Here is a 251,483-nt window from a genome sequence, read left to right as displayed (position 1 = left end):
TTGGAGGGAGGGAGAGGAAGATAGACCCCAAAAGAAGCTTTGAAATAATGAAACTCCTCCCCTGCAGCCATTCACTCCTGTGCAGAACCTGTTTACTTAATTCAGTAACTATTTAGTGTGCTTACTGTCAGAGATAAACAAAGTGAGACACTAGTTAAAGCAGTAAGGATAGATTTTACTGGGTAATAACTACTACAACAGGAAAGAGGGTACATCGTGAACTGAACTTCCCCAAAAGACTGCAGACTTTCCAAAGATCAGAGTGCTAAGGGGAAAGCATTGAAAGGTGCCAAGGGATGTTGGTCCACGTGACTAGGCCACCTAGGTTTGTTAACTGCCAATTATCTGGAGGAGAAACAAACTTCTCATATCTTTATGACAGGCAGTTGTACAAGTTAGAGCAATATACCACCAGGCTGGGAGGAGATGGGCCTTGAGAAGACAGTTCTGTATGGCAGATTTACATCTCAAAATTATAAGGGATATAGAATTGCAAGTTTTCTAAAGTAACTGCTCTGAAATGGAGCTCAGGGGCCCAAATGCCTAGCACCAGGTTTTGGCTGGAACATACAGTAAGTTCTCCTGGCAGCGTTGAGCTTTCTCAGGGCAGGCATTTTAAGGAGGACTGGGGTCATTCTAGGGACATGGCCTTACACTGTCAGAAACCTTGCTAGAATTGGGTCAAGGAGAGAGTCTTTGTCGTTCCTATGGGTGACCAAGGCACTACACCAAACACTGCAGGTTCGGTGGTGTTTAAGAAAGACACAGAAACTTTCCATCTTAGAGCTTATAGTTTGGCCAGCAAGACAGGAAAGTAAACAGTGGTGAAAGTTGTAGAATTTCCCAAGCGTGTTATGTCTAATATGGACACCATCAGGGGAGGGAGGTATAACCCTTCTGTGAGAAAAGATAGCCAATATTTAGACTAATCAGACCATGAACAAAGGACCTACATAGTGTTGAGTGACATGAAAGGCTCCCTCAAAGAAGAAAATTTAAAGTCAAGCCCTGAAAGACAATGAGTAGAAGTTAAGTGGAAAATTTGGTGGGGGGGGGGGGGGGGGGTTGGAGGAAGCAAGGAGAGATCATTTCAAAAAAAGTCACAGTATGTAGGAATACCCTGAAATGCCACACTGAGCAACTGGAAGAATGTTGGGAGATGAGAATGAAAAGCAGAGCAAGGCCAGATGATGCAGGGGCTTACAAGTCAAGAGCAACAGGGAGCCAAAGAAGGGGTTAAAAGAGGGTGGAGAGGGGAGCCTGAGTGGCCCACCTGGTTGAGCATCCGACTTCAGCTCAGGTCATGATCTCACGGTTTGTGGGTTCGAGCCTGGCGTCAGGCTCTGTGCTGACAGCTCACGAGCCTGGAGCCTGCTTCACATCCCTCTCTCTCTGCCCCTCCCCCCGCTTGCTCTCTGTCTCTCTCTTAAAAAAATTAATTAACATTAAAAAATTTTTTAATAAAAGAGGGTGGAGAAATAACATTTGCCCTGTAGAAAGTCCACTCTGACTTCAGTGTAATAAAGTAGATACGGAAAGAGCAACCCGGGCTGCTACAGTGGACCAGGGGAGCCGTGAGAGTGGCTCAAATTAGAGCAATTGCAGTAGGAATGAGCAGAGAAACAGGAGTGATTCCTGGGGAGAGACATCAGATTGAACCAAAGTGTCTTCATTTCCTTCCTCCTGAAACTCTGTGGAAAACACAAATAGGTGTGTTTGATTTTTAAACCCAGAAGGATAAGAGGGATAGGAGAGGATTCCACAGCAACAAGATTCTGCATACACACACACAAAAATGGACCTGTAGTAGGTGATTTAGCAAACCAGTAATGGGGAAAGCCCAAGAGCAACTTATTTGCACCACAAAATCATCATAAGATTGAGGGTCTGATGACCCCAGGCACCTCAGGAGGTAGCAGTGAAGCTAAAGAGTTTGGAAGATTGGGTAAAACTGTTGGAGAAGCTGTTAGGTCTGTACCCCTACCCTGAGTAACTGGACCACTAACCATCCCCCTTCTAGAAAAAAAGACGAAATTTTCCCTTCTGGAGTGGGTAACAGAAGAAACACTTAGCAAACATGTACATACTGAATAAAAAAATAATCTCTCCCACAACCCCAGCCAAGTTTCTCCACTCAGCTCTGAGAACACTGGCTGCCAGATCTTCAACCTTCAGGCAGAAGATTAGAAAATTCTTCTTTGGGGCATGGGAAAGAGAGATGTAGAGGTGCTGAAATCTGGAGTCCCTAGGAAGACAGCCCAGCCAGATCACCCCATATTAAGTTCACAATCAACAATCCCTATTTATATGCTCTGAGCTCCCAATCGCCTTGTTAGTCCCCACACTTTTTTTTTTCAGTCCCTTCTATGGCCAACGTGGGGCTCAAACTCACAATCCTGAGACCAAGAGTTGCATGATCTACGGATTAAGCCAGTCAGGTGCCCCAGTCCCCACACTTTAAATACAATCACCACATAGTTGAGAAGATCCTTTAATGTGAAAGAGATCAAAACAAGACACACACCAAAGGAAGGAGAAATAGCAACTTAGAAGAAACAACCCACACGGAAAGAAAAAGACTTAGAAAATCTGTCAATAATATCCTCAGAGCGATAAGAGGGTCAGTAACCAAGAAACAAGATCGTTGTGTTGTTTTTTAAAAAAATGTTTTTTAACATTTATTTATTTTTGAGAGACCGAGACAGAGCATGAGCAGGAGAGGGGCAGAGAGAGAGGAGACACAGAATCCAAAGCAGGCTCCAGGCTCTGAGCAAGCTGTCAGCACAGAGCTCGAACCCACAAACCGTGAGATCATGACCTGAGCCGAAGTCGGACGCTCAACCAACTGAGCCACCCAGGCGCCCCCAGGATGTTATTTTAAAAAGAAAATAAATGTTCAGGGAACACACAAGAAAATCAGTAGAAGGAAGATAAATAGTGAGGAAATTTCCCAAAAAGTAAAACAAAAAGACAAACAGATGGGAGCTAGGAGAGAGACATAAGAAAATTAGAGTGCTGGGCAAGGAAAGCCAATATCTGTACATTAAGAGTTCTGCTAAGAATAGAGACAGAGAAAATGCAGGGGAGGGAATAATCAAAGAAAAAACATTTTTATTCCCAGAAATGAAGGATACCAGTTTCCAGATTGCAAGGGTTGAGTACCCAGCACAATAGTTGAAAATAGACACACACACGAGAAAACGCTGGAGACAAATAGAAGATTCTTAAGGCTCCAGAAGGATAAAAACAGGTCAAATGCAAAGGAATTCAGCTCTCAAAATACTTACCCCTCCAGCACACCTTCTAAGAAAGCAAATGGAGGAGGTCCTCCACCAAAATAAAGGAATAAGCTAAGGAAGTCTTCCTATGTGGGATACAGGAAACGTGATGTGCAACCACAGGTGTACCGGAGAACGTAAGCCGTTTTAACAAAAAAAAGACCCCAAAATGCAGTGGCCCAAAGTAAAGGTTCATTTCCCACATGAGAGTACATGCAGGTAACCAGTTTTTCATCTTCAACACAAGGCTTCCAAGGCCACTTTAGTTTTTTGCCAGCCAAGGCAGCGGCCAGAGGTCAGAGCAGTTCAGGCACAGACGTCTCATCTTAAGAAGTAAGGCAGACCTTGTACAAATCACTTCTGTTCACATTCCGCTAGTGAGAACTTGGACAAAAGGCACTCCTGGTACAAGAGCTGGAAATACAGTCTTCACCTGAGTATCCACATCCTACCCACAATTCTGTAACTGTTCTGTATGGACAAAGAAGATTTTAGTGGGCAAATGACGATCGCCACCACAGTCTGCCCCTCTGGCCACCAAACGCCAACCCTTCTTCCCAAATGTAGAATATACTCACTCCTCAAAGGAAGCAACATGCTGCACCCTGTTCAACAGTCTAGGATCTGCGGGTGCAGCTCAGCCCTTTCCACTGGGCCTGGATGTGGCTTCTCACCTATGGCGATAGGGCACATTAGACAGTCATGGGCCGAGAACAGGGTAACTGTATGGAGACTCCCACTGTTGCACGGAAATGATTAAATCCTGCGAGGCATAAATTGAAAATACTCCCTGAGAGTGGAGAATGTTTTTGATTGGTCCTGACTGCCCCTGGTTTGGGCCTCTAGAAATACTTCCTCAGTCTACAGTCCTCCCTGGCCTCAGCTTTGCCCTCAGGGAGGTTTCTTCTTGTCCCTGACCATCCACGGCTATATCCCAAGTGGCACGAGGAGGCACGTCCTCTTTGGGGGCTGTACAGCTTTGGTAGCCCACTGTCTCTCCTATGAGTCTGGGGCCTGAGACTTGCCTTAAAACTTGACAAGTTGCAGACTTTTTCAGGCCAAGCTCCTGGCATTTTATTTCCTGAAAGTTCCATGTTCTTTACTTCCTTATCTGACCTGAGCCCTTTTTCTGTCAGCCTAATAGGTATAGGTGGGAAAGCTACATCCTTGATCTGACCTTTGCCATAAGGCAGGATTCTTTAGTTTACCAGAGAAATCTTAAAAGACCCTTGGAAATGCCTTTGAGCAAGATTCTTACCTCCTCTGATCTGAATACTGAGGCCCTGGTCTCTCCTGTGCTGCCTCACTTGATGGTCCTGGCTACCTGTGGCTGTCGAGGTCTAGAAATGTGGCTGTCTGAATTGAGAAGTGCTGTAACTGTAAAATGCACACCAGATTTCAAAGAGCTCATTCTAAAAAAAGAAGATAAAGTATTCATTAATAACATGTATATTGATTATTCCAATTACAATATTTGGAATATGTCGAGTTAAATATAGTACTAAAATTTTTTAAGTTTATTTATTTATTTTTGAGAAAGACAAACCCAGTGTGGGGGCGGAGGGACAGAAAGAGAGGGAGAGAGAGAACCCCAAGCAGGATCCACACTGTCAGCACAGAGCCCAATGTGGGGCTCAAACTCATGAAACCATGAGATCATGACCTGAGTTGAAACCAAGAGTCAGATGCTTAACCGACTGAGCCACCCAGGCACCCTACTATTAAAATTAATGTTATCTGTTTCTTTTTACTTTTCTTTTTTAACATTTACTTAGTTTTGAGAGATGGAGACAGAGACAGCGTGAGTGGGGGAGGGGCAGAGAAAGCGGGAGACACAGAATCTGAAGCAAGTTCCAGGCTCCGAGCTGTCAGCACAGAGCCCAATGCGAGGCTTGAACTCATGGACCATGAGATCATGACCTGAGCTGAAGTTATAGGCTTAACCAAGTGAGCCACCCAGGTGCCCCTCTTTTTGCTCTTTAAATCAACTTTATTGAGGTATAATTTACATGATAAAAATGCATGAACTGTAAGTATACAATTTTATGAGTTTTGACAAAAATATCAGTATAGAATAAATCCATCACTCTGCGGACGCCCAAGTGGCTCAGTTTGTCGAACATCCAACTCTTGATTTCAGCTCAGCCCATGATCTCACAGTTGGTGGGATTGAGCCCCACATCTAGCTCTGCACTGACAGCACAGAGCCTGCTTGGGATTCCCTCTCTCCCTCCTCTGTGCCCCTTCCCCACTCATGCATGCACACTATTTTTCTTCCTCTCTCAAAAATAAAACATTTAAACATTTTTAGAATGTTTTATTTATTTTTGAGACAGAGAGTACAAGCGGGAGCGGGGGAGAGACACAGAGAGAGGGGAACAGAAGATCCGAAACAGGCTCCGCGCTGGCAGGAGCAAGCCCCACACGGGGTTCAAACTCACAAACTACAAGACCATGATCTAAGCCAAAGTTGGACGCTCAACCAACTGAGCCACCTAGGCGCCCCATCAAAATAAATATATTTTTAAAAAAATATATCTATCACCTTAGACTATTCCTTTGTGTTCCTCTTTCCAGCCAATTAATAACGTCATAAATTCTATTCCCAGCCCTATTCCACCACTGATCTACTTTCTATTTTTTACATTTTTACATCTGTCTTTAGTAAGTTTTGTATAAATGGAACCATATAGTACATATTCTTCTGTGTCTGACTTCTTTTGATTAATGTAATGTTTTTGAGGTCCATCTATGTCATGTGAATCATAGGTCATTCTTTTTTCCTTGTTAAGTAGTGTTTTATTATATGACTATACCACAATTTGCTTATCCATTCATTGGTTGGCAGAGATTTAGGTTGTTTCAAATTTGGGGCCATTATTATTAAACTTGCAATGAAAATTTATGTAAAAATCTTCATGGGAAATGTTTTCATTTCACCTAGGAGTAGAATTACTGAGTCTTCTAGTCATGTATATTCAACTTTGTAAGAAATTGCCACATGATTTTCCGTCATCTTTTTTTTAATGTTTATTTATTTTTGAGAGAGAGAGAAAGAGACAGAGGGTGAGTGGAGGAAGGGCAGAGAGAGAGCCAGAGACACAGAATGTGAAGCAGGCTCCGAGCTGTCAGCACAGAGCCCGATAACTGTGAGATCATGACCTAAGCCAAAGTCAGATGGTTGACTGACTGAGCCACCCAGGTGCCCCTTTTCCATCATCTTATTTCCCCACTGTATCGTCTTATTTTCCCACCAGTAATATCTATACTTGGTGTTGCCAGTATTTTAAATGTTGGCCATTCTAACCGGTGTGTAATATTATCTCACTATGGTTTCTTATTTGTTTGTTTTCTATTTATTTAGAGAAAGAAAGAGAGAATGTGTGCACATTCAGGCACATTCAGGGTGGAAGGGGCAAAGGGTGGGTGGGTGAGAGAGAGAGAGAGAGAGAGAGAGAGAGAGAGAGAGAGAATCTCAAGCAGTTTCCACACCCAGTGCAGAGCCTGATGCAGGGCTCCATTTCACAACATTGAGATCATGACCTTAACTGAAATCATGAGTCAGGGGCTTAACCAACTGAGCCACCCAGGTGCCTCAGTTTGTTTTCAATTTTTTTTAAATTTTTAATGTTTTTTAATTTATTTTTGAGACAGAGAGAGACAGAGCATGAGCAGGGGAGGGGCAGGGAGAGCGGGAGACACAGAATCTGAAGCAGGCTCCAGGCTCTGAGCTATCAGCACAGAGCCCGATGTGGGGCTCAAACTCATGGAGTGTGAGATCGTGACCTGAGCTGAAGTCAGATGCCTAACTGACTGAGACACCCAGGCACCCCAGTTTGTTTTCAATTTTTAATTAAAGTATAGCTGATATATATTTCAGGTGTAAAATATATTGATTTGACAGTTATATACATTATGAAATGCTCACCACCACAAGTGTAGTTTCTACCTGTCACCAAAGTTACAACAATATTATTGATTATATTCCCTATGCTGTGTTTTTCATTCCCGTGACTTACTGATTTTATAATTAGAAGGTTGCACCTTTTGGGGCACCTGGGTGGCTCAGTCGGTTAAGTGTCCAACTTCAGCTCAAGTCATGATCTCACAATTTGTGAGTTTGAGCCCCACGTCAGACTCTGTGCTGACAGCTCAGCTGCTTCAGATTCTATGTGTCTCTCTCTCTCTCTACCCCTGCCCTGCTTGTGCTTTGTATATCTCTCAAAAATAAATAAACATTAAAAAGTAAATAAATAAAAAAGAAGTTTGTACCTTTTATCAACTGTTAATGTGACTACTAATAACTTTTAATTTACATATATGGCCTGCACGATATTTCTGGGAGGCTGAATATACAAACAATGGCCAGACCATATTTAACAAAAGAACTCTGACAACCTCTGCAGCGATCGTCCTAGAAAAGTCAGAACTTGGTCAATGAGTCCAACTTCCCTAGTAGTTGCCCCCACTCACTCCTCAGAAAACAGGGATAGTTAAGAAATCCCTTCTTGTTTCTGTGTTCCAAGAAAGGATTATAAATGCAAAAGACCAACTCGTTCTTGAAAATTCCAACATAAGGCTCACCTCCATTCTTCCTCAATGGCTTCCTTGCTTTATGAAACTCAAAATTTACCACTCTCCTTTGAGATGTTTCTGAACGAACATTCTCCCTACTGCAACAGCCTGAATGAAATCAATCTCCTTCATTGTCTCAGGCATTTCATCTTTCACTGATTGCTACCTTCCTTCCAACCACTAAACTAGAGTCACCTTACTTTGTGTTTGTTGTGATAACACCCCACTTACACCACTTGCTGAATTACTTAGAGTAATGCTAGCAGTTGTAACAAAGAGGCCTCAGAATGCAATGTTCATATAAAAATCCAGGCTGTCACACAGAGTCATTCTAGTCATCACCATCCTGTCCATCACAAAGGAGGAAAGAACATATCCAGGCCAAAAGTTTTCTCCAAAGAAATTGAGGGGGAAGTTCCAGACATAACATTTGCTCCCAGTTCATTGGTAAGAACCTAATCACAAAGCCCTACCTAGCTGCAAAGAAGGCTGGGAAATGTAGTCCCTCGTTGGGCAACCAGCCTCAGCTATACATCTGTAGGTAGAAAATGCAGGTCTTCCCTAGGAAATCTATCTATAGCTGTGGAAGATGGAGGAAACAGATTTTTCTGAAGGGTCAGTGAAACCATGAAAGGAAAGAGAATCTTAAGGATAATGGATAATGGTGGTAGGAGATCCTAGGAAGACAGTTTTGTACCAAAGGTAAAGGACAACAAGTCTAGATCAGAACAGGTCAAAAGGCTCTAGGAAAGATACCCAAGAAAAGGTGTCTAAACACCTAGAGAGGAAATTTAGGCAACGGATGGAAAATGTGTATTATCCATTCAGAAACCATTTATTGAGCACCTATGCTATGCCAGGCACTGTTCTAGGTGCTAGGGAATAAAATAACATGTAACTACCAAAATCATTGCTTCAAGGATCTTACAGTCTAGTGCAAATTCTAGTGCAGTTGAGGCTTAATTAATAACAAATGTGTAGAAAACTAGCAAATGTTTAAAAAAATTTACTCCACCCTGAAGGCAACTGCATTCAACTCTTTCTGCTGATTCTTTCAGGATTTCTGTTTCCAAATTAACATGATTACGTTGCCACTTCTGATGTTTTTCCTGTTTGCATTATATTGTTGACTTTCCAGGTGAACAATGAGGATTTTGCCCCTTTTGATCTTTGTCCTCATCACATATATGAACCCTTTCCCCCTAGCCTCTCGCTGAAGTTAAATTATAACATTGGTTAGATTAACACTCAAGTTTTCCCTTTATTATGATTACATAAAGACGATTCGTAGCCAAATCATATAATAAGTTGTCATTATTTTAATTTTTGTTTGCAAGCTATGTTTTCCTAAGCTTGGAACACTCTTCCCTCACTTTTTGCCTAGTTACCTCTTATTTATCTCTCAAGTCCTAGGGTAAATGTCACATTTCAGGAAAGTCCTCAAACATCCTTTGCCTTTACCCCACAGAGGTAGACAGGGTTATTTAATGCCCTCCTTAAAAATATAGGCTTGGTGTGGGGGCAGCGGTGCCATTCGTGGTGGTGGGAAGTCAAATCTTGCCACAGAGATGTGCTTTTATGGATCCTCCCCGGCCTGTTACATTTTCATAACTACTTAGTAGTAGTATCAACACATCTTGCCACAGAAAAATTAGGTGTTATGATCATTCACATTTTAAAATAATGACATTTCCTGGTGCCTGGGTGGCTCAGTTGAGCATCAGACCTCAGCTCAGGTCATGATCTCACCATTTGTGAGTTCGAGCCCCAGGTCCGGCTCTGTGCTGACAGCTCAGAGCCTGGAGCCTGCTTCAGATTCTGTGACTCCCTCTCTGCCCCTCCCCTGCTCATTCTCTCTCTCTCTCTGTCTCAGGAATAAATAAATGTTAAATATATATATATGTATATATATATATATAAACAAAATGAAATAATGACATTTCAAAAGCATCGTGGGGTCTCTTTAAGTAAATCTGAGCGATAGTTTGTTTCTAAGTCACTAAATACAGAGGAAGAAACCTAAAGCTTCAGTGTTCCTCGCCACTGTTGACTTGGTATCCATCGGCAATTTCATATGAAGCAAATCAATCTGCAATTATTATAACTTAAAAGCAGACATTTTCACGTCCGCATACATTTAATTTGCCCGTTACTGATCAAGACACTAACATATGGGATTTCTCCATTTAATACAAGGGTCTTGGCAACCCTCTCTGCTAAACACATGAATAAATGAACGACGTGGTGGTAGTGCCCTGGATTTGAAACTCCGTTTTCTCAGCTCACCCAAACTCACAAGAGCCAGATGTATAATCCAGTAGACCAATTAATTAGTTCACAATGAGAAATACAAACCACCCGCCTTTGCCCTAAGTAGGGCTTGAGCTTCGATTTCAGTTCTTATTCTCAGGCTTCCCACTTTCCAGTCTCCATTCAGATCATCCTCCTGTTTAACACCTCTTTCTTCAGCTGTGGATACTTCAGTTTTCTCAGGTGTGTTCCAGTCCTAGGAGAAACATGCTGTTTCATCCCTGAACTTGGATGTTTTTCTGAATTCCCTCACTAAAAGTTTACCCCTAGATTTGATCTTTTTGTGTGTGTTAATGCCACCATCTTCAATCTTAGGGTATCCAGAGAGAGGCACACATTGTTTTACTCTGCTTAGCTTTACTGCCTTTCCCAAATACTGCGTTTTTTCACAAATTGAAAGTTGGTGACACCACCATTTGGCGCAAGTCCATTGACGCTATTTTTCCAAGACCATTTGCTCACTGGGTATCTCTACGTCAGGTTGTGTTAGATCTTGGCAGCATTTCAAACATTTTCGTTATTACTACATTTGTTATGGTGGTGATCTGTGATCAGTGATCGTGACTTGCTTAAAGTTAAGATGACAGCATCTTTTAAGGTAAAAAATATTTTAAAATTGACATATATACTTTTTAAGACTTAAATCTATTGCACGCTTGATAGACTACTGTATAGTGTACACATAATCTTCATGTGCCCTGGGAAACCAAAAACTTCATTTGATTTGCTTTATTATGATTTTCGCTTTATTGAGATGGTGTGACACAAAGGGGCAGCATTTCGAAGGTATGTCTGTACACACCTTCTGCAGGAACCTGCCAAAGCTCCCTGGTTGTTTCCAGCTTCTAGGCAGAGGCAGACAGGTACGTTTCCACAGTGAGGAGCTTGCCTCTCAAATTATGAACTCGTCACTCTACCACAGCGCCAGAGATCCAGCAAAGGGCGCTTGTGAGTTTTCAAAGTACCCCTTATCCAAATGTATACCTCCCCCAGTGGGATAAGACTTTATGCAGCTGAGGGAGTCACTGTATGGGTGTTTCAGGCAGGGCGCCACAGAAAGGAGCAAAACAAAACAAAACAAAACTAGCACCAAGAGGGGATGGACCGACACCCAGGGCTGTTTTGCCCACTAATTTTGCCCAGAGAGGACCCGAAGGTCTCCTTGGGCTTGTGCTTTTGGGCTGCTGCGCCCTCCAGCCTGTGCAAGGGCTCGTATTACGAATTAATAAACCGGACCTCGGGAACTTCCCCCTTCACACTAGCACAGCGTGACAAAACGCGATACGCAGAGCTCAGCCTCGAAGCCTTTCCACCCACCAGCCTGCGTGCCCTTCCTTTTGCCCATCTCCAAGATGGCGGCCACCCCGCCGCCGCGTCGCCGCCGCGTCCTGGCTCCACCCCGCCCCACCCCCGCGCTCCCGCCGCCCCTCCTCCCGCCCTCGGGGCCGCGCCGCGCGCTCCCGCCGCCCCTCCTCGCGCGAGCTCCACCCAGGTCGCAGGCAGCGCGGTCGGCGGCGCCTATTTCCCGCCATTGTGCGAAGTGGAGGCTGGGGGCCCGCACGCGCCGCCTGCCCGTGGCCAGCTGCTCCTTGGCTGCCGCCGCCACAGCCGCCGTTCCCTGAGGCGCGGGCAGGCCGGGCGGCCCGCGCCCCGAGGCTCGCCGTGCGTGGGAGGGCGCGGGCGACGAGCGGCCGAGCCCCCGAGGAGGAGCCGCGGCGCGGGACGCCGGGCCGCGCCGGCCCCGGCCCGTCGGCGAGATGCCCTGTGGGGAGGATTGGCTCAGCCACCCGCTCGGGATCGTGCAAGGTTTCTTCGGTGAGTGGCGGCGCCGGGGGCGGGCTGGGCGGGCCGCTGAGTTTGCCGAGCCCGGGGCCCGGCCCCGCCGCGCGGCCCCACGCGGGGCTCCCCCGGAGGCTGGCGTGGCCGGCCAGGCCTGCGCGGAGACACCCCCGTGCCAGGGCCTGTGCCTGTGCCCGTGCCGCGGCTTCCCCGGCCGGCCGCAGGTGCCTCCCACCTGCCCGATTCGTGATTCGCGAGCGGCCAAGGTTACGCGGCGAGGAGCCGGCGACCGGCCGTGATTGCCGGCCTCGCTCCCCTCCGTGGCGCACCGGGGACCCGCGCCCCGCGTTTGACGCTTCGCGGAGGGGTCCTTGAACCTTCTGGGGGCCCGCCGAGACGGGGCGAGGAAAAGCACTTTGCCTATGGGAAGCCTGCAGGATATTTCAAAACTTCCGGTGTGTCGGGGGAGTGCTCGCTCGCAGCAGAAGTTGGCTCTAACTACTGTATTACACGCATCCTCCCTTTTCGCGATAAGATTAGGGGTGACAGCTTAATTTTTCTGTTATGACTTTAAAGCCTTTTTAGTACACGTCTGCTTTCGTGCCAGAACTAGCAAGAAATGTTGAACTCAGCTGAGTTCCTACGTAGAAAAGGGCTTTGAATGCTGCAGACCAGCTTAGTAAATTTTAGTTGTAGTTCTTGTTAACGCTACTTTTCTGCTAAGCATCCATGAAGGAAAATTGAGGCTTGTTTGTGGTTAACTGGGCATTTTAACCCCCCTGCCCGTTCTTTTTGCACTTACGAGTGGTGGAGGCAAACCAGAAATCACTGTTAGATTGTGGCACCTGGAGGTAGCTTAGCAGTGAGTGGCCTTAGCTCATTTAAAACACCAGGCGGGTGTTAGTGAGAACGCCTTGATCTAGAAGCTAGTCTCCAGCAGCCAAAACCAGTGGCGTAAAATGCACGTATTTCTTGTAGGAGGGATTCAGCAACTCTTTATTCATTTTCCCTATAATTTGAACTAGTTTAGTTTTCTGGTTTCCCAGGCTGAAACTAGAAGCAGTAAATTAGAAGGCCTGTGTAGGCATCAGGACTGAGTCCGTGAACACTGACAACCTGATAAAGAAGTCTAAAACTGTGTGTGTGTGTGTGTGTGTGTGTGTGTGTGTGTGTGTGTGTATATATATATTTTTTTTTATTATATCCATAAGGGTGCTTTGAGGAAGGGACATATAGTCCTCCACTAAATCCTAGTAATTGATGTTCACATTACTGGAACCCATAATTGATGTCCAAAATAATGGCTCCAAAATGTGGAGTGAAGATTAAATTGCACAGTTGGTTTAGGTCGCTGTAAATGCATAGGTACTTCTTAGGGAAAATCCATCAGAAGTGAAACGTTTTTTAGGGCACCTGGGTCGCTCAGTCGGTTAAGTGTCCAACTCTTGGTTTCAGCTCAGGTCATGACCTAACGGTTCAGGAGTTTAAGCCCCGCATCAGGCTCTGCGCTGATGGTGCAGAGACTGTTTGGGATTCTCTCTCTCTCTCTCTCTCTCTCTCTCTCTCTCTCTCTCCCCCTCTCTCTCCCTCTCTCCCCCTCTCTCCCCCTCTCTCCCCCTCTCTCCCCCCTCTCCCCCCCTCTCCCCCTACCCCGATTGTCCTCTCTCTCTCTCGCGCGCGCGCTCTCTCTCTCTCTCTCAAAAATAAACTTAGAAAAAAAAAGTTTTGGTGCTTAAGGGCAAAGTTCCAGTTATGGATATTTAGTAAATTTCCCACATCCTGGTCTTGCTGGATAAATAAGATGACTTTATATTTGATGTAGTTTTGAAAGTATTTGTCATGTTTTGTTTCCTATGTGTATGATCCTAAGGGACACATCTCATTATAGTACAGAAAGGGTATAATTCGGATAAAAATACTGGCTTTACAGTATTTTGTAAATTTTGTAAGTTGCTATGGGCACCTGGATCTTGTTGAAATGTTTCCCTACAGAATGTCTTATTTCCCCATATAGATTGTTTTATAGAGAAGAAAATAATACTGCTTTATAGCCATAATTTTTTTGTAGAAGCTGTTCTGAAGTATATGTTTTTACTGTATTTTCCTACTGCCATGAATATGTTGAGTACCTTTGTAATAACAGCATTACAGGTATGTTTCTGTGAGAAGTAGGTCGGGTGTTAAACTTGTAGACTCTTTTTGGTTTTGTAGTAAATGGTTTCAAATTGATTTTTCACCCAGTTAGAGAAATGACTGTTGTGGTTTATGAGGCCTTTCTTGGTTCCACCCCTACCTAGTTCTCAGACCTCACCTTATCACTACATTCCCTCTCCTACTGAACCCTCTTTCAGTTCTTTAATTTTGGACCTTGCTTCTAGACCTTCTGCATCTCAGCTCTTTCCTTTGCCTGGCCCCCTCCTCATTCCACTTGTACTTTCCTGGCTAAATCTTCTTTTGGAAACCTAAGTTAAGTACCCCTTGCTTCGGTTACTGCAGGATCCTTTGTGTCCTGGAAATTAGTATACATTAACCCTAAAAATAAAACTGCCAGTTATTTTACCAGTAAAAATGGGTTTACTGGGAAATAACAGAGAATTACAGTGCGGGACATGCATGCAAGCTAAGGCAAACCATAGACAAGTCCCACAAACAAAGGAGAGGAACTTTATTTTATAAAGGAGGAGGAAGTTGGGACGGGTTATTTTGAAGGGAAGCCCATTGGAGAAAAAGGTTCAGGGTGATGCTGGTTTCTCACTGGCTGAGTTGCAGGGATAGTAGATATCTTGTAGGAGATGCAATGTACATCTCTCTCTGTTGGGGCCTGTAATTGATACTTACCTGTTAAAGATTTTTTTGTTAGGGATCTTTAATTGATAATTCTTCTTGTAATTAACATTGAGTGGTAGAGCTCCCCCTTTCAGCCTCCCAAGTACGCTTTAGTGAGGTTTCCCTTTATTAATTTTCACATATGTAAAGCAAGTTGTTGAAAGTACTTGTTTCTTGGGTTCCTATGCTATATTTTTTCTCAGCACATTCAGGGCCTGTCTCTGATTTATTCACCAGTATATCTTCATTGCCTGGAATGCACCTTGCACAGTGAAAATGCTCAGTGAACATGTGTCAGAGGCAGTGGAAAGACTGATGAATCAATCAGAAATGGTGTGAATTGGGGTGGTTACTGTAAGCGCAGGTCTCAGACATAGGACAGTCCTGGCAGACCTCCTACTGATTCAGAGAATTCATGATCATACCAGGTATGAGCTTCGTTCACATGCAAGTCCTGATTCTTCTTCATTTGGATAGGAAACTTTGAAATTCTGTGAGTGGCCAATCATAACCACCTGGGTCATAATTCATCTTTGCGAATCAATCTGTACTTTAATTTGTATCTGCCATGTTATAATTGCACATTTTTTTAAAAATGCACATTTTTTCCTGTAAGCCCTCATAAAGTGTCATTAATGTTTCACTTGGAGTTTCTTAAAGATTTTATGTACAGGACATTGAGATCCAAAGCTTTAAATTATGATTTAGGAATACTTCAGCATTATCTTTGTTGGCCTCTGTTATGTGTATAGTGCTAATGGCTGAGTCCCTACAATGATTATTTAGTGATCCATATCAAATTGCTTCCTTTAAACAAAGGCAGGAATAATAATTAAAAACAATTTTGGTATACTTTTTTTTTTCTCTTAATCAGTTTTTATTTAAAAGAAATTTTTTTCTTCCTTCACTCAGGTCCTCTCCACTGTACCACATTAACCCTGAAAGACTAGCTATACTCATTCCTGTCCTCTGCTGCCTCAGTTTCTGTTGAATGGTGTTCTCCTCTGGTATGACTATACCCACACAGGTGGCTCCAGCAAGCACCAGGAAGAATGAACGTTGGTGGAGCCATCCACGGGAAGCATGATGCACTCAGCTCTCAGACAACCATGAAATAAATGAGAGGACTTCTGTTGTAGTCTATCTCCATTTTCAACCACTCATTCTCATCCTTGAGTGGTAGCTGTTGAAGTGGAATTTGCTTTATTTAAATGAAGACTCGTAAGACAAGATTTCTAGATCTAACTGGTGGTTAGAAAAAATAGATAAAATAAATTTTCTTAGGGCAGCTGACTGGTTCAGTCAAAGGAGCGTTCTACTCTTGATCTTGGGGTCATAAGTTTGAGCCACATGTTGGGTATAACTATTTAAATTAAAATCCTTTAGGGGTGCATGGGTGGCTCAGATAAGCGTCAGACCCTTGGTTTTGGCTCATGTCATGATCTCACAGTCGTGGGATCGAGCCCCACATTGGGCTCCGTGCTGAGCATGGAGCCTGCTTGGGATTCTCTTTCCTTCCTCCTCTGCTCCTCCCCCACTTGCACACACTCTTGCTCTCAAAAAAGAATAAGTAAAAAATTTAAAACACCATTAAAAATTTTTTTCCTTACCTGAATTAATAACTCGTCAATTTTGGAAAACGTAGGAATGCTTATTGACTGGTTTCTTTAACTGTTTTTATTTTTTTATTTAAAAAAAAGTTCTTTTAGTGTTTGTTTAGAGACAGAGCACAAGTGGGGGAGGGGCAGAGAGAGCCGGAGACAGAATCTGAAGCAGGCTGCAGGCTCTGAGCTGTTAGCACAGAGCTGGACAACCCACGAACCATGAGAAGATGACCTGAGCTGAAGTCGGATGCTCAACCGACTGAGCCACCCAGGCGCCCCTCTTTCACTGTTTTTAGATTGTTGGTTGGGTCAAGATCATTATTATTGGTTATATTCAAAGTACTGTGGTTATATCCAACAACCAGAACTAGACTAAAAGAGCAGTGTTATGTGGAGGAGGGCAGGGAGAAGTATTTGGTCACTAGCATTTTAAAGAATTTAAAGCAATAATAAAATTGACTAAAAGTTTGCTTTTTTATTGTCACCACGATTCTGGACAGACAATTCATCCCCTTTTGTTTGTACCCATCTTGGATCTCTCCTATCATCCTGACCTTGGTAGGCCACTGAAAAAAGGCATTTGTTACAAGGCTATGGAACCGAAAGATAGGGAGGATGTCTTGGCGTCCCAAGAGTGGAATCTGGAACTGGAAAGCTGGCAGGAATCTAAGCAGCTCTTCTCAGATTTTCTTCTTAGGCTATATTCATCTCTGCACACGAACTTTATCTGTCTCTACTCCACAGCTCCCAAATTCACTTGGTCTCAGTTCCACACTAGTTAGCATCTTTATCTTAATCTCAGATTCCAGGGTTAGAGAATCTGATTGGTCCAGCATGGCGTCAGGAGTCTACCCGTGCACTAACAAGCTGTGTCCAGGGCACAGAGTTATATAGGACAGTCCTGACTTTTGAGTCCCACACCTCAACAATGGGGCAAGTTCTCAGAGAAGAAGAATGGATTGGGCACCTGTGGCAAAAGGTGTAGATATGTATGTATGCATTTTTAAATAATAGATCACACGTGATTTTAAGAAACATGGTAATAAGTAGAAGGATGCCCTTTTCCCACTGAAGTAACCACTTGTGATCCTACTTTTAGTGCCTTTATTTTTTTTATTTATTTATTTTTTTTTATTGAGGTCTAACTCACAGACATGAAATTAATCATTTAGGTATGTATACTTCAATGGTTTTTAGTATATTCACAGTGGTATGCAGCCATCACCACTATCATTTCCATCATTCCAGAAAGAAACGCTGTACCTATTAGCAATCACTCCCAATTGCCCCCTCCTCCATTCTCTGTCAATCAGTCTACTTCAGTTTATGATTTACCTATTCTGGACATTTGTATAAATGGAATAATACATGTGGGCTACTGTGTCTGGCTTTTCACATAGCTTAATATTTTCAAGGTTCAACCATGCAGTGGCATATATCAGCACTGTATTCCTTCTTATGACTGAAGATAATATTCCACTGCACGGATATACCACATGTTTATTCGTTCATTCGTGGATGGACCCTTGGGTTGTTTCCACTTCTTGGCTATTGTGAAGCGTGCTACTGTAAATATCAGTGTACAGATTTTTGTGTTTTCACTTCTTTTGGGGTGTACCTAGGAATAGGCTTGCCTACTCATAATGGTAATTTATCTTGATGTATATATATGTATATATGGTGTGTGTGTTTTAGGTTTATTTTGAGAGAGAGAGAGAGAAAGTGCACACTCATGAGAACAGTGGAGGGACAGAGAGAGAGAGGGAGAGAGAGAGAATCCCAAGCAGGCTTCGCATAATCAGTCGGGAGCCCGATATGTGGCTTGAACTCACAAACCGTGAGATCATGGCCTGAGCCAAAATCAAGAGTTGGATGCTTAACTGACTGAGCCACCCAGGTGTCACTTTTATGTTTAATTGTTTGAGGAATTGCCAAACTATTGTCCAAAGTGGCTGTACCATTTTACATTTTCACCAGCAATGTGTCAGGTTTCCAGTTTCTTACATCTAACATTTGTTATTTTTCTGTTTTATTAGTTATAGCCATCCTAGTGGGTGTGAAGTGATAACTTATGGTTTTGATTTGCATTTCTCAATGACTAATGATAATAGCATATTTTAATATGCATATTGGCCATTTGTATATTTTCTCTGAAGAAATGTGTATTCAATTCCTTTGCAAATTTTTTAGCTGGGTTTTGTCTTTTTATTGTTGAGACTTGAGTTCTTTGTATATTCTGCATACTAGACTTACCAGATATATGTGATTTGCAAATATTTCTACCATTTTGTGGATTGTCTTCACTTTCTTGGTGTAATGCATTTCAATGTAAGCTTTTAATTTTTTGTGCATAATACACCATAGTTTATGTAGAGGAACAGAAAGCACAGAAAAACTTTCATAACATTTTATTTGTATATGTTCAAGTTTTTAATTTGATGAAGTCCAATTTATGTCTTCCCTTTGATTGCCATATTTCAGAACCCATTGTCTAATGCCAGATGTAAAAATTTATACCTATGTTCTAAGAGTTTCAAAGTTTTAGCTCTTAGATTTAGGTGTTTGATTCATTTTGAATTAAATTTTGTATAAGGTATGAGGTAGGGATCCAAATTCATTGCACATGGATATCCAGTTGTCCTGGTATCATTTGTTTTTGGCTTATTTTTTACATTTGCCAGTTTATTATAAAAGATATTATAAAGTATTCAGATGGACAGCCAGATGAAAAGGTACATAGGGTGAGATCTGGAATAGTACCTCGTGCTTTTGTCTCCAGGGAACTGGAGTGTGATAGCTACCTCCCAGCAGTGGATGCATTTGCCAACCTGGAAACTCCCGCACTGTTTTTTGAATAGTCTGTTCTGCCCACTGAATGGTTGCCACTGAATGGTTCCCATGGAATGACACCTTTGTCAAAAAAATCACTGGACCATAGATGTGTAGCTTTATCTCTGAACTCCCAGTTCCGTTGGTCTATATGTTTATCCTCATGCCAGTACCACATTGCCGTGATTAACTTTGCAGTGTTTTTAAATCAGGAAGTGTGAATCCTTCAACTTTGTTCTTTTTTAATATAGTTTTGGCTCGTTAGAGTCCCTTGCATTTCCATATAAATTTAGAATCAGATCGCCCATTTTTGCAAAGATAGGCAGTGGGCATTTTGGTAGGGATTGCATTGACTCTTTTAGTTCTTTTGATAATAGAGTATAGTTAAGATTACAGACTCTAGAGCCACACTGCTTCTTAACTTCTGAACCATACTGGGTATTTGGCTCCCTGAGTCATTTTTTAAAATATTTCCTTTTTTTTTTTTTTTTTTTAAACTGCTGAATGATTTTCAGTAATAATCATGAAATGAAGCTTAAAGTATTATGTATTTCAAAATAGTATAGCTCTGCTTATTGCTTCTATCACCTTCTTCTGTATGCAACCACCACCCCCGCCACTGATTTTAGAATTTTTTTGTTGAGTTCCACTGTATTGATGTTGTTTCATGTTGGTATGGGTACTGCACATGAGATTGGAAGAATTTTTTGTTTTAATTGTGTAATTAATTCTTTGAATAACTTCCCAAGTTCCTACAGGACAAAAAAGAAACAATTGATAATTAATAAGTGAATTCCAACTACTTGGCAATGGCAAAGAATGAAATCTGGTCATTTGTAGCAACGTGGATGGAAACTGGAGAGTGTTATGCTAACTGAAATAAGTCAGAGAAAGACAGATACCATATGTTTTCACTCATATGTGGATTCTGAGAAACTCAACAGAAGACCAGGGGGAGGGGGGGGGGAGTAACAGAGAGGGAAGGAGGCAAACCATAAGAGACTCTTAAATACTGAGAACAAACTGAGGGTTGATGAGGGGTGGGGAAAGTGGGTGATGGGCATTGAGGAGGGCACCTGTTGGGATGAGCACTGGGTGTTGTGTGGAAACCAATTTGACAATAAATTTCATTAAATAAATAAGTGAATTCTGATAAAACAAGCAACTACAAAAGACAAGTTAGGCAGTTCCCAAAATTGTGCCCCTGATGTTAATGTATTTTTCGTCATTGTTAACGTTTTTTTCCTTTCCTTTCCTTTTCTTTCCCTTCCTCTTCCTTTCCTTTTCTTTTCCTTTTCCCTTTCCTAGAGAGAGCACACACACCAGCAGGAGAGAAGGGCAGAGGGAGAGAGAGAATCCTAAGTAGGCTCCATGGTCAGCGCTGAGGCCCACGCGGAGTTAGATGCAGGGGCTCGATCTACCATCATGAGATGACCTGAGCCTAAATTAAGAGTCAATCACTTACCCAACTGAGTCCCCCAGGCGCCCCTGTTAATATATTTTCTTGATTCATTCTTTAGTTATAAAGCGAATAACAGTTTGATAAGAATATATTTTAGTATTAAATACTAAGTTCAGTGCAATATATACGTGTGAGCTAAAATTTGTGCTTCCTATGCCTCTCATTTTGCACTGTTTTAAATATTAAACACACTCCCAAGTTGTCTCATAGAAGGTAGAGTTGAAATAACTCAAGTTCTGTCTCTTCATCTTTACAATCACTATTGTGTTTATTTAAAATCTGTTGTATGCATGTAGGGCTCTAGAGTGCCACACAGGGATTGGGGGATACTGTATCACTGCCCCTAAGAAACTTTGGACTGTTCTGGACCAGTTAGAGATTTACTGTCCAAACAAATGCACTTAGCTGAGTCTTGATTGGGAAGAATCTTGACAATATTGAGTCTTCCTAGCCATGAATGTGGAATATTTCCCCATTTATGTAGTTCTTGAGTTTCTTTCATCAGGCTTTTATAGCTTTCCTCATACAGATCTTACACATATTTTGTTAGATTTATATACAAGAATTTTGTTTTGGGGATGCTAATGTGAATGGTTCTGTGTTTTTAATTTCAAATTCCACTTGTTCATTGATAATATGTAGGAATATGATTGACTTCTGTATACTAACCTTGCATTTTGCAATCTTGCTATAATTGCTTATTAGTTCCAGGCGGGTTTTTCTTTTTGTTGATTCCTTCGGATTTTCTATGTAGAAACATGTCTTCTGTGAACACTTTTATTTTTTCCTTCTTGGCCAGTATACAGTATACCTTTTCTCTTCTTTTCTTTTCTTTTCTTTTCTTTTCTTTTCTTTTCTTTTCTTTTTTGTCTTAATGTATTAGTTATGGCTTCTAGTACAGTGTTGAAAATGGGGAGAGGGCCATCATTGCCTTGTTCCTATCTTAGTGTGAAGCTTCTGGTTTTTCACTTATTTTTAATTCTTCAGTTGCTTTCCTTTTGAATGTAGAGGCATATTCTAAAGTTGTTTTTTCTCTCCAGCAACTTTAGATACCATTTCAGAGTTTCCATTTCATAAGATGAGGAAATAGTGTCTACACAACCCTCCATTGCTTGTACCCAATTTTTGTCAGTCATTGTGCCACAAATGTGGCACCAAAGTTTACAGGGCTGTAGTGCTTTGTCTGATCGTATTATAAAGGTCAAAAACCAGTGAGTAACATTTATGTTATTATGATTGTATAATAGCTTTCCCTACAGAATCTACTAGGGTGTTTGGACCAGTAGGGGAGGAAGTAAAATCCTGTCATTAAATTATTTTGCTTTAAGGACAGTGTTTCAAGAATCAAGGTCAAAAGGTTTCTCTTATACTCCAAAGTTTACTATCAAGCCATAATTTATCATTTTTCATCATGAAATAGGTTTTGCACTTTATCAAGTGCCTAGTTTTCTATCCCCTGAGATGGTTATATTTTTTCTTTAATCTTTTAATGCCATAAATTATACTCTTAGGTTTTCTGGTCATAAACTACTTTTGTATTATTGGGATAAGTACTGCGTGATCATGATTTCTTTTTGAATACTCCATTGGATTCAGTTAATAGTTTATATGGGAGTTTTGCATCTTTATCTTTTGTGAACAGCTTGGCTTGAAAGTGCATAATTTTCTGGACTTGGGACTTCATGGGATTGAGAGGAAAGATCAGCAGTTTTTTCTCTCGTGCAATATTAGACATACAATGTTCTTTGACCAGATAGTGATAACCAGAAGAGCTCTGTCTGCCAATCTTGTGGCAGTTTTGGCAGTTCATATTCTTTCAGAAATTCATCTTTCACCTGGATTTTCAAATCTGTTTATAGTTCATAATATTTTGCATAGTTTTTAGTATTTCTGTCATCTATAGCATTTTCCCTTTTTTCATTTTGTTCTACCTATATTCTTTCCTTTTAGTATTGTGTTCTGTGTCTTGTCTTTATTTGTATGATTTTGTTCTTTGGGTTTTCTTTGTTCTGAACTGGCTTGCCAAAAAATTTAGCTATCTTAACATTAATGATTTGTATTAGTATTTTTCTCCATTTTATTTATTATTTTTCTTATTCTTTGGATTTTCTCTTCTAAAAGCTTCTTAAGTTGAAAAGTAATAAGCTCATCTATTTCCATTCTTTCTTTGTACTTGATAAGCATATTCGAATCTATAACTTCATAAAAACCACCTTGGTAACCCACAGACATTAAGCTGCACAGCTTTCTTTGTTATCCGCCTGGGAGAATTTCATAATTACTCCCTATAAAGTCCTCTCTAAATTATGGGTTATTTATTATCATGGGCTTCTCTGTTTTTAAAAATCATTATAGACATAAGGGTGCTCATGTATTAAGCTTCCCTTTTGTACTGAGTTCTTGTCACATTTTGGACAGAGAACATACACCTGGCATCTGTTGAGGCTTCCTCTGTGACTAGTACGTAGAACTTTTTGTAAATGTCACATGCTAAAAATGTACTCTGGATATTTTTATTTATTAGAGAGCTTACTATCTTCATACCTGCTGTGTATTTAATTTTGTGTTTCATGCTTGATTTATGTTTCTGAGAGGGCTGTGTCAAGTCTTTGTGATTTCTGTTTAGTCTTTCCTCCTTAGTTCTGAAAGTTGTTGCTTTATGTATTTTGAGGCTATGCTGTCAGGTACATACACACTTCCTTGAGCAGTACTATGTTAAAACTTAATTTACTTATATTTGTATTCTTGCATTTCCTTATTGAACAGAAATTTGACATCATATTCAATAAGTTCTTCCAGCATCTCATTCATATTATTTACTAAGAAAGAACTATGATCTCTTTGTGGATGTTCTTCAACTTCTTCGTTTTTAAAATTTTATTTATTTTGAGAGAGAGGGAAAGAGAGAATCCCAAGCAGCCAGAGCCAGATGCGGGGCTTGAACTCACAAACTACGAGATCATCACCTGAGCCAAAATCAAGAGTTGGACGCTTACTCAACTGAGCCACCCAGGTGCCTCAACTTCCCTTTTGAATTATTCCTCTCATTTGTGCTGGTTGCTTTTTAGATTTGTTGCTTAATTATGATGCTTGGACTTTTTTTCCCCCCCATTGCATTCATGAGTTAATTCTGTTGTTTCTTAGACCTTAGGTCTTCCTCTTTGGCGGATTCTTCATTTTTTTTTTTTTTTTTTTAATTTTTTTTTTTTCAACGTTTATTTATTTTTGGGACAGAGGGAGACAGAGCATGAACGGGGGAGGGGCAGAGAGAGAGGGAGACACAGAATCGGAAACAGGCTCCAGGCTCCGAGCCATCAGCCCAGAGCCTGACGCGGGGCTCGAACTCACGGACCGCGAGATCGTGACCTGGCTGAAGTCGGACGCTTAACCGACTGCGCCACCCAGGCGCTCCGGATTCTTCATTTTAAATTTAAAAATATTTTTAAGAAATATTGTGTGAGAAGAGAATAAGAGATTCATCACATAATGATAAAACAGTTCACTAAGAGGCCCTACATGTAAATGCACCTAACAGCAGAGCTTCAGAATACAGGAAGTAAAAACTCCTGGAACTGGAAGGAGAAATAGAGAAATTTGTAATTATATAATTATAAGTGGAGATTTTACCATTTCTCTTTTAGTACTCTACAGAACAAGCGAATAGAAGATAAGCTAGGATTGGGGCACCTGGGTGGCTCAGTTAAGCATCCAACTTTAGCTCAGGTTATGATCTCATGGTTTGTGAGTTTGAGCCCTACATTGGACTCGCTGCTGTCAGCATAGAGCCCATTTTGGATCCTCTGTCCCCCTCTCTGCCCCTCCCCTGCTTGTGTGTACACATGCACGTGCTCTCTCTTTCTCAAAAATAAATAAATGTTAAAAAAAAAAAACAAAAAAACAAGGATTTAGAAACACTGCAAAACACCATCAACCAAATAAATCTAATTGACATTTGTAGAATGCTCCACCAACATCAGAACATACATTTTTTCTGAGTGCGCATAGAACATTCACCAAGATAAGCCATATTCTGGATTATGAATAAATATTAACAAATCTTAAAGAGTTGAAACCATCAACTATGTTCTCCAGCCATAATGAAGTCAGATTAAAAATCAGTAACAGATGACAAGAAGATTCAAAGTTGTGGAAATAATATTTCTAAATAATCCATGGATCAAAAAGTCTCTAGGGGAATTTTAAAATATTTTGAACTAAATGAAAATGAAAACACAGCATATCAAAATTTGTGGGATACAGCCAAAGATGTGCTAAGAGGCATTAAGTGCATTTATCAGAAGAGTAGATCTCAAATCAATAATTTAAGCTTCTGTCTTAAAACTAGAAGAGCAAAATAAACCCAAGTCAAATAGAAGAAAGGAACTAATAAAGGTAAGGCAGAAATGAATGAAATTGAAAATAAGAAAAAAGAGAAAATCAATGAAACCCAAAGCTGTTTGTTTTATTTTTTTAAAAAGATCAGTAAAATACATAAGCCTATAGCCAGACTAGCAAAGGAGAAAAAAAAAAAAAAAAAAAAGACACAAATTACTAGTACCAGGAATGAAAGAAGAGCTACCACTACAGATTGTATGGACATGGAAAGGATACAAGATAACTCTAAGGACATAAATTCAACAACTTAATGGAGCAGTTCTTCAAAGAACTGTATTTCCTATTTTTACTGTGACAAATCACCACAAACTAAGGGCTTAATACAGTATAAACTTATTATCTTACAGTTCTGGAGGCCAGAATGATGGGAGTCTTACTGGGTAAAATCAAGTTGTCAACAGGACAGCATTCCTTTCTGGAGGCTCTAGGGGAAAATCTATTTCCTTATTGTTTTCCAGCTTCTGGAGTCTGCCAACATTTCTTGGCTCATGGCTCCTTTCGAGTTCTTTTCTCCTCGCTCTGAAGACTTCTGTCTCCCTCTTCCATGTTAAGGACCCTTGTGATTATATTGGATGCACATAGATAATCTCTCTGCTTTAAGGTCAGCTGATGATCAACCTCAATTCTATCTTCTACCTAAATTCCCCTTTGTCGTGCAATATATTCAGTTTCTGGGGATTAGGATGTGGCCATCTTGGGGCGGGGGGAGGCATTATTCTGCCTACCACTCCACATACTCATACTCACCCCAAGGTAAAATAACCATCAGCTCCCCCTCTTTCATGTGTCTCCCCTACAAAAGCCTCTGTTCTACTTTTTGTCTCTGTGATTTTGCCTATTCTTGGTACCTCATGTGAGTGGAATCCTACAGTATTTGTCCTTTTGTGTCTAGGTTATTTCACCTAGCATAATGTTTGTAAGGTTCATTCTTGCTGCTCTCATTGTTTGACAGAGTACAAAGATAATTCATGGAAAAGGATATTTTCAACATAAATGTGGGAACACATTTAAAACCTTCAAATCTCATACCTTATACAAAAATTAACTCAAAATGTGTCACAGTTCTAAGTATAAAATTTAAGACTGTAAAAATATAAAACTTTTAGACGTAAGTAGAAGATCTTTGTGACCCAGGGTTTGGCAGTGAGATCTTAGACATACACCAAAGACACAATGCATGAAACAAAAATTTGATAACCATCAAAACTAAAAACTTCTGCAAAAAAATACTATTAGAATGGAAAGATAAGCCATTAATTAGAATATATGTGAAAACCATAGATGAGATTTGTATCCAGAATGTATAAAGAAAGCACAATGGTAATTAACCCAGTTTTAAAAAGGGCCAAAGATTAAATAGATGCCTCACCAATTCAGCATCATTAGCCACTAGGGAAATGCAAATCTGAACCATGATGAGATGTTACACACCTATTAGAACAGCTAAAATTGGAAAACATAGTGACAGTACCAGATGCTGGCAAGGATACAAAGAACTTGATCTTTTATACATTGCTGGTAAGAATGCAAAATGGTACAGCCACTCTGGAAAAGAGGTGGAATCTTAACTGTACATTTACCATATACCCAACTGTCCCATTCCCAGGTTTTTACTTAGAGAAATGAAAGCCTACGTGTACACAAAAACCTCTACACAAATGTTTAGTTGTTTTGTTCATAGTTGTTAAACTTGGAGACAATCTAAATGTCCTTCAGTGGGTAAATGGAGAAACAAATTGTCATTCAGCTATACTGTGGAATACTATTCAGCAATCAATAGAAATGAACTATTGATATACTCATGTGTTAGGGTTCCCAAGACCACTTCTGTCTTGAGAGACTCACTAGAAGGACTTAATGTGACTCCATGTATAGTTTTATTCAAGGCCAAGATTTATTACAGCAGGATAGTAAAGATACACAGCTGGATCATAAGGGAAAAAGACACAGATGAAGTCTGGAGGAATCCACGTGTAGGCTCCCTTCTTCTGTCTCCCCTGGGAGAATTCATGGATTGGAAGACTCTGTTAAGATGTCAGTTCTCCTCAAATTATCTGTAAGTTCAACACAACCCTAATCAAAATTTCAGCAGACCTGACACAGAAGTCCATAAGCTGGTCCTCACAATTACATAGACATGTTAAGGATGACAATAATCAAGACAAATTTGAAGAACTTAACTATTTGATTTTTAAGACTTAAGACCGAGCCATAATGGTTAAGACAGTAACGAATATAGTATTAAGACAGCATAAAGATAAATAGATCAGTGTAACATAGCAGAGTGTGGAAATAAACTAACATAAGTGCAGTGAGTTGATTTTTGATACAAGTGCCAAAGCAATTCAATGCTAAAAAGAAAGCCTTTTAATGTTGGAACAAGTGGATATCTTTCTGGGGAGAAAATGAGCCTCAATCCCTATGTCACAGTATAAACAAAAACATTAATTTGATGTGGGTTTACAGACCTAAGTATGGAAAATAAAAAATGTAGAATATCTTCATGACCTTGGGGGTCAGTTACTATGAAAGAAAAAAAACTTGGCAAATTGGACTTCTCCTTAAAAGACACCACTAAGAATGTCAGAGAGATAAGGGGAAAATAATGTGCCGTGCATGTATATCTGGCTTCATCGTCTGTTAGGTGGCATGGTCTTGTTTGTATAACTTTCTTTTTTATTTATTTTTTAAAAGTAAACTCCACACCCAATTTGGGGTTTGAACTCAACCACTGTAAGGTCATGAGTTGCATGCTCCACTGATGAGCCGCCCTCCTCCCCTCACCCCCCAGCATGTCATGTTTCTTACTCAGATGCAGTCAGAATAGCAACGTTGCTGTGGCTGTCATGGCTGTGTATCAGCCTTTTCTTTAAACGTCCATTTTCACTGAAAGCAAAAATGCCCATTCTTATTTACTTATTGTCCATTTTGGTAATCCTTTATCGGCACTCCTCTAGTACAACAGCAGCTCTCTTTAGTATGCATCAGATTCACTTAGAGGGCATTTTATTTGTGTATTATTTTTTTTTATCTTGATTTACCAACAGCACTTTATTTTTGTCTTCTCGACATCTTGTTCCACGGCCTCCTTGGCCCTTTCTGCCGGGGCATCAGAGTCCAGCGTTGGCACCGGCCGTGTAAACACTGGCTGCAGTTCTCCTCCTCCTCTGTTGTGACTCTGACTTCCTCCTTGCAGACATTCCGTATGGGCATGACCGGTCCTGTCAGCTGGGTTTGACCGATTTGAGGTCTTCCGGAGAGCCCTCCCGGAGAGGGGCAGAGAGAGAGAGAGAGGGAGACACACGGAACCGGAAGCTGGCTCCAGGCCCCGAGCTGTCAGCACGGAGCCGGACACAGGGCTCGAACTCACAAACTGGGAGATCATAACCTGAGCTGAAGTTCGGGGCCGAGGGCGTCCGGGAAGGAGGATGGGCTGGGAGCTGTGCCGCCATCACGGCACACCGGCCTGCAGGACTCTGCAGACTGGTTCTGCCCTCTTGGATTCCACCGAGATCACTGGTTCATGCCGCCTCCTTGTGGATGCCGGCCTCTCGAGACTCTTCTGAGCTGAAGGCCCTGCCGGCTCGCACTTGGGTGTGACGCTGCAGCAGAGGGCACCTCACTGTGGGCTGGAGGGGTCCAGGAGGGGTCCAGGCGCAGGGTGTGGGTGAGGCACCAGGCCTTTGGTCTGTGGATCTTACAAGCTGGCTGGTTGAACCACAAGGCACGCGCCACTGTGGTCCTCGTGGAGGTGGCACTTCGGGGTCCTGCCATTCCGGCCGCAGGCCGTGGCTGCTCCAAGGGGGGACAGCCAGCGGGAAGGGATGGGCGTCGCAAAGCCATTTAGGCATTTTAAAACGCAGATTGCTAGGCCTCAGCTCCAGAATTTCTGATTCAGTAGGTCTGGAATGGGCTGGAAATTTTGGATTTTTAACAACTACTCAGGTGATTCTAATGATGGTGGTCAGGGCACGAGCTGAGGACCAGTTTCCCAGTAGATTTAACCCTCGTTGCACATCTGAATCACCTCAGGAGTTTATTCCTCCCTCCTTTTTTCAGAATTAGACTTGGCTCAATTAAATGAAAGTGTTTGGAAGCCCTGCTAAGCATGGTGTTAGTGGAATTTTGTGAATATTTCTAACAGAATCAGCTCGTCACAAATAGTTCCTTCCTTTACTTCACGGCACCATAGCACCTGTGTGATGAATATAAATGGTGGAAGTATTGGCTAGCTATGTGGTTTGCTGGTTCTCCCCAAGCAGATAATTCCTAATTCTGTCAATAATTCACTTTGGTCTTGGCCAAATGCTGTAATTTTTTTCAAAGCCTTGGTTTTCTTTTCTTTTTCTTTTTTTTTAAGATTTCATTTTATTTTTATTTTTAATGTATATTTATTTTGGAGAGAGTGAGAGAGTGCAAGCGGGGGAGGGGTTAGAGAGAGAGGTTAGGCACAGAATGTGAAGCAGGCTCCAGGGCTTGAGCTGTCAGTGGGGCTTGAACTCAGTGAACCGCGAGACCATGACCTGAGCCAAAGTCATACGCTTAACTGACTGAGCCTCCCAGACACCCCTAAGATTTTATTTTTAGGTAATCTCTACGTGCAACGTGGGGTTCAAATTTACAACCCCGAGATCAGGAGTTGCTCCACTAACTGAGCCAGCCAGGTACCCCGGTTTTCTTCTCTTTAAAAAACATTTTTTTTTAATGTTTATTTATTTTTGTGAGAGAGAGAGACAGAGAGTGAGCGGTGGAGGGGCAGAGAGAGAGGGGGGGAGACACAGAATCAGAAGCTGGCTCCAGGCCCTGAGCTGTCAGCACGGAGCCTGACGCAGGGCTTGAACTCACAAACTGTGAGATCATAACCTGAGCTGAAGTCAGCCGCTCAACCAACTGAACCACCCAGGCACCCCTCTTCTCTTTAACATGACATTGGAAACACCTTTCTCTTCATTTTACACTCATCGTTGTAAGAGTTGTCAGTGGATGCTAAATCTGGGGGTGGGGCAAGATTTGTAATAATTATTTGCATGCTCTTGAAGTGCCTCCTGCAGATTACTTAACAGTTGCAAAGGAGAAAAAAGTAACTGTACCGTGGAGAGATTGGCTATCCTTTTGACTGGGTGGTTAAGGTGAACATCATCAGTGAGGGGAAGGTGGACATTTGTCTCTAGATGATACCATTACAAGGACACAGCATCGCTTAGGGAATAGTCTGATAGTGCACACCTGCAATCTAATCATAAGAGAACATTAGACAAACCCAAAGTGAGAAGCATTCTATATTTTTATCTAGGGTTTGTATTCTTCTTAAATATGAATGTCATAAAAAATAAAGATTGAGGAACTGTTCCAGATTGAAGATGAAAGAGACATGATAGCTAAAAGCAGTATGTGATCCTAGACTGGCTCATGTACCGAAGAGGAAAAAGTGCAATAAAGGATAGTATTGGAATATGGATGGTGGGTTAGGCAAAAAGCATTAGTTTTGAATTTCCTGAGATTGGTAACAGTACTGCTAGTTATGTAAAATAATCTCTCTATTCTTAGGAAATGCATATTGAAATATCTAAAGGCAAAAGCTTATGGATGTGTGTAATTTAATCTAAATCGGGTCAGAAAACTATGAGAGCAGATAAATGGAGCAAAGACAGAGGTATTCTTTGTACTGTTCATGTGATTTTTTGGAAAGTTTGAAATTACTCCCAAATTAATTTTTTCTTTAAAAAGAACATCCTCTTTTTATTTCAGGATAGCTGCAAGGGAAAAAAAATCTGTATAAAAATGTTTTCAAAGAACATTGTGCTTTACAAATGATGGTTCATATGCTGCTTTGCATAGCTTTAGGCCTCGTTCTGTGGTGTTCTCGGCTAGGGTGTTGGCTCCTGAGAGCCTGCACGAGGTCACCATGCCCTTCCTTGTGACACCCAACCCCCTGGAGGGCAGCCCCCCCCTCCCCCCGGGTGCCCAGTGCAGGGCTGCACCTGAACGCGAAGTGCCACACCTGACCAGAGTCTGTTGTTACGTATTGTAATATTGTACATGTAGCTGTGAAAAATGCCTTTTTTTTTTCTTTTTCAGCCCAAAATGGAGTTAATCCTGACTGGGAGAAGAAAGTAATTGAATATTTTAAGGAAAAGCTGAAGGAAAATAACGCTCCGAAATGGGTAAGTTTATTGCTGCTGGGTTGGGCTGACTTCCAGGTTCTCTCTGTAGAGTGGTAATCCACGTAAAATTTTAAACTATATATACACATTATATACATACTATGTGTATACATTAATGTGCCCTGTCTTCTGCATTAAGTGTATGTGTATTAAAAGATTTTGCCCTCTTTCAACTGAAACGTCGAGCAATTCGGTGCTTCTATGTTGGTGCCTCTAGGTGGCAGTAACTGACCATATTACTCTCTAAGACCAAAAAAAAAAAAAAAAAAAAAAAGGTGTGAGTCTCTATTATCTTTGTTGCTTTCATTTAAAAAGAATTGGCATGTACTAGGTTGTTTTTAATGTTTATTTATTTTCGAGAGAGATGAGAGACAGAGTACAAGCAGGGGAGGGGCAGAGAGAGAGGGAGACACAGAATCCAAAGCAGGCTCCAGGCTCTGAGCTGTCAGCACAGAACTTGATGTGGGCTCTAACTCACGAACTACAAAATCATGACCTGAGTCGAAGTCAGGTGCTTAACCAACTGAGCTACTCAGGTGTCCCTGGGATGTACTCGTTTTAAGAGAAGAGCTCAGTAAGGCAAATGCCTTTCTGCTACTTGCGAAGTTTACATTAGAGTCCAATGTCATTATACAAACTAGGAAGAACTCAGTACTTTTATGCCCAGCACATGTTAACTGTTGAGATCATTGGCTTCCTAATGGGGTTTGGGGTGTGTGTGTGTGTGTGTGTGTGTGTGTGTGTGTGTGTGTGTGTGTTGCAGTTTGGGTCTGGATATATAGTTTCTGTATATGTGCTTAATGTTTTACAGATAGGAGTATTGACTTGTTTTCCTTTAAGGTGCCATCATTGAATGAAGTTCCCCTTCATTACTTGAAACCTAACAGTTTTGTGAAGTTTCGCTGCATGATTCAGGATATGTTTGACCCTGAGTTTTACATGGGAGTTTACGAAACGGTTAACCGAAACACAAAAGCACGTGTATGTATTGCTTTTTTTCATGAAACTTTCTGTTTGTAATTAGTGGTGTTAATCTTATCCTTGTTGTTTCTGGTGGTTTTGATTCAGATATACTGATATGATACTATTATTCTTTGTTTTGGATCATAGGTCCTTCATTTTGGAAAATACAGAGATGTAGCAGAGTGTGGGGTATGTATCCTTAAGATGTATAAGACATTTTTAGTAAGAATTTTTTTTCTTAAATGTTTATTTTTGAGAGAGAGAGAGAACACAAGGGGGTGTGGGGCAGAGAGAGGGGGGTGGACAGAGGATCCAAAGCAGGCTCTGTGCGACAGTGGAGAGCCCGATGTGGGACTCACAAACCATGAGATCGTAACCTGAGCCAAAATTAAGAGTCAAACGCTCAAACCGACTGAGCCACCCAGGTGGCCCAATACGAATTTTTCCTTAAGCAGCAAATTTATTTCCTTTGCTTGATCTTAAATGTATTTATCTTGTGTGTAAGTAAGTTCTAAGAAGTCACATGAGTGTTTTATTTACCTTTTATTTGAGTTTCTCTGATGTGGATGTATTTTTGATCTTCTAAAAATCTCTTAGAAGGTGGAGTACTATAAATAACAAAACTAATTCCTTTTCCTAATATCTCTATACTTGGTTAAAAAATTACAGGTTATGATAAGTTATTTTAAAATAAAAGTGGAAGGTTAATTTAGGACTTAACACTTGCTTAATTAAATTTCATTAAATCCTGTCACCTTTTTGTAGGAGGAAAAATGTTTTTAATAAACTTAAGTTTTCTTTGATAAAAAGAAGTAATGGAAGCTCTCTTACATATCATGGGAAAGGCAAGAAGGCAGAGAACACCAGTCAGGATTATGTTTGGGAAAGGGATTGTCTTGAGGTAGAAACTTACTAGGAAAGCAGTTATAGAGAGGACCTACAGTATATCTGCAGTTTTTTAAAAATTGCTTTTCTGATAAAAGCAAAAATATCTCCTACATTTTACTTTTTATGTGTTTTTCATGTGGTTCTATTGAAATTGATGGTAATTTTATTGTTGGGGAAAAAAACAGGTATCATAGGTGGGGATTGATCAGGCAGGTGCTTATGTAGAAAGGTGTTACCTCCATTCTAGGGTCTAGTTCTCTGGTTTGCTGATCCAGAATCTTAATTTAATCAGATTATGTAGGGCTTTTTATATTTTGGGAGTCTGACTCCTGCTTACCCGAACCTTAAGAGATCGATTTATAACCCTCATACCAGCCGTTAATTCACAGTAGAAGCTGTGCCTGGCTGAATAAAGTGTTCTAGTTCAGGGGCCAGTCTGAACAGAACAGCCCTAATTTGGAAGGTTGCCGTGAAGATTACATTCAACAAAAATGTATCTTCCTACAGTTATTTAGGGGGACCCATGAAAGATGGATTTGTTCATCTTAACACATGATGAACCAGGTCTCCCGATGTCTTTTTTTCTTTTACAGTGTTTCTACAAAGTAAAATGTGGGAGTAAAACGTGGTGCCAAATCGAATGAGTTAACTTTATAAATGCTTGCTGCCTCCCTTTTTTGAGGAATCCTAAGGCATATTAGCCTAATGTATTAATAAATACACAGTTTTGTCCAGTACACAAAATGCAGTATCACCATAGATGACCAAATCTCAGCATCTGGAAATAGGAAAATAAAATAGATGATGTGTCTGTCCACGTGTGACACTTCCGAAGGCAAATAGTTTCTATTGTTTTGCTAAAGGTCATAAGTAAAAGCACCAAACTAGGAAAACTTGGGGCCTGGAAAGAAAGCAACACGCAGAAAGCCCAGGTTGTACATATTGGCTAAGGCTCACACTTGATGTCTCTTGGGTTTGTGGGTCCTTGGGCCCTTGTTTTTTTCCTTACAAAATGGAATATATATTTTATTTTACTTCTAAGAATTTTTTTTGTACTATAAAAGTATGTACTCATTAAAGTAACATTTTAATATTACATCCTGGGTTCTTTCTTACCTCTTAGGATTTTCTAAGTGTATTTGAAATAGAGAACATGCCTCTTTTAGGGAATAATATCTGACTCCAATCTCATATCAGTTACCTCCTAATGAATATTTCATTAAGTTCCTGTTTTGTAGGCTCTGATTATTATCTATGAAAGAGACAATGGAAGTACCATGTATCCTGTTTATTAAAAAGGATTTAATTTTGTAACAGGGTGCTGTGTATTATGGATTTGAGGGAAGGTAGTATATTCATCATTACATGTGAAATGATTTTATGTCCATTTTCCTTTTTAAAAAATGACAGTTTGGATTTGGTATTTGTTTTTTAGTTCTTAATGTGTAATATTTACAATGATTTTATAAATAACATGAAAAAAGTGACTTGCTAATTACAATTTTTGTTTTTGTTTTTCTTAGTAAAATTTTAAATATACTTTTTGTGTACATCACAGCCTCAACAAGAAGTTGATTTAAACTCTCCACGAACTACCACATTGGAAAGACAAACTTTCTATTGTGTTCCAGTGCCTGGGGAATCTACGTGGGTAAAAGAAATATCCTTTATCTGAAGTTTCTTCCATATTGAATGGTTCCTGATTAATTGAAAAGACCACAATTAGGGAGGGGTACCTGGGCAGCTCAGTTGGTTAAGTGTCCACCTCTTGATTTCCACGCAGGTCATGATCCCATAGTGTGTGAGTTCAAGCCACAAATCCACCTCTGCACTGACAGTGTGGAGCCTGCTTGGGATATTCTCTCTCTCTCTCTCTCTCTCTCTCTCTCTCTCTCTCTCCCTCTTTTTCTCCCCCTCTCCTTCTTCCTCTCCCTCTCTCTTCTCCCCCTCTCCTCCCCTCTCCTCCCCTCCCCTCCCCTCCCTCTCTCTCCCTTCCTCCCTCCCTCCCCCCCACCTTGTTCACACACACCCACTCTTTCTCTCAAAATAAATACATTTAAAAATAAAATAAAAAACAATTAAATTTTGAGTTTTTAGAAACTTCATCTTTTTATGCCAATGAAGTTAGCCGGGAAAAAATTGTTCTTCATTTACAGAGGTTGGCTTTATTTTAATGAGGTGTTTTTCATTTGTCCTAAATAAGAAAGCTTATAAAACAACCCAACTATTCATTGTGGAGAAATCATAAAATTATGGTATATTCCTATAGTGAAATACTGTTGGGGCACCTGAGTGGCTTAGTCAGTTAAGTGTCTGACTCTTGATTTCATTCAGTTCAGGGCTTGATCTCACAGTTCATGAGTTTGAACCCCAAGTCCAGGCTCTGGTGCTCGCAGTGCAGAGCCTGCTTAGTATATTCTCGCTCTCTCTCTCTGCCCCACCACTGCTCACACACACACTCAAAATAAATAGAAAAAACTTAAAAGAAATACTGTTAAAAAGATTGAGGTGGCTAAATTAAAGGTACTTGAAAAGTACCATAATTAAGTAAAAACATAGTTTCAAATTAGAGCTAATGCTGAATTTCTTAAGGGAAGGCAACATGTTGGCTAGTTTGAGAGATGTGGAAACATCTTGGTGTCTTTTTTAGTTTTTAAATTGTATAATTTTTTTAGTTAGTCATTTTTTTAGGCGTAGTTCACATACCCTGAGATGCGTAGATTCTAAAGGTACACTGCAGTGATTTGGACAAATGCATACCCATTCAATTTACACCCGTCAAAGTAAAGAACTTGTGCCAGCAAGTTCCCTTGTGTCTTTTCCAGGCACCTGTCTCCTCTTGGAACCACTGTCCTGATTTCTTTCACTATAGCTTCATTTTACCTAATCTTGAGTGTCCTGAAATGGAAGCAAGAGAGAGTCTGTGTGTCTGATTTTTGTTCTGCATAACATATTTGAGATTCATCTCTGTATGTATGTTAGTAGCTCCTTCTTTTTTATCACTGATGGTATTTGTTTATATTTTTTCTGCTTGATGAGCTTTTAGGTTGTTTCCAGTTTGGAGCCTGGTGTTTTCTTTGTGAGAAGATTTTCAATTAAGTTTAACAGTTTTTTTGTGTCAGTTGTAATAAGTTGTATCTTTCAAAGAATTGTTTCAAAATCATTTAATCTAGTTGTACTCATGTCAGTATCAAAGCTTTTCATAATATTTCCTAGTTTTCCTTTTAATGTCTGGGGCATATCTAGCAATGATCTCTTTTCATTTCTAGTAATACTAATTAATTTTTCTTTTATTCTTGGTCAGTGTTAGTGGTTTGTCAGAGAACCAACTGTTTAATTTTCTGTTTTCTATCTCATTGACTTCTGTTCTTGTTTCCTTTTATGATAGTTTGGTTTTAATTTTTCTCTCACTTCTCAAAGTGGATGCTCAGATCATTAATTTCAAATCTTTTATTTCTAATATTAACATTTAAGGCTATACATTTCTCTATAATCACTGCTTTAATTGCATTCCACAGATTTTGATTTGTTGTTTTCATTATCATTCAAGGAAATTTTCTAATTTCCCTTGTGGTTTCTTCTTTGTTCCTTGATCTTTACAATAGTGTACTTGCATTCATCCACTTCATACTTAGTGCTGCTGCCATAACACTTGATTTGTACTTAAATTGTAGAGCCCCCAGTATATTATCATGTTTGCTTTAAACATTTGGCTTCTTTGTAAATTAAGAAATGAGGATGGGGCGCCTGGGTGGCTCTGTCGGTTGAGCATCTGACCTCAGCTCAGGTCATGATCTCACAGTTCATGAATTCGAACTCGTGTCGAGCTCTACAGCTCAGAGCCTGGAGCCTGCTTTGGATCCTGTGTCTCCCCCTCTGTCTGCCCCTTCCCTGCTCACGCACTCTCTGTCAAAATTGAATAAATGTTAAAAAATTTTTTTTTTTAATGAGAAAAATGTCTTTTATGTATTTTTGTGTGTGTGTGTATCATTTCTAGCTCCCTTTGTTCTTTTTTAAGTTTATTTATTTTAAGAGAGCTTGATGGGGCGCCTGGGTGGCGCAGTCGGTTAAGCGTCCGACTTCAGCCAGGTCACGATCTCGCGGTCCGTGAGTTCAAGCCCCACGTCGGGCTCTGGGCTGATGGCTCAGAGCCTGGAGCCTGTTTCCGATTCTGTGTCTCCCTCTCTCTCTGCCCCTCCCCCGTTCATGCTCTGTCTCTCTCTGTCCCAAAAATAAATAAACATTGAAAAAAAAAATTTTTTTTTAAATAAAAAAAATTAAAAAAAAGAGAGAGCTTGAGCAAGGGAGGGACAGAGAGAATCCCAAACAGGCTTAACTGACTAAGCCACCCAGATACCCCTGTTCTTTTTGCTTTTATATACAGTCATTTTCCTAAGCTTTTTTTTTTTTTTTTTTTTTAAGTACACATCTGTTGGTGATGAATGAGTTTTCTCAGCTTTGGTTCAACTGAAAATGTCTTTATTTCACCTATATTTTTGAAAGATGTTTTCGCTGGATATAGAATTCTTGATTGATAGCTGTTTTCCCTCCCCAGTGCTCTGGTGGTATTGTCCACTGTCTTCTGGCCTCCATTGCTTTTTTGATGCAAGGATAGCCATCATCTTACTGTATTCCTGTGTGTAATGTCTCTGATTTTCCTCTGGCTGCTTCTAATGTTCTCTCTTTGTCTGTGGTTTTCAGCAGTTTGACTGTGATGTGTGTGAGTATTTTTGTATTTATCTTGCTTGGGTATTTTTGAGATTTTGGATCTGTGGACTGGTACTTTTCAGGTTTCGGCCTTTATTTCTCCCAATGTTTGTCCAGTCTCTCATCATTGTGTCATTTTCTGAGGATCCACTCACATGATCATTAGATTCTTTGTTACTGTCCTCCTGGTGACTGGGCTTCTGGGAGACTTTTGTTTTTGTTTTTATTTTTATTTCAGGTATCTTATTTTTCTCTTCTTCATTTTTCTTTTTTTTTTTTGTTTGCATTTCTCTGCTAACATTCCTCATCTTTGACTCATCTCATCTTTGCTTTTAAAATTGTGAATTTTATAACTGCCCTTTAGTGTCCTTGTCTGTGAATTCTAATATCTGAGTCATCTCTGTGTTTATTATTAGTGATTTTTTTTAAAAAAAAAATTTTTTTTTTCAACGTTTATTTTTGGGACAGAGAGAGACAGAGTATGAACGGGGGAGGGGCAGAGAGAGAGGGAGACACAGAATCTGAAACAGGCTCCAGGCTCTGAGCCATCAGCCCAGAGCCCGACGCGGGGCTCGAACTCACGGACCGTGAAATCGTGACCTGGCTGAAGCCGGACGCTTAACTGACTGCGCCACCCAGGCACCCCTATTAGTGATTTTTTAAAAAAAATTTTTTTAACATTTATTTATTATTGAGAGAGACACACAGAGCATGAGCAGGGGAGGGGCTGAGAGATGGAGAGATACAGAATCCGAAGCAGGCTCCAGGCTCTGAGCTGTCAGCACAGCCCAACGCGGGGCTTGAACTCACAAACCGCGAGATCATGACTTGAGCCGAAGTCAGACGCTTAACCTTAAGACTGAGCCATCCAGGCACCCTGTTTTTAGTGATTTTTAAAATTTTTTTTAATGTTTATTTTTGAGAGAGACAGAGCGTGAGGGGGGGAGGGGCAGAGAGAGAAGGAGACAGAATCCAAAGCAGGCTCTAGGCTCTGAGCTGTCAGCACAGAGCCCAGTGCAGTGCTTGAACTCACGAACTGTGAGATCATGACCTGAGCCGAAGTCAGATGCTTAACCAACTGAGCTACCCAGGTGCCCCTGATTATTTTTAATCCTGATTGTAGGTCATATTTTCTTGTTTTTTTATCGGTAGCTAATAATGTTACTATATGCTGATATACAATATTGTAGAAAGTTTGGTTTTGTCTTATCTCAGGAATGTTGCATTTTGTTCTGATAGGTAGGTGATTTAAGTTGATCCCTTGGACCTTGTTTGTCATGGCTTGGTTTTGGGATTGGTTAAGGTGGGTATGGAGTGGCCCTTGCTGTGTAGGACACAGTCCTTATTCATGAGATGCGCTATTTCTGGGTCACACTTAAGTGCCTGATATGTTCATTAGGGTCCAGTTCTATTGTACAGTTTCCCCCAGCTGCATTTAGCTTCCAACCAGCTAGCAGCTGTTCTCTGCTAGGCCTCAAGGAATCCTGACTTGAACATCACAGGTTTCAGTTCAGCCAAAGACCCAAATGGAACCTGCACAGATTTCTGGGTGTTTATCTGCAACCAGTAGCCCTGAACTGGGTGTTCTGTTTTCTCTACCTAGCAAGGGCAGGGCCTTTACTTCTCTTTGTTGCAATTTGGGCGGTGTTCCAAGAGAAAGCTGGGAAGAATGTGGAGTTTATCCGTTATGTTTTCTTATTCAAGGATTATAACCTTACACTCCCTTACAGTGACTAGAAATCGTTGCCTTGTGTCTTTTGCCTAGTTTTACACTTCTTTATAGCAGGGGTTGGGGGCATGAGGCTAAGTTGCTACCTTCATAATCAAAACTGGAAGTCTAGTCTTCTTTTAAAAGAATGTTTTAATTTTAACCAAATTGCCAAACTAGTAATCTTTTATTGGTCCTGTAATTAGCATACCTTAGGATATTCATTTCATGGTGGACTTTTCTTAACTTATTTAACGCCTATGTTAATGCAAACCAAGCTCGAGTCAGTCCTTCAACGTCCTACACCCCCAGTCGTCACAAGAGGAGTTATGAAGATGATGAAGATATGGACCTACAGCCCAGCAAACAGAAAGACCAGCATGCGGGTGCCAGACAAGCAGGTATTGTGTGCCAGTGGGCTTTCTGTAGACTTCTCTCTCAGATTCGGTTTCAGAGTGAATTGTCGTGTGATGCAGCTCTAGATTTAGGAGCTGGCAGTGATGGGACAACCTCACTTTCAAGTTTATCACAATTACAGATGGTTTTGAGAGATTCTGCAGTACTTTTGGTCAGACTGTTTCATAACCAAGCAGTTAGGCATCACTTAGTGAAAAGTGTCTGCTCGCCTATTAGTTTGTAAGGGTCTTCAGGTGGTTAGTCAAGAAAGGCCTTTGCTCATTCTTCATACTGGTTTTTATCTCTGCTCATAAGTAATACGGAAGCATAGTACTTTATCCTGAAAATGTTTTTTTCATATCTGAAAACATCCTTTCTTATTTTCCTTTTGAGATAGTGGTATTTTAAGTTAGTGAGATTGAGAACACCAGCAGAAAACCTGAAATTGTGGCACATGAGATGACTTAGTCCTCAGCGTGAGAGCAGAAAGCCCTCGGGATAGGCAGAATTGTACTTAGTACATGTTTGTAGTGGTTTATCTCGAAATGTGCTGAAAACCCAGTGAATTCTCATTAACACAGGGAGAACGAAAGGGGCAGTGCCCTAAGAGATGAGACCATTTCAGGATTGGCATAGTTCATTCTCGATCTCACCGATCACGGTTTTTAGGAGTATTCTTTATTGTGGCAGGTAGAGAGGTTTGTCTTTCCTCCTTTTCTGTCCAGTCATTGAGCTTGAGCACCTTCATCAGAGGGCAAGTTGAAGGGAGAGGAGGTCAAACAAGTCTGTCTTGTCAGTGAGCTTCTGTAAGATTGGGCTGAGGGTGGTAAACAAAGAATTAGTAATGAATTTCACTTACCCATATGTTTTCCTACATAGTAAGTTCATATTACTATATTTCCTTAAAGCCAAGGCAGATTTTAATGTTCTTAAAATTGGGATGTTTAATAGTAAATCTATGCAAATGTGGTTATTCTTTTTCTCCACACCACCCCCCCCAAACAGTATAAATTAATGGTGTAGCATAACAATAAGTAACCTTAGAATCCAGGACATAGTAATTCTCTTATTGTCTAAGCAGTTGATGCTCTCTTCTGTTTTTTGCCTTTTGTTCGAATGTCATACTGTAGGGTTTTTTTTAATACATTTGAGTGTATTATTTATGTAAAACTTGTTTGTTGGTTTCTGGATAGTCTGTCAAGCTACATATATTTTTAAACTTTCTTTGAGATAAGTGTAGACCACATGGCAGTTGTAAGAAATAATACAGAGAGAGCCTGTATAGCCTTGACCCAGTTTCCCCTGATAACATCTTTTATAATTCTAGTAGAATATCATAACCAGGAAATGGTCATTAATACCACCCATTGACCTTATATTCACATTTCTTATATGCACTTATTTGTGTGTGTGTGTGTGTGTGTGTGTGTGTGTATTTAGTTCTGGGCAGTTTGGTCACGTGTAGATTCATGGGCCCACTACCACGGTCAAGATCCAGAGCAGTTCCTTGCCCGCCATCTCTCAAGTTGCCTTGTAGAGCATACTCACCCCTTTCCTGCTTCTCCCCTCCCCACAGATTCCTAACCCCTGGCAAACACTAACCCATTCTTTATGCTTCTGTTACTGCATGACCATATGTAGTCAGGTATACTTCAATTAAAAAAAAAAAAAAAAAAAAGATTCCAGCCTAGCATTAACCCTAAAAAAGGTTACATAAATGCAATCAAATATTACGTAAACTTTGTGGATTGGCTTTTTTCATTCAGAATTTCCTTGAGATCCATCCAAGTTGTTGCAGGTATCAGTAATTTATTCCTTTTTATTTTTTATTGCTGACCGATACTTTATGGTGTGGCTGACTATCTGTTGATTCTAATTAGTTATAAACCCTAGGCTGGGACTGCTTCAGAGATAAGAGGGTACTTTTTAATCATCTTTGTATCCCCAACAACTGGTCTGATTCCTAGTACATAATGGATGCTAATAAATATGTGGTAAATGAATATATTGCTATTATATGGTTTTATTCTGCTTAATAAGTAGAAAAAAGTTCTACCAAGGTGGGTTTGTTGTCTGTAAACCATGTATTTCTTAAAGATGTCAAAGTAACTATTAAATGTTAACTTTTAAAATACTTACACTTGAGATTTGATGGGAATTTTTTGCCATCTTATTGTAGGGAAGAAATGATTAAAATTTGCAGATCTTCATAATAATCTTTGTTCTTTTAGGTCAGATAGTAGGTTTTGTTAGCATATGTTATTTAAGAACCGTAACAACTTGAAGTTTGTGAGTTCAGCAGCACCATTTATATCAAACTTGAGAGGCTCTTTGGAATGTTCTTTATCTCTGGGAAGCCTTAAAAATGACTAAGTGCAGTGTTGTTCTTTGAATTTAGGCAGTGTTGGTGGTCTTCAGTGGTGTGGAGAGCCAAAACGTTTAGAAACTGAAGCTTCTACTGGGCAACAGCTGAACTTCTTGAACTTCTCTTCTCCTTTTGACCTGAATTTTCCACTGCCAGGGGAGAAGGGCCCTGCATGCCTTGTGAAGGTACTAAACCCTTTATAGACCCCATGTGGATACAGATGTGCTATGTGTCTCAAGTCGACATGGAGTGCTCTTAGCATTGTGTTTGTTTCCTATGGCTGCTGCAGCAAATACAACTTCAGTAGCTTTTAATAACAACAAAAATGTATCATTTTATAGGCTTTAGGTCAGAAGTCCAACATGGATCTCACTGAGGATAATATGCAGTCCTTAGGGCTGCATTCCATTATAGATGCTCCGGGAAGACTGTTTTTCTAGCTTCTAGAAGTGCTCACATTCCTTGGCTTGGGACCCCTTCTTCCATCTTCCAAGCCAGCAGCCATGCCTCTCTCTAACCATTTTTGCATAGTCACATCTCCCTCAGACTGTTGGTAGGAGAGATTCTCCAGTTTTAAGGGCCTTCATGATTATATTTGGGTCCAGTCAGATAATCCAGGATAATCTCCTCATTGCAGGGTCTTTAATTTACACACATTCCTTTTGCTTGCAAGGTAACACATTCACAAATTTCAGGGATTAGGATGTGGACCTCTTTAGGAGGCCATGTTCTGCCCACCACAGCATTCTGAAAGAATTGAAGAATATTCGAACACAGAAGTGGAACAGTTTTTTAATTCATGTCTACTGCCTTCCTTAGTCATTTTCATCTTCCTAATAACGACTTCATTTTCAACATTCTCGCCCCAAAATCCATTTCTCATTTGAATTTAAAATAAAATAGAAGGCAGCAAATCTATTGGTAGTTTGTTCTCCAGTCTTGCTTACCCTGGTTTTTTTGAAGTTTCAGAAATGATCTTGAGAATTTCCATTCTCATATTTTGTGGTTTTAACTTCAGTGGCACTTCAGTTATGTAACACAGGGACCAGAGTTAGGACAGCTTTCCTGCCATGCTTCAGTTAGGTCTCCCCAGTAGGAGGCTTTGCCAGTTACTAAAGTCCATTAAAGACAGACAACTTTGAAAGTTTGTTTTATTGTGAAAAACCTCATGGCCTGAGTTAGTGTTAATCCTCCTAATGGTACCTAGTGTGTGAATAAGTCCAAAGTTAGTCATTCTGGTTTTTTCCCCCCTTCCCTTGGTATACCTAATGGATTTTGAGTTATATAATGCATGTTTCTTGTTTAGTTGGCCATCATTCTTTGGGAAAGCCCTTTTCTTCACAGCAGTGTGGTATATTGAAAACAGACCATGGTCTGGGAGTCAGGAGTCCTGTGTTTTAATTATTAATTGCTAACTAGGAGAATGACTTCAGGCGAGTACTTTACCGCTCTTGATTTCAATTGATGAAATAAAGGAGTTGCCTTAAGGTCCATTTCCTGTATTTTATGATTTTTTGGTGTTGGTTAGTGCTAACAACATGATTTTGTGTGGTTTCCTCCTGTTAGGTCTACGAAGACTGGGATTGTTTCAAAGTAAACGATGTTCTTGAGTTATATGGCATTCTGTCTGTGGATCCTGTGCTAAGTACACTGAATAATGACGAAAGGTGGGTCTGTTTGCTCTTTTTGGGGGAACATTATTTTGATATAATTTCAAACTTGCAGAAAAGTTGGAAGATAGTTATAAAGAACTTTCTCCCTATGCCCAGATTTACCAGTTGACACTTGTGCCTCCTTTGCTCTGTCATTCATTTGTGCTCTTACATGTACACATTTTTGTGTGCATACATACATTTTTCTGAAACACTTGAGAGTAAGTTGCCTACATTACACCCTAAATACTTGAGTTCATACTTTCTAACAACAAAGACTTTCTCATACACATTCAGAATATAACTATCAGAATTAAGAACTTTGCCATGAATGCACAATACACTGACCCACAGTCCACACTTAATTTCCCCAGCTATCTCAGTCATGTTCTTTCTGGTGTTTGTTTTTTGTTGTTTTGTTTTTCTTCTTTTCCCTGGTACGGTATCCATAGGGTCACATGTACCACTAACCTGGAATAGTTCTCAACTTTTGTCTTTCTGGTCTTGATGCCTTTTTTTTTTTTTTTTTTTTAATTTTTTTTTTTTTTTTTTTCAACGTTTATTTATTTTTGGGACAGAGAGAGACAGAGCATGAACGGGGGAGGGGCAGAGAGAGAGGGAGACACAGAATCGGAAACAGGCTCCAGGCTCTGAGCCATCAGCCCAGAGCCTGACGCGGGGCTCGAACTCACGGACCGCGAGATCGTGACCTGGCTGAAGTCGGACGCTTAACCGACTGCGCCACCCAGGCGCCCCAATGCCTTTTTTTTTTTTTTTTTAACAACAGAAATTCATTGCTCACAGTTCTGGAGGCTGGGAAGTCCAAGACTAAGGTGCTGCCAGATCCAGTGTCTAGTGAGGGCTCGTATCCTGGTTTGCAAATGGCTGTCTTCCGTGTCCTCACATGCACAGAGCCTTGACACTTTTGAAGAGTAAAAGCTAGTCATTTTGTAGAATATCTCAGTTTGGGTTTGTGTGATGTTTCCTCATGATTAGATTCAGGCCATCATCTCGGGAGACATGTGATGTCTGGTTGCCCTATTACTGGTGATACTAATTTGGATTACTTGGTTAAGGTGGCATTTGCCAGCCTTTTTGTCCTACAAAGTTACTGTTTTTCAATTTGTAATAAACAAGTAATTTGGAAGGTGATACGTTGAGACTATAAATACCTGGTTTCTCATATAACATCCACTTATTTTAATATCCATTGATGATTCTTGAACCAGTTATTACTGTGATGGTGATTTTATTATCAGTCATTCTTCCTACATTTATTTATTGGCATTCTGTTGGAAGAGCAATTTCCCTTCTCTCTCATTTGTTTATTCCAGTAATTTGTTTATATCAGCATGGACGTTAGCCTGGTATAATTTTGAGATTCAGATTTTCTCATTTTGCTAGTGGGAGTCATCGTAAGCAGGCTTTGGGTCCTTGCTGACATGACTTTTTCGATTTTGAACATCTCTTTTCTGGCACATTAACAGTGTTTCAGCTTCATCTTGTCCTTCCCATGCTCCAGCTGCAGTTTCAGCCATATTTCCAAGGAGCACCAGTTTCTTTTAGGGAGGAATTGTATTTAAAAGTCTAGATCTGAGTGCTTGTGTGCTCCTTGGTACTAGGATTGGTATTGCTTCTATGCCCTTTGAGTGGACAGTGCTGGGAAATATATATACACATACTCGCACTGTATACATACAAATAAATGCACGTTTATATACACATACACATAGATCTGTGTATTTTCAAGTCTGTATATCAGAACCATGAGTTCACACTGTTTCTGGTTCCAGTTCAGCATGTAGATCGTCCTTCCCCCTTCCCATGTTTGTAACTCCTTTTCTAACAGAAAGAAGCTTGACTCTCATTATTCTCCATACATCCTACAATACAGGGAAGGTCATTGCAGAATTGGTAGTCCATAGCACTGCAAACAACAAACCTCATAACTTGAGTTCAAGATTTGTTTCCATTTCTTCTTGTTTTAGAATGAGGTTTGTAGTCAGAGTGTTATGTCCAGAGTTACTGGGGTGGGTACTTTCCTTCCCCTTGGTTCTTTTGCTCATCATTCATTTTATGTGGTCGCGTTCCTTTGCTTCCATTGTGCTTCATTTCAGAGTTTTTCTTCCATCCTTAACTGTTTTGATTTTTAAAGTCTAGAAAACATTGACATTATTGCCAAAGTTGCAGCTGTACACAAAGAATGCAGGGCTGTCATCGCCCTGCCCTGTTCCCCTCACCCTCCACAGGGAACCAGCCTCCCTTTCCACTTTTATCTTCCATGTAGTTTTGGCCAAAATAAGTAGAAACGTGTGTATTTTATTCCCCCTTTATTCTTATGGAAAAGGTGGCACAGTATATGTATTCCTTTATACTCTTTCTGCTCATTTAACAATATATCCTGAAAATCCAGATCTTCCTCATTATCTTTTGAGTTTGCCAGAAGAGTGGAATCGCATCTCGCCCTTCCCCTCCCCCGCCCTGCACACACACGATAGCTTTGTTGAGTATTGGACATTGATCTTGGTTTCTCCACAGAAAGAACTTCACTGTTAAAAAAAAAAAAAAGGTACAAAATAAAAATTTTAAAGAACTTTAAATAAATAACATTTCCGTAATAACAGTATAGCAAATTACTTTTCTCAGCTGTTTCTGGTTATGATGATTTTTCCTGCGTCGGTTACTTCATTTGCTGAGGCCACGCAGTGTACAGAGAGACCCGAATCGCTTAGGCTGGGTTGGCAGCCTGGTTTGGCCATTTACTGGCTGTGCAGCCTTGGGCTTAATTGCTGCGGTGGCTTGGTTTCCTCTCTCTAGCTGAGGGTGTTGGTGCACAGCGAAGAACACTGCCCAGCACGTAGTACGCGTCACCTAAGGGTTGTCATTGTCCTTGTGTGTGAGGGAGATAGCAGTATGAAGTGGGGACTCTAGAGCAACCTGTAAAGTCTGAAGTTCTAAAAACATTTTAGTGTTTTGTTTCAATCATATCACAGCAAATGTATCGTCTGCTCATTTATTTGGCAAATTTGAAAAACTCACACTTTATTTTCACTGCTTGACTACTCTTCAAGGGAGGTGTCGTGTAGGAATAACATTTGGGAAGAGCAATTAGGATAGAGGTGAGTGGATCTTCCACACACTGAGTAAGAGATACCTGATGGCTTTTGAGAAAAAGACCCCAGTTTGAGGGTAGCTGAGATGCTGCTGCGAAGTATTTCATGTCTCAGCTGATAGCTTAAGAGTATCTGTGTTTTGAAACAGCCTTATCAGTGACATACTCTGTTCCATTATTTGCAGCTACAGCACACTGAGTAAAAATGTTCTTGTTCTCAAAGAATAAATCCATATCCTCCTACGACCTTAACTAGCCTGAAATCGTGTGACCTGGCAATTTAGAGGGGCCGTTTTTTGTTCTTTAAGGAGATACACAGGTGGAACCGTTCTCGGCCTGAATTCTCATTTCATTTTCAGAGATGTGTCTGGGAATTGAAGCTTTATCCTGTCTCCGTAGGGATGCCTCTTCGCTCCTGGATCCAATGGAATGCACAGACACGGCTGAAGAGCAGCGAGTGCACAGTCCTCCTGCCTCGTTAGTGCCAAGAATCCATGTGGTTTTAGCCCAGAAGTTGCAGCACATCAATCCTTTACTGCCTGCTTGCCTTAACAAGGAGGAGAGCAAAACCTGTAAGTGTAAGTGCTGACGCCGTGGGGCCCAGACCGTCAGCCCCTGTGTGTGTCGGGAGCTGCCTGTGACATGTGCTCACGGTGGCGCTGAGTTGGTCAGGTCCTCGCTCCTCAGGTTGAGCTTCTCTAGTAATCACCCTTTCTCTGCCCCATTTTCCTCTGTGTTAATCCTCTTGATTAAAATGAAGCAAACGAAAGTTTACAGGCTGTCTTATTTTGAAGATTGGCATCACTTAATGACCAATAATTTAAGTCTACATTAGTTGTCTATGGACCATAGTGCTCTGTTCCACTCGGGTTTGTTTAGTTTTTTTAGCCTGAGATGCTCGAGAGGAGCCGTGTGTGTGTTCTAAATGTGGTCTCCCCTCTCCAGTCATTTCAGGTTTCATGTCCGAACTGTCTCCCGTCCGGGCAGAGCTGCTTGGTTTCCTCACGCACGCCCTTCTGGGAGACAGCCTGGCCGCCGAGTACCTTATCTTACATCTCATCTCCACAGTGTAAGTGCGGTCGTCCCAGGGTGCTGAGGGCAGCTGGGGGTGGTGTGGAAAGTGGAAGAGAGCGGGAGGGTTTCTCCGCTAACTTGTGTGTCACAGTTTATTAGCTTCATCATCAGATGGTTTTTATTCGTTCAGTGTAACAAGTGTTACACCAGATGGCAGACAAATTCCTTTTCTCAGTTTCACATTGAACCTTTTGTTTATGTCTCCCATAAATAGAAGAGCCACAGTCAGACAGAGCCTGGCTGATGAGTAAAATGAGCTGTTTCACTCTTTTTGGGTCCTGCATTCTCTGTTCATACAATCCAGGGCTCCACACAGTTCAGTGTGTGCACCTCTGACTGGTCTGTGGACATGAGCGCCTCTCCCTTGCACAGCACTGTACGTGTGTTTTCCCTGATTTCGGAAGTAACGTGTGTCTTCAAAGTTTCAGGGGCGTAAAGAAACGGGAAGTCATCTATAATCTCTCCAGTCAGAAATGATCTCTGTTAACACATCTTGGCTCATGTCCATTTCATCTTTTTTGTTTTTTTTTTTAATGTTTGTTTATTTTTGAGAGAGCAGGGGAGGGGCAGAGAGAAAGGGAGACAGAGGATCTGAAGCAGGCTCTGCAGTGATAGCACAGAGCAGACACAGGATTCGAACCCACCAACCATGAGATTGTGACCTGAGCCAAAAGCAGCCACTTAACTGACCACCCAGGCGTCCCCATTTCGTCCTTTTTGTTTGCATATGGATTGGATATATTCCTACACAGATACTCCATTGCATTCTTTTTTTTTTTTTTTTTTTTTTCAACGTTTATTTATTTTTGGGACAGAGAGAGACAGAGCATGAACGGGGGAGGGGCAGAGAGAGAGGGAGACACAGAATCGGAAACAGGCTCCAGGCTCTGAGCCATCAGCCCAGAGCCTGACGCGGGGCTCGAACTCACAGACCGCGAGATCGTGACCTGGCTGAAGTCGGACGCTTAACCGACTGCGCCACCCAGGCGCCCCTCCGTTGCATTCTTAACACAGATCTACATCTTGGTTTTATCACTGAATATATCTTAAATATTTTCCCTTTGTGATTCTTCATAAAACTTTTCAATGGCTGCACAGTATGTATTTCCTTACAGACAGTTGTACTGTTTCCATACGTGTTAGATTTCCTAGTTTTTCATTGCAGTAAACATCTTTGTACTCCAATAAATCTTTCCTTGGATACGACTTCAGACAGCCATATGTGATGGTTGAGTGCACAGATTCTGGAGCCAGACTGTAGGTTTGAATCCAGTTCTCCCATTTCCTGACTGTGTGAGCTCTGGGCATGTTAATTCAGATTTCTGTCTCAGATTTATTACCTGTGCAGCGAAGATGACCTACCTTAGAGTGTGTGGGGACTAAATGAGGCATTTAAGCTCTCTGGACAGTCCCTAGCACCTGATCAGCACTTAGGTTCTGCCTGCTACTTTTATTGCTGTCATTCTGATAAATGAACCGATCAGAGGAGTCTGCTTTATTTATTTATTTTTTCTAAGTTTATTTATCTTGAGAGAGAAGGGGAGAGAGGGGAGATCCCAAGCAGGTTCCGTGCAGTCAGGTCAATGCAGAGGTGGACACGAGGCTCAAACCCTCAACTCTGACATCATGACCTGAGCCAAAATCAAGAGTTGGACACTTAACCAACTAAGCCACCCAGGCACCCCTAATCTGCTTTATTTTTAATGACAATACCGTGCTGATCTTTGTTTGCTCTTTGGTGGAAATCAGGAAGTGACCTGAATATCTTATTGGTTGGTGTCTTTTTTTTCTAGATATACAAGAAGAGATGTTCTTCCACTGGGAAAATTCACAGTTAACTTGAGTGGTTGCCCGCGGAATAGTAGCTTCACAGAACACTTATACCGAATTATTCAACATCTTGTTCCAGCAGTAAGATCAATATAAATATTTATTTTAAACCTAAGCAGACTTGAAAAATTTATCTAATTGTCTTTTATTCAACCCAAGTATTTAACTTTGAGATTATAATAGATCTTACTCAGGGGAAACAAAGCCTGCCAAGTTCCAGAATTTAAAACCTATTCACCCCTCAACATTTCACTTTTCTGTTATTGCCTTAGCATATATTTCTGCAAATCTAACAGCACAATTGCAGGGAACTTCCTTAAAATTGTACTCTCAGTCGATGCCTGTTTGTGCAGTTTGGTATCCTTTGTGTATGTTAAAAATCTTAAATCTTTAAGTGAACCTAAATTACAGGAGCATAATTCATTTAGCTGAGGTAATAAAGATCTTTATCTCCACTGCCCCAGTTTTAATTCTTGCTTGCAAAGTCGAGCTGCCTTTGTTTGCCAGGGCATCTAGAACGAGTGTCACCGTGGGGAACGAGGGAGTTGCTTCTGAGTAGTAGTGTGACCGGCAGTGCTGACCGCTTGTTTAACTGTGCTCGCTGAGGGCGAGTGTCAGCGCTCTTCTGGGCCCTCAGGAAGCAGCAGTAGACCAAATAGACCAGCATTTCTCACACTCCTTGACTCACTTTACACTCTTAAATTATTGAGGACTCAAAGAGGTGTAATTTATTTGGGTTGTTTTTGTCATCAATTTACCATAGTAGAAATCAAAAGCTAAAATACTAATTCACAAAAATAAATCAGTTACATAGGAACATAAAATATTTTTGTAACTATAGCTTTTTCTCACACCAAAAACCATTAGCGATAAAAGTAACACAGTTTTTTGCCAGTCTCTTTAATATCTGGATTAGTAGATCGCTGGGTTGTCAAATCTGCTTCTGCATTCAGTCTATTGTAATAGGACACTTTGATTGAAGTATATGAAAGAAAGCTGGCTCCTTACAGAAAAGTAGTTGGCCACGGAAGGACTGTTTTCATAGCCTTTTCGGATACCTGTGGATATTCTTTGATACTAGACCAAAACTGCCTACGGGACATTCTCTTGAAGGATGGTTGCAGGTGTGGGATCTGTAATCTCATCTGTGAACTTGCATTCTCCACTACAGTAAATTCATTGGTCTCCCTTGCACGTTGAATGGATCTTTCATCTATGTGTGATTTTGACCTCGTGGACTCCATAAAAGGGTGTCAGCAACTCCCAGGCAGTTCCCTAGACCACATTTTGGGAATTACTGAACCGGTCAGATTTTAGATTGTGGTAGAACACCAGTAGATACTAAGTAAGTATGTAGTATGTCATTGACGTGCCCTGGAGAACAGTAATGGCCCAGGAGAAAGGGTCTTGGGGGCGCTGGGCCAGGGTGGAGTTGCTAATGTAATCCGAGTGGTCCGGGAAGGTCCCGCCTTCAGGGAATTCAGGGAGACACTTGGTCGAGTGTGGGAGCAAGTCAGATGCTCTGTCGGGGGTGGAGGGTGTCCATCCTGGGCAGAGAGAGGCAGCAGTGTGCCTGGCACGTTGGAGGCCCAGTACAGGCCAGTGTGGCTGGTGCAGAATGAGTTCTGGGGAGAAGGGGAGGAGGTGAAGTCTGAGCACATACTAAGCACGAATTGTATTTTGTAAGGTGTCTGTGCTGGGTACTCAAGGTGTGAGAGTGGTAAGAGATTTCCTTTTGGTTCCTTCTTATTTTGCATCACTGTAGTGGGTTTGCAGGTTTCACTCTTTTATCGCTACCATATCCCACTCCCTGCTGTTCCTCTTATGTTTATGTCCAGCACCAAACTCTTTCTGAACACTTGCCTTGTTCATCTCTTGTTTAGTTTCCACAGCGGGTTAAGTATGAGCGACCTCATGCCTGCGTGGAGCTAGACCTGCTCTGTGCCACCTTGTGAATGACAGACTCTTCTTCTTCAGGGCTTGTTTGCTTCCATCTTTGGTATTCCAGCCCGCCGAGCCAGCATACCATAATCCTCTGAACTCTGAAAGTTTCTCTCTTCCTCAGCACCCTTTTCCCCAACCCCAGTCTCCACCCCATCCACGCCTACCTCTTCTGAGGCTGGAGCAGGAGGAGGGGTTGGAGTGGAAGCAGGGTGCAGAGGGTGTTGGTGGGCTCGGGGAGATGGAGGAGAGGCTGCATGTGGTCTAACGGATACTGAAGCGTGTTGAGACGGGACGAGGAGGCTGCGTGCAGCAGGTACACGACCCGCAGGGCCCAGTCCCCGCTCTGTGCGCTTTGCTCCACAGTGTTTGTTTATCGGGGCTGTTTGTTCACTGGTCTGCGGTAGCCTGATGAATGAATGTGATTTTAACTTGAGGCACACAGAGGAAAATTAAACTTTTCTCTCCCCATCTTGAATAAGTATTTTCTGTTTTGTTAGCATGTGGTCGTGGTAGGCAAAAGAAGTCAAGCTCCTGAATATTTGATAAATGTATCTGAATTATCTGTCATTTCTTGTTCACTGGTAAAATAGAAATTAGTCATTAAGAATAGCAAACAAAACGGTTGAGAATAAAGCAGCTCATACAATCAGTGAAATTCTTATTTAAGATGTAGATGTTATTTTTGCTTCTGAGAGCTCAAGAAACCATGAAACTGCACCCTGAGGTTGCAGAGATAAGCTCTTTCTTACACACATGTGGCAAATGTTTAACCCCGCGTGTGTATTTTCTTAAAACAGGGAAGCTTCGTTCCTTGCTTAGTGAAACGTGTCTCTTTGTAGTCTTTTCGCCTGCAGATGACTATAGAGAACATGAACCATTTGAGATTCATCCCCCACAAGGACTATGCAGCCAACCGCCTCGTCAGCGGGCTCCTCCAGCTCCCCAGCAACACTTCCCTTGTGATCGATGAGACTCTCCTGGAGCAGGGGCAGCTGGACACACCAGGTATGGATGGGGGATGCTCCCCTTCATTTCTGACCTCCCGGGAAAGCCAGATCTGGTAAGGACTTTTGAAAGAATCACTGAACAAAAGGCAGACTCCCGTTTCACAAATATTTAATTAAGGTCAAGGCTCGCCCTATGATCTGCATGCTGTGGGTACTGTAAACTTACAGATTGGGTACATCAGCTATGTTTTGTGTCGTAGTATGGAAATAGTACAAGGACAGAGCAAGGACGTAGCGAGGAGTTCTTTAAAAGCTGAGAAGGCAGGAGATTTTGCCTTCAGTAATCTGTTAGCTAAAAAGGAGAGGGTAGAAAAGATCTAATAAAATGTGTTTTACCGCCCGATGTGAAATTTAAAATTATTTTTCCCAGAATCCCTGAAAAAAAAGTACTATGTTGAATGGTTTGAACTAGCCTCAGTTACGAAACATGTTATAAAATCACAAGAAAGCAGATTGTGCTCAGCTGAGGTTGGAGAAGGCACTTTGCTGCTGGGGGTTCCGGAGGCAAAGGTAGAACAAGTAGTGTGGATGGGGGTGCTTAAGGCAAAGGTGAATCTAAGAGTCACTGCAATTCAGTAACCTCCTTTCTCTGCATAAAATGGTTTTAGTTCTGTCGTTTCAGACCTGTGACACCGCACACAGTGATCGTACTTACTGGGAACCTGTCTTAGGCCTGGTTGCACGCCGGGTGCTAGAGTAGATGTGGGGGATCTTGGCCCCAAAATACGTCTGTCCAGCATTGTCTGTGGTGTCTGTTAACGTAGTGAACATTTAGTTGAACGGTGCCCCAAACGCTTTTTTTATAGAGGTAGAAACCTCACGTCTTAAAATCAATGTCCGTAAAACCAGTTTGTTTAGGTGATTAAAATCAAATGACCAAAAAATTATTTTTTTTATTTTCTAGGTGTTCATAATGTGACTGCCCTGAGCAACCTAATAACTTGGCAGAAAGTGGATTATGACTTCAGTTACCACCACATGGAGTTCCCCTGCAATATTAATGTTTTTATCACTTCGGAGGGGAGATCACTCCTCCCGGTAAGAGGAGTCATTCTGAGATGGAGGGAGGTTACATTGGAATGGGATCTGTATTTTGTTTTCTTTCTGGGTACTGCTTGTTATTATTGGTAAGTTAAATTTGTTTCACAATTGTGGCTGCTGATCGTCAGTAAGAGAACTGGTTATTTTGTTCCTGCCTTGGGGATGAAAACCTCTCTGAAGAACTGGGCATCGGCCGATCACAACACAAGCAAGGGAAAGCTTTTGGTAGCCGAAACTCCCACATCCAGGCCTGGAGAGGAGAAGCTGTCTGTAAATTGCCTGATTAACATCTAGACCTTTGTTCTTGCTGCCTCGATCCCATTGTTTTCTGTCCGTCTTCTGTGAGAAGTATTTTAGAGTTGCTTTTAAAATGTTCCCAATGACATGGTAATTGGTTTTGTGCCTTATGGTGGAATGCTGTGGTAAATCATCAGCGTGATTTCTGAAGAGAGCTTTTAATTCTGAATCTTTTAATGATGAAAAGTATGCCCAGTTGCTTAAAAGGTATGTTGTTTCTCTGGAAACTAATGTTCACCTGTGATTTATGAGAAATTGCCTCTGGATAAGAATGAAATAGCCCAGGAGTAAGTTTTCTTTGGGAAAGTGTTACGTTATGTGGTTTTTAGAAATGCAGATCAGTAAGAAACAGTACCTATTCCAGGATGAGGAAACCTCTAAAACATTTTAATTGGCTGCTTTTTAGAGGTGGGCTCCCTTTTTATACTGATACCCTTTTTACTGATACTGTTAAGGAAATAAAAGTAACCAAACAAAGGCTAACTTTAGTGAGTACTGCTGAGGTAATCATGGTGCTTGTAAATCAGTGTTAGGAAGTGACATCCCCACCCCTCCCAGGGCGCCTTGGTGGCTCTGTCAGTGTAGCGTCCGCCTCTCGATTTTGGCTCAGGTCACAATCCCAGGGTTATAGGATCAAGCGCCGTGTGGAGCTCTGGGAGTGGAGCCTGCTTACGGGTCTCTCTCCCTCCCTTCCTGCCCCCCTCCGTCGCTCTTCCCTCTGCCCCTCACCTCTGCTTGCACGTGTGTGTGCTCGCTGGCTCTCAAAACCCCCCAAGCCCCCCAAAAACACAACGTGCCCTTCCCCCAGTAGTAAAGAGGATTTTCTGATACGTGCAGGGGCCGATAAGGTGAGGCATCCCCCCAAACCGTCAGACCCTGTGGCAGCCTGGAAAGCACTGTGCCCTTTGTCCTTGCAGGCCGACTGCCACATCCGCCTGCAGCCGCAGCTCGCCCCGCCCAACATGGAGGAATACACCAACAGCCTCCTGGCCGCGGTGCTGCCGTCCGTGCTCAACAAATTCCGCATTTATCTGACCCTCTTGCGGTTCCTGGATTACAGCATTTCTGATGAAATCACCAAGGTGGGTTTGGGTCAAAACACGGGATTTCCCCGTGTGGAATCGGACCGTCGCATCGACTCCCGTGTCCTGTGACCGCCCTGTGGTGCCTGCGCGTCCCCCGTGCCCTTGGTTCCCTCGTTCTCCGGCGTCGTGTCGTGTCGTGTCGTGTCGTGAGGAATCGTCCCCTGTATACAGTTGCGGTTTCCGCGTCTTTGTTTTTACGGTTTGTCTTCCTAGTAGCTGTCCTGGGTTCTGCGGCTCCCAGTGTGTGTGGGGTCCATCGCAGCGTGTACGAAACGGCGACTGTAAGCCCGTTCCCGGTCCCCCCGGTGCTTTATTGTCACGCACGTCACACCGTCGGGCCTGGCTCTCCGCCGGCGCTTTTACAGTTTGTGCTGTGTGCGCTCGCCTTTAAGTCGGAGGAGAAAAGTCCCGAGGCAAGAGACCTGCATCCTTTTGGTTATTTAGCTGCATGCTCACCTTCGCCGGTGACGTTTGCGTGAATGCGAGTCACCGTGCGGGGTCCCTTCCGTTCCGGCCTGAAGAGCCCGCTCGGGCTCCCGTGGGGCAGGTCTGCTTCCCTGGGCCTGTCTTCGTTTCTGCTTCGCTTCCGGAGACTGCTTCTGCCGGATGTGGAGTTCTCGGTTTAGAGACTTCTTTCAGCTCTACCATTTCCTCCGGTTGCCTTCGGGCCCGCGGTCTCTGACGACAAGCCCGCTAGGGCCTGAGGAGAAGCTTCTCGGTGCACGGTGAGTCCTTTTGCCCCCGCGCCTTCGGGACTCTCTCTGGCCCTGGACAGCTCAGCCGGGGCGCGTCTAGGCGAGGAGCCCCGGGAGCCTGCGCTGCCGGCCTTCGTGGGGCGTCTTGGGTGTGCGACGGGGGCACATCTTGGGAAAGTCTTGAAGAGGCTTGGTGGGTTTTGGGGGCACCCGGCGTGGCTCGGTCGGTCGAGCGTACGACTTCTCGGGTCGCCATCTTGCGCTTCGGGAGCCCAGCCCCGCGTCGGGCACTGTGCTGTCAGCGCGGAGCCGCTTCCGAGCCCCTGTCCCCCCTCCCCCACTCGCGCTCTCTCCAAAACAAATACTAAAGAAAGATTCGGTGAGGTTTTGACCGTTACTTCTTTACATTTCTTTCTGCCCCCCTCTGTCTCCTCTCCCCCCGACACGCCCGTACGTATGTGAGTGTTCGCGCGTGGAATCGGGTCCCCCGGGTCGCTGAGGATTCGTTCGTTTTCCCCCCCTCCCTTTTACCGTCTCCTCCGCAGACCGGACATTCGCATTCGACCTTCCCGCTCATTCGCAGAGACTTTCTTCTGCCTGCGGCGCAGAGCTGCTCTGGAGCCTAGCTTCTAGTGAATTTTCAATTTTGGTTCTGTTTTTGTGAAAGAATTTGTCTCTGTTGAGGTTCTTTATTTGGGGAGACGTTCTCGTCCTTTCTTTGAGTTCTTTATATGTGGTTTCCCGCTGGTTGTTGGAATGGATTTAAGATAGTGGATTTAAAGTCTGTCTGGTGAGGCCGCTGTTTCGGCTTCCTCAGAGACAGTTTGTTGCCTTCTTTGTTCCCAGTGAAGGGCGCCGCACATTCTTGTTTCCTTCCCCATCTCCTCAGTTTTGTTTGGAAAACCAGATGTTTTACGTCGTCGGCTGGCCCTGCTCTGGGGGCTGCTCCCCACTCCGGCGGTGGTGGCGTGTCGTTCGGCGACTTCTGAGTGAATTCTGTGAAGTGTGCTCTTGGTATGTGGCTTAGCGGTCAGTCAGTAATCAGACAGAAACTTCATTTCCTCAGATGCGATGTCTCCGTCTAAGCCGAGGGCTGTGGGTCTTGTGTGGACAGGCCTCCTGCTCTCAGCCAGGCAGGTCACGACTGTGACCTACCCTTCTCCTTCTCACACAGAAGAGGCTACTCAGAGGGGATGGCCTGGGGCCCGCTCCCTGTACACGCACGGGGCCTTCTGCGTTCCCGGGGAGAGGGGGCTAGATCTGTCCGCTGGGGGCTCTGGGAGGAAAAACCTCGCATTTCCTAGTTTTTTCTTTTAAGGGTTTTGGTTAACCGCGTATTTGCCTCGACTAGTACCCGACGCGTGAGGCGGCCGGGACGATCGGTAATCGCTTCTGGTGGTTTCTGGTCAGTCCCCTGGGAGAAGAGGCTGTTCACACTGGGCAGGCCGAGTCAGGCTGAATGAAGACCACCTCGCAGGTGGGTTCTCCCGGGGAACCGCCAGTCAAATAACGACCATTCTCCCGGGTGGTGCTTTGAGAGGACCCTCTCCAGCAGTGGCCGAGAGTTCCCTCTTCAGGGCTGCTGGGGCCAGGGGATAGATAGGGCAAGCTGAAATGACTCACAGCCTCGTGTTGTGTCTTCCTGGAACAAATGCTCCCTGCATTCTGGTTAATTTTCAGCTCTCGAAGAAGCAGATTTTTGTACTGTTTGCTCCCGTTCTTGTGCCCTTTAAGGGGGGAGAGAGTTTTCAGAGGTCCTCGCTCTGCCACTGTGGTGACGTCACTCTTCCCCGTAGGCCACGCACACTGCCGACCGGGACGTTTGCCTTGCCGGGCCCCGGTTCCGTCAGCAGCGACAGCCCCGCGTGTGACGTGTGCTCCTCTGTCCGCTACCTTCTGGTCTCTGCGGCCTCAGAATCGGGGCCGGTGGCCCATGTTACTCTCGCTTTCCCTGCGGAATGCATGTCGCTTTTCCAGAAGCAGTCGTCTTAAAGTCCGCTTCCTCTCTCGATACAGGCAGTCGAAGATGACTTTGTGGAAATGCGCAAGAATGACCCTCAGAGCATCACCGCGGACGACCTCCACCAGTTGCTCATTGTTGCTCGGTGAGGAACGATGTGTCCGTGAATTGCTTCTTTGTTTAGTAAGCTGTGTACGAACCTCGCGACTGGGGGGAGTAACAGAGGCAGATTTCTACAAATGGAAGATGTTCGAAGATGTGCGAAAGTGCTTAGCGAGGGGGATTGCTTGGCAAGTGACCACTACAGTGGGGCGGGCTTGCTCTTTGGCTCTAAGCTTCAAAGATCCCTCTGTGGAAGTCTAACTGGGCTCTTGACTGCCGTGTAGCTAACAGATGGTCTTGACCTCTAACCCAGGATTCCTAGGTTCTTTAAAAAAAGAGAGAGAGAAGGAAGAGAACTAGAGACTGCCCTAAGTCTAGACTTCAATCTATTTCTGTGTTTCATTCCAGGTTTCTGTCTCTCAGTGCCGGTCAGACAACGCTGTCTAGGGAACGATGGCTAAGAGCAAAGCAGCTAGAGTCTTTAAGAAGAACCAGGCTTCAACAGCAGAAATGTGTGAACGGAAATGAACTTTAAAGATCTGACACTTATGAGAGTAGTGGGCAAGTTGTAGCCACATTATTGTAAAATTCAAATGCCATTTATACCACATTGTTTTGTAGATAATTTGTATCAAAAACCAATGACTTTTCCTGAAATCAAGCCTGGTAACATCTGAAGTTTATATAATATTCAGTAAGGGCTTTTACCTTACTGATTTTATGGAGCTTTTGATTGTTTTATAATTATATAAATTAGTAACAATGTACAAAAATGTATTTGATATTAAAAGTTTAATATTGATAATGTTGCTGATTATACCATTTCCTTAGTTTCAGCTAAGTCATAGGCCAGACTCTGTTGAAATGCTCATGTCAACTTCATTTGAAGAGAATTGTTGGAATTCCAAAGTCAGAAAGGTGGTTCGCTTCAGATTTTTACATCTTTCCAATTAACGGTGGGTCTTGAACGTGTTTAGTGGTCCAGGTTTGGGGAATGGGGTGTACTTGCCATTAATTCACATGACCGTGTGAGATTCTGCAGTATCATTTCCCAAACATTTGGCCACAGATTTTTTTTCCCCCCATTTAACAGTTGTTAATAACCTACAAAATTAGTCTTTTTACGTGGCAGTGGTTCCCAGACTTTTGGATTTCATGGACCAGTAAGGTTTCCAAAAATTTGGGGGACAGGGTTGCCAATATGTTTTGCCAAGTAATCTGAAAGAAACCCCTGTATTGCCATTTGTTTCTTCCTAAAAGGACAGTCTCCGAAGGAGAGTCCTTGAAATGGAATAAACGCAGCTTTTTCAAAAACAAAACAAAACACTACATTGTCCTTATTTTTCTCATTTCACCCCGGTGCATCTGGGAACCACTGTTTCATGGGGTTTGTTTAGGGGAATGCTGCTGGCCTGGGATAGGATATCTTGCTCAGATCTGAAGAGAGCAAACAGTTAACTTTTTAAAAGATGCCTTCTGTAGAAAATAAAGTTTTAAATTGTTTTCCTAATGGTCATTTAGTTGCTTTGATGATTGTATTGGATTTTGAACTTTTATCTAAGTTTCTCCATTAGTTCCAGATGAGTTAGTTCAACTAACATTATCTGCTAGTCCAGGAATACCTGATAAAGCTATGGTAAGTTTGTCCCAGACCAATTACAGTTGTAACATGAAAGTTTTTAAACTAACAGAAAGCAGTTTAGTACAGTGTAGTAGGGAAACTGTGGTATCAGAAAGGTTTGGCAAGTTTAGACCATTACTTTTGTTAGAAGCCATCAGTGGTAACGTATAAAGATGGTTTTCTTAGGCAGCAACTTACATAGTGGGAAATGCGAGAGCTCAGTTAAATAACTCCCGAAGTCTGCCCCCCACTCCAAATTGACACAGCTAAACAAGGAAACAGGGTCTGCCTTGAAAACCAAGGAATTCGTTATGCTTAACTGAAGTGAAAATTACTAGTTGTTTAACTTTTCCTAAACTCAAATCTATTTTTATAAACTAATGTAAATAATGTTTATATTTAGAATTCTAACTGGTTTTCATTTTTATAACTGGTAGACTAGACTTCCTTAAAGTTTTAGAAATGAAATGAACACTCAACTGGATCTGTGAGAATAAAATTCAAGAGAGTAGATTAGTTACCATGTGATTACTGTGCCAATGTGAACTGTAATTTACCAAAGAGAAGTACATGATTTGCTTGATTTTGCAGAAAAGTTCCCCTGAAAGGAAAACCCTCTTTCAAATAAATAAAACTTCCCAAATGACCAGTATTTGGGGTGGTTTTTCATGAATTGTAAGACTCTTCCCCTGTGACGTGTGGGGAAAAGATCCCACTTCCTCCTGGTAGAAAACCATTACTGGAAACCGTGTCCTCCTGGCATCCCACTTGGGTAAGACAGCCTGGAACTCTGGGCTTTGGAACCTCCCTTGTCCTTTGCCTACACACTGGACCTCACAGGATTGTTACCTCTACGTGAATCACCAGGAAACTGAACATAGTACCCTCACTGGAATTAAATGTTGCTTTATTTTTCAAAAATCTCTTTGGAAGGAATTCTGTGGAGCTTAAAAGATACGTTTTATCACCTGACTTTGCTTGTATTTCTCTCTCCCATTGTGAGACACTTTAGCATTTCAAGACCCAGAAGAGAAGCTGCTTGAGAACAGGATAAAGCATTCAGTGTTCGGGTGTTTAAAATTTGCGATGTGCTTCATCGTCACGAGGGGGCACTTGGATGGCTAAATCGGCTAAGCGTCCAACTTTTGGTTTCAGGTCAGGTCATAATCCCAAGATTGTGGGATCGAGCCCCGGGTCAGGCCCTTCACTGATCGTGGAACCTGCTTAAGATTCTCTCTCCCCACTCTCCCAAATTAAAAAAAAAAGGGGGGGTGCAGAATACTAGAAGGGCTGTGACTTTTTTTTTTTTTTTTTAAATGTTCGAGACAGAGAGGGAGACTGAATCCCAAGCAGGCTTCACGTTGAGAATGGAGAGCCTGACGCGGGACTCAAACTCACAAACCCTGAGATCGTGACGACCTGAAGTCGGCTGCTTAACTGAGCCACCCAGGCGCCCCCAACCCTTATCTTTAAAATGTTATTCAAGGACTCCTCATACACACTGTCACATTAAATTACATTGGTCTTTTATTTTAAATAGTCACAAGATTCGACACTTCAAAAAAAAAAAAAAAAAGATACCACTAATAAATAACAAACGTGGAAATACTTATCAAAGTTACAACAGACATAATGTTTAGCTGAGAATCCCTTCAACAGAGTAAGGCTCTAAAGATACCAGACAAACCAGAACTTGTTTGTAATAACGTTCTTGTTGTGTAGGGGCCCTTCTGGGGCCGTGGTTCCACGTGGTCAGGATTAGAAGTCCTGTAATCGGTTTCAGCACCGCTGTGCTTCAGCTGAACCTTTAATACTTTTCAGTGAACACAAGATGTTAAGGAATGCCTCCCTGCAACAAATGACGACTTGAACACTCAAGAATTACCAGTATCTAATAAATGCACAGTCTTACACTCCTGAAAAGAGCAAAAATTTAAGGTGCTGATCTTCACATCTGGTGTCTCAGGTTTCATGACTGACAAGTCTTAATCCTAGACTTCGGGGTGCAGAAGGAAGCAAAATATTTTAAATTTAGGCTACGGGGAATGCATCAGATGGGCATACCCTTCTTGGGCCAATAACCCTCAATTTAGTCTTTCTAGAGGATGGTTAAGCCATCAAAACTAAGTTAGTAGTTTTTATATTCAAACGCTTCTTTGTACTAGTAACTCTAAAGTCACTAAGAACTAAATGTATTTACACAAAAGAACGGACAGAACAAAAACACATGGTGGAAGAGGCTGTTCCCCTACATGTGTCCACGTGTGTACTTTCCGTGTTTACTTGCACACGCCACCCGCCCACCTCACTCCCAAGAAGGGTCGTTCAGATTATTTTGTCTCAAAGTAATTATCCCGAAATTCCTTCCAGAGAGACACCGCTCCATAGCGTATGAGCTACTCACGTGTGCACCCTTCGGGGATGACGCACTGCTATTGTTCTGTCTCTCAAATCTGGACATCTGCTCAAGTTCACACTCCTTTTAAAACCTTTCCCGATAAACACAATTAGGATTTGCGATCCCTAGCTTCAAAGACCACGAAGGTTAAAATTGCCTCACGCGTGAAACCTCTTTTTGGATCAAACGCCAAAGGATTCTTTGCAGCTAAAAACTAAATCTGAATTATTCGTGTCTGGCATTGTGTAAACATATTTTTAAGTTCGTTTTGCCGGACTTCCTGGACCACTTCAGACTCTGCAGGGCTCTTCTGGACCTTGGCCACCGCAAAGTTTATCCCCTGGGTTAACCCGGCTTGGGTAATACTCGCCACCTGGACCATGGAACTTCGGATCTTCGCAAAGGGGGAGACGGCCCTGCTGCCAGCGCCCTCTGAAGGAGAAGGAGTCACCGGAAGCCCGGTCTCCAACTCCCGAGTGCTGGAGCCAGAGCCCGGGGTCTTCTGAGATCCAACTGGATGCACCGGTTCAACCGACAAATACTGGGGGCCGCTTGCGGAAGAAGCCACGTCTAACTGAGACGGTCGAGAAGGTAGCAGTTCTGTTGATTCAGACGGTGTTTCTTCATTAGAAACTTGATTGGTCACTTGGTTTCCTTCCTCACTGGCCTGCTGAGAAACAGACCCCACTTCTGATGGCCGGGTCATTTTGTTTTGTGCATCTCGTACAAATCTGTGGCAGTAAATATCCACAGGCTTGGCAAAGCCAGTCAGTACGTGTATGTTGTCGGCAGAAGGGCTCTTCTTCAAAGGGGACTCCTGGCCTTTTCCAAAACCACTTCCGTGAGCGGCACCCTCTGGAGGGACGTGAATGCTAATATCCGTGCTGCTGAGAGACTGGGACCGACTGCCTAATCGAGGTGCTGAAGCAATAATCCCACAACTCGGAAGAACATAGTCTATTGGCCCTACGTTCTCTAGGGAGTTAGCTAGCTGTCTGTCTTCATCAGACTTGGAATTTGTGAGGAATTCATCAGAGTGGTAGGAGTCGTTATCTGAAGACATTTCCCCATCCGACTCTGCCTGGACTTTATTATCCATCACACCGGTGTTCTCCATGGTTTCCAGACTACTATCTGATTTCCAGAGATTTACTTTTAAGTTTGGTTTTAGAAAGTTAACTTTCATTTCAGGTTTGGTAAAGTTTCCTAGCTTTCGTAGATTGCCAATATTTACATTAGATTTGGTCTGTTTCACTTTTTGATTTAGAGATGAAAATTTGCTCATTAAAAAATTTTTTCCCTGTGCCAAAGAGCCTTGGTTTTGAGATCTGATGCCAATGATGTCTTCGTGAGGTTTACTGCTCTTCCTACAAATGAGAAGAGAAAAAAAGTTCCCTGTGAAATCCAATATGCCAGTTCCAATTACTAATGTAAATGAAAACGGTTACTTTCATTGGGCCCAATTTCTTAAACTCATATAATCCCTTGGAATTGAGGCTACAATAGTACTGTCCGATAGAAATGTGAGCTATATGGTAATTGTGAGCTACACAGTAATATAATTTTCTAGCCACTACTAAAAACATGAGATTTTGATAATCTTCTGGGTATATTAAGATACTGTATCGTTTCAACATATAATCACTATTAAAAAACAATGAGATATTCTTTTCGGTATGAAGTCTTTCAAGCAACCAGTGTGTAGCAGTTGACCACTGGGCAGAAGCCTCTGGAAACAGCGTTGACAAGTTGTCCCCAAGTTCTGAGTGGGAACAGTGGCCTGGCTGTGTGACTTTAACCCCAAGTCCAGCAAGCAGTGTCCTGCCCTTACCATCCTCAAACAGGCCATGCACTGAACAGCCAGTCCCTGGAAACACAACACCTGTAAGATCTTAGTCTGACTCCGTGAAGCTCTTCACGATAGTTAGGTTCATCATATTGGGTTCTTTGCGATCAAACCTTTTGTCTTTAAAGTTGACTGTAATTATTTCATGTTTCCTTCAACTGAGTTCTCTCTGGCATTCAGAGGAGGGGGAGGCAGCAGAGGAAGGCAAGGGAGAGAAGCATCCCAATGGTTGCCTCAACCTGCATTTTGGGGTATTCTGAGAATTAAGCACAAAAAGTTCCCCCAAAAACCACACCTAAAATTCAGGCAACAGCAGTTATCCCCTCATCTGTGGGGGATACATTCTAAGCCCCCCACAGTGGCCATCTGAAGCCATGACTGGACTAAACCCTGTATATATACTAGGTTCTTCCTTACACATACGTACCTGTGACAAAGTTTAATTTATAAACTAGACACAGTAAGAGATCAACAGCAGTAAGACAATAATACTGTAATAAAAGTTATATGAACATAGTCTCTAAATACCTTCTTGTACAGTACTCACCCCCCTTCTGATGGGAGATGATAAATGCCTACACGATGAGATGCAGTGAACGACGTAGGCATCGTGACTTAGGCTACTACTGACCTTCTGACAATGGGTCAGGAGAAAAGACCACCTGCTTCCAGACCGTGGCCGACAACAGTTAACAGAAACGTGGATGGCAGGGGGAGGGGAGAAACTACTACAGTCACTTTGGGGGCATGTCCACCACATCCACAATCTAAAGGACCAGCAAAGACAACAGGCCCATAAATGGAAATCTAACATCTTGACTAAAGCTGCCTGCACGCATTCCATTTGGCTGAATTCGGATGGGAGGGAGGGAAAATTTTCTTTATGTTTTCTATGATTTACCTACATTTATTTAAAAAGATAGGGGCGCCTGGGTGGCTCAGTCGGTTGAGCATCCGACTTCGGCTCAGGTCATGATCTCACAGTTTGCGAGTTTGAGCCCCACGTCGGGCTCTGTGCTGACAGCTCAGAGCCCGGAGTCTACTTCAGATTCTGTGTCTCCCTCTCTCTGCCCCTCCCCTGCTTGTGCTCTCTCTGAAAAATGAATAAATGTAAAAAAAAAATTTTTTTTTAATTTTTTTTTTTTAACATTTATTTATTTTTGAGACAGAGAGAGACAGAGCATGAACGGGGGAGGGTCAGAGAGAGAGGGAGACAAAGAATCTGAAACAGGCTCCAGGCTCTGAGCCATCAGCCCAGAGCCCGACGCAGGGCTCGAACTCACGGAGTGTGAGATCGTGACCTAAGCCGAAGTCGGACGCTTAACCGACTGAGCCACCCAGGCGCACCCCCCCCAAAAAAATTTTTTTTAAATATATTTAAAAGAAAAAAGAAAATAAATAAAACATACTGGCTTGTCATTTTCTCTATACAGTTGTTTAAATTATGGCCACAAGTAATGTATTGCTTAGATCTACTCTCGAGAGAGCATTCAGATTCAAACAAAAAGCATTACTTACTGATCCACAAAAACGGGACACTTCCCAGCCTAAATACCAATACCTTATCACAGATTTCTCCCTATCTTGCAAATACTTTTAAAGGAGTAAGACTTTGAATAACGATGTCTTCGTTCTTCAGAAAATCAAAGTAGTGTGCTTACCTCTCGAGTTTTTTCTCAATTACAGGTACATCTAATCCCATGGCTTGCTTGGTTATCTGCAGCATCTCCGCAATGCACTGAAGGGTATCTGAAACCCAAATACAACTGCTTGACAATCTCTCCAAAAACAGATGAAAAAAACAGCACTTGTAATTCAGAACCCTGAATGAAACGTGCGGTCTTAACGCTTAAATACAAATGTACTTGCTGCGATTTACAGAAAACTGCTTCTTGTTCACTACTCTCCCCCACTAATTTAAAATGTCCTGAAACAAATTTTTTTGTTGTTCTAAAATTAATAAAGGGCAAAAGGAATTAATAAAGGGCAAAAGACCCAAATCAACTGGAATTAGAAGTTTCTTCTCATTTGTCCTGTGTTAGACACCAAGGCAACGGCCACGAACAAGACAGGAACGGCCCCCGATGAGTGTCCACGAGAGGCACCTGTGTTGGGGGAAAGGCCTGGCGCCCATATGGCCAAATACACAGATCTCCCATCAGATACCCTTGCCCGAGCTACATCAGCTCAAGTAACTTCCCTGCTTTGCTGGGGACAAAGCTGCTATGTGAAGGTTGCAAAGCTCAAAGCGGTTTTCCTGGATCATTCCGTTTGTAATGGTATGTGCTTTCCCCAGTTCCACCTGGATTTTTAAGAGCAGATCAAAAGCTACCCCTGAATACAGGCATCTCTTCATTACCTTTCCCGTCCTCTTCTGGATTGCGCATTACAGCTCTCAGTGTGTGGAAATAGCCACTTGCTTCTTTGTATCTGTAGTGCAGTCGCATGCAGGAGAACTTTGGCTTACCAAAAAGAGTGGGTTCAGGACCTAAAAACCCAAATGAAGATGTTTAAACGATTCATATAACATTCACTTTTTTAGCTCCAAAATACCAACACTTACTCATCATTAACTACTTAGCACACTTTTCTTATTTCTTCTAAATGAGGACACACAAAATACAAGCTTACTGTGATGATTTGGTTTGATGAGACTACATAAAAACTCTTCTTCAGTTTCAAATATGTAAACTTTCTTGATCCCTGGGTTAATCTTCACAAGGTATTAAGCACAGTTCTTACAATCTATCCATCACTAATCTCTAAGGAACAGAAGAGAGTCCTAAAAATTAGACTACTTGCAGTATAGTATCAATGTCCCTTTCTGGGTCCAGTATGCTATAGTGCTCGCTCAAACAAAGTGACCCATTCTTGGAAGAAACCGTATTTGCTTTCGAGGAGTTGATTAGCATGTTAAAATTTACCTATTTCTATTTTTTCCAGGTCTTCTAGACTTAGTCGTTGATACTGGTTTACCTTATCCACTTCATCATCATAACTGGATAAAAGGAAAGGGAGTAAAAACAGGATTAAAATCAAAAGCATATTTGGTTTGTCGGCTGAAACAGTAGCAACTTCTATACAGTTAAAATATTCCAGGGCATAATACACTATGGGATAAAAGGTTAAACATTTTAAAAACTAGATGAAATGGCATTAACATATATATACAGTTCAAAAGCTAAGTAACAATCAGCTTATATCTTACATTAAAATGAATTACAAAATGTAATTTGTTTTATAAAAATTTTTAAACCCAACCAACCTAAAACTTAACCTAAAAGGCAGGTAAACACATACGTACTACACTAAAGGCATGTATCTGTGAATAATAACAGATACATCTGATATCCGAAATCAAGAATAAAAAATCCATACATCAACCTCAATGGGCACCTGGGCCAATGACTAAAAAAAAAAAAAAAAAAGACCATTCAGAGTCACCCAAGTCCAAAAAGAAAGTATTTACTTAATAGGAAAAACAAAACAAAACCTGATTCTGGTAAGGCTAATGAGGAAGTGCTTGTAATTTTGCTAGTGGCATTGTTAATTGGTAGCCTTATTAGAGATCTGATAAACCACAGAAGTATTGTAATTCATCATACCCTTTTAACCAAAGAGAAGCAGGTGTGTGCATGTGTGTGCACACACATATACAATTACCTGCACAATGACAACTGTATCATTCCTAACATCAAAAAAAAAAGGAAGTATTTCAGTGCTAAAAGATGAGGAACTGTTTACTGTAGAGTAATAAAAAATAATGTAGAGTCATTTACATTAAAAGCATGGAGTACATCAAAACATGGAAAATATATAATACTTATATACTGAAAAAACATATAAATACTGATTACAACTCTAAAATCCCATTTTCAAGTTGATAAGAACAGTTATATGAGGTAAAGAAGTTCAGTGAAGTTCCTTAAACTATCTAACAAAACCAGACTCTTAATTTTTTTGTCATGAATTCTAATAAGGAAGTTGACTTAAATTAAAATAACAATTAAAAAGCTTTAAATCAAAAAGCAACTTACTAGGCCACGTAGTAGGCAGAGTTAGAAAGCAGTAACAGCACATCCACATCTCTGTGAGTAGCATCAATGAGGCTAAACAGACACGACACAAATAATTAAATATTTTCATTTTCACCTGCATTTGTGCCAAGATTATTTGTATAGCAGAGCCACTTGTGATAAAGATTGGTTGGGGGGGCAGAAAATCAAATAATCAAGGAGTCCCACTTTTGAAGTTAAATGTATGCAATCTATCCATCTGGAGGGGGGAAAAAAGGAACTCAGTTTGAGAATGGGGGGTAGGTGTCAGGGAGGACTAGCTGAGGAGAGAGGTCCCTTCTCAGAGAGAGGTGGCCAAAGAGGTGGGAGGATTCGGCAAAATAAGACAATATGTGGGGAGAGGGGTTTGAGAAGAAAGGAAAACCAGGGTCTCAGAAAAGAAGAAAAGGTCTACATGATCTCACAAGACCTAACCATCAAAACGACAGCACACATTAAGGATATTTTTACATATGTGCAGAATGCATCTTTTGAAAAAAATTTACATAAATAAAACATTTAGATGCAAAAATGGGACCAAGCCCAAGCAACTTTGTGTATTTCTTACTCCACATTAATTTATTTGGCTTTTAAGGAACAAGTAAACATTTCCTTATTCTAAGTCCATTTTTTGGACTTGTTTTACCATATTTTTACCTCCCCTCTGAAATCAAATATCAAAATAAGGGTCAGAAACATGAGTGTTGGTGAGACCATTAAGCCCCACAGCAAAATCTACATTTTTGTAAGATTATGAATTAAAAAATGGTCCAAGTATAAAAATCTACAAATAATCAGCAGATAAAGCGGGCAAAACCTGAACTCAAAAGTCTTAATATTCATCTAATATTAACAATATTAATTTCCAATCAAAAGGTGGAAGTTAATCTACATTCTTATATTGGTCTCAATATTCCACTGTACGAGTGGATATTGCTCCTTTAGAATTTCATACCTATTCGCCCAGATTTGCCAAAATACTACTACTGAAAAACAAATGGAAAACAGTAGGGAAAAAAATCATTTGTAGATGTAAGTCACGTCCTTAAACTGCGTCAGAATGAGGTCATTGTTTAATGCGTACTGCAGAGACAAACTAACCAAAATCTTAAAACTGCAGTAATTTACATCCGCGGCCCCCTGCTGCAGCATAACTCAAACGGTCTTAATCTGAAATAACTAATTCGCCTCAGTTTTCACCTACAGTAAGACACCGAAAAATACAACGAGTAAGATGCTAGGAACCGACGTTACGCAGATTGGTCCAAGAATCATGCGCACTAACTAATCAATCCACCGGGAACACAAGACCACGCACTCAGGCTACTGGCGGCTCCACCGCGAACCCCGGATCACACTACCGCGCAGTGGGGGTTTGCGCAGCGATACTTACATGCACTCTGAAAACTGATGCTTGAGCCAAGCCATAAAAATTATGTCACGACACTTATCTTAAGAAGAAATTCTACTTCTACAAGTCAGTGTTACTTCCTCCGAGCGTTTTCCACTGAGGCATTAATATATTTACATCAGTCCAACAGGATCCTCAGTCAAAAACATTATGTCTTTAACGAAAAGCACTGGGCACGTAACAGGCGGTCAAGAAAAAGGTCAGCCCTCCCCCCCCACCCGCAATTTTACTGGAGTCTTAGCTGCAGTAAATACTTAATTTCCCTCCCCGCCCACCCTGCCCCTGAAGCGCACAAAAAAAGACACATTTTTCAACACGGACAATAAACGAAGGAAGCCCCCCACCCCGCTTAGGTACCTCCCCACCCCCCGCGTTTGCAGCTTCCGAAGCTGCTCTACTCGTTTTTGTTTTCCTGCCAGTCAGGCATGCCCTCCTTCCACACGATGAAGACAAAAACTGCCAGCACCACATGCAACCCCACCACTGCGACAATGGTCGCATAAAAGCCACTGTCGTCAGGAGACATTAACAGGAGACTTTGGAAAAGGAGCAACTTGCAGGAAAAATACAGCCCCACAGGAACTTTAACCATAAGTCCTGCAAAAAGGAGAAAAATCTTGAAAGTCGTGGCCAGGCTGCCGCCTTCGGGCTTGGGCTCGGCAGCGTTGCCGGTGGCATTGCCGGTGGCGTTGGCGGGCCGCTGGGCGGTTGGTGGAGGCCGGTGGGAGCGCGGCATCGAGTCTGTCCGTCCGTCCGTCCGTCCGTCGAGAAGTCGAAGCTCAATCGGAGCCGCCTGCACCCAAACTCGCGCCTGCAGCGACTGCGGAGACTGCGGCAACTGCGGCAACTGCAGCGCCAAGCCACGCCCAGGAGACACGTCTCGTTTCCGGCCGCCCCCGCTGCCGCGGCACGCGCCCAGTGCGCATGCGCATCCGCCCCCGCTATTCCCGCCCCCGCGCAGCGAGCGGTCCCAGCCCGCGGGGGCGGAGCGCCGAGGTGCCCGCGGTCCGCCCGGCCCGGCGTTTGCAGTCGCTGCGGTTCAAAGGGACGCGTGCGGCCGCGGCAGTGTGAGCATCTGTCCGCTGCACTCACACGCCCAGCAGCGTGGCCACCCCACGCCTCCCCGCTGCCCTGAAACGAGTGGAGAAGTGGGCATCTACTCGGGGCAGAAAAAGCGGGCTTGACAGAGTTGGGCAAAATAACGAGTGGGCTGGTGGAGGTGCCGAAGGGCACCTGGGCGGTACGCCCGCTGTCCTTCCACTCTGCCGACTCCCCTCGCGGCCAGCAGTGCGCCCCCAGGCACCTGTCGTTCAGGACCCAGCGTTTTCGCGGCAACGGGGCGCAGTGCAGGGAGCAGGGACCCAGACCACCCAGCATCCGCGCCGCTGGCTGGCCGTGGGGGTGCAAGCCGAGCTCGACGCTGGAAGGCAAGAGGCTGCGACGGGAGTACCCGGGAGGCCCGCAGGCAGTGCGGGAACAGTGCAGTGACAGTGCGCGGCCGCCCCGGGAGGGGTGGAACAGCGCGGGGAGTGGGTCGTTCCTGCGGTGGCAGGGCTGCGCATTTGTCAACTGCGGCCCAAACTGTTTTCCTGCCAGAGTTAAGTGACCGGGACCGCATTGCGGCGAGCCTCTGGCGCAAAATTTAACTGACATCAAAAACACCCAGCCATTAATTTTTTAGTGCAGTATTTAAAAAAAAAATCCTAACGCCAAAATATCATGAACAAAACACCAACCAACATTTGAAATAACGACAGGATCTGACCCTGCACTTGTACAACCTTGTCTCACTTGCCTCACTCCATCCCCAGCCCTGTAAAAGTTTATTTACCAAAACACAGTAGCTCAACAACAAAAAGACACAGAACTGTTTTTAAATGGGCAAAAGATTTCAACAGACATTTTTCCAAGGAAGATACACAAATGGCCAACAAGTACAAGGAAAAATCCTTAACATCCTTTGTCAGTAGGGAAATGGAAATCAAAACCACAGTCAGATACTACTTCACACCTCTTAGGAGGACTGCAATTAAAAAAAAAAGAGGGGGGAGGCAAATGTTGGCGAGGTGGAAAAATTGGAACCCTCATACACTGTTGAGAATGTCAAATGACACAGTCACTCTGGAAAATAGCTTGATGGTTTCTCAACAGTGAAACACAGATTTATACATGACCCAGCACTTTCCACTCCTAGATATGCACCCAAAATAAAAACTGATGTTCAAACCCAAACTTGTACAGGACTGTTCTCAGTGTTACTATTTACAACCGCCAGAAAGTGGAAACCACCTAAATGTCCATCCATGGAAGAAAATAAGCAAAACATGCTATATCCATATGACGGAATGCTACTCAGCTACAAAAAGGCCTGAAGTTCTGATATGGTCCACAGCATGCACGAACCATGAAAACATGATGCTAAGTGAATGAAACCAGTCACAAAAGTGGTCGTAACAGTCACTTATTATATGATTCCATTTATATGCAATGTCCAGAACAGAGACATCTATAGAGACAAAAAGTAGACCAGTGGTTGTCTGGGCAGAGGGACAGGAGAATGGGGAGTAATTGCTAGTGGGTGCAGGGCTTTCTTCTGTTGTAATGAAAATGGTCTAAAATTCACCATGGGGATAATTGCACAATTCTATGAATATACTAAAAGCCATTTAATTGTATGCTTTACATGGATGGATTACATGGTATATGAACTCTATCTCAAAGAAGGTGTTTTTAAAAATATATACACACAACCCAGGAGCGAATGGCGGAGGCAGGCAGGTATCAACTGCTGAAGACCCCAAGCCCCATGGCTGGCTGGCTGGCTGGCTGGCTGGGGATCTGAGCCCACGCAGCCATTCCTGGAGCTCTCTCTCCCTGTCCTCCATCAGGGTCCGCCTGCTCTGGGTTTACCTCTCTGGCTTAGTCGATAGACTGTACAAAGGTTCCGTAGCAAGTCAGCCAAAGAGCAAGTTTCCAAACATCCCCCTTCAAGGGAAAATGGTCCGCCACCTAAAAAAAATCTTTAATCTTTGCAAATGAGGAAAAATACCAGTAGTGAAGTTAAAGAAATTTTAGCAGTATTAGAAAGAATGACAACCACAAGAAAAAGTAGAGAGGAGCTGACAAGCAGGAGAATTCTAAAGAACTGTGTGTAATCGAGATGCAGACACACAGTTAACTTTGGAAATTCAAATGGGCACATGAGACCCATCAGAGAATAATCCACCTGAGAGGAAAATGTAGTGAACCCGAAGATGGTAATAATTCTGTATCTGAAAAAGCATCACCTCTGGAATAAAAGAGAAGACTGATCTGAAACAACGATGGCTTCTGCTCCAGCTCCTCCAAAACCCAAACGTAAGGCTCCAAACCATGCCCCCCATAGGGGCCGACACTGGGGCCAGCCGCAGGGTGGCAAAGTGTCTCCCATTACCTCAAAGATACCAAGACTCCTGATGGGCAGGTCCCGGCCTTCTATCCAAGCCACCAAGCCAAAATATGACCTTCGAAGTCATTGCGTCAGCTTCACTACCTATTCTATCCGTGTCATCTTGTCCCACAGCTTCAAGGGTGGCAGTTTCCAGTAAAACAGTAATAGTGGGAAACACAAAGGGCAAGAAAAAAACCTAGCAAGCAGCTAACACCTCAACCGTTATCAGATGCAACCGCTTTCAGTTTGGTCAGCCTCAGGGAAAGGAGATCCTTCCCAGACCAGAGTAGAGAGTCTCAAACCCGAGCCGTCTGTCCCTGTCACCCAGTAGACCACGTGCAGATTCCCACAAGTCTGTGTCCCCTCTGCTCCCCCAACCCTGTCCTCCTCTTGAGAATCCATACGTCACTTCCTCAGACACTCCTGATGTCCGGCGTAGCAGTGGGGCTCCCTGCCCATCTCTTCTCGGACCAAGTCCAGTGTCTGTGCTGAAGAGGCAACACACAGAACCATTCTCCCATCAGGAACTGGCTACGTGTGAGAACCAACAAGACACAGAAGACGACACCTCGGCCAATGAGATGTAAGCTGATGGGACAATCTTCAGAATCTTTCTGTGTCCTATAGCACAGAGGTCACAAGGTTTCACTACGTCCACGACTCTGGCTCTGATGGGCCTCTTTTGTCCACCAATGACCACGAGGAAAAAGACAAGGATGAGGATGGCAAGGGTGAATGTGCTTCGGCATGTGACATTGGCAAAGGGATCCTCTCATCACACTAAAACTTAGCCACAGACCGTCTAAGAAAGAATTAGAAGACAAAACACCTCGCAGGGGTGACATATGAAGAAGAGAGGCAGGGAATCCAGAACAGGTTGGAAATTAGGAGACTTAGCCAGAGGCCCACAGCCGAGGAATTTGAGGGAAGAGATATCCTTAACACAAAGGAATGGGTAGGGAAGGATTCAGGGACACTTGCTGCCTAGTATGGGTTATCCGAGTAAGTTATTCTTCCTCAGGAGCTTCAATCAAAGATGAGCAGAACACAATCACCGTCTCCCAGTTACCAGAAAACCCAACGGTATAGTGCAGGATTAAAGAAAAACGAGGAGTTCAATCATCGGGCACTAGAAAGGGGTGGAGGGGTCAAAAAAAATCAGAAAAAAAGAGACGTATTTCATCATGTGAATGAAGAAAGGACAAAACTGGGATAGGCATTGGCATCTGGAAAGTTATTACGGGTTTGGGAATCTAACCACCCAGCAATTTTCTTAAAGACCTGATCTGATCCCAGGAGAGGAGACCAGTCTTGTTTCAGCTGTTCTGGTACATACGGTACCAGTAATTTATGTTGTGCCAGTGAGCCCAGTTGCCAGAAAAAAGCCTTGAGTGTTTTCATACACATTTTTCTTAAATGCAGGAGGCTTCTTCTGACTCTTAACAAGCGTGCCTACCCAAATTGTGCAGCAAGCTTTAAATACAGCACAAACACACTTTACATATTTTTAAACTCCTCATCCAGGAGACCAACTTCATGTGAGAATTACAGGATTGGAAATCAAATCAGGTGTAATGTGACCTTGCAAAATGGTAGTCAGCTTTAGAAAAGAACATTTTGGGGCACCTGGGTGACTGTCAGTTAAGCATCCGACTTTAGCTCAGGTCATGATCTCATGATTTCACGGTTCGTGGTTTCAAGCCCCACATTGGACTCTGTGCTGACAGCTCGGAGCCTGGACCCTGCTTTGGATTCTGTGTCTCCCCCCTCTCTCTCTACCCCTTCCCTGCTCACACTCTGTCCCTCAAAAATAAATAAACATTAAAAAAAAAGAACATTTTGGTCTTTCCCTATTTCAATAATCTCCAAAGCAAAAATAAAAATACTTGATCTAAGGAATATGATATTGACAATCACAACACCTTTACAAATCTGAAGTGCAAAGTTAAAATTCAAGCAAACTGCAGGTGTGCTGCCCATAATTATTCCTGAATCTCCCTCTTTTGGGATGCTGCCTTAAGTTGAACTAATGTTATTTTAAAAACACACACAAAAACCTAAGGTACATGAATCAAAAATTTTTACCAAATGGCTCATGGGAACCCAGAAGTTTTCCGCTAATTTGTATGTAAGAAAAACCTGATCTCTTATTTTATGAGTCTGAAAACTGCATCCACACATACAATATTGATTATCAAAGTGAAATAATCCAGGAAATTAAAGTCATGGAAGGATTCCCTATGAACCTACAGTCAATATTGTTTTTAATTTTAGTATACATATAAATATTACCTTGCATTCAATTGTTCTTTCAAGCTTGTTTTACACCTTTTATTAAAAGCACATGAAAGGTAAGGTGCAATAAAATCTAAACAGAGCCATTTGTCCTCAGAGCTTGGTCTAGAATTTTCTGCAATATTTCTAATTCATAATATTGAAGATTATAATGTTAGATTTTAGCGTAAAAGCAAACACTCAATCTGTGAATGAATTTAGATCCTGCTGTTCCTTTTGAAGAACAACTTGAAACTGGATGGTTTTCGTTTAAAAAATGTTGAGCATTCGTTGGCCGGTTGATTTTGTGAAAGGCCAGGATACTTTCCAAACAATCCAAGTAAGTGCCATCATTGTTCCTCTTGCTGCACTCAGTTGTGGGCAACGGAGCAATAAACCTAGATTCGGGGGGGGGGGGCGTGGGGGGGGGCAGGCAGCTGTGAACTGCAGTTCTACAATTTGGGTTTTTAAAAACTCAAATATGGATTTTTTTTAAAAATTGCATTAAAATATGTCTCTTCATTGCCGAGTTTTTTAAATTTTTTTTTTTTTTTTTTTTTTTTTAACGTTTATTTATTTTTGGGACAGAGAGAGACAGAGCATGAACGGGGGAGGGGCAGAGAGAGAGGGAGACACAGAATCGGAAACAGGCTCCAGGCTCTGAGCCATCAGCCCAGAGCCCGACGCGGGGCTCGAACTCACGGACCGCGAGATCGTGACCTGGCTGAAGTCGGACGCTTAACCGACTGCGCCACCCAGGCGCCCCATTGCCGAGTTTTTTAAATGCCCCTTCAATTTTGCACCCAAAGTGAGTGCCTCTGTCAGTTTGCCTCAGTTTCCAGCCCTGGTATATGAAAACTGCCATGCACCAAGCATCCATGCCCACAGCTTGATGGACAGCCACTAGTGCTAATTATGACAACAACATCAGAAATTTAAACACGTTAGTTACCAGAACGTGACTCCAACTCACCTGGGGTCACAGTCAATGAGGGCCCAGCCCCCATGGAACTTTTCATCATCAGGCAGCAGTAACTTCATATAACTTTGTAGCAGCTGGCTAATTAGTTCCTGGTGGCTTCTCTGATTCTCCTTATGCAAAGCTTCATGCTCTTTCTCCTTGGTAAATATGGAATAAAGATCTTCTGTCACTGGAATGCCTTGCATCAAATCTAGAGTAGAAAGTGTTAATATCTATCATCATCTTAATTTGCTAATATAATTTAAAAAAAAACAAGACAGTGTAAGACCTAAAACAATAAAACGCATAAGAAAACATAGGCACGAATCTTTGTGATCTTGGATTAGGTGGGTTTTTTCTGGTTTTTGTTTTTTTAAAGTAGGAGTCACACCCAGCACAGAGCCCAACAGGGGGCTTGAACTTAGAACTCTGAGATCAAGACCTGAGCTGAGATCAAGAGTGGGATGCTTAACCGACCGAGCCACACAGGCGCCCCCCCGCATTAGGCCTTTTTGTTTCATTCAGATAGGGCACAAAAATCACAAGCTACAACAGCAAACTAGACAGAGTAGACATCATCACGATTAAAAACTTGTGTGTCTCAAAAGGCAATGCCATGAAACCGAAAAGAATCTACAGAATGGAAGAGAGTGTTTACAAATCACCTGATAGGGACTTACATCCAGAACGTACAAAGAATTCCTACAAATCAGTAACAAAAAAACAAACCAATTTTAAAATGGGCAAAGGAATTGAACAGACCAGCTAACTTCTTTGTGGTGTGGCATATAGCTCAAGCCTTCACACAGCACTGTAATCCATTCTTTACAGGTGTTCAGGACAGTGAGCCTCGCAGCTTCTGGGAGAGAGCTGCTGGCCGCTGGCCTTACAAGGGGAAGCAGTAAGGCCAGACTGCTGTGGCCTCACGCCTTCTCTCACCTTTAAAGAAATCCAGTTTCAAGATTAGGGTGCAATGGATGGTCAAACAGAGAGGGACAGAGTCTGGGTCCTCAATGACTTAACTGAGCTGCTAGATCAACCAATGGAGGAAAAGTGTCTTATTTTTTCTTGAATAAACTGCTCAAATCCAATTTTCCGGTCAACGCACACCTTACCTATGGCCAAAACCAAACTTTTTTATACCAGACTTCTCAAATACCTAACTGACCAGTGTATAGGCCTTACCATTGCATGTATGGCAAATAATCAGATTAAACAATAGAATTTCAAAAATATTCTCAGAGGGATGCCTGGGTGGCTCAACTGGTTGGGTGTCAGACTCTTGATTTCGATTCAGCTCATGATCTCACGGTTTGTGGGATCGAGCCCCACGTCCAGATCTGCGTTGACAATGCAGAGCCTGCTTGAGATTCTCTCTCTCTCTCTCTGCCCCTCCCCTGCTCTAAAGCATGCACTCTTTCTCTCAAAATAAATAAACTAAAAAGCAAAAAAATTCCTCAGAGACCATAGGACGAGTTGTTACTTTGGTTCTAACCCAGAACATTCTACATTTACTTTAATCCTATGAGGTAATACTTTCATGAAAATGAAATTAAAAACGTGCCACTGTATGAATTCCACTGGGCAATCTACCTCCATTTCCTCTTCTAAATCGTGATAAGAACTGGTTAGGATAATCTCTAAATAAGATACCCTAATATCATGTTCATTCATGCTTACAGGAAAGGATGGTGTGCTGTCCACAGCAAGAACATATGACAAATGTCATACAGGGCAAGAAAGACATCTCATCACATCTCTCAGCCTTGAGTAATGGAAAAACAAATAGAACATGGAGTTTTCAGTTGATCAAATTTTAGGGTACCTCATTCCATACTCCAGGAACCTCAACTCTGCCTTCTGTTACATGAATAGCAAACTGACAAATACACATGGAAATGAGTGGTTGCTTTTGTGCTTCAGCCTAAAAAAATCTGTCAAAGTCTAGTCTTGAAAAAATTTGAATTTGATTTCTTGGGTAAGATGCTCAATATAGAAACACAAGTAAGTATATTATAAAACATGCGCTGTGTTAATGAAGTTGGTTTCTGCAAAACACTAGTCAGGGAGGAATAACAAATTTTAAAGAAAGAAAGCCATTTATGTTCCTTACCTATAACAGCTTGCCTATAAGCATCCTTAAATCGATTCAGGTAATACCGATTTGCCGAGTTCACACCATCTTTCATAACTCCAGCTAACTTCCTTTCTCCTGTCCTTGTAAAGTCACCCTGTTGAGGAAAAAGTCATTCTGACAATTGATTCAAATGTAAGAATTTTCCCAAAGTCAATGTGGGCCTTCAATACAAGACCAAAATTCTATAGGCTTTTATAATTTCTAAATAGTGCTGTTAAATTAAAATACCTACTAATATTAGGCTGTGACACAAGCACATCAAATAATTAAAATGCTACTTGTGGCATTAAGTCTTCAGTTAGAAGGTGCTTTAAACTAAATCCATTCTTGGCAACCTGTAGAATTTCTAGAATTTACAGGTCAGAACTTACTACATAACAAACAAAAAGATCTAAAGCCTCAACCTGGTTGGATACTCAAAAACTACAAATTTCTGATGTGGGAAAATGTGGACCATTCGCTAGAGTTTATTACAATGGTGTTTAACTGGTGGATGTGGATGTTTGTGTCCAGAGAGAAGAGATTTCTGTATTTTTCTGTATCTTGCTGCCCATTACAATTTCTGTAGAATGATTTAATGACGAGCTAAATTGTTTTCTCTTGCTTTTCAAGAGAGGTGTCAGAGCAAGGCCCTGGAGGGCAGTGATTTAAACTTAAACAAAAGGAAAGCACTGTCGTCTTTTTTGTTTTTCCCCATCGCAACCCTACTCTTTCCATCCAAGACGATTTCAAAAGCAGTCCTAACACTGATGGCTTAGGAAGAACATATTGCTAATTAGTGAAGTTATTCATAGGAAATATTTAGCAATTGCTAATTAGTGAAATTATTCATAGGAAATATTTAGCAATAAGAATCTATTACGAAGAGAAAGACATAAATGCTGAGTCCAAAGAAGTGTAATATCAAGGAAAAAAGAAGTATTTCTCCTTTTCCTCCCTCCTTTACTGAGATATAATTGGCAAGATATAAATGGTAGTAGCACTGTGTGACTTTAAGGTGTATATGTGATGATGTGACCTACATATATATTATGAAATGATTGCATTAAGGTCAGTTAACATATCACCTCACACAGTCCGTGCATGCGTGCGTGCGTGCGTGTGTGCGTGTGGTGAGAACATTTAAGATCTTCTCTCTTAGCAAATTTCAAGGATGCAACACATATGTTTTTAACTATGGTCACCATGTTGCACAGGAGATCCCAGAACTTGTTCATCTTATAACTGGAAGTTTGTATGCTTTGACCAACATCTCTCCATTTTCCCCTTCCCCTGGTAACCACCAATCAACTCTTGCTTTCGAGTTTGACTTTTTTAGATTCTACACACAAGTGAGATCATACAGTATTTGTCTTTCTCTGTCTGGCTTACTTCATAACACAATACCCTCAAGGTTCACCCATGTTGTTGCAAAGGCAGCATTTCCTTCTTTTTTATGGCTGAATAATAGCCCACCACACACACACACACACACACACACACACACACACACACACACACCCAGTCACTCACTCCACATTCATCCACCACCGGACATTGAAGTTGTTTTCATGTCTTGGCTATTTATTGTGAATAATGCTTCAGTGAACGTGGAAGGGCAGCTATCTCTGAGACACTGATTTCATTTCCATATATACCTATAAATGGGATTGCTAGATCATATGGCCATTCCATTTTCATTTTTTAGGGACCTTCCTTACTGTTTTCCATAATGCCTGTGCCAATTTACATCCCACCGATGACATCTATTTTTCCACATCCTTGCCAATACTTGTTATCTCTGGTCTTTGATGACAGCCATCCTAACAGGTATGAGGTGGTTAGCTTATTGAGTCTAGATTGGCATTTCTCTGCTAATTACTGATTATCAGAGGTTGAGCACCTTTTCATATACCTCTGGGCCATTTGTAGGTCTTATTTGGAAAAATGTTCAGGTGTTTTGCCCATTTTTTCACTCAGGTTATTTGTTTTTTTGCTACTGAGCTATAGGAGTTCCTTATATATTTTGGATATTAGCCCCTTATCAAGTATATGGTTTGCAAACATTTTCTCCCATTCTGTAGGTTGTCTTTTTGTTGTTTCTTTTGCTGTGCTGCAGCTCTGTCATTTGATGTAGTCCCACTTGTTTATTTTTACTCTTCTCACTATGCTTTTTGTGTCACACCCAAATAATCACTGTTGAGGCCATGTCTCAGAGGTTTCCTCTATGTTTTCTTGTAGGAGCAAACTGTAAAAGCTCAGGTCTTGCATTTAAGTCTTTAATACATTTAATTTTTGTGAGTGGTGTAACACAGGGGTCCAACTTAATTCTTTGACATGGTGAATATCTGACTTTCCCGTCACTATTTATTGAAGAAGCTATCCCTTCCCCATTGGAAATTCTTTTTGCTCCAGCTTTGTTCCAGCTTTGTTTTGCTCCAACTTTGTTCTTTCTCAGAACTGCTTTGGCTGTTAAGGGGTCTTGTGGTTCCATATGAATTTTAGGATTTTTTCTAGTTCTGTGAAAAATGTCATTAGAATTTTCTTCTCTAAGTTTATTTATTTATTTTGAGAGAAAGAGGGAGGGGCAGAGAGAGACAGAGAGAGAAAGAGAATGAAAGAGAATCCCAAGCAGGCTCCACACTGTCAGCACAGAGCCTGACACGGGGCTCAAACTCATGAACCACAAGATCATGACCTGAGTTGAAACCAAGAGTCAGATGCTTAACCAACTAAGCCACCCAGGCACCCCGCCCTTATAATTTTCATAGGGATTGCATTGAATCTATAGACAGCTTTGGGTAGTATGAAAATTTTAATATTAATTTGTCTGATGTATGAACACAGGGTATTTTTCATTTTGGGTCTCTTTCCTTGATGTCTTAACAATTTTCACTGTACAGGTCTCTTACCTTCTTGGTTATATTTATTCCTAAGTATTTTACTGTTTTTGATGCTACTGCCAATAGAATTGTTTTATTTCTTCTTCAGATATTGTTAGTATATAGAAATGCAACAGATTTTCATGTGTTGACTTTGTATCATGTAACTTTATTGAATTCATTTATTAGTTCTAACAGTTTTCTGGTGGAGTCTTTACGATTTTTTTATGGATAACATCATGTCATCTGCAGACAATTTTACTTCTTCCTTTCTGATCTGAAGGCTATTTCTTTCTCTTGCCTGATTGCTCTGGGTAGAACTTCCAATACTATCATGAATAGCAATGGTGAGTGGGCACTCTTGTCTTGCTCCTGATCTTAGAGGAAAGTGTTTAGCCTTTCACCACTGAATATGCTGTTAGCTGTGGATATGTCATATGTAGCCTTTATTATGTTGAGTTACATTCCTTCTATACCCAATTTGTTCAGTTTTTATCATAAAAGGATGTTGAACTTTATCACATGCTTTTTCTGCATCTACTGAAATGATTATACGATTTTCATCTTTCAGTCTATTAATGGGACATATCACGTTTATTGATTTGCATATGTTGAACCATCCTTGTAGCCTAGGGATAAGTCCCACTTGATCATGACGTACAATCTTTTCAATGTGCTGTTGAATTCAGTATTTTGTTGAGAATTTTTGCAGCCATATTCATCAGGGATATTTGCCTGTAATTTGCTTTTCTTGGACTGTCTTGGCTTTGGTATCATGGCCTCATAAAATGAATTTCAGAGTGTTCCCTCCCTTCTATTTTTTGGAGGAACTTGAGGAGGAATAGCATTAATTCTTCTTTAAAATGTTTGGTAGAATTCATCAGTGAAATCATTTGGTCTGGGGCTTTTCTTTTTTAGTAGGCTTTGGCTTACTGATTCAATTTCTTACTCATTGGTCTGCTCAGATTTTCTATTTCTTCATAATTCAGTCTTGGTAGGTTGTATGTTTGTAGAAATTTATCCATTTCTTCTAAATTGTCCAATTTGTTGGCATATAACTGTTCAGAGTAGTCACCTGTGACTGTATGTATTTCTGTGGTATCAGTTGAAACGTCTCTTCATTTAAAATTGAGTCTTTTTTCTTGATTAGTCTAGCCAAAGGTCAATTTTGTTTATCTCCAGAAAACCAGCTCTTAGTTTTGCTGATCTTTTCTATTGTTTTTCTCATCTCTATTTCAAATATTTCTGTTCTAATCTTTATTATTTCCTTCCTTCTGCTAACTTTGGGCTTACTTTCTTCTTCTTTTTCTAGTTCTTTGAAGTATAAAGTGAGATTGTTTAAGATCTTTCTTTTTTTCTTAACGTAGGCATTTATAGCTATAAACTTTCCTTTTAGAACTGCTTTTGCTGCACCCCATAAGTTTGATATGTTGTGTTTCCAATTTCACTTGATTCAAGATATTTCCCTTTTGATTTCTTCTTTAACTCACTCATTATTCAGGAGTGTGTTTCATTTCTACATATTTATGAATCTTCCAATTTTCCCATTATTGATTCCTAGTTTTATATCACTGTGGTCAGAAAAGACATTGATATAATTTCTACCTTTCTGAACTTGTTGAGACTTGTTTTGCAGCCTCACATATGATCTGTCCTGGAAAATGTTCCACGTGTGCTTCTGAAGAATGTGTATCCTGCTGTTGTTGGATGAAATGTTCTATATATGTCTGTTGGGCCCATTTCACTGTTTCCTTATTGATTTTCTGCCCAGATGACCCATTGTTGAGAACGGGGTATTTAAAGTCACCAACTATTACTGTACTATGACTTAGGCAAGTTATTTCTCCTTTTCATTCTATTAGTCATTGCTCTATATATTTAGGTGTTCTGATGTGGGGTGCATCAAAGTATTTCTCTTTAAATAAGAACTTGTACAAGGACTTCTAAAGTTCAATTTCTTTAATTAATAAAAAGCTTTTTGAGATTTATCACTCAACCAAAGATGGACTATCTGATGCCTGTTGAGACCTTGACAGTTTTTTTTATAAGAAATATCCTGAGGGGCGCCTGGGTGGCGCAGTCGGTTAAGCGTCCGACTTCAGCCAGGTCACGATCTTGCGGTCCGTGAGTTCGAGCCCCGCGTCGGGCTCTGGGCTGATGGCTCAGAGCCTGGAGCCTGTTTCTGATTCTGTGTCTCCCTCTCTCTCTGCCCCTCCCCCGTTCATGCTCTGTCTCTCTCTGTCCCAAAAATAAATAAACGTTGAAAAAAAAAAAAATTAAAAAAAAGAAATATCCTGAGATGAACTATTACCTTAAAGGAAAATTAACATAAAACTAAACTAATTCAACCACTTCCTATTGCCCACAGAGGGAGCATTTAGTGACCAGTAACTATAATTTACATGTAAATGAAATTCTGTGAAGAATGGCTCTGTAGGATCCTCCAAAGACTTATTCATAACAACCACGAAAAGATAATAAAATATTTCTTCAGCATTTACTATGTGCCAGGAATGGCCCCCACATGCACGAAGGCGTATAAACCCATGACAATCTTTTTTTTTTTAGTTTATGCTTTTTTTTTTTTTAATTTTTGTTAACGTTTATTTTTTAAAAAAAAATTTTTTTTCAACGTTTATTTATTTTTGGGACAGAGAGAGACAGAGCATGAACGGGGAGGGGCAGAGAGAGAGGGAGACACAGAATCGGAAACAGGCTCCAGGCTCTGAGCGGTCAGCCCAGAGCCCGACGCGGGGCTCGAACTCACGGACCGCGAGATCGTGACCTGGCTGAAGTCGGTCGCTTAACCGACTGCACCACCCAGGCGCCCCTAATGTTTATTTTTGAAGGAGAGAGAGACAGAGCATGAGTGGGGAAGGGGCAGAGAGAGAGAAGGAGACACAGAATCCGAAGCAGGCTATAGGCTCTGGGCCATCAGCACAGAGCCCGATGCGGGACTCGAACCCACCAACTGTGAGATCATGACCTGGGCCCAAGTCGGACACTTAACCGACTGAGCCACCCAGGTGCCCCTTTTTATGCTTATTTTAAGAGAGAGAGAGAGAGAGAGAGAGAGCGCGCGCGCACACAAGAAGGGGAGGAGCAGAGAGAGAAGAAGACATAGGATGTGAAGCAGGCTCTGGGCTCTGAGCTGTCAGCATAGAGCCCGACACAGGGCTGAAACCCATAGGCTGCAAGATCATGACCGGAACAAGATCATGACCTAAGCTGAAGTCAGGGCTCAACTGACTCAGCCACCCAGGCAACCCTCTCATGACAATCTTTTGAAGTGTGCCTAGTATTATCCTGTTTTACAATGAAGAGACAGACACAGGTTAAGTGACTTGTCCAAGGTTGCAGAGCTAGTAAGACACAGGATTGGGGATTCAAATTCAGTGGAGGCCAATCATCATACTAGGGACTGAGTCCTGTCAACGGACACATTTTATCTGTATAAAGTTTTAAAAAAACAACTATTTCACATGAAATTCCTCATTTCCAAACTCCCATGAAAAACCGGAAAATCTAGCAACCCTGGGCCTCTGTCCCAAAAGGAAGCAGAACAGTCCTCTCCTGAGACAAGATATGCTTTTCCTTAGGGTCATACCCATCTCCCCCTTTAATCTAATGGGTGGTCACATTACCTGGCCTCAGCAGGATGTGAATGTGTGATTTCCACCTTAGCCAAACATTCCTGAAAGGAGTCAGCTACATAGACTACCATCTGTAGCCCACATATCTTCCTCTCAAAAGCAGAGTCAGTTTTCAACCATGTCCAATCTCCCCCAGAATGATCCACAAAAGCATGCTGCACTTACTTACCTTTAGAGCAGCTGTCCCAGCATATTGTCTGCTAATGGAGTCTCCGTTGTTGGCCCACATTATCTGATAGATCCGATTGCATTTCACTGGTAGTGGCTGTTCCGGGGGCATCACACCTAATTTTTTTAGCTGAAATTAACACATTGGTGGATTAGCTACATATAAGCCAGGAAACCATAGCATAAAATACACACTGCAGAAAAAGGAAGCATGTTCATAAACAGTTTAGGATCCTCAAATAAAAGTAATGGTGTTTTCAGACCTTCCCCCCCAAAAAGCACAGTTGGGAGAGAGTTTTACGAACTGTTACACATGAATGAATAGAAGGAAATATTTATACTGCTTTGGTGTAATTTTTAATGTGTAGGCTCTTATTATATTTTGTCCATGTTTTTAATTTGCCTATGAAGTCAAACTATCAAAAAAGCCTACTGAGACAACAATAACACTAATGGTAACACAGCAGTATGTGCCCAATAAAGGTGAACTCTGTGCTGGGGTTCTAAGAGATTTTTTATATAAATTATTTCCTTTACTCCTCATAACAACCCTACGCAATCAATACTCTTATTACATCCATTTTAAGGATGAAGAGACAGAAGTTTCGAGAAGCTGAGTTCTTCACATGGGGTCAAACCTCGTATGTGGTAGACAGAGCCAGTGCTTGGACTCAAAATCTGGCAGCTTTAGTGTAACGTTAGAAGGAACGGACTCACAATCTCAAACAGTCACTAGGCTCTATCAAAAAAGCCCTGAAACCACGCTAAGAATTTCCACCTTGAGAACTCACTACTCAGGTGTCGCGTCGTTCAAAGATCTAAAGGAGGACACCGAGTGACAGGCATAAGGACTGCACAATGCAGCTGCAACCAACTGGGGCGTGGAGGGTAGAGGCTGGTCCTGTGGTGCCAAAGGAGCCAATGGCTGGAGAGGGCGCTGCCAACAGGACCATAACACAGGTGAAGAAGCCTGTTCCTTCTCCTTCCTCCAGCCTCCTGGTCTTCCTCTGGCGCCTCCTACTGGCAGAGACCAACACAGAGCTCGGGCTGCGCAGAAAGTGTGGCAAACTCCCAGCCCCATGTGCAAAAGGCAGGGTTTGGAGCCGAGAGAAAAAAGGCGTATGACCACAAAGTGCCACCCAATCGACGTTGAAATGCGGGGGTCTCGTATTCTTGAATTGAGTATGTAAGAAAATGCCCCTAACTCCACTTATTTCTAGTGAAGGTTGTACTCGGCAGGTTTGAATGTAACAAGGTTGTTCGTATGCTGTAAATTGTCTACAGAACAAAGATTTTAGTTACTTGTTTACATGTGGGGAAGAAAAGTTAGAAATGAATACTTATAAATCCGAGGGACCACCAATTACCTGCTGTTCCATGACCACTCGTGCAATGGCGGCTTGGACCACGTTGGTGCGATCCAGGCAGTCCATGCAATTGACACGAAAAATCCCTTCTTGTTTACATATTACTCCAGCTTGATCCACCCTTTTCAAAAATAGTATGGGATTATGTTACAATATGAAATACTTCAGCAAGTTTTTCAAAAACCACAATTCCTTAGAGTAGAATAACAACAATAGCACTGGTTATCCATTGTTTGACATATCATTATGTGATGGGCATGACTGAGTACTTTGTAGACGCTGTTGTGAATTTACATAGTAACTTGGTAAAACAGATGTGATTATTCCCATTTGGGGAAAAAACAAAAACAAAACTGAGGTACAGTGACTTGCTCCAAGTTTCACAACTACGAGGCAGAGGTGACACAACCCCAAATTATGATATTTAAATATATATATATAAATATTTAAATATATATTAAAGCCAGAAGCCACTTTAAAACACCATCCTGTCCCTCCTTTTTGACTCCAAGTAGAAATGCATCTGAACGCATGGAGCTTGAACAAAGTCACTTTACCACTCAGTGAGAAGGCATGCAGCATGCCTTGTGCGTCTAATTTCTCTGTCCACCTCTGGCCTTTCGAGTCCAATTGAAGGTTCTTCCCTAGCATTTAAGCCAATTTCTTCTTCCTACGTCTCCCTCCTGCAGTCTGAGAATCATCTTCCTTCTAATTTTGAACTACCTGCAAGCTGAGACCGAGTACCTCGAAGGCTTCCTTCCCTTAGATGAAGGGATGGTGAGAAGAAGAGGAAGAGGAAATATAGACCATGGAGCATTAGATGGAATTAAACAACAGTCCTAGAGCATTTCGCTTCATCTTGCCTGACCATCTGACACCTCTTCCCTTTTCAAAGCTAATGCTGCCTAGTGACTGACACTCTCGAAAAGGAGACTGGGAATTAGGAAGCAAAATAAGAAAAACGAACACGCTTTTTCAGCTTGCTGCTACTATTTTAGTGCTTATACATCTGATTTCACAGACCAACAGTTTGTCAAATTGACTTCTTAGGAGATACCTACCAACACCACTTCATGTCAAGAATAATGTCATAAATGGCATCCGTTAGTGTTTGAACATTCTCAAACTTCATTCCTCGGCTAAAACACATGCCAAAAGAAAAAAAAAAAGTTTAATAATAGGTTAAACCTAATAACAGATTTTTTAGCTTAAGTCACAGTATTTAAAGTAGCTTGGAAAAATTAAAGAAAACTATTGCTGTAAGTACGTGAGGTTAACTCTACTATAAATTATATAGGCAATTATATACATATTTGTAATTAATCTCCATTGTGAAAGAAAATATATTTAAGAATACATTGAAACATATCACAGCTATCAGAAGCTTCTTTCCCCCACCAAATTTTCAAAACTTAGGTAAACGAACCCACATCAGAGCCAGGATTAGGACAAAAGAGGCTAGCTTTCAGAACACACACAAGTTAAAATTACCATCAAAATGATCCAGTGACTGTTGTTTTTCCAGAGCAAACTCTAGTGAAGCTTACCCATAGAGAAAGAAGTATTATTAATAGATCATGAAGATGAGCCAGCAGAATGATTTTTAAGGGGACTCGATTACTTCTGCTAGGCTTGGACTCAAGCTGAAAGGAAAAGCTCCAGAAGTTCTTCGAGTGATAAAAGGAAAAATGGAACTCTCCATCGCCATGTTGTTTTGGGAAAAACAAAATATTTCAGGAACAATTCAATTTTTAGCCAAAATAAAGCTCATATGAAAATTAAAACTAAGTTAACAATGAGAAGAAGAAAGTGTTCTTCCCCTTAAGGAAGAGGAGAGCTCGGCTTGCTGTGGGAGCGTGTACCACAAACACTGGAACTGATCAAAACTCCCATCAGGAAGCCCTCTTACCAGTGCTCATGGAAGTCAAATGAGACATAAGTGAGGTGTGAGCTGTTGAAGAGTAACACTTGTTTCAGGTAAGCATCGCCAATAATTTTCTCCCTGCCTGCCTGGTCCACCAAGTTAATAATAACCTGTGAAAGTTAAGGAAACACAAATTCAGTTTAATCAGATGCTAAACTCAATGTGGTTTTGAATCAGTTTATTTGAAATTGTTTTAGAAATATTTGATAGCCATATTTAGAAATTTATCCACTCAGGCATCAATTTTTTTCCCCTATAAAGGTAGATTTTCACTTGTTATATTTAGGTAGCATTAATAGTTGTTTAATGTACTATGTATCTGCAATGACCAATTAGAATAAATTGGTAAAAACCAATTAAAAAACCAATTAGAATTGGTTATAATAAAATAATAAACAAGGTCCTTTGTAACGCCAATATTAAAAATATTTAGAAGTTTTAAAAAATATACAAGACCTACTTATGGACACTATAAAACTTTGCTTAAACATGTAAAAGAAAATCTGAGTAAATGGAAAGACACACTATCGTGCTAGATAGTGAGATTCAATATTATAAAGATGTCAAGTCTCCCCCAGATTAAACACTCAACAATCCCAATCAAAATTTGATCAGGATCTTTCTGTGGACTTTGACAAGTTAATTCTGAAGTTCCTCTAGAAGGTAAGTATATGGAAAAAGTTTTGAAGACTAATAATAAAGGAGGACTTGTCCCATTGGAAAGCAAAACATACTCTAAATCTGCAGCAATTAAGACAGAATTACTCGTGGAGAAACAGATGAATGACCCATAGAACGGGACAGCCAGCTTAGAGACAGACCTATGCACATTGAGGAATCTAAAATATTAATATCATTCTGGGAGAAATAAAAAATACTCTATAAATGGTACTGGGATAATTATCTATCTATATAGTGGGGGAAAACTTACTTTAGCTCTCTAAATCTCATTATATACAAATCATAAGATGCATTAATGACCTAAATATTTTTTGAAGTTATAAAAAAGCTAGAAGAATATTCGGGGTGATGTTTCCATAACTGTAGGATGGGATGTGACTTTCTAAGCGTAAGAACCAGAGGGCATAAAGAAAAAGATGGACAAATGTGACAACATAAAAATTTAAAGCCTCTTTACCCAATGACAATACAAGTAAGCAAAGGTAAAACAACAAAACAAAAAGACACAAAGGACTACGCGGGGGAAAAGACCTGTAACATTAAACCAATACTATATAAGAGTGCTATGAATTCAGTAAGAGGAAGAGTAAATTCACAATACAGAGGAAATTCACAAGAGAAAATATATAAATAGCCAATAAACATGAGGCTACAACTTTGTTAATAATTAAAGAGAAAGAGGCAAACCAAGAAACAGACTCTCAACTGCAGAAAACAAACTGGTGGTTACTGGAGGGGAGATGGGTGGAGGGATGGGTTAAATAGGTGATGGGGACTAAGGAGGACACTTGTGATGAGCACCTGGAATTGAATGGAAGTGTTGAGTTGCCATATTGTATACCTGAAACTAATATTACGCTGTATGTTAACTAAATGGAATTTAAATAAAAGCTCTTTAAAAAAAAAAAAGAAGTACTAATTTTAAAACAGAAAACTAGCTTTCATCTTTACAGAGGCAAAAATTGAATCCTAAATGTCATCAGCATTGGTGAATATATGGGGAGATGGGCATGGCTCCCACTGTTGCTGAGGGTATAAACTGTTGGGATCTTTTGGGGAACAACAAAGTGGTAGTTATCAAGTTTAAATGCATCCTGTTTGATCCAGTCATTCTGCCTCTAGAAATCTGTTCTGTAAAGCAACTAAGTGTCCCAAAGTACACAAAAGTTGTTTTCTGGAATTTTTGTTTTTACAATAGCAAAAACTAGATCCTAAGGGTCCACCAAGAGATAAAATGGTTAAATAACAGCCATGGAACATTAAGTGAAAACAGCTGCAGAATAGCATACATGGTATAGCCCTCCACTGACTTCATTTTAAATGTGTATATACACATGTGTCCAGATGGGCTTTTGCTGCAAGTGACAAATCACTGACTCAGGTCTCAGAGCAAGAAGTCTGGAAGCGGCATGGTTCCGGAATTGCTTAATTCAGTGGCACCAGTACCAATTCTCTCCATCTTTTTGCTCTGCCATCCTCAGCACACTGGTCAGCCCTGAGGCCAGTTCATTCATGGTTTCGCCATAGCTGCAGCGGCACGTCACATCCACACACAACAATCACGGTTGGGGCCTGTATCTCCGCTTATTTATTAGAGCAGGAAATCTTTCCCAGAAGCTTCCCAGCAGACTTCCCTCACATCATCCCTCACTGGCCAAACTGCCAATGAACACAAACAGGCCAATGCCTAAGCCAATCACTGGCAATAGGAACAGTGGTGCCACCCTGAGTCAGGCTGACCGTGGGCCCACCTCCCAGAAAGCGATTACCCACGGGAGGCAGGTGGACAAGGGAACATTACTGGGGTACTATCAGAAAGGAGGTGTCTGCTCAATACACACGCTGGTAAAACTGACGTGTACAAACAGGCTTTAAAAGTCCGTACAGGGGCGCCTGGGTGGCGCAGTCGGTTAAGCGTCCGACTTCAGCCAGGTCACGATCTTGCGGTCCGTGAGTTCGAGCCCCGCGTCGGGCTCTGGGCTGATGGCTCAGAGCCTGGAGCCTGTTTCCGATTCTGTGTCTCCCTCTCTCTCTGCCCCTCCCCCGTTCATGCTCTGTCTCCCTCTGTCCCAAAAATAAATAAAAACGTGGAGAAAAAAAAAAAAAATTAAAAAAAAAAAAATAAATAAAAGTCCGTACAGAACAGGGATGAGGGTGGTTAAGGAGGTTATTGTTACTGCTTCCTTTACACGCTTCAGTATCATTAAAATTCATTGTTTAAGCAAGTCTATTTTTTTTTAATGTTTATTTATTTTTGAGAAAGAGAGACAGAGTGAGAGTGGGGGAGGGGCAGAGAGAGAGGGAAGACACAGAATCCAAAGCAGGTTCCAGGCTCTGAGCTGTCAGCACAGAGCCCGACACAGGGCTCAAACCCACAATCCTGAGATCAAGAGTTGCATGCTCGCCAGCTGAGCCAGCCAAGTCGCCCCTAGTTGTTACATTTAAATTGTGGTTTGGAGCGCCTAGGTAGCTCAGTCGGTTAAGCATCTGACTGTAGCTCAGATCACAATCTCACATTATCTCAAAAATAAACAAATGTTAAAAAAAAATAATAAATTGTGGTTTATTTTCTGTAGTGCTAATTATAATTGCACATATTGCTGATATATGAACTTATTCACACTGTAAAAAATTTCAACCATATGGGAATGCAAGCCGGTGCAGCCACTCTAGAAAACAGTATGGAGGTTCCTCAAAAAACTAAAAATAGAACCACCCTATGACCCAGCAATGGCAGTACTAGGCATTGATCCAAGGGATACAGGTGTGCTGTTTCGAAGGGACACATCCACCCCCATGTTTATAGCAGCACTATCGACCATAGCCGAAGTATGGAAAGAGCCAAAAATGTCCATCGATGGATGAATGGATAAAGAAGATGTGGTATATATATACAATGGAGTATTACTCGGCAATCAAAAAGAATGAAATCTTGCCATTTGCAACTACGTGGATGGAACTAAAGGGTGTTATGCTAAGTGAAATTAGAGAAAGACAAAAATCAAAGGACTTCACTCATATGAGGACTTTAAGAGACAAAACAAATGAACAGAAGGGAAGGGAAACAAAAATAATATAAAAACAGGGAGGGGGACAAAACAGAAGAGACTCATAAATATGGAGAACAAACTGAGGGTTGCTGGAGGGGTTGTGGAAGGGGGGATGGGCTAAATGGGTAAGGGGCACTAAGGAATCTACTCCTGAAATCACTGTTGCACTAGATACTAACTAATTTGGATGTAAATTTAAAAAAATAAAACAAGTTAAAAAAAAATTTCAAACATCAAGGTCAAATCCCTCCTCACCACAACCCAGACCCACACCCTTCCCTGGAGGTAACAAAGGTTACCGTTCAGTGTGTGCCCTTTCAGCCCATATAAAGGTATGCCTACACAAATGTGCATGCCACATATGTGTGAGAATATATATGTGGAAAAGAACTACGTGTATATAAACGACACGGTTTTGTTTTGTGGGTTTGAGATGGCAACACACCATATGCTCTTACAGTCTTTTCTCGCTGTGTGATCTTAAGATGTTTCCATGCTAGTGCACACAGATCTACCTCATTGTTTTTAAGCGTCTGTAGTCAACACTTTATTTTTTTTTTAATATATTTTTTTAACGTTTATTTATTTTTGAGACAGGGAGAGACAGCATGAATGGGGGAGGCTCAGAGAGAGAGGGAGACACAGAATCTGAAACAGGCTCCATCCAGGCTCTGAGCTGTCAGCACAGAGCCTGACGCGGGGCTTGAACTCACAGACCGCGAGATCATGACCTGAGCCAAAGTCGGATGCTTAACCGACTGAGCCACCCAGGCACCCCTGTAGTCAACACTTTAAATGTGTCACACTGTTTATCCACACTGACGTTCTGATGAACAGTCGGGTTACTTTCATGCTGCAAAAAATGCTCTTGTACATCCCTCCTGGACTGAACGTGAGTTTCAGGTACATTTAAACATTTTTTTGTATTAGAGTCCCAGTTATTTCACATCCTTAATGGAACTAGGTATGTATGATTGTTTTATTTTAGTCATTCTGGTGTATAAGCGGTTTTAGTTTGTATTTCCCTGATGATGGGTGAAGTTCAACACCCTTTCAGATGTTTATTGGCCTATTAAATACACTTTTTCATGAACATCTGCTTAAGTCTTTTGTCGCCTTTTCTTTTAGGTTGTACATCTATTTTTAGCGTTTTTAAGAGGTTTTTTTTGTTTTTTGTTTTTAGTAACTCTAGATAGGAATCTTTTGTCCTATGTATGTATTAAAAAATCTTAAATATCTTCTACTTTGTGAATTGCTTTTCCATTCTTTTTTTTTTTTTTTTCAACGTTTATTTATTTTTGGGACAGAGAGAGACAGAGCATGAATGGGGGAGGGGCAGAGAGAGAGGGAGACACAGAATCGGAAACGGGCTCCAGGCTCTGAGCCATCAGCCCAGAGCCTGACGCGGGGCTCGAACTCACGGACCGCGAGATCGTGACCTGGCTGAAGTCGGACGCTTAACCGACTGCGCCACCCAGGCGCCCCATGCTTTTCCATTCTTTTTTTTTTTTTTTTTTTTTTTAATTTTTTTTTTTTTCAACGTTTTATTTATTTTTGGGACAGAGAGAGAGAGAGACAGAGCATGAACGGGGGAGGGGCAGAGAGAGAGGGAGACACAGAATCGGAAACAGGCTCCAGGCTCTGAGCGTCAGCCCAGAGCCTGACGCGGGGCTCGAACTCACGGACCGTGAGATCATGACCTGGCTGAAGTCGGACGCTTAACCGACTGCGCCACCCAGGCGCCCCATGCTTTTCCATTCTTAGTGGTGCCTCTTAATAAACAGAAGTTCTTTATTTTAATAAAGTCTAAATTATTTTTTCATTATGGTTTGGGATTTAAGTCCTATTTAATTTTAATACAGTTTAAATAAATGATAAAACTTTGATAACAATTAAAAATTTAGTAAAGTCAAATGTATCAATATTTTTCATTATTGGTTAATGCTTTTTAAGTCCTAAGACCAAAGATCAAAAAGATGCTCTGGGGGTGCCAAGGTGAGTCTGGGCCAAGGCCCTGGGTCTTTTTAAAACAAAACAAAACAAAACAAAACAAAACAACCCTATATTTTCCTTTAAAAGGTTTACAGTTTAACTTTTTGCATTCAGATCCATATCCACCTAGAAATGATTTCTATATATAATATATAGGAAAGATATCAAAAAGCAAAACTACCAGATTAACAGTATAAGCATATTTTATTTTGATTGATAATACCATTCAAAATAGCTATACCAACTTATGTTTCCTCTAGCAATCTGTGAGCGTTCTCATTTCCCCAATTACTTGCCTTTATTTCTTACTGTCAAACTTCATAATTTTTTCAATCTGAGGGGTTTTAAAATTTTTTTATTTTTGAGAGAGAGAGAGCACGAGGAGGGGAGGGACAGAGAGACAGGACAGAGGATCCGAAGTGGGCTATGTACTGATAGCAGTGAGCTTGACTCGGGGCTCAAACCCATGAACCATGAGATCACAACCTGAGCTTAAGTCTGACACTCAACTGAGCCACCCAGGTGGCCATGAGGGTTTGCTTTTTATTTCCCTGCTCAGACTTTGGGACTGCACGAAATTTCTGCATTAATTTTGGAAGAACTGAAATCTATTCAGTATTAATCCTTCTTTCCAGGAACATGGTATTTTTTCTCCATTTATCCAGGTTTTCCTTTGCATTCTTTAGTAATTCTTCGTCCCATCTCCCATCCCCATACACCACAGACTAGACTATCGTAGACTCTAAGTCTCAAGTTCTCTCTTGGCCAGCAAAAGAACAGATGCAGGATTAAAAGTGAGAGATGGCTCATGTCTGGGAAAAGACAAGAGCCCCAAATAAGGGTCCTTGCTCCATATTTATGAAGATTAAAAGGCTTACAAACTTGATGGGAGTGCATAAAGAGACAATAAATCTGTGAACATTAATTCATGGGCATGAGGGAAAGGGGGTTTTGAAGATATACGGTGTTTGGGGTTTGGGTCAATATAAAACAAAATCCTGGCACCAGGCAGATGGTTGTTAAAGGCAGACAGGAGGCACTGCGTCTGTTTATCTTAGCTAGCCTAGGGGATAAGACAGGGAAAATAACCTCAGGGTTAACAAGGCACCTTTCTCTTGTTAATCAGCTCAGCTCTGGGCAGCATCGCTGCAGGGCAGCAGTCTATAGCCCTATTTACCTGTTTACCTAATTTGGTCCTTCCTTCCTGTGAAAGCTTTCTGCTATAGCACTAATTTGGGGGGTTTGGGGGGTAATCTTGCTTACCCTACTTATCTTTGTATTGGGGGCCTTTGCCCCACCTACTCTATTCTGGGGGCCTCAGCCCTCCCCCCCCCTTCTCTATCCTTATAACACCTAATCTTGTTTACCCAAACTTGGGTGTGAGCATCCTATGGCTTTGTAATTTTTTTTTTTTAATTAAAAAAAAAAAAAAACACGTTTATTTTTGAGACGGAGACAGAGCATGGGGGGGGGGGGGGGGTGTGGGGAGAGGCAGATACAGAATCAGAAGCAGGCTCCAGGCTCTGAGCTGTCAGCACAGAGCCTCACGCGGGGCTCGAACTCAACAATTGCGAGATCATGACCCGAGCCGAAGCCGGACGCTCAACAGACTGAGCCACCCAGGCGCCCCTGGCTTTATAATTCTTTATGCCTTGTTAACCCATCAGTGTTTATTCCCCAAGCTTATCCCCCACAGGTTATTCTATACAAATCTTGTATCTGAAATCTGGTCATTTTATTGAACTTGTAATTTTACTTAATAGTTTTCACTTGATTTTAGTCTATATGATCACAGTCCTACATATAAATACATAAGAGAGGTGGGCAGAGAGAAAAGATCTTGAAGACAGATGCATATCAAATTGTTACCTTCAGGAGGCAGAACTACAGGTGGTACTGAGAGATGCCTTTCTTTCCTTACTCTGGATACTTCTTCAACTATAATAATTAACGACAGTAGACTAATTCTTATCTAAAAACAGTCTAAAGTAGCTGATTCAATTCTTCCTAGAGAATATTAGAAATACTCTTAGCTTGGGGCGCCTGGGTGGCGCAGTCGGTTAAGTGTCCGACTTCAGCCAGGTCACGATCTCGCAGTCTGTGGGTTCGAGCCCCGCGTCGGGCTCTGGGCTGATGGCTCAGAGCCTGGAGCCTGTTTCCGATTCTGTGTCTCCCTCTCTCTCTGCCCCTCCCCCGTTCATGCTCTGTCTCTCTCTGTCCCAAAAATAAATAAACGTTGAAAAAAAAAAATTAAAAAAAATAATAAATAAAAAAATAAAAAAAAAAAAAGAAATACTCTTAGCTTATGTATTCTTCAACTTCATGGCAAGATGCCATTCTGTTTAATTACAAATAGTATATTGTTATTTTCATGAAATTTAAAGAAATAGATACATAACCATGGCTGAAAATGAAGGAACATTAATACAGATCAAAGCCCACCTGTTTTTTGTAAATTTTCAGTTGTTCTTCGAAATGGGCACGGAAATAGGCAATGGTGTCCTTTTCACCTACAAAGAAGTGATACAAAATCTATTTTTCCTTCCGATGTTTGAGACAGAAATTAGTGTCTATTCCACCCTTACTCTTACTTTTCAACAATTTCTTGGCCACCAAATGTAACTAAGATGGTCTAAAACCAGTATTTTAAAATACAATGAGCCAAAGCCAAAGCCCTCAGATTCCTTTTCCCCTCAGTTAGACTGCACCAGGTCACACTGGAAAAGCACACTATGTAATCAGGACCTTTATTGTTCATGTGTCCAGCCTGTTGTCAGAAAGGGTTCCATGTAGTTTATAGTAAGAGAATAAAACTCCTCTAAAAATATGAATATTACAAACTGAAGGTTTACTGGATTCTTACAAATATCAATTGAGTTTTGAGAGAAAAATATTCTGTAAACAATTTTTAAAATCAACCTCATTGAGTTACCTGGTTAGACTGATATGATTTAGCCATTCCAGCGCTAAAGTTAAAATAAAACAACAACAAACCTTACACGGCGAGACACTGGAGTAAAGGCATCTGATCTATTTTTTGTAGATGCCATCTGAACATATCTCCTGCTTCTATTAATATTGGCTACATTTACCCTTTTCCAAAAGTAAACATTTCATAAAGTATTCCCCAAAGAAACAACAATTAAAATCTGTGAAATAAGCTTTATTTTATTCTATTGTTAGGGCATTTTTTATTGTTAAACAACTTACTTAAACTGTCAACAACCATTATAACTCTTGCAATTACGATATCTCTATTAAATCTCACCAACTGGAATATTGTTTTAAATGAAGTATCTGGCCAAGCAAATCCAAACCTATAAAATACCTAATATTTTAAAAAATACTCTCTCAAATCATCACTGCAAACTAAGTAATGAACATGCTTACTTTTGTCCAGTCGTGGTCGCGGATTATATCGATACCCAACCTGGCTCCAAAAGACAGGCACAGAGCCTCGTGTTTGAATAAATGACAAAGTATGATTATGAACATGAATCAACTGCTCAGTTTCCACATAATTGGCAACATTTCCATTTTTATCCACTCCTCTTCGTTTATAACGCATTCCTAAAAGAAAATTAAAACAGAAAACAACATAAAAAAACATTATTTAGTCTGATTAGATATGCTACTGCCTTTTTTTTTTTTTAATGTTTATTTTGAGAGAGAGGGACATAGAGCACAAGCAGGGGAGGGGCAGAGAGAGAGAGAGACAGAATCCAAAGCAGGCTCCAGGCTGTCAGCACAGAGCCCGATGCAGGGCTCAAACCCACGAACTGTGAGATCATGATCTGAGCCGAAGTCGGATGCTTAACCGACTGAGACACCCAGGCGCCCCTGAGTAGATATGCTTCTTAACCAAATCCATCTTCCAGGATAGCTTTAAGGATTTAATGTGCAACTTCCAGGCAGAACAGCATCAACTTCCCCCAAACTCATAACTCCATGCATCATTGTTTTGTACAAGTTGAAGCGAAGCTACTTTCTGTGAACTGAAAGGGAAAGGTTTTCCCGAGGGCGCTGGTGCTCAGGAAGGATTTATTACCATGATACAGGCTGTCAGTGGGAACAATGGTATTTAGAAACATATCCCAAGTGACTTTCTTCTCTTCTCCATATATATACCTCTTTTTCTTTCTGCTTTTGTTAACTCTCCCCCATTCACCTCCCTCCAAAAATTGGTCCCCAATTACATCACACGATTTAGAGTCACTGAGCACTTTGAAGCCAATTATGCTTCCAACTCCATTATTGTCATTAGCATTTCAACCCATCTGCAGCTTTTCCATTCTCGTCTGAATTTAACTTGCACATGATTTCAGCCCTTTTACTCACCTGCTCTGTGCCTACTTCGGCGTGAAATGAGAGCCACGAGAAATCGTGGGTGAATGTCATCTACACAGGTGGACTCCTGAGGGGGGGTCTCTGGGCTGCTTTTCTCATCGTCAGATGATTCATTATAATTAACCACAAGTTCTTCAATCTGCACGAAACCTTGGATAATGGGGAGAATCCAAAAGTCCACATCTGGTGTCTGAAAACAATATGAATATCATGTTGTTTCTATTCTGTATGGTCCTGCTGCTTTCTTAAATAGAGGCTAGCACATATTTGTCGGTTTCCTAGAGGCAGAAACCTTCTGTTTCTTAACCATGTTTTCTGCTTATTGGAGAATGGCAGAAAAAAGGGAGGGAGGAAGGAAGACAAAGGGGAGAGCCTTTTTCTCTATGGTGAGCATTCAAAAATAGCTGCCTGAGAGGTCCCTGGCTGGCTCAGTCGGTAGAGCAGATATAGCGTGAGACTCTTAATCTCGGGGTCACAAGTTTGAGCCCCACATTGGGTATAGAGATTACTTACAAAAATAAATAAATAAAAAGAGCTGCCTAAGAAGACCCACCGGATAGAAGCCACACTGCCTGGGTAACAAATTCAACCTCCACCACTTACGAACTCACTCTGATGAATCACTTAACCTCACCGTGCCCCAATGTCCTGCTTTGAGAAATAGGAAAAACTGTTACCTCATTTGGTTGAGTGAATGAGTAAAATGTAAAAAGTGTTTGGCATAGTGCCTGCCTTATTGTAAGGATTTAACAGACATAGCTACTATGATTATTCCCATTGGTACAGAAAAAACAAAAAACAAAAAAACCACTTATAGGCTGATTTTTAACTCACCATTGTATCAAGGCTTTAACAACATACAACCAACTCTGATCCCCTTACTACAAAGCGCAGAGGTCCAACTCTGTGTTCTAGTTTAGAAAAAACTTGCCTTGCCAAGCTAAAATCCACATAGTAAATGAACCAAAAAAAAAAAAAAAAAAAAAGGAAAAGGAAAAAAAAAACGCTTTCCATAAATATCTTATTTTACAATGTCACCCAACATAATTAGGAGAGTATTAATTACAGTTAGACATTTCCCCTTCTGTGCCTTTGAGGCTAAGAATACTCCAATTTCCCGGCTGACTGTCTGCAGGGAGAGTGAAGGGTAAGAAGTACTCTAGGGTGTTGTTCTCTTTCTCTCCCGTCTCCACAACTGTATCCAGCCTTAACCTCAGCATGACCTTCAAACCCACCTCATCATCCATAACCACATAAGCCGGGCAGGACCTGTCTCACAGTTTTGTTTTATGGAGCAGCAGACAGGATCCTAGGAAGGTGGTTAGAATTGAAAATTATGAAGGGTCTATATGCATTCATTATCCTTACCACCATCCTCATTATTTGTATTTTTGTTCTAGCAACAATGCAGAACTCTTGACGGGAACAGAGAAACATACGTGGCCAAACGCCACCTCTACTGCAAGCCATCAATTTTAAATGGTAATTCGAAGTACCTGACAGAAACCCTGCAAAACGTATTAGAGCCCCATGTGTCAGCAAGCAGGAAAAATATGCATTATCGTCATCCTTATTTTTCTCCCCTGTCACTGAGTCTCAGTGGTCACAGTTTGATCAGCCTCCTAAAAAGAGGTGAGAACATTTTCAAGCCTCATTCTCAATAGAGGCATGACAGATATCTCGTGGGAGACACTGCTAAAGTCAAAATCATTTATACTAACCACTGCCAAGGGGGAGAGATAGGAGAAAAAAGGTTTGAAATTTTTGAAAAGTTAATGAAAAGATAGTATGTCACCCATTCAGCTATTTGCCCACTTTGTGTCCAAAACAGCAACTGGCACACAGGAGGCCTTCCATACATATTTGTTGACTGAGTGAACTGTCCTTGGATGGGTATATTTCTTCCACACAGGAGACAGAGTGAAGGAACAGAGTAACCATTAAACTGGAAGGATCCTCATACAATAATCTCAACATATTCCCTCTCGTCCTTGATTCAAATACTGGCAGTACTGGAATGTCCTCAAAGATCTTTCTACTCCAATCCCCAGATGAGGAAACAGGAAAGGGAAGTGACTGGCATCATTAAAGAAAAAGCACACTTCACCATTTCCAATGGGTGCAAACAAAATCTGTCTCCTAGGAACTCTGTGGACATTAGTTCCTCAGCTTTAAATTACTTCTATCCCATGGGAACCTGCTAAAAAGGCAGGCCTGTGGCTAGGCTGTAGAGTTGGGAACTGTCTTAAAACAAGGTCTTGGTGTTCATAGCTAAATGATTCCCATTCTAGAGAGGAAAACATTATAGTGAGATTTTTTTTTAAGTAGACTCCATGCCCAACGTGGGGATCAAACTCACAACCCTGAGATCCAGAGTCACATGGTCTACCGACTCAGCCAGCCAGGTGCTCCCATTTTAGTGAGATTTTGAATTCGTTTTAATACAGTGTTTAAAACTTTGCTTAACAACCATAACTACCTTTAGGATATTTTAGAAACAACTACTCACACCAATCTCAGTAAGATCTTGTATCATATATTTATTCCAAAAAAATCGGTCATCAACCTGGAAAAGGTAGAGAATGAACAGTTCAGAAACATGTTGAGCTTTCTTATAGAAGTCAAATGGGTCCATAAATCATTCTGGAGGGCAAAGCCTGCCCTGAGCCATGAGAGAAGTACCTTCTGCCAGAGGGGACGGGGGTCCCTCTCCCCAGTGCTTTGCCTCTGCACCGAATTGGTTAGGTCATAAGTCAAGCTATAGTAAAAGGATTCTGAGTCCATGAACATCTTCAGCAACTCCTCGAGTAATCTCCTCTCCAACTTCTCCTTTTCTTTACTTTCCTTAACCTGTAAGAAGTTAATCTACTATTACTACAGGAATTCAATGTACAGCATTGTGTGGATAATACCCAACTTCCTAGGAGGGAAGTGAAAATAATCCCAAGAACCATACATGGGACAAGCAGTTTGAAAACAAGTTTCCTGGGAAGGAAACTACCCTTCAATTTAAAAGTAATCAAAGATGGATTCCAAGCCCGTATCAATGAAACTCTTACTTTCTTTTTATTAGGAGCAGACACATTGGATTTAATGTGTGTAAAGGTCTTCAGTAGAAACTTTGAGTCATCAGGAGATGGTACAATCTTCTCTGGTTTGTTAATTCCAAAATGATGCTTCTTACAGAGCTAAATAATTAGGAAGAGAAAGAAAATTCATTATTATTACCGTCTGCTTGTTAAATGTCCGGGTACAAGTGCACAAGTGACTGCTACTGCTCATGCATGGTAGTTAAAAGAAAACCTCAAGATTTATTAGTAAAATGACCAAGTAGACAACTGATATTAGAGAGCACAGCTATGCTTTCAAGGATTAGAAAGTTACCATAGAGGGGCTCCTGGGTGGCTCAGTCGGTCAAACATCTGACTCCTGATTTTGGCTTAGGTCATGATCTCAATGGTTTGTGAGATCGAGCCCCGTGTAGGGCTCTGAGCTGATGGCATGCAGCCTGCTTGGGATTCTCTCTGTCCCTCTCTGTCTACCCTTCTCTGCCCCCACCCCTTCTCAAAATAAATAAAAATAAACGTTTAAAAAAAAAAAGCGATCATAGAGGATAAGAAAGTAATACAGGACAAGACATCCTTAGGATTTAGGGGTGGGAAATTCAGGTTCGGATCACAATGACAGTAAGTCCTTACCCAGTATAACTGAAGAATAAAATACTCTGGTTGAGGTTTATCCATGCTTTGAAAATCGGCATCTGAGATTTAAAATATCGCAAAATACACATCTGCTATGCTCTAGGGGCATTACTTTACAGCTGTCTGCTAAAGATTCATTCGTGCTAGTTAATGGAGCATTTGGGTTGAGAAGATGTCAAGTGTCTGCTCTGTAGGGAATCTTAAAAGCTGGACATTTCAATCACTCTCCTCCTATCCTCATACCTACTAACGGAATCAGCATAAAAACATACTCTTTGGGACCAGAGATTAAATTTGAAGAAGCCGTAAGCAGAGGCTGCAGGAAATGTGCAGTCTAACTGACAAGTATGAGGAAGAGGATGGGAACCTGTTAAGAGAAGGGCACAGAGGTTCCAAAGAAGGCTACCTGCTTAAAGCCAAGGGTTTTACATATAATTTTCACGTGGCTCAACACACAAGGCAAATACTCTGAGAGGTACACAGAGATTCTTTCAACTGTCTGCAGACGAATTCCATGTTTTCAACGCAATGGGTGTATCACTACACTAAGTGGTAGACACTCACAAAGAGCAAACAACTACTACGTGCCTATTATAATTAGTGTCTTACTTGCAAAATAACTATTACTAGATGATAAGCAGGATAAAAAAATGAGAACAGAATCTAGCTCAAACTGTGATTTTAAATTTAATAAAAAGGGGAGAGGTATTCCTGATCGATCACCCCTGGAAGTGGCCAATTTTGTCAATTCTATATGCCTCAATAAAGCTGGAGAAAAACCAGAAGTGCAGACTGAGAATGGGACTGTATTCAGACAGAACAGGATCTTACAGACTTCAGGCCTTTTCAAAATTACGGCTATCAAAACCTCTGTTCACCGGGGTCTCACAACCTGACTGCAACTTTATGCTGCTCCTGCTCCGCTTATGAACACAGGGGACCCGAAGATGGAGTCGCTCACGGCTGTCCTGCCGAAACTGAGCTGACGATTTCCCAGAGAGTAAGCAAAACTACCAGGCTCTGAAGCTGACAGGGAAGGAGAGGAGAGCTAAGCAAGTACACACCGCTCCGGGGGCTCTCTCCTCCTCCCCTCCTTGCGTGCGGCACTCCCATCAGCATAGAAACATACCGATAGATCTTTCCTCGAACACCTTCACTTGACGCCTCTTCTTCTGCTAGCCAGTGCCCTGTTCTTGTACTCCTCACTGCCTCCAGCCCATGGCATCCCCTCCTCTCCCGGGCCCACTCCAGTCAGGCTTCAGCCCCCCACTACTCTACGTAAACTGCTATCTTCAGGGCGACCAATGACCTCCACTTTGCTAATAAGCCCAGAGGCGGACTCATCTTAACCTCTCGGTGGCATCTGACACAGTTGGTCACGCTCTGTCATCACATCATGCCATCTGTCATGCACTGTCTGCACTTGGCTTTCACCGGTTGTTCCTTCTTTATTTCTTCTGCTGGTTCCTTTCTGACCTTTTGACTCAATGTCTTGGGCACCACAAGGCTCAGCTCTTGACCCCCTTCTTTATCTAAATTCAGTCCCTTCGTGATTTCATCCAGCGTCGTGGCTTCAAATACCACCCATATGCCAACTCCTCCTTCCCAAATGGGTATTTCCAGTCCAGTTCTCTCCCCAGATTCTAGACTCTCAAATCCCAACATTCCCTTCTGAATTGCCACCGGGCATCTGAAATTCAACATGTCCAAAACTAGACTCTTACCTTCCCTCCACTGCCTTCACCTCCCACTTTCCTCCCCTTGTTTACTCCACTCCATCCACACTGGCCTTCTTGCTCCTCAACACGTCAGGAATGCTTCCGCCTCCGGATTCCATTCTAGCTGTCCTCTCTGCCCAACACCCTCCTCCCCAGACCTCTCACCACAATCTCCACTCCTGAGCACTCCACCCACCGCCCTTCCTGTGCCTGACTTTTATTTCCCATAGCATTTATTACTTCTCAACATACTGCATAATAATCATTATGCTGACGTTTACTATCTGTAACGGAAGCTCATAATGGCAGAAGTGTTTGGTTTTTTGCCTCCTGTATCTCTAGTGCCGCATAGTCCCCGGCACAGGAGGTCACAGTATTTGTTACGTGACTGAATGAGCACTGATGCTAAAATATAAATGGTAAACTCCAGGTTCATACACGGGGCAGGCATTGAAGTAGTCCCAGGAAAACTGTCACTGCCTTTATTCCAAGAATATACCTCACCCCCCACGCCCCCACCTGCATTGGTGCAGAATCACTGGGGTACCAGAGAACTGGTTTTAAAAAGAGGCTCTCCCGTTAGACCCCTGCTGCCTCCTCCGCTTGCAACACTGAGCAACTGTTGGTTAACAATTTTTATACAGAATGTTAGTAATTATCTAGTCATATTAATAACACTCTCAAAAAAATTGAAAACATGCCCAAACCTAGTTAGGGACTATCACAATTTTTATTTCCAAAACAGGGTATTAGGCATTTGTCAGACATAGTTATTCCTTAACAGTACTCAAGCCAGCAAAATTTCTCCCAGGAAAGTAGAAAGCAGATGCGTAAGACCCAACTACTCTAAAGTCAGACCGTGTCTGCACCCACACATTCCTCACTCTCAGAAGGAGCAAGGCTAGTTTCCTGCTGTGTCCCTTCTAGGACCAGGACCTTTCCTTCATTTCCTCCTCTCTTATCTGTTCCAGCCTCTAAGAGCCCCTTTGCTACCATCTTTAACACTGTTAGAATTTACCAGAACATGTATCTTTTAATCCATTCCTTAACCCTAGAATCTCCTCTGAGGTAGCAGGGTAAAAATGGTGTCATGGTCACTTGAATTGTGAGGACTGTGGTCTGGTAGGCATGGGTCAGAGAGTAAAAGCCCAATGGGACTGCTCAGGCAGAGTAAAATAAGGGCCTCCTCAAGTATGGAGAGGACAAACTTTATCTCTAAGAACATGACGCTAACACTCACCCCTGTGATCTCTTCCTCTGGTTCCCACGACTCTGGGCTCTTCCCCCACCTCTAACTTCTCCTGCTTAGTCTTCTTTGTTGGCATCTCTTTCTGTCCCTAAAGACGGTGGTATGTCCCAACATTCTGCCCTTAGCTCTCTTCCTCTTCTTCATAAATTCTAGAAAATGTCATCCTCTCTCCTCATTTGAACTACTGCTATGTTTAACTACACATTTCTAATGCCACTCTTGTGCTGAGTTCATGACCCAAAAATATAACATCTCCCAGCTACTGACACCCTAGTCCCTCAAATTCAGCATTTCCAAAACTGATCAAAGTTTGTTTCCCAAATCTTGTTCTTCCTCTGGTTGCCGTAGGTCATTGACTACACTATCTACTGGATCCCTTACACAAGAGATGGACCCCTGGGTGGCCATCTTCCATTATTCTTCCCTAGCGTCTCTCCTATCGATCCCAGCTACTTCATGCTGATTGCCATTATGTTAATTCAGATCCTTACCTTTTGCCCAGATCAGTATTTCTCAAGGCAGGGGCTACTGGCTAAACAGGAGAATTCTTTATACATAATTATCCCACATAGAGCAGACAACCTAACAAGCCTCCTCTCACAAGGAGCAAGTTGGGCTCCAGCACTGAGCATGGTTCCAGGCCCCCATCTCTCCTGTAGTCCTTTTAGTTCCCTTTACTGTGCAGATGCCAAATCTCCACCTCCCACTGCCTGATTCTGGACCCAGAACCAAGGAGGCCTATAGCCTCAGTTCGACCTAATGTCCATTTATGGTCCATGATGATGCTTCTCCTCTCTAGGCCTGGCCATGTCTTTGTTTTCCTTTTTCTTTCTTTTTTTTTTTAATAATAAAAAAAAAAAACCTATCCCCTTCCTGGGCTTGGAATAGAGCCTAATCCCAATATCCCTTAACTTCATTATCCACAACACCAAAATAAAAAAAATAAAATAAAGTAAAATAAAAAATCAATGAAACCTGCAAGTTAATGTTTTTAAGTTTGTTACAAACTCATTTAATTGCCAAATATGCCCTGAACTGATAGAAGGCTATTGAAAGTCATCCTAGTATGAATATTCGTATGATTCTTTAGGAAATATTAATGTATTATATTATGGGGTAATGTCCCAGACTCACTGGATATGTATGGAATGCATGGAATAGCCTTTTGAAAACTCTCAAAATCTTGAATTCTAACACAAATATGGCCCCAAAGTTTTCAGATAAGGATTGTGATCTGTATAGCAAAGCACAAACGCAGGATATCATCTTACCTGGAAGTCGATTTCTGTCTCTTAAAACCAATTTTTCTAAATAGAGATTTAGGGGCACCTGGGTGTCTTAGTCAGTTAGGCACCCAACTCCAGATTTCAGCTCAGATCATGGTCTCACGGTTTGTGGGATGGAGCCCTGCGTCAGGCTCCACACTGACAGCACGGAGCCTGCTTGGGATTCTCTCCCTCTCTCTCTCTCTCTGCCCCTCCCTGGCTCGTGCTCGCTCGCTCTCTCAAAATAAACTTAAAAAAATAAAAATAGAGATTTAAATTTACTTTAACAATTCCATAAATATTTTAGAATCTTCCACATAGTTACCGTTAGAAAAGTATAGACCACTATTGTTTTTAAAAGGGCTAAATTTTTTTTTAAAGGGTTACATTTATTTTTTTTTAATGCAGGCTACCATTTATTTTTAAGTTTTTATTATCACCACCTGGTGCTCATCACAACTGTGCATTCCTTGATCCTAAAAGGGTTAAATTTAGTCCTTCTGAAAAACAAGGATAGAGAAAATAACCTCTTGGGATCCCGTCCAGTCCTAAGATGCTTTGTTTAGACAGAGCTCTTGGGATTACAACATTCAGCATTGACAGTGGGATCACCTTCCCTTTTCCAGAGGCCCAGCCAGTTGTGCGCAGTATGTGCTTAGGCCCTTATCACAGCTTTGATCCATACGATCTCAAAAAGAAAACCACCACCAGAGGCCCCAGGGTGCTCCACCACTTCTTGTATTACTCTAGCAACTTACGTCTCACAACCAAGATTAAGGGCTGATGTTGATGCTGCTATTTAAGAAAAGGAAAATGAATGATTTTACTTTCAAAGTTGGTATCTGTGTCCATCTGGAGCTAAAATTTTAAAGATGTCTAATGGGAAACCAAATATGGAAAATGTTGCAGTTATCTATTAAGGCAATGAGATACAGCAAATAAGATATGCAGACATGGGACAGAAGGCTATAAAACTTTAAAGGATGTTTTTTCAAAAGCAAGAACATCGATGTTATCTACTGAACCCCACAGATTCTTCACGCTCTTGGATAGATGTTTTAAAATGGCATACTGCTCTGTACAACAGTCTGGTGCTTCCTCAAAAGGTTGAACACAGAGTTACCGTATGACCCGGCAATTCCAGTCCTAGGCCATGCCCGAGAGAAACGAAAACAAGTGTCCACCAAAAACTTGTGCACAAATGTTCACAGAACTATTCCTAACAGCCAAACAGTGAAAGCAACCCAAATATCCATCAACTGGTGAATGGATAAATGTGATATATCCACACAGTGGAATGAAAAGGAATTAAGTACTGAGATATACGAACAATGGTTATGCACCTTGAAAACACTGCACTAAGTAAAAAGAAGCCAGTGACAAAAGGCCACATATAGGGGCTCCTGGGTGGCTCAGTTGGTTAAGCGTCGGACTCTTGATTTCAGCTCAGGTCATGATCTCACAGTTCGTGAGATCGAGCCCTACATCAGGCTCTGCACTGACAGCAAAGAGCCTGCCTGGAATTCTCTCTCTCGCTCTCTATGTCCCTCCCCACTCCCTCAAAATAAATAAATAAACATTAAAAAGAATTTTAAAAATAATATTAAAAAACAAAAACAAAAGGCCAAATATCATATGATTCTATTTAAAAGAAATGTTCAGAATAGGCAAATTTAGACAGTAGATCAGTGGTTGCCTAGGACTGAGGGAGCTGGGGTTTGGAGAAAAATGAGGAGTGACTGCTAATGAGCACAGGGTTTCTTCATGGAGAACATACATAATGAATATGTTCTAACGTCGATTGTGGTAACGGTCACAAAATTCTGAATATATTGAAAGTCACTGAATTATATGCTGTAAATGGGTGAACTGTATAGTACGTGAATTTTTTTTTTTTAATTGGCAAACAAGCCTAATACTTGAGGTGAAAAGGCAACCAAGGCAGAAAACTAGAAAATCTATTAAATTCCAGAGTCTGGAATAAGACTGCTTCTGCTCTAATTACAGAACACAGACGAGGCCCCAGCAAGTCTGAGAAGTGACCGCACGAAAGAGTCCGAGGGCCCTGCTGGGAAGGACGAGGGCACTGAAAGCAATACACAGACATCCAAATTAGAAAGAGGTAGAAAGAAACATAAGAATTGGTTTTAAAAATATGTATGTTTATGAAAAATAACAGGAGTTAACTAGGAAAAAAATATGTAAAAATGCAAAAAACCGAAAACTAGTCTAAAAATTTCAAAGTAATGTTGTTCCTTCAAAAGCTTGGGGCAATGGAAATAACCATTAAGACTCACTAAAATATGGACAATGATTATTTCTAAGTAGTGGGCTTTTTTCCCTTCTCCTCATTTACAATTTACTATGAAATCAAGACAAATAACAATGATTGCTAAGCTTCTAAAAGCTCCCTTTAAATGGATTTATATGGCAATTGGAATAAAGATCCCAAAGATTTAAATTAACGTGTTGGAAAATAAGCAAGCAATTCATGATTTCCAAAATAGCTGTTCTTTGCCCTTTCCTCCTGTTTTTCACTGTTGAAAAGCTCTCCTAAAAAAGGGGGAAAGGCTTAAGTGCAAATTTCTAAAATGATAATCTCCTCAGAGAAAGGTGTGCCAAACTACTCATGAAAATAAGATCTGGAAATATTTTCCCTATGTCATGTTTACCCCCAATTAACAGGGATCATTACATATTTTCAGCTCTTAACATGGACCACACCCTTAATGCCCATAAGTGCTATAGTTAATATGGTCCAATAGTGCTGTAAAAACATTCAACTCTTTTAGTTGGGGGTAAATCTCATTTTCATTTTATTTAAAGATAATCTGTTTTACTTGAGAATATCAAGAGAGAAAAAAGGAAAAATGTGAAGAATGAAAATCTCAAAGTTTTCATAATATTCACATTTCTGTGTTTAAAAATTCCACATAAATGTCATTTGCTTGCCCCCCCCCCCACCATTTTTACAATAGCCAGCTACGAATCTCAAGAATATTACAGATTAGGGAGCAAAAGGGTGTCAGAAAACTTCCCTGAAAAATCCAACAAGGGTCCCAGGCTTCTCTGGATGAGGAGTGACCGTACATTTCCCAGAGTGGGGAGTGCAAATGTGCAGACCAATGACTGACAGGTGGATAAAGTGCCAGACAAGCTGGTCCCCTACTCTAAATCTAACTACCAGGGTCCCTAGCTTAGTGCTTAAACCAGAACACCAGTGCTCCCCCTCAAGGCAAAGGTTGGTGACAGAAAAGTCATGCTGATCTTCCAATTTGTCAGCAAAGCCATCCAAAGACACTGATGACACATTTATTGGTTTAGTAAACTAACTGAGTTTTTGCTAGTCTGGCTGCCCTTCCCTACGATAAAATGCAAACAAAAACTGCCAAGACCTGCTTTTAATAGGCTTAACTGCTACCTAAGTTATTTGTCTCTAGATCAGCAATAATGATTAATGTTCTAGCACTGGAACCAATAAAGGGGAGTAAGAAATACTCTAATCTTTTTTGATTCCCATAATAAATAAAATATCAGGGTCCTCTTAAATTCAATTTAATGCTGGTTTCTAAAAATTAGGTTGTCAAACTTCCAGTACAATCTGAAACATAAAAATAACCGTATTTTTACTTATTTTTCTAAACAATTTAATCCTGTCCCCAAATTTCCTCCCCAGGAGACCAGCCCAGAAAAACATGTACTGAACTGTGGGATAGTGGGTGCTCTGGTACCTGTTACCTGCTATTTAGGTACTAGGGAGGCAGCTCAGCAGAGTGATACAGGACCAGATGGCCTGAGTCCAGGCCCAGTCCCCATGATGTGCCAGCTGTGACTTAACTCTTGCCAAGTCTCCTTCCTTCATCTGTATAGCGTGGATCCAACAGTGCTCACCTTATAGGGTGCTCTGAGGCATCAGATAGGATAAGCCACTCAACCTTCAGGGCCTTACATATCACATAGTGATGAGGACACCCCAGGACCAGGGCAGAATGAGGACATCCCTAGAGGCCACATCCCTGCACCAACTGCAAACATGATACAAACGCTTTCGTGGGCTACTTCTACCTACTGGTGGTACAGTTGGTGAAAAAAAAAAATACTGGCCCTGGGAAATCTCATTATTTTGGCCTTAAGTCCCTCTATTGTAGGCTTGGTTTCCTTTTGAAAAATTAAAAGATTGCACTAGATCAGTGGTTTCTTTAAGAAAAAAAAAAATTTTGGGGGCGCCTGGGTGGCGCAGTCGGTTAAGCGTCCGACTTCAGCCAGGTCATGATCTCGTGGTCCGTGAGTTCGAGCCCCGCGTCAGGCTCTGGGCTGATGGCTCAGAGCCTGGAGCCTGTTTCCGATTCTGTGTCTCCCTCTCTCTCTGCCCCTCCCCCGTTCATGCTCTGTCTCTCTCTGTCCCAAAAAAATAAATAAACGTTGAAAAAAAAAAAATTAAAAAAAAAAAAAAAAAGAAAAAAAATTTTTTTTTAATTACAAAAACAAATATATGTTTAAAAAAATTTCAAGAAATACAGATAAAAAAGGATGTAGAATAAGTTAAATCTCATCACCTTCTTGACTAACTCCACTCTCTCCCAAATCAGGAGTTTTTAAACTGTACTGTGCAGAGTTTCTGGAAGCAGAAAATGGCTTTCCAGTAGAGGCCAGGTGGGCAGGGTCCCAAGGATCCCCTCCCCTCTATCACCACCTCTGCCTTTATGCATTTTATACACTGGATTTCACAGATTTTGAAAGTTTCCACTACTGAAGTGAAGTTTGAAAACCACAGGATTAAGTTACTTTTAAAAATATTATCCAGTTCTAAAATTACGATTTTGGACTATTAAACCAAATCCTATTTGTTGTTATATTTACATCAAGCTTCCATAAAATTTCCTGAGACTTCCACCTTACCTCTAACTCAAGATCCTGAGGCTCCATTTCAGAAAGCGACAGCACAGCAATTTTGGTAACTTTACAGACCTCATGGTCTCCTGGAAGTTTGCCCACCAACGCTTTCTGCCGAATTAAAATAAGCCACCATGGAAGATCTGAAAGAGAAAAAGTCACACTAACGTCTGGTATCTGTAAAATGCTACTATCCTAGCAAGCTGAAGACGAATAATCTAACAACACAATATACATTAAATATAACCCTTCAAAGTAAAGCACACGACAAAGATATAAAAATGGCCCTGAATATGGAAAAAGATGTTCCGTCTCACTCATAATTAGAGAGATGTAAATTAAAATGTAGTGATGCCACGTTTACCTATCGGATTGGGGAAAATAAAAGGTATGACAGCACATTCACTGGCAAGGCTGTGGGGACACAGGCACCATCATACAGTGCTGGTGGGAATACAAACAGGCAAAACTTTTCTGGAGGGAAATTTAGTGATACCTAACAATAAAACATATGCACTTACCTTAAACCTAGCAATCCCACTCTTGTGAGTTCACCCAAAGATATGCAGCCAGCCCAAAAGTAGGTAAACTCAAATCTATTCATTGCAGCGGTTTGTAATTGCAAAATACTAGAAACAATTTAGCTGTCCAGACATAGGACAGTGATTGAATAAACTGGGACACATCCTCTCAGTGGAATACTATGAAGCTGTAGAAAAGACATTAGGCATGTTCTAGGAACTGACAAGAAACGATTCCTGGATATATTACATGGATAAACTGGAGATACTTATAGAACAAGGATATAATGAAGTCATAGATGATTTATTATCAAATCAAAGTACAAAAGAGTATCTAGAGTGTGCCACCTTTTATGGAAGATAGGAGAAAAAACACACACACTGCTGAGTTACACACAAAAATAAAAGAGAAATTAGAAATTAATGAGACTGGTTACCTACAGAGAGTAGTAGGCAGAAATATGATGCAAAAGGGGGGAAATGGGGGAGATAAAAGGGATCAGGGGAAATGACAGTTCTCTGAGTATACCCTTTTGTATAGTTCTGACTCTTAGGACTACGGTGATATTTCACACCTCCTCAAAAATAAGGAAATAGTTGCTTTCAACCAGAATGGGGAGTGGGGGCAAGACTAAAAACTAAATGCAAACAGCAACTTAACTCTAATACAAATGGAAAATGTAACCACATGGTTAGAAAAAACTCACCTAAATAACTCTGGAAAACATTATTTTTTAAGGATAAAGACAAAAAGAACTATATATAATACTGTACTCTGGTTAGTGAATTTGTTGGAAGGGCGTGAGTTAGCGATTCCAAAACCACTTTATGCGCACACTAGGACCAAGCAAATAATATACTGAGACAAACGGGTGGGGTGAGAGGGGAGGGAGATGGTAAAACAAACTAAAGAAATCTTTAAGTACAAGAAAGAAGGAAAGAAAACACCCAAGGGCCTAACAATGATCTTTCCAATCCAAATTTTTTATTTCTCACAAGATTTTTATTTATTTTTTTTAAAGATTTTTAATTAAATGAGAAATGGTCTAGAAAAGACGGCATGCAAATGCTATTTTTCAGTTCATGAGGTTACAGACACCCTTAAAAAAAGTACTCCTTAATTAGCACCAAAAATAAAAATAATCAAAATAGTGTTTCAGTAATTTCTTGTGGAAAAGCAACATGATGGATATATATTCACCATATAAAAAATGTTCTTAAAAGAGATATATAGTATTTCAATTTCCCCCAAATATCAATCCACTCACATTCTAGGGACTGTGCTTTGAAAATGTGCTTAAGGCATCTCATAGATGCAAGAGTTTGGAAGAGTTTCATAATTCTTTATAAAGTAGGATGGAAATTTACTCCAAAGTTTCAAGGCTTTTACAGGCCATTTCATTATTCATTATGATTAAACATTAAGCAGGGACCTACCACGGGCTACGGAGTACTTTAGGCATGGATCAAAATTATCAAGCACCTATCATATAATAAACCTAACACATAATAAATAAAGCACATAACACTTGTTCTTCAGAAAGGTAGGAGTTAGCAACAAACAATATACTGTTGAATGTCAATACAGTATTTTATTTTGTTGAATAAAACAAAATCCTTACTATAGGATTCCTAACCTCACAGGAATAATTTGTTAGAGTGCTGGCAATTGACCAGGCAGCCAACACTAGGAAGTCCTTTCCCTAGCTTATGCCTTCTAGCTGGAGATGACTTTGGATACATTTCATATTAACACTGCAAATTATGGTTTTAATAAATAACAGCAATGAAAAACACAATATGCATAATCAAATGTAATAAATATCTTTCCAATAAACCACCTTATGGCATAGTGCCAACATATAAAAATATTAACCTTCGAACAGAGGTTTTGTTCCATGCATAAACTCACTTGGGAAACCAAAATGCATCATTTTTTTCTTTCATAAAAATACTGATCCTGCCAATACTGAAATACAACTTCCAAACCCAAACACATTTTAAAATAAAATATGCATACTTTTAGAGTTTAGTTAGCTAGTTCTACAGAAAAAAAAAATATGAAAAAAGGTGTTCTTTAAAAATATATATATTATGGACTGAAGTTCAATATGTTTGGGGAGTTATAATGAAGATTAAATCTGAAAAAGTATAACGTAAGTGATCAAACAACAGAGAAAATCTGTAGTGGGCTGGACTTTGAGGTCAGAACTCAGACTGGAATTTTAGCTCACCACTTATTTATTTATCGGGTACCTAGCAGCACAATACTTAGCTGACTTCCTGGTTTTCTTATCTGTACAGTGGGATAAAACTGCCTGCTACAGAGAATAGCTACGAGGATTAAATAATCTTCATGATTCATGTTATTGTTACTAAGAGCTAACGTTTACCAGATAGCAAAACATACTATAAAGCAGGTAAATAAAACAATGGGGTAGTGGTATAGGAATGGCCAAATGAACACTGGAAGAGAACAGAGCAGACAGACACAGACCCGTAGAATATGAACACCTGGTACATGATGATAAAGCGGGGGAGAGCGTGTAGGTCATTAAACGGTGCTGAAACACATACTGAAGCATTGGTGGATAAACAGGGCATCTGGAATCGGCTTTGAAATAATTTAGCAGCTGGAAGTGTGCGAGCCATGGATTTAAAAAAGGCTTTTTTATAGCTAACTTCCAACCAATCTACAAACTGCATCAAAAAGAAAACATGAGGGGTGCCTGAGTGGCTCAGTAGATTAGGTGTCAGACTCTTGATTTCCAGTCAGGTCATGATCTCACGGTTCTTGAGATCAAGCCCCGCATCGGGTTCCATGCTGAGCCCACTTGGGATTCTCTCTCTCCCTCTCTTTACCCCTCCCCTGCTCATGCTCTCTCTCTCTCAAAAGAAATAAATAAACCTAAAAAAACTAATAAAAATTAAAAGAAAACATGGAAAGTAAAATTAATAGGGGAATAGATTTCTACTAGTTATAATCTAAGGAAATCGGGATGATGAAAATATTTTGGAATTAGTGGTGATGATTGTACAACTCTGAGAATGTATTAAAAACCACTGAATTGTACATTTTCAAAGGGGTGAATTTTACGGCATGTGGATTACATCTCAATTTTTTTTTTTTACTTTTTTATTTAAAAAAACTTTTTTAATATTTTGAGAGGGAGAGGGAGAGAGAGTGAGCAGGGGAGGGACAGGGACAGAGAGGGAGAGAGAAAATCCCAAGGAGGCTCCATGCTGTCAGCACAGAGCCAGTGCAAGGCTCAAAATCATGAGACATGAGATGATCACCTGAGACAAAATCAAGAGTCGGATGCTTAACTGACTGAGCCACCCAGGCAGCTCCTCAATTTTTTTTTAAAGTTCCTTCTAAAAAAGAGAAAAGAACTTGTTAGGAGTCTTACCTAGCAAAGCAGAGAATAAAAAACCAAAAAGTGTATTTTCTGCCCAAGACAAAGGTAAAACTAGGACAGCCTATTAATTCTTGAATTACATCAACATCACTCCAAACAACTACCAGTTTTCACTAGTGTTGAAAAAAAAAAAAAAACAATTAAAATCATCACAATGGAAAGAAAATGAAAATTTTGAATTGGACACAAAGCTATCTCCAGACAAAATCACTGACTCTAGAAAACAAAACAAACAAAAACCTCATGGAAAATAATAAACTCCATTTCTATAATTATTTTGCTTTAGGTGAAACTGCACATAACAACCCTGTAAGCCTGAAAGTCTGGCAAGAATGAACATGTTAGGAACAGGGTTAAATGATCCAAAAATACGTTTTATAGTTTAAGAAAAATGTAGAAGCATCCAGTCACTAGTGTTTGGCAGTCCCAGTATGCATCAGGCAAAATTCTATAATTAAATTTTTAAAAGCACCAATGATATTAATTTATATCATCATCCACCAGGAAAAAAAAGTGTGGCTCAATGAAAGCTGCCACACTGAGATGTGGATGTGCAGTGCAACCAAGTCAAAGGTAACTTCGGCGTAAAGATACTCTTTCACCTTTTTTTAACGTATTACAATGGGAGAAATAGTCAGTTTTGTAACCCTGGCTCCTCCAGGAAGAGACAGACAAGGAACTCTGACTTCCCCAGCAAGATAAGAAAATGGATTAGGAAATAATTATCTTGAAAAGGATGACCAGTAGGGCAAGCTAAAACAATAGTACTGGAAAAGATTCAGTTGTTTCCTCTATACAATAATTGACTCACTTAAAAGGGTAAAAACAATTGTGGAATAAAGATTTTCACCAAAAAAATTTTTTTATCCAATTTCAGAAAATGTTTTTACAGACACTCATGACCTCACCTCTGGGAAGTATTCCATCTACATGTTTCTCGACATGGTATCCATCCTACCAACATAATGATAAGCATGTGATCCAACGATGAGTGGCCATCAATCCTTTTTTGTTAATGTTAATTTTATGAAGAATATATAAACACATTCATTTGCTTAAAAATGTAAATGTTGGGGCACCTGGGTGGCTCAGTCGGTTAAGTGTCCAACTTAGGCTCAGGTCATGATCTCACAGTTCCTGAGTTCAAGCACAAAGCCTGGAGCCTGCTTTGGATTCTGTGTCTCCTTCTCTCTCTGCCCCTCCCCTGCTCTTTCTCTCCTTCAAAAAAACATTAAAAAAATGTAAATGTTAACAGATAAAACTAAACTTCCTTTTGATCATTATTCCCCCTTCCACAGATAATCTTTATATCAAATCCAAACCCCACTTCAGGAGAACAATTAGTTGCTATGCTTGGCACTAGTCCTTTTACTTACTTTTTATTTAAAAAAAAAATTTTTTTTTGAATGTTTATTTTTGAGAAAGAGAGACAGACAGAGCATGAGCAGGGGGAGGGGCAGAGAGAGAGGGAGACACAGAATCCGAAGCAGGCTCCAGGCTCTGAGCTGTCAGCACAGAGCTCGACGCAGGGCTTGAACTCATGATCATGACCTGAGCCGAAGTCAGATGCTCAACCAACTGAGCCACCCAGGCACCCCTGGCATTAGTCCTTTTAATCTTACTTGAAAGCTTAAAGATGACATATAAAAAAAGACTATTTTTTTAATGTTTATTTTGAGAGAGTGCATGTGTGAGCACACACCTGCATGCAAGGGGGAAGGGGGAGAGAGAGAATCCCAAGCAAGCTCCACGCTGCCAGTGCAGAGCCTAGTGAGGGGCTCGATCCCACAAACCACGAGATCATGACCTGGCCAAAATTGAGAGTCAGACACTCAACCAACTGAGCCACCCAGGAGCCCCTTAATTTTAGTTTTCATATGAAACATTCAAATGTATATTGATTTACCTAGAATTTTTCTTTGAGAATGAGCTACTGACGGGTATTCAGTGTTGCTATTTATTCTTTTTCTTTCTTTTTTTAAAAATTTTTAATGTTTATTTTTGAGAGAGAGAGAGAGAGAGAGCAAGAAGGAGAGGGGCAGAGAGAGAGAGGGGGACACAGAATCTGAAGCAGGCTCCAGGCTCCGAGCTGTCAGCACAGAGCCCAATGTGGGGCTCGAACTCATGAACATGAGATCATGACCTGAGCTGAAGTCGGACGCTTAACCAACTGAGCCACCCAGACGCCCCTTATTCTTTTTCTTTATAGCGCAACACAGCTTTATCTAAGTATTTCCAGAGTATTCAGTTCAGCTTTCCTAGAAACCATTAGTCTTCCTTTTGCACTTAGAGTTGATGGGCTTAATATTTAATCACATAATTACAATAACGAGTTTAACAGATATAAACAGGTTTGGGAACAAGCACCATCCATGATCCACCAGGAGAGAGCGAGCTTCCTGCACAGTCCCCTACCAGCCAGCAGCTTTCAGCCTTCAGAGCATCCAGCATATCCACCAACAGGCTTTACAGAGACGCAGTGGGGGGAGTTGGTTCATCTGGTAAATGGCTTAAGTGAGATTCAATTAAAAGAACTCCTGAAAGAAACGCACATGCAGTACATATTCATATGTGCCAGATAATTGAAGTGAATGAAATATTTGTGTGAAAAAGATTTTGCTTTTCCTATTTTCTTTTCTTCTGGCTCACCTTTTCCAAAGACTGGTTCTAATTTGAACTGGCTCAGTAGGGTAGGAATTTTTAAGACTTTATTTGCTTATTTATTTACTTATTTACTTACTTAGCATACAACCATAGTTGTTTTTTTCGTAGCATACAACCATAGTTTGTTTTGGAGGTTCTGTTTTCACTGCTCTTTTGGACACTTTCTACTTTCTCTGTATCTCTCTCCAACCATTCATTATGACCAAAGGCAAAAATAAAAAGAGAAGTCTGCTGTTGACTCTCACACATTTACCTCCTTTAGCTTGCTCGCAAAGAGTAGACTATATTCCTGAGGACAAAGCAACCCTGCACCTCTCCTGGGTCCACTTCTCAGAGAAGAAGGTGGGAAATGCGAAGCAATGAGCACAAGCTGTCTTAACACAGTCCTGTGTAAATGGAGAGCCCAGCACAGCAGAGTCCATGACTACACCCACATGCAAATAAAAACTAACCCAAAGACAGATGGGTATTATATACTCCTAAGTTATTTGTCATAGAATATTCGAATACAAATATTTAAGTTCTTGAAGGGCTTCTACAGATGGTATCTCAGGGAGGGGTCTGCATTCCCACAACATATATTGGAAGATGGAGACACACTGGTGAAGAAGGAAAACGAGAATTAGGAAAGGAGATTAGAGTTGGCTCACCTTTTCTTTCTTCTGTATCAAAGTGATATCAAGAATATTTACATGATTCTCTGTCATTTCAAACTGACAGTCTGAACCAATTTAAGTTAAATGACTCACTGCTCTTTATAGATTTTGAAGTTATGTTTAGGTGCATACCAATTTAAAATTGTTATACCTTTCTGGTGACTTAAATCTTTTGTTATTATCGAAATGTATATCATTCTATGCTTCTTGCCTTAAAGTGTGCTTTGATATTAGGGGCACCTGGGTGGTTCAGTCGGTTAAGCGTCCGACTTTGGCTCAGGTCATGATCTCACAGTTTGTGGGTTCGAGCCCCCGCGTCGGGCTCTGTGCTGACAGCTCAGAGCCTGGAGCCTGCTTCGAATTCTGTGTCTCCCTCTCTCTCTGCCCCCCTCCTGCTCGCACTCTCTCTCTCAAAAATAAACATTAAAAAAATTTTTTTTTTACGTGTGCTTTGATATTAGTATACTGCACATCAGTTTTCAGGAGGTTAGCATTTGCATGATTTTTTCTATCCTTTTACTTTCAACCATTCTGTATACACATACCTAAGGTACTTGCCTTGAGAGCAGCTTGTAGATGGATTTGACTGTTCTTCCAGTACGAAAGCTTCGTGCTTTAATGGAGTTTAAATCCATTCGTATGTAATTATTGATATATTTAGAAATCAATCTACCATCTTATTTTTTGTCCTATCTGTTCTATGTACTTTTCTTGCCTTTAGGGGGATTTTTAAAGTTATTGCTGTTCTATTTCCCCCTTTATTCACATTTTACAATCTTTTATTATTTTGTTAGTGATTATATTGTAGGAGATGAAAACATGAACCTGACCTACAAAAGCCTTTTTTCTTTTCTTTTCTTTTTTTTTTTACACTAGTTTTACTAGTTCCTGGACAGGGGAAAGGACCTTAGAACACCAATTCCTTTCAATTCCTTATCATTTCTACCGTTGTGTATTTTAATTCTATCTTATTTTAAACTCCATATAAAGTCAAATTCCTTTAACTTTGCCAACATATTTACATCTCCTGTAGACAGAGATAGAAGGGATAGAGATCCCTTCCCACATCTCCATGCTCCATCTAGAGTCATTTACCTTTTGCCTGAAGAACTCTAGTATTTCTTGTTAGCAGATCCTGCTGGTGACAAATTCTCTCAGTTTCCGTTTGTCTCAAAATGTCTTTATTTTCCTTAACTTTTGAAGGTACAAAATTCTAGACAGGCACTTTGAAGACATCATTCTGTCGTCTTTTGGCTTCCATTGTTTCTATCAAGGCTCACTGCATGCCTTTAAATTTAATGTGTACTTTTCCTTTGTCTGCTTTCAGGGTGTTTTCTTTGTCTTCAGTTTTCATCAGTTTCATTGTGAGGTGCCAAAGTGTGGTTTTCTTTATACTTTTCCCCTTGTGGTTCAAAGTACTTCTTAAAGCTGTGACTTGTATTCATAATTGGTTTTGGAAAATTTTTGGCTATTATCTCTTCAAATACTGCTAGTCTGTTGCTGTCAGAAACAGAATCTCTGACTAGTTTCTCTTGATCTCATTTTTTTGAATGTATGAAGTCTCTTCAAATGAGCCATCATATATTAACACACTATACATTATAAGAGAATCTAATAATTGGGATATCTTAAGGGCTTATCTCAGGATAAATTATGCTCCAATTTGAAGGATCCTGTTTTTGGTTTGTTTTTGTTTTTTTTAAATACAAATCTTTGGTAGGAATTCAAATTCAGTCGGATGTATGCATAAAACCTACTTCATTGATACCCACTGCATAAGCTATTAATTAGCCAGTTAGTACTTTTATATGAATGTGAGCAAGACTCTATAAAGTAGGTTTTATGCAAATTTATAAATGAATTTAAATTTTTAAAGATATGAATCCATAGTATATTTAATATGTTTTATATTTAAAGCCATTTCTGTTTTTTTTTTTTAACTACATTAACAGAAATGCTCCCCCTCCCCCTTAATAGAAACAAATCACTATACATCCCTGAATACATTTTTTTTTTTTTTCAACGTTTATTCATCTTTGGGACAGAGAGAGACAGAGCGTGAACGGGGGAGGGGCAGAGAGAGAGGGAGACACAGAATCGGAAACAGGCTCCAGGCTCTGAGCCATTAGCCCAGAGCCTGACGCGGGGCTTGAACTCACGGACCGCGAGATCGTGACCTGGCTGAAGTCGGACGCCCAACCGACTGCGCCACCCAGGCGCCCCAACCCTGAATACATTTTAGGGAGCATTGTACATGGAGTAAGTGGAATTGCAAGTAACACTACCACTATACCAGCACTGTTACTTTCAATCAGGTACCTAGCAGCTAAGAGTACATGACATTGGCCTTCTAATTCTCTTACCAACTCAAAAGCCAATTATTAATTTGTTTATCTTCCATACATAGTAGTTACTCAATGTTTCCTGACTGGCTGCTCTGTTGACTAGTAAAGGTCCCTCAAGTCTGGGTTTATAGAAAATTGACAATGACTCACAAAGAGAGCATCTAGGGCAAGAGGCACTTTTAATAGGCACCATTTCAAAAATACCAGATGGTGGAATCAGAAACATATTCAGGTCAGCTTATGATGCTTAGGATGACTTTAGGTCCCTGATAATGACCTGCCATAAAATGAAATAATCTCTGACACTGTATAAAAATATAAGATCTTTTGTGTCTGTAATAGTTTTAGAAAACTAGAAAAGTCAAACTTATAAAGTGTCATTGGGCAAAATGAATTTATATATAAAAGTACATTTTCAACATAACTATAGCTTACCTTCCTTAAAGTGCAAAGATGTATTCTCCTATGTTTATTAAAAACTTTAATGTATTACATATTTTCCTATTAGGTATAACAAGTACATGAAGTATAACTGGGATTTCTACTCATGATGCAGGTTTACCAACAGGAAGATAAATTACTGGTTGAGAGGGGGCACAAGCATGCCTCAAGGCTGGAGGCAACTGGCCCCTCCAAGAGGGGACCCAAGCCCACAGGCTATAACAAACTTATGACCAACTCAATTCAATCAGTAACTTTCATTTTCTGCTCTGGATGGCTGATACTGGTCCACATCTACGTAAATGACAACTTACTGTATTTATCAAGAATCTCTTTTCTTAAACAATTAGGCCTGACAATAATTTGATTATCATCACTTCAGAATGTTCAATAAGATAAAAAGTTCAAAAAGAATTAAAGGGGGAAATAAATATAGAAAGAACCTTTATAGGTGGTCCATACACACAGTCACTCTTAACGTAACAATCCTTTCCTTCTGCCAAAGCTAAAAATTTTAATATCACTGCCATATGAATCACTGAGAGAGACTGGAGTTTATGAACAAATGGCTGGGCACCTGGCTGGCTCAGTCAGTTAAATGTCGGACTTCAGCTCAGGTCACAATCTAGTGGTTGGTGAGTTCAAGCCCCATGTCGGGCTCTGTACTGACAGCTCAGGGCCTGGAGCCAGCTTCAGATTCTGTGACTCTCTCTCTCTCTGCCCCTTCCCTATTCATGCTCTCTTAAAAAATAAATGTTAAAAAAAAAAAAAAAAAAAAAAGAACAAATGGCTTATAACTAGAAAATGGAATGGAAGGGGCACCTGGGTGGCTCAGTCATTAAGCATCTGACCGTTGATTTCAGCTCAGGTCATGATTCATGGGATCAAGCCCCCTATCAGGCTCTGTGTGGACAGTGTGGAGCCACTTGGGATTGTCTCTCTCCCCCTCTGCCCCTACTTCACTCTCTCTCTTGCTCTGTCAAAAGAAATAAACTTAAAAAAAGAAAGAAAATGGAATGGTAGTGGAATAGCATAAGAGGCAAGCTGGCCCATCTCCTAAGAATCTCCCTGCCCGAAGATATGAAAATCTGATTAGAAATGCCCTCGGAAACAAGAAGCTTGCTTATCTGACAACCACTGGGAAAGCTCAAAACTGTGGGTCACATTTGTGTGTCCAATTTGTCCTGCCAGGGTGGTGGAACCATCTGCACCAAGGAGACTGGAGCTCAGATCAGGGACAAGGGAGGTGATGGAAAATTCTTAAGTGTAAAGTGATGGAAGAGACTGAAGGGAGCAAAGAGAGGAAGTAAGGGCCATTCAGCACCCACGTACCTTGGGAGAGAGTAAAAGGAAGAGGAGAAAAGCAGAAAAGAGTGAGAAGATGCCAGAGAAAGGAACCTCCTGCCACGTAGCTGCCTGCTTCCCAGACCCAAAACCATTCACAGAATAGGTCCCCTACAATTAAAGAATCTTTTTTTTTTTTTTAATTTTAAATTTTTTTTTTTCAACGTTTATTCATTTTTGGGACAGAGAGAGACAGAGCATGAACGGGGAAGGGGCAGAGAGAGAGGGAGACACAGAATCGGAAACAGGCTCCAGGCTCTGAGCCATCAGCCCAGAGCCTGACGCGGGGCTCGAACTCACGGACCGCGAGATCGTGACCTGGCTGAAGTCGGATGCCTAACCGACTGCGCCACCCAGGCGCCCCAAAGAATCTTTTAAGGGTTAACCAGGAACCTAGTCACCACTGAAAATTTTACCCCCAAGATAATAATTCTGAGACTCTCATGAATAACAAAATGAATATAAGATGACTACGTTTGAATTACATTTTAAGTCATTCCTACTTTGGTAGAAATATTAGGTCACAAATAATACTTCCTTAGAATGCTTCCTTCAAAGCAACTTGAAAAAGTACATGAAAAAAAAATCATCAAAACTTACCTCAAAAGAGGTATTTATTTTTTTAATTAAGATAAAATCAGGGGGCGCCTGGATGGCTCAGTCAGTTAAGAATCTGACTTCGGCTCAGGTCGCGATCTCGAGATTTGTGAGTTCAGGGCCCACATCAGGCTCTGTGCTGACAGCTCAGAGTCTGGAGCCTGCTGCGGATTTTGCGTCTCCTCCTCTCTGCCCCTCCTCCACTCATGCTCAGTCCCCTTCCCTCCCTCCCTCTCAAAAATAAACATTAAAAATTTTTAAAAAGATAAAATAAGAAGTAATAACAACAGTGTACATTACAAGTTACCTTCCAAAATGGCTTCACTGAGATATAATTTACATACCATAAAATTCCCCCATTGTAAGTATACAACTCAATGATTTTAATAAATGTATGGAGTTGTAAAACCATTATCCCAATCTTCACACGTTTTTAAAAATGTGAGTTGTCAGTAGACAATAAAACAATCTACTTTTCTCACAATGCAAATGGATGCCGACAATCACATGGGTATTTAAACATAAGAAGCAATATCTAAAAGGCGTGCCCCAAGAACCAGGCCTCCAGTGAAGGCCGAGAGCACCACAAGGCTCTCTGCCAGACTTCTCTTTCTTCCCTCCAGGGCCCTTGACAGCTGGGGTTTCCCAATGGCTTTTCAGGAAAATACTGAGGCAAGGCTAGTGACACTCCACTCATTCATCTCTAAAGTAGGTTGAAGATTTCATGTCATCAGTGTCCTAGCCAAGTCTCTGCGGCAGACTAAAATCACACTTTTTAAACCACATGCATAATACATTTTACCATTTTAATGATGGAGACATCTTCCCCACGTCAACAGTGGAGAAGGAGCAGATGGCCAGCACAATCTGAATGAATGAGAGCTACCGCGGTGAACCGTGTCTCTGGCTGTTCAATACTACGACTAGTAATTCACTTAATTAGTAAACCAAGAGCCTCTATTGCCACTTCAATCAAGATTCCTTACAGTTTTCACGCTATTCCTGAAAATCTCATGGAATATATATTTTTCTTTCTATATTCAGACACTTCTTACCCTAACTGAGCTTATCTTATCTTCAAAATAGATTTTTTTTTTCCAAAATAGATTTTGATTTAAAGAGCTTTTGTGATCCATTTAAAGCCTCCAGCCTCATGCAACCTCTTCATGGAGATCTCCGCGAAGGTACGACTATCTCCCCGGCATCGCACAGAAAACAGGAAACATCAATCATGTGGAAAGATCAATCATGCATCTTTTTTGCACAGCTGCTGACTCCGCCAAGAGCCATCTCTCTCTCTTCTCGCTCTCTGCCCTTACCCTAGCCTTTTCCAGATTACCTCGCTCATTTCTCAGGCCTTGCTTCGGACATCGAGTCCCCAGGGCTGCCTTCCATCCGGGACCCGCACCCACCAGTCAGGCCCCTCTGCCACGTGCTTCACCACATCCCACACTCTTCTCCAGAAGCTGAAGTCTAATGAGCACACAGTGTGACTGGGTAATTAATGTCTAGCTCCTGGATCCAATCCTAGACTCCTAGAAGCTTCGAGTTTTGTTCACCCTGTGATCCGCAGCACTGAGTGCAGACCATGACACGCAGTAGGCGCCCCATAATTATTCGTTACAGTAGTATTTGCTGTATATTTATGAGTAGCCCTGCTATAGGCCAGCACGGGAGGACACAGCAATGAGCACAAGAGAAACAGCTCCTGTCTTCCTGGAGATTATCCTAGGAGACGGGGTGAGAGAGGGCAATGAGAAAAAAGGAACACAAAAAATTAATGTGTAATTACAAGTGTGATAAGAGTATCATTCTTATGTCCCCCTAGACCCTACAATGGATTAAAATGGTGCTTTTCTCTCACCTATTTACCATGTTACATGTCCCTATTTTCTGCTCCTCAAATCAGTAAACCCCACTGATCAAACCAAAGTCAGACACATTCAAGTTGTCAGAGATAGCCTACATTACACCCTCGCTTGAACGTGGAACTGCTCGCAAACATGTGGGGAAGAGGCCTTCCTCATATTGTGACCCTATTTCAGAGACAGGGTCTTAAAGAGGTAATTACGTTAAAATGAGGTCATTAAGGTGGGTCCTAATCCAGTGTGATTGGTGCCCTTGTAAGAGGAAATTTGGACACAGATACACACAGAGAAAGGCCAGTGTGAAGACAATGTGAAGACACAGGGAGAAGACAGCCATCTACAAGCCAAGGACAAAGACCTCAGAAGAAACCACTTGCCAACACCTTGACCTCGGGACTTCTGGCCTTCAGAATCGGGAGAAAATACATTTCTGTTCTTTAAGACCCCCAGTCTATGGGACTTTGCTATGGCAGCCCTCACAAACTAATACTGTTCCTAAGTCACACCTGCTGACACTCCACAGAGCTCAGAGTTCAGTGACAGTCAGGAACAGTGGCATGGCTCACCCACGCCGCTGTTAAGACTGTCAATGACATCTGTTCAAATAAACTTATGTTCCCATCACACTAGACAAGAACAAAAATTCGTGCCTTGAAATGCAGAGAATAAGTAGGAGGGAAACAGGAGTGAAAAAGAGTTTAAGTACAGACATGTTATCTCCCCCGGCCCCATCCTCTACCCTCAGAAGGGAAGATGCTCCCAGGGGAACATGCATCTCAAATCATTACATTAGATCCAGTACATCCAGCGAACGAACTTCCAACCGGCCGAGCTGATGGTGTGGCCAGAGCAAGAGCTTTAGCGGGCCTCAAGGAGGCCTGGGGATGAGGCATCACAGGGCAGAGAATGCAGGGAGGGAAGAAGGCAGGGAGGGAAGAAAGGGGGGGGGAACTGGGGGGGGGGGTGACACACTGGGGTGCGGCTGCAGTTAGCTCTTGTGGGTGGTGGGTGAGGGAAGAAAGAGCAGCAGGGGGCCCAGAAAAGATGTTCCTTTGCTTCCTCCCCACTCCCCCTCTTAAGAGCCAAACCTCAAAAGGGATGTGATGAGAGGGAGGGAAAAAAAAGTACAGAGATTACTTTCCCTGCCTTTCTTACATTTTCTTTCTCCACCTCCCCCTTTTCCAAAATCCTGGAGAACAGGTATCCCCAGTGCTTACCAACCACTTGTTCTGAGTCCAAAGGCAAGAGGTGCAAGGAGGGAAAGAGCATATAAACAGAGGCTGACCACAGGAGATGCCCATGTTCACCACCTCCAAAATGCCCACACTTTCACTGCATCACGAACTCATCGACCAACAACGTCTATCTGTTCATTGCTTGTATGAGACAACTTTGCATCGTCTGCCCAGTCCAAGGCCTCCTACTCTGATCAAAGAAGTAAACCTCTGGAGCGTAGCTGAACTTTGAGAACCAGGGGAGGCCCATGGCCCAGACAGCACCAATAGGAATCTCTTTTTAGGGGTCTGAACTAGACTCCCTACTCAATCCCTGATGGCTATAGGCAATCACCGGGGGTTGTAGGGAACAGGAGCTGTTGTTGGGCTTGAGGGCTGAGGGTATCATTTATGAACAGAAATTTTGTCCTACATACACAGAAACAGAAAGCCAAAAGAAGAGAAAAATAAAGGAGATATATAGGAAAGCGGTGCTCAGAGACCCCCTGCCCCAAAATGTAATCTCAGATCCCGTAAAACATCCACTTCTTGGTTTTGGTCTCTGGGGTTTCTAATAAAACTTCATTTTCTGTATACTGATAGGTTTATTTTTGCAACCAAAAGAGGCTTAATAAAATAGTGATAATTTATTAAGTACCTCCAGGTATATTACCTCATTTAGACTCACAATACTGCGGGGGGGGGGGGGTAGTAGAAAGGAGGGCAGTTATTTTTAATCTTGTTTTACAGCTTACAAAGCAGAGGCTCCTGGGCATGGTGGCCACAGTGAATCAGCCTCCTGGGATACAAGCTTTATAAAGTCTCCTCCAATGTTGGCTCTGGACTTGGCTATGGGACTTACTTTAGAGCCAATGGGATATTAGCAAGCTCGATAAACCTTCTCATACTGACACTTGTCTTCTTGGCACTCAGCCACTACCTTGGAAAAATGTCCAGGTATCCAAGAGAGAGAGAGGACCTAAGGGAGGCCTTGTGTGTAAGAGAGGATTTACATGGGCAGAGATGCCCGTGGAATGAAAACAGATACCGCAGGCAAAATCCTGGGTGGACATGGTCACATGAATGACACCAGATGACAGAAGAGAAAGGGCAGAAGAGCTGCTTGGTCAATCCATAGTATCATGTGATATTTTATGTTGTTGTTTTAAGGCATTAAATCCCAGGGTCTTAGCAATAGGTAAACAAAACAGATGTTAAGTAACCCCCTCTATTTCTCAAAGCTAAGAAATAAAGCTTGGATCCAGATCTCCTGATTTCAGCGATTTATTCACTGCTGTAGGATGTGACTGAAACTGAAGAAAAATAACTCAAAAGTTTCATAAGCTTCATTTAAACAATAGAAAATGAGTTTTAGCTCAGAACACTCAGCTATGAAATTATCCTGTCAGCATATAAATGAATTAAAAATATATTTATGTAAATGTGGACAGGTAGGAGAATGTTACTAAAATACTTAGCATGGTTATACAATGTCTAAATGCTTTTCTCCTTGTACCACAGAATTATAAAACTACCAAAGACAGAATATCCAACAATGCTTTTTTTTTTTTAATGTTTATTTATTTTTGAGAGAGAGAGAGAGAGAGAGAGAGAATGGGGGAGGGGCAGAAAGAAGGGGAGATACAGAATCCAAAACAGGCTCCAGGCTCTGACCTGTCAGCACAGAGCTTGATGCGGGGCTCAAACTCACGAACCATGAGATCATGACCTGGGCCGAAGTTGGACACTTAACTGACTGAGCCACCCAGGTGCTCCGTGGTACTATTTCTAACAGCAAAAATAACCCCCTAAACAATTACCCAATGACAGGAAAAAGGACAAATTTATGATATATTCATACAATAGTGAAAATAAAAAGCTAAAGCTTCATATATCAACATGGATAAATCTCAAAAACATCAAATTAAGTCAGGGAAAAAAAGAAGTAAAAAAAACCACAAACAGCTTAATAGTAAAGTCCCCAAATACAAACCTTAGCAACTTACTACTTAGGGATACATATGTAATAAAAGCAGTAATGAAAATCAAGGGAATAATAAACACAAAATTAAAAATAGTAGGTGCTCTATGAGCACCTGGGTCGCTCAGTAGGTTAAGTGTCCAACTCTTAACCTCAGCTCAGGGGTTGATTTCAGCTCCACGCTGGGTGTAGAGCCCACTTAAAAATAAAATAATAGGTACTCTTGAAGGGAAGGAAGCAGGATACACTTGGAGAAAGGCACAGTGAGGGATCCAAAGACCTTGGTCATGTTTCATTTCTCAATTTGGGTGGCAGATATATGTATGTTTTACAACCTATACTGTACGTCTATAATAAATAGCTTTTTGTATCTATGATACATTTCATAATAAAAAATTTATTTAAGACTTTACTTTATTGTTTTAAGTGACCTCTACAACCAACGTGGGGCTCAAACTCATGACTCCAAGTCACATCCTCCACCAACTGAGCCAGCCAGGTGTCCCGATAAAAACAAATTTTAAAAAACAACCAAAGAATCTAACAAAGGAAAATTAGATGGTCTCCAGTAATAGGTGCTTTACAACACAGAGAAAGCAACCTAGCTCCCAAATGCATAACAATTTTATTTTATTTTTTAAAGATTCTATTTTTAAGTAATCTCTACATCCAATGTAGGGCTTGAACCCACAACCCTGAGATCAAGAGTCACACACTCTACCCACTGAGCCAACCAGGTGCCCCACAACAATTTTATTTTAGAAGAGTAAAAAAGGGCATACTACAGAGGTAGCTAGGCTCCCAATTACACAGTAATTATGGTAAAGCTGCCTATAGTTTTTAACTCATTAAAACTGATGCCAAAGGATGGGGCGCCTGGGTGGCGCAGTCGGTTAAGCGTCCGACTTCAGCCAGGTCACGATCTCGCGGTCCGTGAGTTCGAGCCCCGCGTCGGGCTCTGGGCTGATGGCTCAGAGCCTGGAGCCTGTTTCCGATTCTGTGTCTCCCTCTCTCTCTGCCCCTCCCCCGTTCATGCTCTGTCTCTCTGTGGCCCAAAAATAAATAAACGTTCAAAAAAAAAAAAAAAAAAAAAAAAAACTGATGCCAAAGGAAAAATAGATATTTAAATATAGTACTTAAAATATTTCAGTTAGTCCTTTTCAGGACTTTTTGGAACCTGCCTATAAAACATCTCTTTTCTCATCAACAAAATTCCCTCTGAACCCCAGATACAAGTGTCTGTCTTTGAAGCAAGGGCCTGGTGAATAACCTAGACCTTTCATCAGTTTGCCCTGGAAAGGGCCACACTGCATGCTAAGAGAACCATGCCCTTCCTTAGCCAGAGTTGATTGCATCCGGGATGGACAGCTGACCAAAGTAGGCCAGTCATGGCCTGCCACGTGCCTATCTGTGCAGTCTTAGTCCTACCACCCTCTCCCTTGAAATCAGTGCAGTTTGTGTAGTTTTGTCAGAGCACCTACCACAATTATCAGACAATTTCATATTTATTTCAGTGATTACTGACCGATATCTGTCTTCCCAAACTGTAAGCTCCACAACAAGGGTGAAAACAGGTCAGTTTTTTCTCACTATTGCGTTCTACCAACTAGCATAATTCCTGACACATAGTAGGTATTCAATTTTTTTTTCTTTAAGAGGAAGAAAGGGTTGTAAAATTATCCCTCCTCCTCCCTCAAGCTTTATTTTTATTTCATGAAACTTACATGGAACTTTATCTACTTTGGGCAGACCTAAAATTAAGGCAAAGGAATCAAAGCCATAACAGAATCCACATTCATCCTCAAAGAAGAAAATATCATAGGATGCCACGTTCAATTTGACAAATTTAAGGACTTGATAGAAACATACCTGAATGAAGCTGAATTTTCCCAATAACACCTTCTACCAATCCCAAACAAATGGGATTCCAGGCAAGAAGTAGATCAGTAGCTAAAATAAAATAAGAAGCAATCATGAGAAAATATTCACCAGAAAACATATTAAAACAATAGCAGCCTATTCTAAATGATCAACATCCCCAAAGGGCAGTTATGAACATCCAGAACTGTAAAGCAATTTGTGAAAAAGCATTAAATCCGAGGTCTGAATTAAGGTTTCTGACATCAGGACGTGATGGGGAGAGAAATGACAAGCTGAAATTCTACTCTGATGGGAGGCAGTACTTTGGCGCCCTGCAGTGGAGGAAAGAGGCTGGTACACTGCAAGAGGGCAAGTTAGAGGAGTTCTCTAACCATCCTGTGGCCCACAGCTAGTCCCAGATTCAAAGACAAGGCCTGAGAAACAGCCACAGAGATGTCGACTTGCTGGATCACACTCTGGAAAATATGTTTTCCCAAAGAAGCTTACACCAAGCAAAGAAATCCAGAAAGCCAGTGCTCTTTTATGTGACTTCTCTGGCAAAGGCAGTAAGAACCACTGCCATTTCCTGAGTGTCTACCATGCGCCAGGCATCCCAATCAGGGGTCCTTAGTACAGAAGAGAATGCTTTGGTGACTTTTCTCAATTCTCCCAAGAATGGCACATAACTGATATTATTCTCCACGACCAGACAAGAAGCTAATTCATTACACACAGTGGATGTGTGAGAACGTCAGGGCTTAATTCTCTTGTGAGAGAAACCCAGGTTGCAAAAGTCTGTTAAATACACGGAGATAAATGTAGCTCTAATGGTAACTCAATAGCTGGAAAAAATTACCAAGAATGAAAACAATATTTGTCTTAGCAGGAAATTTAAATTACATTTTAATTATTACCATTTAAATTTTATTTTAGTGAAATTTATAATCAATCTATAACTCACAGGGTAATTACAGACTCAATAGTTCATAGTCTCCAAATTCATTTGAGTTTTGACTACCGTATCTTAAATGTCTTTGTTGTTAATGATCTACTCAGTGGGAGGGAAATGAAGTTGACTCCTCTTTGGGCAGAAATGCAATTCAAACCAGACCTGCATGACTCATGGTCTGTGCTCTTAACCATCCTGCTACAGAACCTATACATGGAACTAACCAATAAGAAGATATTTACATTTTAAGTAATATGCATTCTTACTATAAAAGTAATACTGTACAAAATTGGGAAAAAGTATTTTATCACTCCCATTCCACCAGCCAGATAACTTATTTTGCTATGTTTAGGGTCATAGTTTGTGTGCATACCAAATCACAAGACTGCAAATATAGCAGTATATGCAAATTGTTTTTCTTATGAGTATTGTCTCATGTCTTTAAAACACTCTTCAGGGCACCTGGGTGGCTCAGTGGGTTAAGTGTCTGACTCTTGATTTCAGCTCAGGTCATGATCTCACAGTTTGTGAGATCGAGCCCCATGTTGGGCACTATGCTGACAGTGCAGAGCCTGCTTGGGATTCTGTCTCTCCCTCTCTCTCTGCCCCTCCCCCACTTGTGCTTTCTCTCTCTCACTCTCAAAATAGATAAACTTAAGGAAAAAAAAAAAAACTCTTCAAAACTATAACGTCACAGCTACGTAATTTTCCACCACAGGAAGCACTTCCTCACTCTTGGGCATTTAAGTGATTTCTAGTTTGTCCCTATTATTAACATATACTGTAATAAATGATGAACATTGTGCAAATATTGTATTGCCTCCCTAATTAACAGCTTTAGGGCAGATTCCTAGGAATGAAATTCGTAGGTGAAAACAAAAAAAATTTAAATATTCAATTCAAATATTCAAATATTACCAAATTGCTTTCTACAAAGGTTATATACCAAGATTTCTGCCAGAAACATATAAAAATGCTTGTTTTAAAACACGCTTGTGGCCATTCAGAATTTCTTTTTTAAATTGTTCTCATTTGCTGGCATCCATTGCCTAAATGATGTTTATTTTCTTTTCATTGCTGATAAAATTAAACTTCTAATTATAAAACCGGCTTATGTTTCTTCTATGATTTTGCTATTCATATATTCTAACACTTTTTTTTATATTCCTTATTGATTTGAGTCCCTTTTATATTAAAGACATCAACTCTGACATATTTACAAATGTTTTCAGTTCTTAATTTTTTACACACAACCTTTTTTCATTATCTTTACACCTAAAAAGCTGTTCTTTACCCAGTATTAAATATTTATTAATTTTATCTTTGTTAATTTTTTTTTCAACGTTTTTATTTATTTTTGGGACAGAGAGAGACAGAGCATGAACGGGGGAGGGGCAGAGAGAGAGGGAGACACAGAATCGGAAACAGGCTCCAGGCTCTGAGCCATCAGCCCAGAGCCCGACGCGGGGCTCGAACTCACGGACCGCGAGATCGTGACCTGGCTGAAGTCGGACGCTTAACCGACTGCGCCACCCAGGAGCCCCTATCTTTGTTAATTTTTAAAAGCTTAACTCTACTGGAATTCACGCTGGTGTGTAGACTAAAAATACCCTGATTTCTTTTCAAAGAGTGTGCCAGAATCTCTATCAGGCAGTCCAAGTCTCAACATCTGCCAACACAGATGCCCCTCTAAGCAAAGAGCTCCAATCACCCATAACCCTTCACCTTGACCTCAAATGAACAGACCACAATTTTGTGACTCTATCCTTTGGGACCAAATGAGCTATAGCAATAAGAAAGAGGAAACAAAGTTAGAGGTAAAGCAGTCAGGAACAGTTACATAGAAGAAGCAGAACTTGAAGCATAAGTAAAGCAGCAAAAAAATAAAATAAAATAATGCAGAGGAAAGTGCAAAGTTTGTTCTGGAATGTGTCCCTTCACTGGAGAAATGCTTATCAAGTACCTGCCAGGGACCAGGCACTGTACCAGGCTACGTAGGTAGATATAAAAATAAAGGAACAAGCTGTCTAGAACAGAAGACCAATGGCGTGGTGAAGATGTGGATTGATAAGACTGGAAAAAGTAAAGTGAGGCCAATTGTGGCGAGATGTGAATAAAAAACTAATGAGTGTGTGCTTCCTGGAGACCAGGGCAGGCAGATAATGGCATAAATAAAACAAGACTGCAGCCAGGGATTAGCTGATAGTATTGACAGGAGGCGGAGACTGAGAGTAGGGAAAGGAACAACTAGATGATTGTTGCAAGGGTCTTAGCCGGACAGGACCTGGAGCTACATAGCTTGAGGGTGGGGTGGACAGTAAGTGAGGACTGCACAGGAGGTTAACAGAAAACACCTCGAAGAAAGCCAGGGAAGGATGGGAAAATAGTAAGTAAAAAAAAGACATTGAAACAGCTCTTCTGAGTGGGAGAAGAAGGAGAGGGGGCAGGGCAGAAAGGACAGGGTATACAACAGCTGAAAGAAAAGGTCGGTGAGAACCTCCTAATTCAGTACCCTTTTCCATCTTTGGCATTTTGAACCACAAGAACACATTAGCCATTCAAGAAAATTTTAACTTAAAAAAAAAAAAAAAACTAGATAAACTATAAGGATGACCAAATTTTGTGCTCTAATGACTGAAAATAGTCACAGATAATCTTTGAGATCCAGAGAGAGCCAGTTAAACCCGTTAAGACTGAGTTCCTTGGGAATGCAAGCTGGTGCAGCCACTCTGGAAAACAGCATGGAGGTTCCTCAAAAAACTAAAAATAGAACTACCCTATGACCCAGCAGTTGCACTACTAGGCATTTATCCACGGGATACAGGCGTGCTGTTTCAAAGGGACATGTGCACCCCAAGTTTATAGCAGCACTATCAACAATAGCCAAAGTATGGAAAGAACCCAAAAGTCCATCGATGGATGAATGGATAAAGAAGATGTGGTATATATATACAATGGGGTATTACTCGGCAATCAAAAAGAATGAAATCTTGCCATTTGCAACTATGTAGATGGAACTGGAGGGTATTCTGCTAAGTGAAATTAGAGAAAGACAAAAATCATATGACTTCACTCCTATGAGGACTTTAAGAGACAAAACAGATGAACATAAGGGAAGGGAAACAAAAATAATATAAAAACAGGGAGGGGGACAAAACAGAAGAGACTCAAATATGGAGAACAAACTGAGGGTTACTGGAGGGGTGGTGGGAGGGGGGATGGGGCACTAAGGAATCTACTCCTGAAATCACTGTTGCACGATATGCTAATTAACTTGTACGTAAATTTTTAAAAATAAAAAAATAAAATTAAAAAAAAAAACAACAACACTGAGTTCCTAATGTAATAAGGAGAAATAAGAACCAGAGGAGATATTCAAGGAGGAAAAGAAAACAGAAGATGATGAAATCAAAAGTACAGGTGTAAAAGTTGCCCTTGGAAAGGAAGGTCACTACCTTTCTCTAAGTCTGGGAGAAGGTGAAAAGCTAAATATAGCAATGGAGAAGCAGCAAATGAATTGATCAGATGGCCTTGACTCAGTAAAAGCAGGAGTCAAAGCCATCTTCGCTTTAGCAGGGGGGAGGGAAGTTCGGAGGGAGATGGAGAGGGGCACCAGAGGCTTGGCTTGGCGAAGGGAATCCAGAAAGTCAATTTTTAAATGTTTTATGTGTGCATGAAACTCAGTGTTTTCAAGAAAAAAAGGTGTCAATCCATTAGTGGGTCATGAAATCAATTTTGTATAATGAGATCAACATTAACATCAATGAAACTGAACAGAAGAGAAAATAGGGAAATTGCACCAGGTAAAGAGAAACATTTCATGAAACTTTTGTTTCTGGTACACACATATAAGTATGTGCTCACTAGGTCATAATTTAAAAAGTGTTCCTTATTATGGATCTCAAACATTTGAGCATACTATTTAACCTTAGGGTGAGGATTCATTATATCAACTTTGTTGATTATTTTGCCCAACTCGTGTATGTACTAATATTTTTGATTGTTTCACCAAAAAGTTTTTGAGAGAGGGCTTATTTTTATAACCTTATACTTTGTGTATATTTTTCCATTTTTCCCTTAGTTTTTTTTTTCACATTTTGAGACTGTGTTGTCAGGCAGATACACATTCAGGATTATTACACCTTCCCTGGTGAACTGCTGTTTATCAGGATGTAATAATGGCCTTTATTTTAAATGTTTATTATTTTTGAGAGAGTGAGTGCGTGCACACACAAGCAGGGGAAGGCAGAGTAGGGGGAGACAGAGGATCTGAAGTGAGCTCTGCACTGACAGCAGAGAGCCTGATGGAGGGCTCAAACTCACGAACCATGAAATCATGACCTGAGCTGAAGTCGGACACTCAATTGACTGAACCACCCAGGCACCCACCTGCCTTTATTTTAAATGTTGCCCTTTACCCTAAAATCTGGTTTGTCTAACATTATGAAAGAAATTACAGCAGGTATTAGAAAAGCATAAATATGAACATCAATAATCCGAACGTACCACTTCCACTCCTCCAGCCTTAGGGACAAAGTCCAAATTCCTCAGAAAGGGCTGCAGGGGCTGGTCTGGCTGGTGTCCACCCTCCTCTTGCCCCCTCCCTACCCCCCAGCACCCTGGCCTTCCCGCAACCACCCAGAAGTGTGTGCAGGCTGGGTCTGGAATGCTGCTCCACACCCACTGCTGCCTGCTTTTCATTCCAGACTTAGACCAAGAGTCACTGGTGTTCCCTGACACAATGCCCACTCCACCCACCCAGGAGAACTGATTAGGCACTCTTTTGTGGCCTCCTGAACCCTGTGCTTATTTCTATCATGGCACCTTATTTTGGTCTAATGCATCTGATTACTGACTTTCCTATCTCCCTGACTGAACACAAAGCTCATGGAGACCTAGTCTCATCTAGCTTTATGTCCCCAATACATGGTACACAGCAGGTTCCAAAATGCTGAATGGACAAATGAAGGAAGATACAACGTGGAATAGAGAGGCAAGTTGAGGTCAGGTAACTTACACTGAATCACACAGTGATTCGCTACTTAAAGTGGCAAAGTTAAAGTCACTTGGTCTATTTCAGATAAAGATATCAGGGCTGACTGTACCAACTTGTCAAAATCAGAATACCATTTCCCACTTAGTGCAGGGCTCTTTTTTAATGTACCTCTAACACCGTAAGGTTCCCTACAAGACGTTCTTGAGTGTAATACCCTCATTTTACATTGGAACAGGCCTTTCAGCTCACCAACATCATTCCAGCTGCACAAGTCAGAACCTGGGAGTCATCCAAAATGTTTTTCTTCCACCCCAAGTCCTATCGATTTACTCCTCAATATCTGATGAATGTTTCAGTTCTCTCCAACCTCACTGCCATGATCCTTGTCCAGGCCAAGACCTCCCCCATCTAGATCATTAAAAATGCTCTCATCAGCGGTACATCTGACAGGCTGCTTCACACATAACAAACATGCAAGTATTTACTGAATGTGGTGAGGACTCTAGATAGTCTGGTACTGTGGGGCAGAGAGCTGTAAGTTGGAGGTGGACAACAGAGAGTAAATGCAGGGGTCATTCCATCCAGATGGGGCAGATTTGCATTGGAGATTGAATGTTAGGACCAGCGTGGAGAGGATGGACATGAGAGGACAGGCCTACAGCCAGAGATCCAGGTGACAGGACAGGGCCAAGTGCACAAGAGCAGCCTGGGCAGACACCGGAACCAGGAGATGAGACAGAGTCCAGAGACGCCGGCATGATGAGGGTAATGCCTGTGCTCCGTGCCCCAGGGGAAGAGTCTCAGCTCTACAGCTGTCTCTGAACCCCTCTCAGCAATAACTCCTCTGCTGTCAATGGAAATCCCATCCAACTTGTAGGGTATTTAATAAGGATCAAATGAGAGAGAATCATGAGAAAGCGTCCAACACAACGTCTGGCACATCAACATTCAATAACTTTTAGCTCGAGTTGGGAAATGTAAGTGTTTAAAATTCCAGGTTCCTACCACTCAAATAGTTCCATAGATTATTTCAAGGTCTACATATGGTTTGTTTTTTTTTTTTTTTTTAAAGAGGAAAGGCAAAAAGGCAAAAAAAAAAAAAAAAAAAAAAACTTCCAAGTTTTTACTTATTAAATCTTATGGTAGGACCAGAGTTCCCAAAAGCCTTCTCAGAGTAATGAACGTTTTATGAGAATATAGCAATGCCTAGATATGCCCCCAGAATCCTGTTTCCTCAGAACATGAAACACGCAGCTCACAACTGGGTGTCCAGCCTCAGTCCCAGCAACCCAGTTTGGGTCCAAATGGCAAATTGAGCACCAGGGCCAACTTCCTCCCTTCCCTAAATCCTCTACACAGGACAGAGGGAGAATCTACAAGAGGTAAAAACCTAAAAAAGGGGTAAAAACATGCTTGGGAAAAAGACATGAATATTGGTACACTTTCCTTACGTATGTGAAAATAAGTTCTGGGTCCTAAGTCATAAAAAACCACAGAAAAATATAAATAGAACGTATTGTATAACTTTTCATCAGCAACAGAAAGACACCTGACAAAAATTCAAGCTATCCAATGGAAGATAGGAAAAAGTGGGAGGAAAAAGAAAAAACAAAACCAAACCACATGTACATAATGGGAAACATAAAAAGGTAGAAATAACTCCTAATAATTATAATCTATATAATTGTATATTATATATTATATAATTAAATAACTTATTATAATAAATGTATAGGTTATTTTTTACATTTTATTCATTTTTGAGAAAGAGCACGAGTGGGAGAGGGGAAGACAGCGAGAGAGGCACAGACTCCAAAGTAGGCTCCAGGCTCCAAGCTGTCAGCACAGTGCTCAACGTGGGACTCGAACCTACAAACTGTGAGATCATGACCTGAGCAGAAGTCAAGACGCTTAACCGACTGAGCCACTCAGGTGAAAATGTATCATTTCAACTAACCAATTAAAGGGCCAATTGTTAAGTTTCAACTTACCAGTTTATTAATTCTATGCCTATTTGCCACTGGTAGCAGGCACTCATTTAATAGTTATTGAACCAAATGAATAAATAAGTAAAAGCAAGCATGAAAGACTGAAGTGGAAAATGGATTTCTCCTACCAACTTTATCTTCAATGTTATTTCAGTATTATCTTCAGTGACATTTAAAAAGACTAACATTTGTTTTTACCATATTTAGTTAGTTAGTTAGTTTTGAGAGGAGGCGGGGAGGGGCAGAGAGAGAAGGAGAGAGAATCCCAAGCAGGCTCCATGCTCAGCTCAGGAGCTCAATTTCACGACCTGAGCCAAAATCAAGAGTTGAATGCTTAACCGACTAAGCTGCCCAAGCACCCCTATTTATACTGTTTTTAAAGGAAGTCCCCAAAAGACCGGCATTTTGCAATAGGCACTCTTAATACTAAAAGCATTTATTTTTCAATAAATATAATAATGCAGGTGTGATTTCTCACAATGGAGACTCGCCTGAAAATTCGAGGAAACTTTAAGCTAACTTAAAATGGCTTCCCTTGCCAACGTACAGATGAGACAAAACAACAGAGGAAGGCCTAAAGAGGCAATGTACCTGGCACAAGAGGGGAGCTCAGTATGTCTTTAAAACTGCTGGGACTCTGCCACCTGGTAGGGTACCTTGCACACAGTTCACTTCAAAATGTGTGTGTGTTTAACCTGTCACTCTTCACTAAGGAAATAAAAGTTGGCATTAGCAGAAGTCTGCTTGTACAGAAGACACATGTAGATGACATTAATCTAAGCATATGTAGCAACTACACTCGGTAATGGACATCCTATCACCAATATGAACGGCTACTCTGGAGGCAGAAGGCAATGGTATGGCAGAGAATATGACCAATGGGCCTCTACCATCCTTCCACAAAGAACAGCCATGTAACTGATGTGCTCCAACAGACTGCTTTCTAATCGCTCCTTCGAAAGGAATGGTCCAATGTGTCATACAAATTTGAAAGAGAAACATTTGAAATTTGCAAATAGGTTCTAAAATTTAGGAATTTCAAAGTTAGCTAGTAGAGTTGCTTACAAATTGCAAAAGTATAGCACTTTTGAAATAACACCAAATTTAATGTAGTGGAATAACTAAAGTAACATACACCCAAAGATATTTGGGTATTTTGTCATAGCTCAATTGTTTGACCCATTAGGTCAACATTTCCACTCTTATTTCAGGCCCCTTTGGCAGCACATGGCTTCTATTTTCACATGCCCTCCTCTTCCTGGTATACAGAAAACAAGTGATTAACTACTGTATGCCTGCAGAGAGCATGAGTCATTCATTCCAAGAGCCCAGAGAGCCTGGCGCTCCCTCAGCCCTGGCTAGAGAAGCCTGGGTGTCACACATCTAACGTTTATAGGCAGTTTCACTTGTGTCTTTAAGAAAAAGAATAAATAAGGTATGAGGGTATGCATAAATAATCAGACCCAAGTTTCATTTCCTGCTAAAGACAAAGGATATTACTGCTCTGAAAGACAATCACCAATACCAAAGTCAGATGAGGAAAAGGGTTCTACAATGAGGAACTGAAAGTTCCCATCAGTAGCTCATCCATGCCTCAGTTCTCGGAATGATGCAAGGAAACAGGTTAGGGAATAATTTGACTCAGGTGCCATCTTAGAAATGCAAAGTTGGATACACGTTTCTTTGAACTAATGGTAATTATTTTCCAGCATTAAGCAAGCTAAAGAGCTAACCCAATTTAGAAGTTCCAGCAGCTGGTGATTTCCCCATGTGAACTCCAACTCAATGGTTACTGACCCTGGCTTCTCATTGAGAAAATGTGGATGCCTGGGCCCCACCCCTTCAGAGGGTCTGACTCAGTTGGTCAGGGTGGGGCCCTGGCATAGGTATTTTGTTAATCTCCCCTAGGTGATTCTAATGTACTGGCCGATTGAGAATTACTCGTCTAAGGGATTATAGGTTACTGGGTGGAACCTGCATTAGTAATTTTATTCTATCAATCACTTTGATTCATAGAGGATGCCTGTGCCATGTAGGACTTTAAACACTTCCATGAAATAAAGTACGGCTTAGGATTCTCTCTCTCTCTCCCTCTCTCTCTCTCTCTCTGCCCCTTCCTGCTCGTGTGCATGTGCGAGCCCGCTGTGCTCTCACTCTCTCTCAAAATAAACAGACTTTAAAAAAAAAAAAAAAAAAAGAAATGTTTCAAAAAATTACCCATATACTTAAAAGATGAGGGACACTACTTAGGAAAGGGATCTTAAGAATTTTCAGACTTTTCTATTAAAACGGGGATCTAGGTGGCGCCTGGGTGGCTCAGTCAGTTAAGCGGCCGACTTCGGCTCAGGTCATGATCTCACGGTCCGTGAGTTCAAGCCCCGCGTCAGGCTCTGTGCTGACAGCTCAGAGCCTGGAGCCTGTTTCGGATTCTGTGTCTCCCTCTCTCTCTGACCCTCCCTTGTTCATGCTCTGTCTCTCCCTGTCTCAAAAATAAATAAAACGTTAAAAAAAAAAATTAAAAAAAAAACAAAAAACAAAAAACGGGGATCTAATTATGGTGCAGCAAGAGAGCCACAAAGTTTTGACCATGATCATGAAGGATATCAGAAATTGTTTTTTAAACTCTACCAATAACCAATCGAAAAACTGTTATGATTCTCTGACACGTAAAGTCCCAGTCGTCCCATCTCAAGAGAAGGCCAATGCACCTCGAAAAAGAACAGAGGACAATAAAAGGGGAAAAAAAAAACAACTTTTTTGTGTGTGAAAGGTCAGACAACGTAATCAGGTCATGGGAGGACCTGCTGGAAATGTATAGAATTATGAAAGGTGTGGACTTCACAGTGCATTCAGAATACCATCACAGGAGATACATGTCTAAAAGACCTGGTCTGATACATGTCTAAGATACCTGGTTTGAGAATAAATGAAGGCAAGTACAGCTTAAATTGCAATTTTCCAAACTCATTACCTTAAGAAGCTGACGATATGATCAGGTCAAATAAGGATTAGATAAATCCTTGAACAGTAAATTCATAATGCGTTACCCAAGGAACAGCATTGTGTTGGGTGGGATAGACCCCTCACCTTCTGTGCTCCCCAAAACAGTTCTTTGATAGATCTTTCAGAAATGGGATCCTGAAAGCTAAATCAGAGCTAATAATTGGTATTTTCTTTCCTCATCTTATTCTTTAAAAAAAATTTTTTTAATGTTTATTTCTGAGAGAGAGAGAGAGAGAGAGAGAGAGACAGAGCATGAGCAGGGGAGGGGCAGAGAGAAAGGGAGACAGAATCCGAAGCAGGCTCCATCCAGGCTCTGAGCTGTCAGCACAGAGCCCGACACAGGGCTCGAACTCGTGAACTGCCAGATCATGACCTGAGCCCAACAACTGAGCCACCCAGGCACCCACTCTTCCCTCATTTTAGAGCTCTTAACCAAGATGCATAAAATTAGCACTTCAATTATTAAATAGACACAACCTTTCTCCCAGCTGGTGTTTAAATAATTTCCTGGCTTTTCCTGGAAAGTTTGTTCAAAGCTGACCCCTTCCATCTAGGATGGTCTGTGTCATTCTCCCCCCCACAGGCCCTCACCGACAAAAAGCTCCACCTTCAAACCCACCATCAGATCTAGGATTTGCCACCTTAGCTGGCCTCAAATGAACTGCTTCTAGATCAAAAAACAAAGACCACAGCAGAGTGTCTGTGGGTGGGAGGTAGGGGGGGAGCCCGGACTACTTCAGTCTGACCATTATCAACTTTTTTTTAGATATCCAATTAGAACGCAGTGTGCATACAAAGCGTGAAGTCTGGCCAGGAAATAAAGTCCATAGCAGTCTACTAAGGTATACAGCCAGTTTCTTCCAGGGCTTCCCACTTTTATAGGAGACATACAATCAGACTATTTACAGCTGGTAGAAACTTCACAGAACCAAATAAAAGGGCATCGTTCTTCCCATTCCTTTTACTAGGAAGAAAAACAGATTTTCACCGTCTTGTGGGGGAAAAAAAAAGACAACACTAAAACCTCGAACTTCAATACCCAACTCAAGCCTCCCACAGAGCTGGGCCGTACATCTCTGTCACAGAGCCTGTCACTCTAGAATCCTGTGTGTCTCTCCCTCATTGGACCATACCCTCGGCTAAGGTATAGCATTTTATCCATCTTTTTCTTTGGCACAGTGTCCAGTAGACAGGTCTTCAATAAATGTTGAGAGAATAAATAACTTCACAGAATTTCAGACTTAATATAATTTGGAAGGAGACAAACAGAATGCTAAATTAGAGGGGGAAAAGTGAGGCTGCTTCTCTGCGAGAAGGGAATACAGATGGTCCCCCACTCACGATGGTCCAATTTACGACTTTGACTTTACAATGGTGCAAAAGCAATATACATGCAGTAGAAACTGTATTTTAAATTTCGATCCACCCCCCCCCCCCCCACCGCCCCGGGCTAGTGTTACACAATACCACACTCTCACGCTGCTGGGCAGTCACGGGTACCTGTAGCTCCCAGTCAGCCACGTGACCTCACAGGTAAACAACCCACACCCGAAACAACCATCCTGTACCCATACAGCCATTCTGTCTTCACTTTCAGTATAGTATTCAACAAATTACAGGAGATATTCAACACCTGATAAAATAGGCTTTGCATCAGAGGATTTGTGCCCAACTGTAGGCTAAATAAAGTGTTCTGAGCATGTTCAAGGTAGGCTAGGCTATGTTTGGTAGGCTAGGTATATTAAATGCGCTTTCGACTTATGGTATTTTCAGCTTATGAGGGGTGATCAGGACGTAACCCCATTGTAAATCAAGGGAGATGTGCACTGTAAAGAGGTAAAGGGGGATAAATGTAACAGCTACTAGAAAGAATCGAATCCTGGAGATCAGGAAGTACCCAGAAGGGACAGTAGCAAACTATTACTCTAGTCAACAATTTGTTCTGTCTCCTGAGGGTCTGAAATAGGGAGAAGAACGTTTATACTTGGCATAAAAACGAAGTATAATGATACTCAGAAGCATCATTAATATCATACACGCAGACTACTAAAATTAAAAACATTATGGCAATGTTTAAAATTTCCTAATATTTCAGATCCTGTGACTGTTTCAAATTGTAGACACTGACCATGGCAGAAACTGTGAAATTTGAAGTTTGGTGTAATTGAAAAGCTGTTTCAAAGAATAAGATTCATAGGGGCGCCTGGGTGGCTCAGTCGGTTAAGCATTGGACTTCAGCTCAGGTCATGATCTCACAGTCCGTTGAGTTCGAGCCCCACGTCGGGCTCTGTGCTGACAGCTCAGAGCCTGGAGCCTGCTTTGGATTCTGTGTCTCCCTCTCTCTCTGCCCCTCCCCTGCTCATGCTCTGTCTCTCTCTGTCTCAAAAATAAATAAAAACATTACAAAAAAAAATTTTTTTTAAGTAAGATTCGTAAAGAAAATGTATTTTTAAATATCCCACTATAAAGTTAAAGAAATGCCTGGTTAAAGTTGAATCGACCTGAAATAAAATGAATTACCTTAAAAGAAATAACAACAAGAAACACTGACCTAAAATCAACCTGTATTTCATTCAACCAGGCTTACCAAAGAAAGCAGCCAGGAGTGGATGCTTTTTTGTGAATGAGAGCAGTTTCTTTAAGGGTCTCACAGCAACCGGAAAATGAGTCATCCTAACAGAGCACGAGATTTAATTAAGATCTTACCAGTATGTGTTGTGATAGTACTATAATGCTAAACGTTCAGGGTTTATCATCAGTTGAAAAATACTATTAATGCATTATTACTTAACATATTATCAACAGCTACTGATGATTTAAAAAATGTATTATTTCTCTATTTTGTTAAACATACTCCAAATGTTCTTCTCAGTTCAATTATGGTCGGTTAATACATAATGATTATAACTTAGACTTGCTAACAGGTAATTGTTAGAGGTTCTAGGACATTGCTGTCACTTCTCAGGACTTGTGTTTGCAAAACTAGATTTTTAAAGGTTATATTTTAAAACATTTGAACACGGCATCTTGGATGGCACAGCTGGTCAAGCATCCAACTTCAGCTCAGGTCATGATCTCGCGGTTCCTGGGTTCAAGCCCCGCGTGGGGCTCTGTGGTGACGGCTCGGAGCCTGGAGCCTGCTTCAGATTTTGTGTCTCCCTCTCTCTGTGTCCCTCCCCTGCTCACGCTCGCGCTCTCTCTTTCAAAAATAAACATTAAAAAAAATTTTTGAACAGAAATAGAACAGTTTACAGTTTACTCATAGAGAGATACTGCTTACAAAGACCCAACACATTTAAATCCCCATGAAACCACACCAAAGTTAGCCTATGGCTCTGAGAATCCACTCAACAGCACAAACTAGTTTGATTTGCTAATAGTCTAGTATCTATCTGCAAATACATCACCTAATTTTGTCACGTCTGTGCTGCTGAAGCAAGGACAACCCGATTTTGTCATAAATCACAAGGACCAAAATTAGCAACAAGCGATTTGTGGTTTTTGCATAATGGCCAGTTCAAGAAAAATTAAAATGTCTTCGCATCCCATTTATTTTCATTCAAGGACAGAAGAGATTTATTGAATTCCAGACTTAAAAGTCCAATTCCTCCCTTCATGAATAAAATGACAATGAGAAACTAGCACGTTTTTTGTTGTTTTTGCTGTTGTCAAGACAGGCAGTATTCTAGTCTTCTGTTCCTATCTTCTCCATTTAATCTTCCCAACAGACCCTTTGCTGCTCAGGGTACCCAGGGTTGACCAGGGACCAGAATCCTTTCAATTCATTCAATATAGTTTTTACAGAAGACCTGCTATGGGCCAGGCGCTAGAGAAATAACTATAAATCTACACCTCCTTTTTTTTTTTTTTAATATTTATATTTTGGGAAAGCGCAAGTAGGGGAGGGGCAGAAGAAAGGTGGGGACAGAGGATCTGAAGTGAGCTCTGTGCTGACAGGCTGACAGCAGCGAGCCTGATGTGGGGCTTGAACTCACAAACTGCTAGATCATGACCTGAGCAGAAGTCAGATGTTTGACCGACTGAGCCACCCAGGTGCCTCCAACATGTCCTTCTTCTTTGGGCTGAGTTATTAGCCTGGGAAGTTAGGACAAAGGGGAGTCAAGCTGCTGGGCATCGGGGAGCAGCACCAATGCAACCAAATTTCTCAAAAACCAAGCTGTCTGGGCTCCCTGGTTTCTGGCACCTGAATGCTCTAGCCTAAAAGGCCTTGAGACTGCCTCTCCTGAAACCAGCCTTTGGCAAGTCCTGGCCTCTGCTGGCTAAGGCCTGGTCACAGCCCAAGCATCTGGGAACCAGGGACTCTACAGAGGTTCTTCCCCTCTTTGAAGGTGGCTGCCCCTAAGACGTTTTCTCCTCCACTCCCTCTCTGCTCTGCGTGCTCTGAAAGGATGCCTGTGAAATTGGATCTAGGACTCCTGACAGGAGACTGGGAAAGGCTTCAGGTTGCTCATCACTGGCTGAAATAGTTCCCATCCAGTACATATCGATGTTTCTGCTCAAAGATCTACCCTGTATCTATTCCCTGCCCAAACTGCAGATGTTCTAAGAACCGAAGAGAAACCTGATAAACTGACCCTAACTGGAAAAACAATTAGTCAATTATATAACAATGTTCCCTGTACTACATGAACTAATTCTGCTACAAGGAGTCAGGGCAGGGGTAGGATCAAAGACTGACCAGTAGTCCCAGTTATCAGCCTTTCATTCTACATAGATCCTTTCTCAATGTGCATGCTCCGACATGTGAGGCTCTTTTACTCTCTACATATGCTACCCTATAATGATTATGATAGCGAAAGATACATTTCAGATATTACCATTAAAATATAAATCCTATAACTGTAGTCAAGAAGGTAGAAAGGTTTATAAAACATTTTTGTCAATACTGGGGAAAATTTGGCTTTAGAGTCATATACTGGGTTAGAAGCCTAACTCTCTTACTCTTTGAACTTGGACAAATTCATTCTCTGTGCTTCAGTTTCCTCACCTACGAAATGAGGATAATAATAAACCCTCCTCCTGATGTTTATTGTGGGGATGAAATAAAACAGTACGTGTTAAGGGCTCAGAACACTATCTGATTCAGAAAAATGCTCAATAAATCAAAGCTGTTACTATTACTATGATTAATCTCGGCTGACAATGTAGACAACAAAATATGCACAAAAACGTCCCACAATCTATAAAACTTGATTGCAAAGGTCATCAGTCACCTTAGAAAAACTAGGTTTTTTTTAAGCTAAAGAAGTGGGGGAGTAGAAACAGCAGTCTTTTCTTTTTTTTTTTAATTTTTTTTTTTCAACGTTTTATTTTTTTTTATTTTTGGGACAGAGAGAGACAGAGCATGAACGGGGGAGGGGCAGAGAGAGAGGGAGACACAGAATTGGAAACAGGCTCCAGGCTCCGAGCCATCAGCCCAGAGCCTGATGCGGGGCTCGAACTCACTGACCGCGAGATCGTGACCTGGCTGAAGTCGGACGCTTAACCGACTGCGCCACCCAGGCGCCCCGAAACAGCAGTCTTTTCTATCTTGCACGCATAAATGTTCATAAAAATAAATGTACAATCTAACTGCTAGCTTGTTAGAAATATAAAATACGGGAGAAAAGGGGTTTGGGGTATAAAACTGATAAACTGCTTAAAGGAAACTGAAGACTAAAGACACCAGGAAAAAACCTAGTTATTCAACAAAATGGCTAAAATATTTTTACAACAGATTTAATAATCCAATTTTAAATCAAAATGCCCAATTACATTTTGTCGTGGCAATTTGTGAATTTTTAGTAAACGTGGTGTTTAAAAAAGATAAAAGTTCAAAAATCTTTTTTTTCCCAAGTAAACAGCAAATGACACTAAAAAACTCTAAATAAACTGAATATAGTTTCATAAAATACGATTCCTGAAAAGAGATAAAAGTTCTATGTTATTTCAATTCCAGAGCTACAATTTCTCATTCAAAAAAAGTTAACTTCATATGGCATACTAAAAATAACTTTCATCAAAAAATAACTCGACAAAGAACAGGAACACTTTTAAACGTTTCTGTGAATTCTGAGAGCCACTATCCCCTCCAAAAAAAAATGTTCTCTGGTATTCATTAGAGTATCATAACTATAAATATAGTTTACAGGCTTATGAATGTTATGTATATGACAGATGCTCGCTCTCATCTTTTCATGGTCACTCAGTCTCAGAATAGAATGAACCAATACTCAGCAGGAAATTACATAACACCCGTCATATCAGACAAAGCCACAAGGCTAGTAGCAGCAATGTTTAAGACTAAAGAGATAAGACCTTATCACCCTTCCCCAATAGTAGACTGTTTTATATTCCTTTTTTTAAGTCTTTAAATTATAATCTTTATTCTCAGATAGTAAAACACCACTCTAGGAAGATTAGTGAATATTCACACGGAGCTTTATCATTTTCCCTGGCAGAACATAAGACAATCTCTGGTAGTCATTACCTTGCAAGACAGAAGCATCCACCAAAAAGCAGTTGCTATGTATGAATACAGACTCCTCACTACCCTTAAAAAAGTGGAAACACCAGAAAAATAAAAAAATAAAAAAATAACAGCACTCAAGTGTTTAGCTAGAAGAAAAAACTGAAAAATTTAAGCAATGTTAAGAAAATAGGGAATACTACCACAGGGATTTAAAAAAAAAGGTGATACTAAATCAGGTAGAAAAATAACACAAGTGGAAATACACCTTTTCTCATGGTTATTTCCTCACCCTGCTGGACAGAGATTTTCTGCCCCAATTAGAAGATATTCAAAACAGGGCTTAAAATGAATATTAAGCATAACACAACATCCTATTTTTATGGCAATGATATCACTGAGAGAAAACCCGGACTTTAGCTCAACTCAACCAAAAATGCCTTCTTCATCCTAACTACTCTAAAGCCCACATACCAAGATGAGTAAAGTCCTTGCCTTGGGGAATACGCTGTCCAATAGGAAAGAAGTAAGCAAAGTACTACCATGTGAGGCAGTATGGGCTATAATCAAAGTGTGTACTAAGTGTATAAAGCACCTAGAAACACAATAAAGGTGACCAGTAATTCTGCCCCAGGGATGCGGGCCTGGGTGAGCACAGCGGGGAGGCGGTATCTGAGCAGGGATTTAACAGAATAAATTAGGCAGGAAAAGGGGCTGACAAACTTTCCAGGCCAAGGAAATGGTCGTTTAACTTTAAATATCAATACAGATTCTTTTGATGTCTCTAGGAAAAAGACAAGTCCTGTTTCAGGTGGTTCAATAGCCGAAAACAAAAACCACAATGCCCACAGGCTTTTTTTGGTTTTATAATACTGCCCTTTGGAAGAGAAAAAAGGAGTTGGTCAGTAACCCATTCAGTTAAATAGCCAATAGGAAGCAATGAAAGATTTTAAATGCTGTCATTACAAACAATAGCAAAGCTGTCCATAAAAGCAGAGGAGAACAGCCAATAAAATGAAGACAGTATTAAATGATTCTATAGAAAAAGATCTGAAAAACACTTATCCAATTAAAATACTATTATTAATAGCCATTCTTTAGAAAGGACCTTGAGTACTGGATAGGAAAAACTATTTGGAAAAGTTAAGTGCACGGGATTCTTTATTCACTGGCTACACTTGAACACACCTGAAGATCAAAACAAGCTGTTACTTCAAAAACATAATAGCCTCTTCCTTCCTCTAGATTTTTAGTCTACTTCTGTCTGTGGTCTGCTATATCCTCAGAAGTGATATGAACTTAATTGCACGGACTACAATCATTTTATTCAGGAAAAAAAACTTTTAATTTGCCTTCTGATATGGACTTTGGATATATAAACAGTAATTCAAACCACATGGCTTAATACAAAATCTAGGCCCACATTACCCTGTGAATATTCATTAAAGGCTTATGCCTGTGACTCACGGAGCTTCTTGAGCTCAGAAGTAGGTGTTTCGGTAGCCTTCCACTGAAAGAATACAAGAAGAGTTGACTTACTTCACTTTGAGTAATTTACGCCCAAGCAACCATTAGGATTGGAGAGTCTCTTGTGTACAAGAAACAAACACAAACCAAAGAAAAGACAAATAATTCACTTAAAACCCCTCCTATTCTCAAGGCTTCCATGACCTTACTTCCTTGCATGCAATCCCACCAGCTTGGTTCACCTCCGTCAATCTTAGAGGCCAACAGAAAGGAGAGACTAGCCCTAGAAATGGAAACAACCAAGTCCACCCTATTTATACAGGTCTCAATCCACTGCCCAAATTCACAGGTGACCACCTAGAGAGCTGTTTTTTATGAAACACATTAATTCTTGTCCTCCAAGATGTACACTGAACACCGAACAAATTAGTGCTGTTTTAAACACGTTTTATGTACAAGGCCTCCAAAGCCCAACCCTCATTTTATAGTCCAGGAAATGTGTTCTGCCGGATGAATTGGAGATGATCTCAAGTTCATCCAGTTGTAATAGCCAAGCCCTAAGAATCTAAAGGGTCGGCTGTTAAACAGCCTGGAGAATTTTGCAATCTACCTTTCTTCAAGGGGCATTTGAAGCCTTACTCCAACTGGAGGGGCAGAGGGGTGGGAGGTGTTAGGCAAATGGCCAAATCAGAAAAAACAGAGAATGACTGGAGACTGGTCAAATTTATCCTGTCTACAGCAACTTCTGTCCCAAGATCATCAGGAACCTTATCTGAGTGTGGTAGTTTGTCTTTACTCAGAGTAGAGGAAATAAATGTAATTGCAGGAAAAAAAAAGCCAGAGCCAAGGAAAAAATAATAAGTTCTCCTTCACTGCTCTCACAAATCAACTAGCAGGCCCCCATAAGAAAGCAGTGGAACCTGCCAGAAAACGTTCTGGCAGGCTCTCTCTGTGAGCCCAGGCAAGTTACTCAAGTTTCACACGTTGTCTTCTTCTCACCTGAAAAAGAGAATACCACCACCTGCTTTGTAAGGTTGTTGTGGGGAATGGGAATAACCTATTAAGGGAAAAGGTCCGAGGAAACCATGTTGTTATAAACACTAACAGCTATCATGTGAAAAAGCTCATTTGGACCTTCTATACTTCTCAATTCATACCATGTAATTCTTGTCTACAATACACACAGAATTACAAATAAATTTTAAATGTTCTGGCTATTTCTTTAAAGAGCCCTGTCCTCTCCTCCTAAAATGAAAGCTCTCGGAGGTTCTCAGGAAAAAAAAACTGGGAACCTCAAAGGAGAGGTGCACTGAGATACCCCCCTCCCCCGCCCCCCAATAAAGGAAACCGCGTCCTGGACTGTCAGCTCTTTGAGGGCAGGGACTGCTCTATTTAACTCACCACTCTCAACTAACTTTCCTAACACAAACTCATCGCTGCAGACTTAGGCATCTCCTAACAGCTTATATGACACCCAAATGTGGCCCCACGACACATCCTGTATCACACAATACTGAGTCATACAAAAGTATTAAAAGTTTAACATTACGATGCAGTTCAACCGTAACACTAAAATCAAAGAAAGGGTGCTTTAAATCGGGTGCTTCGAGGTAGGCAGAAGGAAGTCACACCTTTAACAAGAAAGGACCAGAAACACAGATGTCAGCAGGGAGTGAAGCTCCGGCAGGACGTTCCACTGAGCTGGTGCGTCGGTTCTGGTCTGAGATCCGGACGGGATTCGAACCCAGAACTTGTCTCAGAGGACGTGCCAGAACCGCTCCAGAGTGGAAGAGGCCTTTAGCTAAGGCCAGGCGCACCTCGCCCCAACTTTCCGACCCCGCGACTCAGCTCGGATCCGCTCCCCACCGGCAGCAGAGCGGATCTCGACGCGGAGGCGCGCTCGGAGGGACGAGGGTCACCGGCCCTTTGTCCCCCGCGGAGGGGAAGGGGCGAGGCAAGCGCTCCCTCCCGCCAGGAAATAATGACAGCTCGTGCGCCTCCCCTCGCGCCCGCCCCGCCCCGCGCGCCTGAGCCGCAGTCGCCGCCCGCCGGGCTGCCCGCGGCTAGGGGCCCGGCCGCGCCCCCTCCTCGCCCCCCACCCCGCCCCGCCGCACCGGGCCCGAGGCCACCCCGCGCCACCAGTCTCACCGGGTCGGAGCTGGAGGCCGCCGTCGCGGCGGCTGCACCACAGCGCGCGCTCGCCCTGCTGCAGGATGTAGTGGTCCTTGGCTTGGAAGAGCTCCATGCCGGCCCCAGGCGCCGAGGGAGGCAGCGGCGGCGCCCGGGCGCGCCCAGGTCTCCGCGGACCCCGGCCCCGGCGGCGGCGACCCGCGGGGGGCGCGCGGGGCGTACTAGTCGACTGGGGCCGCCAGAACCCACGCCTCGAGGAACGGCGGCTGAGGGAACGCCCCGGCGACCAGGCCCGCGGGAGAAGAACGCGCACCGGCTGCGGCCGCGGCGGTGGCCTTGGAGGCCTCTCCCTCGGCTCCGCCTCTTTCCCGGCCCCGCCTCTGGCACCTCCCCCGGCCCCAGGCTCCACCCTCTTTTCTGGCTCCTCCCCCGGCTTTTCCCAGGCTCCTCCTCCTCCCTGTCTCCTCCGCGCGCCTTTTCCCTCTCGGCTCCTCTTCCTGTCCCTTCCGCCGCCCTCTCCTCCAGCTTCTCCGGGGTTTCTTCTCCTGGCTCCTCCCCTCAGGCTCTTCCTTCTCCCTCCTCTCCCCCTCCTTCACCCCTCCGCCCGCTCTTCCCAGGCCCCTCCCCTGGCGGGCCCGCCTTCCCATCTGGGGCGAAAGCGGGCAGAACCCGGGCTTGACCGAGTTAGGGGATGGCTGACCTGCCCTGTGGCCCGTGGAGCAGAAGCTCACTCGTGGGGTTTTTCTTCCCATGCTGGCTCCTCGTGGGGTCTTCCCTCCCATGCTAGCTCCTTTCACATCCGTACATCCACCCCCTCCCCACCTCGGCCTGAGCAGCCGCAGAGACCCGGACCAGCAGAGCCGGGAAAAGCGACCCAAGACGATGGTTACTGGGGTCTAGCCCCAGCCAGACCCTCCGCTGAGCAGGGCCGTTCTCTGTTTTGTATTTACTCTCAGTACCTTGTGACGTTTGACAACAGCAGGTATCCAATAAATGCACATCAAGGAGCATGTAAAAATAGAAAATACACAAGTATTAGCATAGGGCTCTAAATAGCGAGGAAGAAGGCAGCAAAGTTCAGAAGAGATCATGTCCCGAATTAAGCAGGATGGGTCTGAGAAGGCATCAAAAAACATGTCGATTAGTGGAGTGAAAGGGATCTAGTTTGACAAGGATAAGATGTCTGGTGGAGGGTGGAAGCCCTCCAGAATATCTTTGAGCTATTTTGAAAGGTCAGGTGGTATCTTGAACCCAATGCGGCTTGGGAGTCAGGTACCCAGGTCAGCTCCAGCTCCAGGCATGATCTAGTGTGTAATCTTGGCAAGGTCTCTTGGTCTCAGATGGTGGTTGGACTAAATGACTTTTCTTTTTTAAGGTTTAGCCGTTTATTTTGAGAGAAAGCAAGAGCAGGGGAGGGGCAGAAAGAGAGTGAATCCCAAGCAGGCTCTGCAGGGTCAGCGTACAGTCCTACATGGGACTCAAACCCATGAAACCTGAGATCATGACCTGAGTCGAAATCAAGAGTCAATTGCTTAACTAACTGAGCCACCCAGGTGCCTCTGAACTCAATGACTTTTAATTACATTCCGTTTTATAAATCTGTGACTTTTGCTAGTCCTATCTCTTGTATTCTGTAATGCTTTAGAAGGAAAGAAGAAAAAATGAGGTAGGAGATAAGAAAAGGAAAGCAATACTTTTAACCTTCTGCTTAGATAAAAGTGAAAGGGCCCCAAAGCAGCAAGGAATTCCACATTACTAATTATTCCAGCCCACACTGATTTCCCTGTTGAATTTCCATAGCACAGAAAGACCCCTGATGGCAAAATGTCTGGAATCTCTGATAAGCCCCAAGCATCCTGGACTGCCCAGATGTCTTCAACATAAAGATCAAGAGGAGTGATTACTAGAGCAAATCTTTGTGGTGTGACTTAGACACAAGATGATGGAGATAAGGTTCCGTGAAATCATCACTTTCAGATTTACTGTTGAATTCAGCCGTATGTTGACTTTATTTAGCAAAAAATTAGTAGGTTATGAGAAAGCCCTATGATGACAGTTTGTTCTACAAATTATATCATTATTTTTAATGAATCACATTGCCAGATGTGAAGAAAACAATGCTATTGTAATTGAAAACAATTGGCTAGTTGATTGAAACTTCTCCTGATGTTTTAAATCAGTGGTTCCAACCCTAGCTACTTATTAGAATCACCTGGGGAGTTTTTCAAACACACCAACGCTAGGACCTCAGACAAATGAAATCAGAATCTAATTGGGGTTGGCTCTGACATCAGCATTTTTTTCCTCAGCTACCCAGAAGATTCTAATGTGCAGCCAGGGTTAAACAACACTTTTAAAGTGAAATTTATTGGAAAAATCTGCCCAATAGCAGCTTAGCAGAAAACAGCAGTCAATCATTAACTAATACCATGGAAGGGGGTGGTTACCTATAAATTCAGAGTTAACAGGCAGAATCTTTAGGAGACAGAAAACCTGACTCTTTCTCCTTCTCTCTCTAAATGGATGCCTGGCTGAGCAGAATGAGTGAAGCGAGTAAATGCTCTGTCCTCGGCAGGTATCACATCGCCAGTCTCCTGCCACAGCTGCCTTGTCTTGCTCTTGCTACGGACTTCCTGAACCTCAGGCCTGCTTCTCTATTCCCTTGCTGGCCTCCCCGTCTTGGTCTGTGGCTACTGGCTAGCCTTCATCACTCTCTTCCAACTTCCTAATTCCAGGCCCTCTTGCCCTTGAATAGTGTTATCCAGGTTGTACTGGAAAGTCTATGTGACGCTGTTTTGCTTTTTAAACAGGAATAACCATCATGCATGTTACCTATCTTCTGTGTATGGTATCCTTATGCCCATTTAAGTATATCCCCTAGGGAGTTAGTTGTACTAGACAGCTCCGAGTGACCTCAGTCAAGTTACTTAATCTTTTTTAGTCTGTTTCTTTATGTATTAAAAGAGATGATCACTAAGGGTTCTTCCAGCCCTGAAATCAATGAACATGAAGAAATGTGTCCACATAGTTAAACCTACGCAAATAATGATGGTAAATGACTCAACTCTGATTATTGATTTGGCCTTCAGTGTCAAGTTTACTATTTGTCTCTGAGATTTTTGGGTTCTGATTGGAGTGTAGTGTCCGCTGGTGAAATGTGACTTTTAACATCATTTCCTGTCTACTTGCCCACAGTCTTGTATGTTGTGTGTCTATGAGAACTTTCTTCAGTCTGGTTTGTGTATGAGAAATCTCCCAAAGGAGGGAATTTTAAAAATACATGTTCTAGGGGCGCCTGGGTGGCGCAGTCGGTTAAGTGTCCGACTTCAGCCAGGTCACGATCTCACGGTCTGTGAGTTCGAGCCCCGCGTCGGGCTCTGGGCTGATGGCTCAGAGCCTGGAGCCTGTTTCCGATTCTGTGTCTCCCTCTCTCTCTCTGCCCTTCCCCCGTTCATGCTGTGTCTCTCTCTGTCCCAAAAATAAATAAACATTGAAAAAAAAAAAAATTTAAAAAAATACATGTTCTGGGGCGCCTGGGTGGCGCAGTCGGTTAAGCGTCCGACTTCAGCCAGGTCACGATCTCGCGGTCCGGGAGTTCGAGCCCCGCGTCAGGCTCTGGGCTGATGGCTCAGAGCCTGAAGCCTGTTTCCAATTCTGTGTCTCCCTCTCTCTCTGCCCCTCCCCCGTTCATGCTCTGTCTCTCTCTGTCCCAAAAAAATAAATAAAAAACGTTGAAAAAAAAATTAAAAAAAAATACATGTTCTGCCTGCCAGGAGGCTGCTAATTCATAGGTCAGCAGTGCAAGTAGTTAAAGGCACAAGACACTTGGAAGCCAAATGTTTGCGTTTGACCAGTCCTCAGCCAATTTCTCATGGATTTGTCTGCCAGTAAACTTGTGCTACCTCCTCCCCTAACTTCATCAGGGACAATTGGAAATTGTAACAACCATCTCAGAGTACTTGGACATATATAAAACTGCTTGAAAAGCACCATGGAAGAAAAAAGGGAAAAGCCTCTCAGGAGACTGTCACATTGGTCCAATAGAAAGATACCACTCTGGGGGCGCCTGGGTGGCTCAGTCGGTTAAACGTCCGACTTCAGCTCAGGTCACGATCTCGTCGGTGAGTTTGAGCCCCGCGTCGGGCTCTGGGCTGATGATGGCTCAGAGCCTGGAGCCTGCTTCCGATTCTGTGTCTCCCTCTCTCTCTGCCCTTCCCCCGTTCATGCTCTGTCTCTCTCTGTCTCAAAAGTAAATAAAAACATTAAAAAAAAAAAAAAAGAAAGAAAGATACCACTCTGTTCACTGGAGAAAACCATCTCCTTCATTTCTATACTTTGGAGGGCTAAAAAGTACTCATTGTTGGGGTGCCTGGGTGGCTCAGTCAGTTGAGCATCTGACTCCTGATTTCAGCTCAGGTCATGACCTCACGGTTCATGAGTTTGAACCTTGCGTCAGGCTCTGCGCTGACAGTGCACAGCCTGCTTGGGATTCTGTCTCTCACTCTCTCTCTGTGCCTCTCTCAAAACAAATAAACTTTTTTTTCTTTTAAAGTACTCATTATTTAGTTGTATGGCCTGATAAAAGTGTCCACCTAAATTATTGTTTAACTAGCTGTAATAATTTGTGTGTGTGTTTGAGAGAGAAAAAGGAATCGATTCTTTCTACATCTAATCTCCTTCCAGAGGGAAGGTAATTAGCCTTTATAGTGATGATTTCATATTTGTCTAAAGCCAGCTGTCTCTCACTTCCTTTCTGTTATGCATTTACTTTCCAATTAAAAAAATAGTTAAATTAGATAGTTCTAAAAAAAGCTGTTTTGAAAAAAATGCCCAAGATATACTGTTACACACTAAGTCCAAATTGCAGAATAGTATTTTTTTTTTTAATTTTTTTTTTCAACGTTTATTTATTTTTGGGACAGAGGGAGACAGAGCATGAACGGGGGAGGGGCAGAGAGAGAGGGAGACACAGAATCGGAAACAGGCTCCAGGCTCTGAGCCATCAGCCCAGAGCCTGACGCGGGGCTCGAACTCACAGACCGCGAGATCGTGACCTGGCTGAAGTAGGACGCTTAACAGACTGTGCCACCCAGGCGCCCCTGCAGAATAGTATTTTAAAGTATCCCATTTGGGTTTTTAAAAAGGGAGAACAGGAGAGAGGTGTTTTTATAGGCCCAGAACATTTCTGAAACAAAACAAAAAAAAGTACGGTTACTTCAGAGGAATGATGATGAGGGAGCGTGGGGCAAGCTGAGGACAAAGAACAGGCTAACAGCATCCCCCCCCCAACAAAGGTGGGATATGCGTGATCTTCCTCGACACTCCTGGCTGCCCCAGAACAGGGGAAAGGAAAGAAAGCAGATGGTTGGCTGATAGAGATCACAGTCATGCAGGACAGGAGTCTCCTTCCATTTATGGATAACTTAGTAAACTGCAAGAAAAAGCCTAATCTCCAGAAACCTATAGACTCTATTTCCTGGAGCCCAAATATCACCCTCATCAAGATGTAAGGAGGTTTAAGTGCTTGCCGTGGTGATGTGGGAAACAAAGGCGAATGAAAAATTAAATCCCCTTGTTGCCAGCAGCCCAATGACAAGTCCTCGAAACAAGTGGAGTGACCTCCTTCTAGGAGCTCAGCTGCCATGATGATGACACTTTGCTGAGGGCAAATGAAATCCTGGCTTAATATTATCCCAACCCCCTAGGATCCTGTAAGTCTCCTTAAATGCATAAAAATTCCTTTGCAAACCTCCTTTATCTTTACCCCAAGTATATGTTAGCAATTATACTCCAGACTTATGGCCCCTGATGTAGATCTGAAGGGTCTCATGACTGAGGTTTTACTAAACAGTAATAAATGATGTTTTCCTCACAACAGCCAGCCCCTCAAGGTCCTGAAAACCTTGCTTCCAAAATTCCTTAGAGACTTATGCTGTCCCTAACTATAATCAGTCACTCTTCACAACCCCAGTGTAGCTCTTCCTGCCCACGGGTCCTGTCCCTGTGCTTCAATGAACCTACCTTTTTGCATCAAAGACGTCTTCAAGAATTCTTTCTTGGCCATCAGCTCTGTACCCTACCATCACCCCAAAATCCCATCAATGGGAAGGAGAGATGGGTCTGGCAGGGGAAGGGAGATCAGAAATGTAAGGACGGCAAAAACTTCTCCTTTTCACTTTATACTCCTGTATGATGTTTCTGTTTTTTTAACCATGTGTTTTTAATGCTTTAAATTTTAAGACAAACAAACAAGAAACACTAGTTAAATGTGTCTGTGTAAAACTCATTCTTCCACCACACACAAAAACATTTTTAGGTAATTTATTGTCTAAGGATCTAGAACCTTTTGTCTTCACAAGTCAGCAGTCCAAGGCATGGGTCTTTTCATTTTTCATATTCTGCTTAGTATTTTTGAGCTTTCCTAACTTCTTAAATGCTGTCAAAACAAGGTATTGTTAAGTATATAAGCCATCTTTCTGCACAGTATACTTTAAAAAAAATCTTTAACATTGATTCATTTTTTGAGAGACAGAGAAAGACAGAGTGCAAGGTAGGGAGGGGCAGAGAGAGAGGGAGACACAGAATCCGAAGCAGGCTCCAGGCTCTGAGCGGTCAGCACAGAGCCATATGCGGGGCTCGAACCTATGAACTGTGAGATCATGACCTGAGCCACAGTCAGCCACTTAACCAACTGAGCCACCCAGGAGCCCCTGTATACTTTTTTAAATGGAGCATAAGGAACAGAGTTGTTTTCTTAGGCACGTTTTCTAAACCACAGCAGTAACTGTGGCTTGTTCTTCCTCTCTGCCAATTATAACTCTCCAGTGGATGGCCTACTGGGGTCGGTACCATAATAAATCAATAACAATTGTCAAAAATGCTGTCTGTTAGATAATCATGTCAGAGATTTTAAAAATGTTTTTTAATGCTTATTTATTCTTTTTTTAAATTTTTTAAATGTTTTTTTGGGAGAGAGAGTGTGAGCAGGGGAAAGGCAGAGAGAGAGGGAGACACAGAATCCAAAGCAGGCTCTAGGCTCTGAGCTGTCAGCACAGAACCAGATGCAGGGCTCATACAAACTGTGAGATCATGACCTGAGCCAAAGTCAGACACTCGACTGAGCCACCCAGGTGCCTGTAGAGATTTAAAAAAAAAAATGCTTTGTACTGCACCAGAAAACAGCAGGGGGACTTGCTCCTGCAGAAACTTACATCCTTGAAATGCTGCCCAGTAGATTTTAAATCCATTGTTTCTTCTCCTAGTTAAAGAAAAAGAACATCTCACTGTTTTTCACCATTTTGTAAGGGTAGCACTTAGTGACAAGGAAATACAGGGTTTCGGTTTTCCTACTAGTGGCCTATCCTTTTCCCTCTATTTTCCAGCAATTCTTCAATGAGCCTGAGGAAGCACAGAGAAGGTGTATATTGGGGGAGGGGTTTCTGGACTGCCCCGGACTGGATGGGCAAGGGGGTGGGGTACCCAGCTGGGGGAAGTGAAGAGTGGAATAGTATTTGCAAAGTCCCCAAGGTGACCTTTTAACAAGCCTCATGATGAGTAACCAGATACCAGCTGCAGATGTGGCAAACATATTTCAAAATCTGGCCATTTCATTAGTATCAGAGTAATGTTGCTGCTTTTTGAATATGGCGAAATCCTGACATTTAAGTTGCCTGTAAGCAGTGCCTTGCTCTCATGGTTTTTCCCATTGCGGTTCTATGATTTCATCAAGATTCCAGGTTGTAGGTGTGATGCTTGTAAATCTGTAGCCCAAGGGATTCAGTCCAGGGCAGCACTGAACTTAAAAAAAGACCCATTCCACACAATTAAAGATAGTTTAAGGAAATGCAAGTCCTTTGTGTGTATTTCTCAACTGTAAGTTGTTTTTTTAATCTTACTTTTCTTCTCACCATTGTCTTCATACAGCACAGATACTCCTAACCCTCTCTAGGCTCCTTCCTCTTTTTCAGTTCTTTGCTGTGAAATCTGACCCCAGGAGAGTCAGGGGCCCTTCTTGGAGGATGGGAAAGGGAGAGAGACAGCAGGAAGCTAAGCCAGAAAGCTCTCCAGCTGTGGGGCAAAGGGAAACATCCAGACATTAACAATGGTGTCTCGTTACTTCAGTGGGAGCCTGTTACTCCCTTGGGATTCAGTATAGCTATTTTCATTTTGAAAAAAATGTGCCCTGTAAATATTTGGGGGGTTGAGGGGGCCTTCCATTCTGAACTTTTCTCCCCTTGTGAATTCACGATGAAAACTGGAGAATTTGGCCCCGAGGAGGATAACAAGCTTGAGGGACTGATGTTCACCTGCAGAAACAGACCAGCCCTGGATCTGAAAGCACTCCCCAGCACACCACCAGCTCCTTGTTTCCTGCTGACCCTGACTATGATATCATAGGATATAATTTGATGTAACAGCATTACTTGCTATTCTGCCTGTCGAGCTTGGAGCTGAGAAATCCAAGGGGGATGGGGAGAGACAGGTAGGAAAGCGTAGTATAAGGCAAGCAGTTCAGATGGGATCTCTTTTCTTGTTCTCCCCTGCCCACCCCCCTGCTGGCCCTGGGCCCTGCCCCAGGCCCGGTAGACAGAAGTGTTTACCAGTTGCATGTGACCCCATCAGCGCTGGCCAGTGGGGAGCCCCGGTCTGGCCACCACCTCCATTCACCAAAGCCCTGTGGGCCAACAAATCTCCCAATTCTCTCTAAGGCCGGCTTCCTTCATGTAAAATGCAGAGAAAATAGAAAGTGTTCTTTATAAGTTTCTCAGCAGGATTCAATGAGGTAAAGTCTTTGAAAGGGTGTTCTGACCTATAAAGTGTTACAGAAATGTCATTTTATAATTTTGTAAAAATCTGCTTTATGTATTAAGGGTCTCCACTAGATTTCAGATTATTTCATAGATTCCTAAATGTTTTATACATGTACATATACATTATGTTAATATATATTAAAGAAGAAATATGTTAATATATCCATGATTCAGATGCTTTTAGCTCAAATCACATCACTGGGAAATAGGAGCAATTGATATTAATCATGTAACTAGAAGGTGGATGTTGGCCTGGATTCAAATTAGAGACAGAGGGTTTGCCCTGAGGCTAATGACACATAAGCTTCAGGACGTTTGGATGTCATCCAAAGCTCTGTACCAAATTCTGTACCCTTTCTGTATTTTCCTTTCTAAGAGGACCCTCCATATTTTAAAAAGCATTAGGTACCACAAGCCTTGCTCCCAACACTAGCATAAAAGAACATTCTGTGCTTCTACATTCTAGAAGAATTTTGTGCCTGCTCTTTGTGTTCTCTTGATTTGTCCTTCCCTCTTCAGATCATTCTCTGGCATCATTTTAGCCCCTCCCCCCTTTCTAACCTCAGATATACTTTCTGCTACCTCCAATTCTTTAATCCACTAACAATCACGTAGCTGGGGAACACATGTACACACACACCCACACACTCACTTCTCTCAAGTGATAAATTTGGAGATCGGAAATAGTGTGTTCAAGAATAGCACCATTCATCCCAAATGACTCAGAGAGCTATTCCCAGTTTATGCGGAGACTTTCTGGTGAAAATGGAACTAGGAAGAATTCTTTGATTCGATAATGCTAGGCTTATAGATTTTCCAGGAGAAGATTCAAAAGTACAATTATTAGCAAGCAAGTGTGTTCATCGTGTGGTATTAGGCTAGATTGTCTCTGGAAGAAATGGAACACTCCTTGGGGCAAGGTATACTTGCCCTTGAGTGATTCAGAAGGAACCTGGCCACACCCTTTCCTGGTCAAGGAACTCTCTGGAATTAAGTAAGGCACACAGCCCTCTTCCAACTCGTAGGAACCCAGGCTCACCCCTCAACCCCCAAAACGCACACGCACACACACACACTCCAGAGCCAACAGAAGGACATCCTTAGTAACATCAGGCTGAAGCCCAAAGTGGTAAATACTTGGGGAGACAGAGGGCAGGTCCCAACCTGTTGGAAGGTTTGGAATTTTCTAAACGGATTGGGAGACATCAGACTAGAAGGGGATTAAATGAAGGCAGGAGGCAGACACTGAAAAATTGGAGAAAGAGAATTAAGGACACGGGTAGTATCCATTCAGAACATTCTCTGAAGGCCTAGCCTTCACCCCACCCCCACCCTGAGTGGCATGAGGAAAAGACGAAGTCAGATGAAGGCAGAGCTTCCAGCCCTTCTACTGGACTGCTTTAGGTGGCTTACTTGACATTTCACTAAAAGCCAGTTGAAGGGCACCTGGGTGGCTCAGTGGTTAAGCGGCTGACTTCGGCTCAGGTCATGATCTTATGGTTTGTGAGTTCAAGCCCTGCATCGGGCTCTCTGCTGTCAGCACAGAGCCGGCTTCAGATCCTCTGTCTCCCTCTCTGTCTGCTCCTCCCCTGGTCTCTTTCTCTCTTAAAGATAAATAAAAAAAAACATTAAATAAGTAAATAAAAAATAATAAAAGCCAATTGAACCCCCCAGAGGCAGCTGAATAATAGCCCTCGAAGATGTCAGATCCTAATCCTGGAACCTTTAAATTATGCCTTACAGGGAAAAAGTGTCTCTGTCAGTAAGATTATGAATCTTGACATGTGATTAAGGGTCTTATCCTGGATTAATTGGGTGCGCTCTAAAAACTTTCCTTATACCCTTATAAGAAGGAGGCTGAGGAAGACCTTAAAAGTTCTCATCCCAAGAAAAAGAATGGTAACTATGTGAGGTGATGAATGTTAACTACATGGTTGTGGTAATCATATAGATATATATATGTATATGTATATATGTATATGTATATGATAGATCAACTATCTATCATATATATAAATCAGTTCTTTATGCCATACACCTAAAACTAACAGCGATGTTGTGTATCTATTATAGCTCAATTTAAGAAGAAAAACAGGAGGCTGAGGGAGATTTTACACACAGAAAGAAGGTGATATGAAGACAGAATGACACTTGAAGATGCCAGCCTTGAAGACAGAAGTCGCGTGTCCACAAGCCAAAGAATGCTGGCCGCCACCAGAAAGTCCATGAGGCAAGGAACCGATTCTGCTGAGACCCTCGGACGGAAGCAGGGCCCCGCTGGCCTCTTGATTTTGACCTTTTGACTCTGTGAGGCTGATTTTGGACTTCTGAGCTCCAGAACTACAAAAGAATGAAGTATGTTATTTTAAGTCACCATTGGAAATTAATACAACCCCTGTTAGAATGACACAGGTGTTTGGTCTGGCAAGGATGTGCAACACCAATTTCTAATCATCAGATGTGACAATGCTGACTCATGTGTCACTAGCAGAGAGGCCTATTGTGCCCAGGCCCTTCTGACCTGAGGGAACTGTATGGGTTTCTGGGGCCACCTTACAGACCACCACAAACTCAGTGGCTTAAATCAACAGAAAGTTATTTTGTCACAGTTCTGGAGGCCAGAAGCACCAAATCAAAGTGTTGACAGGACTGCTTTCTTCTGAAGGCTCTGAGAATCTGTTTTATGCCTCTTTCCTGCTTTCTGGTGGCTTCTGTGATCCTTGGTGCTCCTTGGCTTGGAGCTGCCTCCAGTGCTCCAAGAGCACCTCCGGTCTCTTTCCTCTGTCTTCACACAGATCTTCGTATGGTGTGCACCCTTGCAACTCTTTTCTCTTCCCCTTTTCTGTCTTTTACAAGGGCTGAGGTCATTGGATCTAGGGCCCTCCCTAATCCAGGATGATCGCATCGAGACATCTTTAAATTAATTACATCTGCAAAGACCCTACTTCCAAATAAGTTCACAGTCACAGGTCCCGAGTGTTAGGATTTGGACATATCTTTTGCAAAGACACTCTTCGACCTACTACAGAGGCCAATGCCCCTCCTTTCTCACTGGGTGGGGGAATTACAGAGAACTCTAGTAATCATCCAGCTTAATAAAGACTCAGCAAAATGCAGCAACTTGTCTAGGAGCAGGCAAACATTTCTAACCTCAGACCTCATAGAAACCAACCTTGGAATTTCTAATTTTGTGTGATTCCCAACACACTACCCAGCCTCTTGGTAATTCCCTACCTAGGAACAATTTCATTTACAATTAGCTTCAAACATATACTTCACTCATCTTCACACGACTCCTTTTGGCAGAAAAGACAAGCATACCATACACTAAACATTAAAACCAGGGCTTCGTATTTCAAGTTTATATCTAAGAGATTTAAGAAAACATTGCAGGGGCACCTGGGTGGCTTAATCAGTTGAGCCTCTAACTCTTGGTTTCGGCTCAGGTCATGATCTCACGGTTCAGTTTGTGAGTTCAGAGTTCTGAGCCTTGCATCAGAATCCGCTTGGGATTCTCTCTCTGGCTCTTACCCTCTCTCTCTCTCTCTCTCTGCCCCTCCCATGTGTGCTCTCTCTCTCTCTCTCTCTCTCTCAAAATAAATAAATAAACTTTAAAAGAAAGAAAGACAGAAAGAAAAGAAAGAAGGAAAGAAAGAAAGAAAGAAAGAAAAGAAGGAAAGAAAGAAAGAAAGAAAGAAAGAAAGAAGAAAGAAAGAAAGAAAGAAAACATTGCAGTGTCTGGGGCACCTGGCTGGCTCAGTCAGTAGAGCATGTGATCTCAGGGTTGTGAGTTCTAGAGTAGAGCTTGTTGGGCATAGAGCCTACTTAAACACACACACACACAACAGCAACAACAACAACAACACAACAATATTGCACTTCTAACACTTCCCTTTCTGTACCTGTTGCTAAATGATAATGTTCTCATAAAGGGAAAATCTCTTTAAAAATTAGCTGATTTTACATCCCAAAGCAGCTATTCTGACATTTCAGAATATAGACGATTCTTCACACTGGACGTACAAGAATCGCCTCATGGTTCACAAGGCATTTTCTAGTTCTAAAGCTCTTTATATGTGTTATCTTATGTGAGATAATGGATACCGTCAAGACGTCCCGTGGAATGTCAGCCGGCAGCGTCCATTTACCGCAAAGTGTGTTGGAAAGGAAAGGGAGAGTCATTTCTGAGGTCCGTCCTAGACATTGCCACTTATAATACCCACCACGGGTTTGAAATCTCTCATTTGGGCCAGTAGCTACTTACCATATGACACTTATAAGCCCCCAAGCACTTGTCAAGAGCTGTGCTTGCCCCTGCCCTGCTCACTTCCTGTGTCAGTTTCACGGGGCTGTTGTAAACAGGTTCTACAAACTGGGTGGCTGAAAACAACAGAAATCCATCCTCTCGCAGTTCCGGAGGGTAAAAGTCCAAACTCGGGGTGTTGGCGGGACCATGTCTCTCTGAAGGCTGTAGGGAAGGATCCTTCCTTGCCCCTTCCTGGCTTCTGGTGACTTCAGCCATCTTGGCACTTCTTGGCTGGCAGCTGTGTTATTGCAGTTTCTGCCTCCACTGTCACATGGCTGTTTCCCCTCTAATCCAGCCTGACATCATCTTAACAGCTGATTCTATCTGCCAAAAGCCCTATTTCCAAATAAGGTCACATTCATAGGTTCCTCAAGGACATGGATGGGAGGGGGGCTCTATTCAGCCAAGTACACTTGCCCAAGGAACATTTGTAGGTCTCTTTGGATGGCTTGATTTTCTTTCACTGCCCCCTTTTAACACACCAATTTCTTATGTCACTTAGAAAGGAAAAGCCATAGGGGCACCTGGGTGGCTCAGTCAGTTGAGCGGCCAACTTTGGCTCAGGTCATGATCTTGTGGGTTTAAGGCCCGTGTTGGGTTCTGTGCTGACAGCTCGGAGCCTGGAGTCTGCTTCAGATTCTGTGTCTCCTCTCTGCCCCATCTCTGCTCACACTCTGTCTCTCTCTGTCTCTCAAAAAATGAATAAACATTAAAAAAAATTTTTTTTAAAAAGAAAGAAAAAGCCATAAAGAGTTTAATAGAAGCCTATACAAATTAATTGTATTGTTTCCTTCTATTTCTAGAGAGTAAAGATTTATCTTCTCTTAAGGAAAGGTAAAACATCAGCCATTAGGGAATTTAGTATGACAGCCACCAAATTACTAAAGTGTGAATATCAGCAGCCGTTTCCCTCTGTTCCAGGAGTGGATGTTGGATGTGTGCCCTCAGGAAGAGTCCCACCTCCACCAGCCAGCCCATCTGTGATGACATACCTAGAGCTTTCAGAGCTGTACCAAGCAGGTCTCCAAATTGGTGGTCTGCCACCCATCCTTCTCCATGCCCTCCCTCTGCCCTTCAGGCTGAGCTCCGAAGTAGGGAAAGACTATGGCCTGTACTCAGCTATATCAGCAACTCAGCCTGCCATAAGACAGTGCCACTGACCAGGTGACTCAAACAATAGAAGTTTCTGGGGCGCCTGGGTGGCTCAGTCAGTTACGCATCCTACTTTGGTTCAGGTCATGATCTCGTGGTTGACGAGTTCAAGCCTCGCGTCGGGCTCTGTGCTGACAGCCTCAGAGCCTAGAGCTTGCTTTGGATTCTGTGTTTCCCTCTCTCTCTCTGCCCCTCTCCCATTCACATTCTGTCTCTCTCCCTCTCTCTCTCAAAAATGAATAAACATTAAAGATCGACATGTCATCAAGGTTGATTTCTTCTGAGGTTCCCTCTCCTTGGCTGGCAATTGACCACCTTCTCACTGTGTCCTTACATGATTATTTCTCTGTCATGTGTTAGATGTGTCCTCATCTCCTCTTCCTTTTTAAAAAAAATTTTTTTAACGTGTATTTATTTTTGAGAGAGAGAGAGGGAAAGACAGAGTGCGAGCAGGGGAGGGACAGAGAGAGAGGGAGACACAGAAGCAGGCTCCAGGCTCCGAGCTGTCAGCACAGAGCCCACATGGAGCTCAAACCCACAACTGTGAGAGCAGGTGCTGAGCCGAAGTCGGACACTTAACGGACTGAGCCACCCAGGAGCCCCTTGATTACCTCTTTAAAGACCCTATCTCTAAATACAGTCACAGTCTGAGAACTTCAGCATAAGAATTTGGGGGGGGGGGGGACACAATTCAGCCTGTAATAACATTCAAAGATCTCTTCAGCTTACCTACTCTTCTCCCCATCATGCCCCACCACCCTTGGGGCTCCATCCAATCACCCTACAAGATGAGGAAGGAATCTTTTCTCTCAGCCCAATGTGAACTATATTAAATAATATAGACATATATAAGACAGATGCATGCAGCAATCTACCCATGACTGATCGATTCTGTGGGGTCCTTGGATCATTGAGAGTACTTATTAAAAATGATCATTTCAGAGACATATTGCAAATATGAACTAAGAAAATGGGGAAAAACAGAGTCAGGGAATTTAGTTCCATTATCCATTTAATTGAAAACAACAGGTTTGCTGTGTGCTAAAAATAGCACCAAGTGTCTGAGCCAGATGACAGAGAATAGAAAAATCATAAAGATCTCAATCATAACCAAGACCTAATTTGAGGAAGAACCTCCTAAAGCACACAAAAAAGGTGAGCACTGGGTAACAAAAAGTCTAAATTTCAGAGACAGAATGAGAGTCAAATGGTTGTACACATAGAAGAATAAGATGAAACAGCTATTCGTATTTTTCTTTAGGGCTTGAGGAGAAAAACCATTGGCAATGTTCTAGAAAAGAGTTAACATTGCAGCTGCAAAGTAAGCATGCAAAAAATATCCCTAGCACCAGGACAAAGGATTCCTCTTTCAGCAGGTGGAAGAAAACCTTTTTTAGAGTTAGGAAGTATGAGACCAGCAAGCTTATCACTAATGATGATGTAAAGAAGCAATGCATACTTTTTCAGGTCATCAGCTTGGTGTATGTTCCAGGCTCTATGTGATTCTCTGTAACAGTAAAAGTTGTAAAAAAGAAAGAAAGAAAAGGAAAAAAAGAAAGAAAAGCATGAGGTCAACAGGATTTATATATTTTTAAAAATGTTTATTCATTTTTGAGAGACAGAGAAAGACTGAGTGCAAGTGGGGGGTGGGGCAGAGAGAGAGGGAGACCCAGAATCCAAAGCAGGCTCCAGTCTCTGAGCTGTCAGCACAGAGTCCTACGTGGGGCTCGAACTCACAAACTGTAAGATCATGACCTGAGTGGAAGTCGAACACAACTGACTGAGCCACCCAGGTGCTCCCAACAGGATTTATATTGATTTCACATATTAAACAACAAAACCCATAATCTATAGAATTGTTTATTGTACACCTGAAACTAATATAACACTGTTATGTTGACTATACTGGAATTAAAATAAAAAAGTTAATAAAAAAAAAAAAAAAAAAACCCTGCAATGCTAGACAGGCATGCCATTTACACTCATCTTGACAACCTGACAAGTAAGGGAATATAGTCAATCAAAATATCCTTCTTGGCTAGAAGTCTGTGCATAGATGGAAATAAATAGCTGAGTCCCAGATAGAATGGGGAAATGACACCCTTGCCTAGGTGAGGAATCACCAATGACATCAGAACAAGAAATCTGGTCAGGTTCCAAAGTGAAGATGTCTTAAGGGAAAAGATGTGAACAAGTTCTGAGGAAAGTCAGTTTAAAGAAAAATTAAAGGGGGGAGGGGAGCAAAGGAAGATAATAATGCTACCTCTAATTTTCCACAGAAGCTTCTAGAGCTGAAAATACTTAAAAGACAGGGGCACCCGGCTGGCTCAGTGGGTTAAGCATGCGACTCTTGATTTCAGCTCAGGTCATGATCTCACAGTTCGTGAGTTTGAGCCCCATGTCTGAATCTGTGCTGACAGCTCAGAGCCTGGAGCCTGCTTCGGATTCTGGGTCTCCCCCTCTCTCTGCCCCTCCCCTACTCATACTCTCTCTCTCTCTTAAATAATAAATGTTAAAAAATTTTTAATACTTAAGAGCATATTTTTCTTCTGAGGTCGTAGAAGCTATGTAAACCAGCATTTACAGATGGTTTCTGTGGTGCCTGGGTTCTCCTGGTAGGATCTCCAGTCCTGGATGGAGCAGCACAGAAGAGAGCCTGTGGAGAGAATGTCTCTCTTTCCCTGGGAGCTTCCCCCAATTCGAATATATATTACTTTAATATAAAAATACTGTATAAAATACTATACAATTATTATTAATAATTCTATCAAAACTTCCATCAGAAGTCTGAAAGCTATTGAGAACAAGGATTAGTCCTATTCTGTAGGTTAAAATAAGAAAGGGGACAGAAAGATGTGGTCATTGGGTCAGTGGATTAGTTTCCTAGGGCTGCCAAAGTACCACGGGCTGGGTAGCTTAAAACAACAGAAATTCATTCTCTCACAACTTCTGAAGCCTAGAGGTTCAAAATCAAGGTGCTGACAAGCCATACTCCCTCTGAAGGCTCTAGTCTTCCTTGCCTCTTTTGGCTTCTGGTGGTTACTGGCAATCCTCGATGCTCCTTGGTTTATATAATGGGTCACCCCACTCTCTGCCTCCATCATCACAAAGCATTTTCTGTGTGTCCGTGTCCAAATTTTCCTCTTCTTATGAAGATACCAGCCATCAGATTAGGGCTCCAGTATGACCTCATCGTAACTCGATTACGCCTGTGAAGACCCTGTTTCCAAGTAAGGTCCTATTCACACGTACCGGAGACCAGGACTTGAATATACCTTCTGAGGGGATACAATTCAACCCACAGCAGTCATTTGAAGAACAGGATATTGCTGTCCAGAGGTAAGAATACTGAAAAGCACCAAAAGCCATGTCTCTCCAGGCAAAAAGGGAGGCAAGACCATGTTTGATGGTGAAATGACCCAGCATCTCTCTCCGAATAAGCTCTTTTGGAGTTATTCCCATCTCGAAGATTCATGATTTTGTGACTTGAAATGTATTATCCCACAGAATCTATCTATAATATCTTTTTTAATGTTTATTTATTTATTTTGAGGGAGAGAGAACATGTGTGAATGGGAGAGGGGCAGGGGGAGAGACGGAGGGATGGAGGGAGAGAGAGAGAGAGAGAGAGAGAGGGAGGGAGGGAGGGAGGGAGGGAGGGAGAGAGAGAGAATTCCAAACAGGCTCCACACTGAGCACAGAGCCCTACATGGGGCTCGATCCCACAACCCTGGGATCATGACCTGAGCTAAGATCCAGAGTTGGACGCTTAACCAACTGAATCACCCAGCAACCCCCCCCCCCCATCTATAATGTCTTATGTGGCTTTTTTACTTTAAAAACTTCACATTCCTATTCCCTAAAGCTGGCAACAATGTCTTTCAGAGGAAACTTTTTCCAAAATGGGATCATCTGCTCTAAAGGATTCATCTGTTCCTTAGACTGAAAGGAGAAGAATGTCCATGGAGGGGAAACATTATAAAAATGACATTTCGAGCTTCCATTTTAGATAAGACTCTGTGATGGGCACCATTAGTCACTTAATGTCATGTACAATCGTCCCCATTTAGAGATGTGGAGGATGAGTGGCAGAACACAAAATAACTTGTCAAGGTCTCATAGGCCCTAAGAGGGTAAAGAGCGAGTTAAAGACAGGTGCCATCTTCTTCTGACCCCAAGACCAAGACAACTGGAGCTAGAGACAGGAGGAGAGAGGATCGGGTAGGAAGGGCCTGGAATGGAAGCTTCCTTCCTTCCCTCTGAACCAAGCAATGGTTGTTTAGGAGCTGCTGTTTCTGTTTGTGCAGTGATGCCACTGCCTGACCAAGAGAATCAGAGTAAGCCACTCACACAACATCCTACAACAGGGGCCCATTGTCATGTGGGTCACGCGACTGTGAGCAAAGCATTTTTCTCTTCCACTGTACCATGCTTTGTTGCGAGGCTGGAGGAAATCATGAAATGTAATCATTCTTTCTGAGTTCTGGAGGACAACCAACAAAACTGAACGATTCATTCATGGGTGACCCCACATTGTTTCATTTTACCCCACAACATTCTTTGTCCACCTTCTCCTTAAAAGCATTTATTCACTCCAAAACATGCTAGTTTTAACAAGCTGATAGCTTAAAGCAGCTACTAGATATAACCTCTTTTTTTTTCTTTAGAATTGCTAAACCTTAGAGATGCAAGTCATAATGGCTTCTGAAGAGTTCATCTTACTGCAAGAGAAATATAGATAACCAGATTTCTTCTTTCTCTTCAAGCTTAAATATGAAATTTCATTGGATTTATCTTTGCGATTACAAAAAAAATTTTTTACCTTCCATTTCTTCCTTTTTAACTTGTTTTACTTTACTTCTTTACTTTCTGCTTTTCTGAATTATTTTATATTGCCTTCTTTGTCCTTGGAATTCTCCCATTTCCTCATTTTCTTTTTTCTTTCTTCAAACAGTTTCCTCGTTGTGCGAGATGTCTGACTCTCTCTTCCTTGTGGTTCTCTGTAGAATCATAAAAGGAAAAAAGAAAATTTCAGGGAGTTTGATGGCATCATTTTATTAGTACCATGCTCTAGCCAGCTGAATTAACCGGCCACCAATGGCATCATTTTAGATGAAAGGCTAAGGTCTAGGGAATTTAAGGAATTTGCCCGACATGACACAGTTAATTTGTGGAAGGGCCTAGCACTACAATCCAGGTGTCTTGATTACCACACTACAACATTGATTCTTTCTTCATACCTCATTCCACATTCATATAAATCTTCATTTCCCTGCCATGTTTACTGCTGTGCAATAATGTCAAACCATAAGCTCTGTGTTATTAAGTACAGAATCTTTAAAGTTAGTCTGTGCTTAAAATTTTTGAGTCATTCCTAGACAGATCGCAGAAGATTTCATAAAAATTTGTAAAACGTGGGATCCTTATTATTTAACTTTACAAAAAAGAGAAATACAAAGAAGAAGAAAAAATGGGGAAATTTGGATACAGCACTACCAACAGCAAAAGTGTTGAGAAAGTAAGAGGAAGTGAAATTATACAACTCAAAAATATACTCATGGTAGACTCATAAATTTCCCGCACGAGCACAATCTAATAGTAAACATTTAGGTCATAGGTCAAGCAAGTAATGAGAACCAACAATGTTTTCCATTAACTAGAATGGAACCAAATTTTATTCAGCGTTGCGTCCCCAATGATCCTCACAGTTCTTGATGCATCCTAAGTGCTCAATGCACTTGTCTAATAAATGCTGATCAAGATTAGATATGTGGGCTACAGGGTTCTTTTAACACCAAGATCCCATACCTCTAATTTTGAAAAACACAGCACAAAAATATTACCAGTTAGTAATGAAGAATCCTCAGTTTTGAGCTTTTTCCATTTATCACATGTTGAGATACACACATATAAGGGATATGATTTGAATTCCTTGGGTGCAAGCAACAGCAACCAACTCAAGCTAGCTTAAGCAAAAAAGAGACTATCACGTGACACAAGGGTGTCTCATGGAACCTAGCACTCACCAACTCCTCCATGAGTTCCTCCACATTTCACAGCCTCCCTTGCAGTTCATTTGGGACCATGTGTCTAGACCTAGCCAATGGACTGTGACGTGTCATTTTGGGACTGAGGCAGTTATGAGTGACTCTACTTCCTTGAAGACATTATGTTAAAAGAAATAAGCCAGTCCCAAGGGGACAAATATTATATGATTCCACTTCTTTTTATTTATTTATTTATTTATTTTTTATTTTTTTAATTTTTTTTTCAACGTTTATTTATTTTTGGGACAGAGAGAGACAGAGTATGAACGGGGGAGGGGCAGAGAGAAAGGGAGACACAGAATCAGAAACAGGCTCCAGGCTCTGAGCCATCAGCCCAGAGCCTACGTGGGGCTCGAACTCACGGACCGCGAGATCGTGACCTGGCTGAAGTCGGACGCTTAACCGACTGCGCCACCCAGGCGCCCCTATGATTCCACTTCTAAGAAGTACCTAGAGTAGTCGACATTTGGTTGCTAGGGGGTGGGAGGAAGGGAAAACGGGGAGATATTTTTTTTTTTTTTTAATTTTTTTTTTTCAACGTTTTATTTATTTTTGGGACAGAGAGAGACAGAGCATGAACGGGGGAGGGGCAGAGAGAGAGGGAGACACAGAATCGGAAACAGGCTCCAGGCTCCGAGCCATCAGCCCAGAGCCCGACGCGGGGCTCGAACTCACGGACACGGACCGCGAGATCGTGACCTGGCTGAAGTCGGACGCTCAACCGACTGCGCCACCCAGGCGCCCCGGAGATATTTTTTTAGTGGGTGTGGGGTTTCAGTTTGGGAAAATGAGGAAAGTTCTAGAGGTGGTGGTGGTGGTTGTATAACAATGTGAATGTATCAATGCCACTGGACTATATACCTAACCATGGTTAGGATGGGGAGTTTTATGTATATCTCACCACAATAAAATAATAATAAATAAATAAATAAATAAATAAATAATAAAAAAAGCAAGGTAGAGATAATGCATATGGTATTGAATAAGGAGGGAGGGGAAACTATGTGCATAATTGCTTATACTTTTAAAAGGAAAATAAACATAATTTTTTCATTGTTAACTTTAGTGGAAAGGGGGGAATAGGGTAGAGGGAACTGGGCAACAAACTAGATTTATCTAAATACACCTGCTTCATAGATTGGAATTTGAACCTCTGCAGATATACTATATAAATATAAAATCAACAATCTAAAAAAAAATAAAAACAGAGTGGCTGTACCTCCCCCATCAATCTCTCCCTCTGCTCCAGCAGACTTGCAGGCCACCTCTTCCAGATGACTTAGGTATAAAAGAAGGAGCTCCCTACCACTAAGGACTTCAATGGGAGGCAAGAAACAAACTTGTGTTGGGTCAAGCCACCAAAACACTGCAGAAACTAGGATGACCAATATATCAGGTGATGTAGGATGCTCTGGACGATGTTAAGCTCTCAGTACCTGTTGCTAGTGGTATCTTTAACCGTAGGGCACAAATGCCGCCATGTCTTGAAGCAGCCCCAGAACCAAGAATAAATGGGAAGAATTCAGACTTCTTGTCAGACTCATATATCTTCCTCTCTTTGAACATCTGTTTTGTTTTGTTTTGTTTTGTTTTGTTTTGTTTTTTTCCATGTAGAAACCAGTTTTCTCTGTTTCTGTCTACACATAAATAGAAGAGAACTACCCCACAACTCATACATTTATATTTCCTCCAATCAAGAGACAAGTTCAGACACTGGTTATCTCTCAGTCCTATTCTAAATCCCCGGAAGAGGGAATGTTATTCGCTTGGCTTGGGTCAGGTGTCCATTCATAGTCCAATAATATGGTCACTGGGGGAGGGTCCTGTCACACTCCAGCCCCTGTCCTGACTGGGGCAGGCTGTCACCCAAGAACAGTCTCCAGCAGATTGTACAAGACAGGCACTGCAGAATGACTCTGGTGGTTGGGGTATGGGTTCGGAGATCCAAAATATTAATGGCATAAATAAGAGAAAACAGAGGCACCTGGGTGGCTTAGTCGGTTGAGCGACCAACTTTGGTTCAGGTCACGATCTCACGGTTTGTGAGTTTGAGCCCCACGTCGGGCTCTGTGCTGACAGCTCTGAGCCTGGAACCTGCTTCTGATTCTGTGTCTCCCTCTCTCTCTGCCCTTCGCCCACTCATGCTCTGTCTCTCTCTGTCTCAGAAATAAATAAACATTTAAAAAAATTATTTTTTAAAAACAAGAGAAAACAGTCTTTTTCTATCCCTTGAAAGGCTTTTACAGGCATTTAAGAATTTACATAGTGGGTATAATGAGTTGAATAGTGTCTCCCAAAAATTCATGTCCATATGAGACCTCAGAATATGATCTTATTTGGAAATAGAGTCTTTGCGGATATAATTAGTCTTTGTAGATGAAATCATCCTTAATTTAAGGTAAGCTCTACATCCAATGATTGATATCTTCTAAGAAGAGGAGAGGATAGAGGGAGACACACAGAAAAGGAGCCACGTGACAACGGGGCAGAGATTGGAGCAAGGCCACCTCAAACCAAGGAACAGCTGGGACTCTAGATGCTGGAAGAGGCAAGGAAAGATCGATCCTTCCCTAGAGTCTTCAGAGGGACCATGGCCCTGCTAACACCTTGATTTTGGACTTCTAGACCCCAGAACTATGAAAGAATACATTTCTATTGTTTTGAGCCATACAGTTAGTGGTGATTTGTTTTGAGCCACACAATTGGTAATGAATTGTTAGGAAGCTAACACAGTGTTACTCGTGGCATCTGGGACCCAGGCTACTTCCAGCTTCCTTTCTACCATCCCTAGGAGGTGGCCCTCATCAGCATGGTCCAAGTGGATCTCCAGTCTTCATGTCCACTGAGCACTGGGATGGGAAGGAGGGAAAAAGAAACTCACTCTCTCCTTTTAAGGACATATCTTGTAGTACTACCCCCCACTTCCATTCCACACCACAAGCCAAGCCTAGCTGCAAAGGAGGTAGGGAAATAGTCTTTATTCTGAGTCAACAAAGGCTCAACTAAAATCTAGGTTTTTACTACTAAGGAAGAAGATGAGAAAAGATATTGGTAGACAAAGAACACTTTCTACCTCTGTGTTGAAACATTTCTAAAGGTTTTTGGTTTTTGTTTGTTTGCTTCCTAGCATCTTATTTTATATTTTATTTTATTATTTAAAGTTTATTTATTCATTTTTGAGAGAGTGTGTGTGCGCAGGAGAGGGGCAAAGAGAGATGGAGAGAGAGAGAGAGAGAGAGAATCCCAAGCAGGCTCCACATGCCCAGCACAGAGCCTGATGTGGGACTTGAACTCACGAACCACGAGATCATGACTTGAGCTGAAATCAAAAGTTGGACGTTCAATTGACTGAGCGACCCAAGGACCCCTCATTTTATATTTTAGCAAAAATATCAGGGACAGGCTTCTGGAAATTTCACTGGATCTGGATGTTGAATTATGGTCAGGGGCCAGAGAAAATCAGTGGGAAAAGCATGCCAGCCCAAGAGGCAGCCTGAGCTAGCACACAGAGACCTTAGCTTAAATTCATCACTTCTTCAGGAAAGCCCTCCCTAGCTCCCCAAATTAGGTTACATCCCTCTGTCTCACACCCATCGGCCTAAAGTTCTCCTTTGTAGCCCTCACTGTGCTTGTTCAAGTCTGTTGACCTTCTAAAGGAGAACTCGTTAAGGTCAAAGACTATTCCACCTTGATCACTCGCCATGTCCCCAGCACTTGGTTCAGTACCCAGCACACAGTAGGTGCTTAATAAATATCTGTGATCAAATTAATGCAGGAACTAAGGCAGGAGAGTGCATATTTCAGTAGGGTCAGTAAGGCATATGACCAATACGGAGGCACATCAAGAAGCGGGCCAGAATGAAGACTAATTAGAGACTAGGGCCAGATTTTGAGAAGAATGGGGTCTGCTACTTTTTTTAAAGTGGAGATTTGCTTTAAGGTAATTCATATGGTAGGGGCACCTGGGTGGCTCTGTTGGTTAAGTGTCTGATTCTCGGTTTTGGCTCAGGTCATGATCTCATGGTTTGTGAGGTCAAGCCCTGCATAGGACTCTGTGCTGGCAGCATGGAGCCTGCTTGGGATTCTCTCTTTACCTCTCTCTCTGCCCCCTCCCCTGTCTGTCAAAATAAATAAATAAACATTTTTTTTTAAGTTAGTATGGTGTAGTATACAGGATTTCCTCTTTTATAATGAAAATAATGATACATACTTGGTAGAATGTTGGGTAGATGCAATGAGATCAGAAAAGGTATCCAGTCTGGCAGCTACTACAAGAGGAGGGAAGGGCTGGGGCATATAAATCAGTTCACTTGTTTACCTGGCAAATATTTGACGAGAGCACTAAGTGAGTCTGTAAGAGAGTCGCTCACCCTGCCTCTCCTCTAGGCTGCACACCAATAGAATCTATGTCCAAGAATCTCTAGCCAAATGGGAAACTAAAAACCAAACTTCATGCAAAGCTCCAGTAAAAGCTAGATTTGAACATGGCCTGAACCTAGGTCTAAGGGGAGACACAGTCCCTCCTCTCTCTCCACTGAACTGAATAGGCAGGGCCCACAGGGCAAGGGTCACTGGACCTACCCACCCAGTTACAGAGGAGGTGATTGAAAAGAGAGAATGACAGATTCCCACTTCCCACTTCCCCAAGAGGGTGGCCATGTCAAGGACTGTTAACCACACAAGAGCGTCCTGTGTGAATTCAGGAAGTGAAAGAAGAGTGGAGCCTGGGGCCCTGCCTTTAAGACCAACTACCACTGCCCCTGCTGTGAGTCAGGCTGGCCACCTCTCCAATTAAGGGAGAGGAGGAGAGTGGTGGGATTCTTTTCTCTGATATTCTCCCCAATGGGGAGAGAAGCAAGAATCTTCTTCTCTGCATCCTGGGTCTCAAGAGGAACTACACCTGTATCTAGTTCTAAGCTTCCAGGCATTGGAAGGTTGGGGAGGGTGTTCCTAGCTGAAGAAGAGGATGTACAAAGCTATGGAGCCATGAAAGAGCATGGCAAGTCCAGAAAAATAGTCTGTAGTTAAGTTTGTTTAAAGCATAGTGAGTGTGCAGAGAAAGCAACATGAGTATCTGGTCAGGGAGTAGGAACAAGACAGTTTGTCAAGACTTACTAATTTGAAGAAACATATCTGCTATGGGATCGATACTTGTATCCTCCCAAAATTCACATGTTGAAATCCTGACCCCCAATGTGATGGTATTAGTAGGTGGGGTTTTGACAGGTCATGAGGTGATGAGGTGGAGTCCTCATGAAGGAGGAGAGTTGATCAATAGATCATCAGTTGATCAATAGATCAATAGATCATGAGGTGGAGTCCTCATGAAGGAGATTAGTGCCCTGGAAGGAGAGGCTCCAGAGAGATCCCCAGCCCTTTCCACCATATGAAGGCACAGCGAAGTCTGTAACCCAGAGGAGGGCCTTCATTCAACCCTGCTGGTGCCCTGATTTAGGACTCCCGGTCTCCACAAATGGGAGAAATAAAATTCTGTGAATTATAAGCTACCCAGCCTGTGGTACTTTATTATAGCAGCCTGGGTGGACTGAGACAGAAATCAAAAATGAAAAGCAAACGTCGTATTTATCCATGAAATACCAGAAGCATTCTCATTAACTTAAGGAACAGGACAAGGAAGTCTGTTATTCTTGATATTCAGCATTTTTCTGGAGATTCTAGACAATGCAGTGACCCAATAAAAAGAGAATAGGAGGTGTAACAATTGGAAAAGATAAGACAAACTTATTTACAGATATGACTGCCTTTCTCTTGCTCTATTACAGAAAAAGCTGAATTGGAGACTGCACCAGTCAGCTTGTGCTGCCGTAACAAAATACCAGAGGCTGGTGGCTTCAACAACACAAATTTATTTTCTCAAGTTCTGGAGTCTGGAAGTCCATGTTCAAGGCGTCAGCAGGGATTTTCCTGAGGCCTCTCTCCTTGGGTGCCTTCTCTCTGTGTCCTCACACAGTCTTTTCTCTGTGTGAGCCCATCTCTGGTGTCCCTTACTCTTATGAAGACAGGGCGTCACCCTTATGACTTCATGTACCTTAATTATTTCTTCATGTGCCCAAATACAGTCACACCGAGGATTAGGGCTTCGATGTATGAATTTTGGGGAGACGCAATTCAATTAATAACAGAGACTAAGCTCTAGCCGTTTGAATTGCTAAGGAAAATCAATAAACCGTAAGACCCAGTGGTCATAACTGAGCTTCTGGATATCTTCTCTTCTGAACTGATCTAAGAGAGGGAAGAGAAAGGGAGAGAAACAGAGACAACAATTCAAGCAAGCATGCTAAGCACTCCCTCCCCATTTTCTCTACTTACCCTCGGGAGGAGTGAGTGGGGAAGAAAGAGAGCAGATGTGTTAATCTAACAGTGGTTCTCAAGGCCGGCCGCTCATTAGAATAACCTGGGGAGCTTTACAAAATTGTCAACTCCTGGACCCCACCTGCAGAATTTTGTAGTTAATTGATGTAGGGGAGTCTGGCCTTGGGTACCTTTTAAAATTGAGATATACTTCACATACCATAAAATGTACCTTCTTAAAGTTGCACAATTATTACTGATATCGAATTCCAGAACATTTTCATCATCCCAAAAAGAAGTCTCAGACGCATCAGCAGTCATTCCTCACTCCTCCTTCCCCCTATCTCTGGCAACTATCAATTTACTTTCTTTCTCTATAGATTTGCCTGTGTGGGACATTCTTATAAATGGAATCATATAAGATGTGGCCTTCTGTGTCTGGCTTTTTGCATGGACCTGTGTATTTTTTTAAATCTCTCTTTTTGTGCAGCCAGGATTAAACACCATTATACTAACAGAAGTCCTCTCATGGAAACCAGAGAACTTCCAGAGGAATTCCTCTGAACCTCCCTTAGGGTCAGTTCAAAACAAAAGAGATGCCCCCAGCTCCAGCAGAAAAAGCTGGTAAAGGGCTCTGATTGGCCCAACTTGGGTCACATGTTCACCCCTTGGTCAGTCACAGTGGCCAGGGGATAGTCACATGATCACTCCTTTGAACTTTAGCCTAAAAACAATGGGGGAGTTGCCATAGGATTTTACATAGGAGAGGACATAATCCTATTTAGAAACATTTACTTGCCCTAGCCGTTTGAATTACTAAGGAAAATCAATAAACTGTAAGACCCAGTATATTAAGAGTCTGATGCAATGATGCCACTAATAAAAAAAAAGGTATTCTGTTATGATGTGAATGTTTGTGTCCCCCCAGAACTCATATGTTGAAGCCCTAACCCCCTACCATATGATGATATTTGGGGGTGGGGCCTTGGGGAGGTAATAAGGTTTAAATGAGGTCATAAAGGTGGGGCCCCCATGATGGGATTAAAGTCCTTATAAGAAGAGGAAGAGAGCTCAGGGCTACTCTCCACCATGTAAGAACATAGCAAGAAGGGAATTGTCTGCAAGCCAGGAAGAAAGTCTTCATGTAACCCAGCTATGCTGGCACCCCGTGCTTGGACTTTCCAGCCTCCAGAACTATAAGAAGTAAGTTTTTTATTGGTTAATCCACAGTATTTTGTTATGGCAGCTTAACCTGGCTAAGATATTCTCTAAACCCAATTACCAATATATAGAAAATGCAGAAGCCAGGATCTAGTTCAATGACACCAGGGGATGCAATCAATAAAAACCCAGGCAAGCAAACTCTACAGAACAGACAACATGTTTCTGTTTTTCTTTCTGTAAATAAACTGCAAGGAAAAGAAAGAGATGGGAGAGCCAACAGAGTAAAGGACATTTAAAGACACAGCAATCAATTACAATGTATGCACCTGATTTAGGTCCCAAGTTTTAAAAAAATGTATGACATTTATGAGACAATTGGAAATCTGATCAGTAGATATTTAATGATGTAAAGAATTATGAATTCTTTTTAGGTGTGCTAATGGTATTTTTAAAAATCTCTATCTTTTATAAATTCATACTGAAATATTTATGAATGAAATGATAGGATATATGGGCTTTGCTTCAAAATATTATGTGAGAGGGGAGTGGGCTGGGATAGGGATAGGGCAGGCTTAGCCTTGGTTGCTGGTTGTTGGGGCTAGAAGTGTGGGAACTTAAGAACATTATAATCTGTCTCCTTGGGGCGCCTGGGTGGCGCAGTCGGTTAAGCGTCCGACTTCAGCCAGGTCACGATCTCGCGGTCCATGAGTTCGAGCCCCGTGTCGGGCTCTGGGCTGATGGCTCGGAGCCTGGAGCCTGTTTCCGATTCTGTGTCTCCCTCTCTCTCTGCCCCTCCCCCGTTCATGCTCTGTCTCTCTCTGTCCCAAAAATAAATAAACGTTGAAAAAAAAAATTTAATCTGTCTCCTTTAGGGGTGCCTGGGTGGCTCAATTGGTTAAACATCCTACTCTTGATTTAGGCTCAGGTCATGATCTCACAGTTTGTGAGTTTGGGCCCCGCGTTGTGCTCTGAGCTGATGGCACAGAGCCTGCTTGGGATTCTCTCTCTCCCCCTCTCTTGGCCCTTTCCTTGCTTGCACTCTCTGTCTCTTTCTCAAAATAAATAGAGAAACTAAAAATAATAATAATCTGTCTCCTTTAGTGTATGTTAAAAATTATTCACAGCAAGAAGTTAAAAAGGCAACAAATATAGTTATATTAAACCTGTCTTGGGGCCCCTGGGTGGCTCGGTGTGTTAAGCATCCAATTCTTGACTTTGGCTCAGGTCATGATCTTGCAGATTGTGGGTTCGATCCCCACATCAGGCTCTGCACTGGCATCGGGGAGCCTGCTTGGGATTCTCTGTCCCCTTTCTCTCTGCCTGTCTCCCACTTGTTCTCTCTCTCTCTCTCTCAAAAATAAACAAACTTAAAATATTTTTTAATGTTTATTTATTTTTGAGAGAGAAAGATAGCACATGAACAGTGGAGGGGCAGAGAGAGAGAGGGGGACACAGAATCCAAAGCAGGCTCCAGGCTCTGAGCTGTCAGCAAAGAGCCTGATGCAGGGCTTGAACCTACGAACTGTGAGATCATGACCTGAGCCGAAGTCGGACACTGAACTGACTGAGCCACCCAGGTGCCCCCAAAATAAGCAAGCTTTAAAAAAAAAGATAAAGCTGTCATGCCTTCATTGTTTGGTAGTGATTTGGGTCTTTGTGTATACATAAAAATACTAAAACTATATTTCCTTTAAAAAGGAGGAAGGAGGGGCACCTGCCTAGCTCAGTTGGTAGACCATGTGACTCGATTTTGGGGTCGTGAGTTCAAGCCCCACTTTGGGCGTTGAGCTTACTTAAAAATAAATAAACAAACAATAAAAAGGAGGAAAGAAAAGAATACTCAGGCCATCGTGGGGTAACTGGATTAGGGTTTGAAAAAATGAAGGTACAGAGCCCAGTTAGGAGGCTGTTTGAAGGACCCAGGAATGATAGTGATGGCAGGAAGGAGAAAGAAAAGATGGGTACTTAGGAAGTGGACCACTGGGTGTTGGGTCTATTAAAAACTTATTGTCGGGGGCGCCTGGGTGGCGCAGTCGGTTAAGCGTCCGACTTCAGCCAGGTCACGATCTCGCGGTCCGTGAGTTCGAGCCCCGCGTCAGGCTCTGGGCTGATGGCTCAGAGCCTGGAGCCTGTTTCCGATTCTGTGTCTCCCTCTCTCTCTGCCCCTCCCCCGTTCATGCTCTGTCTCTCTCTGTCCCAAAAATAAATAAACGTTGAAAAAAAAAAAAAACTTATTGTCAATTCTTTTGTGTTGTTGTTTGGATGTGGAGAGTGATGGAGAGATGGGCATTGGATATGGTGTCCAGTTTCTGGCTCAGGCAAGTGGGTGGCGCCATCGGCAGAAGTAGAAAACAACAGAGGAGGAGGAAGTTTGAGGAAGAAGGTGGTGAGTTCAAATGGACACAAAATGACTTTGACGTTTCTGTTGGGGCATCCAGGTGGAGCTGTCCAGTTGGTGAAGGGGTCTGGGCGGAGGTCAGGCAGACATATAAAATTAGAACCTATTAGGACAGAGCAGGTGACCGTGAACATGTGGGAGAACGAGATGGCCTGGAGAGCGACTAGAAAGGAAGAGAGGACTCTGGAGAGGAAAGGAAAATATGGGCCCAGAGGAAGGCCAGCTTTGAGAGGAGAGGTAGAGAAACAGGAGCCCACAAGACAGGCAGGAAGGAAGCAGACAGAAAAGCAGGAAGAGAACTAAGACGAGTGTATATTTCATGCAAGTCGTAGACAAAGGAGCAGGAGAAGGGTCAATCATTTCAAAAGCTGCTGAACATTCATATACAGAAATAAATGAAACTATCTATTGGATTCAACAACAAAGACGTTGTTTATGACCTCAGTGAGAGCAGCTTCCAGGCTGCCAAGCACAGAAACCAATTGCCTTGGGTTAAAGAGTGAATGGGAGGAAAACAAAGATGCTTCTCACTGACTGCTCTTCTCTCCACAGTCCCTTCTAAGGGAGGTTGCTCTGTCCATGATCCTGTGGCCCTGAAATAGCTGTATCCTATAATATGAGGCCAGTGGCCTATGACTTGTCTCCTCAAGTGAGGAAATTACCAGGCTAATTAAGTTCCATCTCTCTCGGGCCTCTGTTGACAGTGGGAGCTGAAGATCCTGAGGTTGACTGGCGTTGGAGTGGGCATTATGGGATGAGATGAGAAGTAGAGAGAGGGGGAGAATGGAAAGATGTCCAGAGACAAACAGAGAAGGAGAGGAAAAGGAGGGGAGGGAAGGGGAGATGAGGAATACCTGATCCTGATGGGCTGACAGTCCCCATTCCAAGTTTCTATGAGGCCATCTCTAGACTTGCACATGCTTTCCAACGTGTCCCTGCAATAGGCAGTTCCCTTGAGCCAGCCAGATGTGTCTCTACTCCCAAGAAACTTGAGCAAAACAGGAAGTAAGAAAGCAGAGGTGGTGAGTGTAGACAACTCCTTTAAGAAATTTGGTTTTGCAAGGGAGGATAACTAAATGGAGTGGTGAGAGTAAGTTTAATGCTCCTGGGAAAATCAAGAGACACAGAAGTTAAACACATAAGAGAGCTGAGACAATGGTTAAAGCAGGGTCTCAGAAGAGGCAGGTGGTGAGATCACCCTCAAACAGAGCCCCTCGGCTCGGTGTCGTCAGCACCAATGATGGAGCTCTGTGCACCAGCCCCCACCCCCACCCCTGCCCAGGACAGGGTGGGTCTCCTCTCATCTGCCTTTCTGCCCATGGCTGCCTGGTAAGAGGGGAGCCACAATGACCCTGTTGCTCTGCCTTAGTCCGAGGTACCATTCTACCAGGACTTTAGCAGCTTGGGTTCGATGTATAAAATATCATGTCAAATGCCTCACAGACTTGCTAAGTCACTGCCTGCAGGCACTGAACTGCTGTATACGATTGCTTACCATTGGACTTAAGGAGCACCTGGCTCTAATACAGAGCCTCAAAGACAGAGTGCCATATTCTGGCTGTTTCCAGCTGGATCAGTCAATCTCTGTGCTCTATGATACAGCTTACTCAAACTTTACAAACGCTGCTTTTGACAGATGAGCCCGGAGCAAATAGCCATGGTCGTCTGCGTATGTATTAAACATGGAGTGAGGAATTGATGCTAAGGAAATTGCCCCTCTCTTTATTTATTCAGATGACAAAGGAAACCCGTAGTTTTTCCAAAATGTTGAAAGAGTACCGAAATGTCGGACTTACAAAGTAAGTTTTCTGTATTTTGTTTCCAGAGAAAATGTCTATTTTTTTAGCTTCTTTTTTTTAATTTAATTTTTTATTTTATAAAATTAACATCCCAATTAGTTAGCATCTAGTGCAACAACGATTTCAGGAGTAGATTCCTTAGTGCCCCTTCCCCATTTAGCCCATCCCCCCTCCCCCCACCAGCAACCCTCAGTTTGTTCTCCATATGTATGAGTCTCTTCTGTTTTGTCCCCCTCCCTGTTTTTACATTCTTTTTGTTTCCCTTCCCGTATGTTCATCTGTTTTGTCTCTCAAAGTCCTCATAGGAGTGAAGTCATATGATTTTTGTCTTTCTCTGACTGACTAATTTCACTTAGCAGAATACCCTCCAGTTCCATCCACGTAGTTGCAAATGGAAAATGTCTATTTATACTATGACCTATGTTTCCCAGACCTGAGAGGACTAACATAAGATATATACATAAATGCAACCTAAATGCTATCATTTAGCTTTTCTTCTACAGCTTGCCTTTTCTTTCTCTCTCTCTTTCTTTCTTTCTTTCTTTCTTTCTTTTTTTAATGTTTTTAATGCTTATTTCTTTTTGAGAGAGAGACACAGTGCGAGTGGCAGAGGAACAGAGAGAGAGGAAGACACAGAACCTGAAGCAGTCTTCAGGTTCTGAGCTGTCAGCACAGAGGCCACGCAGGGCTCGAACTCACGGGTTGTGAGATCATGACCTGAGCCGAAGTCAGATGCTTCACCGACTGAGCCACCCAGGTGCGCCTACAGCTTGCCTTTTCATTGAACAATACTCAAAGCTGAATATAAGGCCAAATAATTTTGTAGAGTACATATGCATAGAAAAAAATAATAAAAGGAAATATAATGCTAATAGCAATTATCCCAGGGTGTTAACCGTACGGAAAAGATTTTTCTTTATATATATTTTTTTGTATTCTAAATTTTTTTCAATGGAAATACATTACTTCTAAAATCAGAATATATATATATATATATATATATATATATATATATATATACACACACATACATAAAACTTTGGTTTGTGAGCATAATTCATTCCAGACACATGGTTGTAACCCAAGCACTTATACATCAAAGCGAATTTCCCCATAAGAAACAATGGAAACTCAGATGATTCATTCCATAACCCAAAAATATTCCTATAAAAATGATTATGACAGGGTAAAATAATACAAATTAATAAAGAAAACACAAAATTAAAAAAAATAAACAAATTCACCTGCACTTACCTTTGAAAACCTTCGTGGCTGCTGTGAGGGAGACAAGAGAGAGGAGGGTTAGTGTATAGGATGACTTTCACTATCACCAATGGAATCACTGCTATCTGTTGGCTCAATGGAATGTTTTTCTTTTTGTGCAACTTTAACAAGGAATATCCAATGACACTTGCTTTCGCCTCCTTTTGAGGAGTTCGTGGAAATGTGACATTGCGTTGGCGACCACCCACAATCCTGCAGGGAGAGAGAGAGAACCATTGGCTGAATTGTGATCATGTGACATTTGGCGGCCACCACTGCATGTGGCACTACTCGTCTCGCAAGACAGAGCTTATTTATCAAGTTAAAATTTATCAGAAATGTTTGCTTGTCAGGGCACCTGGGTGGCTCAGTCCGTTAGGCATCCGACTTCAGCCCAGGTCATGATCTCACGGTTTGTGAGTTCGAGCCCCGCGTCGGGGTCCGTGCTGGCAGCTCAGAGCCTGGAGCCCGTTTCAGATTGTGTCTTCCTCTCTCTCTGCCCCTCCCCCGCCTGCACTCTGTCTCTCTTTCTCGCTCAAAAATAAATAAGCATTTAAAAAAAAAAGTAAAAAAAAAAAATGTTTGCTTGTCTTGCGGAACACTCACAGAACAAGTTACTCACAATTGAAGGTTTTACTGTGCTCTGTGTCCTAGCTTTTCCAGACACCTCCCCAGGGAACCTCTTCCCATCAGGCCCTTAAATTACTTCTTTCTTTTTCTTAAAAAAAATTTTTTTTTTTAACGTTTATTTATTTTTGAGACAGAGAGAGACAGAGCATGAATGGGGGAGGGTCAGAGAGAGGGAGACACAGAATCCGAAACAGGCTCCAGGCTCCAAGCTGTCAGCACAGAGCCCGACGCGGGGCTTGAACTCACAGACGCGGGGCTTGAACTCACAGACCGTGAGATGATGACCTGAGCCGAAGTCGGCCACTCAACCGACTGAGCCACCCAGGCACCCCACTTCTTCCTTTTTCAATCTTCCCTACTAGATCAGCCCAAAGGAACATGGGGGGATGGACTGAGTCTTGTTTGCTGATGGACATCTGGCTCTTAGCCCGGTGCCTGGTATAGAGTAGGCTCTCAGTCACTGTCGAATAAAATTTTCCCTGAATACTCTTCATACTTTTCTCCCTGCAGGCTTTTTTGTTCATGTTAACCCTGTTCCCCCAGAAGATGCTCAACGTCTTAACTAGATTCCTCTAATCTACTGTCCTCTCTCTCCATGAACCACTCATAAGAGTCCCGATTACATCTGTATCTTATCAGCAAATTATGTTCTGCCAGGCATTGCCCCAGCACACTCTATTCAAACTACTGCTTTACTTTTTTTATTGCCAATCACCCCCTCCCCCGTTCTAGGCTGAAAGGAGCTCCCTGAAGGCAAAGGATACGTCTTATCCAGCTCTTACCCCAATCTTACCCTCTCTGTGTCTTAGCCACAATTAGAATAATGTCTGGGGTGCCTGGGTGGCTCAGTTGGTTGAGCGTCTGACTTTGGCTCAGGTCATGATCTCGCTGGGTTTGTGAGTTTGAGCCCTGCGTCAGGCTCTGTGCTAACAGCTCAGAGCCTGGAGCCTCCTTCAGATTCTGTCTCCTCCTCTCTCTGCCCCTTCCATGCTCATGCTCTGTCTCTCAATAATAAATAAACGTTAAAAAAATTAAAAAAAAAAAAAAAAAAGAATGTCTGCCATGTAGCAGGTATCAATAATGTAGGCCCCTTTTCTTTGTGCCAGAGTACTTCTTGCCAAAATATCAAGGGGAGAGTGGAGACAGAAATCAGATATTCAGTCCTACTTTCTCCCAATTCAGTGACTGCCCTCAGATATTGGACTCTTTGAGTCTGGTGATACCTGGTGGTACCTTAATGGTAGGAGCGGGAGAGGACTTCGGCTGTTGGAGACACCTCCCAGTTGATTAGAAAGTGCTTACCACCTGCCTTTTGCCTGCCTTACTAGTCTTTTCTGACCCAAACATGACTGAGCTATGATGGAGGCAGCCGGTATAATCTTTAGAGGAAGGAACAAAAAAGAAACATCTGTACGAATGCCACAAACTTGTGCCACCCATAGAAAAGAGGTCTTATAACATTAGGCCTCCGGAAAGAGGGGGCCCACGGAGACATTCCTTTTCTCCCCATCTCTGTACATCTCCCCACAACGCCCCTATTATTGCTACGCCCACTTCTGATATGTGGGTTTTTTCCATACTATCAAGCAATTCTCCCACAGCAGCTGGCTGTCCTACAATTCAAGTCAATTCTGAAACTACTGACCTGGAGAGGGCGTCAGATTCCACAGGTCAAGGGATTCAGTCCTACAAGACTGCCTTCACCACCTGCCCCCACCCTTCTAATACCAATCACAAGTCCAGATAATCAACTGTGCTTCTGGCCAAGAGGCTATAGATTGGAGGTTCCCGTGACCCCTCCTTGGGTTCAATTCATTTGCTAGAGTGGCTCACAGAGCTCAGAGATTTAACATTTTACTTACTAGATTACTGGCTTATTATAAAAGGATATAACTCAGAAATAGCCAGATGGAAGAGATACATAGTAGAAGGTATGGGGAAAGGGCACAGAGCTTCTGTGCACTCTCCAAGTGCAACACTCTCCCCAAATCTCCACATGTTCACCAACTGGGAAGCTCCCCAGACCGCTTCCTTTTGGGTTTTCATGGAGGCTTCCTTAGATAGGCATGACCAATTAAATCACTAGCCATTGGTGACTCAATGCAGTCTCCAGCTCCTCTCCCCTCCCTAGAGGGGTGGGAGCAGGTCCGAAAGTTCCACCTCCTTTATCACATGGTTGGTTCCTCTGTTGGCCAGTCCCCATCCTTAGGTGAACTAAGGCTTTCCAAAAGTCACCTCATTCACATGACAAAAGACACCTTATCTTCTTAACGCTTAGAAAGTTACAAGTGTTTAAGAACTGTGCCAGGAACAGAGTCCAAGACCAAATATGTATTTATTATAAATCACAATATCATTGCCTTTTCTCGCGGAATCCCCTCTTTCATCTAGACCTGATACCCTTGCCAGAGACTCCCCCTCTTCACAGTTGAAGGCTGTTGTCCAGATCTGGTTGATTTGTTTTTTTGTTGTTTTTTTTTTTCTGGCTTAGTCCATCACTTCCTGAGAAATGTGTCCTAAAATCTCCCACTATGATTGTGGGTTTGTCTTTTTATGTCTGTCAACTTTATCATCGCTTAAGAAGTTATTTATTTATTTATTTATTTATTAGGTGCTGGATATCATGAATGAAAAACTATGGATATAATCTGAGGTGATAAAAAGATTTATTTTGCTTCTGCCCAGGCAGTCTGGGCAGGTACCCTTAAACTTGAGTTTGTTTGTTTGTTTGCTTGCTTGTTTGTTTGTTTTGTTTTGTTTTTAGAGAGAAAGTGTGAGCAGGGGAGAAGGGCAGAGGGGGAGAGAGAGAGAGAGAGAGAGAGAGTCTCAAGCAGGCTCCACGCTCAGCTCAGAGCCCAATGTGGGGCTTGATCCCATGACTCTGGGATCATGACCAGAACCAAAATCAAGAGTCAGACACTCAACTGACTGAGCCACCCTGGCAAACTCTGGTTTTAAAACAGGGGCAATTTGGGCGCCTGGGTGGCTCAGTTGGTTAAGTGATGACTCTTGATTTTAGCTCAGCTCACGATCTCATGGTTCATGGGTTCAAGCCCCACGTCGGGCTCTGCGCAGACAATACAGAGCCTGCTTGGGATTCTCTCTCTCTTCCCCCTCTTTCTGTCCCTCCCCCACTTGTGCGTGTGCTCTCAAAATAGATAAATAAACCTAAACAATTCTAAACAAACAAACGGAGGCAGTTTTGCCCCCCAGGAAACATTTGGCAATATCTGGAGACAATTTGGGTTGTCTGAACTTGGTACGTATGTGGGGGTGCCACTGGGTAGAGGCCAGGGATGCTGCTAAACATTCTACAGTGCATGGGGTGGGACATTCCCCACAACAGAGAATTAGCTGGCACAAAATGACAATAGCACTGAAGTTGAATAATCAGTAAAAATAGTAATAACAATAATGCTCAAAAATTGAGCTGATTGGAAATGGGGCTTCAATCTTTGTGAGGGTTTTCTATCATCACCTCTTCCTCTTGGGATGTCCCAGCTGAAAGCCTGAAGGGTTTACCTAGCCTCCTCCCACTTGGTGTTCCTGAACTCTAATTTTTGTCTCTTTAGCATAAAACGTTGGAAGCGTCTCTGCCTCTTGAGAATGGGCAAATGCCTCAAAGCTAATCTCTCTGCTAACCCTTCTCTCCAGGATCTTGGCCCTCAAACCCTCACCACCATGGTAGCTCATTTTCAAAGACACATCTTATATGATTCATCCAGTTTCTCTAGCTGTTCTTGATAGGAGGGTTGGACTGCCAATCTACCTCCCTGGAAGCACCTCTCTCTACAGAAAGAAGTTGTTCTCACTCTGTCTTGCATGTTTCTAATGCAGGCTTTAGGCTTTACCACAATGTTGTTTCTTCTCTGCCCACACTTTGTTCATTCTCCCTAGAGGGAGGCAGCTCCAGTCCTAAGATGGGGCAAGATGGTGGGTGGGTGCTCTGATTTCCTGTAATTGCTGCCACCAGCATGAGCTATGGGAGACAGCTAGTAGTGGTGGTGTTATCGGGGGTGAGGGGGTCTCTTTCTTACTAATTATCTAAGAAACAAACATGTCTCGTTGTTAATTTTTCCATTCTCATACAAGGGTAAAATAGTCCAGTCTCATAGAAGGAAATCCTATTTTTTCCTGTCAACATTATCTTGACCCCACTCCTTATGAAAGAATAAACTTGGCATTAAAGTGCTTGAGAAATTTGCCTTTCCCCCTAAAGTCTGGCTTCCATTGCTAGAAAACCAACCCAATGGTGACTGGGCCAGATCTCAGGTGGGTGCAGTCAGTTTCCATTTTTTGAATGGAATGTTAATCAGATTGTGAATTTGATTATCTCTGATTCGCAAATCTCCCCAATTTTAGAAAAGGGGGGGTCATTCATTCATGGAACGAAATTGTGAATGAATGCACATATGTGCTCTAATCTTTAGATCAGCACCTCATCCCTGTACTTTCTTCCTTAAATTTGGTTTTCAAATAAGGCCTTAGTCTTTGTTAGGGTATCATTCGTATTATAAGAAATAAAAAATAATTAAAGTGGTAATTCATTCCAAAATGGAGACCCCAATCATAGGAATGACTTCCAGAGAAAGTGGGCAAGGTTCCTCTGGGGGGGAGGGGGGGGGGGAAGGGGGCGGTGGGGGGGCGGTGGAGAGGGTAAAAATGGAAGGCATAGTCACCCGTCGCCCCCTACTGGTCAAGAGGGGCTACCTCACCTCAGATTTTAATAATTTGTGTGGTTGAATTCTATTTAAGAATTACAGAACTGAAGCAGAATTTTGTGAGTCCAAGGGGAAGTGGCTTGCTAAAACACACAGTGAGTTACCGGAGGTGGGTGTGTGTGTGTGTGCTGGGGGTGAAGAGCCAGGATCTGAAGACTCCAGGGGCCAATTTAACAGCCACAGTCCACCGAGACCAGAGGCTGCATAGTCTTAACCTGTACCGTAAATTAATTCCCCCCACCCCCACCCCGCTCCTGCCCCCAGTGATTTCAAAACTTTAAATAGCTTTGGTAAAGCCTTAGCTATAAAGAAAGGTTTTTGAGTTTCATATTACAATGTATCACCAAAAAATCACATTAATCCAAAATCAACCATTTCAGCCCCATATTTTGTACTAATTAATAAATTATTCTTGGGACCCACTTCCTCCCTTTCTACCTATCCTCTCCTCTCTCCTCTCTCTCTCTCTCTCTCTCCTGTCATTCTAAGAAAATTTATCCTTAAAACCGTTCATGAAATAATTATGAAATATCTTTTTTTAAAGTTTACTTATTTATTTTGAGAGCCAGAGTGCGAGCATGTATGTGCTCCTAAGTGAGTGAGGGAGGGGCAGCGAGAGAGGGAGAGAGAGAATCCCGAGCAGGTTCTGAGTTGTCAGCACAGACCCTGACGTGAGGCTTGATCTCACGAACTATGAGATCATGACCTGAGTGGAAACCAAGCATCAGTCGCTTAACTGAGCCACCCAGGCGCCCCATGAAGTGTCATTTTATTTTTAAAGTATATATTTTCTGATATGTTGATCATTAGGGTGCAATGTAATGAACAAAAACTCAAAATGGAAGAGTTATCATAGTTTTAATATTTTTAAATCCTGAGGGTTTAAACATGTTTTTAGGATAATGATCTTTTTTGTCTGAAAGAACTTTATGATCCAATAATTTGTCAAAATTATCTCCAAAAGTGTTAATATAACTAGATACCTGTTGGGAGAAATTTCTTTTTTTTTTTTTAATTTTTTTTTTTTTCAACGTTTATTTATTTTTGGGACAGAGAGAGACAGAGCATGAACGAGGGAGGGGCAGAGAGAGAGGGAGACACAGAATCGGAAACAGGCTCCAGGCTCCGAGCCATCAGCCCAGAGCCCGACGCGGGGCTCGAACTCACGGACCGCGAGATCGTGACCTGGCTGAAGTCGGACACTCAACCGACTGCGCCACCCAGGCGCCCCTGGGAGAAATTTCTAAATGACACCAGCTGCTTCTATGTCAGAGGGTAGGCCCAAAGCCATCTCAGAACTTTCATTATTCAGGTAAGAATCTTTGGGTGGATTCTTTTGATTATGAAAATGTAGGGCAAGTAGGCCTTCACTGACCTGAGTGGAAAGTGGTAGAAAGCTTTTTAAAGAGTTGAGGAAGCCTGCCCCTACCCTTCATACCTCTTGCCACATAAATCTGGTTGCCAGGGAGAAAGAGTGGAAAAGTGTCCAACAGTCATGGAACCTTCTGGAGGCAAAATCTCCAGATCCCAGCCCTTTCTCTCTGAGATTCAAAGATCAGAAAAGCTGTTTGGGATAGATGTAAGGTCACTGACAGAAAGGAATACTGAAGCACACCCCGCCCAGCCCAAGGAAACTCTATGGGAGAAATCCAAAATGGAGACCAGGGGGTTAGGGTGTGAGGATGGGAGGCTGGAAGGGAGCCGAGTGAGGGTTCGTGGGAGGTCATACTTGGAGGCCACAGGTAAAAATTGGTTGACAGTATTTGGTTGTGTTCTGTTAAAGTTGACTTAGACTCTTGTTCAGGTGAAGGTTTCAGAAGAGTCTTGTTATGGTGACAAGTACCTCCTCAGCATCACACATAGAGGGGATGTAAAAGGTCAACGTGCCGCCCAGTGAAGGGCTTCTCAGGGCCCCTCCTGGTTTTGCCACTTGACTGATAACATGGATTTATAGACTCCACTCTTACCCCTACATCTTTTACACATCTTATTCCCCCTCTGAGCAGCCATATTGTTTACGCTAAGTAAACTGTTTACGTGCTTATACTAACAGGTATGTGAGTTTGCGATTCAATGAACTGGAAAGGTCCATATCCATTCCTCCTGGGCCTCGAGCCTGGGAGGAGTCTTCATGAAGATCACATGCTGGTTCTTGCACAGGGTAAGTCGAGGAGGAAGCTCTGGATCCAACTGCTGGGTGTATCGTTGTGATCCAAGAAATCTTTGAACTTGGAGCCTGGAGCAGCCTTAAGTGGAGGCCTTAGGGATCCAGGCCAGGTCTCTGCAAAAGGAGCAAGTGTCTATCCAACAAGGAAGGGCCCCCTTTCAACAGCAAACCTGAGGGTACCTCTGAGGCCCTAGCTGGTGAACAAATCACACCTCCTGTTCTCTCTGTCTCCCTGCACCTGTAGCAGGATTGACTCCCACTGACCTGAGTGAGTACACCCCTGAGGTCCTTGGACAACTCAGGGAGGAAGGAAGAAAACCCTGGTCTTTGGTCCTCAGACCTCCAGGTACCGGGGCTCAGATCCCCTCCTATGCCTCTTGACCCCGCAGGCCCCCAGTAGCAGTCCCTGGGACTCCCCAGTTAAAAAAAAAAAAAAAAAAGAAGACCCTAGACTTCCTGCTTCTAAGAGGATGCAGGCACTCAAGCAACTACTTGGAAAAATTAGAACTGACTCTTGTAGCCCCGAAGTGTTGGTTGAAGCAGATCAAACTAGTTACAAGGTCTCCTCTAAGTTGCCTCATTTCAAGACCCAAGAAAAGCAATACCTATTTCTTTCTCAGCCCACTGCCCTCTTCACGCACATGGCCCTGGGACTTGGATGAAGCTGGTACCACCCTCAAGTACTGCGTCTTCAGGAAATCATGTTGTTCAGACCTCTTCTCTTTCCCAGAGACTCTGCGGCAGGGATGGGCGTTCAGTAGCCGTGTGCTGAACCGTGTTTCTCTGCTTCCTCACTCTGGCCCAGTGCAGAGTACCCGGCACGAGGCAGACAACCCATGACCTAGTCAGTGAACTGTATCACCTGGTGCTAAGAGATGAGCAGTCAGTCAAATCTATGCTGCCAAACATTTTAACTGAGATAGGTCAAGGATGAGATGGGGAGTAATTAGAACCTTCCCACACTGCTGGCAGGAATGGAAGACGGTGCGGCCACTTTGGAAAATGGTCTGGCAGTTCCTCAGAAAGTTAAACATAGAGTTACCACGTGACCCAGCAATTCCACTCCTAGGTATGTTCTCCAGTGAAAGAAAAACATACGTCCACGCAAAAATTTGTACATGAGTGTTCATAGCAGCATAATTTGTATATAATCAGTCCATCAGCTGATGAATGGATAAATAAAATGTGGTCCATCCACACAATAGATATTTTTCAGCCATAAAAAGGAGTGAAGTACTAGGCACATGAAAAGATGCTCAATGTCGCTCCTTATCAGGGAAATACAAATCAAAACCACACCGAGATACCACCTCACACTGGTCAGAGTGGGTAAAATGAACAAATCAGGAGACTATAGATGCTGGAAGGATGTGGAGAAACAGGAACCCTCTTGCACTGTTGGTGGGAATGCAAACTGGTGCAGCCGCTCTGGAAAACAGTGTGGAGGTTTCTCAAAAAATTAAAAATAGATCTACCCTATGCCCCAGCAATAGCACTGCTAGGAATTTCCCCAAGGGATACAGGAGTGCTGATGCATCGGGGCACTTGTACCCCAATGTTTACAGCAGCACTTTCAACAATAGCCAAATTATGGAAAGAGCCTAAATGTCCATCAACTGATGAATGGATAAAAAAAAATTGTGGTTTATATACACAATGGAGTACTACGTGGCAATGAGAAAGAATGAAATATGGCCTTTTGTAGCAATGTGGATGGAACCAGAGAGTGTTATGCTCAGTGAAATAAGTCATACAGAGAAAGACAGATACCACGTGTTTTCACTCTTATGTGGATCCTGAGAAGCTTAACAGAAGACCAAGGGGGAGGGAAAGGGGAAAAAAAGTTAGAGAGGGAGACAGCCAAACCATAAGAGACTCTTAAAAACTGAGAACAAACTGAGGGTTGATGGGGGGGTGGGAGGGAGGGGAGGGTGGGTGATGAGTATTGAGGAGGGCACTTGTTGGGATGAGCACTGGGTGTTGTATGGAAACCAATTTGACAATAAATTTCATATTAAAAAAAAGGAGCGAAGTACTAACACATGCTGTAACAGGGATGAACCTTGGATACATTATGCTAAGTGAAAGAAGCCAGTCACACAAGACCACATATTATATAATTTACACGAAATGACTGGAATAGAGTCCAGCCTATAAAGACCAAAAGTACCTTACTGGTTGCCAGGGTCTGGGAGTATGGGGAGGGTTAGGAGGACTGGGGAATAAATGCTCATGAGTATGGGGTTTCCTCTTGGGATGATGAAAATGCTTTAAAGCTGACATGGTTTTGGGTGCACAGCTCTATGAATATACTAAAAAATGTTAAATCGTATACTTTAAATGGGCTAATTGTTTGGTATGTGAATTCTATCTCAAGGAGGATGAAATTAAAAACAAAAAACAGAGAATGAAACAGTGAGCAGTGGGAGAGAAAACGAAAAGGTTCAGATATAAAGAGAGGACACGTGGTGGTGGAGAGGCCATGTAAGCCAGAGTTCCATGTATACAGAAGCTGTGTCCCGGGGAGGGATTGAAGGACGACGTTGGGGATCAGAAGCCCTTCTAAAGCTAGATGATTTCACTGCTACCAATGCAGTTGCCACCACCTCTGAAGACTGGTCTACAACTTTCCAGAACCCTCTGCCTCACACAGCTATATGCTGACAGAAGCACCCAGAAGCACAGCCGTGTCTTCCAGGATGCAATACGTCAGCTCCAATACAGCCTTGAGAGTCAACTCCACTGTTCATATCGTTCCCACACTGCAGTGGTCATTCGAAACTAAGAAGTTTCAAGAATCTGTAGCTCATAAATTTAGGGCCACATTCCTGGAGCTTGTCCACTGTGAATTTCCACATGACTGATTCTTAACCCAGTCCTTTTTGCCGGAAGTTTGTCTACTATGCCCCACCCTTCCTGTGTCAGTGGAGGGCTGGTAGGAGGGCAGCCATGTGGATTATGCGCAGCTGAGCACAGACGCCTTCAAGTCTCCAGGTCAGGGGCCGGCCCTCACATCTGCTCTGTCTAGCTCAACATCCCACCGCCTAGGGGTGAATTTGCTTCCATTTTATTTATAGATGTAGAAAGGGGCATTCTTTTTACGTCTCAGTTTTGGAGTTGGACTGTCCTCCTCAAACACGACACCCTGCTGAGGGGCCCTGAAGGGTGACTGTCATGTTGGGCACCAACCGCCAGGAGCATTAACTGCCAGTCGGCTCTTACAGCCCTATTTCTATATTCTTTTGTGTTTCCCCACAGTGGTTCCAGCTCCTGGGAACCACGCTGCCTCCTGATCTCCCTTTGCTGAGGCCATTCTCCCTGAAGGCCCACCTCTGGAATGGCCAGTGGTTACCAACTTGAGCGCTCCCCTGATGGCATCACGTGCCCTGACTCTGATGTCCTAATCATCGGTAGGGAGAGAAGAGCAGGGCACTTCAGGAAGAGCTGGTGGTTTAGTTCAATGGCAGACCCTGGGCCCCCGGATCTCTGCCTTCCTTCAGCGCCTGCTCCTCTCGAGGCCTGGCCTGGGTATTTTCTAGGTTCCGGGGCTCAGAGATCTTGGCTGTAAACCCTGTTGCTTGAGGTCCTTTGGCGCAGGGGGATGGGGGTTGTCCCTGTTCCCTATTTCTTGCAACCATAAATTCCCTGCCCGGAATGCACTGTAGAGATGTCATCCACACTTGAACTGGGAGGTTACACAGGTGGAGAGGGAGGGAAGAAACTGGCATGGGGTGTAATGGCCCCTCCCCTGGACTCTGTTCAAATACCATCTTGAGATTGGAGACCAGAAGGACCAACATCGTGGACCCGTCCCTGCCCCTTTCCCCTTGGCATTGGGTGGTATGGAGGGAAGAATGCTGGGGACAGTGCGCCCGGTCACTGACCATCTCGAGTGAGTTGTTGTCCTCAGGACGGAATGTGTTACTCAAGTGGAGTCTGGCACTCTCACTGTCACCACTAACTAAGGGAAAAACTGAGGCTCAAAAAGGCGAGGAGCCTGCCGAATTCGCAGAGGTACTGAGTGAGGAAGCTGGGATTGGAACTCCCTCCCAGCCTATCTGACACCACTGCCCTCAACATGCCTGTGACCAGTGCAGGCCAGTAAGACAGCGGGAGTGACTGGGATGAGTTTGAGTTTTGTTTACACAGAGGGCCTGGAGGCATCCACTGACTTCTCTGGAATGGGTACCTTGAAGGCAGGCCAACTCTGAACTAGACTCAACAAGGTGCCTTTGGCGGTCTTTGAGTGACAGGATGAAAGCCTTGGTTGGTTTTGGGGGGGGGTGGGGGGGGAGCAGTGGATGAAAACGATGTCAGCAAGATGGAGGAAAGGGAGCAGGGAACCAAGTCCCCTCCCTTGGCCACCACTTCTGTTGACTTACTTCATCCCAAGTGGGCTACAGTGGGGTCAAAGGGCCCTGGGCCTCAGTCCTCACTCTCTCACTTCAAAGGAGAGGGAGGCACAGAAGGGACGGGGGACAGAATTAAGTATTTAACAGGGACACCTGCCTGGCTCAGTCAGTAGAGCATGTGACTCGTGATCTCAGGGTTGTGAGTTCAAGCCCCATGCTGGGTGTGGAGCCTACTTAAAATAAAAAAAAATTTTTTTTTAATAAATAAAAAGAATTAAGTATTTACAGCACAGTGGGACTTGGAACTTGCTAATTGGCAGCCCAAAGGCCAGATCTGGCCTGCAGATGGGTTTGTTGGGCCTGCTGGGTTTTAAAAAAACATTTAAAAATATTTTAAAATTGAGAGATTTCACATGAACAGATTTCTGGCCTTTCTTGAACATTGGAAAACCCTCATAGCACCAGACCCATGTTCCTACACAACTACTGGCTGGGGCTGAGCAGCAGCCTCTGTCTACCCCCCACACCCCCAACTGTGACAGCTGGCTCTGTCATTCCTCCACCTGGTGACCTCTGCGAGTATTTGAGATCACACCCCAAGGAGGGCATGTGCTGGAACAGATCTGATTTGGTGCTAAGGGAACCCTGGAACTTGACTTCTATTCATCTCGCCTGTGTATCCTGTAGGCGACTATGCATGTAAGCTTGGTGTACAGGACAAAGAGGGTATCAGAAACTTACACCCAGAAGTGACTGGGGTCTGGAAAGTGGAAGCCAGTGACCCAGTGAGAGCGTAAACTGTATTTCAGTCAGGGTTGTCCAGAGCAAATACAGTGTGTGTGTGCGTGTGTGTCTTAAAGAGATTTATTTTAAGGACTTGGCTCACACGACTGTGGGGCAGGCAGGCAGCCTGGAAACCCAGGCAGGAGCTGATGCTGCAGTTTGGAGGCAGAATTCTTCGTTTCCACAAAAACTGCTTTTGCTCTTAAAGCCTTCAACTGATTGTATGAGGCCCACCCCCATTACCATGGGTAATCGCCTTTAAGTCAACTGACTGTAGATATTAACCCCATCTACAAAACTCCTCCACAGTGACTCTTTGACTAGCATTTGATTAAGTATCTTGGTGCTATCAGCTAGCCTGGTTGACACCAAGGTAACCATCACACAGTGATAAGAGCAGGTGGAGGAAGGGGGTGCGGGAGACCTCCCTGTTCAGGAGTGGGGGGTGGGGAGGGGAGGAAGGGGAGTCCGGCAGAGGAGCATGGGGAGGTGTGGCTCCAATGACTGCGTGCAGCTCTGGGCCCGCAGGGTGGTGGGGGGCGGGGACAGGCGAATGCAGGGGGGAATGCAGTGTATGGGAGACCAGGTGGTGACTTTGGTTCGTTCAAGATGTTTCATAATAAAGAGGGTAAAACTGAGGAGCAAGGAGGAAAGGTTTCCTTCTGGTTTGTGCTTTTTGTAGGCCAAGGCGGAGGAAGGAGCCTGTGGTGAGAAAGAGAGATGAAGGGGAAGAAAACCAGGGAGAGACGGATGGTTGGATTCCTGATTGGACAACAGAAGAGCTCCTTCCTCAGTAACAGGGCGGTAGACAAAGCCCAGCCTTCACACGGGCAACCGAGGACATCAGGGCAAGCTCTGGCTACAGCAGGCAGGGGCAGGAAGAGGAGAGTTCTACCTGGAAAGCGTTTCCAACCCCCTCTCAACCTCCCTGCACCGCTTGAGGCCGGCTTCCATGCACCCAGAGCTCTGGCCCCGTTGTTCTGGGCTCCTGAGGTTGGGGAGGACCCGTCTACAGAACCTGTGGCTGCTTCCTCTCCCTTTCCCTGAAAGCAGGGTGGGAGCATCGCTGGCTTTCCCTGCTCCGGGTCCCTGCTCTCCCTGCCCAGAGCCCTCCCCTGTGATGGAAGCGGCTCCTTCTCATCTGCACTGGTTCCTAGTGGGCAGTGCTGGACAGCAGGCAGATTGAGTACCAGGAAAGCAAGACCACACTCAAGCGCGCGCCACGTGTGCACGCGCGCGCACACACACACACACAAACTGGGAGAACTTAATCTCCCATTTTTAAAAAAGCAACGGAGTATATAACGTGGCAAATTCAGATCATCCCTTTACGTTGGGGCTTGTTTTTATTTTGAATCACTTTTTTAAAAATTTGTTTTAATGTTTATTCATTTTTGAGAGAGGGAGAGAGACAGAGAACGAGTGGGGGAGGGGCAGAGAGAGAGGGAGACACAGAATCCAAAGCAGGCTCCAGGCTCCGAGCTGTCAGCACAGAGTCCGATGCGGGGCTCGAACCCACAGACCTTGAGACCATGACCTGAGCCCAAGTTGTGGACGCTTAACCGAGCCACCAGGGTGTCCCTATTTTGAGTCACTTATGGAGAGAGTCACCACAGTTTTTTCCAGCCTTAAGGCCTCCAAGGGCTTAATCGAGCCCTGCCCCTCACCCCTCTGCACTAACTTTTCAGAGCTCAGAGAATGTGATAGCACAGCCGAGAAACAGGGAGTGCTGGTCAGGAAGGGCAGGCCCAACACAAGGGGCGTGTGCGCCTGCTTTTTTGTGCCGCCTGGAAGTTCAAAACATGCTGGAACACGGAAAAGAAAGGTATTTGCCTGAGTGACTCAGATATGTTCCAGCATTTTCCCACAGGCTCCTGCATATCCCAAAATAACTGCGACTCTGGATCCTGTTCCTTGGCATATGATTACATTTGTATAATGTTACAGAACAGTGGGCAAAGTGGCCACACTCACACAGGAGCTGCAGGAATGCACAGCCCGAAGTGGAGATCCATGCTGCAGAGACAGAAATACAAGCATAGAGACCATGAGACTAAGAAGTATAGACTCACCAGAACCAACCAGGTCACCACGAGGGGCTCTGGTCAATGCCCACCTTTCATATGGGGAGAGAAAGGAAAGGAGAAAGGAAACTTGCCCACACTTGACACATCTGGGGACCCTACACTCTCATCAACTAATACTGATGCTTATTTTGAAATGTAAGCTTAGCCTTGGAATCATAAGCTCTTAAGTCAAAGGGACTTTCAGGGTCTCCGGGCCCATCAAGGGTGCCTCCGTGCCCAGGTCTGGACAACAATGTGGGAATTAGGAGGTTTCAAAATGGACTGCCTCAGGGGATTTACAGTCTTGCTCAGGAAACGGCTGGAGGCATTCAAACAGCTGGAAGACAACTGGGCCCTGGCAAACAGGCAGAAGGCACGCGGTTTGGAGGAAGGAAAGTCTGAGAAGGAAAGTTCTGTCCAAGTAGGGAAGGGTTCACAAAATGGCAGGCTCAAGGGTGCTCACGGGTGTCCAGCAAGATCTGGACAAGAGGCAAGGACAATCTCAAAGGTGGGAAGGGGCTGGAGGGGTGCAGACCCTGAGACGAGAGGAAATGGGGGGTGCTCTAGAAAGCTCTGGACACCAAACCCAGGTACCTGGGCTGCCAGCACTGAGGCTGCAAGTGGCTTTCGTTGCGGACGCCATTACTTGCTATTTCCAACTCATTTGCTTCATCCAGGCGACAAGAATAATTTCACAGTATTTTGACACAATAGATGTAATTTTAAATGCTCTGTCCTAGGAAGAGGTGAGAGGTTATTTTCAAATTTCTGTGGTCCTTAGATAGTCCTGCTCCTCTTGGCCACCACTGCCCACTTGGTGCTACAGAAGACGGCACACTGTAGTGAGACTAACGTGGCCTGTCTGCTGGGACTGGATTCAAATCCTGCCTCTGCTGCTGGCTCTGCGGGCAAGTCACTTCTGGTCTCCTCACCCACCGCGTGAGAATGTTGAGAATAGCCTACGGTTGTTACATGCCAGGAACAGCTTCCACTGCCTCACATGTCTGAATTCAATTTAATCATCCCCCACTCCCCCATTTTACAAGTGAGAAAGCAAGGAAGGAAAAGGCTATGTGACTTGCCCATTGTCCCACGACTGTTACAAGAAGCTGTAATTGAACCCAAGAGTTCTTTTATTTTTTTATGTTTATTCATTTTTGAAAGACAGAGAGAGACAGAGCACAAGCAGGAGTGGAGTGGAGAGAGAGGGGGACACAGAATCTGAAGCAGGCTCCAGGCTCAGCACGGAGCCCGACGCGGGGCTCGAACTCACGAACCATGAGATCGTGACCTGAGCCGGAGTCGGCTCCTCAACCAACTGAGCCACCCAGGCGCCCCGAACCCAAGAGTTCTGATTCAAGCCTGTGTTCTGAAAATGATGTTCTCTAAAGGGCACTTGGATGGGTGCATAAGCAGAAACCCCCTGACACCAAACAGATACTTAGTGGGTATCTGTCCCCTGACTCCTACAGAGGCCAAGACAGTTATGTTGGCAAGAACCCTGCAGCCGGCTCTGCAGGGCCTGTTGCCTCCATCCAGGACCCAGGGACGACCAACACGTGACAGATAATTCCTGCCCTGATACCCAGGTACCATCCAATTTGGATGACTGAAAATATATTCTAACTACAGTGAAGGTCTACAGGTGTTTAGTGATAAAAATAACATCAGTCCAATTCATAATCACCCAGGGAAACTTAATGTTAACGTCCACCGAGAACAGACGCCCAAGTACCAAAAAGAAATGGTCCCATTCTTTATCTTTGGTTCATTTCAAAAACAGCCCAGGAGGCCCGTTTTCCTATGTGCACATTTTCAAGTTTCTAGAATCAATGGTGTGTCATCAGCAGTTTGTACTCCCCAAACTAGTTCACCCAGGAATGATGCTGGCGGGTTCCCATCAGAATGACTTCAGCCTTTCTCAGCGAGCTAAGAGTGGCAACGACACCAGCATGTATTTTTGTGCAGTATCGTCAGGCACCAATATTAAACTCAATACAGTCGTGAGGAATTCGGCACGGGGGCTCTAAGTCAGCATGCGACGGCAGTTCCAAGGTCTCAGGACTATCCTTCTCTTCCATTTTTGGTTTATGTGCAAGCAATTAAAACACCAAAATCTAGCCCATTCAGGGGCTGTGGTCTTTCCCAAGCTTTCAAAACACACGGGCATACAAAGAGGGATCTTCTACCCAGCGGCTTGAGTAAATCTGATCTTAACCCCAATGGCTTCTAGGAACCCAATCTGGGAAGATAAACCCAGGCTGGTTAGATGACTCAGAGAAGTGTCAGATAAAGATGACCCCAAGGCTCTCACAGAACACGTTCCCCACCCCCCAGTGACCTGGACTCCACAGAACACTTTGGTTAGCCTCCGGCAACACCAGGGACTGATTTTCTCCTGCGCTTTTGAACCAGCTCAGCCCTTCCCTGAGGCCTGAGGGTGGCCCGGGTGAGCAGAGATGCTGCCCGAGTGATCCCTGGGCTGGGCCAATCCTGAGAGGGGTGGCCGGTCCAGTCCCATCACCTGGGTGCACAGCCCGGAGTCTTCCCAGGAAACAGCTGCCATCTGAGGATGCAAAAGTCATGGACCCTCATTCTCACGACGTGGGCCAGGATCCACGTGGATCCCAGAGCTGGCTAGTAAATGTGTCTGTCGCTGACTGTCACTGAAGCCAGGGAGACACAATCTTGATGTGACACTCCTCGGCACTTCAGAAATCACCAAAAAACATTGTGAGTTTGATTATTACTTTATTTTACTTTTCTCAAATGTTGCATTAAAGTCATCCAGCATACAGATATTCCTGGGCTCCTTGCACATTTTATTCTATCTGAGGTTAGGTATCTTAGCTAGGAGATGAAGATCATCCCAACAAAAGAGCAACAATTCCGAAAAATGGGTTTCGTGTTTGTGTGATGGGAAATCAACAGCCCATCCACCAGCCAAACGCCTCCCTCGGTCCAGAGCTGCGCAAAGACGGAGTACAAGCGTGGCTCACACGTGGTGCCCGCGCACAGATGGGGCCCCGCCACCAAGCAATGGGGTGAAAGTTCTGAAACGAGCAACCGCTGCATTTGTACAGAGTAAGAATACAGAAGAGCATCATTTTCCTTTTAGCCCTTTAATTAGTGTGTGTGGCCTCCACCCAAGTTACTGCGTACCAAGCGCCTATGAAAAGTAAAAACAAACGGATTCAAAGTCCCTGAAATGCATGCAACTTAAAATTCCCTAAAGCACACCGCCAGCTCCCAGTCCCCGGGTCTGATCTGTGTCCAGTGGAGACTACGGTGCCGCTGCGTTACCAGCTGTGTCCGTCGTGCTGCCGGGGTTTGCCATCGCTGCTTCTTTGGCTTCTGGCGGCTGCTGGGTTTCAGTTTGGGGATCTTCTCCGTTTCCCGCACTTTTCTTACTCTTGTCTGTGGCCATGGCACCCATCTCCATGATTTCCTGCAGTGGCCGATCGGATTCAAGGGAGCTAGGCTGGAGTTCATAAACCTGGACTTGACCTGGGACATCTATCGCTTTCTGTTCAAGTTTTTCCAGGATGGTCTGAACCTTCCTGACACCATCTCTCCTGGCCTGACGGACATCAGCTCGTCCTTCAGGGTCTACTGAATCCAGGGCCAGTAGCTCTTTGGTCAAATACTCTTCGATCATCAGGTACTTTTTGTCCGTCTTCTTGCCTTCAAAGTTGTCCACGGCCTGCTCCAGCCCTTGCACGTTCTGCAGGATGGCTTCCACTTTCAGCACGCCTGGATGTTTTGGGGGCGCCTCAGCTTCTCCTGACTTGGGAGGTGCAGCCTCTGCAGGGGCGGGGCTGGGGGCTGCCCTCTCTTCTGCAGCCACATTCTTGGGGGACGAGGGGACAGCAGAAGGGGCGGGGCTGGGAGGATGGGGAACCGGAGCAGCGGGAACCTTTACTTCCACCCTCTCAGAGGCGGGTGGGGGCTTCTGGAAAACAGGTTGGGAATCTGCCTCCTTGCGGATCACCTGAATCGGGACGTGTCCAGGAAGGAGATCTGGTCCAACTGGGCCTGGCTTGCTTTCGGGTTTGTTTTCAGGTTGGGGAACAGGTGAAGATTCTCGATGAGTCATGGGCTGCTGAGAGGAGGCAAGGACACAGAGATATTTTTAATAACTGGCTGAGAGTCACAGGCAGTTGTTTGTAGTGAGTACAGACCATAAAGAAAACTGGGGAATGGCTTTAACGTATAAAAGAGATTTTCAAAGTCGACCAAATACTGTCACAAAATAAAAAAATATTGATCCTGTAACGTGACCAAACCATTTGTTTCCATTCATCACCCATCACCTTGGACTGGGTCTGTCACCATTCATTGAATTTTTCTGTAGACGGTATTCTTAGGGCAACGAAAAGAACACCAATGTATTCAGAATGAAAATATCAAAAAACTCGCTGACTGCTGAGCTAGTTTAGCCCAAAGCAAAGTCCTGGGTGACTCAGAATCTCGGTGGCACAGCCATGGAGGAATGATTGCCACATGTGCCCTTCCTTACACTGTGTGGACAGTTCTGTTCAGGGTGTGACAGTCTCATCTCCTGTTTCAGAAAAGTTGTAATCTTTTTCTTTTTTTAATGTATACTTATTATTTTGAAAGAGAGACAGAGCATGAGCAGGGGAGAAGCAGAGAGAGAGGAAGACATAGAATCTGAAGTAGGTTCCAGGCTCTGGGCTGTCAGCACAGAGCCCAACGCGGGGCTTGAACTCACGGACCACGAGATCATGACCTGAGCCGAAGTCGGACACTCAACCGACTGAGCCACCCAGGCTTCCCTAATCTTTTTTTTTTTTTTTTTTAAAGCTATGACAGCCTAGCAGTTTCTGCCCAGACTGATCTATTTTTTGAGAATAAGCAAGGTGCCTAAAATAGTTAACTCTGAGGATTTTGCCGCGCACATTTATGCCCAGAGCCAACACTCAGCTGCGCATCTCTGCACGGACTCCTGGCCGCCCGTACTTTTTAATGTGACCACAAGAGGTATTTTTTTTTTTTTCAACGTTTATTTATTTTTGGGACAGAGAGAGACAGAGCATGAACGGGGGAGGGGCAGAGAGAGAGGGAGACACAGAATCGGAAACAGGCTCCAGGCTCTGAGCCATCAGCCCAGAGCCTGACGCGGGGCTCGAACTCACGGACTGCGAGATCGTGACCTGGCTGAAGTCGGACGCTTAACCGACGGCGCCACCCAGGCGCCCCAAGAGGTATTTTTTTTTTTTAATATATTTTTTTTTTCAACTTTTTTTTATTTTATTTTTAGGACAGAGAGAGACAGAGCATGAACGGGGGAGGGGCAGAAAGAGAGGGAGACACAGAATCGGAAACAGGCTCCAGGCTCTGAGCCATCAGCCCAGAGCCTGACGCGGGGCTCGAACTCACGGACCGCGAGATCGTGACCTGGCTGAAGTCGGACGCTTAACCGACTGCGCCACCCAGGCGCCCCAAGAGGTATTTTTTAAAAAGCGCTATGCTTCAAGCAAGTATCTTAGCTTTCCTAGCATCTAGGTGAATACCTCACCCCGCTTCTTTATTATGCGTGTGTCGCTGACACACAGTGTTACACGGTTTCTGGTGTACCGCACAGTGATTCCACACTTCCACACATTACAGGTGCTCACCACAGTAAGCGCACTCCCCAGCTGTCACCACATGTCGCCACAATATTCCCTACGCTGTACTTTTCATCTCTGTAGCTTATCTTATAACTGGAAGTTTATACCTCTTAATGGCCTTCACCTATTTTGCCCATCCCCCCATCCACCTCCCCTCTGACAACCATCAGATTGTGCTCTGCATTTAAGAGCCTGTTTGGCTTTTTGCTTGTGCTTTTGTTTTATTTTTTAGATTCTACACAGTAGTGAAATCGTATGATATTTCTCTTTCTCCATTTGACTTATTTCACTTAGCATAATACCCTCTAAGTTCATCCATGTTGTTACAAATGACAAGACTCCATTCCTTTTCACAGCTGAGTAATAGTCCAGTGTGTGTGTGTGTGTGTGTGTGTGTGTGTGTGTGTGTGTGCGCGTGCATGCATGTCACATTTTCTTCATAATGGACACTTGGCCTGCTTCCATATCTTGGCTATCGTAAATAATGTTTCAATACACATAGAGTTGTATACTGTTTTGAATTAGTCTTTTTGCCAAAACCCCTTAAAAATCTCACGTACCCTAGGGTGTCTGGGTGGCTCAGTCGGTTAAGTGTCTCTTGATTTCAGCTCAGGTCATGATCTCACGGTTCGTGGGTTTGAACCCCATGTCGGACTCTGCACTGACAGTGCAGAGCCTGCTTGAGATTCTCCCTCTCTCTCTCTCTCTCTCCCTCTCTCTCTGCCCCATCCCCCACTGGCGCTCTCTCTCAAAAAAAAAAAAACAACTGACACCCTAATTCCATGAACTGGGAAATAAGAGATACTAATACTAAAATATTAAATTCCACTATAATGTTCAGTTACGTCAAATCTTTGCACATGTTCAAAAAGAAATCTGAACAAGCACTAAAAAGGAGGGCACCATAAACAAGGTTATGGGAAGCAGAAACAGGATTAAATATTATTTCACCGACTATGGGAAATATATGGGAAAGACATGAGGGGAAGCTTTTCTAGCACTGCAGATGGGCACTTCTTTCCTGGGATTCCTGAGCCCAAGGAAGAACCTGGTGGCTACTTAGCCATCTGAACACCAGCAACATCCTTTTCCATCAGATTCTTTTGCCAATGCACATGACCTCAAATCTGGCCCTTACCATTCAGGAACCAGCCACACACCCCTCTTTGGGCTTAAAAGGGCTGGGTATGAAAAATGACTCTTATTATTTTTTTAAATTTATTTGAGAGAACGAGAGAGCAGGGGAGGGGTGAAGAGAAGAAGAAACAGAATCCCAAGCAGGCTCCACACTGTCAGCGCAGAGCCCCACACGGGGCTCAAATTCACGAACTGTGAGATCATGACCTGAGCTGAGATCAAGAGTCAGACGCTTACCTGACTGAGCCACCCAGGCGCCCTGAGAAAAATGACTTTAGAAACTCCTAAGAGGGACTGCTCTATGGCGTGTCCTCTTTGAAAATGTCAAGGTCATGAAAGCAAAGGAAGGCCGAAGAACTGTTCCAGATTGAAGCAGACTGAAGAGAAATGATACCTAAATGCAGTGCTTGTGATCCTAGATTAGATCCTGGAGCAGGAGAAACTGCTCTCAAGGAGATTTGAAAGTGGACTGTGTATCAGGTAACAACGTAAGGAGGTTAAGTGTCCCGATTCTGGTAACTGTACTGTGGTTATGAATGAAAAGGTCTTTCTTAGGGCAATATTTGCTGAATTATTCATGGGTAAAAGAGCATGATATCTACAATTAAATCTCCAACAAAGAAACCACGTGGACGATACATACAGAGAGAAGAAATGGCAAAGCAAATACAGCAAGATGTTAACAGTGAATATGGATGAAGGGTAGACTGGGTTTCTTTGTAGGATTCTTGTAACTCCTCTGTAAGGCTGAAATTCTTTCCTATACAAAGAAGCTAAAAAAAGAACCACACGACGGTGCTGTCACCATTTATAGTAAGACACCCCGCATTTGTCTACAAGGGGCTTTCCCTCTAAAAACTGTGGCAGAAAACGAACTCGGCTGCTCAAGGTGGGGTCCCAGGGCTGCTCAAGGCTCTGCTAAGCTCCAAGCTTACTGACACCAGCGACCCCCTCCTCCAGGACGTGCCCACGAGTTGCCCCTGAAGAATGAGCAGGTCTGTGCCTGCAACTTCACCAGACTGGAATGTTTCCCAGCCAGCCAGCCGGCTCATCATCAGTCAGGCAACTCGGTCCTTTGCCATCAGGGAGAGAGGTGGAAGACGTGTCCTTGTCATCAAGCTCCGAGCTGAGCTAAACAGGTAAGATGAGCACTTCCGAAATGCACAGAGTGCTCACGGGCCGAGCTGTAAGGGACTGTGATGAGGTGCCATGAGAAAGAGGAGTAGGCTTCATGGAAGAGGCAACACTGGCTTGTCCCCTGCAGGACGGGGAAAACCTGGATCGCGATGGCATCGCAGGGGGCTGGTTCAGCATGAGCAAAGGCACAGAGGCGACAAGAAAGGAAAGAGTGGAGAAGGGGTACCCGTGAGGAGGAGACAAGCCGTCTGGAGCACTGGAGACGAGGCTGTGGCTAGGATGCGGAAGGGTTATGAAGCGCCTTAACAAAGCATGGTGGGCACTGAAACACTGAGACGGCGTGTGTGGGTGACACTCTACTTGCTGTCCAGCCATTTCATGGTGGCTGAAGTTCTGCCCCAAAGGCAGCCGCACTGAAAAATGAGCAAAGCTACAGACAGTACTGAGAGTTCCCAGCACTTGTCCTGCACTTCTGCTGGTGATCAGCCATTTCCAGGATCTCCCTTTCCCCCAGTAACAAGTGTGTGAACTGGTCACAACCAGTGGAGGAACCAGGGCCCCTGCAAAGAGCTCCTCAGCCCCTGGAGAGGGGCTGCCATAGTCAGTCTGCTGACACCAACTCCATACCTGAGGCCTGTCGACCACGGTGTGTACACGGTGAGGCGAAGGGGAGTGCACCGGTGTGCCGCTTCTGGCCGGGGAGCCCTCCCGGCTGGATGCACCCCGGACGGGAGACCGAAACGGGGACGCTGCCGGCATGGGCCGAGGCTCCCAGTCATCCCCCGGGGCCCTGTGGTACATGGGCTGGTAGGTCTGGTATTCACCCTGCTGAGCTGGGTAGTGGGTCTTCTGGGCTTGGTGGAAGGAAGGCTGCGCTGCCGGCCGGGTGACATTCTGCTCGTGTATCACGGGGATGGGGATGTAGCCCCGGGGGAGCTGGTGGCTGCCCAGGCCGCTCCTGCTGGAGGAGGAGGGCAGGCTGGCCGAGGAGGACGAGGACGAGCAGTCCGAAGCAGCTGGAGACTGAGATCGCTACGAGACACAAGGGGTAGAGGCATGGCTCCATGAGTGACCCTCTACCCAGGTGCTCTAACCTCGTCTCCATCACATGCCTCCTCAGGGTAACACGTTTAACAGGACCTTCCACCTGTAAACCTTCCATCGCCAAACTGTGGTGCTAGGACTCAGGGCTCTAGAGTCTGGAGTGTTCCAATTCTTACCAGCTCCCTCGCCTTCTGAGCCCCATCTACAGTATGGAGCAGATGCCCCTTCCCTCCCTGAGGTGACTAGAAGATTCGGTAAGACCGTCTGTGGATATGCTTCGCCACCTGGGCTGCACGCGGTGGTGCTCAACCTGCTGGTTCTGACTGCTGCCGCACCTGTGGTCACTGCAGGTCACGTCTTTCCTTAACCCTTTCTCTGCTCATCTACAGAGAACGAGCTAAGCACCGGAAGCAGCACATCCCACGTGGCCAGCCCCTGGACCACCTAGAAAGCCAGGTGCGTATTTCCTCAGCTGGCTCCAAAGGGTCCTGTCAGCTCAAATTTGGTAAGATTTCTCTGATGCGTCACTTTTGATTTTGCCAACAAAAATATTACGTACATAGGTACTACTCTGAAAAGGGAAAAGAGTGGGGCTGAGGGAGGCAATGCCAACTCTGGGCACAGACACGGAGCGGAGGATTTGTGCTCAAAAACAGTGCCAGTGGATACAGCCGGATAATCTGCAGACAGGAAACCCAGAACGGCTTACTTACTGCTCAGGAATCTTACTGGGGTCCACCGGCCCTCAAATCCCTGGCTAAGAACTAGATTAAGAACCCTTTAGAGTTTAGTGCACTGAAGCACTGGCCTCAGGCTTAAAAATAAAACCCTATCATCAAGCAGCTGACTTCCGGACTCTTTATTTTCGGTTTCCTTTGAAACCATGGGACACGGTGAGGGCAGGCATGCCACCTCGTTCTCCCATCAACAGAGCTGCACGCAGTTAATACTCACCCCTAAGTAGGGAACTGAGTGAAAGAACACATTGCTGTCCCTGTGGTGCTGACGCAGAAAGCCCAGTAGGAGGAAGAAGCACCGGACTAGGAGCCAGAAGGCCAGGCTTCCGGTCCCAGAAATGCCACACTTGTACCTTTATGCATTTGGACCAAGCTGTTTACCCTTGTGAACCCCAATTCCTTAACCCCAAAGATAAGCCGTGACCCCTGCGCACTTGAAACAACACAGCTGTGAAATGCGGGGGGGACACCGTGTGGCCGTAGTGCTGTCTTTGCTGGGTGACCTCTGCCGCTGCAGGCCAGGCCCGGATGCCCTGCACTTTAGCCCCAGGGTCCGGGGCCTGCCCCCAAAACACAACAGCCCGCTCTCCTTACCTCAGGTCTGTGGGAGCCTGGGGGCTGGGCCGCCGCAGCTGCTGCCACCGCCTGTCCACACTGTTTATCTGGCTGGGTGGCTTCCACCACACCCCGCAGAGGTGACTGGGACCTCTGAGGAGCCTCTGTGGCCGCCTCGGTTCGGAATCGCTGTGTGCCGGGCTGGGAACAGACAAAGGAAGGGCGCGGCTGCCGGCTGTCCACACCCTCGTGGTGGACAGGAATGGCAATGTAGCCTGGTCGGAGCTGGGGGTACACAGTGTGGCCTTCCCTCGAAGGCAGCAGCTTGGAGCCCTCCTGGGAAGGGCCGTTGGCAGAAGACGGTGTTTCCTAAAACACAAAAAAGGAGAAACAGACTGGTCAGGAACTGGGAAGAAAGCACCCCGAAGTTGCAAAAGCGTGGTGCTAAGGGTCCCCATCTCCCAGAGTGATTCTGGGCCCCCCAGCAGCAGCCAAGACGGCTGAGCACAGACAGCTCACAGGCACCCCGTTTCTATCACACACATCCCGTCACCTACACGGCTGCTTATGGCCAGCAGTTTAAGAATTAGGGGTCTCAAGAGAAAGCAGTTGGGCCAAGGTATCCGTTGAGCACCAAGAGGTCCCAATTTCCCAAACTGGTCAGACAGGTTCCTTTTATGGTGACAAGCGGCAGCAGTTACGTAGGAGAACCACTGACTGTCCCCCAAATCAGAGACCCAGATCAGAAGGTGCGAGGATGACTCAAGTCCAACTCACTACACCACAGCCAGCTTCTCTGCTTCCTCAAAGGTCCTAGCGTTTCCTAACACGGACTTGTGCTGGACCCAAACACAGGACACAGTCGGCACACCTCTGCAGAGAAGCGGCTGTGGGACGAGGCTGCCTACTCGGGGACGTTTTCAGAACAAGCTGCAAGAAAGGGAGATGATGAGGAGTGTGGGGGCAGCACAGGGGGAGAACGAAAGCCGATGATTAATTATGCTGGTCTGAGGAGCCAACAAAGCCTGCTCTGCTCTGGCGAGGAGTGGCCGGGGTCCCTCTCATGTTCTCGCATGAAGCTGTCCCTTCAGCAGCCTGGCTATTTTGGGACCCTTTGAGAAGGCCAAGTTCCAGATGTACCACAGAGGAAGATCTGGTTTCAAACAACAAGGCCGGTCAGTCACTCACGGGGCAATGTCCTTTCTCACCAAACACAGGCTGGGCAACCAGAGTCAGGGACCCCCAGGATTTCCAGTCTGGACCATCTCCTGGAACACGAGAAGGGCCTTTACAGAGAAGGCAGCTACAGAACTGCACCCCTGACACACATCTGGGTAGGTTGACTATTAAGGAGGAGAGCTCCCCTTCCTTAAGAAGGCCGAGCTGCAAACAGAGGCAAAGACAGAGGGTCCAGGAGTTTGCAGGGTAGAATTCTCACTGCTGCAAAACCAGTCACAAGGAAGGACAGCTGAAGGCTGATTTGCATTCTGAGTGATAGACCACTGTGATTTTTGCCTTGTGTTTGTGTTCCTGCACAAGAGTCAGTGGTGGTGGACCCTGAAACTTCGCTCTTTCGGGCCCATCAACTGCTTCCTTCCTGCTGAGCCCCTGCCCCGGGGAGGGCCTCCTGCACACAGAAGAGACAAGGGTGTCGCTGTGTCCTTGGGGACGCCAGCAGACAGGCGCTCTCAGATTAGAATACCCACGTGCTCAGGGTGGCGACATTACTTCAGCCTGTTTAGCTCTCAGGTCACCCAAGAGCAGGGAGTGGGTCCAGGCCTCACATTCAAAACCCGATCCCTGCCTGAGACAAGGCACCAAGAGACGCCGTGGAAACCCAGTGCTACTCAGTGCTGACTCATAACGCGCCATCTAAGCATCTTATTCCCTCGCTGGGACACCCCTCCTTCCAGCCTGAAGCCGGGGCCTGGACAAGTCCTGGCCATTTTCTGTGCTGGCTGCCTGGGGGCCTCACTGTTCCCTCCCAGCCATGCACACAAGCCTCAGCTGCCTGCACAATCCTCGAGCAGGGCAGTTAGGAAGCCCTCATCCACCGACCATCTCCCAGTGACCATCTCGCTACCCGGGCGCTGGGTACTATGGGGGTCACCAAACTGGCAAGGCTCCATTCCTGCTGACTAGGGGCTTTCGAGACAGTTTACGGCACAAAACAAACAGGAAGCAAAACTACAGGGAAAGCCTGGGAGGCTCTGGGAAGGGGGTGGGGGAAACGCATGGGCTTTTCTAGCTAGGATGGGGCTGTCTTAGCTAGGATGCCAGTTCGGTCTGACCTCTGTTAGTAACAGTTCTGTGATCTGGGGGAATTCTCTTAGCCTGTGAGCTTCGATGCCCGTACCTAGAAAACGGGGCTAGCGACACCCATCTATCTGGCAGGACTGCTGTGAGGTTTTGGGAGGGCACATCCAAGGGGGATGCCCAGAAGGCAGCAACACATGCAAGTTCCCTCCCCAAACAGGCACACGGTCATGCTGCACAGACCCCTAAGTGTCAAAGGAATCAAAACTGAAGAGCAAAGTTAACTGATAGAAGATTCAGAGTAGTGACTGCCCCGTAGGAAATGGGAGTAACTGGGAGGGTGTTGAACCTTTCCATGAGGATGGAAATGTTCTTTTTCTGCATGCTGGTAAACAGGTATATGCCTATGTACAGATCTATCGAAATACACACTTCCCTGAACCTCCTCCTGCCCTACTGCCCATCCTCTGTCACACTTCACCCGCACTATCTGGCTTCAACAGGTGAGGGCCGCCAACCCCACCGCCCCCACAGAGCCGGCTGTTAGCTCTGCCTCCAACTCAGCCCCTTCCAGGGCCTGGAAACCTAAGATAGGCCTGGCTGAGGCTTGGCGCCTCCTGGGGGAAGCCCCTGGATCCAGACGGCACTGCAGCCGCCTGCCAAGAGCTGTGCATTTTATGCATCTCGCTGAATATCTTCTGTACAACTAAAAGAGAAAAGGGAAGACAAAGGAAGGAGGGAGAGGAGGAAGAGTATTTCTGCCTGCCCAGAGGAGGTGACAGCAGAGACTACCTCCTGGAGCCAATATTCCACCCGGGTCTGGGAAGAAGTGCCATGTTTGTTTGGTCGGTAAAGGAAAGCTGTGGTCACTGTAGGCAGGATGCAGCGTTCGAGCAGCAGAGGGGAAGGGGACAGCGCATGAAGGTGAGTGCTGAGCTGAAGAAGGTAAGGCTGGAGGCCCAGAGGCCTGACCATCCCGAGAGCTGCTGACGAGAGATGCCTCGGCAAGACGGGAGGAGCCAGAAGGAAAAACCAGGACGCCGCAGGAAATGAGGGGAAGAGTCAGGGACGAGAGCAAGGAAGTGTGGGCAAAGCAGAGCTGAGGGCATGGAAATGAAGGGTGACCCAGAAGGGCGAGCAGGAGAATGCGGGGAAAGGCTGGCAAGACAGTAGGAGTGAGGGGAAAGGGGCTGCTACCAAGACTCCCGTTCTGAGCCTGGGGCTGCCTGGCAGGTGTCGGGGGCTGCCTGGCAGGTGTCGGTGCCTGCTGGCTCGAGCGGGGAGGCCGCGACAGGAAGGGTGGCCTGGGGACCCTGAGGTTCTGCACTCTGGGTTCCGTCTGAGTTGGCCCATCTATGCCATTCAGTAACAAACCACATGTCTCTTCATGAGCCTCGCATCTAAAAGACTGCTTCCCCATGGCACCCGGGTGGCTCAGCTGGTTAAGGCTCCAACTCTTGATTCCGGCTCAGGTTATGATCCGTGATCTCACGGTTCGTGGGGATCAAGCCCCACATCGGGCTCTCTGCTGTCAGTGCAGAGCCTACTTTGGGTCCTCTCTTCCTCTCTCTCTGCCCCTCCTCTGCTCATTCTCCCTCTCAAAAATAAACAAACATTTTAAAAATACATAAATAAAGGAACGTTCCCCTTCCACTTTGATTGGGGTATTGTTTAGGAAAACACTAGGTTTAGGTAAGCAGAAAAACCATACCAGCTTTACAGAATAGAAAACTAAACGCTTCTACATGAATGCATAATTTAAACCAAAAATGAGGCTCCCGCCTAGAGTAAGGTCCACACCAGGAATACTGAGCCCAACCCATCTTCTCACATGTCTACTCTATCATTAGAGTCTTGTCAGTAGCAGATGCTTCAGTTTTTACTAACTAAAAAAGCACCACATAAAAGAATTAAATTGCCCTTCCTGTACTTCTATGGTGTTTTTCACCGAGTATAAAAAAAAAAGATAAAACTTAAAAAATTTTTCAAGTTTACTTATTTTGAGAGAGAAAGAAAGCATGAGGCAGAGAGACAGAGGAAGAGAGAGAATCCCAAGCAAGCTCTGCACTGTCAGCACGGACCCCGATGCAGGGTTTGAACCCACAAACCGTGAGATCATGACCTGAGCCGAAGTTGGATGCTTAACCGGATGAGCCACTCAGGCGCCTCAAAATATAAAAATTTAAAATGACAAAAGTAAAAGAAACAAATGTATAACAGTTATGATTCTCCTAGAATATTAGAACATGCCTCCTTAGTCTCCTAAGAAGTCTTTTCACAGTTCAAGCACGTCCAGAAAAAGCCTATTGGTTATGCCAGCATCCTCGACATAGCACTTGCTACTTGCCCCCCTTCTGACCTCAGTGGGGACCAGGGATCGCCCCTGCCTTGGGGTTAGTCGTCTGGGGAGGGAGGGGCGAGCTGTGATCACGTGACCAGGCAGGCCACTAGAGGTCCTGCCCTCAAAGGTCCTGTGTGTGTAGCTTCTTAAGGAGTAAGGACCAGTGTAGCTCTGCTCACCATCTATATCTTGGGCAAAGACATCAGGAATCCCTATATACAAGATCCAATTAGGAACCGCACTGCATTCATTTATAAAATGAATTGGTTAATTTTTCTCCCTTGCTTTGCACTGCATGGAAAATCTTGAGGCATATCTCAGGGCACTAAACAACTCCAGGAGATGGCCAGGATAAAAAGCAGGAAAAATTACCCCAGATGAGTCAAAATTTGCCCTATTAAGTACAAGGTATTATTATCAGAGAAGCCTGGGATCAGATTCTGAGCTTGGGTGAGCCCTTGGACTTCCGCAAGCCTTGTTTGCTTAAGAGCACGTCTAAACTTTGCTGGTTTTTAATAACAATGTACGCTAAGGGGGCAGCTAAGAGATGTGGAAAGAGACTGCACTTGGTTCTAATCCTGGATCTGCCCCTAAATATGTTTGTTATGCAAGCAGCCCACATCCCCTCTCTGGACCTTAGTTTTCTCAGCTATTAAAATCGAAGGGGAGACCCAGATGCTCTGTAAAGCAGTGGTTCTCAGACTCTAGGGGGCATCAGGAGCACCCAGAAAATGCACAAAAATGCAGACCCCAAGCCCAACTCCAAGAAGTCTGATTCAGTAGGTGTGTGGTGAAGCTAACCAGGACTGCATTGAGAAACACCAATCTAAGTGAAGTTCCTTTCAGCCCTGACATTCTCCATGGCTCTTATTGCAAGGTCCCCTCTACCTCTAAATGTCTACATAAAGCTCAAAAACAAAGAGAAGTTGGTGTCACGGAAATCTAAAAATGACCACTCTTAACTGTGTTCACTTAAATCATAACAGGGGCACCTGGGTGGCTCAGTCGGTGAAGCATCTGACTTCAGCTCAGGTCATGATCTCACATGACCTGTGGGTTCGAGCCCTGCATCGGGCTCTGTGCTGACAGCTTAGAGCCTGGAGCCTGCTTCGGATTCTGTGTCTCCCTCTCTCTCTGTCCCTCCCCTGCTCGGACTCTCTCTCTCTCTCTCAAGAAATGAATAAACATAAATCATAACAGAAGTCACTGGGATTCAAAGTGCCCTAATGTTTCATGTCCTAAATGAAGAGGAGGCTGCTGACCCCCCAACCCCCAAGAAGGACGTCTTGTGCCTTAAAAGCAGGGCAAGAACAACATTCTTGGGTACCTACAAGGCATATGCCAACCACTGTGCTGGGGCATTGCACTTTCATGGCCTCAGCTGCTTTGGGGACAGCCGGGGAGCAGGGTTTGCCTTGAACCATCCACAGTTCCCTGTACACTGAGTGGCCTCTGATCCCTGAAAACCCCTAAACTCAACTCCACCGCACAGCCCTCTTCAAAGTGTTAACGGTACCTACAAGTTACAGCTCCCATCAGCACGTCTGAATGAAGGGGAAGAGTAACAAAGGTAACTCTTAGGGCTGCCCCACAGCACTTCCGCCTAGACAGGCCTGGAGTCTTAAGTAGGACACAGATCCATTAACTGGGTTTTTAGGCCAGAAGAGCCTTCACAACAGTCAGAGTTTGAATTTTACTAATGATACTTCAAAACTTCTAAAACAAAGATAAAAAAAGATGGAGGAAAACAGGAATCCTGACCTCCCCATATATGCAGGACCTTTGGCTCACTTCTAGCAGCCAGGAAACGGAGCAGAAGAAAAACCTCCTTCTAGAGCACATAGCTGAGCTTCAACATTCTTCCAAAACTTTCTGTTTGGTATGTCAGGTCATAGAAATTATCGCTGCCAATTTAATATATCCCACAACCAACTCAAAATTCCTTCAGTTCCCCCTGGATTGTGATAAAGGGTCTCTCCCTCCGCCTAAACCCCGTTTGGGACACATAATGGATAGCGGGTAAATTGTGAACAGTAAGCAAAATCCACCTCCATAGAAATCCCCATACGACACTCCTGGTAAGACAAGAGTCTGTGCTGACCACAAATTCTAGATGCAACTCAGCCACAGGTGACTGCAGGCTTTATCTGATTGCCTGTTATCAAAGCACATATTATTTTCTCCTGGGATCGCTGAGCTGGGTGTCCCTGTGTGTCCCCACTGGGGAAAACTTTCTATAGGGATGAAACTTAACACCTCTTCTCTTTGTGGCTGTGTCCAAACAAGCAGGAGTGAACCGGCATGAGCCCTGGGCTCCAAGCTGCCACCCTGAACTCCAATCCCACCCTGCTGCTCACCAGCTATGTGCCCTCAGACAGGATTCCTTGCTACCAAGACTCAGTTTCTCAGGCAGTAAAAGTCCCCACATCTCCCAGGGATTTTTGCAAGACAGAAGTAAAATAAGGCACAAGAAGGTCTTTGCAAGCTAAGTGCTCCAAGCCCTACACAATCACGTTCCTTCATTCCACAAATAGTTATCGGTAGATGCAGCTTTTCTGAGAAACAGTTGGTTGGGCCCATAGTTTACAAAGCCTAAAACCTCAGTGGTCTCACCAGTTAGGAATAAACCTGCTAAGAGTTAGAAGCTCCTTTATCTGAGCGTCTTAAGAACACTAATTAGCAAGGGTGCCATTTTCTCTGCTGGGAACTGTATCTATGTTTTCCAACCTGGAAGCAATCACAGCCCAACACTCTAGGGGCCTGAGCCCTAACCACCACCCCCCTGTGCCCCCCCACCCCTAAAAAGCCCTAGTCAAGTGACTCTGAGGGGGCCTGCCCTGAGGACAAATCCACACCCAACTTACACTGATTGGGGCTCCTTGCACTCCCGCCCAAGACCTAGTGAGAAAAACCAGGCCAGGCTGGGACAGGAGGACCTGGCCGGGAGCAGAATTCATCTGCTGGTATCACACCAACAGTCTCAGTGTGTCCCCCACCAGGGCAGGGGCCAGGCACCACGGGCCACAGCTGGCCAGTTTGGCGTCAGCCTCCAGCTTTCCCGTTTCCCCCACCCCCTGGAGCCCTCCTCAAGGATTCCACGTAGCAGATGTGGCCCAAGGTCACAGGGGCAGTTACCAAGCCAGGAACCCCAGTCACTGAATGCCCAGCTCCTGAAGTTCACAGCTTCAGGGAATGAAAAGCACTAGCTAGTTCCTCTTCCAAAAAAAAAAGGGGGTAGGGAACACCTGCTCTAATCAATCTGCAATCACGAATCACAGATGGAAAAGTACCTGAAATTTCCACAGCAGGAAGCAAACTGTCCGAATTAGATAAAGAGACTCCCTCGTGGTCCATTTCCATGCGTTTCTCGAGGACTTGTCTCATGCTGTGGTGGAACACGCATCAATCACTTGGCTCTACTGTCTGCTAGACACCAACTATGCAAGTGTTTGTTGGTATCAGGGTGCAGGGCTTCACTAGACCTGCATGTTGTACAAAACACAGTCCCCTACCCCAGCCTCCAATTCACCAAAGCAGCTAGGGCAAGGGCCCCTTTAACCAAGGGTAGCTGGTTCAATGATTCCTTGAGGGGAATTCCTGGGGACTCTCCTCCCGCCCTGAACAGCTGCTCAAAGCATTCCTCCAACAGTCACACTCCCCCCCAAGAGGGTGGTGGCAATTAGAAAACTGCCCTCTCTCCTTCCACCTGCAGTGCCATTGCCACCCCGTAGAGCTGGGTCCAGAACAGCTGTGCAAATGGAAATGGCCGGATCCTCTTTAACATGGCTCAGTTTCCCCACAACACTTGACCGGGTACCTAGTTCCTGCCTGGCAACTGTCTTGGGGCCTGTGCAGAGATGCAGAGGGAGACACTCCCCTTAAGGAGTCGAGATTCAGAGTTAAGACGCCACCCCATGCAGCAGAGTGCAGGAAACACAATTCCTCCTGGCCTGTCTCGGCCGAGGAATCAGGGATGAATCAGGGGTGAAGCTGGCTGGGGCTGTGGTTTGTAGGTTTGGGTGAGGCCCCAGAAGGCCCTGCGGCCTTCATGTGACTCCCCTGACATGTACCTGAGTTATGAGGGGCATGGGAACCCTGGGGAGGGTACTGAGGGCATCCAGACACTGGTCGAAAGAGAGTCGGCTGAGGTGGTACAAGGGGGATAAGAGGCCTTTGCTTCTGAGAAACAAGACTGGAGCCCCACCTGGGAGCCAACAGACCCATGTCTGGCCACATCTGTCTGCCATGTGGTGAGTCCTCTCCCACTTCTTAGTGGAGGCTGTGACTATTTCCACGGGTTATACACACGTGTCCAGTCAGGCCCTGACTCATCACCCTCCATGCACTATCCCCCTAATCGTCACAATCCTGCTGGACAGGGAATGTTGTGTTCCCGTTTTACAGAAGGGCAGACTGAGGCTCGGAGAGAGTGAGTGATCTATCTGAGATCACTAGAACCCAGGTGTGTCTGACATCAAGGCCAGAGATGTATTAACCCTTTCACTATTCCTGCCACACCGTGCACTCGTAATAACTGTGGCTGTCTTCAAACCCTTCATCTTCCCAGGGTAAAACGCAGCAGGGGAGAAAGCATTTCGTTTTGCCCAGTCGAGCCGGGCTGGGGCTCAAGACCTGGAACATTCAGTTCAAGTGTGCTCTGGGCCAGGGAGCCAGTGCTTGGTGCTGAGTCACTGCCTGGCCGAGGCACCGCAGGCGAGAGGGAGGGCGCTCCGCTCAGTTCTGAGTCACCACGGCCCTGCGCATCCAGCATGGGGCCTCAGGAGGGAGAAAACCCAGCTCCATCTGGGCAGGAGAGCTGGTCCCACTCTGACACTCCGGGTCCGTGGGACTAATTTGGAAGTGTCAAAAAGTGATGCAGCTGCCTTGTCTTCTGCACACACATATTGTTCCCTAGCCTCCCGATGTTTGGATTAAAAAAAAAAAAGAAAAAAGGTTTTTTTTAAATGTTCATTATTTTGAGAGAGAGAGAGAGGGAGAATGTGTGCGGGAGGGGCTGAGTAAGGAGACAGAGAATCCGAAGCAGACTGCACGCTGTCAGCGCAGAGCCCGACATGGGGCTCAAACCTACCAACCGTGAGATCGTGACCTGAGCCAAAGTCAGACGCTCAACTGACTGAGACACCCAGGCACCCCTGGAGTTTTTAAATTATTTATTCATCCATTCAGTGTCCAAGAAGAATCTTTAAGATAACTGACAAAAAATCGGAGCACCTGGGCGGCTCAGTTGGTTAAGTGTGCAACTTCAGCTCAGATATCATGGTCTTGAGATTCGTGAGTTCAAGCCCCGAGTCGGGCTCTGTGCTGATGGCTCAGAGCCTGGAGCCTGCTTCAAATTCTGTGTCTCCCTCTCTCTCTCTGCCCCTCCCCTGCTCGCATGCTGTCTCTCTCTCAAAAATAAATATTTAACAATAAAATAAAAAATTAAATTAAATTAAATAACCAAAAGTCTACAATTCTACCCTAAGGAACACTGAGGAAGTTATTTCAAGATAGGAAATGGTTGTTCTCCAACAGGATGCGAGGGAATTTTCAGTGGCAAGTCTCACCTTAGTCACTGGGGACACAGCTCTGTGCTAGGAGTTCTTGGGCAGCCACACTGTTTACAGGCTCTTGACGTAGGCAGTGAGCAATCTGAAATTCTGGGCTTTTCTGAATTGACAGTGAATAAGAAGCTTCACTGTGCAGTATCTGGTCTTACTGCCAGCCACAAAGAGAAAAAAAAGAGAGAGAGAGAGATTCCTTTGACAGTGCTGAGGCTGCTCTCTGTGCAGCTGGGCATCAGCAGTGTCTGGCTGCTGTGAGCTCCCAGCCTCTCCAGCAGGTCTGTTCCAAGATGCTGTGTTGCTGGTAGGGACAAAAAAGAGCTTCTCCAGACTCATAAGGATGAAGTCAGGGAATCAATACTTAAGTCCTTTGTGGAGAAAAGCCCATTTAGAAATACAGTAAAAAGGAACTGGCTCCTGGGGGACATTTGGGAGCCCAGGACAACACTGCAGTACTTTGGAACGAACAGATAGAGCTTTCGGCAACTTACATTCACTCGGGGCTTAAGACTGTACTTCACTAAGGGTGGCTTTTCTTTTACCAGCCTGTCCACTCCGGAACCCAGCCCGTGTTTTACCCTTCCCCGCACAGAATCATTTACTGAGACTGTAGATCCTGCCAGGCACTGAGAAACAGAAAGATGACAGACACAGCCTGCCCCTGGAACTCTCGGCCCACAGGGACATGACCCTAAGGCAAAGCAGAAAAGTGCCGCCTTTTGGAAGAAAGATTTGAATCAAAGTGATGTGGAGTCCAGGGCAGGGAGAGCCTGCTTCCAACTGGAGACATCTACACGTAAGAAACGCTGCACAGAGAAAGCTACGGAAGGAGACAGAACTGTCCTCCATATGGCATTGAACACTGTGACTTTCAGAGAGCAGGCACTCTGTCAATTTCGGACGGAACGAATGAATGAAGAACTTGGGCCCATCTCCTAAGTCAGATCCAGACTCAAGACACAAGTGGTTTCTAATCAACGGGGGCTGTGCCTGGTGAGCTCTGAGTATAAAGGAGTTCTGAGAAGCAGCCAGGCTCAGAGGGGGCAAGGTGAGGGTAAACCTCTGGCCACAACAGTCTTTCCGCTTTATCACAGCTGACAGGCCTCAGAAGCACCTAGTAGTTTCTATCTTAGAGACCTGTTTTGAGGATTTAAAGAAATAAGGTTTGTAATGCCCCTAACCAGTGTTTGACATGTTAATATAAACGCGTGTGTGCATATACACATACTTATACAAACATGTTGGCAGACGAAAAAATATTAGATTCATTCTATCCTAAAGAAATTCTCCCTAATGAAGCTGTCACAAGCTGCCTGGCTTCTAAGGCCCCCAAAGAAATCTACACAGAAATAAGTGATGACTTAGTAACATCACATATCTCACGCAGTCACACAATGCCAAGCAAGCAGTGGGAATCAATGTCCATATTTGCAAAGGATGGGATTTAGTGCTTAGCTTCAAAAGTCAAGCCGTGAGTCTGAGATCAGAGGCACAAGAGGAGACCCAGTGAAGACTTGATGAGCCAGAAATGGGGAGCAGGGAGGGGCTCAAGAATTCCATAATCAGGTTGCTAGAGGTTTCTTCAGCGTTCATCAGCATTAATGGGTCCTCAGAGGTTCCTAATAAGCAAGGCCTTTGTCTTTTGCTCCCAGTTTTCCTACGTAAGGTGTCTTAAATATTTAAGAGCAGCATTACGACAGCAAAAATGCAAAGGAGGAAGAGTAGGTTTGGGTTCTGCACGGTTTCCTACCTTTGATGATAAGCATCAGACCGTTTATAAATGCCAGTAGGAAGTAATAGATATGTAGAGTGCCTTATATAAGGCAACTGTGTGTCATTCCAGAAATGGGGACAGGAGGACAGTGCTAATCAAGCCTCACCGGTGGTATGGAGCTTTCTGACTCACAACCGGCCCCAACAGCATCAAACAGCTAAGCCTTCCTCGGCCCTGGCTAATGTCAAATGCCGCCACAGTTCCTGTGTACCGGCTTTCCCCTCGTAAAGGGCAAAGCTACGCTGCAAAACGGGGGACGAATTATGTTCAGTTCTTGCCAAACACAGCCTGTTCTCTGGAGGGTAAAATGGAGGTCCTGGATGAGCTGGGCATTAAGGCATGTGGCCCACGTTCTTCATCCTCCCCCCCCCCCCCCAACAAATCCCTGCTCATCAGTCGCAAAGGAATTTGCTCCTCCATCACTGCAACTTGCTGGAAATACAAAGGGGAGAAGGACCACTCATTTCCTGATTGTGCTCTGATTCTGCTAAGAGGCCCACGAGCTTCTAATCGATCTGCAAAGAGCGAAATGATCTCATCTGTAAGAAAATTCAGGAGGCTCTGCTAAACATGAAGCAGAATAAGTGGGTCTCTCCACTTCAATTGTAACTACAAACATTTCCAATTTCCTCTGAAAGGATGTTTCTACATCTCTCTTCCAGGGCCTGACTGTAATCTGTCAGATTATTCTGGTGAGCTTCTGCTGGGAGGGCCAAACAGGAAGGGAATGCTCTGGCTCACATCTTTCTGGGGTACAGGAGGGTCTTGGGACTGCCCTGGATCTGACTCAGGGCACTGCCATCCCCATGCTCATACTCATGCAAGTCAGCACCAGGGAGTTTCACCAAGAAGGAAAATGGGGCCTCAGGCAAAGGCTATGCAGGTTAGATGTTAGACAGGCACAGCTTGAGGGATTCCACGGCTCATATGCAGGAAAGGGTACAGTAAATCACAGCTCCCCTCCCCCTACAAAATGGGATCACCATCCACCAGGGGCTCCCAAATGCCAGTGTGGCAAAATCAAAAGGATCAGGGAAACCTTTCAGACATACAGATTTCTGGGCAATGTGGACTAAACATGGGGGGCGGGGGCAGGGGACAGATAGAGGGATGAGGCTGCTGGTAATCTGTGCTCTTAAAAGGCTTCCCAGGAGGCGCCTGGGTGGCGCAGTCGGTTAAGCGTCCGACTTCAGCCAGGTCACGATCTCGCGGTCCGTGAGTTCGAGCCCCGCGTCAGGCTCTGGGCTGATGGCTCAGAGCCTGGAGCCTGTTTCCGATTCTGTGTCTCCCTCTCTCTCTGCCCCTCCCCCGTTCATGCTCTGTCTCTCTCTGTCCCCAAAAAAATAAATAAAACGTTGAAAAAAAAAATTAAAAAAAAAAAAAAAAAAAAAAAAAGGCTTCCCAGGAGACTGCTGGCCTCGGGATTCTGTGCTGCTGACCTCTAAGGTCTACAGAGCTAGAAAGCTCTGCTCACTGAGGGAGAAGGGTCTCCCCCCTTGTCCCAGGAAGGTTTCTGACAGAGCAGCACAGCACAGTACTCCAAAGCATCTGGTCTCTGTTTAATCAGGGGAGAGCAGGCGAGGGGCGGCTGTGCACCTTCAGACTCCAGAGTGAGCACCAACCTCTCTGCCAGGGAAGGGGCCTGGACCAGAATGAACTTGCCAGAAGATTAGTGGCAAGCCCGTGAGTGCAGAAAATTGACATCCAGGAAGACTGCAGGTGGGGAGGTCCGGGTGCATGGAGTGGAGTCAGGTAAAGCCCAATGTCTTAGCCTGTAGCTACCCTGCCTCTTCGATGAAGGGCAAGACGCTTGCTCTCACTTGCCTCCTCTGTAAAACTAGGGATAAACAGTCACTCTCACTACTTCAGAGCAATGTGGGAGGATCAACTCTAAAATGACAGAGTACAAGACTCAACGAAACAGAGTTGTAGTCACTTCCTTTCCATGAAAGCCACTCCTTTCCCAGCAAGGTTAGACCGTAAACACCCAGAAGCTGCCGTCCCCAAAAAAGGGCTTCCTCTTTATCGACTGATGGCATCTCCTCCTGAAAATAAGGATGCTTGAAAGGTCCTCTTAGCTCATCTCCCCCCAAAACGCCCTTTGTTTTATACCAGGACCCTTTTTACTACGAAGTAAGAAGCCAATTTCTAATATGAAACAGTACTGAAGATTTTCCGTTGTATTTAGTCTGGAGAAAAAGTGTCATTCATGTAAGAGAATCTGAATTAATCACCCAGATGTTCTGTGTATTATCAAAGCACAGGTATGAGAACAATGAAGGTCAAGGAGCTAAAAAGCTGAATGTCAGTTTTCTCAAGTTTTGTGCCATGCGGACAAATCTCGAGTAGTTAATTTGGTAAAGAGAACTCATTTCTTGAGTTATCATATCCAGTCATCACCATCCAAGTAATCACAGCACAGAGGTCAGCCACCCAGTACGTGGTGGCCTAGAGGACACAAAGACAATGAAGTAGTCCAGCCTGCATGCTTCACAGTTTCATAAAAATTCAAGACACTTCTACCTTCTTCTGAACAGATACCCTGCCTCTTATCAGGACTTTCTGGTGTAGTTCTCTTTGCTATTGGTACTGAGTGACCTTTGGAGATACACTTTAATTGTCTGGGTTTCTCTGTCAGTAAAACAAAGAGATTGAGCTAAGAGATCTTCATGGGCCTTTCGACTTTAAAAATTCTGACTTAATTTTCAAATCCCCTTTTCCAGGGTCAGACTTCTGATTTAGTAGCCGTATTTTCTATTTGTTAAGAATGATAGGGGCGCCTGGGTGGCTCAGTCGGTTAAGCGTCTGACTCTTGGTTTCGGCTCAGGTCATGATCTCGTGGTTTCATGGGTTCGCTTGGGATTCTCTGTCTTCCTCTCTCTCTGAGAGTCTCAGAGACTCTGTCTCTGTCTCTCTCATTTATTTATAAATAAGTAAACTTAAGAAAAAAAAAAGAATTCTAGTAATTCCGGGGTGCCTAGCAGATTCAGTCGGTAGAGCATGTGACTCTTGATCTCAAGGTTGTGTGTTTGAACCCTATGTTGGGTATAGATTACTTAAAAATAAAATCTTTAAAAAAAAAGAAAGAAAGAAAGTTACTTAACCTGTTTTTTCCCCTTTAAAAAGAGTTTATGAAACCACAGCCTAACCAACTCACCGGATGGGTACACAAAGATCTCAACTTGCTGGGTGAGTCTCATGCTAAAAACAAAGTGTTGGCATTCTGGGTTTACACTGCACTTAACAGTGGCTATGTTCAAACTTGACCTTCACTTACAACAAAGGGTATGGCAGATTCTGACAGTCCCCGTCTCTATAGGAAGGAGGCCTCAAACTGATAGTTTTACACCACACCAAAGGTCGACATCCATGTAGACTGCAGTAACAGGGCTGGTTTGAAATGTGCTTTAGTTTCACCCAATAATGGGCTGAGCAGGCATACAAAAAAGTATATATGATTATACCCATCCCAGCTAATTACATACTCTTGTACTAATTTTCCAGATATAAATATACAATTCAACTCTTATAAATGGAAGTTGCTGAATGTCCCTACGTCTCACTGTTGGGCACCAGATTTTTATCAATGTTTGTCATTTAGAAATGAAAGTGGATGATACAAATATTTATTCTAAAATAATTATAAAACATTTCTAATTTTGTGAATTTTTAAATCTTCAAAACAACTGACCAGCTCTTTATGGCTTTTTAAAATTTTGCCCAGACAGTATATCATTACCCTTTCTTTAAGTGTATTTCTTTTTGCCAAGACTTTTATTTTGAAAAAGCACAAATCTGTGGAAAATTGGAAGAGTAACACACTTTGTTGTAATTTTTTAAGTTAACAGATTGATCCCAACTTTCTATTTCCAAATTTTCATGCTCCTAAGGACTAAAGAGTTTATATTTCTGCATATATGTAAATAAGGCATGCTGCATTCACGAAAGTATTTATTTCTGTATTTGTTGTGTATCTACTGGAAACAAATCCTAAGTATTTTAATACCATAACAAGGAAGGGAATGTATGCCATTAAAAAAAAACAAAAACAAAAACCATTCTCTTTCACGTCAGCGTGAGGCAATGTCCTAAGGCAATGGTCAACCATGGGACAGTCTCACATCTTTAGTTCAGAAATTGCCTGGCAGAAGAACGCCTTGTTTTTCAACAAATCATACTAAAATGTATTATTGAAAATCGTTTCAAAGAAGAAAACAATTTTAATTTCAGATATAAAAACGGGGGAGTATATTTACATCAGTTCCCTGAGTCACTCTGTGCCTGAGCCAGGTAAGATGCCCCTCGAGCAAGTTGAGGAATTTTAGGAGACAAAACACCTGCGAGACCACCCCCAAGCTGGCGAGTGGGCCCCCTCGCCGGCGTCCGCCGCAGCGCGGACCGCAGGGAAACCGGGACCTCCGCCCCGGCGGGCGGCGGCAGAGGCGGCGGCGGGGCCTGGCCCGGGCCTCCAGAGGTGATCAGGCCGGCCGCCCCTCCGGAGCCCGGGCCCGCTCCAGCCACCCGGTCCTCGGTCCCTCGGATCCGGCCGGTGGACGGCCCCTGGCGCCACTGCGCGGGTCGCACTTCCCGGGAACCAGACGCAACGGAGGGGGGAAACATTTCCTCCCCTCCGGGGCCTCCCTCTCGCCCCGACGCCGGCCAAGGGCGGGCCGGAGCGGGGGCTCGTCGGGGCACAGCAGGCCGAGCCCGGGCGCGGGCGTCCACCCGCAGGTGCGCTCCGGGACCCCGCAACCCGGCCGGGTGCAGCGGTCCCCGCCGCTCGCCGTCGAGGGGGGGCGCCGGCCGGGGAGCCGAGCGGGCCCGCTCACCTTGGGGCCCTCGGGGGGCACGCGCGGGTCGTTCCACGTCGTGGTGCGGCTGTTGTGATCCACGAAGAAGGGCCAGCCGGTCTGTGGGTCGATCTTGATTTCCCAGCCGGGGGGCAGGGGGTCGCGGTCGCCGGCGCCGCTGCCGGACGCCATCTGCACCATGGGCGAGTGGGTGGCAGCGCTCATGTTGGGTTGGGGTCGGCCCGAAGGGGCGGCCGCCGGGGTGTCGGGTCGCGGGGTGCCTGGTCGCGGGGTGCCTGGTCGCGGGGTGCCGGGCCTCCAGGCGCGGAGTCGCTCGCTGACTGCGGCCGGCTCGAGAGCGGTGCGCGCCGCCGACGTGTCCGGGAAGCCGGCGCCGGGCACCTTTATGAATTAAAGGAGGGGGTGACGTGGCCCGAGAGGGGTGGAAGTGTCTGGAAATAGCCTCCTCGCTGCCAACGGGGAAGGAGATAAAGGGAGGTAGCAACTGGCCGGCTAGAAACTTCTGGTCCCATCCAGAGAAGTTGGCGGCGAGCGGGTTGGATGCGGAGCTCCGCCCTGAGTCATCGGCTATAATCGGGGCGGGGCGGGGCGTGGGCGGGGCCTCTGCCGGCCGCCCCTCCCCCACTCCTTCCTCCTCCTCCCCTTCCTCTCCCTCCTCCGTCCCCTCCTCCTCCTCCTCCACCCTGGCCCTGCCGCCCGCGCGGGTGTCCCCGGGCAGAGACTGGCCGGCGGGGCAGGCAGCCTCAGGGGCGTCGTCGGTGTGCGCTGGGCTGGTTTCGGTTTTCAGACTCTCTCTCTCAGCCTGGAGCCGAGTGGGTGTTCCCTGGACTGGGACTCGCCTTGCTGGGTGCCTGCTGCCGCTCCTTCCTATAAAAACAAAGTCATCGTGAGCCTTTAAAGTTGTTTTAAACTAGAGTCTCGCCCACCCCCTGCTTTGCTCCCTTATATGCTGATACTCGGGGACACTGGCGTCTCAATTACGTTTTAATCACTTTTTTTCCAAGGGCTTAAGGAGCTCTGGAATGTAGATCTGACACCATAACAAAGCCTGGGAGAAAATAGAAGTGCAAACAGAAACTCACCTGGCTTCTTTTGAAGCCTAAAGAAAGATTGCATCAACTGTGGTTTTATGTTCCCAAACCTTGCATCTCAAATGTACAAACTATTATTGCAATGAACAAAGTTAAAGAAAAATCACATTGTTTTGGGCGTGGATCTTTTTTATGGTAGAGTTTGGTTCTTGCTATCTTCAATCTTCACCTTTCATTTGGGAGGTAGGGACCAAATCCAATCATGAAAAATTGTTTGGTTGCTTCAGTGTTGGCGGCTTTTGTGAACTAAACCAAGCGATTTCGTGGGAGGGAATGTGCTCCCAGAAGGAGACTTTGGGGAAGGTTCCGTTCAGATTCTTTTTTTTTTTTTTTAATTTTTTAAATGTTTATTTAGTTTTGAGAGAGAGAGACAGCACACTCACGCAAGCGGGGGAGGGGCAGAGAGAGAGAGAGAGATAGACACAGAGTCCAAAGCAGACTTCAGGCTCTGAGCTGTCAGCACAGAGCTGGTCACAGGGCTCGAACCCACAAACCGTGGCACTATGATCTGAGTGGAAGTCTGACACTCAACCAACTGAGCCATCTAGGCGACCCCGTTTCGGATTCTTAGGCAGACTCATCCCCCTCCCCAGAAATATTTGGAGAAGTTGCTCTCAAAAAGAAAACCACAGGCGCGAAATGACATTGTTTGGGCCAAGTCACCAAACCAGGGTTTAATACCTAACCTAATTTCAGTTTCAACGTTCCCCCAGAAATGTAAGCCTAAACCTGTCAATCAGGAATTTTCTGATAAGCACAATGAAGCAATCTGTCACTTGGGGCTTCTCTGTCCCTCAAAGATGAAGTCATCTGAATCATAAGACCCCCTCCCCCTGCCTTTCCTCCTATGGGAAGATGATCATGTCTGAAATAGTCTTTTTTTTTTTTTTTTTTTTTTTGGCTTCTTTCTTGCCCCACCCTCCTTCTTATAAAAACTTTCCATTTTGTACAACTCCTCAAAGCATCTCTATATTTGCTAGATGGGATGTTGCCTGATTCATGAGTCTTTTAATAAAGTCAATCAGCTCTTCAAATTTACTTGGTTGAGTTTTGTTTTTTATCACTTTGGGCTAATATTGGGCCCAATTTTTCTTTTTCTTTTCTTTTCTTTTTTTTTCGGGCCTAATTTTTCAACTCGAATTCAGAGAAGATCCTGGAATCTCTCTCCCTGCCTCAAATTACTCCTTTTGGGACAAAGTCAAGAGACGCCTCCTGATCATTTCCAATGGAATGATTCCCACTTGCATGGGTCTGGTTGGCAGCTTTGAAATCCAAAACCCAGTTTTGTGAAAACTCTGAAGTGAGTAAGGCCCAGGGACTGACTCAAGTCACCAAACACATAAGAGATGAATGTATAAACACAAATGCCAGTGCATCAGTTTACCGTACGAAATATTACTATTGAAGGAGCTGGACCCTCAAGTTTGCTGGTCAGTGTCTACTTTATCCTTATATTCGAAGCTTTCAGCACAGGGCTGGGCTCAGAGTTTAATAAATATTGATGTTTATTGAAGATTGAATCCAAAGTGAATTTAAAGTGAGTTTGTATTTCTTTTTCCTTGGCTCAATTTGCTTTCCATTACAGTGACAGTTTAAACACTGAGAGCATTATTTACTGGCTTTGTTGTTGTTGTTGTTGTTGTTGTTGTTGTTGTTAAGCAAGAAGCAGAGAGGAAGCAGTTTTCCTCTGGGGTTAATTTAGTTGTTTCTGAGACTTGTACTCCATCAGGGGCTTCAAATGGGTTTGTCTAAAATGGAGCCATAGGTCTTGGTGAGCCGGCTCAAAGAAGCTCCCAAATCATTCCAAATAACAAGGAGTTTGTCCACGGTGGCGGTTTTTTCCCCTAGATGTTAGGACATTAGTTCCCCAGTTTCTATAGACTGAATCTTTGTGTTCCTCCAAAATTCATATGTTGAAACCTATTTCCCAATGGGATGCTATTTGGAGGTGGGCCTTTGGGAAATGATTAGGTCATGAAGGGGAAACTCTCATAGATGGGGTTAGTAGGTTAGTACACTTATAAAGGAGACCCCAGAGGCGCACCTTGGTGGCTCAGTCAGTTATGCACCCAACTTTGGCTCAGGTTATGATATCACGGTTCGTGGGTTTGAGCCCCGCATCAGGCTCTGCACTGACGGTATGGAACCTGCTTGGTATTTCTCTCTCTCTCTCTCTCTCTCTCTCTCTCTCTCTCTCCCTCTCCCTGCCCCTCCCCAACTCACGCTTTCTCTCTCTCTCTCAAAACAAATAAATAAACTTTAAAGAGAGAGAGAGAAAGACCCTAGAGAGCTCCCTGCTCCTCTGTCAGCACAAAAGGACCGAGTGAGAAGGTGGCTGTCTATGAACCAGGCACCAGCTCTGCTGACGCCTTGATCTTAGACTTCTCGTCCTCCAGAACGGTGAGAAATAAATTTTCTGTTCGTTATAAGCCACCCAGGCTCTGGTATTCTGTTATAGCAGCCTGAATGGACTGAGACACCAGGGCTTCTGTGGATTGCCCAGGTCAGAAGCTTAAGCAATGGTCCTCTTGCTCTCTTACCACCCGGTCATCACCAAACCTGTAGATTCCACCTCCTCAATGTCCCTTGACTCTGTGCAATATTTCCTCAGTACCACCAGTATGGCCCAGGTCACCCTAATCTCTCATCTGGACCCAGGCGGTGGCCTCTCATTTTGTCCAGGCCCAATCCCTTGCCCACATGGCAGCCAGGGTGATCTTATTCAAGCACGAATGGACCATGTGCTTCCTCTGATTAGCACGATCTCATGGCTCCCATTGCCATCTCTGTATCCACGTCCACACTCCTTGGCCTGGTGTACACAAACCTCTGGCCGAGCTGAACTGTACCAGGCACACGCTTCCCTCATCGGCACACGCTGCTTGCCCCACCTTCTTCCCCACCCCCAGCACCTGCAAGTCCCTTGCCCGGCTGACTCCTCTTCGTCTCCAGGTATCACCTTTGGCATCGCTCTTCCTTCCCTCTCCCTGTCTGGGTCACGTGTCCCTTCCACATGCTCTTCTACGAGTCCTGTGCTGCCCTACCAAGCGCACTGTGCCGCAAATGTTTATTTGGTGGTCTGGTCTGCCTGTGGATTGAGTTTCTGGAGGGCAGAAGCAGAATCCTAACAGCCACTGTGTCCCAGCCTCTGGTACAGTGCCTGGCAAATAACAGTTACAAAAACAACAGTAAATGTAATGGCTGCCACTTACTAAGTATTTACTGCAGGCCGGTCGTGGCCTTACGAGCTTCGTGTGGGTCATCTCCTCTAACGTTTGTTGGGGAGGCTGCGGTCCCCTTTCAGGAATGAAGAACGTATTCCCCCAGATGCTGAGAATACTACAGGAAGACGGATCTCATTTGTCCTTTGGGAGCTGGCTTAGCTGACGGAAACTGCATCCAGGGACTGATCTACTGAGGGGCCTTAGGGCCCTGCCCTTTTTGGTTCAACTCAGGGTAGGGCTAACAAGCTCTCCCATTTCCAGAGTGTTCTCTGGGTTGCTTGCCACTTTCCTTGGGACTGCATCACAGCTCAGCTCTCTCTGCCCATTCCTGCTTCCTGCTCTCTTTTACAGGGGTTGCTCTTAAAAGGACTCCCTCAAGAAGCCCTGCTTGCTAACTTCTGTCTCAGTCTACTTCAGAGGAACCAAACCTGGAACAGGCCTCTCCACAGCCCTACGGGAGGGTATTATTATGATTCTCCCTTTGCAGATGAAGCAGTTAAGGTTTAGAGCTGCTTATGTAAGTTGCTCAGTGTCACAAAGCTCATGATTTGTAAAGGTGGGGTTTGAATTCAGGCAGTTGATTCTAGAGCCCACACTACTAACCAGGCACTCAGTAAATATAAGTGGATCATGGCTTAGACCTACCAGTCACCAAGGAAAACATTTAAAAAGCTACAGTTCAGAAACAAAGTTTTTCTCAGTGCTGAGAAAACAAGAACAGCAACCAGCCTGCTGTGGCAGAGCACAAGTCAGGCCCCTGGATGACCGGGCACAGGTCACAGAGGGTAGACTCACGGCTGGCTATAAGGGTGAGTTCCAAATGCAAATGTCACCTAGAAGATTTCAGTGTCTGAACGATTTAATCCATTTCTAATGGAACACACGGGCCGGCATAAGAGAACAGCCAGTTCTCCCTGATCTGTGCAGTGCTGATCATCCCAGATCATTTTTGTTGGCTGTTGGGATGTTATCAGAAATCAACTCATGCGGCCACGCACAGCTTTACCAGTCAACCCCTCCCAGTGTGACCCTTCTGCTGTGGGCAGCCTAGACGAGGAAAGCCAGGGACACCTGGATGGAAGCTGTGACCTCTCTCAAATGTCCTGATGGCCAAGTGCATCAGGGGAGAGAAGCCACAGGCAGTAGGTGTTAGAGCAGAGAGGGAATAGAAGATGCTATAAAGGCCTTGATGGCAAGCTCTAAAAATATACCTGGGCGGAGGGGGAGGGGAAAAAACTGATACAGTTGGCTCTAGAACAGCATGGGTTTGAACTGCATGGGTCTAGTTAGACACGGATTTTTTTCAGTAGACACAGTACAGGATTGTATATGTATTTTCTCTTCCTTATGATTTTCTTAACATTTTCTTTTCTCTAGCTCACTGCATTGTAAGAATTATAGTATGGAATACATACGACATAAAAATACGTGTTAATCGACTGTTTATCTTATCAGTAAGGCTTCCGGTCAACAGTAGGCTATTCATAGCTACGTTTTGGGGGAGTCAAAAGTTATACACAGTTACATACCGCGCAGGGGCACTACCCTGAACTCCCATGTCGTTCAAGGGCCAACTGTATGGCTTAGCCGGAGAATTTTACATTTCAGCACTAACCTTGCATCTGTTTGTTATTAAAAGTTAAAGTCCACCTGCTCAAGTCCAGCTGCCCTGTGCCCTCTGACCTCCTGTGGCGAGTACGTTCTGTACCAGGGGTCTGGGCCTTTCATCATAAACTCTGTTGTTCTGCTCTTTATCTTCATACTCTCCTGAAAGGATTGGAGAAGCCATGGAAATGGGGACTCGAGCATCAAAAGCTAAACTTTTTAAAAGATGTTATTTTGGGGGTGCCTGGGTGGCTCAGTCAGTTAATCATCTGACTCTTGATTTTGGCTCAGGTCACAATCCCAGGGTCGTGGGACCAAGCCCCACATCAGGCTCTGTGCTGACAATGTGGAACCTGCTTGAGATTCTTTCTCTCCCTCTCTTTCTCTGCCCCTCCCTCACTCATGCACACACATTCTCTCTCTCAAAATAAATCAATAAACTTAACAAACAAACAAAAAAAGACCTCATTAAGCCTGGGTGGCTCAGTCAGTTACATGTCCTATTTCAGCTCAGGTCATGAGCTCGCAGTTCATGAATTCGAGCCCCACATTGGGCTGTCTGCTGACAGCACAGAGCCCGCTTGCGATCCTCTATCCCCTTCTCTCTCTGCCCCTCTCTCACTTGTTCTCTCTCTTTCTCTCTCTACTTCCCAAATAAATAAACTTTAAAAAATAAATAGATTAAAAAATTTTGAATTTATTTTATTTGTGAGAGAGAGAGAGAGAGAGAGAGAGAGAGAAAACATGGGTGGGGGAGGGGGGCAGAAGGAGAGAAAGAATCCCAAGCACGCTGCACGCAGACTGGAGCCAGAGCTGGGGCTCAATCCCACGACTGTGAGATCATGACCTGAGCCCAAATCAAAAGTCGGACACTTAACTGATTGAGCCACCCAGGAGCCCCCAGATTTTATGTTATTTTATGTTATTTTATGTTATTTTATTTTATTTTATTTTATTTTATTTTATTTTATTGTTGTAATGTTTTTATTTATTTTTGAAGGAGAGAGGGAGACAGAGCATGAGCGGGAGAGGAGCAGAGAGAGAGGGAGACACAGAATCCGAAGCAGGCTCCAGGCTCTAAGCTGTCAGCACAGAGCCCAATATGGGGCTTGAACCCACAAACTGTGAGCTCATGACCTGAGCCGAAGCCGGACGCTCAACCGACTGAGCCACCCAGGTGCCCCAGATTTTATTTTTTAAGTACTCTTTACACCCAATGTGGGGCCGAAACTTACAACTCCAAGATCCAGAGTCACATGATCGGGGCGCTTGTGTGGCTCGGTCAGTTGAGCTTCCTTCTCTGGCTTCAGTTCAGGTCATGATCTCAGTTTCATGAATTTAAGCCCTGAGTTTGGGATTCTCTCTCTCTCTCCCTCTCTCTCTCTCTCTCCCTCTCTCTCTCTCTCTCCCTCTCTCTCTCTGCCCCTCCCCTACTTGCACTGTCCCTGTCTCTCTCAAAATAAATAAATAAACTTAAAAAAAAAAAAAAAAAAAAGAGTCACATGCTCCACTGACTAAGCCAGCCAGGTACCCCGAAAGCTGAATTTTTAACATATCAGGTGCTGTGCTAAGCAGGTCAGGATCTGATCTTATTTATTTTGCCCAGCAAACCTAACAGGCGTTAAACCCATTGCACAGATGAGAAATAGGCTTAGAGATGTTGACTAACTGGCCCCCATTTACACAGCTGACCAGCAGGGAGAGCCAGGGTTTGAAACCAAGTCTGTCTGATCCCAAGGCCTGTGCATAACCGTAAGGTTAAGCCCTCCTTTACCATTTGCTTCTTCTCCATTCTTGGCGAGTCCAAGCTGAACGGCTGTACTAGGTTGGATAGTGTTCCCCCCAAAATTCATATCCACCAGGAACCTCAGAATGTGACCTTACAGTTTGTAGGTGGACTCAAGATGACATCATACTGGATTAGGCAGGCCCTAATATGATGACCAGTATCCTTATAAGAGGAAAATTTGGACACAGAGACATATGGGGAGAAGGCCTGGTAAAGATGAAGTCACGACTGGAGAGCTGTGTCTATGAACCGGGGACTTCCAGCAAACACCAGAAGATGGAAGAGGAAGGGTCCTCCCCTAGAGCCTTCCGGAGGGAGCATGGCCCTCCCCAAACCTCAATTTCCAACTTGTAGCCTCTGGAACATGGTGAGACAATACATTTCTGTTGTTTTAAGCCACCCACTTGGTGGTACTTTGTTTTTAATTTTTTTTTTAATGTTTATTTATTTTTGAGAGAAAGAGAGAGAGAGAGAGTGTGTGAGTGGGGTAGGGGCAAAGAGAGAGGGAGACACAGAATCCGAACGAAGCAAGCCCCAGGCTCTGAGCTCAAACTCACAAACCGTGAGATCATGACCTGAGCTGAAGTCGGACGCTTAACCAACTGAGCCACCCAGGCGCCCCTGTGGTACTTTGTTAAGGCAGCCCTGGAAAACACATACGGCAGCCGTACCATCAGTCTTTGTCACCCAACTCAAAGGTAGCTTCCTTTGGAGAAGCACCCTTTGGAGCGTGACCAAAAAATTGTTTCATTTGCCCCTCATCAAGCACAGTGGTGCAGGGAGGAAGCCTTTCTCGATTGTTCGTCTCCCCACCAAGCAAAAATCAACCCTCTTCCTGTTTGAGGAACTACTATCTCCCCAGAAGGGTATTAAACTCTCAACTCATTGGAAGTGAACTTCTTATATATGGTTTTTTTTTTATTTATTTATGTATTTATTTTAAAATTTTAATTTCAGTATAGTTAACATGCAGTGTTATATTTGTTTCAGGTATACAATGTAGTGATTCAATAATTGTATATATATCACTCAGTGTTCACCATGATAAGTGTCCTCTTTTTTTAAAGTTTGTTTGTTTGTTTGTTTAGCACAAGCTGGGGAGGGGCAGAGAGAGGGAGAAAGAGAATTCCCAAGCAGTTTCCAGGCCATCAGCACAGAGCCCAATGTGGGGCTCAAACTCACAAACTGTGAGATCGTGACCTGAGCTGAGCTCAAGAGTTAGAAGCTTAACCAACTGAGCCACCCAGGTGCCCCATGATAAGTGTGCTCTGAATCCCCTATACCTATTTCACCCATCCCTCCCACCACCTCACCGCTGGTAACCATCTGCTTGTTCGCTAGAGTTAAGAGTCTGTTTTTAGTTTGTCTCTTTTTTGCTTTGTTTTGTTTCTTAAGTTCCACATAGGAGTGAATCATATGGTATTTGTCTTTCTCTGACTGACTTATCTCACTTAGCATAGTATGCTCTAGATCCATCCATGTTGTTGCAAATGGCAAGATTTCATTCTTTTGTATGGCTGAGTGGCTGAGTAATATTCCATTGTGTATATCTACCCCATTTTCTGTATCTGTTCATCTATCGATGAACACTTGGTCTGCTGCTATAATTTGGCTACTGTAAATAATGCTGCAATAAACACAGGGGTGCATATATCTTTTCAAATTTCTTTTCACATTCTTTGAGTAAATACCCAGTAGTAGACTTACTGGGCCATATGATAGTCCTATTTAATTTTCTGAGGAACCTCCATACTGTTTTCCACGGTGGCTGTGCCAGTTTGCATTCCTGTCAACAGTGCACGAGGATTCCTTTTTCTCCACATCCTCACCAACACTTGTTGTTCTTGGGTTTTTTATTTTAGCCATTCTGACAGGTGCGAGGTGATATCTCATTGTGGTTTGGGCTTGCATTTCCCTGATGATGGGTGATGTTGAGCATCTCTTCATGTGTCTGTTGGCCATCCGGATGTCTTTTTGGAGAAAGACCTGTTCATGTCTTCTGCACATTTTAAAATTAGATTATTCACTTTTTTGGTGTTGAGTTGTATAAGTTCTTTATGTATTTTGGATACTAACCTTTACTCGGATATGTGATTTGCATATACCTTCTCCCCTTCCGTAGGCTGTCTTTTAGTTTTGTTGATTGTTTCCTTGGCTGTGCAGAGGCTTATATGTTTTTATTTTTTAGTTTTTAATATTTATTTCTGTTTTGGGAGAGTGCAAGCAGGGCAGGGACAGAGAGAGGGAGCAGATGATCTGAAGCAGTCTCTGTGCTGACAGGCTGACAGCAGTGAGCCCGATGTGGGGTTTGAACCCATGAACCGTGAGATCATGACCTAAGTTGAAGTCAGATGCTCAACCGACTGAGCCACCCAGGCACCCCGAGGCTTATGTGTGTTTTTAAATGATGTGTTTTCCTTCTACCAATCAAAACCCTCCAAATTTCAGGGTCAGGTTTCAGTCACGTCCCCCTGACAAAATATAAATGAATCAGTAGCTTATCAAGCCAAAAATCAATAAATAGTGATGGAAATGTAGGGAGGCAGGGGAAAATGTCTAGTTATCCATTTAGTCATTCACTCCAGTAAACATTTGAGGACCAATCTCTAGGAGTATAATAATGAATAAAATGTAGACTTGGCTCTTTTTGTGGACGTGAGAACCCTGTGAATATTAAATTATATTACAATGTGGTAAATGATGTCGCAGAGATAAAATATTCGTAGAGACCAAAAGACAGAGCAATTGACCCAGCCCAGTGAATCTGGCAAGGTTTCTGGGAGGAACAAACATTTATGTGATGGGGAAAAAAAAAAGGTTTTTAAATTGGTAACACACGTGCAAGATACAGAACACACAAGGCACCGAAGGATGCTGTACCAGTTTGGCAAGGCTGCTGTAGCAAAGTACTACAAACAGGGTGGTTTAGAACAGTGGAAATTTGTTGTCTCACTGTTCTGAAAACTAGAAGTCCAAGACCGAGCTTGTAGCTTCTCAGGAGGGGGAAACCTGTTCCATGCTTCTCTCCCGCTTCTCGTGGTTTGCTGAGAATCACTTCAATCTCTGCCTTCATCGTCACATGGTGTCCTCCCTGTGTGCCTGTCTGTGTCCAGATTTCCCCTTTGTATAAGGATACATGTCACATTGGATTAGAGACCCACCCTACTCCTGTACGACCTCAATTTAACTCATTTCATCAGCAGTGCCCCTATTTCCAAAGAAGGTCACGTTTTGAGATACTGAGGGTTCGGACTTCAACATATCAATTTTATGGGTCACAATTCAACCCATAGCAGGTACAGAGTCAAAAACAAACCTTCCTTCCGATGCCTCCCAGGTTCCTGCCCTAGAAGCAGCCTGTGTTCCCAGGTTCCTGGACATTCTTCCAGGTGTCCTCCATGCATTTACCAACATACATGTGCATATATGCTCTCCCACTCACAAATGTTAGCACACCATGTGCGCTGGCACCCTCCTTACTCAAAATTTTCCATATCAGTCCATATAGACCTTCCTATTCCTTTAAGTGGCTGTAGGGTAGTCAATTTATTTAACTGGTCCTCTATTCGTAGACTTGTAGATAGTTCCCAGTCTTCTGCTCTTACAAACAATGCCGCAATGCATATTCTTGGGCACACGTCATTTTGCATGAATGTACAAGTACATCTATCTATTAATACCTGGAAGCGGAAGTGCTTGGTCATCGGACCAGTGCATTTTAAAATTTGAGACGTTTTGCCAAATTGCTCTCCAAGGAGGTCAGAGAAGGTGAGCCTTGTATCAGCAGTGTCCACGGGGTCTGTCTCCCCACGATCTTACCAGACTGCATCATCTAATGTTCCGATCTTCGCCAGTCTGATATATTCTCCTTGTACTTTTAATTTGCATTTCTATTATTGTGAGTGTAATTGAGCATCTTCTCATGTGTTTAAGAGACATTTGGAATTTCTTTTCTTTGAACAGTCTGTACCTATCTTTTGCCCATTTTTCTACTGGGACCGAGGAGGAATGAGAAAGATTTTTACACATGCAGAAGGAATTTTAAATGGGAACCAGATAATTGCAAGTATACACAGATGGGGGCTGGCATTAAAAAATGGCTTGAGGACCTACCCACTCCCCAGCTGCTTGAGATTTCTGGCCCAGGCCTCCCTCCTTCTTCCAGTGTAAGCAGCAGCCTGCTTGGGAACCAACGGGAAGCCTGAGAGCTGGTTTCTGGGTTTAGAATTGAACATTTGAGCTTGAACTATGAACTGGCTGGGAAAGCAGTAGCCTTCTTCTGAACCTGGTTGATCTCAGGGGGGCTGATCTAAGCTTTGGGGTTGGGGGAACAGGTAAGAGGTGGAACTTTTGCATAGGATTAGTAATAGGGTCGAGAGAAAGATGAAGCTTGAAACACGTACTTATGTCATAAAAAGATGGTCAAGGATGCGGGTCAGAAATTTCTCCTAGGCCACAATAAGCTTTTGTGTTGTTCTTTTGTCTTTCTTTCACTTGCTGGGGCTCTGCTGAGTTCAAATCCAAATGAATAAACATTTTTTTTTTTTAATGTTTATTTTTGCGAGAGAGAGAGAGAGAGAGAGAGAGAGAGACAGAGTGCGAGTGAGGGAGGGGCAGAGATAGAGGGAGACACAGAATCCGAAGCAGGCTCCAGGCTCCGAGCTGTCAGCACAGAGCCCGACGCAGCACAAGAGCTTACAAACTACAAGATCATGATCTGAGCCGATGTCCGACGCCTAACTGACTGAGCCACCCAGGCGCCCCTGAACAGACACTTCTATCTACATCTATTATTATCTTGGAAAGTGTGACTGAGTCTGGCTGAAGAGTCATTTTCAGAGCAGAGAACAGATCAGTGCTGTGCTTTGGGAGGACTGCTGCCCTGTGATTTGCACTCTGGGGATTAAGCAGATGTTGGTCACACATCCTCTGTTGTTCTCAGAAGATGCATGAGGTCTCATGTCAAGTCTCACTTGTTCAAGTGAGTCTCATTGTTCTATCTTCCACTCTTGGGGGATTTATTGAATGCTCCCTGACAATAATCTCTGAAGTAGGTCCTGGGGGGATTCAGACATACAAAAGCTAACCCGTGCCTTCCAAGATGGTAGACTCTAGTAGGGAAATAACACTACTGTGATGGCCAGTTTTACGTGTCAACTTGGCCATGGTGCCCAGACATTTGGTCAAACATTATTCCAGATGTGTCTGTAAGGATGTTTTCTGGATGAGATTAAGGTTTAACCAGTGGACTTTGAGTAAAGCGGATTCCCCTCTACAATGTGGGTGGGCCTTATCCAATCAGCTGAGGGACTTCAGAAAACAAAGACTTATGTCTCTTGAGCAAGAAGGAGTTCTGCCAGCAGATTGCCTTTGGACTGGGACTGCAACTCTTTTCTGCATCCCCAGACTGCTCCCCTGCAGATTCTGGACTTGCACCTCCATAATCATATGATTATGGAATAAATCTCTCTCTCAACACACACATGCACACACACACACACACACACACACACTCACATACACACACTGTTGATGCTATTTCTCAGGAGGACTGTGACTAATCCAATGACTAGTGAGTGGCATTAGCTTCAAGGTGGTGTGTGACTCAACACAGGTGGGGAGAGATGCTGAAAGGAGGGAGGAAGTGAGGGCCCCTGCAATCAGGGAGGCCTTGAACAAGAACTGAAGATTTATTTGAGCAGGATTCTAAAGCAAGGTCAAGTTTGAATAGGTAGAAAAAGGAGGAAGGGCCTGTGGGAGGGGAAATGTGTGGAACTAGACCCAAGCAGGGGACCAACCTCAGAGACACAGGTGCTCCTAGCACGGGGTGCCTTCTCCATGGGGCTGTTAAGGGTCACGCTTGTTAGTGGCGGTATGTGTCTAATGCCTGTCTCCCTCTCAGGCCATAAACTGGTGTCTCCCCATGCCCACCTAAATCCATTAACACAAGCCAACGTTGAGTAAAGATTTGTGGAATGAATGAAATCACCTTGTACTCCTATTGAATTATAACCTAAGGCAGAATTAATTCCCTACCGTGTACCAAAAGGGGTCAAGAAATTGGCAATGACTCTTGTAAGAATCACTTTGTTCCCAAGTGGGGAAATTATTTTGTTTCTTTCCATTTCAAAATACATACTGATAGGGGCACCTGGGTGGCTCAGTCCGTTGAGAGCCTGACTTCTGATTTCCACTCAGGTCATGATCTCACAGCTCATGAGATCGAGCCTCACGTCAGGCTTAGCACCGACAGCACAGAGCCTGCTTGGGATTCTCTCTCTCTCCCTCTGTCTCTCTCTGCCTCTCCCTCTTGTGTGTGTGCCCACTCTCTAACTAACTAAATAAATGAAAAAAACACCAAAACAAAAACATACTCATACGTAATTCAGACAATGCAGAAAAACAGAAAATAGAACATCTATAGTTCTGTTGCCCAGAGACAAGATGCGAAGGAAATAACATTAAATCACTGTTCACTGTAAAATGTGACACCTTATTTTTATTGCCACCTTATCAGATCTTTCCTAGCTTTTGAACCAGAACTCTCGTATTAACTGACCACCTACTATTATGTGTTAGGGACTCAAGTACAAAGGTAAAGTAATCAGACACAGGTATCCCTGCCTTCTCAGAGTGTCTAGCTGATTAGAGAAAGTTCGCTAGCTTTTCCCCACCTTAGTGTTTCTTTGCCACCTCTTGGCTACTGGACACAAGCTCTTTTGTTGTTGCTGTACTTGAATACATGTTTTTATTTCCCTTTCCAAGGCTGCGGTGAACAAATCTCTGAGAGCATTTCTCTGAAACCATTTCCATTTTCTAAAAAACAAGTTGTTAAGTTGGAAGGGCCCTTTTATTTCCTTCCTTAGATCCCTCTGGAAGCTCGGCTTCCTTAGTTTAATGAAGTTTTCCTTTTTTTTTTTTTTTTTGTTGTTATTTGCATTTAAAGATTCCATCCTTCTACTGGGCAGTAACTATTCACTCTGACAGGCCAAACTGGCTTACTTTTTATCACTTTTCACTAACAAAAAGAAGCATTATTCTTGGTAAATAGAGAGAAATAATTAGGATCATTCCCTTTATGCTTGATTTTTTCTTAATGTTAGTAATCTTTAAGTATGTGTATTTACATATCCTTGTTTAAACATGTTTTTAATTTTATTTAATTTTTTTAAACATTTCAAACAATTTTTTAATGTTTATTTTTGCGAGAGAGAGAGCGAGAGAGAGAGAAAGCATGAGCAGGGGAGGGGCAGAGAGAGAGGGAGACACAGAATCCAAAGCAGGCTGCAGGCTCTGAGCTGGGGCTCCAACTCATGAACTGTGAGATCATGACCTGAGCCAAAGTCGGATGCTTAACTGACTGAGCCACCCAGGTGCCCCGAACAAGTTTAAAATTTTAAACTCATGTATAAATGAACATTGCACCCCATAAGCCTTAACCTGGCCTTTCTTTGCATTCTTTAGGGTAGTTCTAATAGGGCATAGGCTAGAGGTTAACCCACTTGACCTGGGCAAAACCTGTTCTGATTTGCCATAATCCCTCTGTGTCTCAGATTAATTTTATTCAGATCCTATGGATTGTCCATGAAGCTATGCCATACTGTTGATGGGCCCCAAGAAGGTAAGATGGACTCGTGAACTGGTTGGGAAGACTGTGCCCTCTAGGACAGGGGTGGCCCCCTGGGAGTCTGTACGGTATTGCAGACCCACAGCTCTTGGCTGGTAAAGGTGTCTTGGAAAGTTGGGAAAAGCATTTGCTTATTAATGGCAGCCTGTGGTGCAAACAGCAAGCGGGTCCTAAGACAACAGAAACCAAGCTTTGCTTGTGCTGGGTTCAGTCACCGACCTAATAATGTGGGAGAGGAGGCCAGCGAGTAGGTTTTCTTCTTTGTTTTTTTTTGTTTGTTTGTTTTTTAAGTTTATTTATTTTGGGAGAGACAGATGGAGAATGTGCACAAACAGGGGAGGGGCAGAGAGAGAGAGGACAGAGGATCCAAAGTGGGCTCTTTGCTGACAGCAGAGAGCCTGACATGGGGCCCAAACTCATGAACCACAAGATCATGACCTGAGCTGAAGTCAGACGCTTAACCAACTGAGCCACCCAGATGCCCCCAGTTTTCTTGTTAATATAAAGGGCAGAGCTAGATTTTGTGGTCAGAATTTTAAAAACTTACTGTTTTCTCTCCAATTACAAAAGCACTTTATATACTCTCTATAAAAGTCAGAAAACACAGAAGTCATAGAAGAAAACAAGAATCTCACGAACGGGTGGGAACTTTTAAGGAAACAGAATTGAGGTTGAAACGGGGAAGAACTTGCTAACAATTAGGAGCAAGCTCCCAGTCACCGGCAGTATTAACAGAGTGGGAGACTAGATGGCCAGGCTCTCAAAGGGCCGTCCTGCTGTGATTTGGGGACAGGACAGCCTGTCCTCAGCCTGCTGGGGTCTCACCGGCATGCCCCATCACCCCCACCCTGCCCCCACAGAGCAAGGGAGGGCAGAGGGAAGCGGGACTCTGCAGAGTAGCATTTGCAGAAGAGGGTCAGGTCCTGAGGAAGGAACACCACATCCGTTTGTTCGTTTGTTCGTTCATTCATTCGCAATTCTTTAAATATTTATTGAGTGGCTGCTGCAGGCTGGGCCCCACATCAAGCTCTGGGGATGTTTTGTGGACAGCCCCAACTCCAGACCAGGTTCCTACATGGGCATTAAAAATATACAAGTAAGACTGTAATCACAGCAGTGAACACCAAGAAGGAACAGCCCTCCTGGTCCAGAAGTTGGCTAAGGCGTCTCCGAGGAAGTCACATGCCAGCTGACCCTGGAGTGTGGGGAGGAGGCCTGTGTTGGGGAAACTTGAGGAAGTGAAACAAGACCAGTGTTTTGCGGCAACACGGTGAAGCAGGGCTCTGGCTGAGGGAGGAGGCTGGGCCAGATCATGAAGGGCCAGGGAGGCCTGTCTAGGGCTGTGGGATCTTACTCCAAGAGCAACGGGAATTGTTTGCAAATTTTTTTTTTATTTAAAAAAATTTTTTTTAAGTTTATCCATTTATTTTTGAGAGAGAGAGAGAGAGAGGGAGAGAGAGAGAGAGGTGAGGGTCAGAAAGAGAGGGAGAGACAGAGAGAGAGAGACAGAGAGAGAGACAGAGAGAGAGAGAGAATCCCAAGCAGCCTCTGCACTGTCAGCATGGAGCGCGACTCGGGGCTTGAACTCTTGAACCGCAAAGTCATGCGTGACCTGAGCCGAAATCAAGAGTCAGATGCTTAACCAACTGAACCACCCAGCTGCCCGCAGATTAAAAAAAAAAAGTTTATTCATTTTTGAGAGGGGGTGGGGCATGACAGGGGAGGAGCAGAGAGAGAGAGAGACAGAGAGAGAGAGAGACAGAGAGAGAGAGAGAGAGAGAGAGAGAGAGAGGAGGACAGAGGATCCAAAAAGAGCCTAATGTGGGGCTTGAAGTCCTGAACTGTGAGATCATGACCTGAGCTGAAGGTGGACGCTCAATGGACTGAGCCACCCAGGTGCCCCACATTTGCAGAATTTTTTAAGGAAAGGAGTGAGGTCATCAGATGTGTGTTTTTAGGAAATCATTTGGTTGCCGCGTGGAGAATGCCTTGCAGAAAGGCAAGATTAGAGGCCAGGAGGCTAGTTGAGAGGCTAATAGACATTTAAGTGAGAGATGGTGTAGCTGGGACTAAAACAAGCATAATGGTAATGAAGATTAAATTTGATGGAATTTATAACTAAGCACCAGGCACCTGTGTGATTTCATTCAATTCCCACAAACACCTGTGGAGTAGATATTGTTATTACTATTTTATAGATAGCACTAAGGCTCAAAGAGGTTAAGAAACTTGCCTGAGGTCACCCAGTTGGGGAGTGGAGAGCCAGGATTTGAACCTGCTCACTCTGGGTCCAGAGCCTGCGGCTGATTACCATCCATCCTGGAGAAAAGCAGATAGATCGAGAGCGTACTTAGGAGTACGAGGCAGCAGATCTCAGTGACTGATTGGAGGCGTTCTTCCATGACCGCAGCTGGGTGATCGGTGCCATTTATTATGGCTGGAACAGCTGACTGCAAATGACAATTTGTTATAGGTACAGCTTAATGGGAGACAAGTCGCAGATCAGCTGATTTGCGCTAAAATAATCCTAATAACAGCAAGCACGTGGAGCTTTCTGTGTGCCAAGCGCTCACCATCTTCTATAAGGATTAATTTGCTGAATCCTCACAAGAACCCTGAAAAGGAGCTGTTAGCGTCATCATCCCTGCTATGGTCTGCTGAATGTTTGTGTCCCCCTAAAATTCATAATATTGAAATCTTAACCCCCAGAGATGATGGTAATAGTAGATGGGGCCTTTGGGATGCGATCAATTCATGAATTGCCCAATAAGAGACTCCAGAGAGCTCCATGGCCTCTTCCACGACATGAGGACACGGCTGGAGGGTTCTGGTTGTGAACCAGAAAGAGGGCTTCTACCAGAATGAGACCGCGTGGGCACCTTGGTCTTGGACTTGTAGGCTCCAGAACTGTGAGAAGTAAAATTCTGTTCATTATAAGCAACCCCGTGTGGCTATTTTGTTACAGCAGCTTGAACAGACTAAGACAATCCTTACTTCCCAAATGAGAAATAGAGGTGCAGAGAGCGCAAGCAACGTAGCCAAGGTCACACAGTAGAAAGTGTCAGAGCTGGGATACAAGCCCAGGCGGACTGGCTGCAGAGGGACAGGTTCTTAGTCGTGAGCCATGCAGCTTCCGGGAATTTCAGCACCATAACAGTCCCCCGACCCAAGGCTAGGCTTCACCAAAGCAACACATTCCTCGGAGTGAAAGCCCAGGAGCTTGCTTTTGCCTCTTAAGTCACACTGTGAACGTGGTCCGTGAGACATAAAATTGACCCTAGGCCATTTAAATGATAAAACCTGCAACTCGTGTGCCTGGAGTTTGCTCACTGGTATAGGAATCTTGAGTCCCCTGTAAGCTGCTTATTGGCAGGGCCTGAACTGCTAAAAGGGATTTCTTGTCCAGACATTATCTTCTGAATCGGTTAAGGAGGTTGTTTGTAGGAAGATGAGGAGTTATTTGATGAGGAGCCTACAGGGAGACTTTTCTAGGACTTCTGATGAAATCTTTTTGTTATGCAGATGTAGCCTTCTTGGTGCTGAATAAAGCCTTGCTTAATTGGGATCCCTGCAGAATTATATTCGGAGGGGTTGCTATTAAAGGGAACCAGTTAGGGGCGCCTGGGTGGCTCCATTGGTTAAGTGTCTGACTCTTGGTTTGGGTTCAGGCCATGATCCCATGGTTCGTGGGTTTGAGCCCTGCATCAGCTTTTCTATGCTGACAGCATAGAACTTGCTTGGGATTCTCTCTCTGCCCTTCCCTTTCACTCTCAAATAAACTTTTTTTTTTGTTTTTTCTTTTCTTTTTTTTCTCTCAAATAAACTTTAAAGGGAACCAGTTATTAGGGGGAAAAGTCATTAGTTCTTCATAAACATGGAGGTCTTTTTTAAATGGAGACTACAACCTTCCTCAAATCATACACAGCCCCTGGTGAACTAGAACTTCAAGGGGAGGATGCGTGCGTGTTTCAACAAATCTTCAAAGGAAGCCTTGGACCTGGCTTTCCTTCTAAGGTTGCTGCCGGGTGGGCCCTGAGCCACCTGCAGTCCTCACTCTGTCTCGGTGTCATCCACCTTGCCTGCTTTTCTCCCACCCCACCCTGCCTTCCAATTTCACCCTAGAGTCCCACATTCCCTCCAAATCACCTCTGCGGTTCCTTCCTGCCGGAAATGCCATCCTCCCTTCTCTTCGTCTGGATCCTCTCCATCTCATCCTTCAAGACTTCTTAAGGCAGGAGTCTTCTTAAGAAGTCTTCCCCAGCTGGGATGACTGGGTGGCTCAATCGATTAAGCGTCTGACCTTGGCTCAGGTCATGATATCACGGTTCATGAGTTCAAGCCCTGCATCAGGCTCTATGCTGACAGCTCAGAGCCTGGAGCCTGCTTCGGGTTCTGTGTCTCCCTCTCTCTCTTCCCCTCCCCCACTTGCTCACACACTCACTCTCTCTCAAAAATAAATGAACATTAAAAAATTAAAAAAAAAAAGTCTTCCCCACCTGCCCCAGGTACTTCTAGTACAGCCTTATCATAAACAAATTATAAATCTGGTTATGGGCATCTTCCTCTTTAAACAGAGAGGCCAGGGATCAACATATTTGTCCTCGTTTTTCTTCCTTCTCCCCAGCTGTTGCCCCTCTGTCTGGCACCATGTCTGTGGGGCAATAGTCATGCTGGGCAGACTGGGCTTCCTCTGTCTCCAGCCCCCACCTCACTATGTCATCTTAGTCCTGGCCACTGTGCCACCTCACTATGTCATCTTAGTCCTGGCCATCTGTGTCCTGGCCACTGTGCTCAAGTGTCCATGTTTTGGGCCATGTGAACCCTGACCCCCTCACCAAAATGTCTGGGGTAGAAGCAGATCCCCAGACTTTAACCCATAGGCTGCCATGTAACCTGTGATGACCTGGGTAAAAGATAAACTGAGCCATCAGGCTCTGCTTTTAGGAATGGAGAGCAGAAACATGGAAATAACTGACGGATGACAGGAGGGGTGTGACATGAAGGGGAGAGAACAAGAAGACAGGGATGTCTGCCACTAAAGTGCCACTAAAGTGCCCAGAACTGCCTTGGCTTCGGGGTACCCTCCAGCTCCTGTTTCTAAGAAGCCCAACTGTGGCCACTATTCTGGACTCCTGAGCCCCAGATCCCCTTTTGGTAGCCAGCCTCCAAGATGACCCCCCTGGTCAGCGCCTCCTGGTATTTCCCATATACTGTCTCCTCCCACATTGCATGAAGCTGACTTGTGAGACCAATAGGATACTGCAGAAGAGAGGGTGTGTGACTCCCAAGATAGAAGGTAAAAGACATTGTAGGGGCGCCTGGGGGTGGCTCAGTCGGTTGAGCATCAGACTCTTGATTTCGGCTTGGGTCATGATCTCACGGTTTGTGAATTCAAGCCCTGCACTGGGCTCTGTGCTGACAGCGTAAAGCCTACTTGGGATTCTCCCGTCTCCATCTCTCTCTTCCTCTCCCTCTCCCTTTCTCCCTCTCCCTCTCTCTCTCTCTCAAAAATAAATAAACATTAAAAAAAGACATTGTACCTTCTGCCTTATTCTCTTGAATCACTCCCTCTGGAGGAAACCACTTGCCATGTTTGAAGACATTGTTTGAAGACAAGCAGCCTTGTAGAGAGGCCCATATGGGGAGCAGCTGAGCTCTCCCGTCAACACCTTGCACCGACTTGTGAGTCACCTGGGAAGTGGCTCCATCCACCCCAGCCAAGCCTTCCAATGACTGCATGAAACCCTGAGCCAACACCATCCAGCTAAATTGTTCCCAAATTTTTAATCCACAGAAACCATGTGAAATAATAAATGTTTGCTGTTGGTTTGAGCCATTAAATTTGGGGGTAATAAGTTATGCAACAAAAAGCCAACTAATAAACCTTTTTGTTTCTTTACAATAAACATCCCTTGTGTTGGCTTGTGTGTAAACGCTGGCTATTTACTCACTGCTGCCTTGTGTGGTTGGTGGGTTCCCATCCACATACGAGGGTCAATTTCTACCCTGAAATGAACATCTGCTCCATGGGAAGTATAGAAGACTCTCTCTCTCTCTCTCCCCTCTCTCTCTGTCTGCCTCTCTCCTTCTCCTTCTCTCCCTCTCTGTATTATATATCCCAATAACACATTATCAATGTTTGGTGCGTTACAGTTTTCAAAGAGCTTTTCATACACATCTCATTTGATCCTCTTAGCAATTGACATGGATAGGTAATTCTACATCTCAGATACACTTACAGCTCCACATTGACTTCATATTGGAAACTTTCACATTAATCCATGGAGAAAGCATTTTTTGCAATTCTCTCAAGTATGTAGAAGATCAGGAGGTTTGCTCATTCAACAAATGTTTACTGACTTCCTACTGTGTGTGAGGAATAGGAGTTGGAAGACATAGAAAAGAAGCAGAAATTAATTTGCCTTCAGAGAATTTGTAATCTAGTAGGAGCATTAAAACATGTCCATAAATAACTAAAATATGCAGAAACTTGTAAAGCCCTAACAGCTGGAACTGAGTACTGGCTTTGTCCTGAGTGTTGCACTAACCTTTACATGGATAATCTTTCCCTACTAGGATGTGACATCCCTGAGGGCAGGGCTTTGTCCTCAACTCCCACAGTTAGAACTTGGCACACACTAAATATTTATTTAGTGAATCTCACTGAATCCTCACAATCTTATTAAAAAAAAAAAAAAAAAAAAAAGCAGAGGCACAGAGTGGTTACACCATAGGTTCTAGAATAAGTCTTCTGCCATTTGGATCCTGGCGCCATTAGTTGAAGTGATCTAGGCGAAGTTAGTGACCCTCTCAGTGACTCAGTTTCCTGCCATGAAAAGTGAGGATAATAATAGTACCTAGTTACAGTGCCTAATAATGTCTCACAGAGTTATCCTGAGGATCATATGAAATAATTCAGGCAAAACATTTGGGAGATAAGCACTAAAACATCACCTCTCATTACTGTGATGATCCCTATTTTACAGACAAAGAAATGGGCTTAGAGATGCTTAGCAAGCCACGCCCATGCTTCTAACTGTATCCCTCAAATATTTCCCAAAAAGGTGGTAAAGGAAGGCAGACCAAGATTAGTGTCAGAATATTTTCTTGTAAAGATAAGGAAGAATTGGTTCACGTCTAAAGACAAGGATCACATTAGGGGAGAACCGCCTCTGAAAATAATCTGTTCTACACCAAGGGCGATTGGATTCTGGCCGCAGGTTGCTACACTTCCCCTCTTAGTGGGTGGGTTGTTTCTGGCACAGGAGCCCCGCCGGGATGGGAGAGAGGAACTCCTTGGGGCAGCCGTGTTTGCACGACTCACCAGGCGGTTTATAGCACAATTTAGATACACCAGGGATAGCAGGATTACTAATCACGCTGTCGCTGTCGGCTGATGTAAACTCTATTTGGATACAATAATGTTTTTAAATAACCTCAAATACAATTAGCACCCTGAGGATGGGGCCGGTTGAATGACTAGAGGAATATCATTCAGTTAGTTCATTAACTAATTACAGCACTCCACAAACAGCGTATGCAAGGCAGGGGCCGTGGGGATGAGTCACAGGGCTGAGCTCTGGGGCTGGAGGGGGGGCGGTTCAGTGCTCTCTCTGGCGCCAGCATCAGGAGGCATTGCTGACTGACACAGAGGGACTCCTCCCTCTCTTGCTGTCTCCCTAAGCGTTAATGGGAAGATGCTTGGGAGGCCCAGAAATGGCCCCACGCCTGGGTGACCCACAGGGCGTCACAAAGCTCTACTCCTCTCCCTGGTTGCTCTCCGCACTTGTAACCCAAGACAGACTCGCAGAGGGCTTGGACTGGGCAGGCAGGTGGCCGGTAACTCATTTAGTTAATGAATCTGTCCTCTTCATCGTCTTGAGTGTTGTGTGGAAGAATGTTGGCTAGGGGCAACAGGGCACCTGCTCTTCCACTGCCTGGGGAACACCTGCTGAGCCTCCAGCTGCAGGAACCAGAATTGCCACTACACAAGACAGGGGCGGCCACCAGAGGCACGGCTAGTTGCGCTGCAACTAGTTTAACAATTGTTGTAAAAGTGTTTGCAAAGAACCATTTGGACCGGTCACCTTCTGAAACTCAGTTTCCCCACCTGTGGATGGGGATAATAACATCGATGTCTGTCTCAAAGAGTTATTGGATGAACTGACATAAAAAGAAAAATGTGAAGATTTCAGGAGGGCCTGGGTGGCGCAGTCAATTAAGCGTCCGACTCTTGATCTCGGCTCAGGTCACGATCGGGAGCTTCAGGAGTTCAAGCCCTGCATGGGGCTCTGCACCAATGGTACCCAGTCTGCTTGGGATTCTCTCTCTCCTTCTCTCTGAGCCTCCCCCACTCGTGATTGCGCGCGCGCGCTCTCTCTCTCAAAATAAATAAATAAACTTTTAAAAAATGTAAAAAAACGAATGAAGTTTTTAGCATAATCCTTGGCAAAAAGCCAAGGGTTCAGTAAATGTGGAGCTAGTATTCATCTTGGCATCGGACCACGTGCACAGTCTTACCTACAGCCCTCGGTGGACAGCAGATTCACATCTCTGCCCCTTTCTCCTGGTGTGCTCCATCTGTCAACGTTCAGCCCTCTTGACACCTGCCAGGCTTTCAACAGAGCTCAAGAACAACCATTCAGAACTCTTTTTTCTGAACTTTTAAAATCAACGAGAGTTACACTCCATCTTCCGAATGGCAAAAGGTCCCCAGCAGCTCTGGGTTCGAACTGGCAGGCCATCCCCGACCCCCCGACTTTGTTTTCGATAAACATTCTTTCAGAGAAATATAATGGAGGCTAGCTGGCTGCACTACCCTATTTTCCTATTCTCCTCCAAAGTGAATGCCAGACATTTCTGGGGCCAAAGACAGGATTAACATTTCTCAGCCTAGGAAACATGCCCATCTGGATTCAGCACAGGGAGCATTTAGTGCTCCAACCGTCTCCTGTAATCAGCTTGAACGATCCAGGCCACAAGCTTGGAAATTAAATTCTAGAAGTGATTTTTTCCATCCTGGAAGCTATTTCAATTACAGCTTCTTGAAGATGAACCTCGGATAAGCAGCAAACTTACAAGCCCTGGCGTTATGTAAGGAGGCTGCACCATGGGAGCCTTGCCATGCCATAACAAAGAGGCCACCTGGAGGCTGAGAGCGCAACCAGTGGACAGAGCGGCATACCTGCTCTGAGCGCCCGTCTCATGCCAGATGTCATCTAAGACCCTGAGTGATCCGGGCCCCGTCTTTAGACTTGCAGTCCAAAGTGGGAGCCACAGTTCAGTGTAATAGGCTAGGAACCTGTGATGGGCGGCAAACCCTGGTGGTGTGTGAGCATCAGCCCAGCTTGGGGTTGAGGCTACGACATCCAACCTGAGTCTCCAGTCAGTCGTGTGAAGGAAGGTGGTAAGGGCATTTCAGACAGATCGAAGAGCCAAGACCCGCAGGTCTGAAACAAGGCTTGTGCGCGCGTGCGTGCGCGTGCGTGTGTGTGCATGTGACTCCAGGCAGCCCAGCGTTCAGGCGCAAGCAAGGGAGTGGCAGGAGACGGCCGGGTACACCTTTGCCCGTCACCGTGATTTTTAGCATTAGAAACTCCTTTAAGACCCGCCCCACGATCTTGCCTTCAAGACATTAGATTTCTAGAACGTGAGATGCAGAGCATGATGGGTCTTCTCTCAGCAGAGACCAAGCCCTGGAGGTTTCGGACACCATCTTCAGAATGCGATGGGGCTGAGTATTGATTGGAATTAGGGTTTGGTGGGTGGCAGAACAGGGAGGTTTTGGAGGTTGTCAGGCAGGTGGCAACAGGACAGTCTGAGAGCAGATGCTGTTTTATCCACGGGCCTCCAGTGTGGGAGACCTGGGAGCAGACAGACTGGCTCATCGAGGCAGGAGCCTTGGCTTCTTTATTACTTTGTATCCTACATGATTGGGTGAAAATGCTTGGTAAGGGAGGACTGGACATATGAGACCTGCCCGCCATCAGCTCTCCCGTGGGAACCCCAGTGTGGGGAGTTAACAGGGAGTCAGACAGACCCGCATTCAAGTCTTGACCTTGCGGTTTAATGTGGGACTGACATTTTGAGTTTCACGAAGTGCCAGATTCTTGGCTGTTAAAGTGGGGATAACAGAGCTCTGGGTTGTCGTGGGTGTCAGATGAAGTGTTAGTGTGAGGTCTGGCATCACAACGGGTGTTTAACAATGATGGGTTTTATCCAGGTGC

At 43.5% G+C, this 251,483-nt stretch overlaps 3 protein-coding genes and 1 long non-coding RNA gene across 7 annotated transcripts; 1 reads left to right on the top strand and 3 right to left on the bottom strand.

The window, feature by feature from the left end:
• Positions 1 to 11,624: 11,624 nt before the first annotated feature.
• LOC123577160 (minichromosome maintenance complex binding protein) lies at positions 11,625 to 60,321 on the top strand. 2 transcript variants are annotated; one of them, XM_045439135.1, is made up of 16 exons: positions 11,625 to 11,978; positions 31,137 to 31,222; positions 32,063 to 32,203; positions 32,333 to 32,374; positions 34,632 to 34,733; positions 39,745 to 39,889; positions 42,283 to 42,434; positions 43,816 to 43,916; positions 47,413 to 47,585; positions 47,959 to 48,082; positions 49,881 to 49,998; positions 52,701 to 52,866; positions 53,773 to 53,906; positions 55,124 to 55,288; positions 58,003 to 58,091; positions 58,457 to 60,321. In XM_045439135.1, exons 1-16 carry the CDS (start codon positions 11,921 to 11,923, stop codon positions 58,581 to 58,583), a joined length of 1,923 nt encoding a protein of 640 aa, XP_045295091.1. In that variant the 5' UTR covers positions 11,625 to 11,920; the 3' UTR covers positions 58,584 to 60,321. The 2 variants fall into 2 exon arrangements, with proteins under 2 accessions (XP_045295091.1, XP_045295090.1); XM_045439134.1 differs by having other exon boundaries at positions 11,693 to 11,978; positions 47,413 to 47,591.
• An 857-nt stretch (positions 60,322 to 61,178) lies between these two features.
• INPP5F (inositol polyphosphate-5-phosphatase F) lies at positions 61,179 to 151,338 on the bottom strand. 2 transcript variants are annotated; one of them, XM_045439132.1, is made up of 20 exons: positions 150,981 to 151,308; positions 129,970 to 130,050; positions 111,057 to 111,193; positions 101,284 to 101,412; positions 100,907 to 101,074; positions 100,734 to 100,790; positions 98,216 to 98,414; positions 97,268 to 97,447; positions 96,320 to 96,387; positions 88,140 to 88,264; positions 87,292 to 87,369; positions 86,231 to 86,351; positions 84,865 to 84,993; positions 78,158 to 78,275; positions 76,057 to 76,255; positions 67,951 to 68,022; positions 66,838 to 66,911; positions 66,273 to 66,401; positions 65,575 to 65,662; positions 61,179 to 63,434 (listed from the first exon to the last, which is right to left on the bottom strand). In XM_045439132.1, the coding sequence occupies exons 1-20, from the start codon at positions 151,075 to 151,077 to the stop codon at positions 62,282 to 62,284; spliced, it is 3,402 nt and encodes a 1,133-aa protein (XP_045295088.1). In that variant the 5' UTR covers positions 151,078 to 151,308; the 3' UTR covers positions 61,179 to 62,281. The 2 variants fall into 2 exon arrangements, with proteins under 2 accessions (XP_045295088.1, XP_045295089.1); XM_045439133.1 differs by lacking the exons at positions 61,179 to 63,434; positions 65,575 to 65,662; positions 66,273 to 66,401; ... (8 more) ...; positions 96,320 to 96,387; positions 97,268 to 97,447 and having other exon boundaries at positions 98,246 to 98,414; positions 100,736 to 100,790; positions 150,981 to 151,338.
• On the bottom strand, positions 149,263 to 150,792 carry LOC123577161. Its single transcript, XR_006701735.1, has 2 exons — positions 150,464 to 150,792; positions 149,263 to 149,831 (listed from the first exon to the last, which is right to left on the bottom strand). It is a non-coding gene; the product is annotated as an uncharacterized LOC123577161 (long non-coding RNA).
• Positions 151,339 to 201,666: 50,328 nt separating the features above from the next.
• BAG3 (BAG cochaperone 3) lies at positions 201,667 to 226,492 on the bottom strand. 2 transcript variants are annotated; one of them, XM_045439130.1, is made up of 4 exons: positions 225,940 to 226,492; positions 209,215 to 209,544; positions 207,467 to 207,871; positions 201,667 to 203,034 (listed from the first exon to the last, which is right to left on the bottom strand). In XM_045439130.1, the coding sequence occupies exons 1-4, from the start codon at positions 226,123 to 226,125 to the stop codon at positions 202,216 to 202,218; spliced, it is 1,740 nt and encodes a 579-aa protein (XP_045295086.1). In that variant the 5' UTR covers positions 226,126 to 226,492; the 3' UTR covers positions 201,667 to 202,215. The 2 variants fall into 2 exon arrangements, with proteins under 2 accessions (XP_045295086.1, XP_045295087.1); XM_045439131.1 differs by having other exon boundaries at positions 201,667 to 203,031; positions 225,940 to 226,465.
• Between the last annotated feature and the right edge of the window lie 24,991 nt (positions 226,493 to 251,483).

This window comes from Leopardus geoffroyi, chromosome D2, assembly GCF_018350155.1.
Source record: "Leopardus geoffroyi isolate Oge1 chromosome D2, O.geoffroyi_Oge1_pat1.0, whole genome shotgun sequence".
NCBI classification, from domain to species: domain Eukaryota; kingdom Metazoa; phylum Chordata; class Mammalia; order Carnivora; family Felidae; genus Leopardus; species Leopardus geoffroyi.
Note: the sequence above shows the minus strand (reverse complement) of the source record. Positions and strands in the feature narration are given on the sequence as shown.

What these genes read in the sequence shown, in the direction of transcription:
- LOC123577160 (XM_045439134.1), top strand. Translation starts at nt 11,921, where the DNA reads ATGCCCTGTGGGGAGGATTGGCTCAGCCACCCGCTCGGGATCGTGCAA. An exon ending in GATCGTGCAAGGTTTCTTCG is followed by an intron (nt 11,979 to 31,136) that starts GTGAGTGGCGGC and finishes TTTCTTTTTCAG; the next exon opens with CCCAAAATGGAGTTAATCCT. An exon ending in ACACTGAATAATGACGAAAG is followed by an intron (nt 43,917 to 47,412) that starts GTGGGTCTGTTT and finishes CTGTCTCCGTAG; the next exon opens with GGATGCCTCTTCGCTCCTGG.
- INPP5F (XM_045439132.1), bottom strand. Translation starts at nt 151,077, where the DNA reads ATGGAGCTCTTCCAAGCCAAGGACCACTACATCCTGCAGCAGGGCGAG. An exon ending in TTTGACTTCCATGAGCACTG is followed by an intron (nt 87,370 to 88,139) that starts GTAAGAGGGCTT and finishes CATGTGTTTTAG; the next exon opens with CCGAGGAATGAAGTTTGAGA. An exon ending in CCTGGAAAAAATAGAAATAG is followed by an intron (nt 66,402 to 66,837) that starts GTAAATTTTAAC and finishes TTGGGTTTTTAG; the next exon opens with GTCCTGAACCCACTCTTTTT.
- BAG3 (XM_045439130.1), bottom strand. Translation starts at nt 226,125, where the DNA reads ATGAGCGCTGCCACCCACTCGCCCATGGTGCAGATGGCGTCCGGCAGC. An exon ending in TGCCCCCCGAGGGCCCCAAG is followed by an intron (nt 209,545 to 225,939) that starts GTGAGCGGGCCC and finishes TTTGTGTTTTAG; the next exon opens with GAAACACCGTCTTCTGCCAA. An exon ending in CAGGCTCCCACAGACCTGAG is followed by an intron (nt 207,872 to 209,214) that starts GTAAGGAGAGCG and finishes TGTGTCTCGTAG; the next exon opens with CGATCTCAGTCTCCAGCTGC.